Raw genomic sequence first — 254,402 nt, 5'->3', positions numbered from 1 at the left:
CAGACATCCTTAATGCCTCTAAAAGTGAGGAGCAAAATGCCTTGTGTTGAATGCAATCACTACGACCATCCCAATCCTCATTGTGTTCTTCTATACTGCATATATTGTAAAATCTTTGACCATAATACTAAAAAGTGTCCCGCTTCATCCACAATGGACTCAAAACCTCCATCTCCCGTGCACCAAATAGAAATAGTCCAAAGGGTAGAAACTGCTGAGGAAGTAGTTAATCATCAGACACTTCAGTGTTTCTATTGTCATGGACCTCACAAGGTGGCAGATTGCACAGTTTGGAATACTTCCATGCCCATAGTCACTGACACCTTGCGACCAATGTGTGAATGATATGGCATTCATCACATGTTCCAAGATTGCCCAAGACAAGTTGCTTCAATGCAGCTTATCTCACAAAATACAACTCTTAACATCTTGAGTGTACAAAACGGGTAACTGCCCACATCGCCATTGAATGTGTTTACACACTTACAAGCCAAGGCATGAGAAACAGTAAAAAAGAACGCAAAAAATAATACTTCAACATGGGTAGAAGAACATGCTTTAAAATGGAACCCAAAAGAGAACAAAACCTTCTAAAACCAAGAAAAACAGAAGACAACAAACTGTCAAAACCAAGGTCGAATTAAAAGATAGAGAAAAGGAGTCTGTAGAGGACATAAACCCAAAGCGAGTATGCTGATGTATTCCCCAGAAGAGCTGACTGAGATGCCTCCGACTCGTGAAGTAGATCATGAGATAGAGCTAACCCCCAGAGAGGATTCATAAGACCCAGTATTTCAGTTTGGGGTGCGCCCGTTCTCTTTCATAAAAAGAAAGATGGAACGTTAAGACTCTGTATTGATTACAGAGGATTAAATCAGTTGTTGACAGTCACAAATAAGTATCCTATCCCTAGGATTGATGAAACTTTTGGATCAGTTAAGTGGAACCTAAATGTTCACAAAGATAGATCTCAAATCTGGATATTACCAGATCAGAATTAAGGATCAAGATATCCCCAAGACAGCCCCATCAATACTCGATATGGGCATTATGAATTTACAGTCATGCCATTCGGATTAACAAATGCCCCAGCAACATTTAATTGCCTCTCATGTAGGACATTCTCAGAGAATACTTGGATGAATTTGTTCTTGTCTTCTTTGATGATATCCTAGTATACTCTAAGAATGCACCTGATCATGAAGATCATGTGCGTAAAGTCCTGGAGATCCTAAGGAAGCACCAACTCTGCAAAAAAGAGCAAGTGTATTTTCTCTACTGAGACCATGTCGAATACTTGGGATTTATAGTATCTAAGGATGGGATTTCTCCTGACCCTACTAAAATCTAAGCAGTCGTAGATTGGCCAAAGGCCAAAACAGTGAAAGAAGTCAGAGGATTCTTGGGATTAACCGGGTGGTATAGAATCTTTATACCCAGGTATGCTCAGATAGCATCCCCTTTGACTAACCTTCTCAAGAAGAGTACCATATTTCATTGGACCATTATGTGTCAGAGTGCTTTTGATAAGCTAAAGACAGCTTTATTAACCAACCCTGTTCTAAAATTACTAGAGTTTTCCATACCCTTTGAGATAGTGATGACAGATGCCAGTGGTTTTGTCCTAGGAGGTGCACTTATGTAGGAAGGTCATGCAGCAGTAGCCTATGAATCCAGAAAACTCAGAACGCATGAGAGAAATTATGACGTCCATGACTTGGAGTTACTTTCAGTAGTTTATGCTCTAAAGCTGTGGAGACATTATCTCTTGGGACAGAGATTCACCTTGATGTGATAGATCATCAAAGTCTGAAATGGATCTTCACCCAAAGAGATCTCAACATGTGTTAAAGAAGGTGGATGCAGACCCTGCAGGAATTTGATTTTGAGATTAAGTACCGACCAGGGAAAGAAAATATGGTAGCCGATTTGCTCAATAGGAAAGCCTCCTTGCTTGCAAATAACATTGGTGTCAAATCCGTTGATCAATGAAGCAAGAGAGAAGATCATGCAGGACAAATTCTTTGCCCCCCTATTGCTACCCTACTGATGCAGGAAAGCAACTCCTCAGGAAATGAGTTGAGTTCTTGGGTACAAATTGGACGAAGGATGCATGTATTACAACAATCGGCTATGCATTCCCAACAATGATGAGAAAACAAAGGGAAAAATTTTGAGAGAATCCCATGATAGCCCGATAGCTGGACATCCAGGGTTCATAAAGACCTACATGTCTGTAAAGAAGAGCTTCTTTTGGGGCCAGGACTCAAAAGGGATGTACTTAATCATGTGCGCTAGTGTCTAATATGCCAAAGAGTCAAGGCAGAAAGGGTTAAGATGATAGGAAAGCTGCATCCCTTAGACATTCCATAGATGAAGTGGGAATTTGTCAGTATGGATTTTGTTATTGGACTACCATCAGTGCAATTAGGTTACAACTCCATTTTTGTGGTAGTTGACAAATTAACCAAGATTGCCCATTTGATTCCAATAAAAGAAACCTACACTGTGGTGGATGTTGCCAGAGTCTTCCTCAAGGAGATTTTCAAGCTGCATGGCTTACCCAGAAGGATAGTGAGTGACAGAGATCCTAATTCACATCAAGGTTCTGGACTGCATTCTTCAAAGCAGTGGGAACTTCCTTAGATCTCAGTATTGCTTATCACCCCGAGACAGATGGCCAGACAGAAAGAGTGAACCAAGTAATTGAAGATAGTCTTCGGTCATGCTGTGTGGCAGAGAACCCAAGAAGTGGTTAAGCTACTCACATCTAGTTGAGTTTGCTTATAATGCCTCTTTCACCAAAGTATCGGGATGAGTCCTTTCAAAGCTTTGTATGGACAAGATTGCCTCACACCATTAACTTGGTCCGACCCATTGATCAGGGTCGAGATGTCCAGACAAATACTTGATAATATGGAACAACTAAATTTTGCAATCCGCAAAGATATTAAGGTTTCCCAGGATAGACAAAAGTAGTATGCTGACAAGAAAAGAATGGAGAGAGTGTTTGAAGAATCAGATATGGTCTTCATTCGTGTATACGACCCAAGAGAAGTTCTTTATCTCTAGGGAAGTACAAAAAACTGTCTCCTAGATACTGTGGACCATATGCTGTAACAAAGAAAATAGGAGATCTAGTCTATGAAATTCTTCTACCTCCCCATCTCAAGGTACATAATGTGTTCCATGTCAGTTTACTTAAAAAGTATGTACCCAGCCCGAGTCATGTGCTGGAAGATGAACAGTTGACTTCTCAGACTCAAGGCCAGATGGGACTCCAACCCGAAGAAATCCTAGATGTTTGGGATAAGGCTCTCAAGAATAGAGTCCTTAGGGAGTTTTTGGTCAAGTGGAAGTTCTATCCTTTAGAGGATGCCACTTGGGAGAAAGAAGAAGAACTGATAAAGGACTACCCCCACTTTGTGAGATGAGGACATCTCGCGTTTTTCAAGTGGGAGAGGATGTAAGGTTCCTTCTCAGCCCCTAAAAGATGTATAAGTTCTCCTCTTAGTCCCGTGCAATCATCCCCTATTTCAGAATGCAAGAAAACATTGTTTTCCCTTGTTTTTGGTCTAGAGAGAGAAAATATTCTAGAGAGAGATAATACAATTTTGAGATATTTTTTGATATAAAGTTATCCCTTTTATTTAAGATGAATTTCCTTGAAACAAAAGTTTAAAAAGAATTTTCTAATATGCATTAGAAATTAATTGAATATGTGCATTAGACATAGCCTAAGGGTCCACATTTTCAGAAAATTATGAATTAAGGTCCAAAGAGTGTTCTAAAGGGCCAATAGGGTTAATCCAAGTGTTGGAATAAGAAAAATGCAATAATAAAAGAAACCGTACCGGAAGCTCACCATTTTAATCGCACCGAGGCTGGTCAAGACCTCGGTCGACCTTGCTACGCGAGACGTCCTTCATTGACTCTCCGTCAGCAGTTGCAACTTTATCATCACGACCTTAATCACAAGACGGCCAAAATGCTTCCCCAGCATTCTTGACATAAAACAATCATTTACAAACAGTTTACAAATACAGTTTCTATATTAACTCTCATTTTACCACATTATCCCTCATCAACCCACATTACTTATTCCACATTCCATTTAAATGTGTACTCATCCCATCACATCATTTTCCATCTCATCACTTCAGATTCCTTCACATCACATATCATATATTCACATCCATACATATATCCACATCCACATCCACATTCACATCCATACATCCACATCTACATGCATACTTTCATATCTACATGCATACATCCACAACTCCATGCATACATCCACATCCACATTCACATTCACATCCATACATCTACATCTACATGCATACATCCACATCTCCATTCACATCCACATCTATACATCTACATCTACATGCACACATCCACATCTCCATTCACCTCCACATCTATACATCTACATGCATACATCCACATCTCCATTCACATCCCTATCTATACATCTACATCTACATCTACATGCATACATCCACATCTCCATTCACATCCATATCTATACATCTACATCTACATGCATACCTCCACACCTCCATGATTACAAAATAAAATTCTTTTAATTAATCTAAGATGATAATTCCTAGAATATGGTAGGAAGTCCTCTTTTCATGCTTTGAATGAAATTATTTTATGTGTAAATTTTTATAAAATTTTACCATAGCTTCGCTACTATAACTGATAAATCTCAATTATTTTAAAGATAAGGCTTATCTTTAAGGGAATGATTAGAATGATCCCTAATTAGATCATTAACCCTTAATGGATTAAATAAAAATAATCATAAACTAAAAGCATAGATAAAAAAAACTATTAATTTATTCTCAAGCATAGATTAATCTTGGATTAAGAAAAAGCTTTATGAAAAGCTTCATTGGGATTGAGAATGGGTCATGAGTGACCATTTCTTAAGTGTGAGAGAGAGAAAAACCATTAGAATTAAACATAAATGGAAAGTTATGTAATTCTTTACTATCATTAATTAATTAACTTCAATAGCATTTCAAAAACCATACCAATTAAGCTTCTCAAGCTTGAGAGGGGTTGAGAAGAGAGAATCATTGAGAAATTATAGAAAAGATCAAAATTCACTATACTTATCTTATAATTTGCTTGATTCTTTGTTCACGGTAGAGGCCCCCAACCAATCAATTGGTTTAGTATGTTGATGGAGCCACCAATGGGGATTGAAGAAAGGGAGAAGTATCAAAAACTAGTGAATTATTAAAGAATTCACAATTCTTGGCTTAGGTGGAGTAGAGTAACAATGCATAAGACACTATATTTTTTTCAACAAGGGAAGGCTTCTATTTATAGGAAAAATTGAGCTCCTAACCAAAAAAACTGATTCTAGAATTTTCCAAGTCAGTTTGGTTGAATTTGGACTAGATTTGGACCTAGTTTGGTTACTTTTTGATTCGATTTGGTTCCATTTTGATTTGGTTTGGTTCAAGAGAGATAAGAGATAAAAATATCGCATTATTTTTGAGTTTAAAACTCATTCAAGCATGTGAAATATGTACCTCCTTTAAACAACTCCCCTTCCTTACATATGTGTCAAAATTTTATTGCTCATAGTTTTTTTACTAATAAACCTTGTATATTTTCAACTCTTCATCTTATGTGAAATATGCACCTTCTTTAAAGAACTCCCCTTCCTTACATATGTGTCAAAATTTTATTGCTCATAGTTTTTTACTAATAAACCTTGTACATTTTCAACTCTTCATCTTATGTGAAATATGCACCTTCTTTAAAGAACTCCCCTTCCTTACATATGTGTCAAAATTTTATCGCTCATAGTTTTTTTACTAATAAACCTTGTACATTTTCAACTCTTCATCTTATGTGAGCATTTACTCATTTTTGGGTATCTTCTTTTACAAATTGGATTTATCTCCTCCCTACACATGGATTGATGCTATTGGCCCATAGGAACCTTAATTGGATCATAATCCAAAAATTTCTGAAAATCTAGACCCTTAGACTAAGGTTCTTTATACCTATTTCCAATTAATTTCAATTGTACATTGGAAAATTCTTTCTGAATTTCTGTTTTAGGGGGATTCAGTTTAATAAGGTGAGATATTTTTCTATCCAAAAATATTCAAAATCTGAATATTCTCTCTCTAGAATATTTTCTCTCTCTAGGTTAAAACAACCACAAACAAGATCTCTTATATTTCAGAAAAGGAATTGATTACAGGGGAATATGCTAGACATCAAAAAGGGGTTGGGGGAGGAATCTTACATTCTACCCCACTTAAAAAATGCGAGATATCCTCATCTCGCAAACTGGGATAATTTCGCAAGATGCACGAATATGAGACTTAGAGAAAAAATTTTAATCAAGATTAACCACCAAGAAAAGTCTTAAAGAAAGCAAGATAAGAACAAGATCTAAACTTTATTCATTCTCGAAACTTATACAGTAAAGATAGAAGAACTCTTTACACTTCCATAAGCCCGTCCATCATATGGTCACAAAAGCAGCACTCACAATCTACACAAGTATAGGGTAACTCATCTATGGGAATGATTCTTGTGGTTATTGCCGCACCTATCTCAGTGGTATGAGGTGATTTAACAAAAGGACCTCTGAGAGGCAAGCCAAAAACGGGATAAAGGCATATCTTCTCATGAGGAAGAAAACACGCCAGTAAGAAGACCCGCTTAGAAAACCCAAGATGCCTTGATCTCATGACGCAGTAGTATCGGGGACCCAAACCCAAAGCTTCAATAACCATGGCCAAGCGGACATTGTTACGAAGTGCTGCTGATCCCAGGGTGTTACCCTAGTTATGTTTTGATAGGTCCGCCATTTGGTCTGAGCTACAGAAGTTCCTAGGTGAGGAAAAAGTGAGCGCTCATACTGTTCTATAAAGTCTTTCTTCACAGACTCTCTTGCGTCTTGAAGGTGAGAAATCATCAGACAGGGATAAAACTAATTCCTGTTGCCAAGCCATGAAGGAGATTAAGAAAGAAAGGAGATTGATGGGAGTAAGATTACTGTGAGTGACAAGTAAAAGTTACGACTTATATAAAGGAAGGAGCTAGCGTAACCTAGAAGCCAACGGTAACTTGCCACTGAAGTTTTACCATCTTTCCATGATTTGTGTTTGACACATTTTTCTATAGAAGGCATTAAGAATTTTGAGATGAGGAGATAAAAGAAGCTTGTAGGCTAAGTCACCTACTTTCATTGAATTCAGATATAAGGGTCACAATATCTGGGGGATAACTTCTTATACTCCCCAAGAGATAAAGAACTTCTTTTGGGCCGTACTCGAATGAAAACCAAAACCTTGGTATCCAAAACACCGATTCTCACTTCTGAACTCATTGTTCTAAATCCTTAAAACAGGTGGGACTCCTGAGAAGTATTCTAGGGAAAGGGTCTTCCTTTTTTAAATAGAAACTTTCTTTTATTTTAGAGAGGGAATAATTATAAGATCAGAAAGGGAGATTCTTACTCTTGTATACCTCAAAGGCTGTTGAGGAATCTTTCATGGTTGGTGGCCTCCCTCTCCTATAAATAGAACCCCATTCCTTTGTATTTTCATCTTAGAGTATTTACATGCTAATGTAATTTTCAATTTAGTGTAATTCTATTATCCCGCTACCTTGCCTCTCCATTGTGAAGATTTGGAGCTTCACTAATCCTCTTCTTTTCTTGGAGATTACCCTCTCCTTCTTGGTGGCCAAGATTCTTCTTGAGGGCTTCACTTCTCTCTAAAGAATCAAGCCAAAACCAAGGGTAAGCCTAAAACAATGGTATTTTAATCTCTTCTTGAATGGTAATCTTCTTCCCAACCTCTCTAATGCTTGGGAAGCTTTTTAATCCATGGTTTCTTCTTAAAACCATGCTTTTATTGAATTATGTTGTTTAAATGCATTAATGTTAATCTCTTTTTGCTTAAAATTAATATTTTTGAATCTCTTTTTTTGAAAGAGTACTCACCTACATGGCTAAATCCTTCTTGGAAGGATAGATCTTAGTCCTAATCTCATTTTCTTACCCAAAACTCTAGGCCTAACAAGCTAGAGATGGAGATTAAGCATTTTATGATTTTTAATCTAATTAAAATGAGAATTAATTCATTTAAGCTTGTTTTATGTTAAGGAAATTCATATTTATTCATTTTAAGTTGGAATAGAGTTCATGCTATGATTCTTGTAATTATTTTCATATGGGAAGTGGTAATTGGATATTTTTAAAAATAAACAAGATGCTTAAATGTAACTACGCTTATAGTTATGCTTAGGTTTATGCATAAGAATTTTTATATTAAAAGAGGAAGTCTCAACATATTTTTATGTAATTATGATTATGCATAAATTTGATAAAGCAAAAAGAGGAATTTTCATCATATTCTATGCATAAACATTTTAATGCTAAAAGAAGGATTTTTGTTACATTTTTTCATAATATGTGTAGGCATAAAAATCTAGATGCAAAAAGAGGACTTTTCACGATATTCTATGCATAAACATTTTAAATATTAAAAGAGGAATTTTTGTCATATTTTAAAATACGTATATTCATGGTATGTATATACATGGGTATTTTTATTTATCAAAAGAGGAATTTTCATCGTATCTTTAAATAGAAAAATGCATAAATTAATTTTGTATCAAAAAGAGAAGGTTTCATCATATTTCTATGTAGATAATTATGGCATGTTGATGCCTAGGTCCAAATCGAGAAAAGAATATTTTAGTATAATTTTATGTGAATATTTTAATAAAATGATGTATGCATATTCATTAAGGGATCATTTAGAAAACAAAATATCCTTGTTAAATTCCATTATTCACGACCGAATAGAATTATTTATAGTTCTATTATGCCCAAGGAAGAATGAATTTTCATATTTTTGGATATTTACTCTTACGATTAAAAATCACAGTTATTTTATCAGATAAATGGAGAAATATCTTTAGGAATAAATTCAAGTAATTCGGTGCTAGACCATGACCATGTGAGAAAGGTGGGTCAGTAAGATGCCTGCCCATCTCTTGAATTAGAAATTAAGCCAAGTCTTGTGACCATTCCCATTTCTTCGTACGAAGAATGGATAATCGGCTGATTTAGAGAAGTTTTCCTTAAGACCCAGAATCGTCTAGAAATAAGTTAGAAATTCGTTGTAATTGATGGATGGATGGATCACTGAGATACGAGATTCATGATTTTCATTGAGAAAGTTTGGGGTTTGAAAAAAAAAGGGTCTTGTGAAATCAAACTCAATGGGAAATTCTTACTTGCATAGAAACTATGTTGTTGTAAAGGGCTGTCTTACGCCAGAATGTTGGAGGAAGCATTTGGCTTATTGTTAATCTAAGGAGGGTTTACGTTTGCAACAGCTGGAGGCGAGGAGTCATTGAAGGACGTCTCTCATGGCAAAGCCTGCCAAGGTCTTGACCAGCCTTGGTACGGTTGAAAATGGTGCGCTTCAGGTATGCACGGGCTCGCAGATGCTAGGACACCCATGTGTATGTCAAGGGAGATCTTCATGGATTGGCGAGAAATTATTTAAGTGAACTAGAAACTATGAAATTGGATCTTGTTGGTTGACTAACTAGTCTTCAACGAAGAGTTTGAATGATAATTGTTTGTAAAAACAATGGAATTGGTACATTGAGGATTATGATGGAAACATTGTGGTTTTATTGCAGTTCTGTCTTGAAAATAGTTGAATATGAGAAAAGGCAATTTCATATTGGGTGTGTAAGTGGTGTGTCTATTTTATATTTTTGCATGAGTGCCGGCTAAGGGACCTGGGAACTCTTTTCCCTGGTACCCGGGACAAAACACAGCCTAATTTCTATAAAGAGGGATCCCACCAATACAGTGGTTGGGCGGTTAGCTTAACTCGTGGGCCGGCTGGATTGGTGGATTTCTATAATAAATTTCAGTTATGTTCAAGTTACGATAGTTAAAGTAAGTCACAGGGAGATTCTTGTTCTATGGGAAAGAATTAACGGCTGTGCCTCGCTTGAGGGGAAAAAAAGTGATGATCTTTATGAACCAAGTGCAAGTCCCTTCTTCCTTGATTCGGCCATGTAACCTACGGGTTCGGTTAGAATAGAAAGGATAGTTAAGGCGCTTGACCCCGTTAGATAAATTCCCGTGAAAAGATTTTCCTGGAGGAATCGACCGTGCTTTCTGGGCAAGGAAAGTTTTTTCGGTTTCTATTTTGGACACAAACCGCCAGACTAGTCCCTTGCTTGGACATTCGTGGGCGAGGCCCCAAGTGGGAAGCTCTGCCCTGCGCAAGAGGTTACTACTTCCGTTGCTAGCACTCTGGAGTTCGATGCGCAAAGAGGGCAAGGGTCTCATAGCACATGTATATGATCCAAGGTACAGTTTGGTCTTATAAAATTCTTCAACATTTGAACTTGTTTTCAGCTATTTTTCAACTGTTTTGCATCTTGCAAAATTAAAGAGAGGAAGACAGTGGCACAAATGTAGATCTTGAACATCCATATAGTATAATATGTAGTCAAGAATTTTTAAGAGCACAAGCGACTATGTCGTGAGTGGCGTTGTGCATTGATAAGTGAAGAAGAGGCACTTTGGAAATACAGACACATAGATCATGGTGGATGAACTGTAAAGTTATTCATGCAAACTTACCAACCATGGATTGTTGGCTTAGTTGGTGGCATACTAGATATCCCCATTGGAGGAAGCACCTTGTAGGGTTACATAAGCATGTTACTTCCTTGGTTTTCATAATAACAAATAGCTTGCATTTGGAATCTAAGATGTTAAGTTAACCTTTTGTTATGGAATGTGATTGGAGATTATAACTTCAATTCTCATAAGCTAACTTAATCTCCTATTTTATAGGATGTGGACGACGCCACTTTGTTGCACATGGCATGCCTCAATTTATAGAGTTTACATCAAGCATCAAATCCCATTGATTTCTCCATGATTCACTCCCAGAATATCTCCACCTCTTGCCTGATTCTCTCCACCTCTTCTCTTTTCCCTGAATATCTCCCAGAATGACTCCACACTTCCTAAATTCTCTCATGCTACCCTTTATTCTCTCCCAGTAGATTCTTCTCACCTTTTCACAGGTTCTTTCACAATTACATCTTCTCTTTTACAGCCTCTAACCAAGGGCTTGTTCCCGCACACACCCTATTCACTTGTATTTTCAACACCTCCCCTCAAGTGAATAATCCTAGTACACCTAGTCCCTATACCAAGTTTGCCTCCCCTTACTTGATAGTCTGCGACTAGTGTCTACAAGTCCCTAAACTCCATAGTCCTTGACACTCTCTCTCTCTATGTGTCCAAGGCTACTATAAGTGCCTGCGACCTTGACTAAAGTGCTCACACATACATCTACCACGTGGCCTACATCATCGGTGGCTCAGAGGTGGTTTTACTTTATTGGGGCAGGTTACATTGGGTTGTGGAGTCTCTCTCTCTCTCTCTCTCTCAGAGATTTTCAAATGGCTCCTCACTCTTTGGAGCCTCACATCTTCTCTTGTCTTCAGTCGTCTTGTCATGGCAGCTTCTCTCCACGCGTCCACCGGGTGCAAATGAAGGGGAAGAAAATGTGTCTCCCAGAACTCTCTCCAATTTCTTCACTTCCTCTTCCCTAAACGAGCAACTATAGCTAGATCCTCTAGTATGGGGACACCTTTTCAGACTGCCAAAACTATCACATATCTTAAAAACCTCATTGTATGGGGTTAGACTCTTACATCCCTTGTAATATCTGGCTCACTTATCCCATTTCCACAGAATAGGTGTATAAACAGACTTAGATGGATGAAGAAAAGGGGTAATGGACCTCAACTTTATTTGATGTAGGAGGTGAGTAGTGGGATTGACGATGTGATGGTTGGTATGCTAAAGGGCTTTAAGACCATATTAGGGAGTTTGAAAAAATTCCATTACTTTGAAAATTTTCTTTTTAATCTACTTTTTTGGTATATCTTGAGCATACCAATGCCAAAGTTGTCGGATAATGTGGATTTAGAACCTACTCTTCAAGCGCTTTCCAATGATAACTCACATGAGGGGGTTTTGAAAAAATCTTAATAATAAAAGAGTTTACCATGCCCCCATTTTTCAATCTTGCAAAATGGAAATTGGGATTTTTCCAAACTCTCTAATATGGTATTCTGTCGGATTCGAGATGGCAGGCAGGTGGATGGTCAGGTGATCCCGAGTGGGGGCGAGTAATCTCGAGTGGCTAGAATCAAGCAATTTCTAGATCTCACTTGGGATTACTCCTATCATTGGCATGAATGGCGATAGGGCAACACATGCATCGTACAACTGGCACGAGACCACACCTTGGCATGCATGTTGTTTGTCGTTTAGGCATCCTTTGTTGAACAGTAGCACCATCGTGGCTGCCATAGCCTGAGTTTGCATGCCCGCCTGCTCCCCCCACCCCGTAGCCTTGAGGCCGCCCATCACACAAAGCCATAGCATGAGAACTGGCCCTGTGCAATCGACCATCACTATGAATCTGTTTCCTAAGAGGCCGTCATTCCCATAGCCATAGGAGGAGGCCATAGCCCTAAGCTTGTGCCTGCACCCTAATCCCGTCGTTAATTGAGCTCCGCTTGCACACCCAAGCCATAGCCCCAACACACAAAACTAGTTTACCATGCATTTTTCTACCAACCCTGCGCAATCGACCCTTCATCCCCTTAAACTTCCCTCTTTTCACAATCGACACACCAATGGGAATCTTTGCGTCCCTTTCCCATGGTCGGCCTTGTCTCCCCGACCTACCAGAATCATGTTCATTCATTTAGTGCAAGATGAGAGGAAGAGAGAGAGTAACCTGAACTACACGGAAGCCCACAAAAGAAGGCAAGAGTGATGGCACAACAAGACAAAGCACCTATAGACGTGCACACAGATGCGTTTACTCAACTTAAAAAAAACTTACGGGCACGTTTATTTCCACATCTATTAACGCGTCTCTAGACCCGCGTCTAAAGACGCATTTAAAAGGTAGCAAACAGATGCGCCTTTATACGCGCTTACATATGCGCATATAGATGCACAAATAGACGATCGGGGAGAAATTTAAAAAACAGACAGACGCGCTTTTAGACGTGCTTATATAGGCGCATATAGACGCTTATATAGACGCGCAAATAGACGGTCGGGGAGAATTTAAAAAACATACAGATGCATGTATAGACGCATTTATACACGCAAACCAGACACAGAGTAGACGCGTTTATAGACGCTCAAATAGACGCATCTTCTCTTTGGGCAGCTTCTCTTCTCGTGTCCATGTCTTCCTTCAATGCTTCCTTTAGATCTTCTTGGTGTGGATCTTCCTCTTTGTCTTCCATGGTTAGGGCCATGAGCTCGTCCGTCAGGTCTTTTTGCTCCATGCGAGCAACATGTTTCAATGTTTTTCTGACAGTTTCTTTGGGTTTTTGATGTTTATCTTGTATCATTATGCAATGCAAACCCAAATTTATGCGGGAGGTCTTACCTCTTGCCTTATTCTGGACAAGGGCAATGTCTGTTCCCATTTTTACACTGATGTAATGTGCCCAATACATAATGCGTATAGCATTCATTCTCATGCACATTCCAAATGCAACTCTGGCTGTGAATAATCTTGATTTTGAGTGAGATTTACAGGCATTAACCAAGGGTTAAATGCAAAATGATGATTTTCACAAATTTTAAATCAAGGGTAACCAATTTGTACGGAATGGTTGGAGTATCAAACCAACTCCGAATTGAAATCTGAAGTTATAGGGATCTGTATCAGATACCTAATGGTTAATTTGAACCCTCAATTGTACCAAAATACAATGATTAGCACTGATTAATCACTGATTAGCAAATTAATGCTCTGTTTTGTGTGGAAAAAACAGAGTATGCGGGGAGTCCAGATCTGGTGCCTTAGACTTCAAATGAGCTCAAATGCTTTCAAAGGCATTAATAGCAATGAGTCTAGTAGAGGATTAAGCCAAGAAACACAAGATTTGACCAAATATTGAAAGCTTAATCTCTGTTTTACCAAAGTCACCTGCAGATTTGATGAAGAGCTTGGATCTCACTGTAGACTTGATGAAATTGAATTTTGTCTTCACCAGCTTGTAGAGCATGCTTGAATACACCTTGGGCTAGGAGGAATTAGAGAGATTTGACTTGATTAAGTAGCAATGGTAGAAACTTCTCAGAAAGTTGATGCGAGCAAAAAACGCAATTCCTCCTTCGTTGCATGGCGGTTTGCTGCGCCGTTTTGATGGGCTTGAAGCCAAGTGAGTTGGCTAGCTTGTGTTAGAAGGGCTTGCCCTAATTGTGAGTGTGCAAGGTGAATGGAGTCCTCCACTGGCTAGGGATGAAGGGGTGAAGTGAAAAATAACTAAAATTTGGATTATTTTCTAATTATCTACTAATCTTGATTAATTAACTAATGGGCTCATAAACCTGATGGATTCTAGGTATGGCTCTAATACCATGTTTTAATTTGAGCATTGTGATGAGCTATGGTGGATCAAACACTAGAATCAACATCATTAATAAAGTGATTAGCAAATAATTAAGATGTAATTAGTGGATAATTAGCAAATAGATTAATGTAGGCATGGATACTCAAAAACCAGCAAATTCTCATTAGGGCTATGCCTCAATTTATAGAGTTTACATCAAGCATCAAATCCCATTGATTTCTCCATGATTCACTCCCGGAATATCTCCACCTCTTGCCTGATTCTCTCCACCTCTTCTCTTTTCCCTGAATATCTCCTAGAATAACTCCACACTTCCCAGAATATCTCCACACTTCCTAAATTCTCTCATGCTACCCTTTATTCTGTCCCAGTAGATTCTTCTTACCTTTTCACAGGTTCTTTCACAATTACGTCTTCTCTTTTACAGCCTCTAACCAAGGGCTTGTTCCCGCACACACCCTATTCACTTGTATTTTCAACACCAACCACTGTAGTGATAGGATCCATTTAGAGATTTGGTTATGTTTTGTCCCGGGTACTAGGGAAAAGAGTTCCCAGGCCCCCTAGCCGGCGCTTCATGAAAACTTCAAGATAGTCACACCACTTACACACCCAATATGAAATTGCTTGTTTTACAGATTCAGCTGACTTTAAAACAATCTTTTAATGAAATCATAGTATCACTGATCATAATCCTCCAAAATATCCGGTTGAATTCTAATTTCTATAATCATTCCTTCATCGGTGTACCTATGGCATCATTGGCCAACTAGAACGCTCACCACCTGTCCACTCAGGGGCCTTTTCAATAGTTCCTAGCTCATAGTACCAGAAAATATATTCAGTTATAAAAATCCAGATGGACTCTCCATTGAAGATCAGCAAGATCAACCAACAGATCCATATAAAAGAGCCCTGGACTCATCCGTTGTGAGGACTAGCAAGGTCAATCAACCAGATCCATGCCCGAGTTTAGAAAACAACTCTAACGCCTTGTTCCATTTTCTTCCTCGACGCACGCGTGGGTATCTTCGGTGACCCAGAGCCCGAGCACCGTATGGTCAGCACTCTCTAGGATCCTTTGCAGGTCACCTAGCGCTTCACTCATAGGCTGCTTCCTTGGTCCCTCATCCACCGTACTGGAAGCTCACCATTTAAATCGAACCGAGGCTGGTCAAGACCTCGGTCGACCGTGCTACGCGAGACGTCCTCCGTTGACTCTCCATCAGCTGTTGCAACTTTATCACTTAGGTCTCCATGACCTCATTCACAAGACGGTCAAAATGCTTCCCTAGCATTCTTGACATAAAATAGTCATTTAAAAACAGGTCATAAATACAGTTTTATAACGAACTCTTGTCTTTCCACATTGTTTCACATCAATCCACATTACTTAATCCACGTCCAATCATATGTATTCCCATCATCCTTCATCCATTCTCATCCAATCACGTCATATTTCATCTCATCACATCTATCCACATTTATCCTCATCACATCTATCCACATTTATCCTTATCACATCTCATCCATTCACATCTACCCATATCCACATCTCATCACATCACATTCATTCACATTTCATCCATTCATATCTACCCCGATCCACATCACATCACATCCATTTCACATCACATCTCATTCATTCACATCTATCCCGATTCACATCACATCACATCTCATCCATTCACATCACATATCATCCATTCACATCTATCCCGATTCACATCACGTCACATCTCATTCATTCACATCTATCCTGATTCACATCACATCCATTTCACATCACATCTCATTCATTCACATCTATCCCGATTCACATCCATCACATCACATGCATCACATTCATTTATATCACATTCATTCACATCCATCACATCACATCCATTCATATCCATTGCGTTCATTCTCATCACCATCCCATCACATACATTCTATCCACATTACATCACGTCCACATCTATCCACATCATATCTCATTTATTCCATCCACATCTATCCACATTATATCTCATCCATTCCATCCACATTACATCACATCCACATCTATCCACATCATATCTCATTCATACAAGTCCCATCTCATTCATCCACATCCATCCAATCTATCCACATCATATCTCATTCATACAAGTCCCATCTCATTCATCCACATCCATCCAATCATTCACATGCATGACTATCCACATCTATCCATTCATTCACATTCCCATCTATCACTTCACATCCACATATATTCATATCACATCAAATTTTATTCACATCTCATCACATTCACATCCACATCCCTTTACATCACATCACATCTCATCACATCCACATCCACATCTATTTACATCACATCACATCCTTTCACATAACCTCACATCTCATTCTCATTTCTTCATTCACATCCACATCCACATCCACATCCACATCCACATCCACATCCATTTACATCACATCACATCTTATTATATCCACATCCATTTACATCACATCACATCCTTTCACATCTCATTCTCATCTCATCATTCACATCCACATCCATTTACGCCACCTCACATCCCATCCACATTCATTTACATCACACCGATCTTATCACATCTCATTCACATCTTATCACATCCCATTCACATCTTATCACATCCCATTCACATCCCATTCACATCTTATCACATCCCATTCACATCTCATTCACATTTAGTAGCTTTTTCTACTTTGATACCAATGATGGGACTTTTTCTAAATTTCTGCCAATTGCTTGGCCTAGGTAAAGGTACTTTTTCTCGATGGATATTTTCATATTCTTTCTCAAATTTCTCAAGTGAATATATTCACTATTCTACTTTTGAGTAAAATAATTCATGGGATTTACAAAAATCAATTCTACCTGCTCAAAATTCCACTTTTGATAAATACTCATAATTTGAATTATGCTAAAAATTCCTCTTTTCCCATTTAATTTCTTGGATCTCAATTATCATGGGAATTCCTCTTTTTGTATTTAAATGATTACATTCAAATGTCATGTGAGAATTCCTCTTTTATCATAAAATAAATTTATCTAAAATTTCTCTTTTCTTTAATAAAAATATCCATCATTCAATTATGCCAAGAATTCCACCTTTTCCATTTAAATGATTGAATTCCAATTGTCATGGGAATTTCTCTTTTATCATTTAAATTTCCTCATGCATAAAATAAATTTATCTAAAATTTCTCTTTGAATTTTAATAAAAATATCCATTAATTCAATTATGGCAAGAATTTCACTTTTACCATTTAAATGATTGAATTCCAAATATCATGGAAATTCCTCTTTTATCATTTAAATAAAATTACCAAAATTTTCTCTTTTCTTAATCATTTAATTATGCATAAACCTTAAAAATTACTTTACCATGAATTTGATGAAAATCATTCTTTTTGCCTAGGATATTCAATCCTAGAATATGGTAGGAAGTCCTCTTTTCACATTATGCATAAGAATGAGTTATGTATTAATTTCTTAAAAAATTTAACATAGCTCCGCTACTATTACTAATAATTTTCACTATTTTCTAAAAGAATAAGGCTTAGTAATACAATTATGATAGTATAACTATCTTTTAGACTTAAATCTAATTTATGGATTTAAATCATAAGATTACCATAATTTTATTAGCATAAAAGTATAAAAAGCCATTTTCTTAACCTCTAGCTTCTTCACAAGCCTAGAGTTTGATTTGTGAATTGAGAATTTATCAATGAGAAGCATCATTTGAATAAGAATTAGTCATAGGAATGACTGTTCTTTGAGAGAGAGAGAGAGAGAGAGAGAGAGAGAGAGAGAGAGAGAGAGAGAGAGAGAGAGAGAGAGAGAGAGAGAGAGAGAGAGAGAGAGAGAGAGACATAAAAAGCATCCTAATTAAGCATAAATGTAAACTTTTCTTAATTATTCATTACAACTCTTAAGCTTGATTTGCATTATAAACACTTAATTAGAAACTTCTCAAGCTTGAGAGAGGTTGAGAAGTGAAAACATTGAGAATAGTAGAGAAAAACCATGAAATTATATCTTACCTCTTGATTTTACTTGCTTCTCTATCTTAGAAGAAGCCCCCAACCAATCAATTGGTTAGTGTGTTGAGAGGAAAGCTCCAAGGATGGTTGAAGAGAGAGAGAAGCTCCACTCTCTCCAAAAGTAGAGGATTTTTAAGGGACAATAGAAAATATGAGTATTTTAATGTAATACTGGCATGGTACAGCTCAAGATGAGAATACAAAGGAATGAGGGTCTATTTATAGGTGAGAGAGGCCACTAACTGAGTCCAACTAAGTTCTAGAATTTTCCAGCTTCAGTTTGGCTGAATTTGGACAAGATTTGGGCCAGTTTGGCTCCCTTTTTGATTTGGTTTGATCCAGGAGAGAGGAGAGATAAAAATATCACAACTTTTATGAATTAAAAACTCATCCACATGTGTGAAATAGGTGCCTACCTCAAAGTCTCCACCCTCCTTACCAAGGTATCAAAAATGTATCATTATTCTAAAATATCTCATTTTTTTAGTAATATCTCATAGTTTTTAACTAATAAACCTTGTACTCAGTCAACTCTTCATCTTATGTGAGCATTTACTCATTTTTGGGTATTTTCTTTTATTCTTTGGATTTATCTCATCCCCAGACTTGGATAAATCCTATTGGCCCATAGGAACCTTAATTTTTTCATAATCCAAAATTTTTTGAAAATCTAGACTCTTAGGCTAAGGTTCTTTATACACATTTTCAATGAATTCTTTCAGGGTTGAGGATAGTGAATTTAGGTTTCCTTGTAGTTCTTCTTCCTTAGCTTGGGAGGTATGCTGTAGCTATTTAGCCTGGATAGTTGCTTGTTCCTTGTTATGTGCTACTTCCCTTTGAATTTGCTCCTTTGCCTGTTCCAGATGTGCTTTCAATAATGTATTTTCCTTGATTTTTTGCACTAAAGTTTGACTCAGAACAAGATTATTGTTTTCGAGTGTTCGGTATCTAACTTCCTGCTCCTCGGAAGCCTTTAAGTTTTTTAGGATTACATCCTTGTGTGTTGCTTCTGTTGTTGTTAGATGCTCTTGCAGTGTTTGAACTTGACTACTAGCCTCTTGGACCTACTTCCATAGCATTGCATTTTTGTTCCAGTCAATTCTGTATTTTCCTTGATTTTTCGCACTAAAGTTTGACTCAGAACAAGATTATTGTTTTCGAGTGTTCGATATCTAACTTCCTGCTCCTCGGAAGCCTTTAAGCTTTTTAGGATTACATCCCTGTGTTTGCTTCTGTTGTTGTTAGATGCTCTTGTAGTGTTTGAACTTGACTACTAGCCTCTTGGACCTGCTTCCATAGCATTGCATTTCTGTCATGAAGAATATGAGCTACAAGAAGATGGCGTCACCATATTCTCCGCTCTTGTTTCCAAAGGGATGCACTTGCTGCTGCCCCTTCCAGTTCCAGAGTGTGGCAATTGCAAGAGTCCTTCAAGGCCTTCCATACTCTCATGAAAGAATTTGTTGTAATCCATGTTATGGAGGAAAGATTTCTATGGAATCCCCTCTGCATCATCCAGACATTGCCTTTTACTAGGGCTTGGTGTCTATTCAGTCCTTTGTCGTTTCCCTGTATCCAGTGGCTCTTCGAGGAGTCCTTATGGGAGTGATGTGGCTTCTTCGTGTCCTTAGTGCTCTTCTTCTGGCAACACTTCCTGTTGAGTCTCTTTATCAGCTCAGCAGAAGTAGGTGTATCTGACATTGTTGAATTTTTAAGAGGGGAAATATTTTTGAAAATCAGTTGTGCCGGCGGCGGGGACTTAGAGGGGGGGGTTTGATGATGTGTATGTGCTGCTGCCCCCTTTGGAGGTGCTGACAAGCTGAGACTTGCTACTTCCTGCTAGCCCAGTACTTCCTGGTATGATGATATTTTGTGGGCTAGCTCGGCCTTGATCCTTTGTGTTTCCTCAGCAACATCATAGGCATAATTGTTTTCAGCCTTCTTCTTTATCCCTTTCTTGAGCTCCTTAATGATTTCTTTTGTTTCCATTAGTATGGCTTATCCTTCCTACATTTCTTTAGAGGTAAGTGGTGGTGGTGGTGTCTGTATTTCTAGTTGCAATCTTTCTACTTGTTTCGGATCTAGAAGAAATTGCTGAGCTATGTGATTCAGCACTTGTGTCATCAAATAAAGTCTGTATATCTTTGACTGGTGTGCCTTTAGATAATTCTCCATTTCTCTATGGATGTAATAAGCCTAGTCATCTTCTTTTCCTTCATGTACTTTGGCTATCTTGTTAAGGGGCACCCTATTGTACCTGTCTACTGGCTTTACTTGCATTATGAGTGACATTGCCTTATAGGACTTTTCTGTCACTTTATCCTTGATGTTGTCATACTCGGCCCCATTGGAGTTGTAAGAACTTTTCTTCAACATGTCATCCAGGGGCATCTTTTTGTAATTATGAGAGTGTATCTTAAGTGGTGGTGGTAACTGTAGAGCCTCTCATATCAATTCTTCTCTGATTAAAACCTACTCTGTGTGGTGCCATCTGCTTTAGTTACCTTTCCCCTCTTAGCACCTTGTCGTATGTCTTGAGGTACTCTACACACAGCTCTGTACCAATGGTTCAGGGGAGACATTCTGCCATCCGCCCTAGGCTAACACTTTTTAGTTTTTCCTTGACTTCAGCATCCTCCAAAATATGCAAGCACTCAGGCCTGTGGTTAGAACTAGTGATATCATTGCACTGGCTTGTGTCACTATCGGAGTCTCTTCGACTTTCGGGTCAGAGGTAGTTGAGGTCAACATCTGTAACAGTGAGAAGAAGGTCACTGATGATGACTGGTGAGGGCATGTGCCATGCCTTGTTGTTTCCTCTTCTTATTCTTCTTTTTTAAAGTGTCTCAAGGTTATATTTAATGAGAAGTGTGTTAGTGGTGTGAGAAAATAAGGAGGTATGAATTTTAAATTGAGAAGGTACACATCATGATAGTATCGTGAGATGACAGGGTACAAAACCTGTCAGGTGGGTAAACATCGTGAAAGTGCAGCGTTTAAATCCATGAGATGTGTTTCCGTGAGCTAGCCTGAACCCGTGAAATGGTATTTCCATGAAATGGCTAAAAACAGTGAAATGATATTTCCATGAAATGGCTAAAAATCGTGAAATGGTATTTCCATGAAAGTGCAGGTTTTAGTTCCGTGAAACATGTTTTCGTGAAATGGTGTTTCCGTGAAATGGCTAAAACTGTGAAATGGTGTTTCCGTGAAAGTGCAGGTTTTAGTTCCGTGTGAAACATGTTTCTGTGAAATGGTGTTTCCATGTGAAATAGCTAAAACCATGAGATGGTGTTTCCATGAAAGTGCAGGTTTTATACCATGTTTGAAGAGAGTGAATGGGTGAGTGTAGTTTATGAAGTGGCAGGTTGTTGAAATATACAAGTGAATAGGGTGTGTGCGGGAACAAGCCCTTAGCAAGAGGCTATAAAAGAGAATCTGTAAATGAGTAAGAAGCTGTGAAAAGGTGAGAAGTATCTACTGGGAGAGAATAAAGGGTAGCATGAGAAGATTTAGGAGGTGTGGAGATATTCTGGGAAGAGGTGGAGAGAATCAAGCAAAAGAGGTGGAGTGAATCAAGGAGAGATCAGTGGGATTAGATGCTTGGATGTAAACTCTATAAATTAAGGCATTGGCCTAATGAGAATTTACTGGTTTTTGATTATCCATGCCTACATTAAGCTATCATTAATTGCTCACTAATCACATCTTAATTATCATCTAGTCTCTTTTATTATGATGTTGATTCTAGCATTTGATCCACCATAGCTCATCACATTGCTGTAAATTTAACATGGTATTAGAGCCTAGCTTAGAATCCATCAAATTTATGAGCCCATTATCTTGCTAATCACCTAGCTAATCAAGATTAGTAGATAATCAAGTTTTTTAAACCTCTTTTTCAAAGAGCTTCTGTACCCCCAGCTGGTGGAGGGGCTTGATCTCCCTCCACACTTAACAATAGGCTTCAAGCCTTTAGCCACACATAGCCACAAGCCTTATGCTCAAGTCCATCAACACAATTCTCGTCAAACCGCCGAGAGTACTGCAGTTGCAAATCGCGAATTTGCCGACGCTAGTTTTTTGAATAGAACTGCAGATCTACACTTACATAGAAGACATTGCTCTAATTTCTCTTGGCCCTAGGGGTTTTCAAGGGTGCTCTACAAGGTGGTGAAGACAGTTTTTGATTTCATCAAGTCTACAGTGAGATCCAAGCTCTCCATCGAATCTGCAGGTGACTTTGGTAAAACAGAGATTAAACATTCAATGTTTGGTCAAATCTTATGTTTCTTGGCTTAATCCTCTACTAGACTAACTGCTATTGATGGCTTTGAAAGGGGTTGAGCTCATTTGAACTCTAAGGCCCCAGATCTAGACTCCCCGCATACTCTGTTTTTTGCACACAAAAGAGGATTATTTTGCTAATCAGTGATTAATCACAACACTAATCACTATATTTTGGTGTAATTGAGGGTTCAAATTAACCATTGGGTATCTGATATAGATCCCTATAACTTCAAATTATAATTCGGAGATGGTTTGGTACTCCAACCATTCAGTACAGATTTGTTACCCTTGGTTTAATGTAATTTCTAGTGAATTTTGTTAAAATTACAGCAATGTGATGAGCTATGGTGGATCAAATGCTAGAATCAACATCATTAACAAAGTGATTAGATGATAATTAAGATGTAATTAGTGAGTAATTGACAAATAGCTTAATTAGGCATGGATAATAAAAAACCAACAAATTCTCATTAGGCCAATGCCTCAATTTATAGAGTTTACATCCAAGCATCTAATCTCACTGATTTCTCCTTGATTCACTCCACCTCTTTTGCTTGATTCTCTCCACCTCTCCCAAAATATCTCCACACCTCCCAGAATATCTCCACACCTCCCAGAATATCTCCACACTTCCTAAATCTTCTCATGCTACCCTTTATCCTCTCCCAGTAGATTCTTCTCACCTTTTCATAGGTTCTCTCACATTTATAGATTCTCTTTTACAGCCTCTAACCAAGGGCTTGTTCCCGCACACACCCTATTCACTTGTATATTTCAACACCTCCCCTCAAGTGAATACTCCTAGCACACCTGGACCCTATACCAAGTTTCTCTCTTACTTGATAGCCCGCGACCAGTGTCTCAAGTCCCTAAACTCATAGTCCTTGTTGACACTCTCTCTCTCTATGTGTCCAAGGCTTACTACAAGTGCCCACAACCTTGACTAAAGTGCTCACACATATATCTACCACGTGGCCTACATCATCGGTGGCTCTCAGAGGTGGTTTTACTTTGTTGGGGCAGGCTACATTGGGTTGTGGGGTCTCTCTCTCTCTCTCTCTCTCTCTCTCTCAGAGATTTTCACATGGCTCCTCACTCTTTGGAGCCTCACATCTTCTCTTGTCTTCAGTCTTCTTGTCGCTCGTGGTAGCTTCTCTTCACACGTCTGTCTCTTCTTTCAGTCTTCTTGTTGGCAGCTTCTCTTCTCGTGTCCATGTTTTCCTTCAATGCTTCCTCTAGATTTTCTTCTTGGTGTGGATCTTCTTCTTGGAAAGAGATCTTTTTCTTCTTTCATGGCTGGGGCCATGAGCTTGTCCGTCAGTTCTTGCTCCATGTGAGCAACATGTTTAAACATTTTGTTGATAGTTCTTTTGGGCTTTTGATGTTTATCTTGTATCATTATGCAATGCAAACCCAAATCTATGCGGGAGGTCTTACCTCTTGCCTTATTCTAGACAAGGGCAGTGTCTGATCCCATTTTTACACTGATGTAATGTGCCCAATACATAGTGCGTATAGCATTCATTCTTATGCACATTCCAAATGCAACTCTGGCTATGAATAATCTTGAATTTGAGTGTGATTTACAGGCATTAACCAAGGGTTAAATGCAAAATGATGATTACCACAAATTTATCAGCACAATTTTACCAAAAATTACATTAAATCAAGGGTAACCAATTCGTACGGAATGGTTGGAGTATCAAACCAACTCCGAATTACAATCTGAAGTTATAGGGATCTATATCAGATACCTAATGGTTAATCTGAACCCTTGATTGCACCAAAATATAGTGAGTAGCTCTGATTAATTGTTGATTAGTAAATTAATCCTCTATTTTGTGTGCAAAAAACAGAGTATGCGGGAGTCAGATTTGGGGCCTTAGACTTTAAATGAGCTCAAATGCTTTCAAGGCCATCAATAGTAATTAGTCTAGTAGAGGATCAAGCCAAGAAACACAAGATTTGACTAAACATTGAATGCTTAATCTCTGTTTTACCAAAGTCACTTGCAGATTTGATGATGAAGAGCTTGGATCTCACTATAGATTTGACTTCACCAACTTGTAGAGCATGCTTGAAAACACCTGATGCTAAGAGGAATTAGAGACATTGCAACTGAGCAAGAAGAAATATCAATTTCCCTTCTGAAAAATGACGCTTGCAAATCGAGCTGCCGCCGTCGACGTTCTACGCTGAATTGGTTCAATTCCGTTGGGCTGTGTGTAGCCCCTTGAGTCTACTATGAGTACCTAAAAGGGCTTGGACTAATGTTGAGTGTGCAAGGAGATAGAGCTCCTCCACCAGCTGGGGGTACAGAGGCTAGTTGAAAAATAACTAAAATTTTGATTATTTTCTAATTATCTACTAATCCTAATTAACTAGATAATGGGCTCATAAACTTGATGAATTCTAGGCTTGGCTCTGATACCATGTTTAAATTACAGCAATGTGATGAGCTATGGTGGATCAAATGCTAGAATCATTATCATTAACAAAGTGATTAGACGATAATTAAGACTAGTGAGTAATAGCTTAATGTAGGCATGGATAATCAAAAACCAGCAAATTCTCATTAGGCCAATGCCTCAATTTATAGAGTTTACATCCAAGCATCTAATCCCATTGATTTCTCCTTGATTCACTCCACCTCTTTTGCTTGATTCTCTCCACCTCTCCCAGAATATCTCCACACTTCCTAAATCTTCTCATGCTACCCTTTATTCTCTCCTAGTAGATTCTTCTCACCTTTTCACAGGTTCTCTCACATTTACAGATTCTCTTTTACAACATCTAACCAAGGGCTTGTTCCCGCACACACCCTATTCACTTGTATATTTCAACAAATTTATGCTGATAAATCTAGTGTAATCATCACCTAAACACCAGATTGAGTTGTAAAAGGGTAGATACTACCCTTGAATCTTGAAATTGGATCAAGAGTTAAGACCCCCACACACACCCTATTCACTTGTATATTTCAACAAATTTATGCTGATAAATCTGTTGTAATCATCACCTAGACACCAGATTGAGTTGTAAAAGGGTAGACACTACCCTTGAATCTTGAAATTGGATCAAGAGGTAAGACCCCCTTCACATCATCATGATCACGGCACAAGAGATAGCCAAGTTTTATGGGGAGCAATTTTATACATGGCAAGCAAAAACCATGTATTTGCTCATGAGGAAAAATCTGTGGGGGCTAGTTGAGGGAAGAGATGAATGTCCAGAGGTGAGTGGGAAAAATGAGTGGAAGAGCAGGAATGAGAAAGCATTAGGACTCATCACACTCAGTTTAAATGATGAAATCATTCATCACATCATAGGGATACAATGGGCAAAAGATGCATGGGATGAACTCAATAAATTATTTGGCACTCAAGTAAAAAATTCAAAGATAAATCTGTTAATGCAATTCTATAAATTGGATATGAAGGAAAGTGAACCTTTAATCACACACTTGAACAAATATAAAAGCATTAAGCAACAACTGGAAGCCATTGGCAAGAAGGTAGAAGATGATGAGGCACTAGCAGTGCTTCTGCAGAGTGTGGACAAAGGTGAATATGAAAACATTGTAGCAACCTTAAAGAATGTACCTGAACTGAAACTGCACGAGATAGAAGGAGCTCTACTAGAGAAAGAGACCAGGGTCAAAGAGAAGAAATGGCTGGACTCAACAGCTGGAGAAGAAAAATCATTCTTCACCCGAGGAGGATTCTCTCGAGGATGAGGACAAGGAAGAGGCAGAGTAGGAGGAAGGACCTTCACTTGCCTCACAACTGTGGAAAGCCAGGACACATGGCAAGAGACTGCTACAACAAACCCAGTGGAGAAGGAACGACATCGCCAAATTTCATTTAGGCTCCTAAGGAAGTGGAGTCAGATCATCTTTTCTGAGAGAGAGAGAGAGAAACCCCACAACCCAATGTAACCTGCCCCAACAGAGTAAAACCACCTCTGAGCCACTGATGATGCAGGCCATGTGGTAGATGTATGTGTGAGCACTTTAGTCAAGGTCACGGGCACTTATAGTAGCCTTGGACACATAGAGAGAGAGAGAGAGAGAGAGAGAGAGAGTGTGTCAAAGGACTATGAGTTTAGGGACTTGAGGCACTGGTTGCAGACTACCAAGTAAGAGGGAAACTTGGTATAGGGTCCAAGTGTGCTAGGAGTATTCACTTGAGGGGAGGTGTTGAAATATACAAGTGAATAGGGTGTGTGCGGGAACAAGCCCTTAGTAAGAGGCTATAAAAAAAAGAATCTGTAAATGAGTAAGAAGCTATGAAAAGGTGAGAAGTATCGACTGGGAGAGAATAAAGGGTAGCATGAGAAGATTTAGGAGGTGTGGAGATATTCTGGAAAGAGGTGGAGAGAATCAAGCAAAAGAGGTGGAGTGAATCAAGGAGAGATTAGCGAGACTAGATACTTGGATGTAAACTCTATAAATTGAGGCATTGGCCTAATGAGATTTTTTTGGTTTTTAATTATCCATGCCTACATTAAACTATCAGTTAATATCACATTGCTGCAAATTTAACAAGGTTACGGTACAAAAGATTCGTATGATGCAACAACTAATTTTTGTGAATATATAGTACCGTGAGAGTACAGGATGTGATTCACGGATAGATTATGGGGTTTGTGAGATGATGAGAATGTATGTAATCGAAGACACGAGGAGCAATCAATCATGCCTATGAAATCAACCACTTTCGATTATGCAATTTATGCTCAAGAAGGAAAGGACTGAAAACACAAAAACTAAACGCAAAAGGTACAAGCTCCCACCTCAACCCTGATATGTCAATTTCGCGATAGATACACAGACCGGAATCAAAATCATGGGAGATGCAAGCTTGAGGATCACACACACGATGAAGATTACAAACATAAAATGAACGAAAAGGGAAAGAAAATCGCTTTTATGGCACGACTGTTGGACTGGGCGGCTGCCTTAATGAAGAATGCCACGTGGTTTTAGGTCGAAGAAAATGTGACCGTTTCATGGCGTGAACCTTTGAGAACTGGTTCACGGCATAAACTGATTAGTTCATTTCACGACGTGAACCTTTGAGGACTAGTTCACGGCGTGAACTATTTAGACTGTTTCGACGTGAACTATTTTGTGTCAAGTGTGTGCAAGGTTGATACCCTACATTCCTTTCATGCTCAAACACTCAATCATGCATTCAAAGGTTAGCTGAAGTGAATGATCCCCATTTTTACCTTGTATCCATTTTTGAGTAATGGATACCTTTATTTTGTTTATTTCCATGGAAACCAAGGTGGTAATTTGGCACTTCTGGGTAGTTGTTGTTACAATTATTTTAACTCCGTGTGAGAGTGCTTGATCTTTCCCTCCATCCAACTAAAGAGTGCTTCTACTGAGTCCTGTTGATTGGGGTTTGTATCTGTGTCCATTTGTTGCACCTTTTTCTTCTTCTTTTCAATAACATTGCCAAGCTCCTCTATCGTGGTGGTTACAAGTAGCGGGTTTGTTATATTTAGTTCATCCTGTTGGATTGGCTTCTTCCTCCACCACAATAATGTTTGTGCATTCCGAGCATTTTTTTAAGTTGGGATTTGGCTCTGAATTCCCTTACTGCCCTTTTCTTTATATCTGTAGGTATTTGCAACAATGGGCTTTGGGTGGAATTTGGGCACCTATATTGTTGTATTGCCCTAGTAATAGCCTTGTGCCACTAGCAATTCCTTTCGAACCCATTGCTTATGAGAACCTTGCGGAGTGCTGTTTTGTTTAAAATACTGCCAGCTTACATTTGAAGACCATTTCTATCCCTTGTTTGATCTTTGAATGTTTTTCCTTAATTCCTTATTTGTGCCATTCTCATCATTGTATAGCTGGTTTCCAAGTTGACCCTTAGGCACCCACTACTGAGTACCTTGTGACTTTGGATGCTTTTTTTGCGTATGGATTGTGTGGGGTTGATGGCTTCTTTGGTACGTGAGCTAGTGTTACTGTGCTTGGTGTTTCCATATCATCAATCATGGCTTGCTTCCCTTTATTTATCGGTCTCCATAAGGACATGAAAATGATGTTGTTGCTCTCGTTCAATTGTGCCATTCTCTTTTCCCATTGGATATTACAGTTACTAGCACAAATCCAAGATCGTCCCAAGACCATTTCCTCATCCATCGATCCTTCAGACGACATAACAAACACTTTCACAACCAAGGGATTATTTCTGATGGAAACATTAACACTTAGAAATCCCTCAGCTTTTGTAGTTGTCAAGTGCACACTTCGTGCTTGTGCGCATTGGTGGACTCAAGGTGCGGTTTGTCTAGAGCTACCCATGTCTCATGTGAGATCAAGTTATGACTTGATCCCATATCTATCAATGTAATGCTTGTTGCATGACATTTAGTCATAGATACTCCCACCCTGAGCCATGCTAGCTCAATGTCTAGTTCATCCTCATTAAGGAGAGTTAGGGAAGCCATGTTCACATGCAACATCCTCTTGTGGAGTATTTGTTTGGCCTTGGCTTCTCTTGCCTTAGCTTCTTCTTGAGCTTGCTTTATTTTCGTTTGCGAGCTCCTTCCATTGTTTTAAAAGATGTTCTTGCAAGAGCATCTCTTGGGTCAGTGGTCCAAAATATTTTTAAAGCTTCCATTGACGTAACCCTCCATTTGTATGCCCTCAATTGTTTCAATTCTAACCGACCCTTGAGGTGTGATCTTGGATACTCGGAAAAGTCCTAACCCTCTGTACTTGAGTTTCTTTTTTCTAGTGCTTCCTACACTATACATGAGGACAAGTCCCCCCCCTCCCCCCCCCCCGTTTCTAGTTCCTTTTATTTTAAGTTATTGTCAAACCAATGTTTTCTTTGTAATTTTTCAACCATAAGTCCATGTGATTCAATTAGTCTGGTTTCATTAAGTTTCTCTCAATCTATTAGCCTTTAAACTAATGCATTCTCAGTCAAACGTTCTTGCATTGCAATTCTCCGGCTTGGAACTAGGTACTCCATAAGCATTACCACTTCAACACCATAAGCTAGATGGAAGGGAGTATATCCCATCACTATCTTATACGATGTTCGATATGCCCATAAAGCTGCCCGTTAGCTTATGTTCCCAATCCGTTTGACTTGCTTCTAATGTTTTTGTCAAGATAGTACACGAAATCTTGTTTGTACTCTCCGCTTGACCATTAGCCTGTGGATAATAAGGGGATGACTTCCGGTGGTCTACAAGGAATCTAGCAAGTAAGTGATCAATCACCCCATTAATGAAGTGTGAACTGCGATCACTGACTAACTCTAATGGGCAGCCGAATCTCGAAATGGTTTGTTCATATAAGAACTTAGCTATTGTTCATGCATCAGCTCGCTTAGAGACTCTGGTTTCTACCCATTTCGTGAAATAGTCTATGGCCACCACAATTACATATCCGGCTTGTGATGGATGCACAGCTGGACTAATAGGTCCAACAAAATCAATTCCCAACTTCTCAAAAGGTTGTCTTACAATAATAGGAGTAAGTGGCATCATGTCCCTTTGTTATGGAATAGTAAACCGCTTACACTCTTCACACCTTTTAACAAACTCTATGGCATCTCCGAACAACGTAGGTCACCATAGTGCTACTTGAAGCACCTTGCGAGCTGTAATCTCTCCAGCAAAATATTCTCTAGCTACCCGTGAATGTGCTTCATCCAATATTATGAGACGAACTCGTCTTCTTGCACATATCTCCTTAAGGCATTGTCCTTACCTAGCTTTTATAGTTCTCTAGCAATTAATTGATAAGGTGCAGCCAGCTTAACAAGCCACCGCATTTTATCTTTGTTCAAGGGTTGTTCTTGCAGAAAACCATAAGCTAGATAATCTGATGTTTCTTCGCTCCATTCGGGCACCATGTCCAGTTTGAACAAACAAGCATTAGGGAGGTCATCATCAACACCCATTACCGATTCCCCATTTGGAATCCTCTACATTGATCAGCCAACACATGTTGTGTTCCCTTTCTCCGTAACCGCCGTGAAGTCGAATTCCAATAGTAATAACAACCAGCGTGTTATTCTTCACGTGGTGCAAGGCTTGTTCACCAAGTATAATAAAGCTTGATGGTCCACAAAGAATACAAATTTGTTGGCCAATAGGTAATGTCGATACTTCTTGACTGCATAAGCCATGGCCAACCCTTCTTGTTTTGTGTGGTGGTATAATTCACCTCTGCATCATTCAATTGGCAACTAGCGAAACAGACTAGGTAGTCCAATTTGAACTCACCAGGTTGTGCCAATACGCATCCAATAGCAAAGTTCAATGCATCGATGTGCACATGAAATATAAGGTCCCAATTATGTGGTCTCAAAATTGGCACGCTGGCCAGCGCTTGCTTCAATCTATCATATGCTTCTTGGCATTCTTCAATCCATTCAAAGACAATGAGTAGCTTATATAATGGTCTAGCAATTTCAGCATAAAATATTATGAAGCGGTAGTAATACCCAACGTGGCTTATAAATCTTTGCACACCTTTGTAATTAGTGGGTGGGGGCAATTCCAAGATCAACCTGACCTTGCTGTCATCAGTGATATACCATGTCCCAATATCACACCGTGTTTGACATTTTAAAGGGTTTAAGAATATATGATACAATCGACATCGCTCAAACACCTTCCTCAAGCAAGTCAAATGGTCTGTCCCCACCATCGAGAGTGTGCACACAGATCATCAATGAATATCTCCAACCACTTTTACAAGTAGTCCTTGAAGGTTGTGCACATTAATCACTTTACAAGTAGTCCTTGAAGGTTGTGCACATTAATCATTCGAATGTTGCTGGAGATTGGTGAGACCAAAAGGAATGACTTTGTAAGTAAACGTCCCCCACATTGTATTGAAGGTTGTCTTATGCTAGTCTTCGGGGGCTATATACACCTGAGTGTAGCCTATTGAAGGTTGTCTTATGCTAGTCTTCAGGCGCTATATACACTTGATTGTATTGAAGGTTGTCTTATGCTAGTCTTCGGGCGTTATATACACCTGATTGTAGCATGAAAATCCATTTAAGAAGCTATAAGCTTCTTTACCAACTACTCTCTCCAAAACATGTTTCGTATAAGGCAATGGGTAATGGTCCTTCCTAGTAGCTGCATTGACCTTTTTGGGATCGACACATACCCTAAGTTTCCCATTCTTCTTTGGCACTATTACAATTGGTGACAACCAATCTGTATGTTCTATCTCGTAGATGAAATCCGCAACAATGAGTTTATCAATTTTCTCCTTTACAATTGCTGCATATTTAGGATTCATCTGGTATGGTTTTTTCTTGGTTGGTCTTGATCCGTCCATGATTGGGATCGTATGTTGAACCACTTTAGGTGGTACACCCTTCATCTCTTTGAAGTTCTAGGCAAAACAATCCTTAAACTCTTTAAGGAGATCAACAAGGTCATTTTCTTCATTCGGAGTCGTCCTTAGTGATATAAACATGTTTGGTTTCCTCCCTTGGTTCTGCAATATCAATTTCCTTCACTTCAGCTGGGCCATCGTATGATGTGGACAACCCATCTTCCTTAACTCTTTTTGTCATCAATTGGACCACCTTTTGTTCGTCAATTGTGTATGTTTTGAAACGGTCTGGTACTGAAAGCAGGTCTGGTTTATCCTCATTCTCACTTTTTGTTTTAGCCATAAATTTCCTAGCCTCTCGTTCAGCTTCTACCAAAGCTTTGTTTTGTTTTCGGCACCCAGGTTTTGTAAGCTTAGGTGTTTCCGGTTCTTGAAGGATGACTTCCTCCCTGTGTTTCCCTTCAAGGGATATCTTACTCAATTCTTCACCCCAATCCTTAGAAAACTCGTTGTGTACCTTAGTAGCTTTGAGTTATCTTTGCCATTGGGCATCCATGGGTTGGGCATTTTGTCGAGCGATATATCGTTTCTACTTTTACCATCTTCTAAGGTGCTAGTATGGCCTTGTGATCCATTCCCTTCTATGCTAGAAACTTCCTCCTCTGATTCCTCATCAATGGTTTTCCAATTGACCATACAGAGAGAGGTAGTGCGAACAATCCCAAATTCTACATATTGGGTTCCTCGTGGCTGCATCACATCTATGGTGGCTAGCACATGCATCTAGTTTTCATTGAAATCCGGGGAAGGAAGTGATGCATACATTTTCGCTTCCTATTCCTCTTTGGAAATTTCCACCATGGGCTGGCATATTTGTATGGATGTGGTTCACTTGGTTGTGACCGAATCATTACCAAACAGTTGCCCTTCCATGGGGTGTGCTTTCCATGCTCCTAAATCTATCTTTAGAATTTGTGAATCCTTGCAAACGTACACATGATGTAATACCCAATCATGCACCAATTTGGATTCCCTCATGAAGGGTCTCCCCAATATTATGACATATGAGTCTGGTTGGTGCAAAAGTCTATTACTACAAATGTATGATGGTAGCGAAACGTAAAGAGTTTGAGTCGCACATTCTCTAAAAGCCTAATGGGTCTTGAAGATGTTCCGTCTACCATTTTAACGATAAGATCTGCTCTTTTCAGATCGGGTTTTCCCTAATTTTCCTAACATCATTTTGTGATGATGCTAACCCCCACCCCCACCATCCAAGATAGCTAGTGCTTGGTATCCATTATGATGAATTGGGATCGTAGCATTAGTGTTGTCACTTTCATAATAACGCCCCAGTTGATTGACCGATGTTTTCATGACTGTTCTTTCCCTTGTGTGTTTTAAGTTTCTTTCGACTAGAGGTGATTAAACATATCTTGTAGTGTCGGCTAGCCTTAGTCTGCCCTCTACCCATTCTTTTATCTCTCCTCACAATGTTGGTGAACTACGTAGCAGTTGCCCCAATGGCATTTGCACAGAAGTGGACAGTACAGTTGCGAGAATGCCTATGTCTCTAGGTTCTCTGGAAATTGAGAGTTCCTTCCATGTGTGCATCTCGTATCCATCCCTAGGGAATGAATGGATGGACTCATCCTGCTCAACCTCCTCAAACATTCTTGACATCATGTTTCCTTGAGATCCCTCTTCTGATTCTTCTGGAATTGGAGTAGGTACATCCAAATCCCTTTCCTTTGTTGGTTCATTTCTTGGATATATTGTATCCTTGACCCAGTTAGCCCGTAACTTGGCTTTGTGAAGTCATTGACACTCTTCTACTAGGGCCCTGGCTTCTTCAAGCTTCCTTATCTCCTCTTTAGCATTTGTGTATTCACCGACTCCTTTAGGAGTTGATGGTCTTTCCCGTTACATTTCTTGGTCAGGCTCATTTGGTTTGAGCATTTGATCCCTCTCTTCTCTTGATTGAGTGGATCCGGTGTCGATCGTATCTTCTTCAGATCCATCTTGAATTGTGACTCTGGTGTCACCCTTACCCACTTTTTTCACCCTCCTTCCCTTGCCAGTTCTAGAAGCGGTTACATCTACTGGGTTCTTCCGTTTGTCCCCTAATTGGCCTTGGGCTCGTGTCAGGACATTGAGTGGCGTGATGTTTCAAGGTTGTACACTTATGGTCCGAATGGTGGCCTAGTTAGAAGTGGAAGTTAAGCCACTTGTGCGGTATGGACAATCTTTGATCAAATGATCAATCCCGCATTTAGTACTAGCATGTCATTGGGTGGTGCAATCACTTGTTGAGGTTGATGCGTATGAACCACATTCTTATTAGGGAATTCAATCATTTGAGGATGCAGTACACCGCAACCAAAACATTGTAGTGGTCCTCTCCTCATATTTGCATTTATGTCCTTACCCTTCCATTGTACCATGGTTTGAAACACAAGTACTAGCGTGTTATTTTGTAAGACATAAAATTCTGCTGTAATCTTTGCAACTTCCTCAAAGTACTCACCATTGATTTCTACTTCACGTAACATATCCATATCGTATGATGGCTCTTCAATCAATACTTGGTTGATTTTAGCATGTGGTGGTAGAAAAGGTGGTGGTAGAGGTGAAGTGTCATGTACCCAAAACGTCTCCCTAGGTAAATAGGAAGGGTTTGGTTGTCCTCAATTGCAGTGATTTTCACGGGCTGTGCTGGTAAGGCCAGTGGCCGGCAGCTGTGCTACGGCTTGGAACCTTGGATATCTACACATGGAGGTGTCATGATTCCCTAATTTTACACAATGCATATAATAAAGTAATGGCCTTGCTCTTAATTGTGGACATTCAGTGGTAGTGTGATTCAATCTGCACATAGAAATCCACACCAAATCTCTATGAGGGTAAAGATGGGTATGCCCATGCCCAGATGTTTCTCTTCCATCCTTCACCATCAATTTTTCCAGTATGGCATTACTGAGTTCATCCACAGTCATGTTCCCAACTTGCTTGCTCCGAGTTCCAATCTCTTGGTGACTCAAAACTTGCAAAGTCATTGCTACACACTGAAGATATTTTGACATCTTCTGGCTGTGGCAATTCTAGCATATTGTCTTCATATTTAATTGCCAGCTTACAACATGCATCCAGAGTAGCCAATCGGGCTAATACTAGATTGTCATGCATCCTGTGGTCTCGGACTCCTCTCCGGAAGCAAGGCAATAACTAATCAGTTAGCCTCTCTCATAGTTTGCACCTTGAATTCAAGTGCTTTAACTGAGACACATAGTCTCGCATCGACTCCATTTCTTTTTGTTTGATGTTGTGCAGTTGTGCCACAAGACTCCATCTCTCGCCACGTGGAAAAGCTTGGCACAAACACACTCTTGAGCCACGTGAAATTAATCTTATCTTTTGGCTTGAGGGTTCGAAACCACTAATGAGCTTTTCCTTCTAGGGTCAGTGAGAAGGCATGAATCATGGTTATATCACTTACTGGCCCACAGGTTTTGCATGTGAACTCAAAGATCTCTACATGTTGAATCGGATCCCCATGCCCAGAGAGTTTTATTATAAGCTTTGAAATGATGTGTGGCTTTATTTGGGATGGTATGGATTCTAGAGCAGTGCCTAGTTCCTTGACCATTCCTTAGTCCATTTTCGCAGCCATATTCAACAAATCTATCCTTAAGGCCGCATTAAGATCTATGTTTGGATCTGCCCTTGGTCTTTGAGGAGCTACTCCCTGGGGCCCTACCTAGACCTCGTCCTCTTCCAACATTGGCTCTTCTAGGCATTTCCGATCTATAGGACGGTCCGGCCACTTCATTCTGGATTGGCTCATCGTTAGTCGCCTCCATACGCCTTTGTAGAATTAAGAGCTTCAGGTCTTGTAAGAACTTGGTATGATTGATCATTTGCTCGATGTCCTTCTTGGTGTAGAGGTGGTCTTCTACTTCACCCATTTCCCTTGGTAGATTATCCCATTCATCTTGGGTTACCAACCCTTCCTCCGCTCTTGGCTCTTCATTAATGGGCTCTAAGTTTGGAATTTCTCCCTCACTCCTGCCCATGACTATTTCTGACTCTTTGCCACATGATTGAAATACGTTCATATTTCCCATCTCCTTTTGTTCTCTCGGCCCTAGCCCTTCGAGTATCTAGCTCTTGTTTCCTTAAGCTCAATTCTCGTAGCTGTCGTTCTACTTCAATCCTTTTCAAATCTAATTCTACTTCCTATGAGGTTGGGAAGAGTACTTGACCTATCCTAGCTACGCATTCCATGTCTCTTCTCATTCGGGGGGTGCCAGTATTCGATAGCCTAGAATTTGAATGTTGGATTGGTAATTCTTGCCTTGGACCAAGTCCAGCGCGCTGGTTGACGGACCCGTGCCCACGGATTGTGCCTCCTTATCGTTGCTGATTTGGCGACCAAAAGATCCCCGGGCTATATCAATGATACCATTGGATCTAGTAGGGGAGGGTGGTTTCTCCTCTTCCCCAAACCCAAATTATCGCAGCCCTTCTTCCATGGATTCTTCACTACTAGTCTTGATGGTGGTTAGATTCCTTAAGACACTCAATTGATGAGTGCTCACTAAGTGTCCTGAACCAACACTCTTTTGATAGGAAGATCCTGGGTGATTTGATGCACTATCGTCTCATTAGTGAGGTTGTCTCCGATGAGCTTTCCAGACCTCAAGTGCATGTGAATATGATTTGATAAGCTAATTTTCTACCCCAATTAAATTTTGGTAAGATACTATCGATTTGTTTTCTGAGGCTATGAGAATGCAGAGAATAGTTCACGGTGTGAAAAGTCAGAGAATAGTTCACGGTGTGAAAAGTCAAAGAATCGTTCACGTCGTGAACAAATTTCTGTACTTTCATGTGTCCAAAATTTTTGCTTCAGACTCAAAAATCCACGTTACCTTGTTATAATTTTTACTGGTCTCAAGTACTTCCTTAACCTTAATCTGACAATACCAGGTTCATGAGCTAGATCTTATTAAATCGTGAAACTACACACAGAAATAGTTCACATCGTGAAGTGAAAACCGTTCACGTTGTGAGTTACTATCTAGTTCACATTGTGAAGTGGAATTGGTTCACACCATCAAAGGAAATTGGTTCACGTCGTGAGATGCACTAAAACAGTTCATGCCGTGATATAAATTGTTCACGTCGTGAAGTATTTAATGTTTCATATCGTGAAGCATTTTCTGCTATTTCACGGATTACAATTTTGTCAGACCCATGGTGTCAGAGGTGTCAGGATAAGATGACCTATTTTTAGTAAGGTAATCTCACTAATTGTGGGGCGATGATTTCGGGAGCGTTTCACACGGTGAGATTATAGGGAGTAGTTCACGTCGTGAACTGGTTTCCTGCAGTTTCACGTGGAGAATTCCCACTTCGATAGAGATGAGTTTGGGTGCAAAATGCCTATCCAAATGCTTCCAAAATGATTGTGCCATGCATAAATAATGTAATACGAGTTCAAGACACAACCAATGGCTCCTTATTTTTATGATTTTTGTAGATTTTTTCAAGGAAAGAAAAACAGAATAGCACCCTGCTCGTTCACGTTCACAATTTTGGTGATACAAACATCAAAATTGAAAGGAAAAAATAGTGGAGCTTTCCTCTAAGGCCACTCCATTACACAACCACACAACAAAAACAACCAATTTCTCACAACTTTTCACTTCCACTCAAATTTATCCATTCACTCCATACATAATGCACTACCAGAATGCAAAGGCAATGATGAAACTTATGTAATGGGAGTTGAAACTCAAAGAGGATGGAAGAAACAAAGGTATTTCCTCCCCGGCACAACGGTGCCAAAAATGTTATGGGCTACCACACCTCCAAGAAGGAACTTAATGCATTCACCTTTGGAAAGAGAAATAGAACACAAGTGTCGTACGGCACTTACTAATGCTTCGAGCTCGAGTCCCTTGAGATCTCCAAGCTCACTTAAGAAGCTCCAATCCTCCAAGCTCCACCTCCATGCTGTCACCGTAGAGTCGCTCCTCACACCACCACACAAGGCAATCACTCTCTCTCACTCCTCCATACAAGCATACAACATACAAGTATAGAGAAGGAACATGTGCTAGAATACTCTCTCTCAAGACAAAAGCAAGAACTCTCATAGCACAAAGGGGGATTGTGTCCATTCATTATGAGAAAATGCCTTATATATAATTGGCCCTTATTCACACTTCAGCGCGCCCAAAACTTACTTAACTAAGCCCTTGGGTGGCCAATATCTCATAATGTACAACTATAGTGTCTTTGCATGCCACTTATTAATGTCCTCAAATGGAGGAGCATATTTGTTAATCCAAAATGGGATTAATAGTGTCCTAGGGTTGGCACATTTTCATTTCTTCACTTGTAGGAAAAAATATTTCTCCCATTCTAGAGATACTTTCTACATCCCTCTTTATCCTAGGCATATAGAAGATTGGCTCTTAGGAATGGAAAAAGGCCTCCCTTTACATGAAGGCTTGTATAGGAGGTGCTATTTGCACCACTCCTCTTCCTATCGGTAACTTTGAAATGTTGCTCATGGCATGACCCTCATTGTGATAGAGTGAGCCTCTTAATCCACATCCACTGGTTGCATCCCAAATAACACTTTTGCAAAGTTTAACAAGCCATTAAATAGTGTAGGAAAATTGGACACTCTCTCCTCCACTCACTTGTAATCCATATGGCCATCTTTCATGGACTCTTCACTACTAGTCTCACTTAAATGCAAACTTCTCAACACACTTTGATGTGTGCTAGAGCCGAAAGACCGGATCTAATACTCCTTTGATAGGAAGATCCTTGGTAGTTTAATGCACAGTTCATTTGGATGGACTTCATCTTCAAAAAAATTTCTGGATCTTAAGTGCATGTAATGGTGTTTCAACAGGCCAAATATTAATTTCTGAACTCAGGTTTTTGTTTGTGAACCTTTCGTTACCCAAAGGCTGAGATATACATGACATGAATAACTATGGTTTTTCATGTCTAACTTTCTCACTTATCCCTTAAGGTTAAGGTTATCCCCCTGATCAACACTGTTTTCTTAGTTAGCTAACTAGGCATCATTCACAAATCAAAATATATTCATGGCATGAATATCAAAAGATAATCACATGTGAATAACTCGATATAGTTCATGGCCATAAAGAACTTTGATTTTTCACGTTGAAATTTTTTCATGAATTAGAAGACCAATAAAGTCCCACAAACCATTTACAATGGTTGGTCACCTCAAAAGTCCAAATATGTGGAATAATTTTCACGTGAATTTCTTAAGAAATTCACGGTCGAGAAAAAACATGGTTTTTGATCCTTTTGTATCAAAATCAATTGTAGTGATCTTAGATGAACAATTTAGTTAATGTGGACATCTCAATATCCTCAATTGATTAAAATATTTCGACATGAATTTCTCAAGAAATTCACCACGAGATTTTGGAGTTTTTCACGCATGAAAACTTCGAGACATTCAAGGCTGTGAAAAATCTTGTTTTTCACGTCAAAGTCTTTTAAAGATAAGAAGATATGATTTTCTATCTTTGCTAAGTAATCCCACAATTCACACTATAATTTCTGGGACTTTTTATCTACGGTAAAAATCTCTAGTTTTTCACGGTCAAGAAAAACTCATAGGAATGTGAGATTTTGATTTTGATGGTCCAAATATTAATTTTTCATACTTAAAGATTCTATGTCTACATCAATAAAAATATGAGAATATCTCAAACAATAATACTTTTTTTTTATTTTTTTTGAAAAGAGACAAACTCACACACTCAGTTTTCCATGAAAAATCAATAATATGCTTAAAATTTTAAAAATTAAACCAAAGGTGATTGGTATGTCTTCCTCCAAGTTTCCCAAGTACTCACACACCACTCCTTTCACCAAAACAACACAAAATTGCACTTTACCACACATTCCACTAGTCTCTGTAGAAACCTTATTCATACGGCTCTTCTCCAAACCTCAACAAAACAAAAAATAAGGGTTGTTAAACATGCAAGGAAGGAGTAGAGGACTTAAAGGAGTTAGAGGACTTAAAGGAGTTAGAAGAAGAAAGGTTGGCTTCTTGTTGGCAGCATTATTAAACATGTAAGGAAGGAGTAGAGGACTTAAAGGAGTTAGAAAAGAAGCAAGGTTGGCTCCTTGGCAGCACAGTAGTGCCAAAAATGTTATGACTTATTCTCAACCTCACATGAACTCTACAATTCCAACAATTTATGAAATAAGCAACAACCCTTGTGGGGAACTTACCTCTCGCTGCGGTGGCTTAAGATCCTTGACCTCCGAGCACTGCTAGTGGTTGCTAGCTCCAAGCTCTTGAATTCTCCTTCTGGTTGTCACCACCAAGAAGTTGCTTCACCTCCCTAGAAGGGCTCACTTCACTCGCTCTCACACAATGAACAAGAGGCACATGCACCACCAAGAAGTTGCTTCACCTCCTAGAAGGACTCACCTCTCTTACTCTCACTCAATCTCACACAATGAACACGAGGCACATGCACTAAGATTCATGCACTCTATTCTCGACTATCTCTCTCTCTCTCTCTTTCTCTCTCTTTCAAAAAAGATAACATCAATTAGACAAGCAAGACTCAATTGGCACAAAGGGGGGTTGTGTTTTTTTATATTAATGAGAAAATTGTTTATATACAATTTCCCTTATTCACACTTGGTCATCTAAACTTAAGCCTAATCTATTAAGCTTGGTCAATTTAAGAGCTTTTCTCATAAAATATATAATTTTTATAGTGTTGTTTACATAACACTTATTCGGCTGTCCCATGTGTAGTAGGGATTGCCTTTGTTAAGCCCAGAATGGGGTTAACACTAGATCACATACGATATGAATATATTGCAATCCCAAGCTAGCTATAATTTAAAAACCGAATGATCCAAAACACTTGAGGTGAAGTGGAATGATCCAGATTGTGAACGATCTGAAATGGGTAAATTGATCTGAGAATTAGATCCATGAGAATTTTTCAAATTTTCTTCATGTTTTCTACGGTTTCTTGACCTGATAGTGATGCTTAACAACACTCCAATGCCATGATTTTTCACTCAATTTTTTTTAAATAACTATAAAGATTAATGTCTTAACTAAGCTAACCTTGGGAAAAATATAGAAAATGCTAATGTACACTAATTAACTTACGGTATTCTCATAATAATAAAATTAACCAATTGAAGAGACAACCTACCTCAATCACACCTGAGAGAGCTTGCTCTTCGTTTCATCACTCCCACGAGACAAAGAATAGATTAAATTAATCAACAAAAAATATAAAAAATGGTTAAGCTAGAAAGAAAGCCTTCTCTAATCACTTAAATCACACACTTAATCACCCAAATAAGCTCAAATCCTACTCTAGAACACATTTCCCTAACATTCAACCAAGGATTTGCATCCAAGGGCAAGATAAAGTGAGAAAAAAATTTAGTAGAAGTGATAACTCTACTTTGTTCCCTCATCCAAGACTAGTTCAATCCTCCCCAACCAAAAGCAGTGGTGGCATTTGTTTATGTTAAGACCCTTCTTACTCTCTTGCAACAACGAATCACAATGATAGTGATGAACCCTCTTGATGGTACTTTAAAAGTCTTGCTTGTATGAAGTCAGATTTGAGTTTAGTATGCATTGACAAGTTTATGAACCGAAAGAAAATTTTTCATTCAAAAAGATTGTGAAAACTCAACTTTCTCTCTCTAGAATATGTTTCTCTCTCTAGCTTTTTACTTGGTAAATGTAAATATTTTTATTTGTTGGGGGCTTACGGAGGGATCTTACACCTTGACAAAAATCATGTTGAAACCATGATAAAAAATTATAGTTGATGGAAATAGATGATTGATTCAAGATAAAACCAAGCATAACTTCATGATCATAAAAGATGTGAAGCAAGGTAAGCTTTTTCAGGCTTATAAACTGGCATCTCAAATCCACGAGCCCTTCTATAGTGTATAATTGTGGAATAAAAGGTATGGTCATTTTAATTTTAAAAGCTTTGATTCAACTAAAACAACAAAATATGGTGATTGGAATGTCTTTGGTAAAACTTGTGGATATAGGACGTGAAGTGTGGTGTACTAGAAAATAGGCAAGAGCTAGATTCAAAAATAGTGAATCTAGATCAAAAGGTACATTAGACCTCATTTATTCAAATTTCTAGTAGCCAACCTAAGTCTCATCCATATGCATAGAAGGAAGCTTACCCAAGTTATTCATGGTAAGTGGTAACACAACTCATGAAGCTTTGCATAGAAGGAAGAACATTTGAGGATTTTTAAATACTAAGCTTATGCACACATACTAGACGATGATAGAAAAAAGTTTGATGTAAATTTAAGGAAAGTTCTAATGGCTGGATTCTCATATCATAATAAGGCTTATAAATTATATGATCCTATACATAAGCATTTCGTGGTTGATAGAGATACTATGTTTGATGAAGAAGAAGACATTCGGAACATAACCTCATCAGGTCCAAATTAGACCACTACTCTTAAGCTAGAACAACCTTATGTTGATCAAAATGTATTGATGCCTAGTATGCTACAGGTAGCCAAGCATGTACATAAGGATGCATGCAATAATCCTCATGCTAAATCAATCATAGGATGATGAGGTAGTAGCTTTAAAATGGCATTGAATCATGGATGATGAGATAGCAACTTCTCTATGAGGATGCATGCAATAATCCTCAATGGAAATCAAAAATAGATGATGAGATAGTAGCTTTACTACACAGGAATGAAACATGGGATTTGACTCCCTTCTTTCCAATTGGCAAGAAATTGATGTGCGACAAGTGGCTTTACAAAGTAAAATATAATGTTGATGAAGTGTAAGGCTAGATTAGCATCCTGTGGCTTTTGCCAATAGCATAGAATTGAAACATGGGACTTGAGTCCCTTGCGAATTGGCAAGAACCAATAAGCTACAAGTTGCTTTACAAAGTCAAATACAATGTTGATGCTCCCTTTCCATTCAATCTCTTTGGCCAATAGTATAGAATTGAAACATGGGACTTGAGTCTCTTGCCAATTGGCAAGAACCGATAAGCTACAAGTTGCTTTACAAAGTCAAATACAATGTTGATGACTCCCTTTTTCCATTCAATCTCTTGCCAACTAGGGAAAGAAACTAATAAGCTCCAAGTGGCTTTACAAAGCCAAATACAATGTTAATCAGGTATAATGCTAGATTAGTATCCCTTGGCTTTAGCAAATAGTATGGATATTTGCTTCTATAGTCAAGGTGGAAAACATTAAAATATTGCTCTCTTTGGCTCAGATACACAAATGGAATCAGCATCAGATGGACGTTAAAAATGGTTTTCTTAATGTTGATCTTGATTAATCTACTTCAAGTAGCCACAAGGTTATGTTACGCAAGGAAAAGAGCATTTGGTATGCAAGTTAAGGCAAGCTCCTAGAAGATGGTAAGCAAGAATTGAAAGGTATATCTCACATTTTTCTTATATATTTTATCTAACAAATGTGATGGGAATGATATTATCATTTTTCTTATATATTATGGTGATGTACTCATGGCGGCTAGTCATGATACTTTGGTAGCATACCTAAAGCTAACTTGCATTGTTGAATGTGATATGAATCCACATAGTCAGCATAGTTAATTGTAAGTTAGTTAGGATTGCAATGGATGCAAACACCAAGCTTCTCAAGTACAAGGAGGATCCAACAGTGAATGTAACACAATATATATGTTTGTTTAGTTCACTTATCTACCTTACTAAAATTAGGTGAGATACACAGTATAGTGAATGTTGGCTAGATTTATGTCTAATCCAAGCTTCTCAAGTATAAGGAGTATCCAATAGTGAATGTAACATAATATAAAGGTTTGGTTAGTTCACTTAGCTATAGTATGTTAATGTTGGCTAGATTTATGTCTAATCCAAGATGCCCACCAAAGAGAGTTCTTGATTTTTTACAATAAATTGTGTACTAATTGCAGCCATATTCTCAACATAGGTTAATTATCAAAGTTGGACGCTTGGATTGGGATGAGTTACAAAGATTAAATATAGGTCATAATTTGTTCATTACCAAAGTAGAACCCTTAATAAGATGAGCTACAAAGATGAAATTTAGGTTATGATGTGTTCTATGTCCACAAAGTTGAACCCTTGGATTAATATGAGCTACAAAGATGAAATGCAGGTTACAATGTTTTTATGTCCTCATCAATGTGATGGGATTTTCTAAAGATCAAGTTTAGAATGTGATATATTCACAATCCTACCTTGTAGGGATGATTTCTACATGTCCACACATGATAATCTCCACCACTAAAGCATATATTTCTAGAGGATTACACTGTTGGGGATGCACATGATAACTTCTATACATTTGTGGAGAAAGTCCTAGAGAAACATTATACGGTTGGAATCTTCCTGATTAAAAAAGAGCCGAAGTTACGACATTTTTTAGGAGCCTAAATTCCAAGAAATTAGGAACAGTTAGCACATTTTCTCATTCTTCTTGCATCCTTCTCTTCATATTCCCCTTTTCATTATGTTCAAGATGATGGAGCATAAGATGACAAAGAATAAGGATTTACTCTTTCTTTTCTCCCTTTTGTACTACAAAAGTACAAGAACAAGAAGACAATGAATCTCTCGTCCTTTTTTTGAAAGAAGAACAAGAGGGCTTCTTCTTCTTTATATTTTAAAAAAACCATCAAGAAATTTAAATAAAGAGAATTGCTCAAGGATCATTTTTTTTTCGTACACACCCGGGGGCCCACTCAAGTGGGTGGAGACGATTTCCCCTTCCAACAATTAGCCAATTATCATGGTCGGGCAAGGGCCACGCCCCATCGGGCAAGAGCCACGAATTAGGCATCCCCCATAACCACCGCAACGATGAGTCGAGCGCTGGAACAACGGAGGGGTCTCGTATGGATCCTCCTATCTCGGGTGATCCACCACCCGAGGAGGAGGAGTCACTCGAGTGTTCAAGGGGCAAAAGCCCGAGCAACCAAGCATATCAAGCGAGCATAGGTGTCCCTTTATAACATGAGAGAGCCTAGTGGGACTTGAACTCATAACCTAGAGGTTACAAGCCACAAGCTTTGACCACTACACTAACTCAGTTGGGACCTCAAGGATCAAAGGACCTCAAGGATCAAATTTAGCATGTCAAAATAAAAATAAGTGAAAAACCAACAGCTGGATCGATCTATAGGAATAAGAAGATGCCTGTTTGATTGTAATTAAATAAATAATCTCCACAATCTCTTAACAATCAATTTTGCAACAAGATTTGTATATTAGGTCATGCACCTTAATGCCAAAATAGATTGTAAGGTAACGATTCTTATTTATTAATATTTGTATATAGATTGAAGCAGTGTGGGCACAATAATCCTTTGTGAAACGGTGAAATCTAGGGGAGCTAAGTAAAGAGATATGCTAAACTCATTCATAACTCTTTTTCCAATCTTGTTCAGGGGGGCTATGCTTTCATGTTGAATGTGATACGAATGATTTTCGCATAGTTCACAGTTAATTGTGAGCTGAGGTTTATGGATTTCGACACAATACTTTTATTTGTCAAGAGAAGTATCTACATAGCATTTTGCAGAGGTCATCATCGCTAATTGTAAGCTAGTTAAGATTCTAGTGGATGAAAACACCAAGCTCCTCACGTACCAGAAGGATCCAATAGTTCATTGTTCTTCCTTAGTAGTACTAGGCGAGAGGTAGTGTTGGCTAAATTTATGTCTAATCCAAAAATTCCAACCAAAGGGGGTCCTAAGATACCTCAAGAGAATAAGGAACTTTGGTCTAACATATAGAGGAAATTTGATAACCTTACATGGATTTTGATATTTTGATTATGGAGGTAATCCCAACCATAGGAATACCCATTGCATTTTTCTTAGCTACTAGAGCCATGTCTTGGCTTTCCGAAAACATCCTACAATTTCTTTATCATCTACAAACACTCAGTATAAAGTCTTATAAACTATGTGCCAAGTCCTTTGGCTTAAGAAAAGCTAATTTTTGCCCTTGGTTTTCGTCATGTTACTAAGCCTGCACCTCTCTTTTTGACAATATGTCTACACAGGCATTCGCACAAATAGCCATGTGAATACGCAATAACCAAACACAATGACACAAAGGAACATTTTATAAGCAAAAGAATACTTCTTTACATTAGAAAACTTAGCAGATATCTTTACAAAGGAAAGCTTAGCAAACATTTTCATTTTGGAAACCTTAGTAGATATCTTTACAAAGGAAATGGGATCGGATTTGTGTTTAGATTTCATTCAAGGAAGGATGTATCGCTTAAGGAGAAATGATTATGGACAACAATTGAAACCTCTTACATCACTTTACAGCATCATGTAATAGGGATTATCTTTAAATTGTGTTGAACTTGACGGGGGATGTGAGGGATGTGCAAGATGCAAGTGTCAACCGCATCAGAGACGCATACATAGAATGCCAATGATTCTCATGCTTAATGTTTGGATGTATATTAGTTCATATTGTATGTGCAGTCACATTACAATTATATTCTCAACATTACACACCCTTGATCTCAGCCAACAAGTGAACACCACATGATCGCGAAATTAACATGGAGTTGAAAAAAAAAATTTATGTAAACATTTCCTTATCCGCCCATGAACCATGGCAAACGAGCACACACAAACTCTGAGTTGAATGAGGATCACATAGCTAAATTGTTCATGCATTGCTACTAGCAGTAGGCTCTCCTGATCCCTATCCAGAAGTTTTCCGAATAGTACTCTTGCTCTTCTAGAGTAACCTCTAGAATGTCCCCACTCAATGCAAACATGTGCTGTGCATGTTTTGTCCACTTATTGCATCGAGCACAGATGGATAGCTTGGCTAGGGGATGCCAACTAAGTGGTCAAGAACCACTGGAGTAAGTTTTGACCCGACGACGACAATAATCCATAAAGGCAAACCTTGCAAGGTGGAAGCTGCTTGGCTTTAAATGATAGTGTGAAGCACGTGAATTTAATCAATGCTTGTAAAACCCACATGGCAAGTGCCTTGCTTCAAAGTGCTAGGTACACCCAATATCTAAAGGGCTTGCACTTGGGATGTGGGCCAAGCCTTGAAAAGTTATCTAGAAGACATTCCATTGCTGCAAACACCTCATTACTAATCAAGTACATCATTGAGATGAATGTTGCAAATGTAGAATATTGAGGACATGAAGACAAAAGGAAAAAACCATATTCTCTACCAAGTTCCATACATGAAAAAGACTCAATCGACCCAAGTATCATTATACAAAGGAACAGAAGCCAAGAGAGAGGGATGGCCGTGTAGAGACCGTAATTTATGGAAGAGATAGTTCACAAAAACCATGTGCGCCATCAAGTAGTGAAGGGAGGTGTCAAGGTTATTTGGGAGGATAGAGGGATGAAATTCCATAAGTTTATTGATGTCAAGGGGAGGAGCGGAAAGAGAGGTGAACCAATAGCAAGCTTCTTTGAGAGGGATCAACACTCCAATTGGTGTTCGAACATAAATGATTAGGTTTCATGGTGATATTGTAGACCACTTGGACACCATCAACTAGCAGCGAGGGAGTTCATCCAAAGGTTCCACAGTACATTGGACAAAGATGGGAGTTGGGGGATTCATTATGAAATTTCATAACCATGGTGAAGCTACCAAAATTGAGTGGTGCATATGGAAATAGGGATGTGCTTGGAGGAATGACAAGGTTGTGGAGTGGGTGGATACAATGCCAAGAGTCCGAAAGCAAGGATTGCAGCATAAATATCCTTAGATTGTGAAGTTCAAAATGTCAAAAGAGGTCAAAAATACAAAGTGATAGTGTATGTTGCCCATTCCTGCACGTGCAATAATTTTGTGAGATGGTCAAGATGTGGTGATAGCTGGGTCGCATGCAAACACCTCCATTACACACCTTTAGACATCTGGGCCTTGATGCTAAAAGGCACAAGCTCATTCATCAAGCTACCTTGACAAAACAACTCTGTCAAGGAGGTGAGGTGTGTATTGGATGTAGGTTATATGTTCATTTTATTGCCCCTACATTGGGGAGATCAAACATTTTGCATGTCTCTTTTGTCTATGAACATGTAGTGCTCCTAGGGATGCGTATATGTATACTGGTGGATATGTACACAGTTGTATGACCATCTCAAAGTGCCAACGTAGCCAAAAGCAGATACTCCCAGTTATAAACTCTTTGATGGATAGTTGAGTTTGGTCTAAAGCTTTGAAATATGTGATGGATACTTGTCTTTGGTGGTGGTCCTCATGCAACCATGACATGCAGTATGTTGGTCAACTTGGTCATTCAAAGCTTAAGTTGTCATGGACTTTACACCTGAGGAAGATACGAAGGCAAAATCATTTTTCAGATCGCATGGCCCAGAAGACTCCGAAGGGCTGGCTAATGTTGGCTAATGTTGGCTAATGTAAAATAGTGTTGAGAAGCCTCTAGAGATTAGCAATGACGATGTGCTTTTTGTGTCGGAGATATCTCACTGACTGCCTGTTAGGTTTTTTTTTTCAATCTTACACCAGTCCTGCTCTGCCCAAGCTCCTGCAATGTAACATTGGAATGAGAGCATTTAGCCTGCCTACATCTTGATGTCAGGTGGCAGGGTTGGCAGAGTAAAGGGTGGTCTCCTAGAGGGGTGAGCCAAAAATCAATCCCAAGTCATACCTGTGAGCCCACTCCTCTTCTATTTAAAGAAAACCTTCGCGTGATGATCTTATGCGTCAGCCAATATCATGAAGTAATATGCCAGGGCCCAACAGTAAACGTATGGGTTTTTGAGGGCCATGCATTGCTTGGCAACCCCAAAATAGCTGCATTTACCCTGATCCACGCCTCAGCAGCACCAATCTTGCATAACTTTTACAAACACGAAAAAGGCATTCCACAGGAATGACCACCACATCTCATTCTAACTATTCCAACGACCGTCATCAAGACTTCCTCAGATAAGCTCAATAGATTTCTGGATAACATGAGAAATGCCTGAGCACATTGAACGAAGCTAAATAAAAAGTGGCTATTCGAAAGCTTATGGCTACTAAGAAGCACGTATTTTGTGTCAAATACCTGACATAGGGAGACTACAAACAAAAGTGAACACATTGTCCAGTCGATGGGAGCTTCATGTCAACAGGCTGGAATTATTTCTGCAACTTATAAACCAACTTACAAAAGTTTGTTACAAGATATTCACAAAACCATCAGGTTTGTGCTCAAGGCAATAACCCAAACAAATCACCACGTATAAAATACATCTGCTGCTCTCATCCCTCAGCACGTGTGATCTTTGCCGAGAGCACTGACTGATGTTCTTGCAGATACACAAGTGCCAAAATGCAAGACATCTTTTTTTACATTGTTTACATGTGTGTAGATCGATCAAGATTACTGCACCTTTCGTCTGCGACTTCGCCATGTAGCCTGCAGGAATTTCATGCCATTGAAGTCAGTAACAATGCTTTAAAAAAGGCTCATTGCTATTGAAATCAATCATAGTTCCTTACCGTTGTCTCCTCCTGATCAGACTCTTCACTGCCAGTTGAAGGTTTCTCTGGAACTTTTTGATTCCCAGTTGGAGCCTTGCTCCGTTTCCGTAAAACTCTACCTGCCATATTGCATTTCATCATGACATGACCATAACTTTCAAGTATGTACAAGAGAATAATTTTCACGAACAAGCTATAACACTATAGTAAAAAAATTCATGTACCCCATCCTTCAAAGAGATCAAAGAGAACCATGTAAGGAATGCTTTTATCAAATACATGATTTGCAACAATACCGCAAATACCTTCACTTGTTGCATCAGCTGACTTGACTTTTTCTGCTACTGAAGCCTGATTCCCAAGAGCTGCTGCAATCCCATTAGCTGCATGGACAGACCTTTTACCATCCTCTGAAACATTGACTTTGACATCCAAGGCCTTCCCTTTCCTGAAGTTTAATCAAATATCCCATTCAATACAAATTTCTGCTACCTGTGCCTTGGGTTTGGGTATAGAAAGGACGGAATGGTGGGATATGGTCATTCCAGACAACACCAAGCACAGTCTCTCACAGAAAGGGACTCTCTCCTCAAATATAAATGACAGTATCCCATCTCTACTTTGCAGCCTTTAAATGGAAGCTAGGGTATGCCCAGAGGTAACTAATGAGGACTGCATATGCAAGGTTTACGCAGATCCAAGGAAATAGTTTGTTTTACTTTCTCAAGCATAAAAAATGATGATTTCTTTTATTTCAGCAATTCAAAGCTAAAATTTCAGAAAGAGTGTGATTTGTACGAACTTACAGATTGTGGTGAACCCATATATGCAAGATCTTCCATGGGCAAACTAAGCACAGATTTCAAATAAACAGAGACGAGAACAATACTGATATTAATGCTGAAAACTAATGGCTTCTGCTTCCCATATGAAATCCTGTCCAAACTATGGGGTACTCAAGGGACGCACATCTAACCCATGGCACCCCATCAGCTATCACCCAAAAAAACAGAGTAACCTTTTGGATTTGCCACAGCTCCAAATTCTACTTAAAAAGAAAACTCATGGAGTCGTAGAGACGTTAATGCAGCCACCTAGATAGAACCCAATTGGAATATCTGAGCTGAATCTGGCATCCATTCTTATAGTGTAGCCAAAGAAAAGAATAACTGTGCAATCCTGTCCATTGATCCATCCTCAATCTTCCCAAATCTGGAAGGGCAGCCCTCCAAATGGGCATTTTTGAAAATCCTAACCATGTGAGGGGAATCTATAAAGTTACAAGACTGTTTTTAAACCCTGACCTCTAATCCTGACAGTAAGCTCCTACACAACCAGACAACTCAATATCCTCTTACCCTGAAGAAAGAAGTGATGTTCCAGTGTAAGCCAATAACTTGTGAGAAAAATCCACTCAACAATGACTGCACTTCGGCTCAATAGGCTAATGTTTTGTGCCTAAGAAATCCTTCAACTGAACTTCAATCCCCGTTATAGCAAGGTAAAGTAAGAGCTAGTTCACCAACTGACAGCATGCATTTCCTGTTACTACCATTCACGATTGGCCAACACGAACAACTTCTCAAACAGCATCAGGACTATGACTACGGGGTGTCTTTGTAACAAGAGAGTAAGGAGACTGGAAGGTACCTGGCTGATGCGCTCGATCGCAGGTTGCGCTGCACCTGCAAACATGTGCATGTTACGCCATCATAAGAAGCTCTCTGTGTACATTTTTGATGACTTAACTGCAGTAAATAGCACCTAAGAGAGCTCTCTAACAAAATAAGTCCTTTGTGAGAGAATCATTACCTCCACAGCAGCTTTCCTGGACCTTGTTTGTGGACGCTTATCTTCCTCCTCAACAGATGATAACTGAGCCTCAGAGTGTTGAGAAAGGTTCTCCACTGCATCATCTTTCACTTGATCTGACTGCTTATCAAGCTTCAATCGCTTTGCCACAGTCTTCCTTGTAAATACAGATGATCGATCATTTTGTCCTCTCTCTGGCTCTGGGCTGGACAGGCCTATTTTTCCTGCCTTACTTCCCATCACAATGCACATGCCTACACCTTGGCTTCTAGTTACCCTAGTAGGCCTCTTCCCATTTTCCAATGCAAAAGAACCGTCCTCTGATTGTATAACTGACTCATTCACTTTATGTCTACCTGTAGTGCTGGGACTACCCATGGCCTTCTGTTCCTTTAGTAAGTCATGCTCTGTTGCTGTGCCTGCTTCCTCTGCTGTCCTTGACTCTGTCTTTCCCCGCCTTGAAACTTTCTTCTGATGCAACTTATACCCATTCCTAGATATCTTTGCAGTTTCTGATGCCATCTGGACTGATTCAGAACTCCTGTTCTCTTTTTCCATCTGTTTCCTAGCATCAATACCATTTTGATCTGAGGATGAGCTTTCCTCTGCATCCTTTTTTACTTTTTTCAAGTGCTGATTAGAACCCAAAGGATGCATCTGCAAACATAAAAAAAGTAGTCTGCATTAACAATTGGTATAGTACCGAAAACCCCAAAGTGTGCAGACTACCAGATTGTCTCATAATGATCCTCCCAGAAGTGACACTCCAGGTTACTTTTTGTGCTGAAAAAATGCATAACCAGTCAATTTACAGCCTGCCCCAGAATAAAAATCAATGTGAGGCTGTTCAATATGCGAAATTTTGAGAGCTAGAAATCAGAACTGTTGGCCAGCTATACACATGCTGTTTTGTTTGAATAAGCAATGAGCCAGCAACTCATACTTTCACCTGTGATGCATGATTTCTGGAACAAATCACTCCAGATTTCAATAGAGCAGGTAATAGGTACCCATACCAGTACTTGACTTCACAGAAATTAAAAAATTGAAGCAGCTTGTCAGTGATCCTTCAAGTTTCTTTAGGAAAAATCAAGTCAGATCTAGGTGGCCTTCAACTCAGATCAGTGAGCAACAACCAGCAGTCAAAACTCCAAAGAGCTGAAAAGGTTTTAAAATCAATATAAACACAACAGCAAGCAAACAGATCACATGCTTGATGTTATTGTAAGACAACAGAAAGCAAACAGATCACATGCTTGATGTTAGTGTAAGACAACAGCAAGCAAACAATCACATGATTGATGTTAATTTAACAGAGTAACCCTTTTTGTTTGAGAGAACTTGCATAAACGATACTGATCTTTCATCTTTTAAGGCAGACTACCTGCCCAGGTCGAGACCCTCTGGACCACAATTGAGAGAGAACATCACTATCACTAAGGCATGCTGGCAGATCACTTCCATCCACCTGCATGCCAAATACTCTCGTGATGAGACTTCTCTCCATTTGAATGCCTTAACTCAATAAGAGGATACTACTCACAACATCCAGCATTTATAAGGTTTACCTTGCACACATCATCAGTATCAACTGTTTTCACTGTATACAACGAGCTTGGCAATGGTATCATCCCAGGGTATGTGTCTGAGTACAAACTACTGCTTCCAAGCTCTTTCGTGATGACAATGCCCAGGTCACAAACAATATGTGAGTTCTGTAAACCACCAGTATACAAATGATCAATTCAAACTATCAAGACGACAATAATATTGTAAATTCGAAAAAAAAAGCAGCTGGAGAATTGCAAACCTCATCAAAATGCAGAAAATATCTAACCTACTGCAGGCTTCTATAAGAAAGCGAGAGCTCGACACTTGCAAACCTCATCAAACTTCACCATGAGAGAGAGAGAGAGAGAGAGAGAGAGAGAGAGAGAGAGAGAAGAAAGGAAGTTGCATTAACGTCTACAAAAGGCCAAAATGACCTAAAAGGTTACATCATGTCCATGAAATACATATCATGGGTACTAAAAATAAAAATCGAAGAAAGTAGTAAGAGCTGAAATGTCAGATCTGATCCCAAAACAGAAAGTGTCCAGCTCTCATATCACCCTAAAATATCCCGTATACACTATCAATGAAACGCGTTTCTTACGTTTAACATGTATGAAACTTCTACACGTTTCATACGTAAGAAACGTGGTTTCAAACGAAATTTTTTAAAACCTAAAAACATCAATCGTATGGTATGGGCTGCCTCATTTTCCACAAGCGATTCTGAAAGTACAGCCGCGTTCAGTACGCGCCACCTTGACTCCTGAGAACGTCGACCTCTGCACCCCTGGGACCAAGCGAAGGTGACCCTGTCACCCTTGGGCCTTCACCCTCTCTCTTCTTGTTCTTGCCTGCAGCCTATTCTATCTCCCGAATCTCATCATGCCAAGGAAGAGCTCTCCTCTATGGGACAATGTGACCTTCGATGCTATGAATGCAAGATATCATGGGAGTGGCACAACGAAATGGACTTGCAAGTTTTGTTCCGTTCCGAGAAGCACTGTGGAGTTGCTCAGAGATTGAAGGCTCATTTATCCTGAACAAAGGGCTTTGGCATTGGCCCTTGTACAAACGTCTTCTGGGAGTGGCACTAGTAGTGAGGATAAGGCTGATGATATTGAGCCTACAGATGATATCCGATTTGGCCAAGGGTCAGGACGATGATGAGTCTTCACTCTTGAGTCTTCTGTTGTAGGAATCAAGACTCGGGATTTAGGATTTCATTTACAATTTGACTTACATTTATCTTAACTCTAGTCTCTTCATGAATCATGTGACATGGTTTATCATTGATGACTCCAGAGTGCAAAGATTTCATTTACATGATTCATATGTAATCTCGTTTGAGTCATTATTCGTCTATGCTTCTGCTATAATCATTGTTGTCTGTTTAATGTTCATTTATGCTTTTGTATACAATCATGAATCATATGATCAATTTGTGTTTGCTATGTATCATGTATGAGTCATATTCAATATATGTATAAATTTCCACAGTTATTTTTCAATCCGAATGAAACCCGTTTCTTACAAACTCCTACGAAACCTATGAAACCCGTTTCATACCTCCTGTTTCAGAAACCCTGGCAACTATGCCCGCATAGGACACTGCAACATGGCACCCAATGTAGTAAGTTGGGCCCACGGGAGAAAGTCTTGTGGTGGTGGGAGATAATGGCTGTGATCCTCTTGTAGTGACGCAAGCGTGGGCGGGGACCATGAGGTCGAGGGTGCCGGGATCTGTAAGACAAGAAAATCTAACATATGTTCCATGTGTAAACTCGAACGTCACATGCACCCATCCATTGAGGTGCAGTGTGACACATTGGCTCATCATCAGCACTAAACTTGTTCGTAAGTAGTAACTTTTTAGGAACATTTGTCGTACGCTGTGACCCCATTGTGAGCCCTAGCCCACGGACATGTCAAGCACGATCTATGTAAGTCATTCCAAGCCGTAGGTGTCCGCGTATAGGTTACCCTAGCATAAATGGAATTTAGGAGCATGTCTACAGTAGCAGCAGCAGCAGTCAGCCGGTAGTGGACAGAAGTGGGCCAGCAATGAGCAGGCTCCCCACACGTGTGAGCATGGTCAGCATTTAATGCTGATTTTCACCAATCGTGAGCTTTTTGGCTTGGCCAACAATAGCCTATTTGCACCGCCCAGCAGCATAGTGCAATATATAAGCAGTCCCTCACCTTTGGCATAAAATCATCTTATTCTTCACATTCAGTCATAAAAGGGTCCCACGTATGGTGTATTTACTTTATTGAATGAGCAGGATAACAAACTTCTAGCTGTAAATAGCCTAGACTGACTTTGGACAGCTTCCCTTGGCTCACACCTTTCAGCTTGAAAACAATCCCTTGATCTACGCCCTTCACTTCGCTTGTCTACAGCCCTGGACTTTCAGCACTTGCAGGAATGAGATGGTTTATTGCCCCATGCTTATATAGACCTTAGGCATGAGATGGTTCATTCCCCTCGCTAACTTGACCAGGACAGGGGCTCACGAAGGGCCAGTTACCACTCTAAGACCTACACCTGCTGTATAGATATGGCCACCTGGTATCCAAGTGCGGGATGCACGTGACACCCCTTTTGCTTATCTTGATGAAAGCTGCATAGCCTCCAAATAGTCCTTCAATAATGCCAAATAAACTTCCAAGAAGTTCTTGTCAAGCCAAACGGCTGCATGCGTCCTTCGGTCCCGTAATTTCACAAGGAATTGAAATTTGACTCTTTGCGGCCAAAGCCATGTTTGAAGTAGTGCAAAAGGATATGTTCTGGAACCATCACTTCGCATTCGTCGATGATATCAGGTTCCAGTTCATCTTAGACGTCTGTAGGAGGAGGTCTAACATAGTGCTTCAACCAAAGCAACATAAAACACATCACACATGGTCCAACTAGGAGCTTCCATAGCTTGAGATCTTGCCATTAGGGAGCATCAAGAAGCCATAAGGGTTAGTTTAGAGTAGATCTATACGTCCTTTTTGAGCAAACCCTAGACGGCCACAATTTTGTGTGAGCAATTTCTTGATCTTGGCTAGGGTTAGGGTTGGTTGTGTTTTCTCTTGATCTTGTCTAGGATAGTAGATACTGTCAACAATGGCCGTGAAGGAGAGCATGGAAGGCGTCATTCTTCCCAACAGAGGACTTTGTGATCCAAGATTAGGGTGTTGCAACCATGACTTACTTCAAACGTTTTGTTCAAGCTTAAAGGTCGGACGATTCCCCAACACTCCATTGCTCAGTCGGCTCTCTAATCGCACATGCAAATGATCCCCAGTACGCCAATGTCCTATTCGGTTCTCAAATCGCAAACGCGAACGATCCCTATCCTGTTCGGTTCTCGGATCGCAAACACAGATGATCCCCAACATTCTAAAGATCCGTTTGAGCTCTCAAATCGCAAACGATCCAACATTCCAACGATCCGACAATCAGGCTCTCAAATTGCAAATGATCTAGCATTCCAACGATTCGACGATCGAGCTCTCAAATCGCAGAAAATCCAACATTCCAACGATCCAATGTTCCCGGCATCTGATGATCTGTGCAAGCTCTCAAATCACAAACGATCCAGCATTCCAATGATCCGACGATCCAACAATGATGCCCAACATTTTGGTGATCCATTTGCGCTCTCAAATCGCAAACAATCCAACATTCCAACGATTCGACGGTCCAGCTTCCAACATCCGGCGATCCATTATTCGACGATCCGATCGGGCTCTCAAATCGCACATAATCCAACATTCCAACAATCCGATGATCCACACTCCGACGATTCTAGTATCCTACTGTTTTGTTCAGGTTCTCAGGTCGCAGACAAGGACATCACCTTGCAACTAAGAGGAAGGAGAGCTTCTTCTTCAACATTGGCTTATTCTTCACATGAGATTAATAAAAGTTTTGGCATGAGTTCATGCACCCCATTGTAAGGGAACCACATCTCTACTCCCTTGTACTGCTGTTCGAATCTAGTATGATGCAAGGCTAAGCTTGGCAACAAGTAGAGAAGAGGGCCAAGTCGTAGAGTTTGCTTGAATCTTCCTTGCCATGAGTGCCATGGTAAAGTGATAAGGAAGAGGATTAGGTACCTAGAGAGGAGGTGTTGAAAGAGACGCACAACATCACGATTTCCACTTGAAGTCATTGATTAAATGATACTTGCCTTGCCAATCAGGAATGATAGCATTGGTTGCCACATGTATGAGTTATGTTTGTGGTCAAGGAACATGACACGAGGTTGCATGTATGCTACCTTGGGGACCAATGTTGATGCTCATTTGTTGCCAAAGGACATTTGAGCTAATGATGGATATGAACAGCTATTGGTCTATGCGACTTGGTGGGTTTATGTGCAAAATTTGGTCAAAAGTGACAGTTTTTTGCAAAAAGTACTAAGCCTTAATTCAGTCTTACACTCTAGGAGCAGATTGGGAGGTGTTTACATAGATTGATAGAGCTATCCAAGAGCTATGTTTCAAGCTAGCATGTCCGATTCTGTTTCCATTTGATCCTCCAATTAGCAAAAGTGCGCCGCATAGGGAAACGTGATTCAGTAAAAAAACAATTGGTGTTTGGTTCGAGGGGTGTGTATATCTTAAAAGTACATTTATAAGATTTCCATCAAACCAAAGAGCACCTGATTTGGAGTTTATTTTGGCGGTCAACTTTACAAGGTTGATTTTCTAAAGACGTCAAAACAAAGTGATACAAAGCCTTGACCGAGTCAAAGTGGAGTTGATATTTGGTATCTACATCACTTTACCTCTCTACCAAGCCAAAGATCTTCTTCATCGGACTTTTCCTTAGCAAGGCAAAATGGTAAGAGGACACGAGCACTTATAGAGAAGTCCTTGAGCATGACGCAAGTGCTACCGGGGCAATGGAAGATCTATAAGCAACCAATCTAAGTTGGTGGAAAAATGGGATGATCTCACTCAAGTAGACTATGTTCATAAGTTCATGAAGATTTCACTCCATGTGGAAGGTTTGAGTGAAGAATACAAATTGAGGAAGTTCATAAAGGGAATGCAAAACAACATTATAGTTCATGCGGATGCTCAAAGACCGGACCATAGTGGTTGCGTACTTTAGGTACACTACCGTACAATACAATATCCGTATGAGTACATAAAGGACACATCAAAATAAGTGCTTTAAGTACGTTCACTTTTTTTAAAATAATGTATATATAATAAAAAATATATATTATAAACTATTCATAATTTAGCTACACAGTTACACAAAATTGCACAAAAAACAATTGAAATTCAAACATCTACGCTCTATAAATGTCAAATGAGTTGCGAGCATACAACATTATGTTCTGTTGAATCTGAAATCCTAGAACAAACGCCAAAAGCCATATGGCCGGCACAAAATAATATGACATCATACATGTTTAATCATAGATCATAAACGTACTAGGTTAGCTGCTAGTAGCTACAAGCTGAATATGTGACTAGTTAGCGGTTACTACTAAAGTAAATACTTATAAGCTAACTACTAACTAGTAAGCGCAACCAGTCCACTAGCTAAGAAATCAAGTCTCATGAGTTACCACTCTCTCATCATCATCCAAGCTTGGAGATGAGGATGATGAGTAGTCTCCATCTGTGAGGAGATTCCCATCGAAATTATATGGCAGCTCCCACATCACCTGATACATCAATACCCAGTATCTCCTCAACAAAGATAGAGGGTCCATGTCTCTCCTCTGGAAGAGTCTGCATCTGGTGCTCTAGATCACCTCTATCAGTCACTCAAGCGGCTCTCCCTCACGAATGTGCACCACAAGTATACACCCTGGTGCCTTTAGAGGTGTAAGGACTGAGCTGAAGAAGTGAGGGAAGTGGTCGTGAGAGCTCGAGACTGAGCTCGGGTGACTCGTCTATCAATGCCCTCTAGCTCTCTGTGAAGATTTCTGTATATCTCCTCCTGCTCATCATGTACTATGTCACTCTCCTCGACATGCTATTGTTTGTGATGAGCTTCTCAACATCAACCTACATACCATGTATTCTCACTAGTAGTTATTAGTGACTAGTCAGTTTAAAGTTTTTTTTAAGTACGGGTATGGAAAGCATGGTACCAGTACGGTACGAATTGAAAGTATCTAACAGATGAGTATGAGTACAGAATGCAACTATGGACCGGACACCATCAAAGAGGCCATGCTACTTGCGGAGATTTATGAGGCAAAATATGCACATGTACGAGAAGCAAGGCAAGGAGCAAAGGCTGATTTTGGTACTTCATCTATGGTTAAATCCTTAAGTGGTATTGCACCTCATACCGGCCCTCCTAGTTTCCGTATTGTATATGGAAGAGAGAGGAGAGAAAATTACAGATTCGGTACAAATCTTCCTAGACCTTCAAATGGTGACAGGAAGCATGTCGATGCTAAAGGAGCCAATAAGAGCAAGGTCAGAGGTGAAGAGCGCATCAAATTACTTGAAGAGCAAAGGGTTGTGCTTCAAGGGGTGATAAATGGAACAAAGATCATTGGAAGGTTTGCAAAGCCAAGAAGATGACATTAAGCATAAACCTCACCGAACCTTGCAATGAAGGCACTGTTGGAAATTGGGTGGGAAGCCAAGTCCCGAGAGGGCACCCATCCCAACTGTGCTCATGCCAATACACGCTTAACCTCACCGAACCTTGCAATGAAGACACTATTGGAAATTGGGTGGGAAGCCATGTCCCGAGAGGGCACCCATCCCAATTGTGCTCACGCTAATACACGCTTAACTGGAGGTTTCCACAAATTGGTCTAGCCTTCCAAGCCCCAAAACCTTAAGGTGATGGTGGAAATCTCCTAGTGCTACACTTTGACACCACTTTTCTCAATAGGCACAAAATAGGATGTGGATGAGTAAGAGGAATGCTTTCAGGATGCCAACCATGTGGATGATGTAGAGAATGAGAGTGAACTTCCTTTTGAATCAAAGAAGAGGGAAGATGACTATGATGACGGGAGGAACCTTAAGGCTCACTCCCTCAAGAAGTGCTCAAACTATATTGGACGCCACATTGTTTCTTTTAAATCTTTGGCATAGATTGAGCTAGGTTTGTCTCAAGCTGGCACAATTGCAGCAATAAGTACATGTCTCTTTCCATTAGGTGAGTATTCCACAAAACGCCCACAACAAGAAGCACATACGTAGTGCAAGCAAGAGTACCACTTTTTCCATGAGCCCATTATAGAAGCTTCTTCACCACAAAAACAGCACCATCAAGTTTGTTAAGAGGGCATTAAACCACCCTATCTTTGGGCGAAGCTCTAGTGACGGAGCGGGAGCAGATAATCCTTGAATGCATTAGACATGTATTCTCTCCCTCTCTATTTGAGGGGAGTTTCTTACCTTACGCCCAGACATATTTCAGCCATTGCCAAAAAGTGAAGAAAGCATGTAAACACATCTACTTTTCTTTTCAAAGGACCACCCATCAAAGCTTGCTTTTCCTAATCCCAAGGCTCCTCTAATCTTGTTGATCAGTCCCTAACACAGACGGTTAGTTGTCACAAACCCCTATATTCTAGGAACATGCGGATGCATGTCAGGCCTAGAAACATGCGGATACATGTATGTATTATACCTGGGCATGTGTATGGATCATATGGGTGGATGCATATGAGTCCAAGGACATGACAGGACATTTGTGGACTTTCGGGCGGTGCCCGTGTGGATTCCGGCCATGCACACATGGTGTGTTATGATGGCAGGCGGAATATTTTCAAGTACAAGAATGATGATAGGTGGTTCTCCAAGTTTACATGTGCACAATGCATAAATGATGCATGCCATAACTTTATTTTACTTTGTGACATTGTCTTGCTGCCTGGACAATGCTTGTTATTTTGGCTTGTGAACTCCGAGGGACCGGGGACGCCCGGGCACCTCGTGGACACGTGTGTGCACTCCTGTTTGGGCCTAAAACTGTGGGCTTATGGGTTTTGCAGGTGGTAAGTGCGTCCACACTCAATTTACAGCTTACTTCATTTACTACTAAGGTTTATTGGTTTGCACGTCCACACTCATTAATAAGTGGCCGGACAACTTATAATGCGTTCGCATTTGGTTGGACCAAAATTAATGAAGTCCCGACAGCTTATGGCCATTTCCCATTTGGTTGGACCTAAACTTATAGAAATAGGACAAATGGAGCACTATGGGCTGGACACCTACCTGGACACCTTATGGGGACACATGTCAGCCAGCATGTGTACCCACCAGGCCCCTGAGGTGGCACCTGAAAAAGGCGCCTCCCTCAAGAGGCCCTTTTGGGCTGTTTTACTCATTATTCAACATATTGGAGAGCTGGTTGGAGCTTTGGGAGTTGCTACAGGGCTGGTTGCTTGCTTCCCGGACTCACACAAGCTTGGACAACGATCCCCACACTCTTCTAAAGGGCTGGTTGGTAAATTTCAGACCTGCAATTTCTGGTTATTGCGAGTTTTGGGCTGGTTACAGGTGTCCAAAGTCAACTTGGACAGTACAGGACAGCTCTAGGGACCTCCACAGGGCTGTAGGACCCTTTACGGGTGGATTTCTCGCGACAGAAAGTTGCTGTTTTGGACTGGTTATTGCACAAAACAGGCCGGACAGCAATGGAATATGTGAGCATGGATGTGTCTCAAGGATTCCTGGTATAGCAGGTGCTTAGGGCAAGCATTGGGGACACTTGCTCGCGGAGAACACAGGTTTCTGGATCAATTTCTCGCGTGGAAACAGGGCCTAAAGATCCATTTACATCCTGTGCAGGGCGGAGTACCTGTGAGGATTGTGATACTCTTGTGCAGGGCGGATGTACCTGTGAAGAGGCTTGTGCAGGACGGATGTACCTGTGTGTCGGGCGGATGTACCTACAGATTCTCTTGTTTGAAATGTATTCATTCATAATGTATTTGGAAGAATCAGGTGCAGGCTGGTAGTGAATCCCCAGGCACCCGTAATCTTGTACTTTGCAGACTCTTTTGGTAATATAACCTAAAGGGGGGGGGGGGGGGGGGGGGTTCAGCCTATCATCGGCCTCTTTATGTGGTGTACTGTCATTTTCAGCTTTGTGGTTGTAATGCTCAAGTGTTAAGTGCTCAGAATCTTGTTCACATTTATACGATTCCAATACACGCGCTCCGCCTCCCGTTACATTGGTATCAGAGCTCAGTTTTCCCCTTATTGGAAAACGGTCTGAGGCTTGGAATCATAACTGGTGACCTGATTTGAGTGTCATGGACAGCCACATTTCTAACAGTGTGGAGAACACACAGGACCGTGAATTTCATGGCACAAGGGATGCAAGAGATGCTGCAGGCAATGATGTCTATGGAGATGCAGGTACTCATGACACTATGCATTCTGATTTGGAATCTTTGAGGCGTCAAGTGCGACGCTATAGGGCTGAAACCGAAGAGCTCAGGTCATTGAAAAATGACCCAGATGTACAAAGGGTGTTGGCTGCGAAGGCAAAGGCTTCGGTCCATGAAGTCACTTTTGAAGCAATTGCAAAGGAAATGGATGTTGAGAAACCCCGAGAGCTTGCACTTGCATACCTAATGGTTAAGGGTGATGTATACACGGAAGCAGATGGTAGATTGGCTTTCAAGAAGCCACCCCTCATGGCTACCCGTGTGGTGCACATGATGCACAACAAGCAGGAAGAGCACAGCAAGTGCCAAATGCTGAAAGGACAAGAGTCCCTGGTGCTAGGCTTGATGCAGGTCAAGAGAAGAGTAAGGATGAGGGATCCTCTACTCATTCCCGCTTTGCTCCAAGAAAACATATCCGTTCTCGTGTTGAGCTTTCCACTCATTCGGAGAGTGTGGCTCAAGAGAGAACGAAGAGGGATCATGAATCTTCATCGAGGCATCATCACCATGGAGATGAACAGGATGTACATAGGGATGCACATAGAAGGAAGAAGCCTCGAGAGTTCAAGTCCGGTGACAAGGATGTAAAGTTTGAAAACTTTCAGGGACGGATGGACTCTACCAAAGCACTTGCTTTCATTAGATAGTTTGAGATAGCTTTTTGCAATGAAGACTTTTCGGAAAAGTCTATGCTCAGGCATGTGGGAATGCATCTCAAGGATACGGCAAGTGATTGGTGGCTTGCAAAAATACTTGATGGAAGTGCTGCCCCAACTTGGTCTTCTTTCCAAATTCACCATGGAGATGAACAGGATGTACATAGGGATGCACATAGAAGGAAGAAGCCTCGAGAGTTCAAGTCCGGTGACAAGGATGTAAAGTTTGAAAACTTTCAGGGACGGATGGACTCTACCAAAGCACTTGCTTTCATTAGATAGTTTGAGATAGCTTTTTGCAATGAAGACTTTTCGGAAAAGTCTATGCTCAGGCATGTGGGAATGCATCTCAAGGATACGGCAAGTGATTGGTGGCTTGCAAAAATACTTGATGGAAGTGCTGCCCCAACTTGGTCTTCTTTCCAAATTCAGTTTTATGATCAATTCTTACCAACAAACTTTGCAAAGGATGTACGCAAGGAGTGGGATTGGCTGTCCCAAGATGAGGGAGAGTCCGTTGCTTCATACATAGCAAAGTTTTGGAAAGTCCTTCTCAAGGTTACTCCCTTCATGAAGATTGGAGAGGACGAGAAGAAGAGAAAGTTTGAATCGGGGCTCCATCACATCATCCAACAAAGCTTGGGAGTGTGCCCAAATAAGACCATACAAGAGCTTATACACTCAGCCATGATTGCGGAGAACTTGCACATGAAAGCACCCACAAATATGCCATTTGTGGGTCAAAACAAGAGCAAATTCAGGGCTGGTTATGACCAGAAAAAGGGTGGACAGCCACCTAAGAATGCTCCCAAAGATGGCCGAGATGCAAAGGATGACTCCGAAAAGAAGCTGGGGGGTAAACGCCACAATTTTGGGCTCTCAAAACAACAATTGGAAGAGTACAGGAAGGCTGGAAAATGCTTTAAGTGTGGCAGTAAAGATCATATATATCCTAAATGTCCACAGAATCCTAAGAATGCTGAGCCTAATGTGGAAAAGCCTCTTGTGAATGTTGTACCCGATGTGCAGGGTAATACAGGGCATGAGCCCAAGAGTAGAGTCATATGCAAGGCTTGGGGCAAATTGAAGGATCAGCCCGCTTTGTTTCTTTTTGATGATGCTTCCACAGATAACTTTATATCCGTACAGATGGCTGCTGCCATAGGTCTCAATGTGGAAGACATGGGAATGCAAATGAATGCAGATGCCGCCTTTGAGGACACACAGGTTGATGTAACTCCGGTCATTGGTAAGCTCCGTGTACATATACAGGACTACCTCGACCATGAGAGCTTTTTAGTGGCTCCTCTTACAGGTTGTGATGTTTTGTTGGGGATGCCCTGGCATCACCGTTTAGAGCCTATTAAGGCTTACAAAGAGAAGAAAATCAGCTTTGTACATAGAGGCCGTGAGCACTCTATAGATGCTGGTACTACTGGAAGTACCATACCTCTTGTAAGCCATGTACAAATTAATAAGGCAATAAAGAAATCAGCTTGTTCTTACTTGGTTTTTGTACGTGATACCATTGAACATTCTACTGTTGATGTTAGTACATTAGATCAAGACAAGCTTAACTTTTTGAATGAGTTCAAAGATTGTTTTGCGAATGCTTTGCCAGCAAGGTTGCCACCCGAGAGGCCGGAAGATCATTGCATAGATCTAATTCCCGGTAGCTCTCCACCTAATAGGCCACCATACAGGGTGAGTGCTAGTCAACAACAAGAGATTATGGCACAGGTGAATGAACTTTTGAAAAAGGGTTTGATTCAGCCTAGTTCCTCGCCATATTGCTCGCCGGTACTTCTTGTTCAAAAGAAGGATGGTACTTCAGGATGTGTGTTGATTACCGTGCCCTCAATAAGATAACCATCAAGAATCGGTTTCCGATTCCGCGCATTGATGACATCTTGGACAAGCTTGAAGGTTCGGCATGTTTTAGCCGAACAGACCTCAAGAGTGGGTTATCATCAAGTGAGAGTGGCACCTCAAGATGTACACAAGACTGCATTTAGGACAGCCTTTGGTCTTTATGAGTTTTTGGTGGTGCCTTTTGGCCTTACAAATGCACCCGCTACCTTCAACAGGATGATGGACAGCGTGTTCAGAAAGCATAGAAAGTTCACGAGTATATTCTTTGATGACATTATTGTATTCTCAAAGAATGAAGCCCAACATCGTGAGCACCTGGCTAGTGTGTTTAAAGAGCTTAAGGAAAATCAGCTCTACATAAATGCAAAAAAGAGTGAATTCTTCCTCCCAGAGATTCACTATCTTGGTCACATTGTATCAAAGGATGGTGTGTGCATGGATCCCGCAAAGATACAAGCCATGCAAGAATGGCCAGAGCTGAAATCAGTCCATGAAGTGAGGAGCTTCCTTGGTTTATGTGCTTACTACAGGAGGTTCGTCAAGCATTTTGCTTTCATTGCCGCTCCATTACATGAGTTAACGAAGAAGAAAGCAATCTTTAAATGGACACAAGAAGAGAGAGATGCCTTTCAAAAGTTGAAGAGTGCAATCATCTCGAGACCGGTACTCATTATTCCAGATTTGCACAAACCTTTTGTGGTGGAATGTGATGCATGTGGGCACTGCATAGGGGCTGTTTTAAACCAAGAAGGACATGCCATTGCCTATGAGAGCAGACGCTTGCAACATGCAGAGCTTCACTTACAGGTTTATGAGGAGGAGTTGTTGGCTGTAATTCATGCCCTTACTATTTGGAAACACTATCTTTTAGAGGCTGATTTTATGGTCAAAACTGATCATCAAAGTTTGAGATACTTTTTGACTCAAAGTAAGCTCTCAGAGAAGCATATGAGATGGGCAAATTTCCTTTCAATGTTTCATTTTCAGATTTTACACACTCCAGGGAAAAAGAATGTGGTGGCAGTTGCCTTATCTAGACGACCACAGGTTCATGCAATTACAGTTGCATACCATGAGGACTTATCGGATATGTGTAATACTTATCATCTGGATGAGGATTTTGCACATGTATGGGCTGATTTGCAAGAGGGTATTGCTGTCCCATCTTATGTCATAAGAGATGGATATCTCATGATGCAAAATCGTATGTGTGTGGTAAAGAACCTTCGCCATAAGGTTATGGATGAGTGCCATGCTCCTCCATATGCAGGTCATAGAGGCATTTTGGCCACAGCACAAGCTTTGGAGAGGTATTTCTTTTGGCCAGATATTCGCAAGGATATTGAAGCATATGTACGTGAATGTATGGTATGTCAAAAGGTCAAGTTTGACCGACATAAAGCACCTGGATTGCTTCAGCCTTTGCCTATACCAAATGAACCATGGGAAAGCATTGCTATGGATTTCATTATGGATTTGCCAAGGACGCCACAGGGAAATGATGCTATTTGGACCATCATTGACAGGTTTAGCAAGCAGGCACATTTCATTCCCGTGCGCAAGACAATAAAGCCAGATCATATGGCTAGGATGTTTTTGGCACAGATATTCAAACACCATGGCATGCCTAAATCTATTGTGGGGGATAGAGATCCTAGAACCACAAGCTTATTTTGGCGCGCATTGTTTGACAATATGGGTACAAAGCTGAACTTCTCATCAGCTTACCATCCACAGACAGATGGGCAAAGTGAAATAGCAAATTCAGCCGTCCTCGACTTGCTGAAATCTTATGTATCCGACCGCAAATCGGATTGGGAGAAGTATTTACCACTTGTGGAGTTTGCCTACAACAATACGGTACATACTTCTACGGGCAGGGCGCCCTTTGAGATTATCTATGGCAAGGTGGTACTACCACCCATCCTTCGTACAAAGGATGAGATTTTTGCAGCAGATAAGTATGTCACAGACTTGGATACTGCATTTGCACAGGTACGGACAGCCATAGAGAGGTCTCAAACCAAGAATAAAAAGGCAGCTAATAAGCATAGAAGGGATGTACAATTCAAACAAGGTGATTGGGTCTTGCTGAAATTTGAAAAGGCACGCCTTCGGAAGAGGCCAGGGAAAGAGGGAAAGTACCCTAAGCTTTCCAACAGGTACTATGGACCTTTTCAGATCTTGGAGAAGATCAATGATGCTGCATTTCGGCTTGTACTCCCAGATCATTGGAACATGCATAATGCTTTTCATGTGAGCCTATTGAGGCCTTATGTGGGAACGACACCGTTTGAGCCAGTTTTGGAAGACCCACCCGAGGAGGATGAGCTGCAAGAGATTCTTCAACCCGAATAAATTGTTTTTCACAAGGAACGAAAGCTTGCGGGAGGCAAACTTGTTCGTAGGTACCTTGTGAAGTTCAAGAATTATTCAGTTTTGGATGCGAAATGGATGGATGAGGCCTACTTCGACGATTACCCAGATCTTTTGAAGGCCTATCTGGAGGCTTTTCAGTTGCGGTCAACTGATTAGAAGCCGGGGAGAATGTCACAAACCCCTATATTCTAGGGACATGTGGATGCGTGTCAGGCCTAGAAACATGCGGATGCATGTATGTATTATACCTGGGCATGTGTATGGATCATATGAGTGGATGCATATGAGTCCAAGGACATGGCAAGACATTTGTGGACTTTCGGGCGGTGCCCGTGTGGATTCCGGCCATGCACACATGGTGTGTTATGATGGCAGGCGGAATATTTTCAAGTACAAGAATGATGATAGGTGGTTCTCCCAGTTTACATGTGCACAATGCATAAATGATGCATGCCATAACTTTATTTTACTTTGTGTGACATTGTCTTGCTGCCTGGACAATGCTTGTTATTTTGGCTTGTGAAGTCCGAGGGACCGGGGACACCCGGGCACCTTGTGGACACGTGTGTGCACTCCTGCTTGGGCCTAAAACAATGGGCTTATGGGTTTTGCAGGTGGTAAGTGCGTCCACACTCAATTTACATCTTCCTTCATTTACTACTAAGGTTTATTGGTTCGCAGGTCCACACTCATTAATAAGTGGCCGGACAACTTATAATGCGTTCGCATTTGGTTGGACCAAAATTAATGAAGTCCCGACAGCTTATGGCCATTTCCCATTTGGTTGGACCTAAACTTATAGAAACACGACAAATGGAGCACTATGGGCTGGACACCTACCTGGACACCTTATGGGGACACATGTCAGCCAGCATGTGTATCCACCAGGCCCCTCAGGTGGCACATCTCCCGCAAGAGGTCCTTTTGGGCTGTTTTACTCATTATTCAACATATTGGAGAGCTGGTTGGAGCTTTGGGAGTTGCTACAAGGCTGGTTGCTTGCTTCCCGGACTCACACAAGCTTGGACAACGATCCCCACACTCTTCTAAAGGGCTGGTTGGTAAATTTCAGACCTGCAATTTCTGGTTATTGCAAGTTTTGGGCTGGTTACAGGTGTCCAAAGTCAACTTGGACAGTACAGGACAGCTCTAGGGACCTCCACAGGGCTGTAGGACCCTTAACAGATGGATTTCTCGCGACAGAAAGTTGTTGTTTTGGACTGGTTATTGCACAAAACAAGCCGGACAGCAATTGAATATGTTAGCATGGATGTGTCTCAAGGATTCCTGGTATAGCAGGTGCTTAGGGCAAGCATTGGGGACACTTGCTCGCGGAGAACACAGGTTTCTGGATCAGTTTCTCACGTGGAAACAGGGCCTAAAGATCCATTTACATCCTGTGCAGAGCGGAGTACCTGTGAGGATTGTGATACTCTTGTGCAGGGCGGATGTACCTGTGAACAGGCTTGTGCAAGGCGGATGTACCTGTGTGTAGGGCGGATGTACCTACAGATTCTCTTGTTTGAAATGTATTCATTCATAATGTATTTGGAAGAATCAGGTGCAGGCTGGTGGTGAATCCCCAGGCACCCGTAATCTTGTACTTTGCAGACTCTTTTGGTAATATAACCTAAAGGGGAGGGGTCAACCTATCATCGGCCCCTTTATGTGGTGTACTGTCATTTTCAGCTTTGTGGTTGTAATGCTCAAGTGTTAAGTGCTCAGAATCTTGTTCACATTTATACGATTCCAATACACGCGCTCCGCCTCCCGTTACATTGGTTCAAGTGTTAAGTGCTCAGAATCTTGTTCACATTTATACGATTCCAATATTCAGTTATGGTAATGTAACGGGAGACGGAGCGCGTGTATTGGAATCGTATAAATGTGAACAAGATTCTGAGCACTTAACACTTGAGCATTACAACCACAAAGCTGAAAATGACAGTACACCACATAAAGGGGCCGATGATAGGCTGACCCCCCCCCTTTAGGTTATATTACCAAAAGAGTCTGCAAAGTACAAGATTACGGGTGCCTGGGGATTCACCACCAGCCTGCACACCTGATTCTTCCAAATACATTATGAATGAATACATTTCAAACAAGAGAATCTGTAGGTACATCCGCCCTACACACAGGTACATCCGCCCTGCACAAGAGTATCACAATCCTCACAGGTACTCCGCTCTGCACAGGATGTAAATGGATCTTTAGGCCCTGTTTCCACGCGAGAAACTGATCCAGAAACCTGTGTTCTCCGCGAGCAAGTGTCCCCAATGCTTGCCCTAAGCACCTGCTATACCAGGAATCCTTGAGACACATCCATGCTCACATATTCCATTGCTGTCCGGTCTGTTTTGTGCAATAACCAGTCCAAAACAGCAACTTTCTGTCGCGAGAAATCCATCTGTTAAGGGTCCTACAGCCCTGTGGAGGTCCCTAGAGCTGTCCTGTACTGTCCAAGTTGACTTTGGACACCTGTAACCAGCCCAAAACTCGCAATAACCAGAAATTGCAGGTCTGAAATTTACCAACCAGCCCTTTAGAAGAGTGTGGGGATCGTTGTCCAAGCTTGTGTGAGTTCGGGAAGCAAGCAACAAGCCCTGTAGCAACTCCCAAAGCTCCAACCAGCTCTCCAATATGTTGAATAATGAGTAAAACAGCCCAAAAGGGCCTCTTGAGGGAGGCGCCTTTTTCAGGTGCCACCTCAGGGGCCTAGTGGGTACACATGCTGGCTGACATGTGTCCCCATAAGGTGTCCAGGTAGGTGTCCAGCCCATATTGTGCACATGTAAACTTGGAGAACCACCTATCATCATTCTTGTACTTGAAAACATTCCGCCTGCCATCATAACACACCATGTGTGCATGGCCGGAATCCACACGGGCACCGCCCGAAAGTCTACAATTGTCCTGCCATGTCCTTGGACTCATATGCATCCACTCATATGATCCATACACATGCCCAGGTATAATACATACATGCATCCGCATGTTTCTAGGCCTGACACGCATCCGCATGTTCCTAGAATATAGGGGTTTGTGACATTAGTACTAGGTACATAACATTGGTCCCCACTTAAAATATTTCCACTCTTGGATATAAATGAAGAAGAGACCAGTTACCTGCATCAACTATCTCCGAAATCAATTTATACCTGTCTAATCAACCCACATAGCCACGTATTAAGGAACCAGCAAAACTGAAGCTGTTGTTCCTCCAACATACAAGACAAAAACAGAATCTACAAGACAAAACCATAACCTTCTCAGGTCCCTCAAAGAATATAAACCATCTTTCAATCCTCCAACTCCTTATGGAAATGGAAACCTGAAATCGCCAAGACAAATATTTGCTAGTCGTAACATCATACCCATCCTTTCTAGGATATGGTAAATCCTTGTACGTGGGGGATACCATATCTCCCTCTCAGAGACTCTTAACTATCAAGCACCACAACGGTGTCTCCTTCAAGATATCAAACTCTGAGGGAATCTAGGTTTTATTCCAACTCCTACCAAACATATTCTAGCTATTGCCAGAACCATATGCTCAATAGTGACCATAGGCTAACTCGACCGTAGTGATATGCCTCTCCAAGTAAAATGGTTGCCTGGAGCCATATGCACAAAGGATAACCTCCAAAACCTGATCTCACCCTCTCCGTCTGCCCATAAAACTAAGAATGATCAGAAAAACACAAGTCCGTCGAATCTCCAGATGACCTCATGTAGGAGTGTCGACACTTATAAGAATTTTCCCCTAATCTCAGCACAAACCGGCACACAGACTCTATTATCCCAGTTCTGAAAATAGTATTGACTACCTTCCACTCTAACAGGTGGAATGATCCCTTGAGTCTTGGGGTAAATCAATGGGGCTCCCCGCATGGACCTACTACCATACGGAATGAAATGCCCATCAGTATGACGTAGCCCTCTCAGGGAATCATAACGGTTGACACAAAACTCGGTAAAAGATTCACCCACCCAATCCTAGCAACCCCATCCAAGTAACCCCTCCGATTTCCATGTCAAGTCTTGCACAACTCTGTCTACCATAGGGTAACTACCCTCCATAAGGATAGAACATAGCGAGGTTAGAAAACATGAACACATCCAGAAACTTTATATGCTGCAAATCCTAGCGTCCCATGCCACTAGGATACACACCATATAAAATTTCCTTGAGACTTGTAAAGCCAGGTCAGGGTGATCAATCCTTTCCCAACTAAGTCTTGGTGCACTACTCCAGTCCATGGCACGGTCCGCTCTACAGGTAAACTATTGGAATGAAATAATTCACATGTCCACACATCCGACAAGTCTCCTCCTAATGGAGCTCCCACAACGAAATATAGCATGCAATCTGTCCCAATCCTGAGATATTCCGACTATTGTCAAGCAATCTCCTCCACCCCTTGCTATTGGGAATCAAGGTCTTACCAGTCCATGTGAACCACCTCTTATGTGTTTATGTATGTGTGTGTGAACCACCTCTTAGAGAGGTCACAATAATATCCAAAAAAAATTGTGAATGTGACATAAGCAGTAATGTGATGAGGCAACCTTTGTAAACCTATAAAGGTACTTGTACATTCGTTTAAATAATCGAACAACTATCACATCATTTTGTCGTGTAGTCTCCTCCTAATGGAGCTCCCACAGGGAAATATAGCATGCCATCTATCCCAATCCTGAGATATTCCGACTATTGTAGGGCAATCTCCTCCACCCCCTGCTATTGGGAATCAAGGTCTTACCTGTCCATGTGAACCACCTCTTATGTGTTTGTGTATGTGTGTGTGAACCATCTCTTCGAAAGGTCACAATAATATCCAAAAAAAAAATTGTGAATGTGACATAAGCAGTAATGTGATGAGGCAACCTTTGTAAACCTATAAAGGTACTTGTACTTTCGTTTAAATAATCGAACAACTATCACATCATTTTGTCGTGTTTTCTTGGATGATGATCTCACGAGGATGCAGCTAGAGCATAGGAGAGCTTGCATGCCACGAGTCTTACACACGAGGAGAGAAGGCAAGAAGACCTTCTATCGAGATGGTCGGGTCATCATTGATGGCCGGCCCATGGATTAGCGGTTTGGAGCCTATGGGACACAGACCACGCCACTGATAGAGATACACATGGCAGTATGGAACTGTAATGGTTCACTATGGGTGCAGCCTGGACGACTGGAGCATGTTATGGTGGGGAGAGACATCATACTTCTGACAAAGACACATCAAAGCCCAGAGAGAGGGCTACCTCAAGGAGAGGGATTCCAATGGGAGTCAGCATACAGGAGGACCACACGTCAGGGTACCTCGAGAGGGTCGAGGGGAGTAGCAGTTCTATTCAGACAAGAGCTACAGGGGAGACTGAGAGTGGTAGCACAAGATCCAGAGGCCAAATACATGTGGATCAGCTTACAGCTCTCACACGAGACAGGGTTATATACATAGCCCTGTGTTACTTTCCTCCATCAGGATCCTCCTATGTCATTACAGAGGACATGCCACAGGAGGAGGAGACCGGAGCCTCGCCATACACTTGTCTGTCAGGGGAGATTATGCATTATTCTACACTAGGGAAAGTATTTCTTACGGGTGACTTCAATGCCCACACACAGAGCAGACAGTGTGAGGTGTATGACTATGATGACATGGAGATCCTCCACCCTGTGGATCCAGAGGAGATAGGGGCTAGTCGGGCATCAGAGGACATTGGACCAGACAGAGGACATTATGGGGACCACTTACTAGAGTTGGGAGCCAGGCATCATCTCGTTATTTATAACGGGATGCTACAGTGGCCGGGATCAGGAGGGCTGACATGCTTCCCACATGGGGATCATGCACGGACTGGAGGCACGCTAGTAGACTACATTATGGGGTCTTTGGAGGCATCACAGCTTGTCACCTCATTCTCCATCTCACCTCGTCCTATTGGGGCAGATTATACATACTTGGCATTTTCACTAGCCGGATCACCAGTATCACCATCCCCCCACATACCGACGCCACACACTACCATCTACTTCACACATGACATGGCAGACATATACACTGGCAGAGTAGAGGATGGGCTCCTACTCATGGATCCCCTTGCACCTATGGATACCACTACAGCCCAGCTGGCATCACTCCTACACACGGCTGAATTACGGAGCTTCCCACATCGTGTCCACTCAGGAGAGCCTACGAGATCTAGGACTATGCCCTAGAACAGATGGTATGATAACGAGCGCAGAGCCCTATACTCACGGCTCCGCATACAGAGAGCCTTGGGAGCCATCACAGAGCAAGAGTCGAGGAAAGCGATGAGGAGACTTACTCGCCGCAAAAGGCGGGCCTTCGCAGAGATACAGGAGCTAGAGATCTTCCATTTCTTCATGAGTAGAGATAGCCCTATCTCATGGCGGCACTTCGTCTGAGTCTCCAGGAGGTCTACAACAGCATCTACATGCACTCGATGATTTCTACACACAGAGGGGTCTTACTGTGAACCTTGGGAAAACCAAGGTTATGGTCTTTCATACATCGAGACAGGGTAGGAGTCAGCTGACATTCACTCTCGCAGGACGCCAGGTGGAGGTGGTGACATCATACGTGTACCTAGGGGTTGCCTTCTCTGCAGCAACCACGCGCTTCACCATGGGTTCAGCAGCCGGAGCTAGATTGACACGGGGATATGCAACATTGGCTATGCTAGAGAGACAGTGCCACCACGCGCATTTTCAAGAGCCCCGGACGAAGGGGTGGCTATTTGACACATTAGTCACACCGGCACTGATGTATGGAGCAGTGGTATGGGCACCAGGCCTTGCTACCCATTGGTGGACACAGATAGAGAGACCACAGGCCCTCATGATGGCACGCATGATACGCAACAAACCGTTAGTACCTCATGACATTATCCGAGCAGAGTTTGCTGCGCCTCCTATGATGGTAGAGGCCATATTCCAGACTATATGCCTGCTAGACATATTCAGAGAGATGCCACAGGACAGATTGTCATACAGAGCTTTTGAGGCATCTAGACAGCTGGCTGAGGCAGGAGACACAGGATCATGGTATGCACAGGTCACACATTGGTTCTCACAGCATGGCCTAGACATTGATCATCTACCACCATTCCAGTATGACAGGGATGCACCACATATCCGTCTCTCATAGTGAGAGGAACAGAGTATTGAGACAGGAGCTCTATACACGAGAGACATGGATATCGCCTACACAGCCTCTTCCACCGAAGATGCTATACTACAGAGATCACTTCATGACTATCACTGATGATGGATTTATAGAGAGGCCTAGATACATGGAGGGCTTTTTACCACACGGCTCCCGAGTAGCTATTGGTCAGCTTAGAGTCTCATCACATCGATTGGAGATCGAGACTGGCAGAGCAGCACGGATCCCCCGAGAGGAGAGGGTATGCAGATTGTGCAGAGAGGAGGTGGAGAGTGAGGAGCATTATGTATGCAGATGCACATCATATACAGCCATCAGAGAGAGATATCCCATTTTATTCAGAGAGCCACATTCCCTACGCCAGATCTTTGAGGCAGCAGACCAACAGATACTGGGGAGATTCATTCTAGACATACAGCGTCACACAGAGACATCATTACAGGCTCAGACAGCTCCAGAGGGGGAACGACAGACACAGATTACTACATTTTTTCAGAGATCCACCCCACTCCCAACCCCTACACAGCAGGGAATTACTCTCTAGAGAGCAGAGACACTCAGAGCCCGCGGGAGACAGAGGACACCTGGCTTTTGGACACCAAGCCTATACCACAGAGAGATGACAGAGATCAGAGCTCAGTTTCATAGAGAGGGTGCGGCGTGACTGGCTCGCTTCAGAGCAGACCCAGGCATGTTCTTCAGGGAGCTGTGATGTATACCATTTTATACCCCCAGTATGGTACAGGATGGAGCTAGGTAGGTTGCATATCATGATTGTATACTCCATGCATATAGCTTTGCATTCTCCTAGTAGTAGAGCTCCATCCCCTCCCCCACTCATTGTACTTATTGCACACCCAGATTCAGCTTTTTAGTTCAGTACTTTTTCATTTTGTTGGGATGACAGAGGATACCCCACACAGGTACACTGATTTGTCTCATAGGCCGAGTTCGGTCTTTTGGAAGACGTTAATAAAATCTTTCTTTCTTTCTTTCTCTTGAGCATTGTCTTCTCTCTAATGCTCTCTCTACCACTATCCTGTTGCTCCATAGCCATGGCCTTGCTCACCTTTGAGCCTCCATAGCTTAGCTAAAGCAACAAATGGTATCAGAGCACGGTTCTCTCTCTGCTGCCCGCCATTTCCTCCTGCCCGCCATTTCCTTCTACTGCCGCCCCTCTCCAGATGCCTAGCTTAGCATAGCTTAGCCAAGCCCTAAGCTAAGCCAAGCACAAGGCACAGCTCAAAGAGCTGCACACTCAACAGAAGCAGCCTCCCATGGTGCACAACAACTTACAGCATCAGGCGTCCCGAAGCAAACTTGCAAAAAATCAAGAAAATCAACAATTCAACAAAAATTTGCAGAACATTCGGAAAAAAAAAAAGGCTAGCTCAAATTGACTCAAATCAGCAGATCAAATCACTCAAGAAAGTTTTAAAAAAACAATTTGGGGTTTCTTTCTCTTTCAGCAAAAATCACGTTAATCAGAGCAATTAATTTTAATTACTTTGGATTTTTTCAAAATTGAGGATGCATTCACAACATTAGAGGGTTGCTGCTATGTCATCTTTTTTGAAAACCCCACAAATTTGAAAACCCTAATTTCTAAAAACCCTAATTTCTAGAAACCCCTCATTTTTTCTATAAAAGGGTAGACACTGGCTCATCATCTATTAGAGCTAAGATGCCTTGCCTCCATCATTATGAAGATATCTCTGTTCATTGAAAAGTTCGACGGGGATAACTTCAACACCCAACAGACCAAGCTGAAATCCAGCTTGATGCATTAAGGCCTCTGGCCTTACATTGAGGGGGAGAAAGAAAAATGCTTGAAGAAGGGGAAGATGCAGCATTATAAGCCTAGAAGCTCAAAGATCAGAAAGCTTTTGGTTTGATAGCCTTAGGGTTGTCCGACAACTTTATACATCATATGGAAGATCTCCCGACTTCCAAGGAAGCTTATAAAATGTTGGACACGCTCTTCGGAGCTCAAGGGAAGAACTCCAAGGTTTCCATGTAGATTGAGTTCTATGGACTCATGATGCAGTCACATGAGAGCTTCGACACTCATGTGAATAAGATGAAGTCCCTCATGAACCAATTCACAGCACTCAAAGGAAATATGGCCGTAGCGGTGCTTATCAAGTCCATGTCGGAAGAACCCTATGGTAACATCATCACCACACTTAAGAACCTCCCAACACTTACCTTGGAAGGAGTCATAAACTCCTTCAAAGGAGGAGAAAAGGATTGTTACTCGAAAAAGCCATGCAGACATGGTAAAAATAACCACAATGAAAAGTACTGCTACCACAAAAAGGTAGACGCCTATATCATTGAGGACAAAGGACTTCCCACAAAGGAAGAAAATTATTGTAATGATGAATGGGCTTTCTAAAGTCCCACTGTGTGTGTGTGTGTGTGTGTGTGTGTGTTTTATGTTCAGTTGTGTGTTGTGTTTTGTATTTGTGACCTGATCTTGTGTGTACTCTACCCATCGGATACCAGAACTCGAACGTGATACTAGAGCCATGTGATTTATCTTTGACCAAAAAGAAAAACTCGCAAGAGAAACCATGTGCCTAGATTTATACTTGACACAATAGAAGGTAATCCCTTGAAAGAGGGGGGGGGGGGGGGGTATTGGGAATCAAGGTCTTACCTGTGCATGTGAACCACCTCTTAGGGGTCACTTATGTGTTTGTGTATGTGTGCGAAGCAATTTCAAAATCAGTCCAAGTACTCAGTTTACTTCTGAGTTCTCTCCACCATGTCAAGGCTTTCCCCTTTAGGAGCCCCCTACCGTCTGAAGCTTTCGAGCTTCAGAGAATGGGTGAAACTCGAAGTGTACATTCCACCTCCCGGGTCCTCTCCTTTTTCTCACCGAAAAAAACCTGAGTTGCAAATGAAAGAGCCAGTGATGCCGGTCCCACAAGAGGCGCTAAACCAATCACCGCTCTCTAAAGTACAACCATCTAATCCCGAAGAAGCTGGATCACTTGTCAAAACCCTGCTCGAAGTTGAACCATATGTCACAAATTTGGTCCTCTCAACAGATTTAACCACCGTTTGACACACTATCAAGAACCAAGGTGTGAACAGTGATTTTCCACAGAAGAAAGCTGGAACAGTTGTTGGCAAAGTTTCGCCTGAAAAGATGGCTAGAGAACTTGGGATTTTTATCCTATAAAGTGACTTAAAGGGTTTATGAGTCAACGGGTTCAAACATCACATAAGTGTGGCCGGGCTTATTGTTATTTTGCGCATGTAAATATGGATAGAAGGAGGTGCCTATAGCAAACTTGGCGAACAAGTTTGGGAAAAGCTTGGAAATATCTATTTTTAGGAGAAAAGCCACTTATGGCAAAAAGGGGGAAAAAGCACATCAAAATAGTGCTAGTGGACTTTATAAAAGCATGGAAGGGCCTTCGTGGAAAAAAGCATGCGCATCCACCTACAGGGCTGATCGTACGAGCTTGGACTGGGCGGCAGCAGCACGGGTCTCTTTCGTGGAGTGTTGGCCGTACATTGGCAGCAGGCCAACTTACCTTGTTCTCTCTCTATCAGCATACTGCAGCATCTCTTTCTTCCCTTGCGTTGACCATACACTGCAGTGAGTGGGCTGAGCGCTGGCCGGCAGGAGTCACTCCTTCTGTTGTCCGTACAACAGCCGTACAGCAAGTACCGCAGCCCTCCTCCTCTCTCTAGCACAAACCGTATGGCACGTTTTCTTCTCCTCTCCCCCTTGCGCTGGCCGTACATTGCACAACAGTCTCTTTGTCTTCCCTCGCTTTCGGCCCACACCATCAGTAGCTCTCTTGTGACTCTTTCTCTCTCCAAGTTGACTATTGTAACTATTTGGTCCGCCAAGCTCTTTTCACATGATAGAACTCATGCCCGAACACATGGAAAGGATGATGGACACATGGAGACAGGGTTTCTAAAGTTGGCATTGGAAAAAGCATCAGTCTTGGTCAAAAAGCAAGAAAAAGCAAAAGTCAAACTTTGTTGACCAAAAAGCTGAGAGCACCATTGGAAAGACGACATCGAACTGGATCAAAAAGCTAAAAGCCGTTTTTTCAAAAAGCAACTCCATTGCCAAAAAGCAAGGCCTTGAAGATTGTAACAGCACAAATCAAGAACTTTGACTATTATTAATATTTAATAAAGCAAAAGCAAAGAGGCAAAGCAAAAGCAAGAAAATAAAACAAAAGCAAGAGGCAAAGCAAAAGCAAGGTAAAGAAAAAGCATGGACCCCCCATCAAGTATATAAGAAGCTTTTACCCTCATGCTGGAACATAGAAAGAATTCTTGGAGATCTTGGAGGAGAACTTGTGGAGACTCATTATCATCTTCTTCCCTCTAGCATTGCCTAGCTCCTCCCTCTCCGCCGGCAGCCGCCCTTGCAACGCCCACATCCTCCGCGGCTCCACCCCTACACCACCCACATCCGCCGCTGCTCCGCCTACCACCGCCGCCCTACCGCCATTGCCTGTGCGCCGCCTCTGTCTGTGCACCGTCTACGCCCTGAGCGCCACTCTGCTGCCCCTGTTTGAGCGACGCCCTGCCCTACCCTGTGCGCCGCTTTTACTACCTATGCCCTGTGAAGCTGTGCCACCTGAGAGCAACGCCGTCCAGCAGTCAGCGCTCGCTGCCACCCTAACAGCAGCGCCACCTGCAGCACCTCTCTGCACATCGCTGTCGCCTCTGTACAGCAACAGCGCAGCCCTGTTTGGGTGCTTTCTCTGAGCGCCTGCACCACCCTGTGTTCCAGCACTGCTTTGCCCCTCTTGTAGCCATATGCGTTGTCTGATTCCGACAATAGCGCCTGTTCTACAGCAGCGCCTGTACCACTTCAGCAGTTCAGCCGCCACCAACCTCTCTAAACCCCTAAGAAGGAGGGGATTACCTTGTGGAGATGCATCACCTTGGTGTGAGCCTCTTAAGATTGCCTTTGTCCGGATTGAGTGCAGAGAGCCTTGCAGATATTTGAGAACATCAGTTTGATTCAAACATTGGATTTCGGTACTAGTCCAGTGTAAGACTTTTGTGGGTCATCGACCTCGTGGTGAGCTCGGCATCAGGTATCTTTTGTCTCGACATCAACTTCAGCCCGACCTCGGCATCGGCACTCTTGTTTGATATTGTATTCATTTGTTGTATTGGTCCTGGCTTGGAAAAGCCCGTGGATTGTTCCTGAAATAAATTCCTAAAGAGGGGGTGAGGCATGTTCCCGCTCAGCGCAGTGTACTGTGTGAAACCCCTATACCCATCTCTCTCTCCCCTTCTCTCTCTCTATCTATATCTCTTGCACATGTGGTTGAATATGTCACTGCATGCCCCTTTGGGCTTGAATCTGTCACTGCACGCCCCTTTGGGCTTACAATGGTATCAGAGCAAGGATTTCAGATGAAGAAATCTATTCTGGGGTGACAAAACCATGTCGAGTTGAGGGAGACCAAGGGCCTCAAGAAGGGAACAACTACGAAGCCAACCCAGAGCATCGAGAGATCCACGGCCACCTATCTGTCTCTCATGAGACCATGACATCAGTAGAATACTAAGATTTTCAAAAATTCCGACAGTATCTTCAAGTGAAGAGTTCCTAGCTTGGAGAGCTAAGAAGGAACAAAACTACAGAAGAGCTCACATGTTTGAAGGTGTGGAAGCCGCCAAAGCCTATTTACGAGGTAAAGGGGTTACCATTGGAGAAGAACCCAAAGCCACCCGATCCATCACTCCTGGAGGACAGAGAGAAGTTACCCCTAGGCCCGCTCTATCTGATGCAGCTCCCTCAGGCATAGCAAGAGAGAAGAAGGCAAAGGAGCCTTCAACTGGCAAAGTGGACTTCAAGCAAGGAGAGAAAAGCGTAAAGTTTGATACCTTTTATGGAAAGTGGGACACCCAGAAAGCCTTATCCTTCATCAAACAATTTGACACCGCCTTTGGAGGAGAGGACTTCCCCGAAAAGTCCAAACTCAGCATGGTACGAATGCATTTAAAGGATTCCGCCTTGAATTGGTGGCTAAGAGTGGTACAAGATAGAAAAGAAATGGGATGAGGTAAAGCAAAAGGCCAGAGAAAGTGTTGCAACATATCTTAATAATTTTTCAGTCGTCTCATTGAAGTTTACCTCATATACTCCCATCCCATCATTGATGGAAATGCGTAAGTTTGTCAATGGATTGCAACCAAAGCTTATGCGAGAAGTTTATATGGCGGGACCTAAAACCTTGGAAGAAGCCCAAGACAAAGCCTTGCAAGCCGAAGCTCTACATATGCCTTGGATGATGGGCAAATCAAAGAATGAGAATCAAGACTCGTCCCAAAAAAAGAGGTTCAAAGGAGGATCTCAAGCAAGGAACAAGCCACAAGAAAAGAAGAACAAGAGTGAGAATAAACCCCCATTGTACCTACAACGGGCCTTCAGAAATCTGACGGGCGGTGAAACAAACACTCGCACACAAAACACTTCATCACCCATGGGAACCTGGAAAAGGAAAACAAACAGGGGAGCTAGAATGCTCCTGCAAATAGTACAAGGACACCGATTGGCCCCAAAACGCAGTGGCGCCCCTTGCGGTATTTCTTTACTTGAACAAAATTTGAGTACAAAGTACAACTTGTCGAATCCTTAACCAATAGGATCCCTTTTAGCTTTTCACCCAAGACTTCCAAATAAGAACTCTCGTTATCACAGCAAAGCATTCCATAGAGAAGGCACACCTGTACGACACCTCCCTCCTTAAAAAGGTCATCTCCATCTCTATCATGGATCCCACGAACCCTTTCCCAGACAGCAGTAGGGCTGTACCAAACCACATGTCCTACCTATAGTCACAGCTTGCATGTAACCTCGAGAAAACTAGATCCTGTTCACATGAATCCAGAGGCAAGCTTTCCACCTAGAACCAAAGACCTGTATCTGATAAACCATAGACCTGTATCCATAAACCATAGGCCTGTATCCTCGATACCAAAGTCATATTTCTTCTTGAAAGACCAATGCCCTGTTTCCATGAGAAAAATCCACATACGCACCATCCAATCACAGTGCCAAAAACCAAGAGAGAAAGATAGAAGACGTGTCAAGCAAACCCTGAATACTCATAGGTCCAAGATGAAGAGCAACACACATCTCTTCCAAGAACATCATCCTGTGCATCTTAACTTGATCCTCTGCATCCTAATCTCATAAACAAAACCTGCTTGCGAAGAGAGAGAGAGAGAGAGAGAGAGAGAGAGAGAGAGAGAGAGAGAAACCCCTTGGCTGTTAGCCCCTCGGTGCCTCCTTCAGCTCGCCTTCTTCCAAGAGAGAGATAGAGTCGTGCTGTCCAATCCAACAATCGCCTGCAGAAGTCTCTGCTGGTTGCTTCCACACATGCAACCCGCCTGCATCCGCCTAACTCCTGTTGCTAGGCTGCAGCCCATATGCGCAGCCACTTGGTCTTCCACACGTGCAGCCTCTACCTGAAACCTGCCTGGCTGCCCGACTGACAGTAGCCCATAGATATAGTCGCCTGGTCGCTTTTTTACTGATAGTAGCCCATGCTCAACCACCTAGTCACCTGCCTGGCTGCCCAATTGGATGCAGTCCGTATGCGCAGCCATACCTGGTTGTAGCCTACGCGCAGAAGCACCTGCCTAAAGCCCATGCATAACAGCACTTGCCTGAAGCCCACGCACAGCAGCGCCCTGCTGTAGACCATGCGCATCAGCACCCTGTCAGCGCCCAGCAACAGCAGCACCCGGCAGCGACGACAGTATAGCTGGCGGCACCAGCAGCAGCAACAGCAGTAGTAGCTGGCGGCAGCAACAACACCTGGCGGTGGCAGCAGCAGCAAGAACACCACCGCCTGTAGCCCTTGCGCCTCAGCCTAGCAGCCACCAGGTCACCCGAACAGCTGCCTGGTAGCACACGTACGCATCAGCAACATGGTAGGACAACCACCTGTGGTACGCGCAGCAGCGCTCGTTCATACTTTGTGCCAGATCTCGCCCAAGGAGATGCACCTGCCGTCTCACCATGCACCACGCCACGGTGACCTTCCTCTTCAGCTCGCCACCCTTCTCCTTTTAAAGAGGCGATGCGTTTTTTTTCTCAAAAACGCCAAAAGCAAAGGTTTTAAAAAAAACGCATGCTTTTCAAAAATATAATAGTAATATTTTAAGCATCAAAGGTTATTAAACCTTATAACTTTAAAAATCTTTTTTGTCCCCTTTCACACTTGGGCTAGCCACATATTGGTTTCCTTTTCATACCCAAACTTGATGCCTGTTCACACGTGTCCACCCCGTGCCCGTGCCCACCTGCTTGTTGTCTAGAGGGAAAAACACAGGGTCGTAACAGTACCAAAAGAAGCTATCACGCAAGTGACTCGAGGACTATGTCAAAGAAGGTAAATGTTCCCAATGTGGAAAAAAAGGACACATGGCTATAAAATGTCCTGATAGACCAAATCAAGAAGCCAAATCGCCCCAAAGTAAAGCATCACCTAAAGAACTCCAACATCAAGAAAACACACCACTAGAGAAGAGGCAACTTTTCAAAGCTTGGAGCAAAGTCGCAAACCAACCAGTGCTCATCCACTTCGATAGTGGTGCTACCCACCACTACATCCATCCTCGAGTGGTTGAAGCCATGAACCTCCCTCCGGATAGGTTTGGAACTCCTATTACTGCAAGTGCCGCTTTTGAAGGAAAGTCAACCGAGGTGACTCCTATTTTGGGAAAGCTTCGCTTACAAATTGGAAACTGTCGATCATGAGAACTTTGTTGTTGGCAAAGTTGGACATTGTGATGTGATTTTGGGTATGCCCTGGCATAAGAAGATAGACCCAGCCATTGATTGGGCTGGAAACAAGATTAGGTTTCCTTTTAAGGGCAAGAATGTAACTTTTAATGTAGGAGTTGAGGAGAATTCCATTCCACTCATTAGTCATGTACAAGTTCCTAAAGCAATAAAGCTTTCCTCGTACTTGATATATGTAAGTGATCCTAAGGAATCTGAGGGTGATGAGTCACTCTCAACTCTTGATCTCATGAAAGGAAAGATTTCCTAGAGGAGCATGAAGATTGTTTTGCAAACTCTCTTCCAAGGGAGCTATCTCCAAAGAGACCGGAAGATCATCGGATTGGCATCATGCCAGGAAGCTCACCTCCTAATAGACCTCCTTATCGAGTGAGTAAGGCTCAACAAGAGGAGATTATGAAGCACGTAACCGAGCTTTTGGAAAAGGATTTGATTCGACCTAGCTCATCACCTTTTTGCTCCCCAATCTTATTGGTTCAGAAAAAGGATGGTTCTTGGCGTATGTGTATTGATTACACGGCTCTTAACAAGATCACTATGAAGAATAGGTTTCCTATCTTCAGGATTGATAACATCCTAGATAGATTGGATGAAGCCACTATCTTTAACATGATCGATTTAAAGAGTGATTACCATCAAGTCAGGATTGTTCCAGAGGACATTCACAAGACTGCATTCAAGACTACCTTTGGACTCTATGAGTATTTAGTGATGCTTTTTGGTCTTACCAATGCCCCAGCTACTTTCAATCGAATGATGGAAAAAATATTTTGAGCACAGAGAAAGTGTGCAGCTACTTTCTTTGATGACATTATTGTGCATTCAAAGAATGAAGAGGAGCATCGAAAGTACTTGCATATGGTATTTTAAGAATTGCGGAAGCACAAGTTGTGTGTGAATGGCAAGAAAAGTGAGTTCTTTTTGTCAACGATTCACTCCCAAATCCATTGTAGGAGATAGAGATCCTCAGACTACCAGTTTCTTTTGGAGAGCACTTTTTGGCAACATGGGGACAAAGCTGAATGTCGCTTCAGCTTATCATCCTCAAACAGATGGGCAAAGTGAGATTGCAAACCTCACTATTTTGGATATGCTTAAGTGTTATGCTCTCAAAGCAAAGGATCAATGGGAGAAGTACTTGCCATTGGTTGAGTCTACCTACAACAACACTGCTGTATGCTGCCTCTGTCTGTGCGTCGCCTGCGCCTTGAGTGCCGATCTCCCGCCTCTGTCCGAGCGTCCTGCCACCGCTATCTATGCACCGCTTTTACTACCCCTGCCCTGTGAAGCTATGCCACCCTGAGAGCAGCACTGTCCAGCAGCAGCAGCCGCCACCCTGACAGCAGCGCCACCTGCAACACCTCTCTGCACATCGCCACCGCCTCTGTACAGTAGCAGCGCCGCCCTGTTTGGCTGCTTTCTCTGAGCTCCTGCGCCGCCGTGTTCCAGGACTGCTTTGCCCCTCTCGTAGCCATCTGCGCTGTCTGATTCAGCAAGCAGCGCCTGTGCCACTTCAGGAGTTCAGCCGCCACCAGCTTCTCTAAACCCCTAAGAAGGAGGGGATTACCTTGTGGAGACGCTTACTCATATCACCTTGGTGTGAGCCGCTTGGGATTGCCTTTGTCCAGATTGAGCGCAGAGAGCCTTGTGGATATTTGGGAACATCAGTTTGATTCAGACATTGGATTTCGATACTAGCCCGGTGTAAGACTCTTGTGGGTCATCCTCGTAGTGAGCTCGGGAGAAGAAAGGTCTACTGCTGCAAGATATCTACATGACCGATTCTGAAAATTCAGAAAATCCGGGGAAAAACCACAAGTTTCACGCGAGAAACCGGAGAAAAGCATGCAAAACAAGGTAGCCCACATGTACTCCATGCACAAGAGATGAAGACCTAATTGCCACTGTCTTCAGTCGATTTCGTAACAAGCTGAGTACAAAAGACACAAGGCCATCCCTTTTATGGCTTTAAAAAAACCCCAAGTGCTTTTTTTCCCAAAAAATGGTAAACTGTGCGCTAAAACTGCCCCACCCTTTTTCTTTTTTCAACAATAACAACCCCATGTTTTTTTATAGTAAAAATAGCATGATTGTTAAGTTTGAAAAAAGCAATAACTCTGTAAGTGGCATAAACGATGCTTTTTCTGACAAAAGAAAACAACTCGCACTGCCCACTTTCTCTCTCTATATATGCGCCATCTGCTGTCCGACATGTGCGCTAGCCTGCCCTGCGGGCTGCAGACCCTGTATGGCCAGGTGCCTCTATACGACCTACGGACCAACCTGTACCCTCTTGCTACAACACCTGTAGGGTCAACCAGACCTGTACCACCTGTTAAGAATATATCTCATCCACACTAGCCAGCTGCTCCTTGAAATCTTTGATCTTGGTCAAGAAGCTGTCCATTGAGTCTCCCTCATTCATGTGCTCAGACTCCAACTGTTTGCGTAGATATGCAACACGTGCTTCATTGCGCACCTGGTATAATGCAGTAAGTGTATCACATGCCTGTTTTAAAGTCTTACATACTTGGCTTAGGCAACCTTGATTAAAACATGATGACATGCAAACCTTGCTTTTTTCCCGCCTCCGCCATTAGGCTTGCTCTGATACCAACTGTGAGTCCCTCCAAGATTCAACCTAATACACACGCACAAACAAGGTTAGAGAAATTAAGGGTGCATGCAAGCTCACCACCCAACCATAGGTTCATGTCCACAAACCACCCCCGAGCGAGGGGCTAAGGTTCCACTCCCACAATCCAAGCCAATCAACCCTGGCATCCCATAACACCAAAGCCTGTCCTAAGGGACCCTCACCAAGACCGCCTATGATCTGCCATGTCCATGGTAGGAGTAAGCTTCTTGGTCCAGGTCCAGACCACAATGAATCAATAATAACCCAAGACACTTATATAGTGCTTATTGCTGCTATAAATAGCCAATAGCCTTGGATTTATTAATATTGAACCATCCAAGCTTGCTTTCCCTAATCCTAGGGATTCCCTAACACTATTGGATTAGTCCCTAACTCCGAGCGTTAGTACTAAGTACATAACACATATGATGCTTCTCCAGAAGCATCAAACTCCCAAACTTTACATGCCCAAAATGAGAATGTCATAGCTCTGCATCATGCATAGCAAGAGTGTCGACAGCCACCATATCTACATCATATGAACACTTGTTATAGTTGTCCATCTTATACAAGCCATTGCATCGTGTTCCAGAAGTGACTATAGCATAGGGGTCCTTGACCCAACACTTCTTATATGGAAATTCAACCACCAAACCTTGATCAGTTATGGTTGAGACAGAGTAGATTTCTCTTTATCCTTGGAACATACAATACATTTTTCATGCATACATTTGCACCATTGGCTGCAACAAGCATCACCTTGCCTATCCCTTTCACTGGATAAGTAGAATGATCTGTACATGATACAGTGCGGTCATCAGAAGCATAAACCAAGTGCTGAAATACATCTTTGAATGAAGTGATACGGCTTGAAGCACCACTATCAAAATACCAAATCACATCCTTACTGTGGGTTGCAATCAAAGACATATCCTATTGTGTAGCACTTGGTGTGTCACTAGTGCATGTGACCAACAATGTCCACTCCTCATGGACTACGTTAGAAGACTACTCTACTTTTTCATTAGAGGTGACAGCTACTACATTACATGTACCTTTCTTCTTCTCTTTTGCCATCCACTTTCTGCATTCATTTATGTAGTGACCACGCTTATGACAATAGTGCCATTTACCCTTCTTTTTGGGCTTGCTGGCATCCCCTTTTTCAAACAAATCACCTCCAAAAGAGAGCTGTCCGTGACCAACCTTATTGGACTGGTGTCCTCTGTGCTTAAAATCTCTTTGCTTCCCCCTTTGTCCTTGGCTGAAAATGCCCATTCACCACCACGGTTGCTTCATAGATTTGCTCTTGTTTATTCTTCCTGCAAGAGCAAACCCACCAACTCTTCAAAAGTGACAGGTTCAACACCTCTCATAAAGAGATTGAGAGAGTTGCGAAAGCCCAAATACGAGAGAGAAAAAGAATGCAAAGTATAGGTGACCAGCTGTTTGTATGGGATAACCTCATCAATGTTCAACTATTCCTACAAATCTTTCACTTTCGTGAGGTGACCCACCCTCATACATGGAAAGAGTATCCAATTGCCTCTTCAAGTAGGCAACTCTGTCAGAGTTAGTGCATGCGGAAGCCACACTCATACACACGTAGAGGGAAGGAGAGAGAAGTTGACGCAGAGAGAGGTTGGCGAACAAGTCTGACGTGTATTAGCAATGAATAGTTGAATTTACAATGGGTAGGCATGGGTATATATACCCTCACAAGTGAAATGGCCGACTCCTTTGTTACGACTTAATTCCACATGAGATACTATATTTTAACACCCTCTCTGTAGCTCATAGTGGGCATAGATGAAGAAACCAAGTCGATGCAGATGCAACCATGGACACCCTAGCGTGGCCTTTGCTAGGTACACCTCGGATAATGCACCAATCAACCTGTCTCCACAAGAAAATGCCATCTTGAGCTTCAGCTGCCACATAGAATAATGAACTGCAGATGACTCCACGTCCATGATCCCCCATTCGTTGAACTGAGAACACATCACGTCCAAAAATCCTCTGAACCTTGAACTGTCGACACATGACGCCCAAAATTCTCTGACAATGAACTAGGAACTCATCCCATCCATAGTCTGCTACCAATGAACTACGAACTCATCACGTCCATAGATTTGTCAAGCTGTTCCATGCCAGATGCATGTGCCTTGAACTCCGACACACCGGTCCAAATCACCAAAAACGGGAGCCCTCTCTGCCACTCACATGCCTCTCTCTGGCTGAAGCACGTGGTAGCATCCATCCACCAAGCTAGAATGCTGGAGCATGTGCCAGTGTAGTCCTCGCCACACCGGCAGACGCCGTAGCATCCCTAGTAGAATCACTGTCACTGTCATCCTCGTCAGCTTTGCCTTTGCCTTTGTCATTCGTCGAGCCTTGAGCTTTAGCTTTGGATTTGCAATCCCGAGCCAAATGCCCTCGCTTTCCGCACTTATAACAACGGCTCCTAGACTTCTTATTGGATTCCGATGCAGCATGTGCCGATTCTACATCCTTCGGAACTCGAATCTTGCCTTGGGAAATGAGCACTGCTTCCTCCTCAATGAGAAAAGAGCTGAGATCATCAATTCCAACTTTTCCTTCGTGACTTGTAAGCGTAATGCCCTCGAGACCATCTCATACTCCTCAAGCAACTTCGTAAGAACCAAGGCAGCTAACTGGGTACTAGTTAATGCACTATTCATAGCCGATAACTGATCATGGATAACCTTTGCCTTCATTAGAAGTGACTGCATAGAGGTCCCGGTTTCAAACTTGATGGAAAACAACTGGCCGAGAAGGGTTACTGCTCGCATTGTTGAGTCTCGATCAAACATTCCTGCAAGCTTTGACCACATTTCCTTGGCAGTCTTTAAAGTCTGAATGGCAGGGGAAATTTCCTTGGTGAGAGATTCTGCAATCGCCGACATCGCCTTCGCATTGTGAGCTTCCCAATCCACAAGAGATTTGAGAAACTCCTCCTCCTGAAGACGTGTGAACCGATTGCTATCCCTTCGGGGACGTTCCTCCGAGCCATCAACAATGTCCCATAAGCCTTTTCTGCTAAACCACAGCCTCATGATCAAATTCCAATGCGCATAGTTGTCGCCATTCAGTTTGTCATCCTTGCTCGAACACGAGAGTCCCATCTCGAAAACTCCGTGAAGCGCTGGGCACCGCCTTCGCCCAGCCGTCGAACGGCCACCGGTAGCCCACTGCCCAGCACTACCTTGTACACGATCCCCAGGCCGCCCTTGCCAAGAGCGTAGGCGGACGCCCGCAGCAGCTCGTCCAGCTCGAATGAAAATCCCTTGTCCAGCGCCACCAACTCGCCTTGCTCCGGTGCCTTCGATTCTGAGCTCCCCTCCGACTCCTCGCTGCCCCTTGCTTCGTGCCTACTCGCCTTGCTTGGCTGACCTGCCGATTCTACAAACAAAACGCAAGCTTCTCTTTACCTCTTGCTCGCTGCAGCCGCTTGTGGTGTGCAACCTTGCGCCACCAAGCGCTACTGGAACAAAAGCGCAGGGGTCTCCCCGTTAGCCTCTTCCTAGCATCGAACCGGAGCCTGTACTCTCGGCCGTCACCTGCAAGCTCCACGACGTCGGCAGCGAACCGCACTCTCTTCCTCTTCTCCACCTCTCTATGCGCTTGTCCAAGGACCCTAGAGCCTCAGCTCTGATACCATGTCAGAGTTAGTGCATGCGGAAGCCACACTCATACACACGTAGAGAGAAGGAGAGAGAAGTTGACGCAGAGAGAGGTTGGCGAACAAGTCTGACGTGTATTAGCAATGAATAGTTGAATTTACAATGGGTGGGCATGGGTATATATACCCTCACAAGTGAAATGGCCGACTCCTTTGTTACGACTTAATTCCACATGAGATACTATATTTTAACAACTCTTGCCTCATTGTGTCTGATACATTCCTTCCAAAGTGTCCCATGTAAGGTTTGTGGTCTTGCAAGACCGTATGTGAGCTTTTGACAAAAAAGGCTATCAAGGACATGGCCTGTGCATCCCTCGAATCCCATCTTCTCTACTCTTGAGTAGGAACAAGATGTTCTACCTTAGCTCCTAGGGCTCTTTGAGCAGCTCCCCTCTAAGGTGTTGCTGGTTGCTGGTTGCAAGGTAGGTGGCCATGTGTCATCACCACACACAATGCTCGGAAGCCCTTTGGCTACTACTAACAGATTCTGAATCATGAAACTACACACGAAGTAGTTTGATCCATCTAGCTTATGATCCTCGGATACCACACCAAATACATCTGTAGCATTTTGAGCCATGATGTCAGAATCCACAAGCTAATACCTTCAAGCAAACCAAGAAGCACTAACCTACACTACCAAGGAACCCAATGGTCTTGTGCAAACTTTCTACCTACAAAAATGCAACCTCAAGCAAAAGTATTTATTCTTGCACTAGATTCTCTGTAGTGTTCAAAACACTCAATGTGTGTACATATGTGACAAATCTCTGCTCTGTAACCTTGATACATGCTCCAAACAAAAAAGGCCCAAATGTTGTGTACAATTTTGGCCCCAATTTGTACTGAATTGCATAAATTTCAGAAAAGGCCCAAAATTTGTGACTCCCAAAATATTTGTACTGCACAACAAAACCTGCAAGCTTAAAAAGCCTAAATCACGGAGGAGGTCTGTAGCAAGGGATGAGCATGTACGATGAGGCAGGCTCCGCAGAGAGGTATACGGGACCGCCAAACAAGATGCCGCGAAAAAAGTCCGTGGAAAAAGCTCACTTGAAAAAAAAACCTCCGTCATGGGCTGAAAATGGGGGTCATCGGGTAAGCTCTTAGAGCGGGCTGCTCAGCCCAAAGAGGGGATGACTCAGCCCGATGTCTCTCTCTCTCTCTCCCAAAAAAACAGCAAAGCTAAGCTTAGCCGAGCTGAGTGGCTCTATGGTGGCGCTTTTGGGCGCAGGACAACAGGTGTAAAGGGCACGTATGTTGGGTATTTCGGAGTCTCTGTGTGTACCATCGTGTACGTGTACCCATGTTTGTTGTGTGCGTGTGTGAACAACCCTTGTTTGTGTGTGTGAACACTCACTTATCTGAGTGAGTTCGTTAATGCATGTGAACCACCTCTTATAGCCACTTAAATGCTTGTGTGTAAGCAACGAGTAGAGTCTTGAGAAAGGTATGGCATTTTGCCTATAAAAACATTGTACCTTGTGAACTTCAGATCAATCAATACAAGTGTTGCATTGTACATGCAAATACAGTCTTTTGACCTTTGTTCTCTGTTCTCTCTCTACCCTTCTCTCTTTACTACACACATCACCATTTATCAGTTTGAACCTCCATAGCTGCTCTGCTAACCCTAATATTTTCTTCAGCGTAGAAGTGCAACAAGGGGGCATAGGCTCTGTATGGCAGCGAGGTAAGGCAAGAGGGCTTCGCGGAGGGTTGTGGGCATGCAAAGGTGCGCACAGCAAGTCAATCAAAGAGGCAACGTCTACAACCCAGACCAGAGATTGTGGGCCGAGGCAGAAGGGTCCTGCTTACCAAATGTTGGAACCTCACACGCAGAGAGTTAGGTTTTCAACTGACACAGTCACACAGAGGCAGGAGGGCTCTAATACCAGATGTTGGAAACTCACACACAGAGAGTTAGGTACACAGTCACACATAGAAGCCACATAGAGATGGAGATGGACACAATACACAGAGATATTGAGAGACAGAATCAATGCAGGTGATAGAGTCAACCTTCCACGTATGTCACATCCATATTAATATGAAAGCACAAAGCAATAGATAGAGTGTACTTTCACACTGTATATCCAATAGATAGAGTGTCCTCTTACACTAGATATCCAAGGGAAAAAACCACTTGGGAAAAAGTGTAGGTCCAGTTCACACATAGCACTACCATAAGTGTGCATTTGCCTTCACTTTTTGATTCAGAAATTTCAGATCATGTGTTTGTGAATGTAATGTTGTTGCTTCAAATGAAATAACTAAGGAACAAGAACTTCTGGATCAAATTTTGTGGGTATCACGATGTATTTCCTAGTGAGTTGACTGATGGAGTTCCTCCTACAAGGACTGTAGACCATGGGATTCAGTTGTTGCCTGGTAGCCATCCCATCTCCTGGCAACCTTATCGGACTAGCTAGAGGGAAGAGGATGAGATTGCTCTGCAATTACAAGAGTATCTTAGTAAGGGCTTTGTTCAATCGAGTCTGTCTCCATGGAGAGCAACCGTTCTTTTGTCGAAGAAGAAAGACGGTAGTATGCATTTCTCGTGATTACAAAGGATTGAATAAACTCACTATTAACAAGAAGCATCCTTTATCGAGGATGGATGTCTTGGTTGATTGATTTCAAGGTGCAAAATATTTCACAAAGATTGATATAGATCAGGTTACCATAGGTTTACTATTAGATATGGATAAAACATGAGGACGTGTCTAAAAGATTGTATGGCCATTCAGAGTTTTTGGTGCTACCCTTTGGGTTGACCAATGATGCTGCCACATTCAAGTAGATGATGAACGATTTGTTTCGTCCATATCTGGGAAAGTGGACTGTTGTCTTCTTGGATGACATTGATATACAATAGATCAGTGGAGCAGCATATACGGAATCTCAAGATCGTCATAGATATTTTGAGACGAGAGAAGTTGTTTGCGAAGGACTTCTTCAAGCGGAAACATCACATCATCTTTGTTGACGGTATGAGGATTGACCCGGATAAGGATCTGAAGGTAATGGAATGGTCTATTCCACTGACAATTAAGCAAGTGCAATCTTTTCTAGTTTCACTTGCTTTTTCAGAAGTTCATCGAGACTTACGCCAAGATTGTAGTCTCACTGACTCAATTTTTAAAGGGTAAGAAGCAAGAAAGGCAAGATAAGTCCTCCCATGGTTTGGAATGACAAGCTAGATTGGTGCTTTCGAGCACTAAAGGAACTACTCGGCACATATGTTGTTGATCGTGGATCCAAGTGAACTTTTGTGGTTGAGACGAATGCCTGTGATTTCGCAATAGGTGCAGCCTTGTTCCAGGAGCTTTGAAAGCAAGAAACTTTGAGAGACAAATGTGGTATCCTACCCAAGAAAAAGAGCTTCTTGTTGTTGTTCATGCACTAAAGATCTGGAGACACTACTTATATGTAACCCCATGAACAAGCATGCATGAGCGTGTTTGGCCCTAACATTTTGCATTTTATCGGTTTTGTAGATGTTATGTATGTTTCCAACAGGTATTTGTATTTTATAAGTTTTTATGTTCTAATGTGTGTATAACAGGTACACACTCCACTTAATAAATGCCAAACCACTCTACACCTGCATGTGTAGTTGACCAGCTGAGAAAGGAGGCTGTTTGGTCCATACAATAAATGGGCTGCCCCCTTATTTCCGGTGAAATTTAAATTTGGGAATGGCCTTAAACTCCAGTGACCCGTGCTGTTTTGAAAGCAGATGTTGGAAGCTTGAGAAAGATTGAAGCTTTGGAGGCTGAAGATTCGGCATCAACAAAAATGTCTGGATCTAGTTTTCATTGCCAAGTTGTACATGGGCAAAGTGGTGATTTTGGATGTCACCCCAATCTTGTACAACTGTAATACTCCTTCAAGTAATAAAATGTAATAGCCGAATTTTGGATCACTCCAATCTTGCACAAATGTACTACCCAGATTTTGGATCCCCCCAATCCTCCGTGCATGCGGGCGGGATCATTAAGCTCCATTATTTGGCAAGTAGCTATGCCATTTCCATGGGTGGGATCATTAAGCTCCATTATTTGGCAAGTAGCTATGCACTGGAAATGGCATAGTAGCATGCCAATGGAACCCACCAGCAACAGGACCAGAGTATAAATTAACCAGAAATAGCAAAATAGGGTAGCAGGCAATGGGGATGAAAACGGCACATCGAAAAACCCAGACCAGAAAATCCTACGGTTGAAATAATCTGTGTAAGATTTCTCCGCAGCAAGTAAGCTTATAAAAACAGAAATATGCTTCCCTTTTTGGATTAAAAAGCATGTCATATTAGTAAACATCTTACAGCAGTTTTGTTTCCCTCCAATGCATCTTCTGCCTTTTTGATTGTCCGAAAGATGGCTAAAATTGCAGGCAATTTATCAGCATCTACTCTGCCCAAGCCCTCGTTGTCTTGAGCCACCAACGGTCGAAGGTAAAATAACAGGATCCTGAGAAAATTGAAATAATCATCCAGCTTCGAAATCAAGAACTTTGTAGCCTTGGAAACCAGATGCTAACAACATTTACTTATAGCACAACTGTGATACCTGTAAAAGGGTTCGTATACATCTGCAGTCTCTGACTCTGAACCAGGAAAAGAAGGATGGTGTGCAAGAACATGAACTAAATATGTAAGGACATACTCAGGTTTGTATGTAATAGGGGATGCATCTGTCTGTAACAAAGACTTTTGTTGTGACCTAGCTTCAAGGCGGGCACTCTCGATGAAGTCAACTAAGTGACGTTTGGCCTGCATATCATGAAACTTTGTTAATTTAGGAAAAAAATATGACCGTCCATTCATTTTTTAGATGAGGCCATCTCTAATAGAGCCTTATAAGGTGGAATCAAATATACGTCTCTTACATCTGCCAATATGTCCTTTGAAGAGTCCACAGCAAATAAGGCATAACCACTGGCATACTTATGGTTCAGGGTATGATCCTTGAGAAATTGATGCAATTTTTTCAAAAAACCCTGCCTCACGTTGATGCATGAGTCCTGCAAGAAAAGTAATGCTTTCAAACAAACTTTCAAACGGACAGCTGTCTTTGATTCATCAAAACCATTGGAACCAGCAAGGACAAACTTAGAATGACAAGTTTGATTCCTTAAAAGCACATCAGACGTTCTCCATCATCATGTACCTGTGCTGTCAGTAGACATAAATGAAAAAGTGGCGGTGGGATTTGGGCATCCCACCTTCGTGCCAAGCGCAGTAATCCTTTTACGGATGCAAGACGCAAGTGTGCTTTGTCGATTTCACTGCAAAAATCATCCAAATCTTAAGGTTCGGTGGTCTCCATCATTTCTTTAAAATGCAACCAATTTGCCTCACACACCAAGCAGTTCACAGCAAAAATCAACAGGAACACTTCAAAAGTGTTTTCTAAAAAACGTTTTTTACCTCACCAAGGTTTCATACTAACATGTATATCACAATCCTCAAGGGCACTGATCATTCTTTATGCAGCTACATAGAAAAACATGTAAATGAACAGACAAAGACTTGACTCTAAAAAACATGTGCAGATTGACTCTACAGCATGAGGCAGCAGCAACCTGCACACATAACCGCCTACCTGCATCTACACTTAGTATCTGGTCTAGTTTGAAGTACGCATTCTCAGTCGCACTTACAGTTTCCCAAATCTTTGTCCTTAGGGTACGATTATGCAAAGCGAACGCTTTTGTGATTTGATCACAAAATTACAGAGACAGGAATCCTCATACTGTGATAAGCAGACACTTTATTCAGATTTGATTGGCTTCAACACAAATGTATGTGCTTGTTTACATCAGAAAGCACATTCAATTCTTTTTCAATTATAAAATGTTATGCAAAAAGAACTTTGTCACCTAAATCTGAAAGAGGATTTAGTAATAGTCACCCTAAAGTCTCCTCACCTTGATCTTGAAGTTTCTGAAATCTCCCCATTTGGGAGAAGCTTGGACAGCAAGCCGAGAAGTCCTCTTAAACGTCTCCTAGGGTGCTGTTTATGGGGCAGGAAACTCTTCACAAGGGGTTTCAATCCAAATATCTGCACACACACACACACACACACAAAAAAAAAAAAACAAAAAATAATAATTACACCTAACGTTTGGTCATAACAATGTTAAACCAATACAAGTTTGTCTATCATACTCGCACATACTTATTCCAGGCTTCTTATTGAAAGGGATGTACAAATACCACAAATCCTTTAGATCTAAGACATTGCGACGAGCCGAGCACGTAGGCTTTGAAAAGATTTTTATAACATATCTCAATGGCCATGGTTCCTCGTGTATCAGGTGAATCAGGATAGCTCATATGTTGAGCCTGTTCTAGCTGCTTTGCACAATATCAGCCTCATCCCAGAGTGCAATCTCTCCTCTCCACCACTTCTTCTTTTACCAATTCAGCTCCTATCTTCATCTGCCCCTTTCTCATCACGATGAGGGTTTCCCTTAGCTTCCGGCTACCTTCATGCTTGGAAAGAATGAATGCAAGGCTTTGTTCTCAAAATACATAATCGAAAGGGAGACAGCAATAAGGCAAGTGTTGAGTCAAATTGGATTCATGAATATCATGAGTTTCGAGGAAATTCGATATGATCCTATGTATGGATTCATGAATATCATGAGTTTCAAGGAAATTCAATATGATCCTATGTATCAACACTCAAAAAATTTGGCCAAGTTAAGCACATTGGGGAAGCTCTAAACAAAACCAAATCCAAGTATTCACTTTTAGCAACAGGAGGGGAAGATCAAAGTTCTATTCGTAATGCTTTATCATTCCAAAAGGAGAAAGTCTTTGTCGCACGCCCATTCACTGCGGTGCCTTCATCGGTGCTATTCTTGTACAGATTTAGCACTTTTTGTCCTACACCGTGACCCCTTTGTGAGCCCTAGTCCAAGCACATGTTAAGCACAAGCTACGTAGGTATTTCCAAGCCGTAGGTGTCAGAGTCTGTCACTTAACCCACTTGGATAACAGCCAGTCCATGTAGGTCATCTGTCATGACCCTGTGTTTTTCTCTGGACAAGTTGCAGATGTGCACGGGGACATGGTGGACAGTGTGAATGGCATCAGGTTGGAGTGAAAGATGGAAGCCCATGTGTGGATAACCCCATGTGTGAAAGGGGGCAAAGAGACATTAATTAAAAAGGTTTCAAAACCTTAGGAGGCCACTAAGCAATATTTAGAGGTTACTCCACTTTTGGAGGCGCTGGTCTCTCTCTTGCTTCTCTCTCTTGCTTTTGGGGAGGCGTGCAACTTCTCATGCGTGGAAGGGAGGAGAAGTGGGTCGACTGCATGTTTGCTGCAGGTACAGGCTGCGCATATCAGGCTGCTGCTGGTACAGGCGGCGCAGGCAGGTCTGTACGACTGTACGGACAGCTGTACGGACAGGACAGAAAACTGGCGCTGGGCAGTTCTGTTACAGGCGGCGTTGGCCAGATTTGGTTGTGCAGGTACAGGCGCATACAGGCAGGTGGCTGCAGGACTGCAAGCGCCCAGAGCTGGATGTGCTTTCTTTCTTCCTCATGCCAATAGGTGGATGGACTGCAGGGGTGCTGGACTGTTCAGGGCATGAGATACTCTCTTGGAAAGAGGGGAACTGCAGGAGAAACAAGGGTTGGTTTCTCTTGATATAAAGGTGGACAGGGGCTGGATATTCATGAACATAGACATCATGTCGATGGCGTTCATCTGATGGAACTTTCAGCCTTTCTATGCTTCGATTCAGGACTGTTTTGGGACAGTTTATGGGCTGTTTTTGCTTGGCTGCAAATTCAGCAATGTACTTGGGTTTTTGGCTACAAGTACAGGTCATGTGGTTATGTTTCTTGGCATGGGAGTGAAGCAAGCTCGCATGGCTGCGTGCTCATGGAGCAGATTGTTTTCTTCCTGCTAGAAAGGAACAGTGGGACCTACAGTATGGGAATCTCTATGTTGCTAGATGTTTCATGAGGGAACATGTAACTAGATGTATGGGAAACAGGACATAAGTTTCAAAGGGAAACAGGCCTAAGGGTTTCATGTGGAAACAGGTCGTAGGTTTTCTCGAGGAAACATGTTTTTGGGTTTCTCCAGGAGATAGGTCACATGCAGGCAGAAGGTACAGGAGTGGACACATGTATGGTACAGCCTTGCTACTGATAGGACAAGGGACAGGAAATCCATGACAGAGATGGATAGTATCCTTGGATGGTAGAGAGGGTTTGTACAGGTGTGTCAACTGTATTGTATGCTGTGCTGTGATGCGAGTTCTCTTTTGAGAGACAGTTTGGGAGTCTGTGTTGTGATACAGGAGCACTGGTTGGTCAGGGTGTGATGCTGTTCATAGTGTGAGAGGCTATGGATGGTTGTGGCAGCCTTGATCATGGGAGGAAGCTTCTGTATGCAGACTCAATGTGTGAGAGTCTTTCGATGTGAACAATGGCTGGATTTATTTGTGGATGCCGTGTGGACAAGAAGCCAGATGCAGGTTCTTTGCAGGCTTCAGGAGTTCTACTGGGACGGCTGAATTACCAGCCTTATATTGTAATCAAAGCTCTTAAAATCAATTAAAGAAATACCGCAAGGGGCGCCACTGCGATTTGGGGCCAATCGGTGTCCGTGTACTATTTGCAGGAGCACTCTAGCTCCCCCTGTTTGTTTTCCTTTTCTAGGTCCTCAATGGTGTTGAAGTGTTTTATGTGCGAGTGTTTGTTCCACCGCCCTTTTGGTTTCTGAAGGCCGGTTTACAAGGTTCCGTTGGCCGGGACACATCGTCGACTTTCTCAAGGAGGCGAGTCCGTGGTTGCTTTGGTCGGGACAATCGCTAACTTTCCTAAGGAGGCGAGCGCGTGGTTGTCTCATGAGAGTCACATCAAAAGCTTCAACATGAGGAAAGTGAAAAGGAAGTGCAGGACTCAGTACAGGATTTTGTGTCTTTGCCTATATGAGGTGAAGAGCAAGAGCTGAAGATGAAGCTCAGGAGAAAAGACACCAAGGACAAGAAGTAGTCGGCCAGGAACAAGAAGCAGTTGAAGTGTTATGGTGCAGGAGATGCGTTGAAGGCTATGGCTTTCGACAGTTTGTCACCGGTGGTATCTTCATAGAGGCTTCATGGGTTCGGAAGACAGTTTCTTTCTATGTTTGTGGTGATCTACTATGCTTCATCGAGGACTTGTGCTTATCACTTGGGTGGAGTGCAAGCAGGTTTTGGGTGCCTGAGGATGTATCAGATGAGGCTCAGATGGAAGTGGAGGAACTTGACGAGGTTCTTATTCCCGAGCAGATACTGGCACATTAGGTACAGGGTAAAGTTTCCCGTCGCTATCCTGTGAAGTTCAAGAGCTGTTCACTGATGGATACGAAGTGGATGGAGGAGGTTCACTGATGGATGCGAAGTGGATGGAGGAGGGTGACTTAGCAGATTCACCTCAGGAGTTGCAGCTTTATCTTGATGCCTATGAGTTGGAGTCGACTCTTGTTACGGCTCATTCAGGTTCAGCAGAGCATGGGTCTGGAGCATTACCTGATGCTCAAGAGGGGGGTAGCACCTCCGCTCCCTTGTTACAGACAGGCTCAGTTGTTATCTAGGAGTCGCTTGGTGACATCTTTGTATTTACCCGAAGGTACTGAGGCTGACAGTACATCTGCTTATGGGACTTCTATGATATTGTGTACTAGTCACAGATGATGGAAAAGTTGAGTATGGTTCACAGTCGCGCGCACCTGGAACTATAACTGCAACTATGGGTAACTCTATGGAGGACATAAGTCTTGCGAGCAGTCCTAGAGTTGGTTTGGTTCATGGAAATATGGATCGAACTCTGTTTGTGCATGTATGCATACACTTTTTGAGGTAGAGGTATTTTTGTATTCTGGTGCCATTGGATCCTGGTACCATTGAGAATACATTGGGAAATACTCTGCATTGTGTCATGTGCTGCATGTATGTTGGTATGATACATCAAGTGCTTTATTATGTCATGGATGCACCATTGGGTGTAACTCCTGCGGGATGGCCATGAAACATATGTGGGAAAGTACTTACTGGATGTAGTGTTTGGATGCATTGAGTGCTTTCATAAGCTCATGTTTTACCTTCAGTCGTGGGTCCTGCGGGATGCCCATGGGCGTAAGGCTTGCGAGCAGCCCTTAGACTGTTACTTTGGAGTAGGTAGAGCATTTTGAGGAGTATATTGTTTGCGAATGCATATGTGTGTCATGCATATGTGTGCCATATGTAGAATGATGCATGGTTTTGTTTTTGGCTAACACAGTTAACGTGTTTCCATTTGATTTTAGACTTTTGCTGTAGGTTCTGAAGGAACAAGCAAGAGGACAGTGTGGCTTATTGTGCAGGATGATTGTTCTATCATCCAGATGCATTGGAAGGCCATTGTTTTTGCCATATGGGGTATCTTTGCTCATGAGATGCTTTACTGTGCCATTGAGTGCAATCGAGGACGCTTGCCATTTTTCAAGAGGGGGGTATGTCATGACCCTGTGTTTTTCTCTAGACAAGTTGCAGATGTGCACGGGGACATGGTGGACAGTGTGAATGGCATCAGGTTGGAGTGAAAGATGGAAGCCCATGTGTGGATAACCCCATGTGTGAAAGGGGGCAAAGAGACATTAATTAAAAAGGTTTCAAAATCTTAGGAGGCCACTAAGCAATATTTAGAGGTTACTCCACTTTTGGAGGCGCTGGTCTCTCTCTTGCTTCTCTCTCTTGCTTTTGGGGAGGCGTGCAACTTCTCATGCGTGGAAGGGAGGAGAAGTGGGTCGACTGCATGTTTGCTGCAGGTACAGGCTGCGCATATCAGGCTGCTGCTGGTACAGGCGGCGCAGGCAGGTCTGTACGACTGTACGGACAGCTGTACGGACAGGACAGAAAACTGGCGCTGGGCAGTTCTCTTACAGGCGGCGCTGGCCAGATTTGGTTGTGCAGGTACAGGCGCATACAGGCAGGTGGCTGCAGGACTGCAAGCGCCCAGAGCTGGATGTGCTTTCTTTCTTCCTCATGCCAATAGGTGGATGGACTGCAGGGGTGCTGGACTGTTCAGGGCATGAGATACTCTCTTGGAAAGAGGGGAACTGCAGGAGAAACAAGGGTTGGTTTCTCTTGATATAAAGGTGGACAGGGGCTGGATATTCATGAACATAGACATCATGTCGATGGCGTTCATCTGATGGAACTTTCAGCCTTTCTATGCTTCGATTCAGGACTGTTTTGGGACAGTTTATGGGCTGTTTTTGCTTGGCTGCAAATTCAGCAATGTACTTGGGTTTTTGGCTACAAGTACAGGTCATGTGGTTATGTTTCTTGGCATGGGAGTGAAGCAAGCTCGCATGGCTGCGTGCTCATGGAGCAGATTGTTTTCTTCCTGCTAGAAAGGAACAGTGGGACCTACAGTATGGGAATCTCTATGTTGCTAGATGTTTCATGAGGGAACATGTAACTAGATGTATGGGAAACAGGACATAAGTTTCAAAGGGAAACAGGCCTAAGGGTTTCATGTGGAAACAGGTCGTAGGTTTTCTCGAGGAAACATGTTTTTGGGTTTCTCCAGGAGATAGGTCACATGCAGGCAGAAGGTACAGGAGTGGACACATGTATGGTACAGCCTTGCTACTGATAGGACAAGGGACAGGAAATCCATGACAGAGATGGATAGTATCCTTGGATGGTAGAGAGGGTTTGTACAGGTGTGTCAACTGTATTGTATGCTGTGCTGTGATGCGAGTTCTCTTTTGAGAGACAGTTTGGGAGTCTGTGTTGTGATACAGGAGCACTGGTTGGTCAGGGTGTGATGCTGTTCATAGTGTGAGAGGCTATGGATGGTTGTGGCAGCCTTGATCATGGGAGGAAGCTTCTGTATGCAGACTCAATGTGTGAGAGTCTTTCGATGTGAACAATGGCTGGATTTATTTGTGGATGCCGTGTGGACAAGAAGCCAGATGCAGGTTCTTTGCAGGCTTCAGGAGTTCTACTGGGACGGCTGAATTACCAGCCTTATATTGTAATCAAAGCTCTTAAAATCAATTAAAGAAATACCGCAAGGGGCGCCACTGCGATTTGGGGCCAATCGGTGTCCGTGTACTATTTGCAGGAGCACTCTAGCTCCCCCTGTTTGTTTTCCTTTTCTAGGTCCTCAATGGTGTTGAAGTGTTTTATGTGCGAGTGTTTGTTCCACCGCCCTTTTGGTTTCTGAAGGCCGGTTTACATCATCCTAGAATAGAAGCATAAGGCATAGGCTTGCCTTATGGCCAGCCTTATAGCCTTGATCATCGCAGCCAAGGGCCACCATTAACAACCTCGACAGGGGCAAAAGCTTGAACATTGACATGGGGCAGACTCCCACTGTTTCTTCAACTCAAGATCGTAATCTACAACAATAGGCTGCTTCAAGACCCACTGCACGGACTGTAAATTCTAGCATTAGATTTACCCCCGAGTCACCATCAACAATTTCCCCGCCTATCCATGATCTCCATGGATAGGCGGGGAACCCGGTAATCAATGAGGGAGGGGATGGTGCAGTTGATACCATGCAACCCACAATGCAGGAAGTGGGGACCCACCATTGTGGAACTGCCCATCACTAGAATTCGGTGGCTTACCGTCAAGCTGCTCCAAGAGTGCACCGAGGTGTTGTTGGACAATGGGGCTTAATCGAAGACGATCAAAGAGATTCACCGCTATCTTACTCTCCCTTAGCATATCTTCCAAGAGCAAGGGTGGACGATGTCGTTTGGATTGCAAGAAGGGAGCAGGAGGTGGTTTGTCCGATACAGAGACAGTTATGGAGATCCTTGCAGGTTTGCAAGAAGGACTGATCTATGTCTATGCGGGGAAGTGGAGGATTGGTTTTGTTGGACTCATCCCTTGGATTGAATGGTTCTTTTGCCATGGCCCTCGAGTAAACTTTGCAGGCATGACTAAGTATGTGCTTGGCCAAAAAAGCTTGTTGCTGATGCTGTTAGGAAGGCCACCATTCAGACATTGCAAGTGAAACCGAGGTGGGCGGCACAATCCAAATTTCTAAGAATATTAAAACTCACATTAAAGACACTAAGTACAGATAGCTTTACTAGTTACAACCACATTCACCTACGCTCAACTTAATGAGTATAAAAGATTTGGAGAACTTGACAACACACTGGGTCTAGAACGGGCCGGGCCCCCCTATAAATAAAACTTTATTACAAGGAGTATTTACAAATACATGTAGAGAGTTGTTTTGCTCCGGATTTCCAAGTACCAAAGATGAAACCAGTATAAAACAAATCCTTCGCCCAAGCCCAAGGCAAGGGGTGCTTCCAGGTGTACACCAGAAAAGTGTGGATCTCACACGAGAGGTCCAGTCTCACATAGTCAGCTATGTCGATCTCACAAACCTTCCTATTTCATACTAGGCTGGTTGCACCTACAGAGTCTTGGTCACTTGGTTTTGAATCCCAAATAGAATCATTTGTTGCAACATCACTTACAGTGCACATACCTCCCATTACTTATTCCTTCAAGGTACACGTAGATGTGGTATCAAAAGTAGAGTGTGAGGTAGAACTTTGTCATGTTGTACCTCCCTGTTTGCAGCTCTGAACTGGGCTAGAGCTACACTCCATACACAACTTTTATGCAGTTCTGCACAGCATTCTGTTTTGTGGGACATAGAGGTATATGTATATATATGTGTATACATGTATACATATGTATACATATGTACATATATGTATACATATGTACATATATATACATATATACATATGTGTATATATATATATATATACATATATATATATATACATATATATATATATAGCATTCTGTTTTGTGGGACATATATACATATATATATATACCTAGATGAATCTAAGAACATGCCCAAATTCACTTTTTAGGAACGTGCATGTTATATACTCATGGTAGTCAATCCACACGACTACATAACTATCAACTCCATTATGCATAGTATGGACTGGATACTACGACATCCCTACTAACGTCATCAGTGCCCAATAGTGGTTGTAGAAGTCTGTATCAAGATATGCTCTCACACACGCACTCCACACACACACATACATACATACATACATATATGTATGTATGTATGTATACACACACACACACACATATATATATGTATGTGTACATGTATACATGTCTGTTATATATATGTATGTATACACACACACACACATACATATATATATATAATATACCATGTGTGTATATACATACATAACCTTATAGCCAGCTCCCAACCATCTATATGGTAGTCCCGGGAGGAACAAAGAGTTAACACCTGCTGGTTAAATCCAGTGTGTGTGTGTGTGTGTGTGTGTGTGTGTGTGTGTGTGTGAGAGAGAGAGAGAGAGAGATTCTACTCCTCGTTCAGTCCATGAAAGAGAAAGACGACGCTCTGTTTCAGCCCTGAGAAACCAAGCTTTTCGTGAGCACCATGAAAAAGAGAAAGACTAAGTTCTATTTTCAGTCCCGTGGGAATGAGAGAGGGAGAGCATACAGGTTTTCCTTCAGTCCGCCAGGGTGAGAAAAAGAGAGCATACAGAGTCTTTGCTTCAGTCCGCCGGATCAGAGGAGAAGAGAGAAAAAGTCAACTACGTCTGGCCACTTCGAATGCTTCATTCTGTCGGTGTATGAACGAATCGGTCATTGGTCAGCCATCCTCCTTCCCCCCACGTCAACCACCATGCTATAAGCGTGTGAGGGCTCCATAAGTTTCCTATGTGGCCATCGATGCCCTTTTCTATTTAATTTATTTTAAAATACCGCAAGTCTTCGTAAATGACACAAGTCGATGACTTAAAAGTTTGTGTGCCCATTGGGGTGTTCACACCCATTTTTACTGTGGGTGTGAACACTCCACTTTATACCAGCTCTTTTTGAGCGAGGACAACTCAGAAGCTTGGCGCATTCTGGAAGAAAAAAGAGCACCTATACATATCACAGATCCTAGCCTTTGGGAAGCCTATGCACGACAGCTGTATGATGTGCCAAACTAGCCTATACCACAAATGTCACACATCCCTAGGCCTGCATCATCTTATCTCCCTGATTCCCCCAATGTCACTAGGGCTCTTGAAAAGCTACATAATGGGAGAGCAAAAGATCATGAGGATCTACGCGCGGAACATTTTGCCCACAGGCACCACGTATTGGCTCCCATTCTTGCCAGTCTTTTTAATAGAGCACTATGTGAAGGCTTCCCACCCTCCTGGACTACCAACACCATTGACCCCATCCACAAAGCAAGAGATCCCACGGACCCAGGTAACTACAGAACTATCGTGATTGGTCACACAATGGCCAAAATCTATGGGGCAGTACTAGAGGACATGATCAGCTCTATGGCGCAGAGGATGGGAAACAGAGCATCAAGCCAGGCAAGCTTCAAGAGAAACTTCTCCACACTGGACCATATCTTTACTTTACGGGCTATCATAGAGGAGGTGAGGTCCTCAAAGAGACGTGTGTATTGCTGCTTTGTGGATTTCCGCAAAGCCTTCGACTCCGTCCCTCGATCTCGTCTGATAGGACGCTTGCAGGAGCTCCAGTTCTCACATGAGATGATATGCGGTGTGATAGCACTATAGGAGGCAGTACTCGGCCAGGTATGTGCACCCGGTGGGACCTCAAGAGATATATGTAGCACTATTCGGGTTAAACAGGGCTGCCCACTCTCACCTACACTCTTTGGCCTATAAATTGATGAGATCGCAGCATTTGTGGATAGTTTCGGAGGTAGAGGTTCACCATTGGCTCAGACAGTAGTGCCCAAATTGCTATATGCTAACGACATTGTCTTGATCTCAGATTCAGCCGAGGGTTTACAGAAACACTTAAATGCATTGGACAGATTTTGCAGGGAGAGAGACCTTATGGTCAATTTGGGCAAAACCAAGGTTATGGTCTTCAACACATCTTATGCAGTCACCTCACGATTTTTTTTCATATACAGAGATGCCCCAGTGGAGATTGTGCAGAAGTATGTGTATCTAGGAATCACTTTTACAGACCCTTTGTTTTTCATGACCATAGGTGCCACTGACCAACCTACGAGGGGGCACGCGTCCCTAGCCCATATGGAGAGAGAGTGTTTCCAAGCACATTTCCAAGAACCCCGCACTAAGTGCTGACTCTTTGATACTCTAGTACGACCAGCGGCTATGTATGGTGCAGCCCTTTGGGGGGCAGGCCTAGGGAAGGATCACTGGAGGAGTGTTGTCACGCATGATCAGGAGTAAGCCATTTATACCACATGACATTCTACATGCAGAGTTTGGGGTGGCCCCACTGGTTACAGCTGCCCTTTTTAAAACTGCCACTTATCTGCGCAATCTTCCCTTCGCCGGTGTGTTCAGCTCCCCTCCCCTTGCTTCCCGTTTCCACCCTCCCTTCCTTTCCTTCGCCTCCTTGCCTGCCTTTTCCCCTTGGTTCGGATTGCTCCTCATCTGGGTTCAAGTCGGTCTTCTTCTTCGATTAGCATCATGGCTAATCATTCTCCCTCGGCCGGGCGAGCCATTGTTTGGGTCCTGGCGGCTCTGCCTTCCGACCTCGCTCCACACTTTCGAGATGTCAGGTTGCTTGGAACAGGTTTCTTCCAAGTGGATTTTGATTCCAAGGACACAGCCTCAGAGGTTTTGAAGGGCAACCCTTTGCCATTGGGCCCGAGGAAGGTTTTTTTTCTTCCCTACTCCAGCTATTTTGACCCTGTCTAGGAAGAGTAAGGAAGACCAGAACCGTTTCCCAATTACTCTCAGATTCCCAGGTCTTCCTCGCGCATATTGGCCTATGCTTGAGGCCATCGGGTCCGCCTTTGGGCTAGTTCTTCAAGTGCCCCCCCCCCTCCACGCTTTGCCAACATCTTTTGCCCAAGTGGTCACTGCCTCAACGGATGCTGTCCCCAGGGCCATGGTTCTTACCCGTGACTGTGAGCTCTTTGAGGACTATGTTTTGCTTCCGGGCCCTAGTGGTCTTTTGAAGCAACATATGGAGATTGCAGGTAACCCTGATCAGTGCCGGGTTTGTCACCAACAGGGTCACGTTGCTCGAGATTTCCCTCGGGCTCGAGGTCGCAGAGGCCTCGCAAGCGTGCTTCTCAGGCGCCACCTCCCTTGGATCCTTCCACAGTCCGCCAGGTGTGGTGAGCTGTCTCTCATGCCCGCCCCCCTAGTGCGATTGATGGGAAGACCTCCTCGGATCTTGTACCTCATATAGATGATGTTTCTGGGCAGAGGGATGTATCAGCTCATGCTTCTTTGCAAGGAGATGATATATCAGATCAGGATGATTTTGTTGAGTCCTCTCTACTTGGGGGGGGCGATATGCAGGATGTTCAGCACAGTGGGGATCATGTATTGCAAAATTTTCAGCATGATGCCATTGCCCTTGATGCCCCGCCGGGCACACAGGTTTCTTGTACATATGCAAGTACTGTGCAAGGCCTCGGACAAGGGCATGTCAATGGACTTTGCCCCGTGGATTATCCCGTCCTCCAGCATTATGAGAGGCGTCCTCAGGCTGCCCATCGTCTTCTTAGATCGGGGGTCAAACCCTCTTCTCTTCCATGAGAATTGTCTCATGGAATGTTCATGGCCTTGCAAGGCTTCCCGTGGTAGGAAGCGCCTTCTGAAGGACCAGCTTCACCCTGTTGTTATAGGAGGGTCTATGGATATACTTTTGTTGCAGAAACACAAATTGGATAGATCTCGATGTGGCAAAACTGGTAAGATGCTTTCTGGCCACACCTTCTGGTCCTCGGCTGTTGGGACTAGAGGGGGTGTTTGCATTTCAGTGGCAGCATCTGTTATGCCTCATGTTATTGGGCACGGTGTTATCATCCTTGCTAGAGCGCAGTGGATCTTGATCATGCATGAGGGTCAGAAATCGGGAATCTTGAATATCTATGCACCTAATGTGAGAGGTGAAAGGGTGGCCTTTTGAGACACCATTACAAATGTCATTCCCTAGGTCGATCATTGGATAGTGGGAGGAGAATTCAATATGGTTGAGCAACCTTCTGACAAGAACGGGACGCGAAGGGGGTTTACACCCTTTGGAGCGAGCCTCATGGGAGAGGTTCACACTCTCTTTCTTTGGCAGGGATTGCTCGACTGAAGATGACTTCCAGAGAAGGCCAAACTCCTTATCTTTCTCTTGGCATAACCGCCGCAGGAGCGAGAATGAGAGCATCTTTGCACGTCTGGACAGATTTTATGTGGATGATTGGTCCCTGGACAGAGGAGGCACCATTGCTATTATGCCTAGCACCACCAAATCCGATCATTGCCCTGTCGTTTTGTGTCTCAAGGAGCCTGGGGCTCGCTCGGCCTCTCCCCGTGTCCGTATCCCCGACTCTCTTTATCTAGATGCTGACATCTCCCTTGAGATCAAAGAGATATGGAGATCTTGTGATGGTCTTGATCCTCGTCATAATATTGCGTTGGCTCTTGAGAGGACCAACCATCATTATCATAGCACTGCCTTGTCCAAGAAGAAGGAGGCTCTGGACAAGGAGAGAGCTATTAGGCATAGGATTGCTACTCTTCAGAGGGAACATGAAAAGCATCCACATGCGTCTTGGATTACAGACCTCTTGACCACAGTCAGAGCAGAGCTGCAGTTGGCCATGGACAGGAGGGCTGAGTTCGCGTTTCATGCGAATGAGGCTTTTTGGACTCAGATGGGTGGCAGATGCAACAAAGAGCTTTTTTCAACAGACAGGCCTTCCCATAGCAAGGATTCTGTGAGGTATTTGCCGGATTCACAGGGTGAGGTTCAGATTGAGCCTGATAAGGTAAGGGGTATTGCTTCAGATTTTTATCGGTCTTTGTTGAATGTAGAGGTGCCCTCTCCTCCGAGAGATGTGGCATGGTAGAAAGTTTGGGAGTGCATGCCGAGGCTCATTACAGATGCTGTGTGTTCTTCCCTGGATGCCCCTTTCTCGAAGGATGAATTCCTTCACGCACTACATGCTCTTTCCAGTGGTTCATGCCCAAGAGATGATGGTCTTTCTCCCGCCTTCTTTATTCTTTTTTGGGATCATATTCGAGATGCTATCTCTGTTGCCCTTCAGGAAATATGGTTGTCGGGTATGATGCCGCCATACCTCACGGAGGGGCTGATTCACCTTATCCCCAAGAGTGGGGACAAGACTGACATCAAACAATGGAGGCCCATCACTCTCCTTGGATCTGCATATAAGATCTTAGCTAAAGCCTTGAGTATAAGGTTGCAGCCGATTCTCCAAAGGACTATCCAGGATACACACAATGGGTTTCTCTAAGGAGTATATTTGATAACATCTTTTCTTTCTGGGAAGCTGTCGAGTGGGCAAAGTCTAGTCAGCAGCCTCTTCCCATTCTTTTGATTGATTTTGAAAAAGCTTATGACAGAGTGGATTGGGATTTTTTGGAGGGCACTATGGCACATATGGGGTTTTCCCAAAACTAGATCAGGGAATATCCTGCTTATACAGGGAGGCTCATAGCACTGTTTTAGCGTGTGGGGGGGCGCGGCGAGCGTTTTCAGATTTCCCATTCGGTGAGGCAAGGCTGTCCCCTCGCCCCCTTACTGTACCTCATTGTAGCTGAGGCTATGAGCAGGTTTCTTCGGGCTGCCCCTGGTGTTGTGGGTCTCAGGCTACCTTTATGCACGGAGGAAGAGTTTTTTGACTCTGAGTTAGCAGATGATACGGCATTGTTCCTTGACATGCTTGTTTATGTGCTTTCCGGACAGCCTTGGAGGCCTTTTGTTTGGCAGCAGGAGCTACTATCAATTGGCATAAATCAGTTGGTTTTTGGATCAGTGATTCTCCTCTTGCAGATTGGGGTACACACGTTGGTTTTACTCGGATTGAGAGAGGATGCTCTGCCAGATACCTTGGTTGTCAGGTGGGCGTTGACATCTCCCCTGCACAACAGTTTGCTCCAGTGCTTTTAAGCATTAAAAGCAAAGTTCATCACTGGAGTAGGAGGAAGCTTGACTTGGCCTCTAGAGCTTTGGTGGTTAACCAAGTTTTGCTAGCCACGACTTGGTTTATTGCTTTGTACTGGATTTTTCATAAGGGATGCATTGGGCAGCTTCGTCACCTTATTCGGAACTTTCTTTGGTCAGGGCTTGATGGAAATGCACACACCAAGGCTAGAGTTGCTTGGGAAACCATTATCAGGCCTAAGCAGGAAGGGGGATTGAATATCATTGACCCCGAGGTGCAATGTAAGGCTTTTCTCTGTAAGCTTGTTGTTAGGGGCTTTCTTCCAGGCACTGAGCCGTGGAAGGACTTTCTCATGCAGCAGATCACGTAGTGTGTCCTATTCGCGGAGGAGACAGGACTCTCAGCTCACGCTTTATTTTTTCAGATGCAGTTCACCGCTCCCCTTCGTCCCCCTGGTTAGGTCCCTCCTACAGGCCTGGGACTGCCTGAGGAGTTTTTTGGTACACATCCCCGCACGTTCAGCGGAGGAAGCTAACAGGCAACCCATTCTGTGGAATGTTTTGCTCTTAGATGTGCATGGTAGGGCTCTTGGGGCAGCTATGCATATTCTCTGGGCTGGCTGCGAGACCCTATGCCCCACAGTGCTGGCTTGGAAGAGGTTTCAGAGCCTTACCGACGTGCAGAGATTGGATTTCACGCAGCATTTGAGAGGCTCTAGCCGGAGGATTGCACACATTGATGCAGCCATTCCCAACCACTGGATTACTAGATCTTTTTTGGAAGGTCGTCATCATTCTTGGTTTGGGGTTTTCTCTGGGATAGGTGTTCCTCTTCAGGTTATGGGTATCTCCTTGCCTAGGGAGGATGATGTACCGGCCTTTTTTTACTGTACAGGATGGATGGCAACTGGAGAGATGTGATGTGCAGGACCTTATTGAGAACCCCCAGATTCGTCCAGTCACAGTTGTTGGCAGGTTAGGGAAGCACGTCTTTGTTGACCCCCCCCCCTCCCCGTGGGATGATCACAGCGAGTGTTAGCCTTTGGTTGTTTGGTAGCTGCCCTATCAAACATTCGCATTGGGACCCCGGTGAGTGGGAGTGGAAGGATGCTTGTAACCCTTTGAAAAGCATGCCTTTTTTCAGTTATACGGTGTGGAATTACCAGAAATCTTATCTTGGGACACATTCAGACTGTTCCTACTCTTAGACCCCATTGGGAGTCTTACAGCATTTCAATTGACATTCAGAGGGTATTTTGGCAGAGATTGTGGCATTCTTATAGGAAGCCACAGATTTCCTCCTTTATCTCGGTTTCCCTTCATGGTGGTTTGGCCACCAATCAATGGAGGTCTATTACTGGTGCTTGCCCAGCATGCCCTAGATGTGCAGGAGTTTCGGAGTCAGTTTACCATTGTTTATGGGAATGTAGGGAAGCACAGAGGGTTTGGTCTACGATTGCACACCTCTTTGGTAGGATTAAGAGGGATGCTATCATTTCATTTGTTTTATCATTTGGTTGACACAGTCTGGGCCTCACCTGAGGTTCGAGGGGACTGACAGAAGCTTGGCCATTATGGTTAGGCAAGGAGTTGCTCGGCAATGTTGTCTTCAAGATTTGCCACTTTCACACTTTGTCCCTCTAGCACCGAGAGGTTAGACAGTTCTTGGGAGATTATTGCTAGCATCTCAACCAAGAATATCTGGAAGGCTAGTGAAACCGGCCTGACGGGCGGTGAAACAAACACTCACATATAAAACACTTCAACGCCATTGAGAACCTAGAAAAGGAAAACAAACAGGGGGAGCTAGAGTGCTCCTACAAACATTACACGGACACCGATTGGCCCCAAAACGCAGTGGCGCCCCTTGCGGTATTTCTTTAATTGATTATAAGAGCTTTGATTACAATAAAGCTGGAAACTCAGCCGTCACAGTAGAACCCCTTAAGCCTGCAAAGAACCTGCATCATGGCTTCTTGTCCACTCGGCATCCACAAACAAGTCCAGCCATTGTTCACATCAAAAGACTCTCTCACATTGAGTCTGCATACAGAAGCTTTCTCCCATGATCAGGACTGCCACAACCCTCTCACACTATGAACAGCATCACACCCTGACACATCCAGTGCTTCTGCATCACAACACAGACTTCCAAACTGTCTCTCAAAAGAGAACGCGTATCACAGCACAGCATACCATACAGTCGACACACCTGTACCAACCCTCTCTACCTTCCAAGGGTACTATCCATCTCTGTCATGGATTCCCTGTCCCCTGTCCAATTAGTAGCAAGGTTGTACCATACATGTGTCCATTCCTGTACCTTCTACTGCATGTGACCTATCTCCTGGAGAAACCCAAAAAACGTGTTTCCTCGAGAAACCTACGACCTGTTCCCACATGAAACCCTTAGGCCTGTTTCCCTTTGAAACTTCTGTCCTGTTTCCATACAGAACCATTCATAGCACCATTCAACAACAGTGCCAACAACAGCATACATCAAGTTACCTGTTCCCTCATGAAACATCTGGAAACATAGAGATGCCCATAACTGTAGGTCCCTTTGTTCCTTTCTAGCAGGAAGAAAACAATCTGCTCCATGAGCACGCAGCCATGCGAGCTTGCATCACTCCCATGCCAAGAAACATAACCAAATGACCTGTACTTGTAGCCAGAAACCCAAGTACATTGCTGAATTTGCAGCCAAACAAAAACAGCCCATAAACAGTCCTCAAACTGATCTCAAAACAGTCCCGAGCATTGCTCATGTTCATAGCCACATGAACTGCCACGAAACAGTCCATAAACCCTTTCCAAAAACAGTCCCCAACGGGCCTGTATACTCAGCCACACAGCAGCCAACCAATCCTGCACCGGCCAAAGAAAGAGAGAGAGAAGTAGGCTTGTGTCTCTGCCCGTCTTGTCCAGCAGCCGCCTACAGTTTCCCTTGTGCGTGGAGAAAAGCATGCACTGTTCTGTCCAGCGCTGCCTGCAGATCTGTTTCCACGAGCCAAAAAGCACACGCATGGCAACCAGCTGTACCTATCCATACACCTGTACCTGCAATCGTACAGCTGCCACGTGGATTGTACCTGCAACTATCGATTGTACCTGCCTGCGCCGCTTGAACCTCCAAAACTGCCAGCCGTCTGCACTCTGGTCGTCAGCGCCACACCTGCATCCACAGCCGTCACCCGCTCTGTACGGCCTGCAGTCTTTAGGTCTGTATGGCCAGTACTATACGGCATGTCTGAGGGGGCAGTTCTAGGCGCAGCCAATCACCTGCAGCAACCAGTCGGCCAAGCTCTCCTCTCCTCCACGCATGAAACTTGCACGCCCCCCCAAAAAGCAAGAGAGAGACGTGGGCCTCCAAAAGTGGAGTAGTCTCTAAAAATTGCCTTGGGGTCTCTCAAGGCTTTAAAACCTCTTTATCTTTAATTTTACCCCACCAAAGGTTAAAACCTTTTTGAATTAAAGTCTCTTTGGCCCCTTCACACTTGGGGTTGTCCACACATGGGTTTACTTTTTGGACTCCAACCTGATGCCATTCACACTGTCCACCATGTCCCTGTGCACACTTGCATTCTGTCCAGAGAAAAACACAGGGTCGTAACAGCTAGATGCACTGAGGCCATTGAGGGTACTCCCGTTCTTGTTTCTCAGTGTCTTTGCAGGCTTTGGAGTGATATTATTCACACCATTATGGCTACCTGGGCCAGAATCCAAGGATCTTCGAGGGTTGCGAGAGGAAGCGCGCCCAATTTATGAGAGAGTGGGATATTGGTATCTTTTTCACATCCTCTCATTCGGGACCCTATTGGCAGCACAAGGCTCCTGATTGGTTGAGATCTCCACCTTGCTTGGTGTGAAATCTCCATATTGTAAAAAAAATCATACTTAATAGAAGTCTCCTTTGTGAAAAAAAAAACTGCCACTTATATTCAGCATGTATACGCGCTTGACAGAGATCGCCTCCCACAACTAGCACTAGAGTGCTCTATGCAATTATACGGCGAGAGGGAGAGGGAGCAATTGAGACAAGCTGGAGTGCCCTCCTCCTTAGCAACACAGCCACCACCATTACCGACACATGCATGGTACTCTGAGGTAGTCGAGTCGTTTTATGCACATGGCATACAGATGGACTGTCTCCCCCCGTTTCAGTATAACTTGGATTCCCCATACCTTAATCGCTCACATCAAGAGATCAACTGGATCATCCGATTAGATCTACTCGGGCTACACATACACCAGACATGGTGTCTCGTCAGAGATTGGTAAGAAGTGTGAGTTCTACAGAGGTCACTTCTTGAGACTCTCCGAGGATGGATTCTTTGAGATCCCGGGATACATACAGATACACATGTCACATGCCATGCGTATCACGATCCGCCAGCTCAGGGTATCCTCCCATTGCCTCAAAGTAGACTGGTAGAGCTCAAGATACCCCACATGAGGAGACGACATGCACAGTATGCATCACAGGAGCAGTAGAGGATGAGGCCCATTATATGCTCAGTTGTCCAGCTTAGTATGAGATACGGGGGAGATTCCAGTGCCTCGTCCGAGAGGGATTCGGACCACTCACACGGGTGATACAAGCCCCGGCTCCGACAAGACACCTCACAAAGAGCCATCACAGATTTCTTTGTGGTACATACATCCACATCGGAATCCACTTCCCACAACAATTCCTCTACTACGACAACAGAGCCCACCACCCGTACCCACGCTCCAGCTTCACGCCCAAGAGGAGTCCTCAGTGAGAGAGCTCGATCCATTCCACGAGCCAGACGTCCCCAACCCAGAGCATCAAGACCCTCCACCACACAGAGATGGATTCGTGAGGTTCTCCACCGACATGTCACGCTCCCATCACAGAGGCCTGACATTCACTCCACCATCAGATCAGTTCTGGCCGAGGCGGGTATCGTCATTAGCTGATCACAGCATATCTCACTCTACACAGGATCATCTGCTGATGACATGTGCTGTCAGATGTTTTCATTTTACTTTTTCTTTCAGTTTTCCATGGCTGAGTATATCCATGGTACCATTGTATTACTTTTGGTCTCATGGGCCCTTGGGGTCTTCCGTAGACATTAATATATCCCTCCCTCCCTCCCTCTCTGGGAATTTCATTTCCATATAAGAGAGGTGAGAATTTGAGGAGCCAATCTGGGATTGATGAAAGGGGTGATACGAGAAGTGGAGAAATGGCTGCTGCTATTTCAGAATTCTCCAATGGAAACGTAGATTAATGCCTTCCTCCTCACAAGGTTTGATTGGGTCTAGTGATTGCATGGGTGTCCTTTGTGCTCCATTCGAGATTCGGTACAGCTGTTTCTCTGCCTTCCTAAAGATGGTTGTATCTAAACTACGTAGTCAAAAACAGAAGATCCCACCGCAACAAAGATAAAGTGCAAACCTTGTACGTCTATACTTTCCATGGTTAGTTAACACCTCGGAAGGAGGAGCATTCAAGATCCTAGATCTCCCATGAATTGTATGATTATGCATGTGTAACCAACTCCTCTTGTGACAATCCAACATTGTCACACTAAGTTGATCACTGTAGATTCTATAGGCCAGCAGGAATGCATCCGATGTGAAAAGACAGCCAGTATGCGACTCCAACACCAACTTGTGAGCAAAAAAGAATAGCTGTATCTCTGCATACTGATCCATCCTCAAGGGAAGGTAATGTTATGCTATCATGGCTAATAAGATTTGATCCACTACAAGCTAAAGCACCCATGCACTACTCCATGAACTGCTTTGCTTTTCAAAATAGGGGCAAAACACATCCCAAGTATGTGATGCCCCCATCCATTGGAGAAATGGGGAGCTCACCTGAAACTCCAGTCAATAGATCTAATTTACTGATATTTATCATTCCACCAGCAGCTTAAGTCTGCTAAACTGCATTCCCCTTCCAAGCACATTCTTCAATGCAAGCTCAAGCATAACGGATGCAAGACCTAGAGAATGGTATGGGAAGGCTCTCCTTGAAATCCCCCCACAGCCTATAAGGTTTCAGCGTTCAAAATTTACACGAGTTCGAGCATCCCTGTCCAGGTCAATCATGAAAGAGTGTCGTGATATTTTCATGAAAGGCAGGTGTAGACTGTAGTCCACAGGGGTAACCTTATAATCACTTGAAAATTTTATCAACTAGCCTATCTATAAACAATCAGTCGATACCTTCAGCTGGCAAACCCTACTTTGGCTCCCCCAATCCCCATTCTCTGAAGTTTGAACCTCTGCAACCTGTATCAGCAAAGATCATCCCTGCCCACATCAGATCAAACAAAATGCATGCATCCAATGACATAGTGGAACATAAAATTGAGTCCCTTACAGAGTCTTTTTGTAGAAGTGACCGCACAACAAAACGGACAATATCATCTTCTTGGGTTTCAAATATAGAGATAGCTGTTTCAGCAATGCACGAGAGAGACTGCAATACTGCTGGCAAATGTGGGTTATCTTCTTGTAATTGTTCTATAAGTCGCTGAAAGAATCAGATCACAGATGGCCATAGGGCACCCATAAATAAATCAAATTTGTGGGTTTGAGTAAATGCAATTCAAACCTACAGATTGGAAGCTCATTTAAAGGAGGGTAGCTAACTACTTCAGCACTCACTCCATATAAAACTGATAGTGCTTTGAAACCTTCATCAGCATTCACAGCTGCTAATGCAGAAACCGAGTACTTTGCTTGCTTTCGGGTCCCTTCCAAACAAAGCTTCTGAAGTGTAAGCTCAATTGAACTGTTAAACAAATACCCAAGAGTAAGTGCAAATAATAAGATGCCAGTTTTTTGTAGTATGCACAGTTCATGCAGCAAAGTATTGGTTCTTGAGCTCTTGGTGCCAAAGAAGACAAAACTTGACACAGACTGATTACCTGCCAATTCCTTCAATTTGGCCACGAACGTAGTTTCCAGCTCTAGCTAGAATATCTGCTACCCTTTCCTTGATGGTGGTGTCACCTTCGAGTAACAACCCCAGTAGGTCTTCCTTTACATCTTGAATCAGAAAGGGAAAAAAACTGGAAAATTCCTGTAAAAGCGGGAATATCAGCCATTAAAAAAACACCACCCATGCAACTTCCAGGTTGCTACTACCAAAACAATGAGGGTACTTTAAACACATCAAAGAAGCGCCCCAACTACTTACTGCAAGTAATGACAAGCCAGCAGCCGCTGTATCCTTGCTAGAATCTTGATTTCGAGCTACTTCTTCCAGAACTGACTTAGCATGTTCTTTACCAAAAATCATAAAAGAACACCTCAATGCCAGCACTTTCATAAACTCATGCTGTGGATGATGTTCACCAATTCGCTTCAATAAGTCCTCCTGTCAGGCCACCGGCAGCAAACAAAGCAACTCTCAGTTGAGCAAGAAAAAACAAATAAAAGGAGATTAAAATCTCAGGTGCCATATGAACGCTCCTTGCACCCAAAAGAAAGCCTGACACTATTCAGCAAGAAAGCCTGACACTATTCATCAGGACAACAAAGTAAGGTTCTTGAGTTCAATTGCATCTCACTTTTATTGATTCGGACTCACTAAAACTGGTATGTGGATCCAGCAATTGAGACAGAGCCTTGAATATTTTCTTATCCTTCATGTTGTGAAGCTTCTGAAAATGTTCTTCAACTTTTCCATCATCCACAAATAACAAGGACATTGCCTTGAACAGTTGCTGAATCTGAGGATCCTCATGGCCTGATCCCTACACCAAGTCACACAAAAAAATAAGTAGTACCATGACCACAAAACATCATTGCTTGAGAATTTCCAACCTTAAGATCAATCCTAGCCAAAAAAAAAAACGAAAAAGAAAAATAAACTGACCTTCTCTATCTGCCGTAAAGAGAGATATTTGGAGACGTCTTCTTGCAGCCTATGACATAAGGAAAAGAGTCATGTTTACAAAAGAGAAAACATGGTGCTCAAAGCATGTGAAGGTCCAAAAGAGACCTTTTCTTTTGTGAGAGAACTTTTGCCAAAGCCTTCTTGTCAATGTCTTCAAAGACTGAATACATTGTGATCCAATGTTTTGTCCTCTCATAAACAGAAACTTGACGCAGGAACAGCTTTTCAGCAAGCAGAATTTCAAGCGCTGATGGCCTGGAAGAAACCAAAAGATGTTTGAAAAGATGCCCTTCCTTTACTGCTTTCAGTTTACGAAAGGAGCTTAAGCAGTTAACCACTGAAGCCAAAGATAAAACTTAATGATTCAATTGTTAAGGAAGAAAAACAACATACATTATCTGCAAAGTTCAGTGAGAGCAGAAATGGCAACTTAGAAACTACAGTACTGTTTATCTTTAACAAATAAGCATATGATCCAAAAGCCGCAGGGTCCTCTAATTGGAGATTAAGCATACTAGCAAGCAAGATCAGAATTTGTTGTCAAAACTATCATGCTCGGTCACTATTTCTGTGCCACTCATGGTATCACCACAAGACATCCATGAGGAAGAAAGAAAGAGAAAGATATCTTAAGCGTCTACTAAAGACCCAATTGGCCTATAAGACCAAAGTGATAGAATAGTGTCCATGGCATATCTCATCATGGAACAGAAAACAAAATAGAACAAATCAAAACTATCTCACTAGAGTGATACAAAAATGTCCATGGAGATCTCATCATGGAATACAAGGAACATGAAACATGAGGGAGCATCAGCCCCCAATAGATTGCATATATACCTAGATGAATCCAAGAACATGCCCAAATTCACCTTTTAGGAACGTGCATGTTATATACTCATGGTAGTCAATCCACAAGACTATATAACTATCTACTCCATTATGCATGGTATGGACTAGATACTACGACATCCCCACTAACGTCATCAATGCCCAATAGTGGGTGTAGAACTCTGTATCAAGATATGCTCTCACACACACACTCCACACACACACACACACACACACACACACACACATAAGAGCATATATTCACACACAGCCATTCGTACTGAGTTTCTGTCAAACCTCCGGAGATGCACGGCAAGCTCAGCCATAATGAAGCCTAGCACTAAGGGAAGTAGCAAATAGAAAGAATTAGTACAACAATAAATAGCTGATAGGGCAAATGCACCGCTAAAGATAGAAAGAATTAGCACAATATCACCTGGCCGCAACTCGGACGAAAACTTCACAATGTGAAATCTGCATGTCCCCAATAGATTGCATACCACTCTTCAATGGGGATAATCCGTATGGCTGAGAGGTCTCCCTCAGCTACGTCCAGCTCTCAGAAGGGATCACACACGATCACTAGTGACATCTTGTGTACGTGGGGCCAGAGGATTATGCATTTGTGTAGGCTCACATGGACTTGGTGGGTCGTGCTTTTGCTCACGTTGGGACTCGGACCACGATAGTCCGCGGCTATGACCAAAAAAATGTGTAGATGAGATCCGGGAGGCGTCTCACTCACTTTGTCTCTAGGAGTGCTACCTCAACATGACCTATCTAACCACGAAGCTCCAATAAAAACATGCCTGAACATATCCAATCCTCTTAGCGCATGAACCATAAGAGGGGGCATGATCTGTCTCGCAGGAGAGAATGAAATCTCATAGTAGGGGCGGGCATCTAAACAAATAGTGCTCCTCATCCTCTACCTCATCAATAGTGGATACTCTACATATACGTGCATCTCGTGGGGCATTGCGTCCCAAGGCTAACCAAGGTTAAGATCTTCAGGTCAGGTTAAACATAGCCTAGGAGTTGGGCATCTTAAGTGGGGGTTCGTAGCTTTTATGAGACATGCACTATATTTGGCTCCTAGTATATAGGAGGCCTATATAAGTGACTTTATAGGTCAGTTAGAGGGAGAGCTCCTTAGACCTAGACTCGAGGCCTTGAGACTACTCTGTACTTACATCCGAGGGGTGTGTACTAGTGGTATGGGACGCCAAGGTCTTTGAACGTGGAGCCATGTCTTGGATGCTACTACCCCCCTGTGCTCGCGGTGAAGCTTAAACGGCTCTATCGTTGGGCGGTGGGCTAGATGTCAGCGTCTATGCGTGTTTCCTTTGTGTTTATGCTTAATCGCATGCCTCTCTATTAGCTGGGGGGGCTTCACATTGGTATAAGAACCAGACCTATTGGAATTAAGATGGAACACTCTGAAAGGAGAGGAGAAAATCGATCACGTGGATCTTCTTGGTTCTAATTTGTGTGTTTCTTTTTGTCTTCCAAGGCTCCGTGGTATGAACACAGGGAGTTAAAGACAGAGCAAAGTAAGAGGTGAGCAACAAGACGCTATGGTTAGGTATGCTTGGACAGTTTTTGAAATCATTGCATCACTGCACTCCTTAATTCCCTGCACATTTGTTAAATTTCTGCACCTCTCTACTTCAAGGCAGATCATGGAGCTATGGCCGGTAAACTTATGGACAGTTATGACAACCCTACCTGTTACTCAAGAGCTCATAGGTGGTGATGATGTGCAATCTGCAGAGGTACCGCCCAGCATTCAAGTACATATGACTACACAAGTACCATCTCAGTATTTGGGACAGACAATTCGTATGGCGAGTTCTAGTATGCATCCTAATCTTTATTCTCAAATATCTCAGCCATATTTGTTGGTATCCACAGGATTAAAGATCATGCTATGGTGGGCGGAAGATATCCATGATGTCAGTGTAGAAGCAGATCTTGTGCAAAGAGAGATTGGGATGGAGATTCAAGCGATGGAGATGGTGCTCAACGAGAGAGAAGAAGAAGAAGAAGATATATATTAACATCTTGCAAAAGACCCAAGGGTCTATGAGACAAAAGGTGTACAATGTGTCCATGGAATCTAATCATCGGGGGGGGAAAAAAAAAAGAAAACATAACAAAAAAAATTAACACTAATTTCTGGGTAAATGTAGATATGTATGGATCATCATTGTCATCCCATGGAGGATCACCATCCTCATCATCGTGGGTACAAAGTGGGTGTACACGATATGGGGGGGTGAGTGTGGAGGGGAAGCCATTCATCGATGTGTGGTAAGTGTCCATAAAGGATGTCCAGCATTGGCGAGGGGGTGAGGAGAGCCCCTCGATGATCAGCAGGGCCAAGGACAAGTCGAACAAGGTAGCTGTTTATGACTTGACCAGCCAGCGGCCTAAGGTCAGGGCTAGGGACACGTGTGCTAACCAAAGATTAGGTACTAGGGTCAAGGCTATGGACACGTGTACTAACCCAAGACTAGGTGTATGGTTAATCCATGATTAGGGTTAAGGCTTAGCCAAGCGCGTGGGGACTTGGAGGGTTCACACATGGGCTAAGGATGCTAGCAAGAAGAGGTCTTGATTGGTTGTGGGCTTGTAAATAATAGCCACGTGCTAATGATAATAACTTGATGCTATTTATGGCTAAAATCTTACAAATAAAGCACGAAAGCTTTATAAATAAAAGCAACCCACTTAAAGCAAGATTATTACCATATAAGAGACCTAGGGTCACTTATTAGACACGAGATCAAGGAGCCACACGGAAGCTTGGGGCTACTACATAGCATGCAAGATCTCATGGCCATAGAGCTGTCAACGGGTGGCTACAGCTTGGTGGTATGGAACGCAAGGTTGGGGTCATCGGTGACTAGCAAGCTCGCAACAATCTGACCTTAGGCTCCGGGGTGGTTCGAGGTATTGAACCTACGGTTGGGTGGTGAGTTGCTAGCCACAATCTATCGTCGTTACATGACGTGTTCAACGTTCAGGTCTATGGAAACCTCGCTAGGAGTGTAAGCTTGCAAGTGGGGATGCTAAGTGGATGGATGAGACATACTTCCAAGCGTGTCCACAGCTCCTAGAAGCATACTTGGAAGCTTTTCAACACTTAGAATGACCGCCAGCTACAAGCTAAATGAAAGGGAGCTTATCCAATACATTTTGTGCATTGCATGGCATACATGCATGCTTCAAACTGTTTTCGCGTCCGTGAACTGTTTTATTGCCCACAAGATTTGTACACATAGTTTACGGACAGGGGACGCCCTCCCGTCGATTGTGCGCGTGAATCTGTCTTCTAACCTTGCTTGTGGGTTGTAGACACGTGGTAGGTGTGATTCTAAACTCTTTGTTTATGCTTGTTATAGTTGTTGCACACTTTTTTGTTTTGCAAGTCCACACTTCATCAAAGTAGTACGGCCGGACAAGTTATTGGGAAGTTTGCGTATCAACAATCCATTAAACTGTGAGCGGACAGGTTATGAGTTTGTTTGGGCACCTATTGGATGGCAGCCGACCAGGCTCTCACAAAAGACACCTTTTTCATGAAAAGGGTGGGCATGCTCTCAAGGGAGAGGTGTGGCCTCACAGATTAAGCTATCATGAGCATCTCAACAACAATTTAAGGACAGTAGATACTCATGTTCACTCTCTATGATTAGAATGTAACCTCAATTGCTGTTCGATCCCATAAAAATATGTAACAAATTAATATTTCAGAATCTTTAATGTGGAAGACTACATAATAAAAAACAATTACCTGAACTCCTTTACATCTTTATCATAGCAGCATCGAAGAAGTTTTCCCGGTATCCATTCTAACTGCTTGTCAATGGAGGCAAAGCCATCGTAGCATTTTGTAACGTAAGCCCTATAAACTTCAGCAAGCCTTTGGAATGCTTCCTTTCTGACAAGAACCTGTGCAATCCTTAAACCATCAAAAAAGAGCATTTGCCTTCATGAAAGTTTGAGAATGGATACACATCAAGTGATTGTGAGCATAAGGATGGACCTTCTTGTCACGCAGACGCTCTGCAACATGTTTTAGAAGTGAGACTGGAATCCATTTAAAATTGTGCTTGGCCACCTCACATATGGCAACCACAGTACGTAAACGTATGGCCTCCTCACTGTCCAGAATCCGATCATCTAATCCCGCTGTTTTGGAAATATTATTTATGATCAATAGCCAGGGGTGTCAATATTCCACAAACCTTCTCTTAAAAAAATACAGCTCACCTAAAATCTCAGTCGTTTCACACCCAGAAGGATTTCCTTTCAGGCAGTCCTTCGCACAATCTATCATTGCAAGCCGAACCTCTGCTGCTTTGTCAGTGAACCTCTTCAAAAACTCCAGAAATAGCTGCCGATACTCCTTTGCTACATGTTGGCCAGGAAGTGCAAAGAGCCTCCCAAGCAATTTTACAGCCTTCAATCGTACATTCACCTGATCATTCTGCTCAAAAAAACATTTAGCACCTTGACTACATAGTTGCTGTCAAAAAAACTTTGTATATGTTTGTTCTCACGCATGTAAAAATGCCTAAGGAATTGACCAGACTAGTAAATGCTGATCACCCTTTGCACAAATGGATCTGTACAAGCATGAAAGCAACATACACAAGACAACTAGCTACACACACACTTGTACAAGTATGTACCATGCAGGTATAAAAATTCATATGCACATTGCACACATGCTGCAGTTAAAAGCCATTGTAAAGGTGTCATGACTCATATGGCAAGTTGAACAAAAATTCAGTTATTACCACAAGCTCCTGGGTAAGATTGGGAATGACTGCGAGTAGCATTTGTGGTGCACATTGATAGATTTCATGTATGATATCATGATAGTCTGCATGCAGATCAATCTCAGCTGCCCTGCCCTCCAGCATTACAGAAGTCAACAACCGTTGTACATAAGGTTCCAGTTTTTCTGCACATTGTTGGACTACACCAACGGCGAGTTTGTGTGCAGCAGACGACACCCCCTGTAAGTAACAACTAATCAAATGTCTTCAACGAAGCCATTGAAAAATCACAATTAAACTAGGTTATGGCAAAACATTTTCAAAAGTTACGACAACATTGTGTGAATTTCAGTTCCCAACTGATGTTAGACTTATGGCATGTAGTTTATCTCCATCGCCCTTTCAGGCAAGAACAGTTGTGGAAAAAGCTAGACCCCCTTCTCATGGATGTAACCAACAACAGTTCAACCATAACCAGCCCTTACACCGAACCCATTCTTGAGTTTAAATTAGTTACTCACGAGCATAGTTGCATTCCGTACCCATACTCATCTGATGTGTACCTTCAGTACTTTCCGTACCACTCCATATGTACCGTTCCCCGTACGGATAAGGTCTTTGTACCAAATGTGAGGTTTAATGTACAACACTTATTAGGCCCATTTTTTAATTATTTTAGTCAGTGGTCATTGCTCAATAGTTAATAGATTAGTTTTCATTTCAATATTGCCATCGTCTTCCATTATATTTTTGGATGGATGCTAGATATTCCTTATATATATATATATATATATATATATATATATATATATATATATATATATATAAACGTGAATGTACTTAAAGTACATATCTTGATGCGTACCTTATGTACTCATACCGTACACGTACCATACCGCACCGTACCTAAAGTACTCAACCACTATGCTCACGAGGTCAAGACACCCTTGCATGAAGAAACTTATATGAAAAAAGAATGGCCAGATCTATGATATTCATACAAAGCCTTGTGTGGAAAGTTGTAATGTGCAAATACAGCAATTATTATTTTCTGCTACTTGAAAAGGGAATGCAGATCATGTCATACCTTGTAGAAAAAGTCAAAAATTTACAAATCATCAAAATCAAAAGAGAAAGTGACAAATAAACCCCATAGCTGTTGAATAAAGGGAGCCAGTCCTTTACTTTTTCTTAGGTTGGTTGACAAAATTGAACAAGTTATAAAAAAAGAAGCTCCTATTTTTGGGTGGCTCAAAGAAGCCTAAATAATCAAGGGCAATATAGGAATCTTTTGGAGGTACCTCCAATTGGACAAAAAGGCATTTTGCCTACAGAATTTGTTGCTTTGAGAGTTTCTTGTGATAGGGTCTCTATTCAAAGCTCTCATAATCAATGCAGTCCTCACCATATGAACGATTACTTATGGCTTTCCCTACAGCTCGACCATCCTCTCTTAAATGGCATCCCTTGTTGTATATAGGCACAAGCACAAGGTTAAAATAGCTTAAAATACCCTGGTGGGATGAACCGAACTGTGATGTTATTAATGATGTGTTGCTCTTTATCCTTTTAGTTTGTGGATTCATCATCGCGTGTGCAAATCCATGTCAAGGAATTTTATTGTCGCATGCACCCATGCACTAAGGTGCGCTATGTGACCAATGGCTCATCATCCCTGCTACATTTGTATATCAGTAGAACCTTTTAGGAATTTATTTGTCACATGCCGTGACCCCATTGTGAGCCCTAATGTCAAGCACGAGCTACGTAGGTCACATCTGAAGCCTTAGGTGTCCATTTGTGTCACTTCACCCACTTGGAGAACAGATCATGTAGGTCATCGTAGTCTATAACAAGAATTAGGTATCATAGGCATTAAGACTTAGCCTTAGGGCCAGCCTTGTTGGTGGGTATTTTGGAGTCTCTATGTGTGTAACCATCATGTACGTGTACCCCTATTTGTGTACCCGCTTGTGTCTATGTGTGAACAGCCCCTAAGAGGGCTAAGTGTGTTGGTGTGTGTGAACCAACCCTTAGATGTGGATAAGTGTGCCATGTGTCACTTGTCTAGTGTGTGTGATTCCCTTGAGTCAAAATATAAGGCTTACAGACTATAAAAGCATGTACTTGGTGTAAGCGTCAACACAACAACCATCAATCTATCACTGAGTCGTGCTTGCTTTCTCCATTTGAGTTTGTTACTCTCTAACTCTCTTAAACTATGCAACCATTGCCATGGCTTGAAGGTTCATCATCTCTCTACTTGAAGCTTTATCTCTCTTCTACACACACCACCATGCATATCTTCATGCCTCCATAGCTAAAGCTCTCGATACTTCAATTGGTATCACAGCCATAGTTTAGGGTTTAAAGTCTGTGAGATGGCAGCTCATCTTCACTTTATCTGTGCATTGCCTGCCTAAGCACATCTACTGTCACCTGTCAGTCCAGCACATCGCCGTCATCAACAGCCGCCACCTACAAGCTTCAGCTGACTGCCCGCTACTAACACCCCTTCTGTAGTAAGGGTCAGCCAACATTTGCCTGCGCCTTCTCCAGCCACCGCACTCTCACTGCCTCTCCTCGCCGACGAAGACATGCAACAGCCGTTGCCAACAGCCTGCTATCCGACACTTCTCACTTGTGCTATGGCTTCAACCGTGCCGTCTTTGTTGGCTTGTCGTCTACTGTTCCGACCAGTTGCAAGTTGTCAGCACTTCCTGTCCCGACCAACTACAAAATCGTTGATTGCTTGCCCGACCTCTTGCTGTACCTACCCAACTTAATCGTCACCGTCTATAGGTCTGCAATCTGACTCTGGTCATTTCGTAACGCTTTGAACTTACAGGTGATATAGTACAGAGGACAATTTTTGGACTTTTGTGAATCACATGCTTTAGTGCAAAATTCAAGGTGCACGACTCGGTAATATTTGGGACTTTTCCAGAATTTATGCTTAATTGCACAATTGGAGCTACAAGGTACTCATAATTTGGGGCTTTTGTGATTTATGTGCAATTGGCACAAAATTGAGCCCATTGGTTCACAAAAATCTCGGGCTTTTCATTCTGCAGGCCTTGTTTGTGGATATTTGTGCAGTGAATGTGCAGGGATTTGCATTGCAAGTGTCGTCAAGACACTCCAAACACTTATTGCAGCCTTGTATTTGGAGCAAAAAGTTTTCTCAAGAACTTGTGATGGGTTACACCAGTGGCAGTAAAGGGTATTGTCTCTATAATCCTTCCACACAAAGGATTTTGGACAACAGAGACATGTTTGCCGAAAATTCAGACCAGCCATTGGCTGAATTTTATGGACAGCCACCTAAAGGCCCACATAACATGTTAGAAGGACTACTCCCATTAGAAATTGATGGCACAACACATCAGCCATCAACTTTGCCAAATGGACAGCATCTAGGTGCTCAAAATCACCCCATAAATGAGCTCATTACACCTCAAAATGTAGAGGAAACAGTGGAGGAAGAGCAGACAACAACAGAAGAGGCTAGAGTTGTCACCAGCCTGGACATTTTCCAGTATGAAAGGGGTCTGGTGGACTCTAGGATGCCTAAATATTTGGAAAGTACAAGCTTTGGGAATGGGGGATTATCCTAGAATACAAAGGACCACACTCCTAAAATTTAGGAGAGTTGCTATTTTTGGCCCGACTCCGATGGAAATTCTGTTCGCGTCATTACATCTGGAATTGAGCAGATACCAAGAGTTGGCAAAGTGCCTATGACAGAATGTCTACCAGTTGGGATATTTTTAGAGATAAAGTTTATGGAAGGACCCATCTCTTAGATTGGGACATGTGGCAAGAAAGTGGACCAAAGTGAGACAAGTGGCCTGACACTTGTTAGAAAGTGGATCAAAGTGAGACAAGTGGCCTCACACTTGTCACTTCAGCTATTATGTGGCTCTCCACTTGTCATTGTAGCCTTCTCTTGCCATTTTAGCTCATGGGAGGCCCAAATCTATAAATTGGAGCCCTCTCTCTTCATTAATAGAGGCTCTCTTGCTACACACTAGCCTCTACCCACCGTTACAGGCTGCCCTAATGATGGCTACTCTCTTTCTCTCTCTCTTGAAGGCTGCCCATGAAGAATACTGGCTGTTGGGGGACTGTTTTGGAGGCTTCCATCGCGAAGAAATACTGAAGGCAAGGGTATTTAATCATTTATTATGATTTCTAGCCATTGTACTTGTTGTACCAGCCTTAGCACCTGTTGTACCAGCCATTGTACTGGCTATACCAATCCTTGTACTTATTGTACTTGCTGTACCTATTGTACCAACCACCGTATCGACTATACTAGCCATTGTACCTATTGTACCAACCACTGTACCGGTTGTACCAACTTCTATACTTGCTGTACCTGCTGTACTAGTCAATGTACATGCTATGCCAGTATTTGTACTTGTTGTACCTACTGTACCAACCACCATACCAGCTGTACCAGCCACTATACCAACTGTACCAGCCATTGTACCTGCTATACCGGCTGAATGGAGAGTTGTACTTGCTATACCAGCTCTATTGCATGAAGACCCGTGGTTTTTGGGGAAGAATCAATACCCACACGGAGGTATATGGATTATGTCATTGGCTCGGCATTTCTACAGCCTATGTTCCGGCTCAGTTGCCTTGTGTTGGGCTGTGTTATGGCATTTGTATATGGATAATCCGACATCTCCCGTGGGGAGAGTAAGGCCCTCAAAGCTTGTACATGATATTATTCTCCTTGGGTAATAAAATACTCCAAGAGGGGGGGGGGGGGGGGGGGGGGGGGGGGGGGGGGTCGGCCCATTCCGGCCTCAATGCGGTGTCACACATGCAAGCTCCATTTTCAGCATTTGTGGATGTTTTGTCCATCTTTTATGTTTTATGCAAAGTGATGATGGATATGTGTTAAGGCTGTGGCCATGTTTAAATGTTTTAATATGCGTTGATGGTATCAACAAGTGTGTCAAGGCCCTAGTCTCCCGTGCACCCGCGAGTTACAAGAGTTGTGCCTTGTTGGCTGCTCCGTATCTTACACGTGAGCAAGCTTTCAGCTCCACTTGGTAGCAAGACACGGACTGGTTCGCGTAATGCAAGAGAACATGCAAATGTTGCTTGCATGAGTACACTTTGTGATTCAGATGAGCCAGATTCATTTTAAGAGGCTCATAAGGATAAGCATCGGATGCAAGCCATGCAAAATGAGATGGATTCTCTCCACGAAAACAACACATGGGACTTGGTAGACTTGCCTCCTGGCAAGAAGTCGATTGGCACAAAGTGGGTGTATAAGTTGAAAAGAAAGTCTGACGGTACCATTGAGGACAGGTACAAGGCCACGCTTGTGGCTAAAGGGTATGCCCAAAAAAAGGGCATTGATTATGACGAGACTTTCGCACCTACTTCTCATATGGCCACGGTTAGATGTGTTGCATTGGCTACCCACCATGGATGGAAAATGCATCAGTTGGACATTAAATCAGCTTTTCTCAATGGGGATTTGCAAGAAGTGGTTTATGTAAATCAGCCCATTGATTTTGAGATGCCTAATCAAGAAAACAAAGTATGCAAGCTTCGAAGAGCACTTTATGGTCTCAAACAAGCTCCCCGAGCTTGGTATGAGAAAATACATACTTATTTGACCAGCCAAGGATTTCGGAATAGTCCAAACCCTCTATGTAAAAGAGGATCATGGCACTTTGATCATGCTCATTCTATATGTGGATGACATGTTGGTAACTAGGAATGATGAAGAATAGATTTCAACCTTCAAAGCTAATTGAAAACCTCATTTGGGATGAGAGATTTTGGGATGTTGCATTACTATTTGTGCATGCAATTTGTGAAGACAGATGTTGGGATATATGTACGGCAATCAAACTACATTCAAAAGCTGTTGCATAAGTTTGGGTTTCAAGATTGTAAGCCCATCTTTACTCCAATGGAACCAAGGCTCAAATTGAGCATGTATGATGTTGGAGAGCCTTTTGATATGAGTGTTTATTAGCCAGGCAATAGGCTGCCTCATATACTTATGCAACACACGCCTGGATATTAGTTTTGGTGTTTCCCAATGTAGCAAATTTATGCACAGCCTAGGTACAAAGCATTGGCAAGCAATGAAGCGGATCTTCCACCATCTTCAAGGCACCCTGGATTTTGCTTCGGTATATCCCAGGGGAGGGAACTTGCAATTACATGCTTGCAGCGATTCAAACTGGGCTTGTGAATATAACACACGGCAATCCACCAATGGGAATTATTTCTTTTTGGGAAATTCATGCAAATCATGGTTAAGCAACAAGCAACCCACTGTTGCCACATCTACTTGTGAGGCTAAATACACAACAACCTTTACAACCACAGTAGATTGTGTATGGGTGAGGAGATTGATGGTTGATCTTCGTGAGTGTCAACAGACACCAACTACCAATTCACTGACAGTCAGAGTGCTATAGCCGTGGCACGAAACCCAGTGTTTCATATATATGTTCACAAAGGCATTGCCTCGAGAGAAGTTTGAAGCTTTGGGCTTACTCTCCTACAGAGAGTGATATGCTATCGACCTTGTACAGTTTCACTTTGCCACTAAAAGAGGGAAGCGGGGCGACGGCCGGGCCGCGCGCGCAGGGGGAGGGAGGAGAGAGATTTTATTGGCATATATTACATGGTTCTAGTGCCACATGTGAACAGGGCATACCTGGGGACACTTTTTCCCTTTGGGTATTCCCCCCTAGCACACATGGTGTGAAAGGACACCTTTTTTATTATTGTTGTACTTTGATATTATATGTGGGTTGACTTCTCAACTCCACACTCATTCCAATGCAATCCACGCCTTTGCATCTCCATCCATCACCATTTGTGTATTGTGTACTTCTGTGGTGTAGTTGCAGCTCACCTGGCCCACATGCCATAGGTCACTTGTCTAGTATGTGTGTGTGCTTCCCTTGAGTCAAAAGATAAGGCTTACAGCCTATAAAAGCATGTACTTGGTGTAAGCTTCAACAAAACAATCAATCAATCTATCATTGAGTCGTGCAATCACATTCTCTTTCTTTCTCATAGGCCGACTTTGGCCTCTCGTAGACGTTAATATATCTTTCTTTCTTTCTTTTTTACTCTCTTCACATGTGCAACCATTGCCATGGCTTAAAGGTTCATCATCCCTCTACTTGAAGCTTTCTCTCTCTTCTAAGCACATTACCATGGATATCTTCAAGCCTCCATAGCTGCAGCTCTGGTTCCTTCAAGCCTTAGGTGGACTCCGACATGGGTTGCCCAACAGCCACAAAGGGCCAGCCATGGGCCTTAGGCTCGGACGGCCAGCCCTTAGGCTAGTCGGCCAACAGCATAGGAGAGGCCAGTCCGCCAACAGTACATGTCCACGGCCACACATGTGAAGGCGCCTGCATAAATACCATTTTTAGCTTGTTGTGGGCATTTATACCCCATTCACTAAATCATTGCTTTCTTGCTAATTCAGTAGTGAAACACATTCAAGTTATCATGTGTGCTTGTGTCGCATTACTTGTGCTTACATCTCTTGAGAGAGCACCTACAATCAAGCAGTTAATTTCAGCATTCAGCCATCAGTCTTGCATCCCATCAGCAGATCTAGGTGTGCATATTGTCTCCGAAAGTGGCTTCTAAGTTGTCTACATACCGTGTGATGGTGCAACTGACATTTGGTCTTCTTTGTCCTTGTATTTGGCATTCCGCAATCAAACGTCGTCAATAAGTTCTTGGTAAAGTCTGCATTGTAAAGAAGTTCTCCAAAGTAATAATAGCAAATACCCTTGCTTACGGGAGGGGGCCTTTAAGTGGGTAGTGAGACCCAATCTGGTGTCGACGCTCCATCCTCCCTCTCTACACCTTTAACTCCTTGCTCAAGAGTCAAAGTGGATTGCCTAAACTCACTCAAAAATACAGGCCATGGTGTGTTACATGATTATACCGGCTGCATGTTACATTGATATCAAAGCTTCTTGTTGTGGCCCAGCTTGATGACATGAAGTGCGAGCATCCCGTGGATGGTCTATCTACGGTCGGGAAAAGTAACCCAGCCATCCACCATGTCAAGAGAAGAAAGCTTCAAAGAAGAGACCAGCGAAAAGAAAGCTTCAAAGAAAACATGGTAACAAGCTAGGGTTAGCAGTGCGCAAGTGTGCAAGCTATGGAGGGTCGAAGTACACCATGGCTATTGTGTAGAAGTCGACAGGAAGAGTAGAGAGAGGAGAGAGAACACAATGCTAGGACAATCGCACTACTCGAATGATGATTTGATTAGCTTAGTTTCAATGAAGTACATGTACCAAAGGTTCTCTTCTTGACATCATTGCTTATGCCATCACACACAAATATCTAGATATTATTGTGACCTCTCTAAGAGGTGGTTCACACACACATACACAAGTGGATACACACTTGACAAGAACATGGATACACACACACGACAAGACACGTACAAACACGAGGTGGACATGCACACACGAGACTCCGAAATACCCAGCAAACCCCCCTTCGCAACAAAGTTGGAAGTGTGATGAGGAACTTTCACTTGGCAAGAATACACATGCTCCAACTTTGGTCCGAACTTGTAGTTGCAGGCTAAGAGGCTCGTATAACTTGGCTCAGATGCTGGTAAGCTTGGCTTAGAGGCTGCTGGCTTATCTTGCTTGGCTCAGAGGTTCATGTAGCTTGTCCACAACTCCGACTCACAGGCCAAGGTACCACTCGGAGTTAGTTGTCCATGTCCTACATTGGTTTCAATCACAATATCCCCCCTTTTCTTTGATAAGGGATTTTTAGCGGAGTGTTATTGAAGGTAACTGACTCAAAGCACACAAAGAAGAAAACACACACAACATTTATTACAAATCTTTTTCGGGGGACGACCCGGGTAGACGACCAACGACCCACACACACATCTAAAAACTAAAAAATGATTTCAAGGAAGAATCCTGTAACCATATCCGGCCCGAGAGACGGGTCTTTTGCCACACTTTTGCATAACCATCAATCAACTTAAAACACTTAAACATATACCACATAATATTGAAAATAACTCGTGTGCACAAGACACCACACTAGGACCGGAATGGCCAGCCCCCCTTCAACGGGATTCTCTATTCCTCCGGAGAAGATGTACAACAAAGGATGTGGATGCACCAACACCGTAATTTTCCAAGTACATAAGATAAATAATTGTGTCCATGCACACTGCTTTCCACAAAAAGCAACTTTCCGCTTCATGTCCAAGCTCTATTGGCACCTCTAGGCTCACTCCATGGTCACCCTTGGTCTTCTCATAAACCCTACTAGCTGCCCATGCTGTTTACATGTTGAAAACAGTCCTACAAAAAGCAAAAACAGCCTTTAGTTGTCTTCCACGTGTCTGTGGAATCTTTCCCCTTTGCGTACATGCACTGTATGCAATTAGGATTTTCTGTCCACACAACCCAAGGGCTAAAATGAGTCCCAAAACATAAAATACAGCCCTCAACAAGCTTCCAAGCACTACCATCTTTCCATACATGTGTCTAGGCATCTCTGTGGCAACCCTTCCAACCTTAGGATGCTGTAAAAGCAAGTCGACCAGCCTCAAAGAGAGAGAAGAACAAGTTGACCAGCCTTGAGTATGCGTATATGCAAAAAATCAGCCACGAAATCAACATATCTTGAAATCAACAGTTCTCGTGACATAATTGCTCCGAAATCAAAAATCAGACCCAAAACTGACACTTCTCACGACAGAAGTGCTCTAAATACACCACAGAGCAGTCTACAAGCTTTGAAACACAGCTGGCATCAAGAACCAAGCCCAGAAAATAGTAGAGAAGAAGTTGCCCAACTCTACAGCTTCAAAATCAGCCACCGAATCCCCCCTCAATCGCGCTGATAGAGCGTCTGTGGCAACGTTTTCATAATGTGGTAGCTTGGATCCCAAGTGCAAAAAGATTGAATGAAATATTTGTCGATGAATCCTTCGATACTGTTGTAGGAGCCTTTGTCGTTCATAAAGCCCATGAGAATCTTAGAAAGACCCATGACATTTCCATGAAAGCCCATGTTGATGACAAAGTAGAAGCATTTGATGTCACCGATGCACATGTGTGCATCACTCGAGATGCTAAAGATACTTGTGATGAAGCGAAATTGTCTATTTGAATACCCATCATAGTGTGAATGCTCATTTTCTAACAAAGCATGCGAATGCACTCTTGTATAGGTCACTTTACACCACCCTTCTTTAGGCCTTAGTCTTATCTTCGACTGCTTCTACATGTCAGCTCCACCGCCTTGGTTTCACTTTGCACAGAAGGTGTCGAGGACTACAATGTGGTTGTCGAGACGGGGTGCTACTAGAGAACCAAGAGTGTCATGTGCACAGAGTGTATCTACTGTGTGCAACACGCACACAAGGCTTGGGGTAGCTTGGAGCTAGGCAGGCAAATTGGCGAGCTAGGCTAGGGATGGACTGACGGCGGGCGGGCGCCCAAGTGGAGACACTCTGTTGGGCAGGTGACCAAAGGTGGACGCCTGGTGACCGGGCAAGAGCCTATAAAAGGATGGCCAAGGTCAGTCAATTGGTCAGTGTGACTTGGTTGAACACAATGCTAATCAATACACTTAAATACACTAAGATTTGAAGGACACTTGCTCATATACAAGAAGTAAATTGCTGAATTAACAAGAGACACACAATGAGCCGAAACGGCCGACCCCTCCCTTGAGTAAATTGTATTACTATTGGAGAAATTCAATACATAGCTTCACGCGCATCCATTGCCAAATCCTCCATGCCAATGCATATGAAATTCAGCATTTAGAAAACAATGGTATGTCGATGTAGATCACCAAGGAGCTGCCTTGATGCCCGGCCCGACTTTAGTGCCCATATTCTCTACCATTGGCTCTATGTTCTACCAAGCAAGGTAGCAACATCTTCAAGAGCACATAGGACAAGAGAAATACTACACAGGGCGGCTAAACAAGGAGTCCTGCCCTTCTACTGAATAAGTAATGACAACACATTGTCCAATTAGCTTACCAGTCTTCATAGAAGTTGTTGCAAGCGGAAGCCTTCGCGTTGGAAGCTTTAGAAGTGTTGATATCTTCGATTTGCCGCAATCCTTCGCGACAAAAGTCTTCAAGAGGATGAAGGGAACCCTGGGAAAGCTTCCCCTATGGTTCAACTTGAGAAAGGAAGACTGAAATTAGGATTTTCAGCAAAAAGACTAGAAATTACAGCAAAAATGAGAGCTGTTTTGCTGAATTTCAATCATTGGGAGTGAGTAGGAGAGTGATTAGCACTTGGAAACACTCTTGGAAGCTTGGAAAACACCCTAGCAAGTTGGGTATGGCTATGGAGAGCTTGGAAATGGAGAGAAATGGTGGAAAAACAGAGTTTTCAGCCTCCAAAAATCCTCATGAAGAGGAAACACGAATTTTCTCTTAATAAGTAAGTGAATTGGGATCCAATCAGGTGAGGGAACATGGGGAGATGCCCATTTATGAGTAAAAAGGGAGGATCAAGTCCTGGATATTGAGTCTTGTCCGCCTCGGGACTTCAGTGAGTGTGAACTTGGAAGCGGTCATAATTTATAAGTGACTTTTGGGCGCCCAAACTTTAATGAAGTGGGAACGCACTCACTTATAAATATTGGCCAAGTCCTAAGGGCTATTTGAGCCTAGATTGGGTAATACTTACCACCTGTTCACATGCCACACAACCATGTCAGCAGACAGTTTCACACGCACGGTTCACGGGCGGACGTCCCCTAGCCCGGAACTACACATAGGTCATGCAGGCATGAAAACAACATGCAATTTCATTTGCAGGCAAGCACATAAAGATGCTATGCAATGCAGCATTGGCATGAGCAATTTCCGTTCATGAAACCATATAAGATCAGGCGTTTCCAGGCAAGTATATGCGATACCAGACCCAGTGGAAAGCCAATCCTCCAGGCGTTTCCAGGCATGTACACAAAGGCACAAGTCCCAGTGGAAAGCCAAGTCCTCCAGATATTCCGGGCAGGATAACGTCAAGTCCCAACGGAACATCATATGCAACTATACAGCATGACACGTGTCAATCACATGCATAGGCACATTCCATAAGCCATGGACACCAATCCAATATGTACATAGTGTGAAAGCAAGAGTGAACCATTCGGGTGGCCAAATGGTGACATTTCCCACCGCTTCTAAACAGTTGTCCGCAACTGAAACGCATCCAAATATGTCTGAAGCACATGCGGGCAATCTATGAAGAACTCTTCATCTACCCATTTAGCATCAATGGAAAGATAGTTCTTAAACTTCACAAGGTAACGCCTTACAACTTTGCCTGCAGAGCAAGCTTGCGTTCCTTGTGATACACAATCTGCTTTGGTTGCAAGATCTCCTCAAGCTCATCCACTTCTGGTGGATCCTCAATGACCATTTCACTGGGCTCCGGCCCTACATACTTGCGAAGGAGACTCACATGAAAAGCATTGTGTATGTGCCAATGAGTAAGTAATGCCAATCTGAAAGCCACTTCATTGATCTTCTCGATCACTCGAAAAGGCCCATAGTACCTGGTTGCAAGCTTAGGATATGCACCCTCTTTGCCATGCCTCTTTGCAAGTCTTGCTTTCTCAAATTTCAGCAATACCCAATCATTCTCTTTAACATCCCATTGCCTTCTATGCTTGTCGGCAGCCTTTTTATGCTTGTCTTGTGACCTTACGATGGCTGTCCGCACCTGAGCAAAAGCAATATCCAAGTCTCTTACATACTCATCAGCTATAAATATCTCATCCTTTGTGTGAAGGATGGGTGGCAAAACCACCTTACCATAAACAATCTCAAACGGGGCCTTTCCCGTAGATGCATGCATTGTGTTGTTGTATGCAAATTCCACAAGCGGTAAGTACTTCTCCCAAGAAGACTTCTGATCCGCCACACAACATTTCAAGAGATCCAACACGGTTGAATTTGCAACCTCACTTTGCCCATCCGTTTGAAGGTGATAAGCTGATGAGAAGTCCAATTTGGTACCTATATTATCAAATAAGGCCCGCCAAAAGAGACTTGTAGTTCTCGGATCTCTATCCCCCACAATGGACTTTGGCATTCCATGATGTTTGAACACTTGTGCAAGATATATTTTAACCATATGCTCAGCTTTGATGATCTTTTTGACCGGCAAGAAATGAGCTTGCTTGCTAAACCTGTCCACAATTGTCCAAATTGCATCATTACCCTGTTGGGTACGTGGCAAGTCCATAATGAAATCCATTGTAATACTTTCCCATGGCTGCGTGGGAATAGGCAATGACTGAAACAAACCTGGTGACTTTTGCCTATCAAATTTGACCTTTTGACAGGTGATACATGCACGTACATGTGCCTCTATGTCCTTCCGCATACCTGGCCAAAAGAAATACCACTCAATCATGTGCGTAGTAGGCATTATGCCTCTATGACCAGCATATGGAGGAGCATGGCACTCATCCAAAACCTTTTGCCTCATGTCAGACACCACACATAGGCAATTATCTTTCATGAGATAACCCTCTTTGATCACATATGAGACATGTGCATGACTAGCCATCAAATCAGCCCAAATAGTGACAAAATCAGCATCCGTATGATACAAATCACGCATGGTAGACAAGCCCCCATGAGAGGCAACCGAGATAGCTGCTACATACGGCTTTCGTGACAATGCATCGGCCACTACATTCTTCTTTCCCGGGGTGTGCAAGACCTGAAAATGAAACATAGAGAGGAAATTGGCCATCCTCATATGCTTCTCTGACAACTTAGTTTGAGTAAGAAAATACCTCAAACTCTGGTGATCTGTCTTCACAGTGAAATCAGCCCCAAGAAGGTAATGTTTCCATATAGTAAGTGCATGAATTACAGCCAAGAGCTCTTTCTCATAAATGCCAAGAGATAGCTCTGCATCATGCAATCTACGACTCTTATAAGCCACGGCATGTCCCTCTTGATTAAGGATAGCCCCTATGCAATTTCCAGATGCATCACATTCCACACAAAAAGGAGGCTTTTGCAAATCCGGAACGATCAACACTGGACCATGAGTAGTTGCATCTTTCAATTTGAGGAATGCACCTCTCTCTACATTAGTCCATTTGAACATGGCCTTCTTCTTTGTCAAATCATGCAAAGGAGAAGCAATTCATGCAAAGTGTCGAATGAACCTGCGGTAGTAAGAGCATAATCCAAGAAAACTACGGATCTCATGCACCGAACTCAATTCGGGCCAATTCCGAATTGCATCAATCTTTGCTGGATCCATCCGCACTCCATCTTTGGACACAATATGCCCAAGATAATGTATCTCTGACAAGAAGAACTCACTCTTCTTTGCATTTATGAAGAGTTTATGCTTATGGAGCTCTTCAAAAACAATAGTCAAATGAGCTTTATGCTCTTCTTCGGTCTTCGAGAAGACTGGGATGTCATCAAAGAAGACACCTGTAAATTTCCTGTACCCACGGAATATGCGATCCATCATTCTATTGAATGTAGCCGGGGCATTTGTAAGACCAAAAGGCATAACAAGATACTCATAAAGCCCAAATGCTGTCCTGAAAGCAATTTTGTGTACATCCTGAGGCACTACACGCACTTGATGATATCCACTCTTGAGATCAATTCGGCTAAAGCATGCCGATCCATCCAACTTGTCAAGGATGTCGCCTATGCGTGGAATCGGAAACCGATTCTTGATGGTAAGCTTATTCAAAGCTCTATAATCCACACACATACGAAAGAATCCATCCTTCTTTTGAACCAAGAGGACGGGTGAACAATAGCTTAGCTGAACCAAACTCTTCTCAAGAAGCTCATTTACTTGCTTCATGATCTCCTCTTTTTGGGATGCACTTACACGATAGGCTGGCCTATTAGGTGGTGAGCTACCCGGCACAAGATCAATGCGATGATCTTCCGGTCACAGTGGTACCTCATTTAGTAACTCATCAGCAAAACAATCATTGTGCTCTTGCAAAAATTTCAGCCTATCATTACAAAGAGTGTTTACATGTACATCATTTTCCTCAACAGGATCTCGTACAAAAATCAAGTACGCAAAAATACTTTTTTCATTACTTTCTTAATTTGTACATGAGATACAAGGGAAATGGTATCACCCTCTTCACCAGCATCAATTACATGTTCTCGGCCTTTATGCATGAAAGTAATCCTATTAGTCTTGTAAGCCTTGCACGGATCAATATGTGTATGCCAAGGCTTTCCAAGCAATACATCACAGCCATTGAAAGGCGCCACAAGAAAATCCTCATGATCCACATAGCCTTGAATGTGTATGCGCAACTTGCCAAAAATAGGCATGACCTGCACTTCTCTACCAACAAAGGCAGCCCCTGCTTCAATTTAGGGACCCATGTCCTCCACTTCAGTACCCAAAGCAGCTGCCATCTGAGTGGATATGAAATTCTCCGTTGCACAATCATCAAACATAAACAAAGCGGGCTGATTCTTGAGTTGTCCCCAAGCTTTGCATACAACCCTATCTTTGCTATCATGTGAAGTGTTGCCCTGCACATCCGGAACCATATGCACATTAGGCTTCGGTACATTAGCATTTTCAGCTTTGTTCTTCTTATTTAGGCATGCTCTTGCCATGTGCTCAGTGCTGCCACAAGTAAAGCATTTGCCTTCACGCATATATTGCTCCTTCTTCTCAGCACTATGACCAAAGTTTGCCGGCTTATAAGGGCGCTTTTTAGCAAACTTATTTTCAGCTTTTGGACCTGATTTGGCTTGGTTTTGGACCCTTTTAGGTGGCTGTCCATCATTTTGCAGGTTTTGGACAGCCCTCTTTTTGCCTTGAAATGAGGGTTTAGCCTTATTGGATCGACTCAATTTGAGTTCCAATTGCTCGGTGGCGGTGGCGGCTGCGATTAATTGGTGTAAGGTATGACCAGGATACATTTGTAATCCCGCTTTGTACACGGGTTGCAATCCCGATTGAAACCTTCTCTTCCTTTCCGCCTCGGTGACATGCATAAATGGAGACACCTCCATGAGCACTTTCCAAAACTTTTGCTTTACCCAATCCCACTTCATTGTTATCTCATTCAATGCATTGGGAGGCAAGAATTGAGCATAGAACCTCTCCTTGAACTCTTCCCATGATCTAGCAGGATTCAGAGAGAGCTTCTCCGTGAGCGACCAATGGGCAGCAGTGCCTTTCATGAACATGCTTACATGCCGGATCATGGATTTCTGAGTGAAATCCTCATCACTGAAAGCAATATCAAACTGGGCAATAAAAGCAAGTGCCTTTGATGCATCATATTTCCCATGATATGTGTCAAACTTCACAAATTTGTCTCCGGCTTTGAAGTCACGAGAGTTTGATGCATGTGTGTGCATCTCAACATGTCTTCCCCCATGTTTGTCCATTGGAACAGCCCCTGTGACTGGCATCATTTTTGGACCAAAAGGTGATGCATGAGGCATAGATACATGTGCCCTGTAAGCATGAGGCATGGCTGGCCCCTCAACATGCATTGATACATTTTCAGCCATAACTTCTCCCTCACGAGCACACTCGAAGGCATGAGTGGCATGAGAGATACGCGGAATACCTGTACCAACAGAAAATTGCAGCCCATGTTGCATGTGTTGTGCATGTACATTTTCAGCCGGCAATGGTATTTGACATACATTTTGACCACTGCCATAAACATTGTATCCTTCACCGGCTACATGAGGTATTCCTGCATGGCGTGAAGTCACTAATTGTTCCTCTCCCATAGCATGGAGATTTATCCTCTTAGACATAAGTTCTTGTTCGGACACCAGTGGGGATTCCAAGACATGTGGGATGGTTGCCTTTTCTGCATAGGCATCCTCGGTACGAGCCAAGTATGCACGTGCTGCATCCCTCGGTTGCATGTGCAACTCTTGAGCAATCATTGCCATTGCATGATCCATATAAGATTCAGCTTTCTTAGCCTTCAAACGATCATGTACCAATGGATCCTCGCGGCGATAGAGATTCAATTCTTCTTGTTGCGCATGGAGAAGAGCCTGCATACGAGTAACTTCAGCCCTCAAGACTATGGACTCTTCTTCTTGCATCTTCTCTTTGCCACGGGACGACTGTCCCACATATTCATGTTCCCTATTGTGCACCACATGAGTTTGCTCATCCTGTAAAGCATTGGAGGCATGCATTTCATTGTCCCTACCTCTTGTATTAGCATCTCCAACATTCATCGTGTGGCTGTCCATAATGTTCTAAGTGTAGAGATAGCTAGTGTTCACGATGATCGTCTCTCACGATAGAAGTGAAAGAGAACCGTATGCTCTGATACCAATGTGACTTGGTTGAACACAATGCTAATCAATACACTTAAATACACTAAGATTTGAAGGACACTTGCTCATATACAAGAAGTAAATTGCTGAATTGACAAGAGACACACAATGAGCCGGAACGGCTGACCCCTCCCTTGAGTAAATTGTATTACTATTGGAGAAATTCAATACATAGCTTCGCGGGCATCCATTGCCAAATCCTCCATGCCAATGCATATGAAATTCAACATTTAGAAAACAATGGTATGTCGATGTAGATCACCAAGGAGCTGCCTTGATGCCCGGCCCGACTTCAGTGCCCATATTCTCTACCATTGGCTCTATGTTCTACCAAGCAAGGTAGCAACATCTTCAAGAGCACTTAGGACAAGAGAAATACTACACAGGGCGGCTAAACAAGGAGTCCTACCCTTCTACTGAATAAGTAATGACAACACATTGTCCAATTAGCTTACCAGTCTTCATAGAAGTTGTTGCAAGCGGAAGCCTTCGCGTTGGAAGCTTTAGAAGTGTTGATATCTTCGATTTGCCGCAATCCTTCGCGACAAAAGTCTTCAAGAGGATGAAGGGAACCCTGGGAAAGCTTCCCCTATGGTTCAACTTGAGAAAGGAAGGCTGAAATTAGGGTTTTCAGCAAAAAGACCAAAATTACAGCAAAAATGAGAGCTGTTTTACTGAATTTCAATCATTGGGAGTGAGTAGGAGAGTGATTAGCACTTGGAAACACTCTTGGAAGCTTGGAAAACACCCTAGCAAGTTGGGTATGGCTATGGAGAGCTTGGAAATGGAGAGAAATGGTGGAAAAACAGAGTTTTCAGCCTCCAAAAATCCTCATGAAGAGGAAACACGAATTTTCTCTTAATAAGTAAGTGAATTGGGATCCAATCAGGTGAGGGAACATGGGGAGATGCCCATTTATGAGTAAAAAGGGAGGATCAGGTCCTGGACATTGAGTCTTGTCCGCCTCGGGACTTCAGTGAGTGTGAACTTGGAAGCTGTCATAATTTATAAGTGACTTTTGGGCGCCCAAACTTTAATGAAGTGGGAACGCACTCGCTTATAAATATTGGCTAAGTCCTAAGTGCTATTTGAGCCTAGATTGGGTAATACTTACCACCTGTTCACATGCCACACAACCATGTCAGCAGACACTTTCACACGCACAGTTCACGGGCGGGCGTCCACTAGCCCGCAACTACACATAGGTCATGCAAGCATGAAAACAGCATGCAATTTCATTTGTTTTGCAGGCAAGCACATAAAGATGCTATGCAATGCAGCATTGGCATGAGCAATTTCCGTTCATGAAACCATATAAGATCAGGCGTTTCCAGGCAAGTATATGCGATACCAGACCCAGTGGAAAGCCAATCCTCCAGGCGTTTCCGAGCATGTACACAAAGGCACAAGTCCCAGTGGAAAGCCAAGTCCTCCAGATATTCCGGGTAGGATAACGTCAAGTCCTAGCGGAATATCATATCCAACTATACAGCATGACACGTGTCAATCACATACATAGGCACATTCCATAAGCCATGGACACCAATCCAATATGTACATAGTGTGAAAGCAAGAGTGAACCATTCGGGTGGCCAAATGATGACAGTCAGAGAGTTTCGCGAGTCTTTCAGATAGCTCTACGATCGGGAGCCTGGATCTAGTACATACGTGCACCTGCTTCTTGCAACCAAGGCCGACGCAGTCTCGAGGTCCGCGATGGCGGTATGGGACATCACGAGGTAGAGATTGGTCGGTGCGTCTTGCTAGTTAGCTTAGCTCGTGGCTCTGTGGAAACAACAAGACTTTACGTACTGGCTATCATCAAGTATTCATTAAAGGCACGTCGAAAGAACCGCCTTTCGGACTAGGTATGGCCATTACAAGTTTCTCGTATTACCTTTTGGATTGACCAATGCTCCAGCCACTTTCCAACAAATGATGAACGATCTTTTTCGTGAACATTTAAGGATGTTTGTGGTGGTGTTCGTGGATGATATTTTAGTATACAGTTGTACTCTCGAGGATCATGGTAGACACCTCACGATTGTCTTGATTATTTTAAGAAACAATCAACTGTATGCTATATTAAGTAAATGTGAGAATTTTATGACAGAAATTATTTACTTGGGACACAAGATCACAAGAGATGGGTTGAGCATTAACTTTTTTTTTCCCCGAGAAAAGATCCTTTCATTAGTTATATAAAAACGCCCGTAGGGCTACAAAAGATCCTCTCCTGCTCACAAGAAAAACAGAGCAGTGAACAAAGCAAGGCAGCCCGGGAGACTCTCCCTAGGTGCTGAAATGTACAAGCATCAGTACAAAGAACTGAGGGGCTAAATCATGCAATAGGAGGGAGGAAAAGCCAAAGAGGTGGCCTGTAATGCCAACGGGGGGACCCCGCGTGTAGGGTACAGAAGGGGCCACTGCGCCAGGTGGTGTGAAAGGCCTGGCGCCGCAAGATCGCCTCATCCGAGTCGCCCCGGATGCGGTCATACTGTCCTCGCAGGGTGTGGATCAACTCCTGCCAAATCCCCCGTACAGTCTTTGCTGGTGGCTCCAGTCTCCCCTCAAAGGCCTTGAAACACCGAGCCCTCCAGGTGAACCAGATGGTGAGGCTGCTGAGGAGCTCCCATTGTAGATCCCTCTCCTGTGTCCAGCTGGCGGACGAGAAATCCGGTGAAGGAACAAGGCGAGGCTAGCCCCTAATGAATCTGATGGCCTGACTGTCCTGCTCCGTCTCATAGCCCATAGCAGGCCCTGACGAAGTCAACCAAGCAACGGCACCCCACGTAAACATACCCTCTGGAGAGAGAGGGGCCAGAATACGCAGCATCCGCAACCAATTCTGCTGCGCCTAAGGGCAATCCCATAGGCAATGTCTCTGTGTCTCCATAGGGTGGCCGCATCGGACGCAGGCCGTTGGAAGACCGCTGTAGACAAGCCAGGTGCCAACTGCTGAGCCCCTGTGGGCAACCAGCCACTAGAAAGTCGAGATCCTGCGGGCCTGTCGACTAGCCCAGAGCCGGACCCAAAAATCCTCCAGGAACTCCTGTGAGAGTCCCTGTAGCCGCCAGTGCCCCGCTGCAGCTGGAGAGACCATCCTCCTCGCCGTCAAGATATGCCGTCCCAGCCGAACAGTATACTGGAAAAAGGTGATCTCTGTGGCCTCAAGGGATGCATAAGGATCATGCTACTCGTACTCCCCAGGGTCCCACTGTAGCCGGGCCAAGGGGCGCGCTGCATATGCCCATATGCGCCAATCCGGGAGCACATCTGCAGGGTCTGGGTCAATATGCCACTTCCGAGAAGCGGCGGCCACTACCCGTATCCTCTGAAAGGTGCACTCTGCAACCAAAGGCGACTCCACCTCCACTCTCTGAAGTCTGCCCTCATCCTGAATCTCATAGTAGAGGCATCTGCCATCCTCAGTGCAAGCTCTGATAGCAATCAGGATCTCCAACTGTGTAAAGGCTCCCATCCACCGTGGGGCCGCTAGCTCGAGAGGCGTGAACCACTCCTCTGTGAGTGCCTCCTGAATGTCATCCCTCATAATCAACCCCCCTCTGAAGTGACTCAGTCTCTCCACCTGGATCTCCTCTGGAAGACTGCAAAAGGCCTGCCAGTCCCCAAAGCTAGTGCTGGGCCTGCCGCCAAAGGTCCCCAGGCTAGACGAGGCCGAGAACCCAGCATATGACCCTGCTCTGTGCCAACCGCTGGGCTCCAGATGAGCGGCTGTCTGGCCCGCTCCCCAACACAAGAAGGAGGTCTCTGAGAGAGCCCCGATCTCAGCAGCTCCCAAGCTCTCAGGATGCTCAAAGCAAATCTGTCCTCCCATCCTCTACTGAGGCCTGTCCTCCTCATCTCTATGAAGATCCATCGAATCTCTGGTACCCAAGTGCCCCTTGCTGGGGGAGCCCGAGCCTGCAACCGCTGCAAAAGAAGCTCTTTCCAAGGCTCAGCGCCTGGAAGCAGCCCTCGAACAATAAGCTTCCCCAATAAGGCTCTACTCTGATCGACTGGATCTATAATGCCCAAGCCTCCCTGGGCCAGCAGAAGTGTAATAACTGCCCAAGCAACCTTTGCCCGAGCTGACTGACCATCCCGCCCGGACCAAAGAAAGTTCCTGATCAGCCTCTGTACCTGGCTGATGCAAGAGCTCGAGAAGATCCAGCAAGACGTAATGTACCACATGGTCGCTAAAAGCACCTGATTTGCCACCACCACCCTCCCAGCCAAGGATAGCCAAGCTGTACTCCAATACAAAAGCTTCTTCCGAATGCTCAGAAGAAGCGGGGCAATCTGCTGCTCACGTGACAAATCTAGTCCAATCTGGCATCCCAAATATCACACTGTTGTGCCAAGAGGAATCCATCTAAAACCGAGGTTTGGGCTCCATGCCGGAGTGGGAGCGCTACTGATCCAAAAGACCACTATCTTGCGCCAATTGATCAAAGCTCCCGAAGCTGCACTAAAACCTGGAGCAACTGCTCTGCCCGAAGAAGATTGGCCTCCTGGCCATGCAAAAATAAGCCCGTGTCGTCAGCAAACTCAGCATCGAGCAGGTCCTCCCCCCGGACTGGGAGCTGGAGTCCTCTCAAACCAACCTCCTCTGTCGTCAAATGCATGCTCATAGCCTCAGCAAAGAAGAGAAATAGAAACGGGGCGAGAGGACACCCCTGTCGGACTGATCTGGTCAGCTCAAAACTCGGCCCCCGTCCTCCTGCAATCAACACCTGGCTACGAGCTGTGGAATATAGAGCCGCCACCCCTCTAATCCAACCTGGCTCAAAGCCCAGGCGAAGCATAGTGCCCTCTAAGAAACCCCAATCGACTCTATCGTATGCCTTCTCAAAATTGAGAAGCATCACGACCAAGTCCTCACCAAGAAATCTAGCTCGGGCCGTCGCCTCCCAGAAGGTGAAAATGTTGTCAAGGATACTACACTCCTTGACGAATCCTGTCTGGGTAGCATGAATCAACTCTCCAAGGAAGGGTTGGATCCTCAAACTCAAGGCCTTTGCTGAGACCTTGTAGACAGTATTGAGGATCGTAATAGGTCTCCAATGCCGAATATCATCTGATACTCCCTCCCCCTTGGGGATAAGAAAGATCAAGCCCTCTGAAAAGCTCTGTGGCATCATCCCAGTGTCCAAAACATATTGAAAGCCCCTGCAGAGGCCTAGCCCCAAAAGGTCCCAATAGTGCATAAAAGAGGCAGGCGTCAATCCGTCCTTCCCTGGGCAACTATGGCGCGGCGGGACCCTCAAGGCCTCAGCAAGCTCAACCTCTGAAAGAGGCTCACCCAGAACTGTACGCATACGATCTGTGACCCTCCTCTGCACATGGGCCCACACAGTCTGTCTGGAAGCATCCCGAGCCTCAGTGGCTGGCTCCGCTGAAAGCAGGTCTCTATAGAACCCAGTGGCAATGGCTCTGATCTCCCCGGGCTCAGTAGCTACCGATCCGTCCGGTCTCCCAAGCTGGCGGACTCCTGCTCGAGCATGGCGGGGTCAAGTGATCTCAAAAAACTCCCCAATCACTCTATCACCAAGCTGCGTCGACTTAGAGGCCTGGCGACGATAGTAAAACTCATGTCTCTGCTCCTCTGCCTCTCTAACCTCCTGGCGTGCCTGGCTCAATTGGGACGCCACCCACTCACATGCAGGCTGCTGCTCCTGAAGGCGCTGAAGCGAAGCAAGGCTGCGTCTCAGCCGATGCTCCCGCTCGCGAGTCTCTCTGAGCCATGTCAAAGCTGCAGCGTGCAGAAAAGAGCTAAGCTCGATGAGTCCCTGGGCACACTAGCCTGCTGCATCCTGGTCAGAGCACTGACTATCATGCCAGATCCTCTCAATGTCCTCAGCGAGACTAGGATCTGTAAGTACCCTCTTTGGGATCCTCAACTGCAGGCTGGGCTCCCGTGTCCTCTCCTCAAGTGTCAAAATAACTGGCGCATGGTCTGAAAATGAGGTGCCAGCGAGAATGCCAACGGAGCCCCCTCGCTCCCCTAACCAATCGCCCACATAAAAGCGATCAATCCGTGATAGATTAGTCCCTCCCTGCCAGCGATCCGACCGAGAGAAACTAAGACTGTCCTCAGAGCGGGAGAAGGCTCCATGCTGCCATGCATCAGTGATCCTCAGTGACATGCAAAATCGCTCCCAAGCTGCAAGCTCCGTGCCGTGTACTGTAACATGACTACCTCCCACCCTATCGGCCGGGTCCTCAAGCATGTTGAAGTCTCTCCCGACACACCAATGTGCGGCCTCTAGCAATGCATCCGTAACCTGGGTCCAGAACTCTACTCTGGCACTATCATGGTTGGGCGCATAGACGTTGAGCACGCCCAAGAACTCATCATGCATCCTCAGAATGACATACTGTGCTCTACCAGGCACAATGATCCCTCGATCCACAATGGCCTGCCGCCATACATCTGCAATGACCATGCATACTCCTCCCTGTCCACCCAAAGGGCCAAACCCTGCAGACCAAAAGGTGTCCCATCTACCAGGCATCACCGAACCATATCTCCGGATCCTGCTCTCACCCAAGTGGTGCTCCTGCATCATCAAAATATCAATACTGCCACCAACCAGGCATCTCTGCAGCTCCTGCCTCAAGCAACCACGATAGCGTATATAATGTGCTCCGCCAAGGCCCTGTACATTCCATGAGATGATCCTCATGGATGACCTGCTGAGGTGGATGCTGTCTCAGCCGTACGGCGGGCCTTCGCAAGCGGCTTGGATGGAGAATAGTCCCCATCCGAGCAGCTACGAATCTGCCCACCCGGTGTGCTGCAAGAATCACGGATCAGACGCCAGTGGCTGTGTCCCATGGCGACTGCCTCCCGCTCAGACAGAGCAACCTCGTGTATGCATACATATCCGGGGTCGCGTGCTAAGTCTGCCACTATGCGAACGACCAAATGACGAATCCCTGAGGCATCCACACTCCCGGGATCCAAGAAAAAATGAGCCAACTCCCATAGTCGGCCTATCACATCTGTCACCTCCAGATCGCTCACATGGTGGGAAAACTCAACTGCCTGAGTCTTCAAAGTGCTAAGAGCGAGCTCCAGAGTCCACTCCCGGTCGCATGGGCCACAGAGAGGGAACGAGAAGGCCACCGCTGAATCAAGTGCCTCCTCCTCGCGGGCCGGAGGTATCACTACATGAACTCGGATGGGTGCCGGTGCTCAGAGCCCTCCGAACTACAGGTGAACGCCAGGGGACTGCCAGGGCCTCTCGGGGAGCTGAGGCGGGGAGGGGGGGAGGAGGGGGGGGCGAGGGGAGTGGAGAAGGAGCCGCTGCCGAAACTGGAGCGGGGACGGGAGGCGGCGAAGGTGGAAGCGAGGCGGTAGGGGGGGATGGGGGTGGGGGGTGAAGGAGGGGGTGCTGGCATCTCCTGGTCCTCAGTCGTCGTAGGGGTCTCAAAGCTGTTCCTCATGGGAACAGCTTGATGCTGAGACTGTGGCTGCTGCTGCTGCATCGGTCTTGGGGCGTGCTGCTGTGGCTGTCTCCCTCGACGGCGCCCCTGTCCAGGCTGCCACTCCGAGGTCTCTGTGGCCTGATTAGGTGTCCCGGAGGCTGCCTGCCGAGCCGCATCTATGGGCGGGCCATCAGAGGCCTGATGCTGCGGTGAGGGTCGGGGTCTCCTACGGGGACAGGCCTTGGCCAGATCGCCGACCTGCCTGCAAATAAAGCACTGGTTCGGGAGCCCCAAGAACTCCACTCTCTGATCAATCCATCCCCCCCTATCCTAGGTAGCTGAATGACCTTCGGAAGGGAGGAGATGTCAGGAACCAAAACTCTGACCGAAGGTAGCCCACCTGCTCTGGCCACCACTGAAGCTGCTGTGGGGCCAGTCTCTAGCACCGAACCCACCAATGCTCCTAGCCTAGAAAGGAGCGGCAGGTACTCACGACGGAGTCCAGGGAAGCAAACTGTAACATGGAAAAGGTGCTCTCCCTGCTCGGCCGCTACTGGGTCAAAGCCATGCTGCCAAGGTCTGAAGAATGCCCGAGCACCCCTGATGTCTAGGGGACTCATGGCTAGGACCTTGGCCACGCTCTGGGCAGTCTCGAACTCGATCTGGTAGTGACCACGGCCCAGTAGCTGAACGTCCAGGATCTTGCCCACATCTGCAAGAAGGCGGGCCCGGAGAAGATCTCGAATCTCCCCGCTGCTGGGGCGAGTGCCGACTATACGGCAGATGGAGTGTGCCTGGAGGCGTTCCACCTCTGCGGCGAGGCTCGCTTCCTCTTCTGGCGAAAGAGAAAGCCTGATGGGAGTATCCTCAAGGGCGGGCGAGGGGGCTGCGGGAGAGTCCCTCTGAGGTGGGGCGGGAGGAGCCTCCATCAGTGTCTGAAGCTAAGTCGAAGGCGGAGCAAAAGTGGAGAGTCCTGCACGAGCCGAGCTGCACACAAAGGATGGAGGGGGAAGGCGGAAGGCAAAAAGAAAAAAAAAAGGAAGACCCCAGGGGACGGAAAAATCAAAAAAAGAAAGGGGGGAGGTAAGGCGGCGAAGACAAAAAAAACCCCAAGGGGGGAGGCGGAAACAGCGCAAAACAGGGGGCAGGGGGGAAGATAAGGCGACGACGGCAAAGGGGGGCGGGGCGCTGAAGAAAGACGAGAGGACGCGAAGAAGAGGAGGAGGAGCAGGGGGGCGGGCGCTGCAGCGCTGGGGCGCGCAGGACAGCCAAGCGGGGGAGGGGGGGGCAAACGCAAGTGCAGGCGGGGGGGAGGGAGGGGTGAGCAGACGCGATGGCGGGAGAGGGAGGGGAAGGCGTGCAGTAAGCGCGAGCAGGGGGGAGCGTAGCTTCAGCGAGCGAACTTCGTGAGGCTCTAGAGCTAAAGGTCTTGTTCAGCAAAGAGAAAACTTGAAGCAGTTGCTGGCAGAGAAAACTCGGGTTGAGCATTAACTATGACTGAGTTCAAAAGGTTTTTGCTTGGCCGATACTGCAAACAGTGAAACAACTTCGTTCTTTTCTCGGTTTTGTCGTCTTTATTCGAAAATCTGTGCGGGAGTACTCTCAGCTCACAGTACCGATATCACACTTGTTGAAAGGTCGTGGACATAAGTATGCTGTCATTTACACTCTCAAGGTTTGGAGGCATTATTTATATGGCTCCAAGTTTGTGGTATTGATTGATCATCAATCAATCAAGTTATGTGTGTGATGCGGATGATTCGAGAGGACGACAAGCTAGATGGACACAGTTAATGCAAGATTTTGATTTTGAAATACGCTATCAAAAGGGGTCCATGAATAGTGTAGCAGATGCGCTTAGTCGGATCAGAGACGTAAATACTTTGTCGTTCACCAAGATTTCCACTGACTTATTTCAATCATTGAGAGGGCTTTGCAGGACTGATAGTTATTTTGGTCCATATTGGCACAAGATCCAAGACGGGAGCTCATTGATTGACCAAGACTCAATGACTGAGTAGCCTACCATTCAGATTACGGGAGGCTAATGGATGATTCGGAATGGTTTACTTTTCCATAATGACAAAATTTGTGTACGACAGGTCCCGAACATTAGATCCAAGATTCTTAAGGAGTGTCATGACGCCCCTTCTGTTGGACACCCTAGGGTACACAAGACATTAGCTTTAGTGAGACACTTTTTATTGGCTAAAGATGAAAGGGTATGTAGAAGATTATGTCCTCAAGTGTCAGATTTGTCAAGTAAATAAAGCTAAACGCTTTAGATAAGCTGGGATGTTGCGTCCTTTGCAAATCCCACGTAATAAAGTATTTCCATGGATTTTATTACCAGATTGCCACCAAGAACACGTCAAGGCCACGATTCTATTTGGGTTGTGGTGGATCGCTTGACAAAGATGGCTAGATTTTTACCTACACGGAAGACTGTTACAGCTACGCAATTAGCAAGGCACTTTATCGAGCAATTGTTTAGACTGTACGGTTTACCACAAGACATAGTCAGTGATAGGGACTCTACGTTTACAAGTGACTTTTGGAGGCTTGTTTTTGAGAAGTTGGAAACAACTTTGAATCTGAGTTCCCCATATCATCCTCAATCTGATGGCCAGACTGAAAGGGTGAATTAGACTTTAGAGGACATGCTTCGAGCATGTGTCTCCAAAAGACAAGATTCATGGGAGGATTATCTTCCTATGTAGAATTTGCATATAATAGTACTAAGCATACGAGTGCAGGTTTTAGTCCGTTTATGCTTATGTACGGATTTCAACCTAGATCACCTGTTACCATGGGATTTTTAGGACTCCAGCATGATGCAGCACGTGCTTTTTTGCAAGACATGCAAGAAATGTTACAAGTTGTGAAGGAATCTATTAGAGACGCTCAAGACAGAGACAGATGTTATTCTAATAGACATCGTTCACCAAGAGAGTTCTCTGAAGCAACAATTGTGTATTTGCGAGTTCCAAAAGATACCGAGACTTTACGGAGAGGCCAATCTCCGAAACTATCGCGTAGATACTACGGACCATTTCGGGTTATACGCCGGATTGGTTCAGTTGCACATGAATTGGACTTGCCTTCTCATGTGAAAGTTCATCCCGTATTTCATGTCAGTAGAGTTAAGGAAGCATTGGGTGGAGCAGATCAGTTAGTTACTCCTCAAGAAATCATAGATGTCGAGGATATGACATTTGTGCAACACGGACCAAAAAAGATTCTTGGGTTTTGTGAAAGACGATTGCGGCATATGCTACTCACAGAATACAAGATCAAGTGGAAGGATTGTGTTGAGGACGACGCTAAATGGGAAACATTGACTACCCTACCCTTCAGAGGGAGTCGGAACTACCCTGGGTTTTTATTGAGCTCAGGAGTGAGCTCTTAGAGGAAGGGGAGCATGTCATGTGCTCAGAGTGTATCTACCGTGTGCAACACGCACACAAGACTAGCTTCGAGGCTTGGGGTAGCTTAGAGCTAGGCAAGCTAATTAGCGAGCTAGGCTAGGGATGGACTGACAAGCGGGCGCCCAAGTGGAGACGCCCTAATGGACGGGCATCCAAGTGTGGACGCCCAGTGACCGGCCAAGAGCCTGGCCAAGGTCAATCAGTTGCTCATAGAGTTTCGCGAGTTTTTGCGAGAGCTCTACGGTCAGGAGCCTGGATCTAGTGCAAACGTGCACCTTCTTTTTGCAGTCGAGGCCGACAGCAGTCTCGAGGCCCGCGATGTCGGTATGGGACGTCACGGGGTAGAGATTGGTCGGTGCATCTTGCTAGCTAGCTCAGCTCGTGGCTCTATGGGGACAGCCAAGACTTGTGGGTTTTGTCCACGGATGTCATGGTTGGGTGGTGAGTCAGGCCTGCACTCCCTTCACATTGTTTGGCTTCGTTTTGCAAGTTTCAAGTCGTGTTTCAAGATTGCTCTACGAGGAGATCCTTGGGGATTTGACAAAGAGGACAGTGACACACTGGTGGTGGTGCGTTGGGCAATTGAGGTGCCAGGCAGGCAAGCAAGGCACCTCCGTCAATTTTGCAAGGTCGCCCTACACTAGAGAAATGCTCAGGTGGTGACACTCAGAGGGGCACCATGCAGTCGGGAAGTGAAGCCATGAGCAGAAATCCTAAATTGGGAGATCTTGGAAACTACTTATGATATTCAGTCATTTGTGGGCATCTTGTCACCAGCCTGGACATTTCCCAGTCTGAAAGGGGTCTGGTGGACTCCACGATGTTTAAATATTTGGAAAGTACAAGCTTTGGGAATCGGGGATTATCCTAGAATACAAAGGACCACACTCCTAAAATTTAGGAGAGTTGCTATTTTTGGCCCGCTCCGATGGAAATTCTGTTCGCGTCATTACATGTGGAATTGAGCAGATACCAAGAGTTGGCAAAGTGCCTATGACAGAATGTCTACCAGTTAGGATATTTTTAGAGGTAAAGATTATGGAAGGACCCATCTCTTAGATTGGGACATGTGGCAAGAAAGTGGACCAAAGTGAGACAAGTGGCCTGACACTTGTTAGAAAATGGATCAAAATGAGACTAGTGGCCTCACACTTGTCACTTCAGCTATTGTGTGGCTCTCCACTTGTCATTGTAGCCTTCTCTTGCCATTTTAGCTCATGGGAGGCCCAAATCTATAAATTGGAGAGCTCTCTCTTCATTAATGGAGGCTCTCTTGCTGCACACTAGCCTCTACCACCGTTGAAGGCTTCTCTAATGATGGCTACTCTCTTTCTCTCTCACTTGAAGGCTGCCCATGAAGAATACCGGCTGTATGGGACTGTTTTGGAGGCTTCCATCGCGAAGAAATACTGAAGGCAAGGGTATTCAAATATTTATTATGATTTCTAGCCATTGTATGTGTTGTACCAACGTTTGTACTTGCTGTACCTGCTGTACCAGCCACTGTACCGGCTGTACCAGCCACTGTACTTGCTGTACCAGCTTCTGTGCTTGCTGTACCTGCTGTACCAGCCACCATACCGGCTGTACCAACCACTGTACCTGCTGTACCAGCTTCTGTACTTGCTGTACCTGCTGTACCAGCCACCGTACCGGCTGTACCAGCCATTGTACTTGCTGTACCAGCCATTGTACCTGCTGTACCGGCTGAATGGAGAGTTGTACTTGCTGTACTAGCTCTATTGCATGAAGACCCGTGGTTTTTGGGGAAGAATCAGTACCCACACGGAGGTATATGGATTACATTGATGGCTCGGCATTTCTACAGTCTATGTTCCGGCTTGGTAGCCTTGTGTTGGGCCGTGCTATGGCATTTGTATAGGGATAATCCGGCATCTCCCGTGGGGAGAGTAAGGCCCTCAAAGCTTGTACATGATATTATTCTCCTTGGGTAATAAAATACTCCAAGGAGGGGGGGTCGGCCCATTCCGGCCTCTATGCGGTGTCACACGTGCAAGCTCCATTTTCAGCATTTGTGGATGTTTTGTCCAGCTTTATGTTTTATGCAAAGTGATGATGGATATGTGTTAAGGCTGTGGCCATGTTTAAATGTTTTAATATGCATTGATGGTATCAACAAGTGTGTCAAAAGGCCCTAGTCCCCCGGGCACCCGCCGCGAGTTACATTGGTATCAGAGCATAGGCTTTCTTGGAAGCGGAGGCTTCCTTCTATCAATAAGGAAGAGAAAAGATCTGGAGTGGGGACCACACTTACCATCATTGCTATTAAGCAAGCCAGCCACTTCAGAGCCTATGAAGCAAGAGCATGAACAATAGACAGCTTGATCTAAGGATTTATGAATTCACAAAATTTATCTTGGAAGTATGGAATTGGCTTTATGTGCACACGTTTAGCACTCTTTCCATATGGATATTGTGGATTATATTATCAAGCTTACAAGCAAGCTATATGGAGATATATCTCAAGATATCTTAAGGATATGGTGACGAGATATTTCTGTTGGCTTCATGACCAACCTGGCAAAGAATAGCTAAGTATACTTTGAGTTTGCAAAGTTGGTGCTTTTGCTATTTACTATGAAGTGTTTTTGATGTTCACTAACCCTTGTATAGCTATGCAAGGAGAAAGGTGTTGTTGTTTGCCTTGAGATGGTTTCAAGGAAACATTGTTTATGGCTCCCTTTAATGGGATGAATTCTTTTCATGGCTCCTTTTATTGGGATGGATTATATCTATGGAGATTTCTTTCTTGGACGAGATTTATATGGATATTAGGCTTCACAAGCAATTTCTATGGACGAATCTGTCCGAGTTTATAGAGAAGAAATCTTTGGTTATCTCATGGATATGATGCTTTTATGGATAAAGTCCACCTCTACTCCAAGGTGTGGTTAGCACGGAGTATGTGGTAAGAGTTATGGTATACAGCTCTATGGATTCTTGGACTTCTTTTCTAGGGATTTGGATCCATCCTCAGGTTTATGGATTATGTTTATGACTCCCTTTTACTGGGATGGATTATTCTTTTTGGCTCCCTTTATTTGGGATGCATTGGACTTATGGAACTCATGGTTCACTTACCTTGTGTAGTGTTCTCTTGTCCTACGTGCTCTCTTGAAGATTGTTTTTACCATCTGAGGGTGGAACAATAGAGAGCAGATGGAAGGGAACCATGGGCACTTCAAAGGGTAGTGACAAGCACAACATACCCTGTGTAGTGTTCTCTTGTCCTACGTGCTCTCTTGAAGATTGTTTCTACCATGTGTGGGTGGAACAATAGAGAGCAGATGGAAGGGAACATGGGCACTTGAGAGGGTAGTGTGAGTTGGTGGCCGGAATGCCTATAAACTATGTGTAGCAGAAATGCGTATGGAACACCAGGTTATCTATGCCTGTGAGTGATTGTTTTCAGGACTCCTTGTTTAGCCGCCCTGTGTAGTATTTCTCTTGACCTAAGTGCTTTTCAAGATGTTGCTACCTTGCTTGGTAGAACATAGAGCCAATGGTAGAGAATATGGGCACTGAAGTCGGGCCGGGCGTCAAGGCAGCTCCTTGGTGATCTACATGGATTATGATATCTGGACTTATGGGACTGTTTTGTCTCGCCCATTTACTTGGGACATGGATTATGATATCTGGACTTATGGGACTGTTTTGTCTCGCCCATTTACTTGGGACATGGATTATGATATCTGGACTTATGGGACTGATTTGTCTCGCCCATTTATCTTGGGACATGATTATGATATCTGGACTTATGGGACTGTTTCTGTCTCACCCATTTATCTTGGGACATGATTTTGATATTGGTATTATGGAGACTTATTTAGTCTCGCCCATTTCTTTGGGACATGGATTCTTCAGTTATATTGGATTTTTTGAGACTGTCTCGTCTCGCCCAATCGATGGGACATGATTATATCTTGAATATATGGCTTGAAGCTTAAAGTTGCGGACAACTTTTAAGAAGTTGGGGAGGATGTCACCAACCTGGACATTTCCCAGTCTGAAAGGGGTCTGGTGGACTCCAGGATGTTTAAATATTTGGAAAGTACAAGCTTTGGGAATGGGGGATTATCCTGGAATACAAAGGACCACACTCCTAAAATTTAGGAGAGTTGCTATTTTTGGCCCGCTCCGATGGAAATTCTGTTCGCGTCATTACATGTGGAATTGAGCAGATACCAAGAGTTGGCAAAGTGCCTATGACAGAATGTCTACCAGTTGGGATATTTTTAGACGTAAAGATTATGGAAGGACCCATCTCTTAGATTGGGACATGTGGCAAGAAAGTGGACCAAAGTGAGACAAGTGGCCTGACACTTGTTAGAAAATGGATCAAAATGAGACAAGTGGCCTCACACTTGTCACTTCAGCTATTGTGTGGCTCTCCACTTGTCATTGTAGCCTTCTCTTGCCATTTTAGCTCATGGGAGGCCCAAATCTATAAATTGGAGAGCTCTCTCTTCATTAATGGAGGCTCTCTTGCTGCACACTAGCCTCTACCACCGTTGAAGGCTTCTCTAATGATGGCTACTCTCTTTCTCTCTCAGAGCCAGATTGATGAGGCGATAACAAGAGATGGGGGTACCCACAGAGCTCATATGGGGAATTATGGCTTTATACAGATCAGTTGCAGGACAGGTACGCACCCCAGAGGGGGTCTCTACTTTGGTTCACTCCACTATAGGAGTGAAGCAAGGTTGCCCGTTATCTCCTTCACTGTTTGGTATGTATGTGGATGAGGCTTCTGACTACATTGAGAGATTGGGGGACAGAGGAGCCCAACTAGCAGGTACATGGATCCCACTATTGTTATATGCTGATGATATTGTGTTGATCTCTGACTCTCCTGAGGGTATGCAGCGTCATCTGGATGCTTTACATGAGTTTGCACATGATAGTGGATTGTCTGTCAACCTTGGCAAAACCAAGGTTATGGTGTTTAACACCACGCCACAGTGGGTTCGGCGATCAGCTTCCACATTTACATATGGGCAGGAGATTGTGGAGTATACAGATGCATATACATATCTTGGGGTAGTATTCAGTGGGCCAGTGTTTTCGATGAGGAGAGCAGCAGAGACTAGATTGACTAGAGCACATGCAGCCCTGGGTGGTTTGGAGAGGATGTGTTCGCAGGTTCAGTTTCAGGAACCTCGAACAAAACTCTGGCTTTTTGACACTCTAGTGACATCAACTATGCTTTATGGAGTGCAGATATGGGGACCTTCAGTGGGCCATCACAGCGCAGGCGGGTGGAGAGGTATGGAGAGGCCTTTGGTATCTATGATTGCTAGGCTTATTAGAGCCAAGGCTGTGGTACCTCATGAGATTATTCGAGCAGAGCTGGCGGCTGCCCCTCTGGTGATTGAGGCTCTTACGAGATCAGTCTCCTACATACATGGCTTGTGGGATCTCCCCCGAGACAGATATGCACGCCTCGCCCTGGAGTCCTCCCGACAGTTAGCTTTACAGGGAGACACGGCTTGTTGGTATGGACAGATGACATCTTGGTTCCAGGCACATGGTTTTAGCATGGACAGATTGCCTCCCTTCCAGTATTCTCTGGAGGCACCCTCTCTCACTCTTACACGGACAGAGATTACCAGACTCATCCGTCAGGATTTAGTTCAGCTGGACATTAGGAGGACATGGATACAGCCGACTGAGGAGCTGGGCACGAAGATGGCTTTCTACAGAGAACATTTTCTTCAGCTCACAGCAGATGGTTTTGTGATCAGACCCAGTTACATGGATGTACACTTGTCTCATGCAGTACGATGTGCTATTGGTCAGATTCGCACATCCTCACACCAGCTTGAGATTGAGATTGGCCGATATAGAGGTATACCAGCTGAGGCCAGGATATGCCGAGTATGCCATGGGGAGCCAGAGACAGAGCTGCATTATATATGCCATTGTACTGCATACTATGAGATACGTGGTCGTTTCCACTGTTTATTCAGAGAGGGTTTTGGACCACTTTCCAGAGTCATGGGGTACCAGGACCAGAGGTGTTTGGGATTGTTCTTGCTTGAGCTGCGGAGACATAGAGATAGCCTGCTTAGGCGCACAGAGAGCCAGACTCATAGGCACATTACAGACTTCTTTAGTCCGGCCATCACTGCGCCAGATGGACCACAGCAGCAGCAGGACATGGATACCGCCCACACCAGAGGTACACTGATTGATCGTGCGATTGAGCTTGGGTGGTCCAGACGCCCACGACCACGGAGGAGGGCATCCCAGCATAGACGGATGTTGCAGCGGCAGATTCGGATTATTCTTGCGAGGCATGCGAGACACCCAGTCAGGGTGCTGACCACACAGGATATTGAGGAGATCCGCCAGTGTCCGATGCGGCACATATTATGAGATGGAGGTACCTCCATAGTGTACCTTCCAGTTCCAGTTTCATTTTTTAGGTGCCAGTAGTATCATCTTTATTTTTTCATTTTCTGGGTTTTTTTATCCAGACATTGTATCAGATCCACCATGATGTAACTTTTGGTCTCATAGGTCATTATGGCCTTTTGAAGACGTTAATATAACATTTCATTTCATTTCTCACTTGAAGGCTGCCCATGAAGAATACCGGCTGTATGGGACTGTTTTGGAGGCTTCCATCGCGAAGAAATACTGAAGGCAAGGGTATTCAAATATTTATTATGATTTCTAGCCATTGTATGTGTTGTACCAGCATTTGTACTTGCTGTACCTGCTGTACTAGCCACCGTACCGGCTGTACCAACCACTGTACTTGCTGTACCAGCTTCTGTGCTTGCCATATCGGCTGTACCAGCCACTGTACCTATTGTACCAGCCACTGTACTTACTGTACCAGCTTATGTACTTGATGTACCTGCTGTACCAGCCACCGTACCGATTGTACCAACCACTGTACCTGCTGTACCAACCATTGTACTTGCTGTACCAACCATTGTACCTGCTATACCGGCTGAATGGAGAGTTGTACTTGCTGTACTAGCTCTAAGACCCGTGGTTTTTGGGGAAGAATCAGTACCCACACGGAGGTATATGGATTACATTGATGGCTCGGCATTTCTACAGCCTATGTTCCGGCTTGGTAGCCTTGTGTTGGGCCGTGCTATGGCATTTGTATAGGGATAATCCGGCATCTCCCGTGGGGAGAGTAAGGCCCTCAAAGCTTGTACATGATATTATTCTCCTTGGGTAATAAAATACTCCAAGGGGGGGGGGGTCGGCCCATTCCGGCCTCTATGCGGTGTCACACGTGCAAGCTCCATTTTCAGCATTTGTGGATGTTTTGTCCAGCTTTATGCTTTATGCTTTATGCAAAGTGATGATGGATATGTGTTAAGGCTGTGGCCATGTTTAAATGTTTTAATATGCATTGATGGTATCAACAAGTGTGTCAAAGGCCCTAGTCCCCCGGGCACAGGCCGCGAGTTACACATTTACCAGGCATATTTTGTAACATGCACTCTGCCCATATAAATAGATCCCTAGCATATTCAGCCATTCATTCATTCATCGTATTCAGCAGTAGAGCATTCAAGCGCTTGGCATCTTCAACACAAGGAGCATAAAGCGATTGCAGTTTCCAGCCCTCATACCTCAGCGTTTTCCTCCTACAGCCCTAGGCGCATCAACGCATGAGCATTCAGCCCGTGCACCAGCAAAACGCAGCAGTTTCAGCATTCAGCCAGCATTCAACCTTGCGTTTTCTGCATCCATACAGTTTTCAGCATTCATCTATTCATCATTTTGCTCCAGCCACTTGGTGAAGATAAAACGCAGCATTTACAGAATTCATACTCAGTATAGAACAGTCCCAAACAGCCCCTCTCAGCCTCAGCTTTGTATCCCTTTCTCATTCCATTGGGAAGAGTGCATAGGCTCGAGATTGGACATCTTTGGTGCGTCTACAGCAGTGTACAGTTCAGCCCAACACTTGTTCTTCAGAGGTCTTGCGTTTGGCTTATCGTCAGTCACACCGTCAGTCTCTTAAAGATAATAAAGCAAATACTATCTCAGTCATAGTAGCCAATAGTTTCATAAAAAAGGTTTTTGAAACGCGTTTCGAAACGTTTCGAAACGTTTCATTGCCCGACCCAAAAGTATGAAACGGGAGGGGTACCTGGGGGGGGGGGGGGGGGGGGGAGACCCAACAATAGGGACCCTCAACAAGTTTCATATCAGTTTATAAGACTGCAAACAAACAACATGTCACCTTGATCTTATAGACTTAAAAATGTGTAAATAAAAGCAAGACATTGCAATTTGAAATTTGATTTACGAATCACGATATCATATCAATATTTGACATCATGATTCATGACATGCCAACCTTGGCCCCTGGATACCGAATTTAACAACTTACAAGTAACCAAATGACAATAAGATTGTCTAAATAGTAAAGACCAAAGAGTGGCAATCCATAAAATCATAAATGTGACATGAGCCATGGGCCATGGCCAAAGCAGCTGAGAGTCTAGCACATGTGACACATGTACATAAAAAAACCGACATAAAAGATAATAGCTACAACTGTCAACAATGTCTAATGTCAACATGAGACATGAGTCATGACCATAAATCATAAATGAAGCTGTAAAAAAACGAGAATGACTAAGTAGATACTAGACTCTAGAAGCCTAGTCATCCTCCTCTGCATCATCCAACTCAATATCCTCGTCCTCATCCTGAACATCAGATGCCTCAGAAGCTGTGACCCAATCGGAAGAGTCATCTGCACCCTCTGCCACCGCTGCCTCAGGTCCAGCACTCCTGCTAGCACCATCTGTGCAAGGTGCAGCACTCGTGCTAGCACCATGTGTACCCACAACAACTCCAACCCTGGCTCGAGAGCGGCTACGGGTTTGCCTGGTTCCCTGCATCGCCTCCTCATATAACATGATGTAAATGTCCTGCTCATCAGGTGGGATCTCTGGGATGTCTTTCACTTTCTCAATGTCGATTTTGTCGACATTTACTTGTATTGGCTCTATGGAATTGCCTCTTTGCTCAAGTAGACGGAGGTTGCAATGACAATAAACCAACCGCTCTAATTGTGCAGTGGCAAACTTGTTCCTTTTCTTTGTGTGGAAAAGGGCCCATGTACTCCAATTTCTCTCACAAGGACCTGAGCTGCAGTCCTGTGAGAGCACTCTCATAGCAAGCCTCCTCTGCAAAATTCAAATATGAAAAATCACACATGAGTCATGATTCATTATTCATGACACATGTGACATGAGCACAAAATTGTAATGAATACTCACCAGCTGCGGGGCACTTATACCATATTTCTCCCACCAAGATACGGACCGCAACATCCCTGAATGCAATTCCGCAATTGGTGACCCAAAATGCTTTCCTGTCTTGTTGCGGAAGGCAAGCCGCTGCTCCTCCAAGGCAGCCAACTCCCCCACATCTCCACCCACCCATGTTGTCACATACTCGGTCCAACCATCCTCCAACTCCTCACAACATGCCTAGTCTTCGTGTCTCCACAAAGGATGAAGAATGTGGGCCACCGCATGGATTGGTCTATGAAACCAATCCCAACGATCTTGCCAAATAGCACGAAGGTTGTCCTTCCTAGTTTTTTAAACATTACAATTTAGAATCTAGATGCACCAAGTTTAGAGCTGAAATTGAAGAGTTAAGAGTCAACACAAAATATAATACTTACTCAATAGCAGAAATACTAGTTGCCTTTATATATAAGGCACTCCCCGAGTTTGTCCATGTACTCATACAAGAGGCCCATGGTGCTGCCCTCCATGTCGGTAATACGCAATACGTTGTAGAAAGGCTGTAAAACTCTCACCAATCCCTCTGCTGTTGCCCACCACCCACCACCCATAATAGTGCTTGCAAACTTATCTGACTTTGGACACTTATTTTTAGCCTCCCAATCATACCACTTCTTGGACACCACTAGTCGTAAGAGTCCCTTTCGGACTCTGTCAAGCACTATGAACATATATGCAAACCTGGTGGTCGAGGGTTTACACAACTCCAACTCACCCTGTGCCCTGTAGATAGAAAGTATCTTGGGCCTCTTTGTGACAAATTTGACAATGAAGCGAGCTGTATTCAATATATCCTGCAACCAACCTAGCTTGCCCATATCCTCCATCATAAGATCTAGACTATGACTGGCACATGGTGTCCAAACAATACGTGGGAACTCATCCTGAAGCATGCGGCCCATACTGACACAGTTTGAAACATTGTCAGTCACAACCTACACAATGTTTTCTGGCCCAACTTCCAACACAGCCTCACGCAAATGGCGCCAAATGAACTCTCTTGTCACCACTGTCCCTGGTTGGGATGCATCAATGGCACGCAAAAACATTGTGCCCTTGCAAGAGGACACCAAGATGTTGTACACACTCCTCTTGCGTACATCCGACCACCCATCACAAAGCAATGAACAGCCATACTTTTCCCATGTCTTCCTTAATGGCTGAATTTCATGATGCACATGTGCACGCTCTCTACGGAGCTCTCTAGTGCGCATAGTCTCATAGCTGGGCCCCTCCCACTCATATCCAATTCGGCTAATTGCACGCATGACACATTTCCAACGATTTGTGCGTAGTATGTTGAAAGACAAGGCACACTGTATGAAAAGCTTAGTTAGCTCCCGAGTTGCCTCTTTCACAGCCTGTTTTTGAATACCTGCTTTTATGCTGCCTCTCTTGAGAGACCCCACAATCGGCAATTTAGAACGAGCCGCTACTGGCATAGAGCTCGATCTTACATAAACACCACCTGCATATGAGTCTTGGCTCTCGGCCACCTGTGTTTTTCCCCTCTTTGTCACTGCCTCTGAATTCTCCTCTTCCTCGATTCCTGTACCTGTGTTGGAGTCAATAACCCCTTCTTGGATTTTCTTCCAATCTTGTAGACTGTCCTGCACAACCTGTCACCAGCCTGGACATTTCCCAGTCTGAAAGGGGTCTAGTGAACTCCAGGATGTTTAAATATTTGGAAAGTACAAGCTTTGGGAATGGGGGATTATCCTAGAATACAAAGGACCACACTCCTAAAATTTAGAAGAGTTGCTATTTTTGGCCCGACTCCGATGGAAATTCTGTTCGCGTCATTACATCTGGAATTGAGCAGATACCAAGAGTTGGCAAAGTGCCTATGACAGAATGTCTACCAGTTAGGATATTCTTAGAGGTAAAGATTATGGAAGGACCCATCTCTTAGATTGGGACATGTGGCAAGAAAGTGGACCAAAGTGAGACAAGTGGCCTGACACTTGTTAGAAAAAGGATCAAAGTGAGACAAGTGGCCTCACACTTGTCACTTCAGCTATTGTGTGGCTCTCCACTTGTCATCGTAGCCTTCTCTTGCCATTTTAGCTCATGGGAGGCCCAAATCTATAAATTGGAGCCCTCTCTCTTCATTAATAGAGGCTCTCTTGCTGCACACTAGCCTCTACCACCGTTGAAGGCTACCCTAATGATGGCTACTCTCTTTCTCTCTCTCTTGAAGGCTGCCCATGAAGAATACCGGCTGTTGGGGACTGTTTTGGAGGGTTCTATCGCGAAGAAATATTGAAGGCAAGGGTAATTCAATCATTTATTATGATTTCTAGCCATTGTACTTGTTGTACCAGCATTTGTACTTGCTGTACCTGCTGTACCAGCCATCGTACAGGCTGTACCAGCTTCTGTACTTGCTGTACCTGTTGTACCAACCACCATACCAGCTGTACCAGCCACTGTACCTGCTGTACCAGCCCTTGTACTGGCTGTACCAGCTTTTGTACTTGCTGTACCACGCATTGTACCGGCTGTACCAGCTTTTGTACTTGTTGTACCTGCTGTACCAGCCATCATACCTACTGTTCCAGCCACTGTACCGACTGTACCAGCCATTGTACCTGCTGTACCGGCTGAATTAAGAGTTGTACTTGCTGTACCCTCTCTATTGCATGAAGACCCGTTGTTTTTGGGGAAGAATCAGTACCCACACGGAGGTAAATGGATTATATTGTTGGCTCGGCATTTCTACAGCCTATGTTCCGGCTTGGTTGCCTCGTGTTGGGTTGTGTTATGGCATTTGTATATGGATAATCCGGCATCTCCCGTGGGGAGAGTAAGGCCCTCAAAGCTTGTACATGATATTATTCTCCTTGGGTAATAAAATACTCCAAGGGGGGGGTCGGCCCATTCCGGCCTCTATGCGGTGTCACACGTACAAGCTCCATTTTCAGCATTTGTGGATGTTTTGTCCAGCTTTATGTTTTATGCAAAGAGATGATGGATATGTGTTAAGGCTGTGGCCATGTTTAAGTGTTTTAATATGCATTGATGGTATCAACAAGTGTGTCAAAGGCCCTAGTTCCCTGGGCACCCGCCGCGAGTTTCATTGGTATCAGAGCATAGGCTTTCTTGGAAGCGGAGGCTTCCTTCTATCAATAAAGAAGAGAAAAGATCTCAAGTGGGGACCACACTTACCATCATTGCTGTTAAGCATGGCCAGCCACTTCATAGCTTATGAAGCAAGAGCATGAGCAGTAGACAGCTTGTTGATCTAAGGATTTATGAATTCACAGAATTTTATCGTGGAAGTGTGAAGTTGGCTTTTTGTGCACACGTTTAGCACTCTTTCCATATGGATATTGTGGATTATATTATCAAGCTTACAGGCAAGCTATATGGAGATATATCTCAAGATATCTTAAGGATATGGTGACGAGATATTTCTTTTGGCTTCATGACCAACCTAGCAAAGAAAAGCTAAGTATACTTTGAGTTTGCAAAGTTGGTGCTTTGGCTATTTACTATGAAGTGTTTTTGATGTTCACTAACCCTTGTATAGCTATGCAAGGAGAAAGGTATTCTTGTTTGCCTTGAGATGGTTTCAGGGAAACATTGTTTATGGCTCCCTTTAATGGGATGAATTCTTTTCATGGTTCCTTTTATTGGGATGGATTATATCTATAGAGATTTCTTTCTTGGACGAGATTTATATAGATATTGGGCTTCACAAGCAATTTCTATGGACGAATCTGTTCGAGTTTATAGAGAAGAAATCTTTGGATATCTCATGGATATGATGCTTTTATGGATAAAGTCCACCTCTACTCCAAGGTGTGTGGTTAGCACGGAGTATGTGGTAAGAGTTATGGTATACAAGGATTATGGTATACAAGTCTATGGATTCCTGGACTACTTTTCTAGGGATTTGGATCCATCCTCAGGTTTATGGATTATGTTTATGGCTCCCTTTTACTGGGATGGATTATTCTTTTTGGCTCCCTTTATTTGGGATGCATTGGACTTATGAAACTCATGATTCACATACCCTGTGTAGTGTTCTCTTGTCCTACGTGCTCTCTTGAAGATTGTTTCTACCATGTGAGGGTGGAACAATAGAGAGCAGATGGAAGGGAACCATGGGCACTTCAAAGGGTAGTGACAAGCACAACATACCCTGTGTAGTGTTCTCTTGTCCTACGTGCTCTCTTGAAGATTGTTTCTACCATGTGAGGGTGGAACAATAGAGAGCAGATGGAAGGGAACATGGGCAGTTCAAAGGGTAGTGACAAGCACAACATACTCTGTGTAGTGTTCTCTTGTCCTACGTGCTCTCTTGAAGATTGTTTCTACCATGTGTGGGTGGAACAATAGAGAGCAGATGGAAGGGAACATGGGCACTTGAGAGGGTAGTGTGAGTTGGTGGCCGAAATGCGTACAAACTATTGGTGGCCGAAATGCCTATAAACTATGTGTAGCAGAAATGCTTATGGAACACCAGGTTATCTATACCTACGAGTGATTGTTTTCAGGACTCCTTGTTTAGCCGCCCTGTGTAGTATTTCTCTTTTCCTAAGTGCTCTTCAAGATGTTGCTACCTTGCTTGGTAGAACATAGAGCCAATGGTAGAGAATATGGGCACTGAAGTCGGGCCGGGCGTGAAGGCAGCTCCTTGGTGATCTACATCGACATACCATTGTTTTCTAAATGCTGAATTTCATATGCATTGGCATGGAGGATTTGGCAATGGATGCCCGTGAAGCTATGTATTGAATTTCTCCAATAGTAATACAATTTACTCAAGGGAGGGGTCGGCCGTTTTGGCTCATTGTGTGTCTCTTGTAAGCCCACCTCTCATCCAAGGTGTGTGGTCAGAGTACCAACACAGAGTGCACGTGGTAAAGTGGACATGACGGGACTTATGTCTATGCCAACGGTCATGTGGACCGATGTCTTGTTGGCAGGAGACTTATTTTGTCTCGCCCATTTACTTGGGACATGGATTATGATATCTGGACTTATGGGACTGATTTGTCTCGCCCATTTACTTGGGACATGGATTATGATATCTGGACTTATGGGACTGTTTTGTCTCGCCCATTTACTTGGAACATGGATTATGATATCTGGACTTATGGGACTGATTTGTCTCGCCCATTTACTTGGGACATGATTATGATATCTGGACTTATGGGACTGTTTTTTGTCTCGCCCATTTATCTTGGGACATGATTTTGATATTGGTATTATGGAGACTTATTTAGTCTCGCCCATTTCTTTGGGACATGGATTCTTCACTTATATTGGATTTTTGAGACTGTCTCGTCTCGCCCAATCGATGGGACATGATTATATCTTGAATATATGGCTTGAAGCTTAAAGTTGCGGACAACTTTTAAGAAGTTGGGGAGGATGTCACCAGCCTGGACATTTCCCAGTCTGAAAGGGGTCTGGTGAACTCCAGGATGTTTAAATATTTGGAAAGTACAAGCTTTGGGAATGGGGGATTATCCTAGAATACAAAGGACCACACTCCTAAACTTTAGGAGAGTTGCTATTTTTGGCCCGACTCCGATGGAAATTCTGTTCGCGTCATTACATCTGGAATTGAGCAGATACCAAGAGTTGGCAAAGTGCCTATGACAGAATGTCTACCAGTTAGGATATTCTTAGAGGTAAAGATTATGGAAGGACCCATCTCTTAGATTGGGACATGTGGCAAGAAAGTGGACCAAAGTGAGACAAGTGGCCTGACACTTGTTAGAAAAAGGATCAAAGTGAGACAAGTGGCCTCACACTTGTCACTTCAGCTATTGTGTGGCTCTCCACTTGTCATCGTAGCCTTCTCTTGACATTTTAGCTCATGGGAGGCCCAAATCTATAAATTGGAGCCCTCTCTCTTCATTAATAGAGGCTCTCTTGCTGCACACTAGCCTCTACCACCGTTGAAGGCTACCCTAATGATGGCTACTCTCTTTCTCTCTCTCTTGAAGGCTGCCCATGAAGAATACCGGCTGTTGGGGACTGTTTTGGAGGGTTCTATCGCGAAGAAATATTGAAGGCAAGGGTAATTCAATCATTTATTATGATTTCTAGCCATTGTACTTGTTGTACCAGCATTTGTACTTGTTGTACCTGCTGTACCAGCCATCGTACAGGCTGTACCAGCTTCTGTACTTGCTGTACCTGTTGTACCAACCACCATACCAGCTGTACCAGCCACTGTACCTGCTGTACCAGCCCTTGTACTGGCTGTACCAGCTTTTGTACTTGCTGTACCACGCATTGTACCGGCTGTACCAGCTTTTGTACTTGTTGTACCTGCTGTACCAGCCATCATACCTGCTGTTCCAGCCACTGTACCGACTGTACCAGCCATTGTACCTGCTGTACCGGCTGAATTAAGAGTTGTACTTGCTGTACCCTCTCTATTGCATGAAGACCCGTTGTTTTTGGGGAAGAATCAGTACCCACACGGAGGTAAATGGATTATATTGTTGGCTCGGCATTTCTACAGCCTATGTTCCGGCTTGGTTGCCTCGTGTTGGGTTGTGTTATGGCATTTGTATATGGATAATCCGGCATCTCCCGTGGGGAGAGTAAGGCCCTCAAAGCTTGTACATGATATTATTCTCCTTGGGTAATAAAATACTCCAAGGGGGGGGTCGGCCCATTCCGGCCTCTATGCGGTGTCACACGTACAAGCTCCATTTTCAGCATTTGTGGATGTTTTGTCCAGCTTTATGTTTTATGCAAAGAGATGATGGATATGTGTTAAGGCTGTGGCCATGTTTAAGTGTTTTAATATGCATTGATGGTATCAACAAGTGTGTCAAAGGCCCTAGTCCCGTGGGCACCCGCCGCGAGTTTCACAACCTTTGGCACCTTGGGACAAGCAGAAATCCCCTCACCCTTCAAGCCAGACAAGTGGGCTTTGATGCGGGTTACACTCCCGCCACCCAGTCACTAACAGGCAGAAATTGCATCTCCATTTTTCAGCTCCAGACCCACCATATCTTCCAAGAGAGGTGACGTGTGTCCACACAGCATCACGATTGCGACCCATCTATGGCAAAAGAAACAAAAAAAAACTCCCTGTTGAAAGTTGAAAGTAAAAAAAGCTTCCTGTTGAAAGTTAATCACATTATGCTGCATGCACAGACTCTCTCTCAATTACACAATGCAATTTCTCTCTCAATTTCAATCTCTCTCTCTCTCTCTCTCTCTCTCTCTCTCTCACACACACACACACACACACACAAACACGCACACACACACACACATCTCAATTGAAAATTGAAATTTGAGATGTGTGTGTGTGTGTGCGTGCTTGTGTGTGTGTGTGTGTGTGTGTGTGTGAGAGAGAGAGAGAGAGAAATGAAATGAAATGAAATGTTATATTAACGTCTTCAAAAGGCCATAATGACCTATGAGACCAAAAGTTACATCATGGTGGATCTGATACAATGTCTAGATAAAAAACCCCAGAAAATGAAAAATAAAGATGATACTACTGGCACCTAGAAAATGAAACTGGAACTGGAAGGTACACTATGGAGGTACCTCCATCTCATAATATGTGCCGCATCGGACACTGGCGGATCTCCTCAATATCCTCTGTGGTCAGCACCCTGACTGGGTGTCTCGCATGCCTCGCAAGAATAATCCGAATCTGCCGCTGCAACCTCCGTCTATGCTGGGATGCCCTCCTCCGTAGTCGTGGGCGTCTGGACCACCCAAGCTCAATCGCACGATCAATCAGTGTACCCCTGGTGTGGGCGGTATCCATGTCCTGCTGCTGCTGTGGTCCATCTGGCGCAGTGATGGCGGGACTAAAGAAGTCTGTAATGTGCCTCTGAGTCTGGCTCTCTGTGCGCCTAAGCAGGCTATCTCTATGTCTCCGCAGCTCAAGCAAGAACAATCCCAAACACCTCTGGTCCTGGTACCCCATGACTCTGGAAAGTGGTCCAAAACCCTCTCTGAATAAACAGTGGAAACGACCACGTATCTCATAGTATGCAGTACAATGGCATATATAATGCAGCTCTGTCTCTGGTTCCCCATGGCATACTCGGCATATCCTGGCCTCAGCTGGTATACCTCTATATCGGCCAATCTCAATCTCAAGCTGGTGTGAGGATGTACGAATCTGACCAATAGCACATCGTACTGCATGAGACAAGTGTACATCCATGTAACTGGGTCTGATCACAAAACCATCTACTGTGAGCTGAAGAAAATGCTCTCTGTAGAAAGCCATCTTCGTGCCCAGCTCCTCAGTTGGCTGTATCCATGTCCTCCTAATGTCCAGCTGAACTAAATCCTGACGGATGAGTCTGGTAATCTCTGTCCGTGTAAGAGTGAGAGAGGGTGCCTCCAGAGAATACTGGAAGGGAGGCAATCTGTCCATGCTAAAACCATGTGCCTGGAACCAAGATGTCATCTGTCCATACCAACAAGCCGTGTCTCCCTGTAAAGCCAACTGTCGGGAGGACTCCAGGGCGAGGCGTGCATATCTGTCTGGGGGGAGATCCCACAAGCCATGTATGTAGGAGACTGATCTCGTAAGAGCCTCAATCACCAAAGGGGCAGCCGCCAGCTCTGCTCGAATAATCTCATGAGGTACCACAGCCTTGGCTCTAATAAGCCTAGCAATCATAGATACCAAAGGCCTCTCCATACCTCTCCACCCGCCTGCGCTGTGATGGCCCACTGAAGGTCCCCATATCTGCACTCCATAAAGCATAGCTGATGTCACTAGAGTGTCAAAAAGCCAGAGTTTCGTTCGAGGTTCCTGAAACTGAACCTGCGAACACATCCTCTCCAAACCACCCAGGGCTGCATGTGCTCTAGTCAATCTAGTCTCTGCTGCTCTCCTCATCGAACCTGCGAACACATCCTCTCCAAACCACCCAGGGCTGCATGTGCTCTAGTCAATCTAGTCTCTGCTGCTCTCTCTCTCTCTCTCCTCAGAGAGAGAGAGAGAGAGAGAGTCTTGAGAGAGAGAGAAAGCTAGAGGGGAGAGAGAGAGAGAGAGAGAGAGAGGTAAAACCTGCTAGTTGCAAGGCTGTAGCAAACACGCACGCACGCTCTCTCTCTGTGTGAAACTCGTACGTAAGCTCTCTCTCTCTCAAACGCGTACGCAAGGCTGAAAAAGGCCCAAATTTTGAGCCGTACGTTTTCAAACGGCAAAAATCCCCAATTTTGACATTTAAAAAAAATAAGCATAAAAAACTCGTTTCAAATTTAACGAAACGTTTCGAAACGTTTCGTACTTCAATGGGGATGCGAAACGCGTTTCATTGCTACTATGATCTCAGTAACGGGATAGGGGACCCTTCAGTGGGTAATTCGGGACCCCATGCGGTGTACAGTTCTCATCTCTCCCTCTCTCAAATCTCTTAAAAGTTTGAAATCTTAAAGTGGATTGGTAAACTCGCGAAACTCAGGATACAGGAGACGGTGTGAGCATTTGTGTGAAGGATCCTCCAATACAAATACTTCCGCTCCATGTTACATATTTCACCCACATCAACAAGTTTTCTAACGTCTTGGCAGCTCTCACTGATCTTCTAAAAGGTGTCAAAACTCAGAGGCAACGTATTCACATGACCCCTCGTAGATTACAAGCTTTCAAAGACCTTAAGTATCCGAGGCTCCTTGCTTAGCACTAGCCTCGTGGGATCATCCATTCCAGGTGATTACCGATGAGAGTAACATCGCTATTGGAGCAATCTTGCAGCAGAATGCACATCCGGTCGCTTACATGTCCCGTATTTGATGCATGCCGAAAAGACCTACTTGGTGTCTGTGATCGGGAGCCCCATGAGGTGATACAGGCTCTAAAACATTGGAAGTATTTCCTCTATGGACGCGACTTTGAGACTCGCAGAGATCACCACAACCAACTCTTATCCACAATGCCTACTATAACTATTTGGCCCTCCTAGCTCTATTTCACATGATGCAACCCATGCCCGGACAAAAGACATGGGGATAGAGTCCATAAGGTTTGATTAAGAAAAAGCACCAATTTTCGTCAAAAAGCAAAAAAAAAAAAAGTCAAACAAGGTTAACCACGAGCCAGGGGCACCACTGGCAAGAGGAGCCTCAGCCGGACCAAAAAGCTAAAAGCCGCTTATCCAAAAGCAGCTCCAGGGCCAAAAAGCAAGGCCCTGAAGTTAGAAAAGCAAAAGCTAAATAACTTTGACAAAAGTTGAGTAATATTTTATTATTGAAAGGCAAAAAGAGTGAAGCAAAGAGTAAAAAGGCAAAAGCAAAGCATGGATAAGCTTTTGGCAGCTTTTGGCAAAAAGCAGGTCCCTCTTCAAGTATACAAGAAGCATGAGCCTCTCTTGAGCATCAAGTACCTCTTCATCTTTAAGGTGTTGCCATCTCCGTTGAAGCTTGGAAATCGTCTTCTTAATCATGAACCAAACCATGGAGTTTTTCATCGTCGCCCGTTGATTTAGAGCGCCTTCATCGCCTGTACTGACACGTCATCATCTGTCCATACGACTGTACGGATCCGTACAACCGTACGAAACTATACGGACATGTTCAAGATGGGAACCAAGGTCGTCAATCCGTTATTCATGAGACCGTAGCCATGTCATTAGAAGGGTACCATGACAATCAGCAATATGACAACTTCTCACAGACGAAGAATTCCTTGCTTGGAGAACCAAGAGGGAACAGGACGAAAGAACCTCTTGTTGTCACCACTTCTCTGGCAGACGTCGAAAATGATGTCATGATTGAATACATGTGGAAGGGCTCCATGGAAGGATTGGTATCTTGGTGTTAGTTCCTGGCATGATTTATGAACTCATGGAAGGATGGTAACCCTGGTGAGTGACTTTGGACTCATGGAAGGGTGGTTACCCTGGTGAGTACTTTTTGGTCCTGTGTGGACGGCGCCTGTGAACGGGCTAGTTGGATGTACAAGATGTAAGTTGGGAGATTTCATCCACTACATTTGTGCACCAGCATATGTATGTGAGTTGCACATGCATGGATGACTTGTTTTTGATGCCTGAACATTGCTTGGTATTTTGCCTGTGAATGTCCACTAGCACCGGGGATGCTTGGACAACCCGTGGATACGCGTGTGCACACCTGTTTGGGACTCATGGTTTCCTTATGTGTTTTGCAAGTGGTAAGTGAGTTCACATCAGGGTGGACTATTTTTAATGAACCAAGGCCTAATATGAGAGATGGGCACCCAGGCACTCCCAAAAAGCTCCACGAGTTGCTATTCTGGGTGTGGGAGGGCCAAAGTGGGCAAGCCCTGACTTGTAGAGCACTCAACTGGAAATCGTGGGCTGTTAGGAGCTGTGTGGACAGGAAAAACAGCAAGTTTACTCATATGCATGAGCTACAAGTGGAATACATGCGAAGTACAAGGGTCCCAAGGCTGGCTGGCTGCTATTTCTCTCTACAGGGCAGGTCGACTTCATCTACAAGGGCTGCAAGCTGATCGATTTGGCTCCAGGAGCTTGTGCATGGCTGTTGGGACTGTTTTTGGGCTTCTCTGCTGAGAATAGGGCTTGGACGGAGTGAGCAGAGCCTCTACAGGAGCTGGCCGACTGTTATAAGGGCCATTATTGGCTGATTTTACAGGTTTGCAGGAGGTTTCTCGCGACAAAACTTGAGCAAACATGTCCCTAGACAAGTACCAAGCCTGGGGATGTGATCTGGTGCAACCTGTGGGTGGCCAGTGAGCCAAAACCATGGCTGGTTACTGTTTTGCAGGTTTGGGACAGCACTTTGTTAGAGGGTTGGTGACCGCTCTATCAAAGTATAGGAGTGGTTGGTGATCACTCTACCCTGGTTGGTGACCGAGGGTGTTCTACAAGAGCAGTTAGTGATCGCGCAACCTTGGTTGGTGACCGAGGGTGTTGCAACAAGAGTGGTTGGTGACCGCTCGACCTTGGTTGGTGACCGAGGAGTTGTAGGTAATGTGTTTACTAATGTTTCCACAGTTGGATAAATCTGGTGTCGGCTGGATGAGTGTGTACTCTCCGGGCACCCACATCTTGTACATATAAATACTTTTGTTGGTAATAAAGATACCTCCGGGGGTGAGGAGCGTGGGGGGGGGCGCGGGCCCAACTTCAGCCCCTAGTGCTATGTCATGTGCAAGTTGGTTTATGTTTGTAGGATGTATATGCTCATGTAACGTTTCACAATGATGGTAATCATGTATATGCTAGGAATGGTTGATGTATGTATGCTGTTTTGGTAGTGAATTGGTTCCGTATTCACGTGCCCGTGTGTGACACTTGCTGCTCCATGAAATAGCTCCTGAGCTGACAGTAAAACCATAACCTGATTAGATCTCCTTGTGTTTCTCCTCCCAATCTGAGTCACTCCAGCCTTGGAGTCGGACTCCATCCATCGTTTCCCCTCTAGTGTCATAGAAGAGTCCAAGATCTTTCGTACCCTGCAAATACCGCAAGATCCACAATCATGCGTCCCAATGAGTCTTCAAAGGTGTCCGCATGAATAAGATCAACAGCCCCATGGAAAAAATCAAGTCCAATTTAGTGTTCAGCAACCAAATCAATGAACCAACGACCTTCTGATACAAAGAGGCATCAACCGGCTCACAAGGATCATTCACTGTAAGCTTCGTGTTCAGGTCCATCCGTGACGTGATAGGCTTGCAGTTCTCCATCCCAAAGGCCTCAAGCAACTCATGAACATACCGTTGCTGAGAGACAAAGAACACCCTCTGGATCTGCCAAATCTCCAATCCCAAGAAGAAGTGGAGTAAGCCTAAGTCGGTCATCTCAAACTCCTTTGACGAAACAGCCTTCGTCACTGCTATGTGCTCCACATGACCGCCAGTGAGAATGAGATCATTCACATAAAGGATAATCAACGTGACCAAACCGCATTCTCGAGAGAGATACATGTTAGGATCTACAACTGATCTTTGAAATCCAGTCCGTTAGAAAGAATGAATAAATCTTCTGATTCCAAGCCCTGGGAGCCTGCTTAAGACCATACAAGGCCTTCCGCAACCAATAAACCATCCCCTTTGACCTTGGAACGTCAAAGCCTAGAGGTTGCTCAACATACATCTCCTCCTGCAAGTCACCATTAAGGAACGCGAATTTTACAACGGGCCACCATTGAGAAGAGGCAAGGGCAAGAACGGTCTGAATCGTGGTCACCCTCGCTATCGGTGCAAAGGTATCCTCATAGTCAATGCCAGGCCGCTAAGCATAACCCTTAGCCACAAGTCTAGCTTTGTGCTTGTCCACCGACCCATCAGACATATACTTAGTCTTAGAGACCCACTTGACACCAATGACTGACCGTTTTGATGGCCTCAAAACCAACTCCCATGTTTTATTCTTCTCTATGGCATCCAGCTCCACTTGCATGGCTTTCCTCCAAATGTCCTGAGAAAGAGCTTCCTTCACGGAAGTGGGCTCTTTGCCCCGCATGATACGAGACATCAAAGCATAGTTTACCCGTAAGAGCTCCGCTGCCTTCTCCACCATAACATGCCACTCCTTGAACCAAGCAAAAGCTTGGTCCTTCTGAGAAAGGAAATAAACCCATGTGAATTTGCTACAATCATCAAGCAGTAGCATAAAGTACAAAGAACCTCCCAAGGATGGGGTCTGCATAGGTCCACACAAGTCAGTGTGTACCAACTCCAAAGGTTTCGAAGCCCGCCTAGAAGCCTGCTTCTGAAAAGATTCCCTGTGCTGCTTGCCACGAATGCAAGAACTACAGCGTCCCTGCCTGCTGCCAACATTTGGGAAGCCATCCACCAAACAGTCCCGAAAAGCCCGCCGTCCGCAGCGCATCCACATTCAAGTGGCCAAAACGGAAGTGCCACAAGTCACCGATATGAGTGTCTGTCAAAGAAGAGAGTGTTGAGAGTTTGTAGATATCGTTCTCCACTCCGTCTTTCCATACAACCTGGCCTCTTTCTTTGTCCCGTAGAGCAACAGAATGCTCCTCAAACTCCACCCGGAATCTTAAAAACCTCATGCACTGACAATATGAAAACCAAGTGCAGGGACATAAAGAACACGAGAGGAATGCTTCGCCCCTTTGCCATCGGGAATAATCTCCATCTTGCCCTCACTGTGAATCGGTATAGTGGAATTGTCGCCAATGAATATGCGACCTGACTGCCGTTTGAGATCCTATAAAAACTCTTGGGAAGGAGTCATGTGCCTAGAAGCACCACTATCGAGAATCTACTCCCAAGTATTCCTGGCGGTGAAACCAACTGCCTCCCCGCTCGAACAAGATGAAGCATCTGTGTCCAAAATCTCCAAGTGCACAAAGGCTGGAGTCTTTGCAACTGAAGCTGAAGAATCGGCACTCTTCGCGGTATTCTGCCTAGGACATTTTCTCTAATAGTAGCCTTTCTTGCCACAATCGTTACAGGTCCGCTCGGCCTTCAATTTCTCACGGTCTGAGTTGGGCTTCTTCTCAAAAGACGACTCCAATGAAGACTTCCCTTTGTCTTTATTATTGTTGTTGTTACGGCCTTTCGACCATTGGCTAATCAAGGCCTCAGAACCTCCATCTTGTGGAGGGTTCATAAAACGCTCTTCTTGGTCCAAGACCATAGGCACAAGCTTCTCCCATGTGATGGTGCTGAGTTTGCCACTAGTGATCAAAGAGGAGTAAAATGCTGAGTACTAAGAGGACAAATGAGACAACAACATGATGGCCATGTTCTCTGAAGATCTCCTTCCCAGCCTGGAGAACCTCCTGTTGAAGAGTCTGCAACTTGTTGATGTGCTCCCACATCATCGAAGACTTTGCAAGATTCATCACCCGCATCTACACTTCCAAGGAGATCCGCTTCATGGATGATACCTTGTTATACAGAGAAGCCAAATGCTGTCAAATCCCTCTGGCCAGCGTCATATGTTTTATATGATTAATCACCTATGGTGTGTAATTTAGGAAGATGAAAGAACGCACACGGGCATTGACACAATCCCACAACTGTGTCTGAGCCTCTCGTTCTTTCCAAGAAAAGGGTAAAAGCTCCCCGTCCTCCAACGCCAGCCGTAGAACACCAACCACAATGAAATCAACCAATTCATAAGACTCCAAGACAAACTCCATCATTACCTTCCATATGCCGTAGTTGTTCCCGTCCAACTGTCGATCCACCGGGAATGTGGGGAGAGTAGGGATCTTCACGTGCTTCTCAGTCATCTCAAGCAAGTCTGCTATCTCAAGGGTTCACAAGGTCTTGTGAAGGGAGGGTGGGTGGGAAAAAAAATGAAGAAGAGGTTGCAAATAGTATGCAAGGTGGCTGTCCAACGGTGATGGCCGCCTTCTACCCAATCTCCAAGTCCCAAACAACCCAAGCAATCTCCAATCAGCACCACAAATCAGCAAACCCTCAAGCTCCCAGTGTCTCCAAGCTTCAAGCCACCTGGGGCTCTGATACCATGTCAAAATGCACAACGGAAATGAAAGACAATTGCTGTAGAGAGAAAAACACAGGAGAGAGAGAGAGAGAGAGAGAGAGAGAGAGAGAGAGAGAGAAGCTGTAGAAACTATGCTCTATACACAAGATCCGATACACAATGTACAAAAAGGTGTGGGGAGCAAGGCCAATAAATATGGCCCCACGCTGCTGGTCGGCCAGCCCAAAAAAAAGCCGATAGTAGCCAGAGATGCTCACGACCCACAAATAAATCAGTCGGCCGCCAGAAGAAAGGCAGTCGGCCAGTACTAAGGAAGAAGTCGGGTAGCACCGGTCCAGTCGGCCAGCAGTAGACACAGCCAACAGCCCTCCCACAGCTAGCAAAAAATGAGAAAATGAGGAAAAATGGGGGAACACCGAAAATGGGCGAGCACACCCACAACAGAGACCCTGGTGTGTACTATACAGACAAGAGATGATTGCTAACAAGAGACACCTTGACTACACTTCAAGCTTTAGAGAGCTACTTCTATTGGCCTACTATTAGAAAGGACATTGAACTTTATGATTCAAGAATGTTTGGTTTGTCAGAAGGTCAAGTTTGATCGACAAACTCCAGCAGGATTATTGCACCCATTGAATATTCCATGGGAGAGTAATGCTATGCATTTTATCTTTGGATTGCAAAGTCAGGGAATGATGGTATATGGACCTTTCAGATTACCAAGAAAATCAACCGTCTATGTCATCGGTCATGGACCTTTCAGATCATTGGAGGACATATAATGCCTTCCATGACAGTTTATGGAAACCATGTAGAGGCGCCGCCTATATTGAAGGATCCACTGGGGATGGAAGAGCCAAAACAGATTGAGTTTCATTCTGTGAGAAAAAGAGGAAAGACAGTGGTCAGAAAGTTTCTCTTGGAATTCGAGAATTATTCGCTATTAGATGGGAGATGGATGCCAGAGAAGTACTTCAAAGACTATCCAAATATACTACGAGCATATGAGGAAGTGGTTGCTCTAGATATATTTGAAGTACAGGTCTTTCGACGTCTTGCCCTCACCGCAGTTTTTTTCCTTTGCACTTCACACCCAGTGGTCGACGACTCTGGATGCACGGCACTAGCTGCGATTGGCACCGACTGCGTTCCTTGCGTGCTGGTCCGTTGTGCCGACTATGCATGCTGGTCCGCTAGGCCGCTTTGTCTTGGCTGGCCTGGCTAGGCTGTGTTGGGTATTTCGGAGTTTGTCTGGAGTCTAGTCAAGTGTCCTTGGTGGTGTGAACACCCTCTTATTTACGATCAAAGGATAAGGCCTTGGTGCCTATAAAAGCACATATTTGGGTGGATTCATTATAACAGTGAATATCATTTGAGTTGTGCAAACTCGCTCCCTTGGCTTGAGTATCTCATCTCTCCCTCCCTCTTACTTTCTCTCTTTCTCTTCATCATGTTCAACCATTGCCATGCTTCTCTCCTTGCTTCATCTCTCTTCTACACACTCCACCATGATATTCATTCTCCATAGCTGCATGAGTGATCTCCTGGATGCCAATAGGCTGGTCGCTCAGGCCCGGCTACAAAGCTGGCCGGCCTGGCTGCCATACAGCCTTGCTTGGCTTGCCTTGAGCCAAGGCTTGCATAAAGCATGCCTATATTCGTGTGTAAACACATGTCCGTCGGCTTCGATATGGCAGCGACCTCCCGAGTATACCAGTACACGAATGTTGTGAGCATGTCCCACCACGTCTCCATGCCATCCTCTTTCCACCATCAAAGGGCAAAAGCAAGGACATGGAAAACTTCGTTTGGGATTTTGATTGAAGGTTCAACTAGGCCATAAATCATATCACACTGTGACTAATCGAATTCGACCAGTACTCATGATCAATATTGATCACATTTGACCAGTACCCATGATCAACATTCACAGTAATTTGAAGCCCTTTTACTTTTTGAAAAAATGGAAATAAAAGAAATGAGACCAACCGTCTTGTGCTTCAACAAGTTGTTCAATATCATATCCAATAAAGGCAGGGGAATCTTTTCACTTTCTTCTAGGACAGCTGCCATTATTGTCTGCATTGCTGCAACCACTGAGGGAGGATGCCTATCACTGCCCATCACACAGACAAAGCAAGCCTGGTATAAGAGCTGAGGAAATGAGCAAGAACAATGCTGCAGGGAAAAATGAAGAAAAACACACAAGACCTGATTTTAAAATCCAACTTTCAATGTAACTGGCATGTCTATCCACAATATCAAACTGAGGTCAATTGCTCAAACAAGAAAATAATGTGCTTGTAGTATCTCCAGCAATACAGTATTGATTCATGGCTGAAATACTTCTTTAAGCTTTTTATCCTACCTTAATGATTAATCAAAACGACTCTCATATTTGCTCTATTTTTCTCTTTTTCATTCCACAAATTGAACTTAAAATTCGTAGCATATGGTGTTCAATACTCATGGTGTGATCTTTCTTTTGTTTGGGGAGAGGTGGGGGGAAGGGGAGAAATGGTTTAGTCACACTTGAGTGGCAACAGTATCCCCTCAATAGTCTTCGCTTGGGTGAATGTCCTCTTGATTCTGAAATTGTTCCCCTCTACCTTCACCATTATTAGTTGTGTGGTAGGTCACTGCATAATGTTACACTTCCCCATGAATAATCTGTCTACTCACCTTGAATAAGGAATCAACATGTAAACAAGGCCTGAGAGGTCTCTTTAACCACAGCTAGGCTTCCTATTGTCAGCTCTCCGTCTTAGTTTGAGTTTACATCATATGATAATGATTGGCCAACCAAAATATGCATTTAAGAAGTCCCCAAAAAACAAATATACAATGCACTTAGAGCAGCATCAAAGACAATAAAAATGTACCTTACAACTGAGAAGAAGATGTGGAACATCTCCAAGATAAGATCATCACAACCCACATCCAACATTACCACGCAAATTCTGAGATTTGCCATTATCTCTAGAATAGTGGTCCTCCTTGCAAAAGACGAGCTCGAGGTTTCGTTCAGCCCTTCAAAGGCTGAAACAACCTGCCGGAAAATCTCCTGCATAACATTCACATTACCCCTAAGTTGAACAATCCAAAACTTAAGACATCAAACAACATGATGGTCCTCTTACAAAGAAGAGAATAATATTGCGCACCTCTCTCTCTCTCTCTCTCTCTCTCTCTCTCTCTTTTCTTCCGATGACCGGAAGAACACAATTGTATTATTTCTTTTGTCTCATAGGCCGACTTTGGCCTCTCGTAGACATTAATATATCTTTCTTTCTTCTTTCTTTCTCTCTACATTCACATTACCTCTAAGTTGAACAATCCAAAACTTAAGACATCGAACAACATGATGGTCCTCTTACAAAGAAGAGAGTAATATTGCACACCACTAGGGTCTCATTGACCCTAGTAGTCTTTTGAAGACGTTAATAAAAGTCTCTCTCTCTCTCTCTCTCTCTCTCTCTCTCTCTCTCTCTCTCTCCACGCCCGAGATTGACGGTCGGAACCTATGTACCAAGCTGGGACTAAAGGAGGATGAGCCGCTCCCATTCACTAGAAGGAGGACAACCCCAAAGGACTCCACCAAAGGCAAGGCCTTAGTGCTACAGTTCCCGGACGAGGAGAGTAAGATGAGCTTTATGAGAAGACGTGCTATCTTGAGGAGCTTGCCAGGGGACCCCATCTACTTCGATGATGACCTCACATGGATGCAGCTGGGGCACAGAAGATTATGCATGCCGAAGATCAAGGCGGCACGCAAAGAAGGGAAGAAGGCACATTATAGGGATGGTCACATCTACATTGATGGGAAGAGGGTCGAATAGTGTTGGGGTAAAGGCGTTATGCCCACCCTTATAGTGTGTACAAGCCCATAAGTTATAGTACATAGTACATTTAGTACTTTTAATGTACTAAGTGCACTATGTGTACTAGTGCAATATACATGTGTGATAGGGGAGTTACACACTCATGCCTTATGAGTTGACTTATCCCCACAACTCTCTCTCTCTCTCTCTCCCTTGTTCTCTCTGTGTATGTCTCCCACACATGAATTAACCTAACCCTAATTCTTGATTCTCCCACACAACTGGTATCAGAGCCATCAACTGGAGCACACAGTAGCACACAGTCGAGCCAGCAATCGTGAAGGCAAGCTTGTAGCGAAGACCAGGCGCAGAGGCTGTGGTGGCAAAATTTGGAACGAGTAAGAAGCTCAGGCTGCCTACTGGGAGCGTTCGTAGAAGGCTGCGTACAAGAACCAGGCAGCGTACCTAGGCGAATGCACGAGCGAGTAAGAAGCTCAGGCTGCCTACTGTGAGCGTTCGTAGAAGGCTGCGTACAAGAAAGCTCTCACACAACTCGAGCCACTGAAGCGAAAGCAGCGCCAGGCGTGAGCGAAGAAGCGTTGAGTGAAGGCGAGAAGCGTTGAGCGAAGGCGTAATCACTGGCCCTTCAGCGTGAGAAGCGAGCGCTAGGCGAGCGAAGCGCACAGCAGCCAGGCGAACGTGAGCAGCTTGCATCAGGGTCGCAGCAGCCAAGCGAACCACAAGGCAGCAGCTCCGCAGGCAGGTGGGCGAAAGGAGAATGTGGTGGGCAGCCACTTTTGCGCTGAACTACAGCAGCCAGGGCAAGCGTGGCAGAGCTACCCGTAGCAAATCACAAGAGCAGCAGTCCTGAAGCCCGTGCCTTCTTAGGCATCGTTCCCAACAAGGAGCTCCCACCTGCACAGAACAGCAGCAGCATCATCATCCCTTTTCCTGCAACAACAAAACCCGCCTACAAATTAGAGAAAAATCAAAAAATTACAAGGTATTTTCCTCAATTTTTTTTTGGGATTTGCAATTGAGCAAGTACAATCAACAATTGAGCAGATACAGGTGTCGAATTGCTCAATTTTGAGCAAAATTGGCAAAATTGGGTGACATTGGTCACAATCAGGATCAATTTGCAGGACATTGGTCACAATCAGGATCAATTTGTAGGAAATTGGATGTCGAAATTTGGGGCTTTTGATGTAATTGTGCAATTAAGCACTCATACATGCTGTATGATGTGAAAAATCGCACATTTGGCAGCAAATTGCAGTGCAAATCAAGGGGCTTTTGTGCCGATTGGATTGATTTGCATGCAGGCGATCGCATTTGATGCTGTGGATAATGTGTTGATGCCTTACAAGCACTCAATGTGCCTGTAAATCAAGGGGCTTTCATTATTTGGATGTATATGTGGCCAGGGGGAAGCATCGTGAACACTCTGGATGCCTTCATGTGCGTCAATGTACCATGTATGATCAGCAATTGATCTTAAATCAAGGGGCTTTTCAAGTTCGTATGCTTGTTGAGCTTGGCAAAGCAGCAGAGGCAAGACATTTATGCCTTGAATCCTCAAAAATCAGCTTGCAGTCAAGGGGCTTTTGCCCAATTTCTGTTCGGGACTGTTATATGCAGTGTACAGGACTGTAAAAGTCTGATTTTCACTCATTTGGACAGCCAGGAGAGCATTTATTGCTATTGTACCTGCTGGTACAGATTTGGCACAGCTTTGTGCAAGTTTTGGCATGGCTGTACACTGTTTTGAGTGACCAAAAGGCTCAATTTCAGTTGCTGTACTTGCCGGTACAGGTTTGGCACATCATTGGTCAGCACTTGGTACTGCTGTACAATACTTTGGAAGGGCAACAGATCACATTTAAGGTGCTGTCCAAAATCTGCAGCAACCAGATTTTGGTGATTTCATCACATAAAGTGGGAGAAAAGTTGCATTCTTGCTTCCGCAGTGGGAGATAAAGCTTGGGAGAAAAACTGTGAGCACTTTGTGTGCTTTTGGTGCAGTGATTGCACATTTTGCAGGGAGTCAGGCATTGACAGGTTGCATATTGCTATGGCAACCACAGGTGAGAGCTCTTCATTGCTTCACATCAAGAAGCTTGAAGGCTCGCATAATTATGATATTTGGCAAACCCAGTGCTACAATGTGTTGCTCCAGAAAAAGCAGCACAAGCCTATCAAAGAAAGGGGTGTGATGCCCGCTTCTCTTACTGCTAAAGAGTGGGAAAATATGGATGAGCTGGCAAGATCTACTATCATGTTGTCTGTGTCAGACTCATTACTTTTCAGCATTCGTGAAGAGAAGACAGCTTGGGGAATGTGGCAGAGATTGCAGGACTTGTATGCCCAACAAAGTGCCTCAAGCAAAGTGTATTGGTTGAAGAAACTCAAAGGTCTTCAGATGAAGGAAGGGGCGTCTATGACAACCCATCTAAATGAGTTTAATGGTATTGTCAGCCAGGTCATTAATCAAAAGTTGACAATGGACGATGAGTTCAAAGCCACTTTTCTGTTATGCACTTTGCCAGAGAGTTGGGACACATTCAGGACAGCCACTAGCAATTCGCATGCTATGCTGTCATATGCAGATGTTGAGGGTGCTCTTCTTCAAGAAGAGATGAACAGGAAAAACAACTCTGTTGGAAAGTCTAATGCAATGAATGCACGTGGGAGATCCCAGCAAAGGGGAAAAAGCCAACAACGGGGAAGGAGCAAGTCTCGCTCCAAAAAGGATTTAGAATGCCATTATTGTGGCAAGAAGGGACACATTAAAAAGCAATGCTACAAATGGAAAAATGATCAAAAAGAAAAGAAAAAAGGCAAAGACAAAGACAAAGATGAAGCCAAAGATGTAAAGCCAAAGGGCAAAAGTGGAGTCAAGATTGAAGAAATCAATGTGTCACATGCAGGTGGCAGTGAGGATGAGGTCCTATTTACGTCTTCACTTGATGCCCATTCACTTCTTACAGGTGGTCATGGTATGCACTCATGGATCATTGATTCAGGTGCCTCCTTTCATGTCACATGTTGCAGAGACTTGTTTGTCAGGTATACTGCTGGCAATGAAGGAGTGGTTTATTTGGGTGATAACCATGCATGCAAGATTCTTGGCAGAGGTGATGTGAGGCTTGTGTTTTCAGATGGCTCACAGCTTATGCTCCATGATGTCAGGCATGTGCCTGAGATCAAGAAGAACCTGCTTTCTACTGGACAGCTTGATGATGTTGATTATGTTACCACATTTGGTAGTGGAAAGTGGAAAATTAGTAAGGGCTCACTGGTTGTTGCCAGAGGCTCTAAGGTGGACACTCTTTACTTCATGCATGCAGGTGTTTGTCACCATGCTAATGTAAATGCAACTGAGCTGCCGGAAATCTCTATGTGGCATAGCCGGTTGGGACACATGAGTGTCAAAGGAATGGAGCAATTGTCTCGTTTGGGTTACTTGCCTTCTCTAAAGTTTTCAAGTTTTCAGTTTTGTGAGCATTGTATATATGGTAGGCAACTACAGTGCCCCCACAAGAAAGCTCTTGGACAGAAAGATGCTCAGTTAGAGCTTGTGCACACAGATGTATGTGAGATGCCTCAGCTTTCTTTGGGAGGGGCAAAATACTTTGTGTCTTTTATAGATGATGCCACACGCAAGGTGTGGGTTTATCCTCTTCGTTTGAAGAGTGATACATTCTCAGTGTTTGAGAAGTTTGTTGCTCTTGTTGAGAATCAAACTGGCAAAACACTGAAAGCTTTGCGTTCCGACAATGGTGGAGAGTACATGTCCAGACAGTTTCAGGACTTTTGTGATGCTAAAGGCATCAAGAGGGAGCTCTCTACTCCTTATGATCCTCCACAAAACGGGACAGCAGAGAGGATGAACAGGACCATTCAGGAGAAGGTCTGTTCTATGTTGTCACATGCTGCATTACCTCATGGTTTTTGGGCTGAAGCTGTTATGACAGCCGTTCACCTTATAAACAGATCACCTAACACGAGGCTTGGTGGGAAAGTGCAAGAGGAAGTATGGACAGGGAAGCCTCCGTCATACAAGCACTTGAGAGTGTTTGGTTGCGTTGCGTACGTGCACATATGCAGGGAAATGCGCACCAAACTTGATCCTAAGTCTCACAAATGCATATTCCTAGGATATGGTGACAGAGGTGAAATGGGGTATAGACTTTGGGATCCCGTGAATAGAAAGATTATACGCAGCAATGATGTCATTTTTGATAAAACATGCATGTATAAGGAGCCTGCAAGGCAACAGGAGCCTGGCAGAGTCATCTTTGATAATGATGGACATCATGGACAACAACAAAGGGCTATAAATCAGCCATTACAGCAGGAAAACCAGCCCTTAAATGGTGCTGAAAATGGTCCAAATGGACAGCCAGAGATGGCAGAAGATATCCCTATGGATATACCACAGTTAGAAGAAATACCGGGCATGATATTTCAGCCTTATGGCATGGAACAGGAGCCACCAATGGGTGATATGCAGGCTGGACAGCAACCTGCAAATGATGGTCATTGGGTACGGAGGTCCACAAGACCCTCCAGAGCCCCTGACAGGTTTGTTCTAGGGGTTGACTACTTGATGCTCACTGACTGTGGGGAGCCCTCATGTTATAAGGAGGCTTTACAGAGGGCAGACAAAGCTCTATGGGAGCGTGCCATGAAGTCAGAGATGGATTCTCTGCATAAAAATGGAACTTGGAAGTTGGTGCATTTGCCTGCAGGCAAGAAGGTTTTGCCATGCACGTGGGTTTACAGGCTAGATGCAAAGCCAAGATACAAAGCCAGGTTAGTGGCTAAGGGCTTCAAGCAGGAATATGGTGTGGACTTTGATGAGATCTTCTCTCCAGTGGTCAAAATGACCACACTTAGAGCTGTGTTAGCTTTGGTTGCGCATGATGATCTGGACTTGATTCAGATGGATGTGAAGACTGCTTTTCTTCACGGTGATCTCCATGAGGAGATATATATGCAGCAGCCAGAGGGTTATGCAGTGAGTGGAAAGGAGAAGCTTGTATGCAAGCTGAAAAAGAGTCTTTATGGGCTCAAACAGGCACCAAGGGAATGGTATCATAAATTTGATACATTCATGAAATCCCAGAAATTCAGGAGAAGTGACATAGATCACTGCTTATACACCAAGAAAGCTTTGGATGGCAGTCTATTGATCCTCATCTTGTATGTTGATGATATGTTGATTGCCGGGAAATCTCGTAAGGAGATGGATACCTTGAAGCAGAGGCTGCATCAAACCTTTGATATGAAGGATTTGGGTGATACAAATCACATCTTGGGTATGCGGATACTTCGGGACAGAAATCAGCATGTGTTGTATTTGTCTCAGAAGGAATACATTGGCAAAGTCTTGGAGAGGTTCAATATGGACGGGGGGAAGAAGACTAGTACTCCTTTGCCTCCATATGTGAAACTCAGTGCTATTTACAGCCCACAGTCAGATAGAGACAGGGCTGATATGGCCAAGATTCCGTATGCTTCAGCTTGTGGCAGTCTCATGTATGCCATGGTTGCTACTAGGCCGGACATTGCATTTGCAGTGGGAGTGGTTTCTAGATACATGGCCAACCCTGGCAAGAAGCATTGGGAAGCAGTGAAAGGTGTCATGAGATACCTGAAGGGCACACAGGATATGTGCATATGTTTTGGCAAACAGGATGCATTAGTGCATGGTTACACGGATTCGGATTATGCCGGTCATCCAGATAACCGAAAGTCTACTACCGGTTATGTATTTACATTCACAGGAGGTGCTGTGTCATGGATATCCAGGATGCAGAAGTGCACAGTCTTATCTACTACAGAGGCCGAGTATATTGCAGCCACAGAGGCTTGCAAGGAGGCATTATGGCTATCTCGGTTAGTGGTTGATTTGGGTTATACAGGGGATATTCCATTGTTGCATTGTGACAGTCAGAGTGCCATCCAGTTGGCAAAGAACCCTGTCTTTCATGCAAAGACGAAGCATGTGGATGTGAAGTATCACTTCATCAGAGAGGTGATAGAGAACAAGCAAATTCAGCTTGTTAAGATTCATACGGATGACAACCCGGCTGATCTGTTGACAAAGAGTTTGCCTCCGGAGCGGTTTGCTCATTGCAAACACTTGATGGGCATTGGATGAGGCCAGTTTCAGCCTTGATATGGCCTTGTATATTATCATGTACATGCTGATTTTTCTTTTCCTTTACTTAAGGACACTTTGCCTTCAAGTGGGAGGTTGTTGGGGTAAAGGCGTTATGCCCACCCTTATAGTGTGTACAAGCCCATAAGTTATAGTACATAGTACACTTAGTACTTTTAATGTACTAAGTGCACTATGTGTACTAGTGCAATATACATGTGTGATAGGGGAGTTACACACTCATGCCTTATGAGTTGACTTATCCCCACAACTCTCTCTCTCTCTCTCCCCCTTGTTCTCTCTGTGTATGTCTCCCACACATGAATTAACCTAACCCTAATTCTTGATTCTCCCACACAGAATAGCGCCATCTGGCCTATGAGGCACGGAGGAAACAACATGAAGACAAAGAGATACACATAGAAGTCTGGAACTATAATGGAGCCCTATGGACACATCCAGGGAGACTTGAGGAGGTGATGGAGGACCGGGATATCATCTTGATGACAGAGACACATGAGAGCCCGGAGAGGGGCTTACCACGGGTTGAGGGTTGTCAGTGGGAGTCAGCTCACCGACAGAGGATGAGACAGGCCACCTCCCGAGGTTCAAGAGGTATTGCAGTGCTTTTCAGACATGGGTTACATGAGCATGTTCGAGTCGTAGCACGAGACTCGGAGGCGAGATACATGTGGATTAGCTTACGCCTCTCGGAGACCAGATGGATTTATATCGCCCTTTGCTACTTTCCTCCGAAGGGGTCGCGGTTTGCCACCACCGAGGAGCCGGGTGGAGGAGAGGCTAGTGAGTCTCCATACTCTGTCTTATCTGAGGAGATCTTACACTATTCGACACTGAGAGAAGTCTTCTTGATGGGGGACTTCAATGCACGGACTCAGACCAGACAGTGCGAGATCTATGACTTTGAGGATCCCTTGAGACTAGAGCCGCTAGCTACAGAGGATACAGGGACCACTCGGATCTCCACTGACGGAGGAGCTGACAGCACTGGATATGGGCAACATTTGCTGGAGCTTGGGGCCCGACACCATCTTGTTATTTATAACGGGATGACTCAGTGGCCAGATTCAGGTGGGTTGACTTGCTTTCCAGTGGGGGGTGGCAGCAGTACAGGGAACTATGTGATGGGATCCCGGGAGGCAGCAGATATGGTGTCTCACTTTACCGTACCACCATGCCCCCATTGGGGCGGATCATACATATCTATCCCTCACTTTTAGGAGCTTACTGGAGACCCACCCATCATACAACCACCACGCACTATTTTCCACTTCACTCAGGACCTAGCCGATGTGTATGACTATCATGTTCACGTTCAGCTGTTTGCCTTAGACCCATCGGCACCCATGGCTATGCTCACCTCCCAGCTCTCACATGTACTGCACTCCGCAGACGCGAGGAGTTTCCCATACCACATACAGACAGGACAGCCACCTACATCTGGGAGCATGCCCTAGAACCGATGGTATGATGATGAGTGCAGAAACCTTTACCGCAGTCTCCGAGTGCAAAGGGCTCGCGGGGAGATCACCCAGAGACAGGCAGGCAGGAGGATGCATACTCTCACCCGCCGTAAGCGGCGAGCTTATGAGGAGGCTCAATACTGGGACACATATCACATGCTCATGAGTAGAGATGCTGCTGCTGCTTGGAGGAGACTCAAAGAGCCCCGTCCTCCCACACCTATTACCGATCCTCAGACCTGGCAAACATATGCAGAGAGACTCTATGATGTGCCTGCACAGCCCCCTATACCACAGCCCACAGAGCCATGCCCCACAGTCTCCACCTTCTTCACCCCACCTATGGTTAGGAGGGCCATATGCCGACTCCAACATGGACGGGCGGCAGATCATACAGGATTACAAGGAGAGCATCTCATCTATGCTATTGATACATTGGCACCATTTCTTGCTCATCTCTTCAACAGAGCTCTGTCAGAGGGGTTTCCAGCTGAGTGGACGATGCACACTATTGTGCCGATCCATAAAGCAGGAGATGTACTAGACCCCGAGAACTACAGGACCATCATGATTGGCCATATATTGGCCAAACTATACGGGGCAGTTTTGGAGGCAGAGCTGAGCACTCATGCAGAGGACGGGGGATTGAGAGCAGCAGGCCAGCAGGCTTCCGACAGACATTTGGAGATTTGGATCCTCAAATTACTCCAAACCTCAAGAATAGTCATGAAATCATATTTCAATGGGCTCATATTCACGATGTTATGTCCATGTTGCAGGTAAAGATTGGATTATTCTGGTGCATGTATCACTTGCAAATCAAGCAAATGGATAACCCATGCTGTCTTGCAGGACATCGTAGGCGTGAAGGAACAAGTTCTTGGAAGCTCCGAATTAGAAGTCATTGAGCCTGAGCAGATCCTTCTTCATCGTTGAAAGCATGGTTCCGGTCGAAGACTCTGTTCGACCATCGACCACATTTTTACATTGAGGTGCCTGATTGATCAGGCCAAGGCACGGAGGCAACGGCTCTATTGTTGCTTTGTGGATTTCCGCAAGACATTTGATACTGTGCCCAGAGAGCGCCTCTTTCGGCGACTACAGACACTAGGCATACCCTCAGACATGATGTGGGGCATATACAGGCTATATGAGCACGTCTTTGGGAGAGTGCGATGCCCAGGAAGCTTGTCCGACACAGTTGCTAGCACCATTGGTGTGAAGCAGGGGTGCCCGCTCTCCCCCACGCTCTTTGGGCTCTATATTGATGAGGTGGTCGACTACATCACACAGGGAGGAGGCTCTGGGGTTGAGCTATCAGGTATTATTGTCCATGTTATGCTTTCTGCTGATGACATCGTCTTGGTATCCGACACGCAAGTTGGGCTTCAAAGACACCTTGTGGCTCTTGATGACTTCTGCGCACAGCAGGGTCTCGCAGTGAACCTTGGGAAAACCAAGGTTATGATCTTCCACACCTCACCTGCAGTCAGGAGCCACACTACTCTCACATTAGCAGGAGGGCGGGTCGAGGTGGTGAGCTCTTATGTTTACCTTGGCATCACATTTACTAGCTCAGCGGGACGCTTCTCCATGGCTCACGCAATCCGAGACAGAGTGACCCGAGGGCATGCAGCTCTTGCAGGCCCTGAGCGTCAGTGTCATCAGGCACATTTTCAGGAACCCCTCACGAAGGGGTGGCTCTTTGATACATTAGTGACACCAGCCTTGATGTATGCAGCAGCGGTTTGGGCACCAGGGCTTGCAGCCTCCACATGGGTACAGCTGGAGAGACCACAGATCTTGATGCTCTCGAGGATGATACGCAACAAACCATCCGCCCCGCACGACATTGTTCGAGCTGAGTTTGCTGCACCACCTATGGCAGTGGAGGCATTGTTCCAGACGATCTCCTTTATATACAGGATGAGGGAGATGCCCACGGAGAGATTATCCCGCCGAGCTTTTGAGGCATCCAGACAGCTGGCCGAGGCTGGACACACTGGATCTTGGTATGCACAGATGCTACAGTGGTTCTCACATCATGGGATAGACATTGAGCGGTTGCCACCTTTTCAGTATGATCAGTCTGCTCCACGGGGTTACCTCTCTCTCAATGAGAGGAACAGAGTGATGAGATAGGACATATGGCAGCGCTACATACAAGAGACATGGACAGCACCAGAGAGCCCACTACCACCCAAGATGCTGTATTACAGAGACCACTTTATGAGCATCTCAGGGGATGGATTTATACAGCGACCGCAGTATATGGATGTATACATGCCACACAGCTCTCGCGTTGCTATTGGACAGCTACGAGTCTCATCACATCAGCTAGAGATAGAGGCAGGGAGAGCGGCACGGGTTCAAGAGCCGAGCAGATATGCAGATTGTGCCGCGAGGAGGTGGAGACTGAGGATCACTTTGTATGTAGATGTAGAGCCCACCAGGGGGCCAGAGATAGATATGCAGGATTGTTTGAGGAGCACTCCTCACTACATCAGTTGATGGAGGCCTCGGACCATTGGCAAACTACTACTAGAGCTTCATAGTTCTCGAGAGAGACTCCTCCAGACACCCGCTCCCACTAGGGGTGGGAGACAGTCCCAGCTCACAGATTTCTTCCAAAGAGCCTTTGCTTGCCTTTGCTTGAGCCTTGCATGATGCATCCTATATAATAGCCCCTCCCCCAACCCCATCCTCAGAAGTGCTCATTGCTCAACCCTCCCCTCATGAGTGTTGGGGTAAAGGCATTATGCCCACCCTTATAGTGTGTACAAGCCCATAAGTTATAGTACATAGTACACTTAGTACTTTTAATGTACTAAGTGCACTATGTGTACTAGTGCAATATACATGTGTGATAGGGGAGTCACACACTCATGCCTCATGAGTTGACTTATCCCCACAACTCTCTCTCTCTCTCTCTCCCTTGTGCTTCTCTGTGTATGTCTCCCATGAATGAACTCTAACCCTAATTCTGTTTTCTCCCCATCAACTGGTATCAGAGCTTAGTGGTCCCTCCCTCTTCTCCTTGATGATTTCTGTCCAAAGTCTGTTCTGGTCGTATTCAGCCCCATCAACTGCTGGTCGCCTACTTCCATCAACTGCTGGTCGCCTGCTTCCATCAACTGGTTACGTGGAGAAATTAAACGTGGTGAGGCGTGTGCTGTCTGGCTGAGCGTTGAACGCTAGACGCCTGGCCAACTGGAGTAGAAGCGATAGGCGAAGCGTGAGCGTTCGCTGGCACTAGGAGAAACTGAAGCGAGCGAAGCGCTGGATCCGACGTGAGCGAAGTAGCGAGCACTAAGCGAAGGCGGCGTTGGCTACTATAGTGCTACACGATAGTCGGCTGGTCCACGAGGCGGATAGACTTGTAGCGCTACAAGGCGTCAAATCCTGGTCGCCTGCTCTGCCCAGCAGCCAAGCGAGGGCTGCCCAGCAGCCAGGCGGGCTGCCCACTGGCGCTAAGCGGGTAGCTCTACAAAGCGAGCACAACATAATCACTGGAGCGAAGGCACTAGGCGAATATCCAGCAGTCGAGCGAACACAGGCGACCAGCACAAAAAGGGGGCGGCCAGCAGCCCACGCAGCCAGCCCACGTGGCTGCCCAGCACCGAAGTCGCCGCCGAAGTCGCCGCCACCACCGCCTCCGTCTCAGCCTGCAAGTCAAGAAACTCAGAAAAATCAGAAATTTCAAAGGTATTTGCCTTCAATTTTTTGGGAATTTCTTATCAATTCAAGCAATTGAGCAGGTACAGGTGCCCAAATTGCTCAATTTTGAGCAAAATTGGCAAAATTGGGTGACATTGGTCACAATCAGGATAAATTTGCAGGAAATTGGTCAAAACAGGATCAATTTGCAGGAAATTGGATGTCGAAATTTGGGGCTTTTGATGTAATTGTGCAATTAAGCACTCATACATGCTGTATGATGTGAAAAATCGCACATTTGGGCAAAATTGCAGCAAATTGCAGTGCAAATCAAGGGGCTTTTGTGCCGATTGGATTGATTTGCATGCAGGCGATCGCATTTGATGCTGTGGATAATGTGTTGATGCCTTACAAGCACTCAATGTGCCTGTAAATCAAGGGGCTTTCATGTATTTGATGTATAGGTGGCCAGGGGGAAGCATCGTGAACACTCTGGATGCCTTCATGTGCGTCAATGTACCATGTATGATCAGAAATTGATCTTAAATCAAGGGGCTTTTCAAGTTTTCATGCTTGTTGAGCTTCGCAAAGCAGCAGGCAAGACATTTATGCCTTGAATCCTCAAAAATCAGCTTGCAGTCAAGGGGCTTTTGCCCAATTTCTGTTAGGGACTGTTTTATGCAGTGTACAGGACTGTAAAAGTCTGATTTTCACTCATTTGGACAGCCAGGAGAGCATTTATTGCTATTGTACCTGCTGGTACAGATTTGGCACAGCTTTGTGCATGTTTTGGCATGGCTGTACACTGTTTTGAGTGACCAAAAGATTCAATTTCAGCTGCTGAAATTGCCGGTACAGGTTTGGTACATCATTGGTGAGCACTTAGTACTGCTGTACAGTACTTTGGAAGGGCAAAAGAGCACATTTAAGGTGCTGTCCAAAATCTGCAGCAACCAGATTTTGGTGTTTTCATCACAAAAAGTGGGAGAAAAGTTGCATTCTTGCTTCCGCAGTGGGAGATAAAGCTTGGGAGAACATTTGTGAGCACTTTGTGTGCTTTGGGTGCAGTGTTTGCACATCTTTTGGTGCAGTGTTTGCACATTTGCAGGGAGTCAGGCATTGACAGGTTGCATTTTGCTATGGCAACCACAGGTGAGAGCTCTTCATTGCTTCACATCAAGAAGCTTGAAGGCTCGCAGAATTATGATATTTGGCAAACCCAGTTCTACAATGTGTTGCTCCAGAAAAAGCAGCACAAGCCTATCAAAGAAAGGGGTGTAATGCCCGCTTCTCTTACTGCTGAAGAGTGGGAAGATATGGATGAGCTGGCAAGATCTACTATCATGTTGTCTGTGTCAGACTCATTACTTTTCAGCATTCGTGAAGAGAAGACAGCTTGGGGAATGTGGCAGAGATTGCAGGACTTGTATGCCCAGCAAAGTGCCTCAAGCAAAGTGTATTGGTTGAAGAAACTCATAGGTCTTCAGATGAAGGAAGGGGCGTCTATGACAGCCCATCTCAATGAGTTTAATGGTATTGTCAGCCAGGTCATCAATCAAAAGTTGGCAATGGACGATGAGTTCAAAGCCACTTTTTTGTTATGCACTTTGCCAGAGAGTTGGGACACATTCAGGACAGCCACTAGCAATTCGCATGCTATGCTGTCATATGCAGATGTTGAGGGTGCTCTTCTTCAAGAAGAGATGAACAGGAAAAACAACTCTGTTGGAAAGTCCAATGCAATGAATGCACGTGGGAGATCCCAGCAAAGGGGGAAAAGCCAAGAAAGGGGAAGGAGCAAGTCTCGCTCCAAAAAGGATTTGGAATGCCATTATTGTGGCAAGAAAGGACACATTAAAAAGCAATGCTACAAATGGAAAAATGATCAAAAAGAAAAGGGAAAAGGCAAAGACAAAGAGAAGGATGAAGCCAAAGATGTAAAGCCAAAGGGCAAAAGTGGAGTCAAGATCGAAGAAATCAATGTGTCACATGCAGGTGGCAGTGAGGATGAGGTCCTCTTTACGTCTTCACTTGATGCCCATTCACTTCTTACAGGTGGTCATGGTATGCACTCATGGATCATTGATTCAGGTGCCTCCTTTCATGTCACAGGTTGCAGAGACTTGTTTGTCAGGTACACTGCTGGCAATGAAGGAGTGGTTTATTTGGGTGATAACCATGCATGCAAAATTCTTGGCAGAGGTGATGTGAGGCTTGTATTTTCAGATGGCTCACAGCTTATGCTCCATGATGTCAGGCATGTGCCTGAGATCAAGAAGAATCTGCTTTCTACTGGACAGCTTGATGATGCTGATTATGTTACCACATTTGGTAGTGGAAAGTGGAAGATTAGTAAGGGCTCACTGGTTGTTGCCAGAGGCTCTAAGGTGGACACTCTTTACTTTATGCATGCAGGTGTTTGTCACCATGCTTATGTAAATGCAACCGAGCTGCCGGAAATCTCTATGTGGCATAGCCGGTTGGGACACATGAGTGTCAAGGGAATGGAGCAATTGTCTCGTTTGGGCTACTTGCCTTCTCTAAAGTTTTCAAGTTTTCAGTTTTGTGAGCATTGTATATATGGTAGGCAACTACAGTGCCCCCACAAGAAAGCTCTTGGACAGAAAGATGCTCAGTTAGAGCTTGTGCATACAAATGTATGTGAGATGCCTCAGCTTTCTTTGGGAGGGGCAAAATATTTTGTGTCTTTTATAGATGATGCCACACGTAAGGTGTGGGTTTATCCTCTTCGTTTGAAGAGTGATACATTCTCAGTGTTTGAGAAGTTTGTTGCTCTTGTTGAGAATCAAACTGGCAAAACACTGAAGGCTTTGCGTTCCGACAATGGTGGAGAATATATGTCCAAACAGTTTCAGGACTTTTGTGATGCTAAAGGCATCAAGAGGGAGCTCTCTACTCCTTATGATCCTCCACAAAACGGGACAGCAGAGAGGATGAACAGGACCATACAGGAGAAGGTCCGTTCTATGTTGTCACATGCTGCATTACCTCATGGTTTTTGGGCTGAAGCTGTTATGACAGCCGTTCACCTTATGAACAGGTCACCTAACACGAGGCTTGGTGGGAAAGTGCCAGATGAAGTATGGACAGGGAAGCCTCCGTCATACAAGCACTTGAGAGTGTGTGGTTGCGTTGCGTACGTGCACATACGCAGGGAAATGCGCACCAAACTTGATCGTAAGTCTCACAAATGCATATTCCTAGGATATGGTGACAGAGGTGAAATGGGGTATAGACTTTGGGATCCCATGAATAGAAAGATCATACGCAGCAATGATGTCATTTTTGATGAAACATGCATGTATAAGGAGCCTGCAAGGCAACAGGAGCCTGGCAGAGTCATCTTTGATGATGATGGACATCATGGACAACAACAAAGGGCTGTAAATCAGCCATTACAGCAGGAAAACCAGCCCTTAAATGGTGCTGAAAATGGTCCAAATGGACAGCCAGATATGGCAGAAGATATCCCTATGGATATACCACAGTTAGAGGAGATACCGGGCATGATTTTTCATCCTTATGGCATGGCACAGGAGCCACCAATGGATGATATGCAGGCTGGACAGCAACCTGCAAATGATGGTCATTGGGTACGGAGGTCCACTAGACCCTCCAGAGCTCCTGACAGGTTTGTTCCAGGGGTTGACTACTTGATGCTCACTGACTGTGGGGAGCCCTCATGTTACAAAGAGGCTTTACAGAGGGCAGACAAAGCTCTATGGGAGCGTGCCATGAAGTCAGAGATGGATTCTCTGCATAAAAATGAAACATGGAAGTTGGTGCATTTGCCTGCAGGCAAGAAGGTTTTGCCATGCAAATGGGTTTACAGGCTCAAAGTTGCACCAGATGCAAAGCCAAGATACAAAGCCAGGTTAGTGGCTAAGGGCTTCAAGCAGGAATATGGTGTGGACTTTGATGAGATCTTCTCTCCAGTGGTCAAAATGACCACACTTAGAGCTGTGTTAGCTTTGGTTGCACATGATGATCTGGACTTGATTCAGATGGATGTGAAGACTGCTTTTCTTCACGGTGATCTCCATGAGGAGATATATATGCAGCAGCCAGAGGGTTATGCAGTCAGTGGAAAGGAGAAGCTTGTATGCAAGCTGAAAAAGAGTCTTTATGGGCTCAAACAGGCACCAAGGGAATGGTATCATAAATTTGATACATTCATGAAATCTCAGAAATTCAGGAGAAGTGACATAGATCACTGCTTGTACACCAAGAAAGCTTTGGATGGCAGTCTATTGATGCTCATTTTGTATGTTGATGATATGTTGATTGCCGGGAAATCTCGTAAAGAGATGGATGCATTGAAAAAAAGGCTGCATGAAACCTTTGATATGAAGGATTTGGGTGATGCAAATCACATCTTGGGTATGCGGATACTTCGGGACAAAAATCAGCATGTGTTGTATTTGTCTCAGAAGGAATACATTGGCAAAGTCTTGCAGAGGTTCAATATGGACGGGGGGAAGAAAGCTAGTACTCCTTTGCCTCCATATGTGAAACTCAGTGCTATGGACAGCCCACAGTCAGATAGAGACAGGGCTGATATGGCCAAGATTCCGTATGCTTCAGCTTGTGGCAGTCTCATGTATGCCATGGTTGCTACTAGGCCGGACATTGCATTTGCAGTGGGAGTGGTTTCTAGATACATGGCCAACCCTGGCAAGAAGCATTGGGAAGCAGTGAAAGGTGTCATGAGATACCTGAAGGGCACACAGGATTTGTGCATTTGCTTTGGCAAACAGGATGCATTAGTGCATGGTTACACGGATTCGGATTATGCCGGTCATCCAGATAACCGGAAGTCTACTACCGGTTATGTCTTTACATTCACAGGAGGTGCTGTGTCATGGATATCCAGGATGCAGAAGTGCACAGCCTTATCTACTACAGAGGCCGAGTATATTGCAGCCACAGAGGCTTGCAAGGAGGCATTATGGCTATCTCGGTTAGTGGTTGATTTGGGCTATACAGGGGATATTCCATTGTTGCATTGTGACAGTCAGAGTGCCATTCAGTTGGCAAAGAACCCTGTCTTTCATGCAAAGACGAAGCATGTGGATGTGAAGTATCACTTCATCAGAGAGGTGATAGAGAACAAGCAAATTCAGCTTGTTAAGATTCATACGGATGACAACCCGGCTGATCTGTTGACAAAGAGTTTGCCTCCGGAGCGGTTTGCTCATTGCAGACACTTGATGGGCATTGGATGAGGCCAGTTTCAGCCTTGATATGGCCTTGTATATTATCATGTACATGCTGATTTTTCTTTTCCTTCATTTAAGGGCACTTTGCCTTTAAGTGGGAGGTTGTTGGGGTAAAGGCATTATGCCCACCCTTATAGTGTGTACAAGCCCATAAGTTATAGTACATAGTACACTTAGTACTTTTAATGTACTAAGTGCACTATGTGTACTAGTGCAATATACATGTGTGATAGGGGAGTCACACACTCATGCCTCATGAGTTGACTTATCCCCACAACTCTCTCTCTCTCTCTCTCCCTTGTGCTTCTCTGTGTATGTCTCCCATGAATGAACTCTAACCCTAATTCTGTTTTCTCCCCATCAATGAGTGCTCATTACTCAAGATCAATCCTCTCCCTTAAGCTCTCTCCTTCAAGGCTCAAGCCTCTCTCCCCTCTAGGCTCTCTCAAGCGTCTCCCTCTTCCTCAAGCCTCTCCCTCTTCCTCAACTTTCTAATGTTTTGGGTAAGTTCTAACTTCTCTAAGTTTTGCATATATGTGTATGTGTATATAATTTGAATGTATTGTACCGAATCAAACTTTTCGTACTTGACAATTATGTTTGAGAGGCATGCTCACAATGGTTAGACACGATGAGGAGGCTCGCTTAATGTGGATGCGATTAGCCATGCCTCGCTTGAGAGTGATGCATATTGTAGTATGCTACTTTCCACCAGAGAGAGAAGAATATGCATGCAAGTTGACAGAGAAAGGGGAGACTCCATATGCGCCATTATTTACAGACATTACAGAGTTCTCCCAACAGGGAGAGGCCCTCCTATTAGGAGACTTTAATGCACGGACAAAAGGGGAACGGTTGCAGACATATGACTTCCAGGGAGATGCCATTACACTGTCAGAAATTGACTTGGTTGAGATGGGCCTCCAGAGGGCCAACCAGGATATGGGGAATGCAACACCATATGCTAGACACTTCTTGGAGATGGGAGCTATGCATGAGCTGGTTGTATATAATGAGCTGTCCAGATGGCCGCAGCCGGACAGCCTTAATCTTTTCCGCATGGGGGAGGCACTAATACAGTGGATTACCTCGTGGGATGTCCCGCTCTTATACCAAACTTCCCAGACTTCACCATCCCTCCTCCCCCCATACTAGCTAACCACGCATTACTTTCTTTCACGATCTCATGCCCCACCTTATCGCCTACACCTACACCCCCTACCACCATCTTCACCCGGATTCATTTCCATCATGATCTTGACCACATCTATGAGGACCACCTCTCCCACCACATTTCAGCTCTCGACTTATCCCTCCCTATCTCCACCATTGCATCCCACCTCTCCTACATCATCCATGACTCCGCCCACACCAGCTTCCCCTACACCACATGCTCCACAGCAAGTTTGCCAGTGGGATCCCAACCCCAGAATGGATTGTTGGGGTAAAGGCATTATGCCCACCCTTATAGTGTGTACAAGCCCATAAGTTTTATAGTACATAGTACACTTAGTACTTTTAATGTACTAAGTGCACTATGTGTACTAGAGCAAATATACATGTGTGATAGGGGAGTCACACACTCATACTTTGTGAGTTGACTTATCCCCACACGTCTCTCTCTCTCTCTCTCTCTCTCTCTCTCTCTCTCTCTCTCTCTCTCTCTTCTTCTCTGTGTGTGTCTCCCACATGAAACCCTAATTGTTTCAGCTGAGCTTCTTTAGCTCCCTTCAACTGGTATCAGAGCCTCAATCCCAATCTTCTTCATCATCCCTGCATATCTTCTTCTTCTTCAATAGCCTGGTCTCCGTGTCGCATTATCTCTCTTCGCAGAACGTTAACAGGTTCGTCTCCATAGCGGCACAGAGGAAGCGGCTTGCAAAGGATCTGTCGAAGACGGCGGGCGGCGTGGCGTGGCGTGTCTAGTGCTGGTATGCGTGTCGCTGGCAGCGGCGTACCCGTTCGCGGGTCTGACGGTGGCGGGGGAGTCGAGGACTCTACAGTACACGGTGGTGGTGCCATCACTGGTGGGCAGCTACGTCCTGCTGCACGTCCTGATCTTCGTCCTCAGGCATTTAGCCGAAGAAATGCCTGATCATCACCTCTGGCAAGCGATCCAAGAAGACACCCTCTTCGGTTCCGTGCTCGCTAAGTTCATCACTGCGACACCTGAGTGCTAACATTCGACTGCTCGAGCTGATTTCAGAGGTATTTGCTTCAATTTTGGGATTTGCATGTCCATTATCATCAATTGAGCAGGTACAGGTTCTAATGGCTCAGATTTGAGCACAATTGGCAACATTGGGTGACATTGGTCACATTCCGGGTCAATTGGCAAGAAATTGGGTGGTAACATTTGGGGCTTTTGATGTAATTGTGCCATTGGGCATTCATACATGCTGTATGATGTGAGCAATCTCACATTCGGGGCTAAATTGCAGGAAATTGGAGTGCAAATCAGAGGGCTTTTGTGCCAATTGGGTTGATTTGCACGCAGGCACTGGCATTTGATGCTTTGGGCAATGTGTTGATGCCTGTCAAGCACTCAATGTGCCAGTAAATCAAGGGGCTTTTATGTATTGGATGTATATGTGGCCAGGGGGAAGCACTGTGAAGACTCTGGATGCCTTCATGTGCATTAATGTACCATTCATGATCAGAAATTGATCTTGAATCAAGGGGCTTTTCAAGATTTTGTGCTTGTTGAGCTTGGCAAAGCAGCAGGGAAGACTTTTATGCCTTGAACCCTCAGAAATCCACTTGCAGTCAAGGGGCTTTTGCACAATTTCTGTCCGGGACTGTTGTATGCAGTGGTGAGAACTGTCAAGGTCTGATTTTCACTCATTTGGACAGCCAGGAGAGCATTTATTGCTACTGTACTTGCTGGTACAGATTTGGTACAACTTTGTACAAGTTTTGGCATGGCTGCACATTGATTTGAGTGAGGAAAAGGCTCATTTTCAGCTGCTGTACTTGCCGGTACAGATTTGGTACATCATTGGTGAGCACTTAGTACTGTTGTACAGTATTTTGGAAGGGGAACAGAGCAAATCTAAGGTGCTGTCATAAATTTGCAGCAACCAGATTTTGGTGATTTTATCACATTCAGTGGGAGGAGAGTTGCATTCGTGCTTCCGCAGTGGGAGATAAACTTTGGGAGAACAACTGTGAGCACTTTGTGCGCTTTGGTGCAGTGTTTGCACATCTTGCAGGGAGTCAGGCATTGACTGTGTCAAAGGTTGCATATTGCTATGGCAACCACAGGTGAGAGCTCTTCATTGCTTCACATCATAGAAACATGGGACGGGGAACGGGAACGGGGACGGGGACGGGGAACGGGACGGGAACGGGACAAAAGGCCGTCCCGGGGACGGTGGAAAAAACGGCAATCTGAAAACGATTGTTTTTTTGCAATTTTTTTTAACACACTTGATTTACACTTAGAAACCAAGACATTAAGCACAAAATTGCACCAAAAAGAGGAGAAATGCATAGTCGTATTAGCAAAAAACTATAATGGGGCGCCGATGGCGTGATAAACAAAAGTGAGTGTACAATGATCAATCTAAACAAAAATGCCAAATGGCATAATGAAAGGCCCAAGGAGGGTGTACACTCAAGGCAAAATGACTAAGTGCCAAGATACAAGACTCAAGAGACTAGGCAAGAGGCTAAAAAGGGTGAAGATCAATCGTGACCTCCTCGGTGAAGTCCTCCATAGGCTGGTCCTCAAGTGGGAGGGGAGGGGGAGGTGGGGGGGACAATGCCTCGGGCACAACCTCAAGCTCCTCTAAAATCTCGGCCCTCTACTGATCAGAGAGATGTGGGTCCTGCTGTGCCTGCTCCCATTCGGTGAAAGGATCTCCCTTCTTTGTCAAGCCCTTGCAAAGCATTCGCAAGTTGGCACTGACAAACACCAAATCATTTGCACGCTGTACACCAAGGCGGTTCCTCTTCTTAGAGGCAATGTGGCTATAAACTGACCAGAGTTGCTCTAGGCAACTGCTACTGCAAGCCTGTGAGAGTACGAGCACAGCAAATTCCTGCAACTTTGGAGTTTCCGCACCATAATCCTCCCACCAAAGTGCAGACCCTACCTTGAAGCGGTCCGCCTGTGCATCTGCCAAACCAAAAGCCCCCCGCTTCTCTCTATAAATCTGCAATTGGTCCTTGATTGTGTGGCGATCCTCCTCACTAGTGTAAAGGCGATCCAAGGTTTGTCGAAGGCCTTTGCTCACCTCTTTGTCCTTGTGTTGCCCTTTGCCTTGAAACTCAGGATCAACAATGTAGGCAGCAGCATGGAGGGGAGAGTGGTAGGCTTGCCACCTTTTCAAACATAGGGATTTGACCTGTTTATAGTGAGGCTTGACTTTGAACATTGCTTTTAGCTTCTCTGTCATGCGATCCATTGCCTCGTACACTTTGCCAATGCATGGTTGAGTGGAATCCACCACCCTAAGGAGACCAATAATCGGTTGCACCATCTCCACAAGCGCCTTGGCCTCCTCCCACCATGCCGCATCATCCGCCCTTTCCCTGCAAAATTTGCCGACCGTCGTGGAAGCCTCTGAAGTGCGTGCAAACTCATCACTGAGAAAGAGTCCCCTCAATGCCCCGCTACATGTACACAAGCGGCCTAGCATGAGAAAGTTGAATGCAAACCTCGTCTCGGAATACTTAAGAAGAGAGAGGCTTGACTTCTTGGAAAACTCGTGCTGCACCCTGTGATGGTTGAGGACAAAGGTCACTATTTTGTTGGCACCCTCAATGACAGGTGCAACCCAATCCAAGGCCCCTATGTCTTTGATAAGGTTATTGAGGCAATGGGCCATGCAAAAGCACACGGTGATGCGAGGATAAGTTGCTTGGAGAATTGTCCCCGTCGCCCTATTTGCCGGTTCTCCATCCGCACATATGGCAATGACATTCTCCGCCCCCACCGTCTCTAGTGTTGTTGCCCACTCCGCAGCAAGTATCTCGGCACTCTTCCCCGTCCCGGAAGCATCATGGGAGTCGACAAAGTATGTCTCCCCTCGTGAGTAGGCAACAACTCCATGGATGGAGCGCTTTCTAGTGTCACTCCACCCATCAACGACGAGGGTAACACCATTTTCAGCCCATTGCTCTTTCATGTGGTTGGCCGCCACCTCCACGCTTGCCTTCTCCTTGTCAAGGAGAGAGGTGCGGATGGTCTCCGAAGAGGGGGGAACATAAGAGGGTCCATACTCCGCTATCAATTTGCACATGGCCCGAAAGTATGGAGATCTATCCAAAACACCATATGCAAAACACAAACAAAATTCAGATTTTTACCATCATTTAGTCTTTTAAGTTTTAGTCTTTAAAGTTTAGAGCATGATATTTGAATTTTGAATAGTACATGAGCATAGTGCCAAGGACTTACCGTGCCGCCCGAAATGCTATGTGGTCATGAAAGAAGAATCGTGCCACCGCCATGTCCACCTCCTCTTTCAATTGAGGGTTCCAATTCTCATCAAGAGTACTTTGGCGTCCCCGGGAAGCGGATGCCTCTCTTGATGAACAAGGTACATGCGGCGTTGATGTCCTCACAAAGGATGTGGGGTCGACGGCCACTTGAGGATTGCGTTTTGCCAACTCGGCCGCCTCATAAACCACAAGCTTTTCAAGGAGCTCCTTCTTCTTCTCGGCCGAAACCTCCTTGCAAAATTGCACTTCGTTGCCGGGCTCATGCAAGAAGTGAGCACGCACTTTGTGGGCACCGCCGGTTCGCTTGTAGCCGCAAAGCTTACATACCCATGGTCTTGAACCACCCCCTTGACCGTATTGCGAGCACTCTACCTCATCCCACCAACTCCATCGATGTACGGCGGGCCTCCTTCTTCGTGATGGAGCGGGTGTTGAAGTGGTGGAGGCGGCGGCGGACCCGGGTTGAGGAGAGGAAGGGGTTTGAGAAGAGGATGCCATAGTGATAGAGACTAGAGTAGAGCTTGAGATGGATGGTGGAGCTTGAGAAAGAGTCAAGATGGAGAATTGGGATGGAGATGTTGGAGAAGGAGAGCTTGGACAATGGAGAGGGTGAGCTTGGAGAGGGAGAGCTTGGATGTTGGAGAAGGAGAGCTTGAAGAGGGTGAGCTTGGAGAGGGAGAGCTTGGATGTTGGAGAAGGAGAGCTTGGAGAGGGAGAGCTTGAGCCTTGAGCCTTGGGTCTTGGAGAGGGAGAGCTTGGAGAGGAGATGGCTTGAGGAGAGCATGGAGGTCTCTTATATAGAAGATGGGGAGCCATGTGGGAGAGCTTGAGCCTTGAGGAGGAGTTGCGCATCACCAAACGGCTAGGAGAGACAGCCGTTGAAGCCCCGCCAACGGTCAAAAACTGCGCCAACGGTCAATTTGACCGTCCTCGTACGGACAGGGAACGCCGTTCCCGGAACGTTCCCGGAACGCGTTCCCGGCATCCCCGTTTCGCTGTCTGGCTGCCGTCCCCGTCCCTCCGTCCCGCGGACGTCCCGCCCCCGTCCCAGGCGTTCCCCGTGCCTAGGGTCCGTTCCCCCCGTCCCATGTCACTATGCTTCACATCAAGAAGCTTGAAGGCTCACATAATTATGACATTTGGCAAACCCAATGCTATAATGTGTTGCTCCAGAAGAAGCAACACAAGCCCATCAAAGAAAGGGGTGTAATGCCCGCTTCTCTTACTGCTGAAGAATGGGAAGATATGGATGTCCACCATCATGTTGTCTGTGTCAGACACTTTACTTTTCAGCATACGTGAAGAGAAGACAGCTTGGGGAATGTGGCAAAGATTGCAGGACTTGTATGCCCAGCAAAGTGCCTCAAGCAAAGTGTATTGGTTGAAGAAACTCATAGGTCTTCAAATGAAGGAAGGGGCGTCTATGACAGCCCATCTAAATGAGTTTCATGGTGTTGTCAGCCAAGTCATCAATCAAAAGTTGGCAATGGACGATGAGTTCAAAGCCACCTTTCTCTTATGCACTTTGCCAGAGAGTTGGGACACATTCAGGACAGCCACTAGCAATTCAAATGCTATGCTGTCATATGCAGATGTGGAGGGTGCTCTCCTTCAAGAGGAGATGAACAAGAAGAACAACTCTGTTGGAAAGTCCAATGCAATGAATGCACGTGGGAGATCCCAACAAAGGGATAAAAGCCAAGAACGGGGAAGGAGCAAGTCCCGCTCCAAAAAGGACTTGGAATGCCATTATTGTGGCAAGAAGAGACATTTCAAAAAGCAATGCTACAAATGGAAGAATGATCAAAAGGAAAAGGGCAAAGGCAAAGACAAAGACAAAGATGAAGCCAAAGATGCAAAGCCAAAGGGCAAAAGTGGAGTCAAGATTGAAGAAGTCAATGTGTCACATGCAGGTGACAGTGAGGATGAAGTCCTATTCACGTCTTCACTTGATGCCCATTCACTCCATGCAGGAGATGGTCATGGTATGCACTCGTGGATCATTGATTCAGGTGCCTCCTTTCATATCACAGGTTGCAGAGACTTGTTTGTCAGGTATACTGCTGGCAATGAAGGAGTAGTTTATTTGGGTGACAACCATGCATGCCAGATTCTTGGCAGAGGTGATGTGAGGCTTGTGTTTTCAGATGGCTCACAGCTTATGCTCCATGATGTCAGGCATGTGCCTGAGATCAAGAAGAACCTGTTTTCTACTGGACAGCTTGATGATGCTGGTTATGTTACCACATTTGGTAGTGGAAAGTGAACGATTAGTAAGGGCTCACTGGTTGTTGCCAGAGGCTCTAAGGTGGACACTCTTTACTTCATGCATGCTAGTGTTTGTCACCATGCTTATGTAAATGCAACCGAGCTGTCGGAAATCTCTCTGTGGCATAGCCGGTTGGGACACATGAGTGTCAAAGGAATGGAGCAATTGTCTCGTTTTGGTTACTTGCCTTCTCTAAAGTTCTCAAGTTTTCAGTTTTGTGAGCATTGTATATATGGCAGGCAACTCCAGTGCCCCCAGAAGAAAGCTCTTGGACAGAAAGATGCTCAGTTAGAGCTTGTGCATACAGATGTATGTGAGATGCCTCAGCTTTCTTTGGGAGGGGCAAAATATTTTGTGTCTTTTATTGATAATGCCACACGCAAGGTGTGGGTTTATCCTCTTCGTTTGAAGAGTGATACATTCTCAGTGTTTGAGAAGTTTGTTGCTCATGTTGAGAATCAAACTGGCAAAACACTGAAGGCTTTGCGTTCCGACAATGGTGGAGAGTATATGTCCAAACAGTTTCAGGACTTTTGTGATGCTAAAGGCATCAAGAGGGAGCTCTCTGCTCCTTATGATCCTCCACAAAACGGGACAGCAGAGAGGATGAACAGGACCATTCAGGAGAAGGTCTGTTCTATGTTGTCACATGCTGCGTTACCTCATGGTTTTTGGGCTGAAGCTGTTACGACAGCCGTTCATCTTATAAACAGGTCACCTAACACGAGGCTTGGTGGGAAAGTGCCAGAGGAAGTATGGACAGGGAAGCCTCCGTCCTACAAGCACTTGAGAGTGTTTGGTTGCGTTGCGTACGTGCACATACGCAGGGAAATACGCACCAAACTTGATCCTAAGTCTCACAAATGCATATTCCTAGGATATGGTGACGGAGGTGAAATGGGATATAGACTTTGGGATCCAGTGAATAGAAAGATTATACGCAACAATGATGTCATTTTTGATGAAACATGCATGTATAAGGAGAGCCCTCTTGTTATAAGGAGGCTTTACAGAGGTGGATTCTCTGCACAAAAATGGAACATAGAAGTTGGTGCATTTGCCTACAGGCAAGAAGGTTTTGCCATGCAAGTGGGTTTACAGGCTCAAAGTTGCACCTGATGCAAAGCCAAGATACAAAGCCAGGTTAGTGGGTAAGGGCTTCAAGCAGGAATATGGTGTGGACTTTGATGAGATCTTCTCTCCAATGGTCAAAATGACCACACTTAGAGCTGTATTAGCTTTGGTTGCTCATGATGATCTAGATTTGATTCAGATGGATGTGAAGACTGCTTTTCTTCACGGTGATCGCCATGAGGAGATATATATGCAACAGCCAGAGGGTTATGCAGTGAATGGAAAGGAGAAGCTTGTATGCAAGCTGAAAAAGAGTCTTTATGGGCTCAAACAGGCACCAAGGGAATGGTATCATAAATTTGATACATTCATGAAATCCCAGGATTTCAGGAGGAGTGACATAGATCACTGCTTATACACCAAGAAAGCTTTGGATGGCAGTCTATTGATCCTCATCTTGTATGTTGATGATATGTTGATTGCCGGGAAATCTCGTAAAGAGATGGATGCCTTGAAGAAGAGGCTGCATCAGACCTTTGATATGAAGGATTTGGGTGATGCAAATCACATTTTGGGTATGCGGATACTTCGGGACAGAAATCAGCATGTGTTGTATTTGTCTCAGAAGGAATACATTGGCAAAGTTTTGCAGAGGTTCAATATGGAGGGGGGGAAGAAGACTAGTACTCCTTTGCCTCCATATGTGAAACTCAGTGCTATGGACAGCCCACAGTCGGATAGTGACAGGGCTGATATGGCCAAGATTCCGTATGCTTCAGCTTGTGGCAGTCTCATGTATGCCATGGTTGCTACCAGGCCGGACATTGCATTTGCAGTGGGAGTGGTTACTAGATACATGGCCAAACCTGGCAAGAAGCATTGGGAAGCAGTGAAAGGTGTCATGAGATACCTGAAGGGCACACAGGATATGTGCATCTGCTTTGGCAAACAGGATGCATTAGATCCCACGGACCCAGGTAACTTCAGGACTATCATGATTGGTCACACAATGGCCAAAATCTATGGGGCAGTACTAGAGGACATGATCAGCTCTATGGCAGAGAGGATGGGAAACAGGGCATCAGGCCAGGCAGGCTTCAGGAGAAACTTCTCCACACTGGACCATATCTTTACTTTACGGGCTATCAAAGAGGAGGCGAGGTCCTTAAAGAGACATGTGTATTGCTGCTTTGTGGATTTCCGCAAAGCCTTTGACTCCATCCCTCGATCTCGTCTAATAGGACGCTTGTAGGAGCTCCAGTTCTCACATGAGATGATATGCAGTGTGATGGCACTATAGGAGGCAGTACTCGGCCGGGTATGTGCACCCGGTGGGCCTCAAGAGATATATGTAGCACTATTGGGGTTAAACAGGGCTGCCCACTCTCACCTACACTCTTTGGCCTATAAATTGATGAGATCGCAGCATTTGTGGATAGTTTCGGAGGTAGAGGTTCACCATTGGCTCAGACAGTAGTGACCATATTGCTATATGCTAACGACATTGTCTTGATCTCAGATTCAGCCGAGGGTTTACAGAAACACTTAAATGCATTGGATAGATTGTGTAGAAGTATGTGTATCTAGGAGTCACTTTTAGAGGCCCTTTGTTCTGCATGCCCACAGCTGCCACCACTGACCGACTTGCGACGATGCATACCTCTCTCGCAGTAACTCTCCCCCCTTTTTACAGATACCTCCATTGTGATCGATGGAGCACGGAGTATGCATACTCTCGCGCTTAGGCAGAGTGGCAGTACATGGAGGGCAAGATCCACACCCACTTGGCGCAACTCCGCACCAAGACAGATTGTGACTATTCCCCGTCTAAGCGAGTGGAGGGCATTTCCGATAGTTCCGCCTCACACAGAGATTTGATATGAGGATTGTCTCATGGAACATTCAGGGCTTAGGGGGGCCTGAGTGCTTTCAGAGACGAGCTTAGAGGAGAGCTGCATCGAGCTATGGTGGGGGGGACTATCGACATTCTTTTCCTTCAGGAGCACCATCTTACTGAGGGGCGTACCCGCCGCTGCGTGAAGATTCTACCACGCAGGAGTCATACTTTTTGGTCTCCATCCTTCGGCCAAGGAGGAGTGTGTCTCTCTGTCAATCAGCAGCTTCTATCATCTGTGATGACAAGATTACAAGTCATAGTTCCAGGACGTGCTCAATGGGCTACCATTCTAATTGGAGAGGATAGCGTTGGCTTCCAACATTTATGCCCCAAATACGGCTGCTGTGCAGGTAGAGCTATCTTTTGGAGCACTATCCGATAGGCCCTTCCCCAGGCTGATTTTTGGTGCATGGGCGGTGACTTCAACATGATAGAGGCAGCAGAGGACGGGCTTGGAGGTGGCACGGCCACAATCTCAAGGGTGGAGTACTCTGCATGTGAGGAGATGATACTGATTCTTAGGGGACAGGACCCTTGGCATCTTCCAGAGTTTGGGCGTAGCCCCGAGAGTCTTAGCTTTTCTTGATCTGATAGGCGGAGCACTGGCCCCAACCTCTCTCGACTGGACAGGTTTTATGTTGACGAGTGGGCTTGTGTAGCCGTGGAGGCATGGTTGGTATTCTGGCAGGCACTACATTTTCAGATCATGCCCCAGTTATTATGTCCCTAGAGGACCCATGGAGGCATGACAGACATGCGAGCTCCAAGATTCCAAACAGCCTCATTCAGGACCCCGAGATTTGTAGCCGGATTGTTCAGATAAGGCCGGGTCTAGATTTTTCCTCAAGATCTGCAACGTGCACTTTGGATGAGGGCCTTGGGGAGGTCAGTATTTTTTTACAGGAGGCAGCCCAGAGGAAATTCGAGGGAATTCAGGAGCAGGAGAGGAGTCTGAGGAGGGGCCTAGCCTCTTTACAGCGTCTTCAAGAGAGTTCCCCGGCCAGCTCATGGACTAAGAGTCAAATCGCTGCTACCCGCACGGAGATTCGGTCCATTGAGGAGAAGAGGGTGGAGTATAGATACCATGCCAGGGTCTCATTCTAGACTCAGGCCAATGACAGAGTTACTAGAGACTTCTTTGAGATAGCCGGCCCTCACATGAGGAGAGACAGTATTCGCAAGCTACGTGGCCAGGATGGAGTTATTGTTTCCGATCCCCTGCAGGTGAGAGCCATCGCCACGGATTTCTTCCGGTCTCTTCTCACTGGTGCCCCATTATCCCCCCAGGTGATGGATGCACGCGAGAGAGTCTGGAGACACACAAGAGAGGTGGTTCCCCCCTCCCTTCGGTCTTTCTTATTGACCCCTTTCATTGCAAAGGAGCTAGCGGAGGCGGTGAAGGCATTGCCCAGGGGCAAATGCCCGAGGACGGATGGGCTTTCTGTTTCTTTCTTTCTTCGCCATTGGGAACTCATGGAAGGTGGCCTTCGTGCTGCCTTCAATGAGATTATGTTCACAGGTACCATGCCAGAGAGGCTCAAAGAGGGCTTGATACATTTGAGGCCATGAGTAGTTTTATCTCCACCCAGGAGACCGGTCTTCAGGGATTGCGCCTTCCCCTCCACACACAGGAGGAGTTGCTGGACTCAGAGTTTGCAGACGTCACAGCAGCCTACCTTGTTGGAGATGTTGGGAGTCTCCAGAGATTCGCGGAGGCAATAGAGATTTTCTGCCGTGCATCAAGAGCACAGATCAACTGGCACAAGTTGTGTGGTTTTTGGGTAGGCTCAACACCCACCCCGACTTGGCGACCAGTTGAGGCTTTCCAGTGGATCTCGAGGGGCACTCCAGTCCAATACCTCAGTTGCCAGGTTGGCATTGATCTCTCTCCCGAGCAGCGACTCACTCCACTTCTTCTGAGTATTCGAAAAAAGCTTCTGTATTGGAGCTCGACGGAGCTATCCCTTACAGGTAGAGTGGTGGTGGCGAACCAGGTACTGCTTGCCACCATGTGGTACATCACCTCGTGTTGGGCCTTTTCTCAGGCTTGTATTGGCCAGGTACAGCGTTTGATCCGGAACTTCTTGTGGGCCGAAAGTGATGGGAGGCCAGTCAGGGCCAAGGTGGCATGGAGAGTGATCATTCAACCACATAGCAAAGGGGGGCTACGTCTCATTGATCCAGCTATACAAAGCCGTGCCCTGTTGGGCAAGTTGATTGTTAGAGGACTCCAACCCGGTGGTGAGCCTTGGAAGGATTTCCTCTTGGCCCGGATTTCAACCCGCACTCCGAGCCTTGGAGGCTCGTGGCCGCAAAGTACTAGATGGGAGATGCGAGCCCGTGCTTTTAGTCCTGCCTTTGAGGACAGATTCGCAGCCAGTCTACTTCGTGCTTGGGATCATCTCAGACCAGCCCTCAGACAGATTGTTCCAGTGGCCTCAGAGGAGCAGCTTTGGTAGCCTTTGATCTAGAACCCCCTGATCCGTTTACCCAGTGGCCACATGCTAGGGGCCCGACCGCACATATCTTGGAGCGCCTTGAGCATGGGACCAGCCATGTCTCTTGGAGATTGGGTTACACACACGCAGTTACCTCAGGAGGAATAGGAGAGAGGCCTGACAGGGATCCGGGGTAGAGACAAGCTCAGAATCGACATTGACTTAGCTATTCGTCCGGAGTGGCTGACTCCTATTGCAGACCCGACCCCCCGATATGGCTAGGCATGTTCACCAGACACGATATTCTCTTGGCGGTCTATGGAGCAGATCAGGACAGTTGTCTGCTCACTTTTTCTATTGGATTACATGGTAGATTAGAGAGATCAGAGCACCCCTTGGAGGATTTCAGAAGCTGCACCTTGCAGAGGGTGAGGGTGATTTGTGTTCGGGCACGTGCATGGCACATAGATCCAGCACCGGCCAAGGTGGCCAGGGATAGATTTTGGCAGTTATGGATTTGGGAGTGCCGACCTCTCACGCAGTTGCAATGGGCCCCTGCAAAGTGGACGTGGCATGATCCCACACATCGGGTGGAGACTCTGGATGCCTCTTTCTTTGCATATACAGCAAGGCTCGGCCGCAGGATCTAGATGTCGGAGATAGATGGCACACTAGCAGTCTCATGGCCTATCACAGCGTTTCCTTTCAGATTTCTGGAAGAGGCTTTGGGACAGCTTTCGGTCGAGGAAGATCACTCTCTTCCTCTAGTTGACGACACACACGAGTCTGGGAGTGGGTACTTGGCTGGCAATCGAAGGGCGGCCAGCAGCTTGCTCGAGGTGCGGCCACCCACAGGAGTCTCAACGACATTGCCTTTGGGATTGCCCAAAGGCTCAACAGATTTGGCAGCGGATTCTCTGCATCTTTGCTATGGACAGGGCAACGACCCGGATTATCACTTGGGATACTGTCACTTGGGCCACCGAGGCTAGAGTGGTCAGGACTTACGAGGAGGATGGGGGAGGCCATGCCCTTCAAGTCTCCACCATCGTATTGCAGTAGTACCAGACACAACCCCACCTGCAGGTGTTTGGCGTACAGGCTCATGCCAACGATGGGAGATTTGCAGTAGCATAGCAGCCTGGCACAGATGGCATGCTAGATGTAGCGAGGCCATCGAGGGTACCCACACTCCGCCGACTGAGACCATCAGGACAATATGGCTCGACATCATTCACACCCTCCGCAGCCAGTGGGGGAAGCTGAAGAGAGGTTCTAACCGCATGCGGAAGCGGCGGGAAGCCTTCTTGAGACTTTGGAGGCCTGGCCCTTTCCTCACAGATAGAGGCAATGACCCCTTGGCACTACAAACCACCTGTGTGGTTGTTTCCCCCCCCCCCCCCCCCTTATGAGATAGCCTTCTCCTCATAGAGCGGCCAACCGGAGAAGAAGCATCTCTCCCCCTTATGATCACTTGTTTCCCGCCCTTATATGAGGCGAGTTTGTATTTAGCCCTTCGTGGTTGTACTTAGCCCTTTGTGGCTGTTTTCTCTTTAACTAATTGAAGGATCTGTTTCTTGGAAAATAATAATAATAATAATAATAATAATAATAAAGAGGCTACATGTAATAGTAAGCCATCTGTACCACATGACATTCTACATGCAAAGTTTGGGGTGGCTCCACAGGTTACGGATGCCCTTTTTTAGACTGTCACTTATATTCAGCATGTATATATGCTTGACAGAGATCACCTCCCATGACTAGCACTAGAGTCCTCTATGCAATTATATTGCGAGAGGGAGAGGAAGTGTTTGAGATGAGCTGGACTGCCTTCCTCCTGAGCGACACGGTCACCACCATTACCACACATGCATGGTACTCTATGGTAGTCGAGTGGTTTCATGCACATGGCATACAAATGGACTGTCTTCCCCCATTTCAGTATAGCCTGGATTCGCCCTACCTTGATCTCTCACAACAGGAGATCAATCGGATCATCCGGTTAGATCTGCTCGGGCCACACATACACCAAACATGGCTGTCTCCATCAGAGATTGGTAAGAAGTGTGAATTCTACAGAGATCACTTCTTATGATTCCTAGGACCATAATGTCATACCGAGATGCCAAGTTTACCAGTCATTTTTGGAGGGCATTGTTTGATAATTTTGGTACTAATCTGAAATTTTCCAGTATGTTTCACCCACAGACTGATGGCCAGACAGAACTCTACAACAAGTTGGCCTTCAGTGTGCTAAAGTGTTATGTCCACGATCAGCAAGATAAGTGCGAATCATATTTGCTTTTAGTTCAAGCAGTTTTGAAATTTTCATTTTCTTCAACTATTGACAGAACTCTTTATGAAGCAATGTTTGGAAGACCATTCCAATCGCTATTGACCAAAACCTCGTCTTCAGTACCTGAAGCGAATAGAATGATGGAGTCTTACCAAGAGATTTTAGAATCAATTATAGACAGGTTGGCTTAAGCCCATGAGGCCTATACTCGACAGGCCAATAAAGACCAAAGGGATGTGAAGTTTTTGAAAGGAGATTGGGTTTATCTTCGGAGTATGAAGCAACAACTGAAACAGGTGGGGACAAGCGATGCCCAAAGCTTATCATTCAAGAGCTTCGGATCTTTCCCTATCAAGAGAAAGATCAACGAGGTGTCAATGAAGTTGAAGCTACCTCCGAGCTAGACTATGCATGATGTGTTCCATGTCAATTGGCTGAAACCATATGTAGGTCCAATCCCTTCAGAAGTTAAGGACGAAGCATAACCAGACATAGTTGATGAAGCTCAAGTGATGGTTTCCGAACAAATCCTTTTGCATCGCTTCAAGCACGGCTCCAGTCGTAGACAAAGACAGTTCCTCGCGAAGTTTCAAGACCGAGGGACTCACAAAGCGGTTTGGCTTGACAAAGACTTCTTCGAAGACTATCTGGCTTTATTGGCGGACTATCTGGAGGCTATGCAACTTCCATCAAGTTAAGCAGAAGGGGATGTCACGTGCATCCCACACTTGGATGCCACGTGGACATATCTGAACAGAAGGTGCAAGACTTGGGGTGAAAACTGGTCCCATGTGAGTCCCGATCTGGGACAAGTGAGCAAAGGTTCCACTCTAAGCGTCCAAGGTCAAGTGTACAAGTCTCGTACATGGTCTTAGTCCGGTGTGCATTGTCCCGCACATGAAGCAATGTCAGTCCATACTATTGAGTCTCCCTCTGGAATGATGTCACATGTTCTGAGTGTCGGGTTTGCAGCCAGACACCAAGCATCTGTATAGGAAGCACGTAGGTTGCATGTAGAAGGGGACCAGCCCTTAGGGCTACCCCAGAAAAGGGATGGAATTCCTTGCATTGGGCATGAAGTAGTCCGGTGTGCATTGTCCCGCACATGAAGCAATGTCAGTCCGTACTGTGAGTCTCCCTCTGGAATGATGTCACATGTTCTGAGTGTCGGCCACTCCAAGGGGGACAACAAGGCCCATGGCTTTTCCCACCAACCCATTGAAGGGCTGGGCCGTTGGGCAGGCTGTTGGCCAGCCCATGGGGCTTCGCCAACCAGCTGACAGGCCCTAGAGGCCTTGGCCAGCCAGTCAGCCAGGGCATAGAGACTGCCCAGCAGCCTGCGCAGGATTGCCTGTTACAGGACTGGATAACAGCCAGGACAGTGCACAAGGCGGCCAGCCAACATCCAGTGTGAAAGCATAAGACCTGGCCGTGGGGAAAACAGCAGCAGGCCCACCCCTGTAAGAGCCAACCGACCAGCACATTTTAGGGCTATAAATAGCCACACAAAAATCCAGTCATGGCATCTCATAATTCACAAAGGGTTGCTAAATTCCAAGGGCTAGGACAGCCAAGGTGAAGAGTGCAACCCAAGCATTGTCCAAGCAGTAAGACAAGTCAGACAAATAATAATTGAAGTTTAAACATGCACATGAATGCATCAAAGTACAGGAAGAATCACCCATTTGCTATATGTGTATCTCAAAAATTATATACAAACGCCACAATTCCTCCTGGGCATCTCATGTACAAAAATAGATCCCGGCACCAGGGGTAGCTATACATGCCAAAAAGTTCACTTTGCCATGTCCTTGAGCTCACACCAAAGTTCTTGTAACATGCAGAAGCTCGGTGGATAGAATTGGTAACTTCAATGTTCAGAAATACAGCAATCGTTCGCGACGAAGATAATGCACAACATAGAGAGAGATGTGCACACAGAGAGAGAGAGAGAGAGAGAGAGAGAGAGAGAGAGAGAGAGAGAGAGAGATGAAATGATATATTAACGTCTCTAAGAGGCCATAATGGCCTATGAGACCAAAACTGAGAGTACATCTGAAGTTGGTTCTCATCAAAGAGAACAACTAAATGAGACTAAAAAGTACAATAAACTGATTGTCTTACAGTTATAAGAACAGAATTGTAAGACTCCGAGATGATGCTGAGTAGAAAATACTGGAAAATGTAAATCAAGTAGATCCATGTATGCTAATCAGTTGAAGTGTTGCCCTCTCCTTAGATCAAGTATCTCCGCCATGGGGCTGTCTAGAATGGAGAGGTCATAGAAGTGAGGTAGGCGCCTCCAATGCCGAGTAATAATGGCTCTGATCTAGTGATGGTGAGGATGCCGTGGTTGGGATCCTGGTGGGCGTGGCCGACGAGCACGACATAAGATGACTGCTCTATCAGTGGTGACTCCCTGGGAGCATGGTCGGTGCCCTGATGGCCCAATGGAGGAGGTATCATGAGGTGTGTGTGAAACCGATCCCGTCAAGTGGGAAAGACTCCGTTGGACACCCACACGCTTAATAGCACAACTTTAAAACCACAAATTTGAAATGGACAACTTAAAAACAACTTGAATTTAAATGAACAGAAATGGAAAGATGGACACCAGCACTGGGGCCGGAACGGGCCGACCCCCCCCTCAATATATGATATATTTATTGGGAGTATTTAAAGAATACAATGCTCCATGGGTTCTGAGAACCAGATGATGTCCATGTACATATGAAAACAGTACCAAACAAATAGGCTCGGATTTCGATGAAGAAAAACTCGGAGCAGAACGACCACTAGTGTGGTCCAATCACTACGGTCCTGTGCTTTCACTGGACTCCGCGGAGAGCACCACACTGGTGTTCCGAGACCACGCACAGACAGGCGCTCTCGTACTAACGCCTGGCTCTCCCGATCTCAGCACCTTTGGACCGAGGTTCGCCCATATAGCTTGGACAACCCGGCACCGAACGGGTGTAGGCCGAGCGGGACGAATCTTTTACCAGATTTAAACATTAAATGCTTTACTCAAATCTGAAAATCACTTACTTGTAGTTGGTTGATAGAAGACCAAGACTTGTGGAATGATGAAGCCACTCAGGTGATGCGAAGTTTTCCTGGTAGAACACCCGTGGAGATGATGTACCGCCACAAAGGACACAGCCGCCTGCTCTTGCCTGATTGGAGAAGGAGTGCACAGTCACTATGCACCACCACAATCAAAGTAGACAAACCAATAGATAGCTGTAGACAGCCGCCTGCTGGAGCACAGCCTGATAGTGATGGATACACAGCCGCCTGGGAGAAGCAAATTCAGAGATATTACGTGGCCTTCATGTGATGGCAGCCAACTCTGTGTAGGCCAACTATGTAATGGGCGCCTGGCTGTACAGAAACGTAGCCAGCATCCAGAGATTCAGTCGCCAGCAATAGAGGTAAAGAGCATGCGCCTGTGTGGGAGTGGTAGAAGCAGTCGCCTGTATGGGTTAAGCGCAGCAGCGTAGCCTGCAGCAGAAGGTCGCCTGTAAAGAGTCAGGCGCAGCCAGCAGCCAGCAGAATCAACCGCCTGTAGAGAGTTTGGCGCAGGCAGCAGCAGCATAAGCAGCCCCCTGCAGAGTTCAACGCAGCCACCTGAAATAAGATTCAGCCGCCTGTAGAGAGGCAGGCAGCGTAACCTGATAGGAGCCGGAGTGCTGGTCGCCGGTAGTCTACGTGAGAAGGAAGCGATGGGATGATGTTTACGCTTGATGGAGAGCCATATTAAATAAAATAATGAAGTGAAGATAACCTTAGAGATTCTACGCATGCATGTGGGGGTCTAGTGGGGGTAGGTGACCATGCCCACCCCCACACTCACTTAAAAGTGAGGCTCCCCACCTTGGCCCCAAAGTGGGTGCCCAAAGGGGGTGCCCACTTTTAAATAAGTGTGGACCCCTAACCTTATAAATCAAAGGATTAGAATTTAATAACATTAAACAACATGTACCATATACTTACCACCTGTTCACATGCACTGAAACTCGTCAGAATACAGGGCACACTTCACGACTCACTGGCAGGCGTCCCCGCTCAGTAAGTAACACGTCAGGCAGGCAAACACACGAATACATGTCATGCGAAAACAGTTTCAAACATGCAAAATATGTGTGCATGTGCAAATAGTAACATGGACATATCTCCCGTTCATGGAACATGTACAAAATATCTGTCGGCACAAAACTGGCACGACATTTATTACATAAAAACCTGGTCTTCCTATGGAGTGACAGTCCCATAGGTAAGACACAGTTCCAGGCACGAGTTTCCCTAGGTGTGACAGTCCCATAGGTAAAACACGGCACGAATACTGGCTCTTCCATGGCGTGACAGTCCCATGGATCGAACACAGTCCAGGTCATACACGGGTGGCACTGATCTGGCTCCCGTCCATACGACACCATCCTGCTAACACACGGGTGGCACCAGTCTGGCTCCCGTCCATGTCAGCAAAATACTGGCCTCTTCACACGAGACACCGGCCTGGCCTCAAGTGAACGAGACGCAAAAACTAGGAATGGACCAAATGGTCGGCCAATTGGTGACATCCCCCCGGGCTTCTAAAGAGTTGACCTCAACTTAAAAGCCTCAAGATATGCCTGCAACAATTGCGGATAATCGGCAAAATAATCCTCATTTACCCATTTGGCATCAATAGGCAAATAATTTTTAAACTTCACAAGGTATCTCCTGGAAAGCTTTCCTGCAGGTAGCTCTCTCTCCTTGTGAAAAACAATCTGTTCTGGCTGGAGGATCTCCTCAAGCTCTTCAATCTCTGGCGGATCTTCTGTGACAGGCTCATCAGGATCTGGCCCCACATATTTCCGAAATAGACTCACATGAAAAGCACTGTGAATCTTCCAATGACTAGGTAAAGCAAGCCTGTAGGACACTTCATTGATCTTCTGAATCACCTTGAAGGGTCCATAATAGCGAGGAGAAAGCTTAGGATATGATCCTTCTCGTCCTGGCCCCTTCCGAAGCCTAGCCTTCTCAAATTTCAGCAATACCCAATCACCTTCTTTGACTTCCATGTCCCTTCTATGCTTGTCAGCAGCCTTTTTATGCTTATCCTGAGATCTTGCAATGGCTGTCCGCACCTGACCAAAGGCAACATCCAAGTCACGAACATATTCATCAGCAGCAAAAATCTCATCCTTGGTACGAAGGATGGGTGGCAAGACCACTCTGCCATAAATAATCTCAAACGGAGCCTTTCCTGTGGAAGCATGGATTGTATTGTTATAGGCAAACTCAACAAGTGGAAGATACTTCTCCCATGCACTCTTTTGATCTGCCACATAACACTTCAATAAATCCAACACAGCTGAATTTGCAGCTTCACTTTGGCCATCCGTTTTGGGATGATAAGCGGATGAAAACTCAAGCTTAGTACCCATATTATCAAATAAAGCCCTCCAAAATAGGCTTGTAGTCCTGGGATCTCTATCCCCAACAATGGATTTAGGCATACCATGATGCTTGAAAATATTAGCAAGAAAAAGCTTTACCATATGATCAGCTTTGATGGTTTTCTTGACGGGCAAGAAGTGAGCTTGCTTGCTAAACCTGTCCACAATAGTCCAAATAGAATTATTCCCATGCTGGGATCTAGGCAAATCCATAATAAAATCCATCGTGATACTTTCCCAAGGTTGCGAGGGAATAGGCAATGGCTGAAGCAAACCTGGAGGCTTTTGTCTATCAAATTTCACCTTTTGGCAAGTGATACATGCACGCACATAAGCCTCAATGTTTTTACGCATGCTTGGCCAAAAGAAATACCTCTGAATCATGCGAGTAGTAGGCATAATACCTCTATGACCAGCATAAGGTGGAGCGTGACATTCGTCCATAACCTTTGGACGCAAATCCTTCACCACACATAGGCAATTATCCTTCATGAGATAACCCTCCTTGATAACATAAGAGGCATGTGAATGACCAGCCATCAAATCAGTCCATACATGGCAAAAATCAGCATCCAAATGATACAAATCTCTCATAGCAGATAGATCTCCATGAGAGGCCACTGAGACTGCAGCAATATAAGGCCTCCTAGATAGTGCATCGGCCACCACATTTTTCTTTCCTGGAGTATGCACAATCTGAAAATGAAACATGGAAAGAAAATTTGCCATTCTCATTTGCTTCTCTGAAAGCTTGGTTTGAGATAGAAAGTATCTCAAGCTTTGATGATCTGTCTTGACTACAAATTCAGCCCCAAGAAGGTAGTGTTTCCAAATCTTTAAGGCGTGAATTACAGCCAAGAGCTCTTTCTCATAGATATCCATATGAAGCTCAGCATCATGCAAACGACGGCTCTCGTATGCAACTGCATGCCCTTCTTGATTTAGGACAGCTCCTATGCAATCACCACAAGCATCACATTCAACCACGAATGACTTGTGCAAGTCAGGAACAATCAATACTGGTCCACATATGATCGCATGCTTGAGCTGCAAGAAAGCATCCTGTTCCTTTGAAGTCCATTTGAAAACAGTTTTCTTCTTCGTGAGATCATGTAGAGGAGTGGCAATCATAGCAAAATGCCTTATGAAACGCCTGTAATACGAACATAATCCCAGAAAACTACGTACTTGATGTACGTTTTGCAATTCGGGCCAATTCCGAATAGTCTCGATCTTTGCAGGATCCATTGTAACTCCATCTTTGGATACAATATGTCCCAGATAATGAATCTCTGAAAGGAAAAACTCACTTTTCTTGGCATTGACGAAAAGTTTATGCTTCCGCAACTCTTCGAACACTGTGACCAAATGAGTTCTGTGTTCCTGCTCATTCTTGGAGAAAACCAAGATATCATCAAAGAAGACTCCTGTAAACTTGCGATGGGATCGGAATATCCTATCCATCATACGATTAAAAGTAGCAGGAGCATTGGTGAGACCAAAAGGCATTACCAAGAATTCATATAATCCGAAGGCTGTCCTGAATGCAGTCTTATGGACATCTTGTGGCACCACTCGGATCTGGTGATATCCACTCTTCAAATCAAGTCTGCTAAAGCAAGCTGAGCCATCAAGCTTATCCAAAATATCATCAATACGTGGAATTGGGAATCTGTTCTTGATGGTAAGCTTGTTCAAAGCTCTATAGTCAACACACATACGGAATGATCCGTCCTTCTTTTGAACAAGAAGCACAGGAGAGCAGTAAGGTGAGGAACTGGGCTGAACCAAACCTTTCTCTAAAAGCTCGTTAACTTGCTTCATAATTTCTTCTTGTTGTGCAGCACTCACTCGGTATGCGGGTTTATTAGGTGGAGAACTACTTGGCACAAGATCTATGCAATGATCTTCGGGCCTTTGGGGAGGTAATTCACCTGGCAATGAGTCAGCAAAACAGTCTTTGAATGCATTAAGAAAATTCAGCCTATCATTAGACATAGCATCCACATTTTGATGATTTGGCACAAGACTATCACGCACAAAAACCAAGTACGCTGAAAGACTCTTTTTCATTGCTTTATTAATTTGGATGTGTGATACAACTGGGATGAAATCCCCTTCTTTGCCAGCATCAATAAAGTGCATGCGGCCTTTATGCATAAAAGAAATCATATTGGACTTGTAGTCTTTGCGGGGCTCAAGCCTATGATGCCACGGCTTGCCCAACAATACATCACATCCATTCAGAGGAGCAACTAAGAAATGCTCATTGTCAAGGTAGCCCTGTATATGAATACGCAACTTCCCAATCAAAGGGGTAACCTGCACCTCTTTACCAATAAATGCAGCTTCGGCTTCAATCTGAGGTCCCATGCTTTCAACCTCAATACCCAATGCAGCTGCCATTTGCATAGAGATGAAATTGTCAGTTGCACAGTCATCAAACATGAAAAGTGCGGGCTGATCCTTGATTTGCCCCCAAGCCTTGCAAACCATACGCTCTTTAGCATCATGACCTGTATTACCTTGCACATCAGGAACTGCATGAACATTTGCTTTGGTGTGCTTGTCCTCGTGCTTTGGTTTGCGATCTGGGCATTGCCGAAACATGTGGTCTTTGCTACCACAAGAAAAGCATTTTCCATCCTTAGCATATTGCTCTCTTTGCTCCGGGGTTAATCCAAATTTGTTCTTTCTTGGGCCCTGTTCTTTAGATGTGTAATTTTCAGCTTTAGCACCCTTGTAAGGCTCCCGGAAGTTCTTTTTAGATGGCTGTCCGCCCTTTTGCTGATTTGGGGCAGCCTTGTCCTTCGCCTTGGAACCTCCTTGATCCTGTTTGATCTTGAGCACCAATTGCTCTGTAGCAAGGGCAGAAGCTGTGAGTTGTTGCAACGTATGTTTTGGGTGCAATTCAATACCCGATCTATATGCAGGTTGCAATCCAGAACGAAACTTCCTCTTTCTTTCCTCCTCAGAGATTAGCATGAAGGGAGTCACTTCCAGCAACACTTTCCAAAATTTGTTAACATACTGTTGCACACTCTCATTATCTTTTTGTTCCAGCCTATCCCACTTTTGAGTGAGAGTTTGCTCTGCATTGGGTGGCAAGAACTGAGCATAAAATCTGTCTTTGAATTCCTTCCAAGTAGAGATGGGATCCTTGGTGATCTTTTCGGTGATCCACCAATGGGCAGCAGTGCCTTTCAGAAACATGCTAGCATGGCGCACCTTTGACTTTTCTGTAAAGTCCTCATCGCTAAAAGCAATGTCGAACTGTGCCACAAACGCTAACACCTTAGAGGCATCATGTTCACCATGAAAGACATCAAATTTGACAGATTTATCACCTGCTTTGAACTCCTTGAGCTTCCTGGCATGAGGCGCATGGTCCTCTCTTTTTCTTTTCCCCTTATCCAACGGGGTAGCCCTATCTGCATGGGCTCCATGGGCCGTCATAGAAGCTTCATGGGGCACGGTGGCATGTGCTCCACGAACTCGAAGCTCAGATGCATGTGACTTACCTGCATATGGCATGGTCTCTCCATGAGACAACTCAGAAGGCAAAATTTTTCTGGAAGTAGACCTGTCACCATGAGATACATATCTTGCATGCATGTGACTCTCATGCCCTCCATGAGCACTGGCATACACAAATCTATCAGGCTTAGTGCCTTGTGGAGAGGATGCATGACGAGAGGTGACAGTCACCTCTTCCTTTTGCATAAAAGATTTCAGCCTCTGGGATGCGGGATCTCCATGCTTCAAACGAGGTGGATTTCTGAATTTTAGCTCTCCGTCATCCCCCTCTTTGATATCACCTTTGCGAAGGAGATAGGCAAGTGCCAACTCCCTTGGTTTCTTGCCCACTTCACGAGCCATTGACTCAAAGGTTACATCAACCATAGCATCAGCCTTCCTGGCTTCAATAGCACTTTGCAGATGAGGATCTTCATGCAAAAACTTCAATTCTTGCTCTTGAGCCTGCAAAAGTTTTCTCATATGTTCCATTTCAGCCCTCATAGCATCAGGGTCTTGTTCAAGCATAACTGTCTTTCCTGGAGACAGTTGACCTTTGGATTCACTATCAAGAACCCTTTCAAGGGGCTTGTGTCTACCTCGCAGGGCATCAGACCCACGAGAAGCACTAGATGGACCCCTCGAATTTGGTACTTCCAAAGGGTTGCCTTGGCTGTCCATTGTGTTCAAAGTTTGCTAAAAGCGGGATGTCCAGTACACAGGTTCGTTTCCCCACTAGAAAGAGGGAAACAACCGTGCTCTGATACCAATGAAACCGATCCCGTCAAGTGGGAAAGACTCCGTTGGACACCCACACGCTTAATAGCACAACTTTAAAACCACAAATTTGAAATGGACAACTTAAAAACAACTTGAATTTAAATGAACAGAAATGGAAAGATGGACACCAGCACTGGGGCCGGAACGGGCCGACCCCCCCCTCAATATATGATATATTTATTGGGAGTATTTAAAGAATACAATGCTCCATGGGTTCTGAGAACCAGATGATGTCCATGTACATATGAAAACAGTACCAAACAAATAGGCTCGGATTTCGATGAAGAAAAACTCGGAGCAGAACGACCACTAGTGTGGTCCAATCACTACGGTCCTGTGCTTTCACTGGACTCCGCGGAGAGCACCACACTGGTGTTCCGAGACCACGCACAGACAGGCGCTCTCGTACTAACGCCTGGCTCTCCCGATCTCAGCACCTTTGGACCGAGGTTCGCCCATATAGCTTGGACAACCCGGCACCGAACGGGTGTAGGCCGAGCGGGACGAATCTTTTACCAGATTTAAACATTAAATGCTTTACTCAAATCTGAAAATCACTTACTTGTAGTTGGTTGATAGAAGACCAAGACTTGTGGAATGATGAAGCCACTCAGGTGATGCGAAGTTTTCCTGGTAGAACACCCGTGGAGATGATGTACCGCCACAAAGGACACAGCCGCCTGCTCTTGCCTGATTGGAGAAGGAGTGCACAGTCACTATGCACCACCACAATCAAAGTAGACAAACCAATAGATAGCTGTAGACAGCCGCCTGCTGGAGCACAGCTTGATAGTGATGGATACACAGCCGCCTGGGAGAAGCAAATTCAGAGATATTACGTGGCCTTCATGTGATGGCAGCCAACTCTGTGTAGGCCAACTATGTAATGGGCGCCTGGCTGTACAGAAACGTAGCCAGCATCCAGAGATTCAGTCGCCAGCAATAGAGGTAAAGAGCATGCGCCTGTGTGGGAGTGGTAGAAGCAGTCGCCTGTATGGGTTAAGCGCAGCAGCGTAGCCTGCAGCAGAAGGTCGCCTGTAAAGAGTCAGGCGCAGCCAGCAGCCAGCAGAATCAACCGCCTGTAGAGAGTTTGGCGCAGGCAGCAGCAGCATAAGCAGCCCCCTGCAGAGTTCAACGCAGCCACCTGAAATAAGATTCAGCCGCCTGTAGAGAGGCAGGCAGCGTAACCTGATAGGAGCCGGAGTGCTGGTCGCCGGTAGTCTACGTGAGAAGGAAGCGATGGGATGATGTTTACGCTTGATGGAGAGCCATATTAAATAAAATAATGAAGTGAAGATAACCTTAGAGATTCTACGCATGCATGTGGGGGTCTAGTGGGGGTAGGTGACCATGCCCACCCCCACACTCACTTAAAAGTGAGGCTCCCCACCTTGGCCCCAAAGTGGGTGCCCAAAGGGGGTGCCCACTTTTAAATAAGTGTGGACCCCTAACCTTATAAATCAAAGGGTTAGAATTTAATAACATTAAACAACATGTACCATATACTTACCACCTGTTCACATGCACTGAAACTCGTCAGAATACAGGGCACACTTCACGACTCACTGGCAGGCGTCCCCGCTCAGTAAGTAACACGTCAGGCAGGCAAACACACGAATACATGTCATGCGAAAACAGTTTCAAACATGCAAAATATGTGTGCATGTGCAAATAGTAACATGGACATATCTCCCGTTCATGGAACATGTACAAAATATCTGTCAGCACAAAACTGGCACGACATTTATTACATAAAAACCTGGTCTTCCTATGGAGTGACAGTCCCATAGGTAAGACACAGTTCCAGGCACGAGTTTCCCTAGGTGTGACAGTCCCATAGGTAAAACACAGCACGAATACTGGCTCTTCCATGGCGTGACAGTCCCATGGATCGAACACAGTCCAGGTCATACACGGGTGGCACTGATCTGGCTCCCGTCCATACGACACCATCCTGCTAACACACGGGTGGCACCAGTCTGGCTCCCGTCCATGTCAGCAAAATACTGGCCTCTTCACACGAGACACCGGCCTGGCCTCAAGTGAACGAGACGCAAAAACTAGGAATGGACCAAATGGTCGGCCAATTGGTGACATGTGTGGGCTGGGTTGCTGGTGCTGGTGCTGGTGCCAAAGAAATCTGTCAGGGTCCTCTGTCTAGGTACATCATGGCTCGGTCTCCTGTCTGCCAAGAGGGTCTCTCTGTGTCTCTTGAGCTCAAGTAGGAACAATCCCAGGCATCTCTGATCCTCAAACTCCATGACCTTGCGTAACGGCCCAAAACCCTCTCGGAAGAGGCAGTGATATCTCCCTCGGATCTCATGATAGACTATATCTTGCAGCACTTGAGGAGTCAGTGGATCTTCAATAATTCTCCGTCAAGGCCAGCATTTGGAGTAACAGAGGGCGAGCGGGTGATAAAATCATCTGGTGAGAGGTGTAGAAAACGGCTCTTGTAATGAGCCATTTTCGTGCCTAAGGGCTCAAGGGGGATAGTCCATGTCCTCTCTATGTCCACTCTGATGATATCCATCCTGATCATGCTCTGAGCGGGTGAGATCCAAAAATGGACAATCCAGACTGTACTGAAAGGGTGGTAGTGCCTCTATCCGCAAACCATGTAGGTCAAACCATGATCTCATCTGAGCGTACCAGCAATGAGTATCTCCATCCTCTGCCAACTGTATGGATGAGGTCAATGCCAATCGGGAGTACCTCTGCTGAGAGGGAGCTCCCAAAGCCGCTGCAAAAAGGTAATTGCCTAGAATAGGGCCTCCTGGGTTACTACTGGTGCGGCACCTAGCTCAGCCCGAATAATCTCATGTGGTACTGATGATTTGCTCCGAATCATGCGGGCAATCATCATAATCAGTGGTCTCTCCATTTGCCTCCATCCCTCATCCGTCCCTCTCTAAGATCTGTGATGTATGTTGGGCCCCCAAATTGGAGCTCCGTACAGGAGGATCGGTGTGACAAGCGTATCAAATAGCCACAATTTGGTGCGCGGCTCTTGAGACTTTATGTGTGCACACTGCCTCTCAAGTGCCCCTGAGGTTGCATGCCCTTGAGCTAATCTAGCTGCTGCTACCTCCTTCAGGGAGAAACGCGGTCCTGTGAAAGTAACTCCCAAGTAGACATATGACCTGACGTACTCAACCGGCTCCCCTCGGAAAGTGTACTGAGGCCTGATCTCGTCACCCATGCCTGTGTGGTGTTAAACACCATAACCTTGGTTTTCCCAAGGTTCACCGTCAGATCTCTATCCGCACAGAAAGCCTGTAATGCATCCAAGTGTCTCTGTAATCCCTCCGGAGAGTCTGAGATTAGAATAATATCATCAGCATATAACAAGATGGGTATCAACACCCCTACCAAGAGCATGCCCCTAGGCCTCCCAATCTGTCTACATAATCAGAGACCGCATCAATGTACAGTCCAAAGAGGGTGGGCGATAGCAGGCATCCTTGCTTCATCCCTATCGTGTTGGTCACCATATCGGATAGTCCGCCTAGAACTCGGACTCTACCTGTCACAGACTCATACAAAGCATATATCCCCCACTGCATATCCTCGGGTACCTCAATGTCATGCAACCTGTGCATAAGCTTGGCACGTGGTACGGTATCGAAGGCTTTCCGGAAGTCCACAAAGCAGCAGTATATCCTTCTCTTCTGTGCCTTGCCCTCTTCAATAAGTGCTCGAAGTGTCAGTATGTGATCCAAGGTAGTAAATCCTCTCCTGAAGCCGGCTTGTCCATGTGCTCGATGACCATGCCTCTCTGCCCAACGGCTCAGCTCCGACTCCAATATAGAGCCATATAGTTTGGCCAAGTAATGACCAATCATGATCGTCCTGTAGTTGCCTGGTACCATGGGGTCCCCACTCTTAAAGAGTGGTACAATGATATGCTCTGTCCAGCTTGCTGGGAAACCCTCACAAATGGCACGATTAAACACATGTACAATGAGCGGAGCCAAAGTGTCGCATGCATATGAAAAGTGCTCTCCAACCAGCCCATCATGATCTTGTGCCTTTCCATTCTGTAACCTGTCTATCGCATCTAGCACCATCCGCATGGTAAAAAAGGTGCTGCTAGCCGGTCTAGCTCCCAGTGGAGGGGGGGTGGGGGGCTGTCCTGGTGCATCACATAGCTCTCTAGCATAAGTATGTGATGCCTCGGGTGCAGTAATCGGAGTACCAGGCTCTCTCTCCTAAAACATCTTCCATGCCCTCTTGTTGTCCTTCCCCAAGAAGAGTTGGTAGATCTCCTCCTCTAGCTTAGCCAGATAGGCTCGTTTCTTCCTCCGCACAAGGCGCCGAAAGATCATCCTCGCCTGTCTATGCGTGTGAGTCCCAATGGCAATCTCACGCTGTAGCTATGCTCGTGTCTCACGACACTCATCACATACCAACTGTTATGTGGGGCAGTGCTGCGGGGGGGGGGGGGGAGAGAGAGAGAGAGAGGGGGGGAGAGATCATAGTGGAAACGCATACGAGGCGGATGCATGTAGTACACCTGCCAATCCTCTCGTGATCTCGTCCAGAGGGTTATGCGGGTCTAAAGCGAACAAGCCATCAGATACTGCATCTCGGTAAACCCCAACTGTCTCACGTGTAAACTGATATCTCGGGTACCTAGGTAGATGAGTAGCTGGCCCATCTCTTGGGGATCTACCTAGTAGTGTGAAACTCAGGTGTGCATGATCAGCTGCTATGCCAATGGGTCGACTGGAAATCGTGAAACCCCGCACATCAGGTCTCAATGAAGGAGACCCCATCAAGTAGTCCACTGTGCTCGCTCCCCCTTTAGAGTTCTAGTGTGTGAGAGCATCTAATCCTTGCCATCTCATTAAGCCATTGTATATGACCAACCCATGTGCACTCCCGAGTGTGAGAAAATGCCTGCCATAATCTGTAATCTCACCCTCATCCTGTGCTTATCTCTGCAACCCTACATCCTCTGCCGTGATCTCCCGGTACATAGCCTCTTGAGTATCATACAGCTATGTCTGCTCCGTGGGAAAAGAAAACTGGAAGGATCTCTACACGCAAAATGCAGAGTGCTTTCTGTCGCCTCACCCGCCCGGAGAAGTAAGGCACAAGTCAGAATTATACCAACTCCTCCCAACTGTGGACACCTCAGACGCATGGAGCTTCTTGGAGGAAAAAAAAGATGACACCCACACCCATACACCCTCTCATATGGTAGTTCTACACATGTCATCTATACAACATCCCCAATCAGCCCCCACCTATGTTATACCACAACCCATGCCCCACCTCTGCCAGCCTACTCAAGCTTCCATGAGGCCCAATTATAAAAGGACTTCTGTGAATCGCAAGATCTTCAAGGACACACCTAGATACCTAGTTGCTAGAATAGTTTTGATTGAAGGGTTTTTGGAATTGTTCAGGTGAAGAAAATCAAGTTTTTTAGCTCTGGTTTTAGACCTTGCTCTCTCAGCTGACAAGTGTGCTTAAAAGAATATTACATGCATCATTGTAATCATGAACAATTATGTTTGTATTTCAGCCATTAACATGCCTTTCTTGGTTTGACTGAAGGTTCGAATTGAGAAAACGGAGTGCATATTTTTTAAGAAGGTGCCCTCTTGGGTAGGGTGGATCATGAGTTAACCGCTTGGACAAGAACCTTCCGACACCCCAAATTTCACACCTCTAAATCATAGCATTATCATTGTCATCCAATGTAAACAAATGTGTATGAGCTCTTTTAGCTTCTCCAGAGGAAAAAAAGGGTTAACAAATTGAGAATCATCCATATCCATTACCAGTGGCAATTTAAAATCAAAATAACTACCCATTTATCATAGCAGAAAGATTTATCACAAGGTTTTCAGAACAGTACCTGCAGTTCTATGTCACTATAGGGTGCATCAGGAGCAACAATCCGCAGTATTTCCATTGTGCAAGTTGTAGTGAGAAGCCTGACATCTTTGTCTTTGTGTTTTATCAACATGGGAAGGGCCAGGGCCCTTGTTAATGGCTCTATAGACGCTTTTAAATAATGTGACTGTTTCATTTCGGAAAGCATTTCTGCAGCTTGCTGCACATCTCAGCCAGATACCAGCAACAAATTAAAGGGTTGAGCGCAATAGATAATGAGTTTCAGAACCGTGTTGAAGAGCAATGTAAGTATTTCTCATACCTTAAGCTGCTTGAGGATGGCATCTTTTGTATGGGGAGGATGTGCCAACTGCTTTCCAATTGCAGCTAGCCGCTGCACCACTCGTGTCATTGCTGCCAACTAAATATTTATATAGCTATGAAAAAGCCTTCTTGCTGCAGGCATCAAACAGAGACTAAAAATTATGGCAAATGTTTTCCTGTACATGTATCTCTGGCATGCTTTTGCCAAAGGAGTAACCCTAAGCCCTATTCTTTGGTTTGGAGATCTTCTACTACAGCTAGGGTTTCGATCCGCTGTAAAGGTGATGTAGATGAGCCACACCTGCACAAGTGCCAAAAAAAGAAAGAAAATTTACCAAAAAAGCGTTGTAGGCATGGCAATCATCCCATGCCATGTGCAAAGGCAGGTAGAAAACCCTAGAAAGCTCAGGGGGGAGGCAGAAAAACAAGGCAATAAACCCTAGAAATCTCAGAAAAGCAACGCAGAGTAGTATAAAAATGGGGAGAAAGAGAACCTGCCTTACCTTGAAACGAAGGTCGAATGGGAGCGCAGCAAAAGAAACCTCTGAATTCGAAGGAGCGAAAAACCCTAGACGCAAGGTAAGAGGAGGACTTGTTGTCATGCGTGTGTGATGGTGTCGAAGAAGCGCGGTAAAAGTTTTGCGACTTCCTTTTTCGAGTGTTTTGGCACACTCCAGAATACGCCCAAAATTGCATGTTGCGCCTTTGTCGTCCCAAGGTTTACATTTTGTGCAACCTATGGGATCGTCACCCTTCAAATTTTGAAGCCTTTAAGTTGCATGCATATATTAATTCGTTGATATTAATTCAGGCCTTCAAGTGTGATATATATTGACGCTTTTATTCAAGTGTGATATTAATTCGTTACCGGAATTTTACTGAGCCTGAACTTTAGCAAACAAAAGCCATACTTCTTGCAGGTCATATTTTCTCTCTCCTCTCTCCTATAAAGCTTTCGATCCTTCAGTTTACGAAGAACCAACAGACCACCCCGTTCAAAAAATTCTCAAGGGCGCTATCCCGGTCTCTCTCTCTCACTCTCTCAAAGAGATTGTTGGACTGGTGACGACAGAGGTTTCCTACGTCGATTGAGGTATTTGTCAGGCTCGTACTGTAGTGTGCACTACGAGCTTCTATTGGGCTCAACCAAGTATAGACGACCCTGAGCTCTTAAAGCTAGGGGGCCATGGACGGCACCACATCAGGCACAGGACCCGGTAACTCACCTATACAACTTGTAAAAATTTGAGAGGGTTTGATCTTAATAAGGTGCTACTGATGAGCATGGTGGGAGAGAAACCCATGCCTGCCACGTATATCCATCTTTCTAATTATAAAAATAACCAAACTCAACTCTTTCTAATTATGTCTTTAAGAAAAATTTATTCATAAACCCTTAGCTAACAACCCTTAATGCACCTTAGAAAAAAAATTCCTCTTATGGTTTACAAACCCAAATTAATTGATTAATAAGAAAAAAACATTTTGGGTGCTTATTTTGTGTGTGCGCTAATGCCAAATATATATATATATATATATATATGTGGCCCCCTCATCAACTTGCTTGTTGACACATTAATTAATAAGCAAGTTAAACCTTAGAAAGTGTGATTTTCTCCAAGGCGTATAACCTTACAAAAATAGATCTCACTTTAGTTCTCTAGACTTGCTATAGATATCTTTATGTGCACTCGACGCCTCGAGGTTGTGCCATGCATGTAGCCATGTGGCTAGCTTCGGTTTACACTATGGCGGATCATGGTAAAAGTCTCTTTCACTCTCAATTCTACACAAGCAACAATCTCTCTGCCTCTCTTTCAGAGACGCATACCTCTCTCTCTCTCTCTCTCTCTCTCTCTCTCTCTCTCTCTCTCTCTCTCTCTCTCTCTCTCACATCCCACAAGCAACACCAATACCTCTTTGACAACATATGAAGATCTATGTGTGTAGATCTCTTCGACTCTCTCTATGTGGCATCGAAAGGTCTCTATGTAGCATATGTAAATCTCTTTACAATTTAGGGAGAAGAAAGTGAGAGTCGAGCAAGAAAAGGAGAGGTCTAGGGGACAGGGACAAGGATGAGGACAAGGACGGTCACAAGGGCAAAGGAGGTAGGATGAAGGTGGTCCTAAGATGAGGATGATGAGGGAAGCCACTACCTGAAGTACCTTAGGGCATTAGTTAATGCCCACAATACAATTTGTGTGATATATGCAAACATTGCAAAATTCATTTATCAACACCTTTGAGCCAAGAGACAAATCATATGTAACAGTATGCCTTTGTTAAAAAGAGATAACAATATATTAAAATGAGATTTTCTTTTCATAAGTGTGTTTTTCAAGTGTTCCTTAAGCGCAAAAAAGGACTAAATATCACTATATGTTACCTTCCACATACAGGCCAACAAGAGAAAAATATATATATAATGGGCTTATCATTGAGTAGAGAGCGAGAGAGAGAGGGAGAGAGACAGAGAGACAAAAGAGACTTTTAATCCATATTCAAACAAAAAGATAAATCAAAAAAGAAAAACTATTGAGTTGACTTTTACAAAGGGAGGCCAAAAATGACTTTCCTCTTCAAACCTGAATTTTAGAACTTTAAGTTGTCATTGGTTCCAAGGGTATACATGATTCAAATTCCCACTTTCGGGAGATGGGGCCACTCACGTTAGGGGTTGAGAGAGATTGTACCCAATGCTTGTGTGATGGTCTTGGTTTGTCTTGTTCATCTCAAGCTATGTCTATATTTTTCTATTTTAGAGTAATTTATTTAAAGTTAGTACAATTTTCCATTCACTTCACATTTTAGGCAGTGAGCTATTGCTTTATGCCTCATTCCTTGCTGAAACCTAAGAATTCATTAGACATGAATTCTCCTCCTTGTCGATCTATCCTAAACTGTTTCAATTTAGCTCCTACTATAGTTTTGACTAATGCTAGGCATTCCTTAAACTTTTCAAGAGCCTAAGACATTTACTTAGGAAAATACACTCAAATCTTCTTGCTATAATCATTTTAGCATCAAAAAAATAGAAAGAACCTTTAAGGGCAAGTGAACTCACCTTTCTAACATACGAATTGAAGAGAAGCCTTAGCCCTAAAATTGGTCTTTTTACGCAAAGGGTTTCTAGTGCTGCTTAACCAATCATGTAAGCTTCACATATATGTGGAGTGTTATAAATTGGTGGCAAAAGTAAATGTTCAACTAGCTTACCTTTCTACATAAAGAGTTTGCATATTGAGATGCTCATATCTCTCATATCATAGTTTTCCTACTAGCCAAATCAACCTGGACTACAAACAAGAAGAGCTCATACAAGTTGTTTCTCTAAATGACCTTGTGCCTAAAAGCACAACTATCAATGATCCAAGGTTCATCATGTGCTGCAACATTGGTTGTCACACTTCTTCAATGGATAGTTCTATTTTGCACCATGGCTAGATTATTCCTTGGTCTTGAGAATGACATTCTTAGCATAGGTTAAGCAAGTGAAGGGGGAGTTGTGGAGATGTTCACGAGAATCAAAGACCTTTGTGTCTAGATGGCTGTATACTGGCATGATGTTCTCTCCTCGGATCATTCTCATTATACTATCTAAAGGGTATTACCACTTGAATATGATGGTTTTGGTACATACAAATGTTAGGCTAACTCGTTTCACATTCAAGGAGTTCAAGTCATTACTTTGTAGATGCAATAATGTCAACTAGGTTTTCTCCAATAAAATAATAAAAAAAGGTAAGGATTATAACTCTTCAAATCAAAAGAAAAGGTTAAACGCTTTTATCATAACAAGGAAGGGCACATAGCCAAAGAATGGAGGAGGAAGAAGTAGGCAAAATATGGGAATGTTAGGCACCCGTGTTGCTTAACCATGTGTACTCCTCATAATGGGGCCAATACAAACATAAGCTAGCCATTCCTTGACAATATAATACAAGGGTAGAGCATTGTTATCCAACGTGAATCTATTTAAATTTTTATAATAAGAAGTTCATTGCCTTACCATCTTTATTGTGACTTAGGTCATTGGTTAGAGGACCTTATTTGATTCTAATGAAAAGCCATTCACTTCTTCTTATATCTTGATTCATTATATTTCCTTTGATGTTGGTTCTTCCACAAATTCAAGTTGGTAAGCCAAATTTGATTCTTTGACTTCAATTAAAAGCAAGAGGGAAAATACATTATCGTGGGCTTTGTTCACCTTTGTCTCTTCCACTAATTTATTACTTGTGGGCAAGCCAAATTTAATGCTTTGATTTCACTTGAAAGCATGAGGGAAAATGCATTGCCATGGTCTCTTGTGTGAGAAGTTAATACTAGGACCTATAGTATGAGTGACTAAATGTAGGGCATTAATAGAATTTATTGATAATGATAACTTGCTTGCAGTCGTGTGTAAGATGCCTCAAGCTACAAGCGTCTTGGTGAGATACAATGAAATGGATGATAAAATTATTGACTACAGGTTATTACAGGGCCAAGGACATGCATAGAAGACTATGGGTGTACATACTCTAGGACATGTGGCATGCCTTGCTAGCAAGAATGAAATGTTCCTTACATTCTCTTTAACATCAAAATAGTTGTACATACTCTAGAACATGCAATATCAATTTCTCATGAAAGGGCTATAGAAATGCAAACTAGTTATTGTAGTCCACATTGCATTCTCCCAAATATTTTAGATAAATTCAATCGTCATCATCATCTACTAACTTGATTTTAATGTCTTCTCTAGTACATTTTTTCTAACACTCTACACAAATGGCTTTGAAGCACAAAGCAAGAAGTGACCTCTTTTTGGTAAATTATCCTTGCATAGAGGAGCAATGAAGTCCACATGCAACATGCTAGTTGAAAAACACACACAAACTGCAATCTTGGCTCTATTAGTACAAGAAGAGGAGTAAGTCTTTAAAAAAAGATAAAAATTTGGCAACGCTAAAAGATTAGACAATCTTTTTTCTTATCTAGGAGTCTTATGATGTAAAAGTTAATATAAATGTTTAATTAATCCTTCCAATTCTCATAGCTATGTCTATCTTGTGATTTTACACATATTTTCTAGTGTCCAAGACTCCTCTAGCATTCAACCATGTGAAGTTTTTTGGGTAATTGTCCAAAACTTCTTTAGAGCATTTAACCATGTGAATTTTTTCAGGGATAACAAAAGAAAGATGTAAAACTTTATATGGTTGAGCTATAGTGTTCAACCATATCAAATTTTGATTCTTCTATTTTACCTTTCCATTGGTTTTGGGACATTGTTTTACCAAAGTATCTCAAAAGAGATAAGTGATATGTTTAGACACATGAGAGACACAAGGAAGAGGATTGCAAGAGGAAATAAAGATTTATATCAATGATACTCCTATAGAAGAGAAAAAGAGAGTATACTTAAGTTTGGTGATTTTTTATTTTATTTTAAAACCTTGTTCTCCTCTTTGTGCTCATAGAGAAATTCACATATTTTAATTGTCTTTTTAATGTATTACATGGTGATATATTTTTTTATTTTAAAGCCTTGATCTCCTCCTTGTGCTCATAGAGAAATTCACATATTTTAATTGCCTTTCTAATGTATTACTTGAAGCCACAATCGACTTCATTGCTTATTGTATGCAAGAGGGATTTGTAACAAGAAAGGTTTTGTTAATGTCCTTGCCTAGAAGACATCATCATTGAGCAAGCAAAAAAAGATGAATAGTGGATCTACCCAAAATCTCCAAGTAGGATGTAATAAAAGCTACAATAATCATCGCGATGTTAAATCCTAATCATGAAATGTCTTATTAACATTGTAAGATTCCTCCCCAGCCTCTCAAGATGTCCAGCATCTTCCCCTGAATCAAATCCCTCTTCAGAAATATAAAAGATTTTGTTTCTACCAGTTTTGGCCTAGAGAGAGAGAGAATCTTCTAGAGAGTGATAATTCAATTTTTAAATATTTTTGGATAAAAAAATATCTCATCTTATTAAAATAAGTTCCCCTAAAGCAGAAGTTCAAAAAGATTTTCAGAAGGTGCATTAGAAATTAAGTATAATCTGCTCAAGAGGCATTATCCTGGGGGTCAAGATTTTTTCAAAATTTTAAATTAAGGTTCCTATGGACCAATAAGATTCATCCAAATGTAGGGAGGAGATAAATGAAGAAATAAAAGGAAAATCTCCCAAAAATGAGTAAATACTCACATAAGATGAAGAGTGGACTAAAAACAAGGTTAATAGTTAAAAAAGAGAGATATTTAGAAGTAATGATGCATTTTTGACACTTCAATATGGGGGAATTCCCCTCATGAAGGAGGCGCCTAATTCACATGTGTGGGAGAGTTTTAAACTCCCAAATAATGACATATTTTTATCTCTCCTCTCTCCTGTTTCAACTAAATCTAAAAAGTGGACTAAACTGACCCAAAAATGATCAAAAATTGACCAAACTGATCTGAAAATTTCTAGAATCAGTTGGCTTAGTTAGAAGCTCACTTTTTTCTATAAATAGAAGCCTTCCCCTTTGTTGAGACTCAATAGTATTTTGCACTGTTACCCTGCTTCTCCCAAGTGCCAAAAACTATGAATTTTACTCATAATTCATTAGTTTTTGACCTTCCCTCTTCTAAAAGATTGGTGGCCACTCTTGTTTCAAACAAGAGTAAAACCCTCAAACCATCAAGCCAAAGGAAAGCTCTCAAATTATCTATGTAAGTTGGAGATTCTTCTCTTTTCTATTTCTTTTATGGTTTTTCATGATTTTTGTCTTCTCTAGAATGAAATGATGTTATGCCTCATTGAAAAAAGGCATTCCCCTCTCTTCTTTAGTAAATCTAACCATTCTTTATCCTAGATTGATTATTGGATAAAATCAAGTTTTTCATAATGTTTCTCTTAAATAAGTAGAAAATGTTTACATTAGAATGATTTAAATACTCTTGGTGAACTTCTAATTAATTTTAGAGAGTTAAAAATTGAAAAATGGTGAGCCATACAAAGGAGGTTATGGCAAAATTTTCTAAAAATTTGTGAAATAAATTTCATCTTTTATTAATCAAAAAGAGTAATTCCCATTGTTAGAGTATTCTAAAAGTGTCATTTTCATTCATGCATAGAAAGATGCATATTGATTAATTTTTATAAAAGAATAATTTTCAATAGAATTAAGTTCTATGTATAGAAAGATACATATTGATAATTTATTTTTTTATTATAAAAGTGTTACTTTTATCATTATTGATTTTTATGCATAAAAGAATTTTTTTATTATAAAAGTGTTACTTTTATCATTATTGATTTCTATGCATAAAAGAATATTTTTTTATTATAAAAGTGTTACTTTTATCATTATTGATTTCTATGCATAAAAGAATATTTTTTTGTTTGTGTTACTTTTATCATTATTGATTTCTATGCATAAAGGTATGCATAAAAGAATTTTTTTTATTATAAAAGTGTTACTTTTATCATTATTGATTTCTAAGTATGCATAAAAGAATATTTTTTTATTATAAAAGTATTACTTTTATCATTATTGAATTCTATGCATAAAAGAAATTTTTTAAATTAAAAGTGTGATTTTCATCATAAATGATTTTTATGCATAAACATATGCATAAAAGATATATTTTTTATATTAAAAGTGTGATTTTCATCATAAATGATTTTTATGCATAAAAGAAATTCTGTCATATTAAAAGAGTGATTTTCATCATAAATGATTTTTATGATGATAAAAGTGTGACTTTCATCAGAATTAGATTTTATGCATAAATAGATGCATATAGAATGATTATATTTAAATAAGGGTTCTCTTAATCCTCTGTTTAATTTTCGCAAAAATTAGAAAAATGAATAAGTAGATAATCTGTGAGAAGAAATGCTACCGTTTCATATTCACTAAGATGGTAATGAGAAAATTCAATTAAACTATCGAAGTTGGAGATCGAGATAAATGATTATTTTATTCCTCATAAGAAATTCATGTTTTTAGAAATCAGGAAGCAAATATTCGTCGAAACGAAATTTAGAAAAAGAGAAATTGAAATAGTACCTTTCGAGAAAGATAGTTTTGGAAGAACCTTTCCAGACCCAAATCTGATTCAGACTATTGACCAAGACCTAATTCCTTCATCAATTTCAATCAATGACGATGTGCCCAGTTCAAGAAAAATGTACTCAAATCCCCCACCGAATCTGAAACTAAGTTAAGACTTTTGATTTTGATCTAAGGATCAAGTTAACAAAATTCGAGGAATTCTGTTTGGAATTCAGACCTGGATCTAGAAGTATTGAGATACGGATTTAAGATTATTCATGGTTTTCAAACAAAATCAAAACTGAAAACTTGCATAGAAACCCTGTTTTCTTAAAGGACTGTCTTACGCCAGAATGCTGGAGGGAGCATTTGGCATATATATTTATCTAAGGGAAGTTTGGTTGCAACAGCTGGCGGGGGGTGTTCGAGGGACAGCTCATGCGGCAAAAACTTGCCCAGGTCTTGACCAGCCTGGGTATGGTGAAAAATAGTGTGCTTCCGATACGATGGGCGAGGGCCGACGAAGCGGTCCCTGAGTGAAGTACCAGGACACCTAAGGAGGATCCTCGAGGGGTCTGACCAGGCGATGCACGGGCTCGCGGTGCTTAGGACACCCATACGTATGTCGAGGAAGATATATATATGTATGTTGACGAAGTGATTATTGTAATCTGTTTTACTGGATCTCGTTGCTGACCAGTTGGTCCCAACGGAGAGTCCAGAGTGGTACTGTTTTTGTGAAACAAGGGATTGAATGGAAATTTTGAATTATGAAATCTGTGATCATATCTGTTTTGTCAATGGATTATTTTTATATTAAAGTTTTAAAGAGGAGTGTGTGCGTATCTGTTTTCTAAAGCTGAAGTTAAGAAAGGCATTTCAATTATGGGTGGGTGAGTACTTGTTTGGTTCCACCGATTCCAATGGTAGGGTGGTGGCTAACCCATGGGCCGGATGGGGTTAGGTTGGAATCAGTGGAGTTTTAATAATTAAACTGAAAAATCTTAGGATTACGCTAGGATTCGAGTAGCTAGTTAATTCCTTGATAAATTTCTTAATTGAGTGGATCAACGGTTGTGCCTGATCTTGATTAGGAAAAAAGCGTTGAAATTACTCAGATGATCAAATTATATCAGTGATAGTTTCCTTCTATCTGGTTTATTCAGGTGAAGGATAGTTTAGAATTGATCTCGTTAGAAAAATTCATTAAGAAAATTCAAAATGGTGGAATCATCCCCGCTTTCCGGGCATGGAAAATTTTCCGGGTTTCGGTTTTCGGAGTGACCACCAGCCTAGTCTCGTGCCCGGACATTCGTGGGCGAGGCCCCGAGTGAGAAATCCTGCCCGGCGCATGAGAGGACTGCTTCCGCTGTCAGCTACCGGGAGCCCGGTGCGTGGAGGAGGCAGAGGGATCTCACAGCTGGTATCAGAGCCAAGTTGAAAGCTAATAAGGATAAACAAATTCTTATCAAAAATTGATAATAAAAACTCAAAAAAAGCATTTTTCATAATGTATTTTCATTCCGTAAGCTTCTTTAATGAAGAATTTTTAATCAAAGAAATTGTTTTTATAGATGGAAGTTCCCTATTTATATGGTATTCCCGACCTCACCCAGTCTCAAGATATGACTGCATTCGCCTTCGAGCATCTCATTTCTTCCGCTAGCTAGACTCGCACGCCATTTCGAGGATTTATATTTTCCTAACCCAGTGGAGAAACTACAGCATAAGTGTTTTGCAGGGCAGTATGTCCACGCCTCTTACGACCGCTGTGCAATGCTGTGGTGGCAGAACCTCTCATTGGCTATGATTCTGTTAAAATTGAAAATGGTGTGTGGCGTATTCTATATTATTCGATGCCTCGGAATTTCAGACTTTCATGCCAAGTCTACAGACTCCTTAGTTGTTTTATTCCTAAGGAGAAAATAATAGCTCCCTTGTCAGTAATGAACGTTTGTATCAGGGCATGGCTATGGCCTAGTACCGTCGTCTTATGCGACTCTCGAGGAGGTTTTAAATTTTGGAGCCGAGCTGCTCTATGTACATATTGCAACTTTTATATAAATAAAGAAATGTTTTTCGAAGAAAAATTCCTTGTTATATAAGTGATTGTTTATGAACGATCTGATAAAGAAAAATTTGTTATCGGACATATGTCATAGATCTCCAATAAGATCATTGTCTTGTTTAAGAAATTGTTTTTCGAACTTCTTAAGTCTTAGGATCTCGTGAATGATATCAAAATAAAAATTCAATAATATATAAATTTTTGGCAGAATCATGAGACGAGGAAACCGTGGCCATTAGCCAGACCCTCTTTCTGAAGATGACGAGCTTGACCCTGATGTTTGCAAGGCTCTTCAAAGGAGAAGGGGAGAACCTGGGCGAGGCTGTGGAGAAATGGGTGGAAGCCATGGAAGAATATTTTGACGTCACACGCTACAATGAGCGGAGAGAAAATGGCTCTTGCCCGACTGAAAAATAGTGGAAACAGCCAGGGTAGCATGGAGGAACCACTGTGACACCAACCGTCTGGACAGAAATACTCAGTCCTGGAACGACCTAAAAACCTATCTAAGAAAGAGATTTTGTCCCCCTGGATTTTTGGAAATCAAAATGAACGAATTCTTAGAGCTAAAGCAGGAGAGCAAAACCATCGAGAAATATCACCAGGCCTTTGCTCTTCTACTCAAATAGTCACCACCTCTAGATGAAGAACAACTCATGGTCAGGTTCATTCAAGGAATGAACAAACCCTTGGACACACTGGGCAAAATGCCAAGCCAGTGTCCATGGCTGAAGTAGTAAGAATGGCAAAGGATTTTGCCAAAGCCTTTGTAGTAATGGTCCCGCCAAAGCCTGCACCCTCTAACTTTAAAAGATTCCAAGCCCAGGGAAGTACTTCAAACTTTCCACCCCCGAAGAGACAACAAAGCCCGAATCAGAATCAGGATGCAGGAAGATTCCGAAGTGAAGGAAGACCCTTCCCCCAGAATACTTTCTCAAGAGCCCCCCTCTTTCAAGAAATCAAAAGAATGAACTCAGAAGTGAAAACCGATGTTTTGGATGCCAAGGTTTTGGTCACCAACTGAAAGACTGCCCGACTCCTGTCATGTCAAGGGGACAGGGAAGTCAAGGACCCCGAATTTAGAGACCAACCCCTTCATACCAGTCCAATCAAGGTCCGTCTCGCCCAAGCCAGGGTAACCCTAGAAGAACTCCAGCTCAGCCATCTGCCTCTGTCCAGAGTAACCTCAGAACTCCTTCCCAGAACTGGGGCAACCAAAGAGAAAGAGTTCCACCTTAGACTGCAGCAGCCAGAGCAGTCACAATTTCAGATGTAGTAGAAGAGGAAAGAGGGCAGATCTTTGCTGCAATTGAAAACCAAGGACCTAACCGTCAGTTCTCAGTCATCCATACTCCATCAGAATATCAAGGTAAGCCTTTTAAGCTTTTGATTGATTCAAGTAGTTCTCATTCATTCATTTCCCCTGGATGCTTGCGTAAGCTAGTCTTAGAACAGAAATAAGGGAAACCTATGCAAGTTGAATTGGCCAGTGGGAAGACTCTTTTCACTCACCATGAGACAGATCTTATCTAGTTCAATCTAGATGGTAATGTAACCGATTGTCAGTTCAAAGTCTTACCTCTGGGAGTTTTTGACGAGATCCTTGGAATGGATTGGCTCCACAAAAATCAAGCTGACACACACTATCACAATGGAACCATTTCCTTCCATGACCTTCACGGGAACAAAGTTCAAGGAACTGGAGTTTCCGGATCCCCAGACCTTCAATTAGTAAAAGCTTCTAGGTTGCTGAAAGGACGTAGAAAGAAGCTTCTAGGTTGCTGAAAGGACTTAGAAAGAAGCAGCAAATTTATGTTGTCAAAATGAACCCAGTAGACTCAAAGCTTAAGGCTAAAGAACCAGAATGGTTAAATGAATTTGATGATTTATTCCTAGCAGAATTAATAGAGATGCCTCTGATTCAGGAAGTAGATCATGTGGTAGAATTAACCCCCGGAGCTCAGCCAGTAGCCCTACCAAAATGCCAGTTCCTGAAGCCATCGAACTCAAGGAACAGCTTAGACAGCTGTTAGAACAAGGGTTTGTAAGACCCTGTGTTTCACCTTGGGGTGCACCAGTTCTCTTTCAGAAAAAGAAAGATGGAACGCTTAGACTCTGTGTGGACTACAGAGGTCTAAATCAGCTGAAAGTTAAGAATAAGTATCCTATCCCAAGAATTGATGAGCTTCTGGACAGGCTAAATGGAGCCCAGATCTTCACAAAGATAGATCTCAAATCCGGGTATTACCAGATCAGGATCAATGATCAAGATATACCGAAAACAGCCATCAATACTCGCTATGGGCATTATGAATTTACTGTCATGTCGTTCGGATTAACTAATGCCCCAGCTACATTCAATTGCCTAATGCAGGACATCCTCAGAGAATACTTGGATGATTTTATTCTAGTTTTCTTTGATGACATTCTGATTTACTCAAAGAATACAGCTGACCATGAGACTCATGTCAGAAAAGTTCTTGAGATTCTAAGGAAGCACCAACTCTTTGCAAAAAAGAGCAAATGCACTTTCTCTGCCGACCATGTTGAATACTTGGGCTTTCTGGTATCCAAAGATGGAATTTCTCCAGATTTTGCAAAAGTCCAAGCAGTCATACATTGGCCTGAACCAAAGACAGTGAAAGAAGTCAGAGGATTCTTGGGATTGACTGGATTTTTATACCAAAGTATGCTCTCATAGCTTTCCCCCTTACTAACCTTCTCAAAAAGAATACCCCATTTCAATGGTCTGCCAGGTGCCAGAGTGCTTTTGATAAGCTGAAGACCGCTTTGGTAACCAGTCCCGTTCTGAAGCTGCCAGATTTCTCTCTACCCTTTGAGGTAGTAACTGATCAAGTGTAACTAATCAAGTGGTAGTAACTGATCAAGTGGTTTTGCCCTGGGAGGTGCACTCATGCAGGAAGGTCATGCAGTGGCCTATGAATCCCGAAAGCTCAGAACGCATGAGAGGAATTATGCTGTCCACGACCTGGAATTACTTTCAGTAGTCTATGCCTTAAAGTTATGGTGGAGACATTACCTACTGGGAAAAAGATTCACTTTGATGACAGATCATCAGAGCTTAAAGTGGATCTTTACTCAGAAGGACCTCAACATGCGCCAAAGAAGGTGGATGCAGACCTTACAGGAGTTTGAGAAATCAAGTACCACCTAGGCAAAGAAAATGTGGTAGCAGATGCCCTCAGCAGAAAAGCCTCCTTGCTTGCAATTACTGTAGTATCAAATCCTTTGATTATTGAAGCAAGAGAGAAGATCATGCAGGATAGATTCTTTGGCCCTATTGCTACCCTACTTATGCAGGAAAGCAAAACTCCACAGGAGTTGAACAGAGTTCAAGGGTATAGCCTGGATGATGGCATTATGTATTATAATCGCGGGCTATGCATCCCCAATGATGAGGGAACCAAGGATCAAATTCTAAATGAAGCCCATGACAGCCTTATAGCAGGACATCTAGGTTTCATCAAAACCTACATGTCTGTAAAGAAAAGCTTCTTTTGGCCTGGTCTGAAAAAGGATGTACTGAATCATGTACGTCAATGTCTGACATGCCAAAAAGTCAAAGCTGAAAGAGTAAAAATGCTTGGGAAGCTACATCCATTGGACATCCCCCACAACACATGAAGTGGGAATGTATCAGTATGGACTTTATTACTGGATTACCTTCAGTGCAATCAGGTTACAACTCCATTTTCGTGGTAGTTGACAGACTAACCAAAGTTGCCCCCATTTGATCCCAGTAAAAGAAACCTACACTGCAGTGGATGTGGCCAGAGTGTTCCTCAAAGAAATCTTCAAATTGCATGGCCTACCCAAGAGAATAGTAAGTGATCGAGATCCCAAGTTTACTTCAAGGTTCTGGACTGCATTTTTCGAAGCAGTGGGAACTTTCTTGGATCTCAGCACAGCTTATCACCCTAAGACCGATGGTCAAACTGAAAGGGTAAACCAAGTAATCGAAGATATACTTCAGTCATGCTGTGGCAGGGAACCCAAGAAATGGCTAAGCTATCTGCACCTAGTCGAGTTCGCCTACAATGCTTCTTATCACCAAAGTATCGGGATGAGTCCTTTTAAAGCTCTGTATGGACAAGATTGCTTAACTCCATTAACTTGGTCCGACCCATTCATTAGGGTCAAGATGTCCAGACAAATGCTTGACGACATGGAGCAGCAGATGCAGTCCATTCGTAAAGATATTAAAGTTGCCCAGGATCAAGAAGCAGTATGCAAATAAGAAGAGGACAGAGAGAAAGTTTTAAGAAGCAGATATGGTCTTCATTAGAGTACGGCCCAAAAGAAGTTCTCTATCTCTTGGGAAGTACAAGAAGTTATCCCCCAGATATTGTGGACCATATATCTGATTACAAAGAAAGTAGGTGACTTAGCCTACGAACTTCTTCTGCCTCCTCATCTCAAAGTTCATAATGTATTTCATGTAAGCCTTCTAAAGAAATATGTGCCAGCAATCATGTACTTGATGATGAAATCCTAACCTCTTCAACCCAAGGGCAGATGGAACTCCAACCTGAAGAAATTCTTGATGTTCGAGAAAAGATTCTCAGGAACATAATTCTCAATTAAAGATTATTAGTAAAATGGAAGTTCTATCCTTTTGAAGATGCCACCTGGGAGAATGAAGCTGATCTGTTTTGCAGGAATACCCCCAGTTTGCGAGATGAGGGCATCTCGCGTTTTTCAAGTGGGATAGAATGTTAAGATTCCTTCCCAATCTCTCAAGATGTCCAGCATCTTCCCCTGTAATCAAATCCCTCTTCAGAAATATAAAAGATCTTGTTTCTACCAGTTTTGGCCTAGAGAGAGAAAATCTTCTAGAGAGTGATAATTCAATTTTTAAATATTTTTGGATAGAAAAATATCTCATCTTATTAAAATAAGTTCCCCTGAAACAGAAGTTCAAAAAGATTTTCAGAAGGTGCATTAGAAATTAAGTATAATCTGTCCAAGAGGCATTATCCTGGGGGTCAAGATTTTTTCAAAATTTTAAATTAAGGTTCCTATGGACCAATAAGATTCATCCAAATGTAGGGAGGAGATAAATGAAGAAATAAAAGGAAAATCCCCCAAAAATGAGTAAATACTCACATAAGATGAAGAGTTAACTAAGGACAAGGTTAATAGTTAAAAAAGAGAGATATTTAGAAGTAATGATGCATTTTGACACCTAAGTATGGGAGAATTCCCCTCATAAAGGAGGCGCCTAATTCACATGTGTGGGAGAGTTTTAAACTCCCATTTAATGAGATATTTTTTATCTCTCCTCTCTCCTGTTTCAACTAAATCCAAAAAGTGGACTAAACTGACCCAAAAATGATAAAAATTTGACCAAACTGATCTGGAAAATTCTAGAATCAGTTGGCTTGGTTAGAAGCTCACTTTTTCCTATAAATAGAAGCCTTCCCCTTTGTTGAAACTCAATAGTATTTTGCACTGTTACCCTGCTTCTCCCAAGTGCCAAAAACTGTGAATTTTACTCATAATTCATTAGTTTCTGACCTTCCCTCTTCTAAAAGATTGGTGGCCACTCTTGTTTCAAACAAGAGTAGAACCCTCAAACCATCAAGCCAAAGGAAAGCTCTCAAATTATCTATGTAAGTTGGAGATTCTTCTCTTTTCTATTTCTTTTATGGTTTTTTAAGATTTTTGTCTTTTCTAAAATGAAATGATGTTATGCCTCATTGAAAAAAGGCATTCCCCTCTCTTCTTTAGTAAATCTAACCATTCTTTATCCTAGATGATTGATTATTGGATAAAATCAAGTTTTTCATAATGTTTCTCTTAAATAAGTAGAAAATGTTTACATTAGAATGATTTAAATACTCTTGGTGAACTTCTAATTAATTTTAGAGAGTTAAAATTTGAAAAATGGTCAGCCATACAAAGGAGGTTATGGCAAAATTTTCTAAAAATTTGTGAAATAAATTTCATCTTTTATTAATCAAAAAGAGTAATTCCCATTGTTAGAGTATTCTAAAAGTGTCATTTTCATTCATGCATAGAAAGATGCATATTCATTAATTTTTATAAAAGAATGATTTTCAATAGAATTAAATTCTATGTATAGAAAGATACAGATTGATAATTTATTTTTTTATTATAAAAGTATTACTTTTATCATTATTGATTTTTATGCATAAAAGTATGCATAAAAGAATATTTTTTTATTATAAAAGTGTTACTTTTATCATTATTGATTTCTATGCATAAAAGAATATTTTTTTATTATTAAAGTGTTACTTTTATCATTATTGATTTCTATGCATAAAAGAATTTTTTTATTATAAAAGTGTTACTTTTATCATTATTGATTTCTATGCATAAAAGTATGCATAAAAGAATATTTTTTATTATAAAAGTGTTACTTTTATCATTATTGATTTCTATGCATAAAGGTATGCATAAAAGAATTTTTTTTAAATTATAAAAGTGTTACTTTTATCATTATTAATTTCTAAATATGCATAAAAGAATATTTTTTTATTATAAAAGTGTTACTTTTATCATTATTGATTTCTATGCATAAAGGTATGCATAAAAGAATATTTTTTTTATTATAAAAGTGTTACTTTTATCATTATTGATTTCTATGCATAAAGGTATGCATAAAAGAATATTTTTTTATTATAAAAGTGTTACTTTTATCATTATTGATTTCTATGCATAAAGGTATGCATAAAAGAATATATTTTTTATTATAAAAGTGTTACTTTTATCATTATTGATTTCTATGCATAAAGGTATGCATAAAAGAATATTTTTATTATTATAAAAGTATTACTTTTATCATTATTGAATTCTATGCATAAAAGAAATTTTTTAAATTAAAAGTGTGATTTTCATCATAAATGATTTTTATGCATAAAAGATATATTTTTTATATTAAAAGTGTGATTTTCATCATAAATGATTTTTATGCATAAAAGAAATTCTTTCATATTAAAAGAGTGATTTTCATCATAAATGATTTTTATGATGATAAAAGTGTGACTTTCATCAGAATTAGATTTTATGCATAAATAGATGCATATAGAATGATTATATTTAAATAAGGGTTCTCTTAATCCTCTGTTTAATTTCTGCAAAAATTGAAAAAATGAATAAGTAGATAATCTGTTGAGAAGAAATGCTACCGTTTCATATTCACTAAGATGGTAATGAGAAAATTCAATTAAACTATTGAAGTTGGAGATCGAGATAAATGATTATTTTATTTCTCATAAGAAATTCATGTTTTTAGAAATCTGTAAGCAAATATTCGTCGAACGAAATTTAGAAAAAGAGAAATTGAAATAGTACCTTTCGAGAAAGATAGTTTTGGAAGAACCTTTCCAGACCCAAACTCTGATTCAGACTATTGACCAAGACCTAATTCCTTCATCAATTTCAATCAATGACGATGTGCCCAGTTCAGGAAAAATGTATTCAAATCCCCCACTGAATCTGAAACTAAGTTAAGACTTTTGATTTTGTTCTGAGGATCAAGTTAACAGAATTCGAGGAATTCTGTTTGGAATTCAGACCTGGATCTAGAAGTATTGAGATATGGATTTAAGATTATTCATGGTTTTCAAACAAAATCAAAACTGAAAACTTGCATAGAAACCCTGTTTTCTTAAAGGACTGTCTTACGCCAGAATGCTGGAGGGAGCATTTGGCATATATGTTTATCTAAGGGAAGTTTGGTTGCAACAGCTGGCGGGGAGTGTTTGAGGGACAGCTCACGCGGCAAAAACCTGCCCAGGTCTTGACCAGCTTGGGTATGGTGAAAAATGGTGTGCTTCCGATACGATGGGTGAGGGCCGACGAAGCGGTCCTTGAGTGAAGTACCAGGATACCTAAGGAGGATCCTGGAGGGTTTTGACCAGGCGATGCATGGGCTCGCAGTGCTTAGGACACCCATACGTATGTCGAGGAAGATATATATATGTTAGTTGACGAAGTGATTATTGTAATCTGTTTTACTGGATCTCGTTGCTGACCAGTTGGTCCCAATGGAGAGTCCAGAGTGGTACTGTTTTTGTGAAACAAGGGATTGAATGGAAATTTTGAATTATGAAATCTGTGATCATATCTGTTTTGTCAATGGATTATTTTTATATTAAAGTTTTAAAGAGAAGTGTGTGCGTATCTGTTTTCTAAAGCTAAAGTTAAGAAAGGCATTTCAATTATGGGTGGGTGAGTACTTGTTTGGTTCCACCGATTCCAGTGGTAGGGTGGTGGCTAACCCATGGGCCGGATGGGGTTAGGTTGGAATCAGTGGAGTTTTAATAATCAAACTGAAAAATCTTAGGATTACGCTAGGATTCGAGTAGCTAGTTAATTTCCTGATAATAGGCTGGAATCAGTGGAGTTTTAATAATCAAACTGAAAAATCTTAGGATTACGCTAGGATTCGAGTAGCTAGTTAATTTCTCAATTGAGTGGATCAACGGCTGTGCCTGATCTTGATTAGGAAAAAAGCGTTGAAATTACTCAGATGATCAAATTATATCAGTGATAGTTTCCTTCTATCTGGTTTATTCAGGTGAAGGATAGTTTAGAATTGATCTCGTTAGAAAAGTTCGTTAAGAAAATTCAAAATGGTGGAATTGTCCCCGCTTTCCAGGCATGGGAAATTTTCCCGGTTTCAGTTTTCGGAGTGACCACCAGCCTAGTCTCGTGCTCGGAAATTCGTGTGGACGAGGCCCCGAGTGAGAAACCCTGCCCCGCGCATGAGGGGGCTGCTTCCGCTATCAGCTACCGGGAGTCCGGTGCGTGGAGGGGGCAGAGGGATCTCACAAACATCAAACGTGTCCCAAGTCCTTGTCATTCTCAAATAACTCCATGTCTTGGTTGTGAAGGGCCCTCTCCATTCTCACAGTTTTGATGTCCAAAAGTTAACCTACACATTAATCTTATATTAAAAGAAGGAGAAGAGTAAAAGGCAAGAAGAAATATTAAGCAATCGCCATAGCATCTTCTACAACAATTGTCCTTCCTAGTTTGTGCAAGTCAAAAGTTGATTTAGGCATCCTGAAAAAGTGATCCTGCCTAGAATGTAATAAGATGTGGGTAAGCTTTGGTTTTTTTAGATATTGGTCAAAATAATAAGTACTACTTCTCGACATTGTGTGATGTTGTTAGGGTTCTGTGTGTATGAATCATGGTTATAATTAATGATATAAAACAAAGCTTAGGGGTTCTCCTTCATGATGATGGTCAATCTTGTATTAGTAACCAATGTCCCATTATTATAGTGTCTAATAGCTTGACAAATGTGAGCATGCTTGCATCATTCTACTATATTTCAACACTGTCACTTTATAGGATGTCCACATTAAGTTCTCACTTGTATAAATTAGGGATCACTACATACCGACGCCCATATTGACATCTTAGACATGTTTTTTTTTGGCCTTTTCCCCCTCTTATCATTCGTATCATCGTCAGTACAGGATCGATGGTATAAGCATCGGGATACATGGAGCATTGGTATCTTCACATATCGATGCCTATACTGACGCTTATATTGACTTTGGTTATTACCAATGCTTGTATTGACTTTGGAATAAAAAATTTGACATAATGGGATAGATAATTGCCATTCCCAGTCTATCACATTCTTCCATTGATACCACAACAAGTACTCAATTTTGAGAGATTTGGAAAGAAATAATAATTACAAGACATGAAGTTACACACAAATATTATGGAATTGATATTAATATTCGTATAAACATCACTTACATTACCGTGTTAGAAAAAAATTGAGCCAAGCAAACATGAGCAAAAAATAGCCTATCTATATGTGGTGGCCCCTCTATTCATCATCATTCCCACCGTCTCTTTTTCTCCTTCCTCGTCATTGCAAGCCTCTTCCGAAATTCCCGATCTATATGTGGTTGTCTATCTATTCATCATCATTCCCATCTCCTCTTTCCCCTTCTTCGTCATTGCAAGCCTAAATTCCTCGTCATTGCAAGCCTCTTCCAAAATTCCCTAAATAAATATAGGCAAACCATAAGTTACGTGCTACCAAACTATAAGTTACATGCTTGCAATCTTTATTAGCAAACCATTATACTTACGTAGTTGACAACGTGGGTCCAATTGGCTTAATGCCCTTCTCGCTCTATCTTCCCGAGCAATGTAGTTGTTGTTGAAAATGCAAGTGTCAAATCTATACTTTACATTTCAAAAATTAAACTTTAGGCTAAGTTGAATGGTAAACATAATCATCAATTATGTTTAGTGGAAAAATGTTTACTACTGCATCTAGTTTTACAATAATAGCTTAGCAAAACTTGATTTAGTTGAAATTGAACCGTTGAATTTAGTTCATGTAAAAAGGTGAAATCAAGTTTATATTATTATATAGCCTATCACTATTGGGATTAACCAAATCAGCTCTAGAATGCAAGATATAAGCTTATCTATCTTATAGGTGAAAATCCCAATTATTTCTACATTAATTTCTCAATAATATTGTTGACAAACCAACCATTGGATCAAGGAGCTACAAACGAAGAAGTTGTAGAACACTCATCGTATAATTTTTAACTGTTAGGATCTTCCTAATTCATTATGGAGCTGAAGTTATGGCCAGATTTATACTCGCCAATTTGTAATAGGTGGCAATGCAGCATAGTAGAGAAAGCTATATAAACATGATGATTATGTATGGTTGTATGAGATTGAGCTTGAATTGTATACTTATAAACTTATTAGAGTTCCTTGGGTTTGGGATGGAGTGATTCTCCCATAAGATTCATTCATTATATTAGCTTCCATCAATAATCAAGTATTGCAGTTTCTACACACATTGTCTCTATTGTTTATCAATCTAATTGTTCTTAATCAATTAGTGTGAGTTCTCTTAACTCCCTTAAATCTAAACATGGTATTAAATCATAGGTGTGGTATCATAGCATCTCTTAACTATTGGGTTGTGTTAGTGTTGCTATAAAAACTGAGATAGGGAACTCTACATAGGCAACTATCATCCTTGCAACAAAGCTCGAAGTATGCCATCAAGGGAGGTTAATTGGAGACTCAGCATCAGCTAATTGGTTACTTCATCAAGTCAAATTTTCAATTGGTGATATAAGCTTCTTAAGTTCATCAATTGTTGGCTCAATTGAATTGCATTCAAGTAGCAATTTGGTTTCATAATTTTGATTAAGATTGCATTAGCATTTTTTAATTGATTTTGTAAATCAATCAAAGTATTTCCTTATTAATTTCTCAATCACAAGATGCCTAATCTATATGAAGTGAGTTTGGAATCATTTCAAAAGTTGTTTGGTTCTAATTATAAGCTATGGAAGCAAAGAATGGAGCACATTCTTGTCTTGCAAGACTACATATTGGCATTGTTGAAGGCAGAGATACTAGGCCATTAGCGCCTAGATAACAAGTTGCATGGGATTTAAAAGCCTGCAAAGCCCTTCATATTATCAAATCTAATGTTTATGATGCCTTGATTGGTAATCTTATGTTAACCCATCCCTAGGGTTAACAAGAGCTACTGCCATTATCTTACATCAAGGAGTCAAGGTAGATACACCAAAAGGTCATACATTCACGATATGAAGCAGGTATGAAGCAATGGTGTCCAAATCTACAACTTAGACGGATTTAAAAGCCCGCAAAGTCGCATGGGATTTAAAAAGCCCGCAAAGCCCTTCATATTATCAAATCTAATGTTTATGATGCCTTGATTGGTAATCTTATGTTAACCCATTCCTAGGGTTAACAAGATCTACCGCCAGTATCTTACATCAAGGAGTCAAGGTAGATACACCAAAAGGTCATACATTCATGGTATGAAGTAATGGTGAATCTACGACTTAGACGGGTGCCCGTAATGGTCCGATAGAATACGTATGGTGATTTCTACTTCAAGAGCATGTGGTAGTAAGTTAGGATAAAGTCCCAAGTGATGTACTTCATAGATATATTATGAGAGTAGTCATTGTAATAGCATTAGGCCTCTTATGAGCCTAAAGTGCCTGGCCGGCCACAATTTAAGTGTGTGAATACTTATGGCCATGTATATAAGTGAATATCTCTCAAAATACAAAGAACTCTCTCCCATTGTGCAATAGAGTCTTTCTCTTGCTAATCCTCTTATTAATCTCTCTCTAATCCATGCTAGTGAGTGTGTGTGAGTGAAGTGAGGTGACAGGAGCGATGAGTACACATAGTGCAATGTGGCGGTGTGACAATGCTTGTGGGAATGCTTGTGGGAGGTGCGGTTGAATTGCTTCTCAAGGAGTTGTGGAGCTTGGAGACCTCAAGGGTTATGAGCTTGGCCAATGGAAAGATCCTCACGACAGTTGCGGTTCACCAGGTAATCTTCTTGTTGGATGTGCTTCAAGAGGGGTTTGGGTGAGCCATAACATTTTTGGTGCCACTACTGGGGAGTGATCCCTTGGCTTTTTCCATTGTTTTTTTTCTAATCTACACATTACTCATTGCCCATTATCTTGATTAGTGGTTTTCTATGAAAAGATGTGGTTTTGATGGAGATTTGTGTGTGATTTGGTGAAGAATAGCTCTCTCTTTTTTTTGTAAATAGTATTTTTTTGGGCTTAATTTTTTGGTTAAATCATTGTTTTTGTTATTGTTAATTTGGTTTATAATGTTCTTAGGGCTTGCACATAGAATGTATTAGGCTTTTTGCTTCCACTGCATCAAAAAATGTAATAAAATACAAATTTTAGTGATTTTTAGCTCTCTTTAGAGTTAAACATAAAGCTAGAATCATTAATTTTTGCTTGATTTGTGTGTTTTTTGTTTGATTTGTATGCATTAGAGTGCCAGCAAGTATTAGGAGTAGCTTCATCATTTGAAAATTTTTGTAAAAACTCTTGAAATTCGATTATGTGTAAGAGGTCAAAATTAGTATTTTTAAGTGTTTTGAGAGCATTTTGATGCATCAAAACACTTAATTACATCAATTAGAGGAATTTTCCTCTCTTTTGCTTAATTTTGCATAAAGAAAAGAGACTAAAATTAAGAGTTTAATTAATCTCTAATTATGGACCAATTTACACATTATTTGAGGCACATAGCTTAGCAATTTCATGCCCTATCCAATGATGTGCTCAATAGTGTGAATTAATTAGTGATTAATGGTTAATTAAAGTCCTTGATTAGTCCAAAAGGGGGGAAGATTAGTGGAAGGATTGATCCTTGATTAATTCTTAAGAACCTTTTTCCATAACTCATTAAGGCTAATGAGCATTGAATGAAAAGATGCCGATGAGTTGTCAATTTGTCCATTTTGGGGGTCATTTATGAAGGGTGTAAGGGGGTGTCATAAAAGTGTTGACTTTTTTATTTCCATATCTTTTTGGGAAAATGCCCATTTCTCCCCAATTTAAAATTCAAAAAATATTCCCTCCACACAAGGAAACTCGAATTTTCCAGTAGACTCCAAAAAAAGAAAAATCTGTGAACCACCTATTTCACGTCGTGAACCATACCCTACTAGTTCACGTCGTGAAACAGGCCCATCGCAAAAAATAAAATAAAAAAATATGTGAACTACCTAAATCACGTCGTGAAATAGGCCTACGCACGAAAAAAAAATCCAAAAAATATGTGAACTTCCTAGTTCACATCGTGAAACAGGTCTAGTTCACGTCGTGAACTAGGCTCCCGCACCCAAACTAAATAAATAAATAAAAATACATTTAATTAAGTCCAAGATCTATTTCATGTTCATGAACCCCTATGGTTCACGTCATGAAACATGTCCATGGGTAAAAACTTTAAAAAAATACATTTAATTAAGTCCACGAAATCCATTTCACATTCGTGAACCCCTCTAGTTCACGTCGTGAAATAAGTTTGTGGGCAAAAATAATAATCTAGAAAACAGCCCTGTTTGGAGGCTCATATCTCCTAAACTGTGAATATAATGAATGTGTGCTAGTGCTTATCGAAAAGCCTGCATCGAGCTCTTCGAAATTGGTCCGGATTGTACTAGAGCAAAATCCATGGTTTTGGCCTCCGACCAGCAACCTCAAAATTCAACCTAGAAATTGAGGCAAAAACGGGCCTTAAAGCACTAAAAATCACTTAAAGTAGCTCTAAAAAGATTACGTACCATATTCAGGCTACTTTTTGAGTATCTAAACGACAAAATCAGATGGACAGAGTTGTAGTACTCCAAAAATACAACAACTCTCTTATACAAAGTTTTTCCAAATTTCTTTTGTAAAACATTAAAAAACGGGATGCAAAACAGGAAAAATCCTTTTGATTTTTTTTTCATCTTAAGACAGTTATGAAAATAGATTTTGAGACATACTCTTCCATCTGGGAGGGTGTTCACATGCGCTTTTGAGACCTTGGCTTCCATTTTATACATCTATTTATGCATAAATTCAATTTTAAGGAAAATAACACTTTCGAAATAAAAATAAATTCATTTATGCATCTTTCTATGCATAAAATAAAATTTAATGAGAATAACTCTTTTGAAAATAAATTCCTTTATGCATCTTTCTATGCATAAAATCAAAATCAATGAGAATAACTCTTTTGAGATAAAAATAAATTCCTTTATGCATATTTCTATGCATAAAATCAAAATCAATGAGAATAACTCTTTTGAGATAAAAATAAATTCCTTTATGCATCTTTCTATGCATAAAATCAAAATCAATGAGAATAACTCTTTTGAGATAAAAATAAATTCCTTTATGAATCTTTCTATGCATAAAATCAAAATCAATGAGAATAACTCTTTTGAAATTAAAAAAAAATTCCTTTGTGCATCTTTCTATGCATAAAATCAAAATCAATGAGAATAACTCTTTTGAGATAAAAATAAACTCCTTTATGCATTTTTCTATACATAAAATCAAAATCAAATAAAAATAAATTTTTTATAATAAAAAGAATTTCCAATATGCATCTTTCTATGCATAGAAATTAATTCTAATGAAAATCACACTTTTATAATTAAAAAAAAACTTTTATGCATCTATTTATGCATAAAATCAATTTTTGATGAAAGTAACATTTTTATAATAAAAAAAAGTCTTTTAAGCATCTTTTTATGCATAAAAATCAAATTTGATGAAAGTAACACTTTTATAATAAAAAAATCTTTTATGCATCTATTTATGCATAAAAATCAATTTTGATGAAAATAACACTTTTATAATAAAAAATTTCTTTTATGCATCTATTTACGCATAAAAATCAATTTTGATGAAAGTAACACATTTATAATAAAAAATCTCTTTTATGCATCTATTTATGCATAAAAATCAATTTTGATAAAAGTAATACTTTTATAATTTAAAAAAGATCTCCAATATGCATCTTTCTATGCATAGAAATTAATTCTAATGGAAATAACACTTTTATAATAAAAATATTTCTAATATGCATTTTTCTATTCATAGAATGAAAATAACACTTTTAGAATACACAAACGGTGGGGATTACTCTTTTTGAATAATAAAAGATAAAACTTATTTTACAAAATTTAAGAAAATTTTGCCATAACCTCCTTTGTATGGCTGACTATTTTTTAATTTTTTTCATTCTCAAGTTACTTAGAAATTATCCCAAAAAAATGGTTTAAAGCATTCTAAACTAATCAAATTCTACTTTTTAAAGAGAAACAATATGAAAAGTTTAATTCTAACAAATTGATTACATATCCAGGATAAAGAAAGGCTGAATTCAAGAATGAAGAGAAGGGGAAAGCCTTTCCAACAAGGCATAACAAATTTTTGTGAGCTTTCCTTTGGATTGATGGTTTGAGGGATCTACTCTTGTTTGCAACAAGAGTGGCCACCAATTCTTTTGAAGAGGAAATGGTCAAAAACTAATGAATTATCAATAAATTCACTGTTTTTGGCTCTAGGGAGGAGTAGAGTAACAGTCCATACAACACTATTAAGCTTTTACAAAGGGGGAGGCTTCCATTTATAGGAAAAAGTGAGCCTCTAACCAAGCAAACTGATTCTAGAATTTTTCAGATCAGTTTGGTCACTTTTTGACCATTTTTAGGTTAGTTTAGCTTACTTTTTGGTGCTAATTGAAACAGGAGAGATGAAATATCTCATTATTTGAGAGTTTAAAACTCCGCCACACATGTGAAATAGGCGCCTCCTTCATGAGGGAAATTCTCCCACAATGAGGTGTCAAAAATGCATCATTTCCTCTAAATATCTCTTCTTTTTTAACTAATAACCTTGTTCTTAGTCAACTCTTCATCTTATGTGAGTATTTACTCATTTTAGGAGGGATTTTCTTTATTTCTTCAATTTATCTCCTCCCTACATTTGGATTAATCTAATTGGCCCCTCAGAACCTTAATCTAAATCAAA

General features: G+C 43.6%; 1 protein-coding gene across 5 annotated transcripts; it reads right to left on the bottom strand.

Moving 5' to 3' along the window:
* Positions 1 to 49,213: 49,213 nt before the first annotated feature.
* LOC147632814 (sister chromatid cohesion protein PDS5 homolog A-like) lies at positions 49,214 to 228,673 on the bottom strand. Of its 5 annotated transcripts, none has more exons than XM_086807698.1 (29): positions 228,416 to 228,673; positions 227,916 to 228,218; positions 227,616 to 227,813; positions 179,090 to 179,271; positions 178,197 to 178,323; positions 123,267 to 123,488; positions 122,737 to 122,953; positions 122,510 to 122,655; positions 122,258 to 122,415; positions 117,733 to 117,882; positions 117,607 to 117,655; positions 117,299 to 117,484; positions 116,926 to 117,105; positions 116,654 to 116,808; positions 116,391 to 116,517; positions 116,104 to 116,256; positions 115,947 to 116,012; positions 95,707 to 95,840; positions 94,947 to 95,064; positions 94,666 to 94,800; positions 94,347 to 94,549; positions 94,103 to 94,247; positions 53,136 to 53,282; positions 52,952 to 53,035; positions 51,568 to 52,224; positions 51,406 to 51,440; positions 50,061 to 50,203; positions 49,774 to 49,874; positions 49,214 to 49,690 (listed from the first exon to the last, which is right to left on the bottom strand). In XM_086807698.1, the coding sequence occupies exons 2-29, from the start codon at positions 228,003 to 228,005 to the stop codon at positions 49,655 to 49,657; spliced, it is 4,344 nt and encodes a 1,447-aa protein (XP_086663824.1). In that variant the 5' UTR covers positions 228,006 to 228,218; positions 228,416 to 228,673; the 3' UTR covers positions 49,214 to 49,654. The 5 variants fall into 5 exon arrangements, 4 of the variants coding, with proteins under 4 accessions (XP_086663824.1, XP_086663821.1, XP_086663823.1 ...); XM_086807695.1 differs by having other exon boundaries at positions 50,052 to 50,203; positions 228,421 to 228,673; XM_086807697.1 differs by having other exon boundaries at positions 228,421 to 228,673.
* Between the last annotated feature and the right edge of the window lie 25,729 nt (positions 228,674 to 254,402).

The sequence above is a fragment of the Cibotium barometz genome, chromosome 13 (assembly GCF_041138505.1).
Source record: "Cibotium barometz isolate CiBa-2024 chromosome 13, ASM4113850v1, whole genome shotgun sequence".
NCBI classification, from domain to species: Eukaryota; Viridiplantae; Streptophyta; class Polypodiopsida; order Cyatheales; family Cibotiaceae; genus Cibotium; species Cibotium barometz.
Note: the sequence above shows the minus strand (reverse complement) of the source record. Positions and strands in the feature narration are given on the sequence as shown.

Bases quoted from the DNA above. Each gene is read 5' to 3' on its own strand.
- LOC147632814 (XM_086807695.1), bottom strand. From the start codon at position 228,005: ATGACACGAGTGGTGCAGCGGCTAGCTGCAATTGGAAAGCAGTTGGCA. The intron at 117,106-117,298 runs GTGAGATGCAAT...GTGGCCTGACAG, and splicing joins GTGAGTCCGAATCAATAAAA to GAGGACTTATTGAAGCGAAT. The intron at 95,065-95,706 runs GTGAGGAGACTT...TGATTTTTGCAG, and splicing joins TCAGAAACTTCAAGATCAAG to TGAAATCGACAAAGCACACT.